The sequence below is a fragment of the Crotalus tigris genome, unplaced genomic scaffold, assembly GCF_016545835.1.
Source record: "Crotalus tigris isolate CLP2741 ecotype Arizona unplaced genomic scaffold, ASM1654583v1 scf7180000023637.1517150, whole genome shotgun sequence".
NCBI lineage: Eukaryota > Metazoa > Chordata > Lepidosauria > Squamata > Viperidae > Crotalus > Crotalus tigris.
This window is the reverse complement of record NW_024100094.1, coordinates 709,544-946,577: the sequence shown is the minus strand read 5'-3', so window position 1 is coordinate 946,577 and position 237,034 is coordinate 709,544. Positions and strand designations below refer to the sequence as shown.

At 42.0% G+C, this 237,034-nt stretch overlaps 6 protein-coding genes and 1 long non-coding RNA gene across 19 annotated transcripts; 2 read left to right on the top strand and 5 right to left on the bottom strand.

Moving 5' to 3' along the window:
• Positions 1-18,536: 18,536 nt before the first annotated feature.
• LOC120297600 (leucine-rich repeat neuronal protein 1-like) lies at positions 18,537-56,124 on the top strand. 4 transcript variants are annotated; one of them, XM_039320410.1, is made up of 4 exons: positions 18,584-18,652; positions 21,046-21,197; positions 29,819-29,932; positions 53,174-56,124. In XM_039320410.1, the coding sequence occupies exon 4, from the start codon at positions 53,295-53,297 to the stop codon at positions 55,806-55,808; it is 2,514 nt and encodes an 837-aa protein (XP_039176344.1). In that variant the 5' UTR covers positions 18,584-18,652; positions 21,046-21,197; positions 29,819-29,932; positions 53,174-53,294; the 3' UTR covers positions 55,809-56,124. The 4 variants fall into 4 exon arrangements, with proteins under 4 accessions (XP_039176343.1, XP_039176344.1, XP_039176345.1 ...); XM_039320411.1 differs by lacking the exon at positions 29,819-29,932; XM_039320413.1 differs by lacking the exons at positions 21,046-21,197; positions 29,819-29,932 and adding an exon at positions 19,874-20,052 and having other exon boundaries at positions 18,592-18,652.
• LOC120297602 lies at positions 45,188-45,689 on the bottom strand. Its single transcript, XR_005553842.1, has 2 exons — positions 45,617-45,689; positions 45,188-45,323 (listed from the first exon to the last, which is right to left on the bottom strand). It is a non-coding gene; the product is annotated as an uncharacterized LOC120297602 (long non-coding RNA).
• Positions 56,125-68,549: 12,425 nt separating the features above from the next.
• ELK1 (ETS transcription factor ELK1) lies at positions 68,550-107,476 on the bottom strand. Of its 4 annotated transcripts, none has more exons than XM_039320394.1 (7): positions 103,223-107,476; positions 100,935-102,236; positions 99,019-99,227; positions 97,229-97,657; positions 81,799-82,209; positions 76,340-76,441; positions 68,550-75,175 (listed from the first exon to the last, which is right to left on the bottom strand). In XM_039320394.1, the coding sequence occupies exons 2-7, from the start codon at positions 101,167-101,169 to the stop codon at positions 75,077-75,079; spliced, it is 1,485 nt and encodes a 494-aa protein (XP_039176328.1). In that variant the 5' UTR covers positions 101,170-102,236; positions 103,223-107,476; the 3' UTR covers positions 68,550-75,076. The 4 variants fall into 4 exon arrangements, with proteins under 4 accessions (XP_039176328.1, XP_039176329.1, XP_039176330.1 ...); XM_039320395.1 differs by having other exon boundaries at positions 103,147-103,245; XM_039320396.1 differs by lacking the exon at positions 100,935-102,236.
• Positions 107,477-107,615: 139 nt separating this feature from the next.
• Positions 107,616-116,445, bottom strand: UXT (ubiquitously expressed prefoldin like chaperone). 4 transcript variants are annotated; one of them, XM_039320401.1, is made up of 7 exons: positions 116,315-116,445; positions 115,162-115,280; positions 114,939-115,020; positions 114,739-114,806; positions 109,822-109,929; positions 108,383-108,446; positions 107,616-107,950 (listed from the first exon to the last, which is right to left on the bottom strand). In XM_039320401.1, the coding sequence occupies exons 2-7, from the start codon at positions 115,245-115,247 to the stop codon at positions 107,885-107,887; spliced, it is 474 nt and encodes a 157-aa protein (XP_039176335.1). In that variant the 5' UTR covers positions 115,248-115,280; positions 116,315-116,445; the 3' UTR covers positions 107,616-107,884. The 4 variants fall into 4 exon arrangements, with proteins under 4 accessions (XP_039176335.1, XP_039176334.1, XP_039176332.1 ...); XM_039320400.1 differs by lacking the exon at positions 116,315-116,445 and adding an exon at positions 115,835-116,074; XM_039320398.1 differs by lacking the exon at positions 116,315-116,445 and adding an exon at positions 115,866-116,072.
• LOC120297592 (ER membrane protein complex subunit 3-like) lies at positions 116,140-125,930 on the top strand. Its single transcript, XM_039320397.1, has 8 exons — positions 116,140-116,483; positions 118,368-118,425; positions 119,209-119,302; positions 122,166-122,270; positions 123,005-123,086; positions 123,221-123,300; positions 124,646-124,719; positions 125,459-125,930. The coding sequence occupies exons 1-8, from the start codon at positions 116,326-116,328 to the stop codon at positions 125,567-125,569; spliced, it is 762 nt and encodes a 253-aa protein (XP_039176331.1). The 5' UTR covers positions 116,140-116,325; the 3' UTR covers positions 125,570-125,930.
• A 350-nt stretch (positions 125,931-126,280) lies between these two features.
• Positions 126,281-156,027, bottom strand: USP11 (ubiquitin specific peptidase 11). Its single transcript, XM_039320392.1, has 21 exons — positions 155,815-156,027; positions 150,662-150,771; positions 149,764-149,894; positions 149,037-149,154; positions 148,778-148,923; positions 147,430-147,491; positions 147,115-147,214; positions 140,575-140,748; positions 139,967-140,125; positions 138,076-138,300; positions 137,505-137,588; positions 137,320-137,414; positions 136,012-136,218; positions 133,866-133,990; positions 133,436-133,774; positions 131,930-132,000; positions 131,494-131,606; positions 130,975-131,124; positions 129,870-129,985; positions 128,854-128,942; positions 126,281-127,789 (listed from the first exon to the last, which is right to left on the bottom strand). The coding sequence occupies exons 1-21, from the start codon at positions 155,919-155,921 to the stop codon at positions 127,619-127,621; spliced, it is 2,892 nt and encodes a 963-aa protein (XP_039176326.1). The 5' UTR covers positions 155,922-156,027; the 3' UTR covers positions 126,281-127,618.
• Positions 156,028-158,126: 2,099 nt separating this feature from the next.
• On the bottom strand, positions 158,127-233,271 carry CDK16 (cyclin dependent kinase 16). 4 transcript variants are annotated; one of them, XM_039320361.1, is made up of 17 exons: positions 233,106-233,271; positions 199,669-199,811; positions 196,126-196,266; positions 193,895-194,028; positions 187,731-187,856; positions 187,497-187,553; positions 185,760-185,874; positions 180,975-181,069; positions 179,624-179,686; positions 173,444-173,567; positions 173,001-173,121; positions 170,500-170,597; positions 169,972-170,077; positions 167,762-167,804; positions 166,154-166,244; positions 163,255-163,332; positions 158,127-162,127 (listed from the first exon to the last, which is right to left on the bottom strand). In XM_039320361.1, the coding sequence occupies exons 2-17, from the start codon at positions 199,784-199,786 to the stop codon at positions 162,090-162,092; spliced, it is 1,548 nt and encodes a 515-aa protein (XP_039176295.1). In that variant the 5' UTR covers positions 199,787-199,811; positions 233,106-233,271; the 3' UTR covers positions 158,127-162,089. The 4 variants fall into 4 exon arrangements, with proteins under 4 accessions (XP_039176295.1, XP_039176297.1, XP_039176296.1 ...); XM_039320363.1 differs by having other exon boundaries at positions 158,127-158,463; XM_039320362.1 differs by having other exon boundaries at positions 199,669-199,808.
• Between the last annotated feature and the right edge of the window lie 3,763 nt (positions 233,272-237,034).

Below are 237,034 nucleotides of genomic sequence, written 5' to 3'. Positions count from 1 at the left end.
TATGAGTGGGGGGGGGGGAAAGACATGCAGTCTGTATTAATAGTTTTACTAAGTGTAAGAATTCTTGGTAACATTAAGAGGAAGTTTCATGCTGACCTTATATCTTCATAATTGCAACACACTTGTTTTACTCCCATCACATTTGTATTGGCTCCGTCTTTGAGTAGAAGCTCCTCCCAGGTGAAGTTTGGTCTCAGAGCCTGCAGACTTCCCCCTCTTTGCATGCAGAAGGAAATGCCTGATTTGCCCCAGTGAATCTGGCAGCAACTTGTATGGCTTGGACTGCACAGATCAAGGGAACCATTATATGGCAGCAAACAGACAGTATTTTCTATGCCAAGTGACCCTGGTTACTACCAGCAGTTTTTCAGTTCTGAAGTAGTAGTTTATTTCTATTTTTTTCCCTACCCCAAGATAGGAACGGGATAAATCCTCCCTCCCTTCCCTCCTTTCCTTGCCCCTTGAAGTACCTTTCTCCCTAAAGAGGCAGCAAAATAACAAATTGTTGTGTTCTCCGTTCGCATGCGAATGATGAAGACACATGGTGACAACTAACAATGCTTTATTCTCCTACTCCAACTCCAAGCAAATAGCAAAAGGCACGCAGGCCTTTTATAGGGCTTGAACCCCGGACAGAGTGAACCAATAAGATTTCTTCTTTCTTCGCGCCTTGCGCATGCGCACAAGGCTCGCGCCGCTCTGTCTGGTCCTGGGCAGCTTTTAGAATGCCTGGGACCATTTGCAACAATTCTGGGCCTGCTGAGTTTCCTCATCAGGCCCAGGACACAACACAAATAGAAGGGGAACTCATCAAATCTGCAGACAACACTCAACTGGCGGGAATAGCGAATACCACAGAAGATAGGCTCAAGATCCAGATGGATCTCAACTGACTTGAACACTGGGGCCTATCCAACAAAATGAAATTCAGTGTAGACAAAAGTAAGGTCTTACACTTAGGCAAGAAAACCCAAATGTATAGGTGAAACCTTGCTCAATACCGGTAGTAGTAAATGTGAGAGGGATCTTTTCTGTCTTAGTGGACAATCGCTTAAGTATGAGCCAGCAGTGTGCAGCCGCCGCCAAAAGAGCCAATTAAGAGAGGGATGGAATCAATATCAAGTGTAGTATTATTATCACTTTGTAAAGCCTTAGTAAGACCACATTTACTAAGTGGAACCAATGGAACAGCTTGCCTCCAGAAGTTGTGGGTGCTCCATCTCTGGAGGCTTTTAAGAAGAGGCTGGACAGCCACTTGTCTGGAATGATATAGGGTCTTCTGTTTGAGCAGGGAGTTGGACTAGAAGACCCCCAAGGTCCTTTCAAATTCTGTCATTCTGTTATTCCTAGTCAATTCCTGAGTGGAGAGTTGGAAGTTATGATGGCAAGAACTGTTGTCTGATCCAAGTTGGGAAGCCCTGCTCTATACAGTTTGAAGATAATATATTTATTTGGTAAGATCTGAAAATAAGGCTGGGTTAAAGATACAACTAAAGCAGCCTTGTGAAAGAGATCTGTTGTCTGCCATAGCAAGTCTCCAGATTGCTTTTCCTACAAATCAGGGGTCTGACTACAATTTACAACCACAGCTGGGACCAAAATTTCCATTGCTAAGCATGGTGTTTTTTAAGTGAGATGTCCAATTGTACAACCTTTTTGCCAAGGTTGTTTAGGCAAATCACTCTAGTTAAGCAAATTGTGTTTGTTAAGCAAATCCGGCTTTCCCCGATGCTTGTCAGAAGCCAACTGGGACGATCACAAATGGCATACAAAGCGCCTTTCTGCAGAATTCCACTTAGCATCCATCCGAAATATTTTTGAAATATTCCAGCCACGCATGTGCACACTTGTCCACCAATCAAAATATTTTTTTTGAAAAAAAAATTCCAGTTGTGTACATGCACACTCGGTCATTATTTATGGTTTTAAACTTGGGCCCTCCCCCATTGTGTGGCACACAATTTGCATACTGGGTTGCAATGCCCCTGGGTGTGCATACGGCTTCGATGTGGGAAAAGAGCATATAGAACTGGAACAGGGATTCCAACCCTCAATATGGAAATATAATATATGGATTCCTTAAGAATCAAAATAATTAATAAGTAAATTTGCTAGGAGCAATAACATGTCCCCATTATTTCCATTTGGGCAAAGAGAGGTTAAATCTGTTGCCCTCTCAGCTTTTCGGAAAAAAAGGCTTGGCTTCCCTCTTTTATTTCCTCATGTTGCATAGTGACAAGGCAAGTGGTAAAACCAGTGCCACTCAGCTATTCCCAGAAACCACAATAGAAATTCAGCTTCTTTATCAGGAATGGGTATCCAAGATACAGAAAACTAAATAACAGAGTAAAAGAATCCTGGCTCGTAAATGAACGCAAAGAGCTATGGTCAGCTGGGAGAAAGAGTTGAGGCAAAGCTGCTCCAGAGGGAGATAAAAATGAGGAAGAAAAGGGCATCAAACAGGGCTTCCTATGTTAAAATTAAAAGCATTTCCCCAGGACTGTAATGAAATAGCCAAGTGGATCACATAGCATTGGCCTTCCAATATTTTGAGCCACAATAGCTACAATCTATGAATATTGCTGCGCTCGCTGGTGTTGATGAGAGTTGATACAAGACATTTGGAGGTGTGGGCTAGAGAAGGCTGGCCTTAATTGTTTCACCTGAAGTAGGGGATCTTTCATACACTTTCATGTATATTGCATTATACAGACTGGACTTCCTAAACATTCGGCATACAGGCTGCCTGGTGCAGAGTTTCAATACCCCTGAATAATTCACTGCCCAAATGTTGGTGGGGTAAGACCCATCACTGCCAGGGCCCAGACAAGACAAAGAACTCTCAATTCTTTTAAGAGGCTTCTCTTTGACAGCACACAACTGGATAATTCCTCCCCCCACTTATTGAATTTGCTTTTCTGCTTTACAAGATTCTGACCTGCCCTCTTGCAATGTGGCAGGGACCTCTGGCAGAAAAGGATAAACAGACACTCCTGTGTGAATGTATCGATGACCTGAGAAGGCTGGAAGGTACACCTGCATAGCCTGCAGAAGAAACCCCCCCTCCTAAGTGCTTTGCCACCCTTCAAACAAGCAACTTTGCAAGTGCCTAAATTTGCCATTCTTAGCATTTGCCTACCTTCCTCTGACCACACCTATCCACACCTCTTGTTAAGAAGAGCAGGTGATTTTTGCCACTAGCATGTGGCACCTACAGGGTGGGGAATGAAGTCTTGTCTCTAAGGACAGCTCCATTCCCCAATTTTCCTATTGGGGCAAACTGGAGGGAGCACAGTTCGTGCAGCATGCTTCTTGGGACAGCTCATGGACTGACAGAGAATATTTTAATGCAGGCATCTGGAAGATCCTTTCTCTCTTTTTGGCTAGGTGAAACCATTTGCTCTGCCTCCCCCCCCCCTCTCTTTCTTTCTCTCCCCTCCCATCCCCAAAACTAATATTTCTAAGAGGAAGCCATTAACAAACTGACAATCACAATGGGACACAAAACACAGAACACCAGCATTCAATAAAACTTCTTCAAACACAGGATGTCCCCATCACCATTCCAAAATTCAACCCAGAACAAGGATGCTCATGATGGGTTAGGCAATTTTGGGGGGCCAATGGCCACAGCTTTAATGCTGAAAACATTACATGAGCATGACACTTTCTTGCTGTCGTGAGAAGGCTATTGGCAATGGCATGTTTCTGTGAACATATGAAAGAACGTGATGCAGGTTCCTGAGAACATGTGAAAGAACATAATGCAGGTTCCTGAGAACATGGGAAAGAATCCCTAAGACTATCAGATGGCATAATCATCGTGCCAAAATATTCATTAAAAACAGCATGCTCTTTCAGTTTAGTTGAGGATTCCTGCTTTACTATTGGTGGCCTCTGTGTTCCCTGAAGCAGAAAACATCTTGAGATTAATTGTAGTCCAATCAGTTGACCAAGGAATGAATTTACAAGGGCAACATTTGAACCTCTCGCCTCTAGAGCCAATGTATTTATTTCACGAGAATGTTTTATTTCCTATTTACTGTATGGGAAATCTTTCTCTCGTGATAGTATGCTTCAGTAGCCCTTTGCTTCCAGAAACCATAGTAGCAGCATAAGCATTATGAGTGATTCTAGGGCGAGGCTAGGTACCAAACATACAAATGTAGTATGGAGAGTGCTCTGCCCAGAAGAAAGCCAAAGCTTTGCAAGTAACAGGGCTGGACCATCAGGGAATCCCAGGCTGTAATCTAACCTAGGAAGTTGAAAAACATCCAAGAAAAAAGCAGTGGAAAACCAATTCTGTATTACTGCTGTTAAGAAAACTACTATGGAAGTGTTCATGAACTTAATACTACTACTACTACTACTACTACTACTACTACTACTACTAATAATAATAATAATAATAATAATAATAATAATAATAATAATAATAATAATAAAGTTGGAAGGTACCTTGGAGGTCAACTAGTCCAACCCCCTGCTCAGGCAGGAAACCCTACACCATTTCAGACAAATGGCTGTCCAGTCTCTTCTTAAAAACTTCCAGTGTGGGAGCATTCACCGCTTCTGGAGACAGGTTGTTCCACTGGTTAAACTCATGAAGCATTCAGCTCAGTTCAAAGAAGACCTTACTTCACATTTGCCAATGGATTCAGGATGAAGTCTTGGTTTGACCATAGCATGTGATGTGAACATAGAAGCTATATTTGGTTAACTTGGGTTTAAGCTTTAATTTTGTTAACCCAGGTGTTTGCTTTTGAAAAGCCTAATGGGAAATAGAGAAGGATGAACTATTTTTTTGACAACTTTTTAAAATTGGTTGGTTGATTTATGGACTGATATCCTATGTTTCTCTTAACAAATGGTTTCCCTGGAATATTTGAAACTGAGATGCTACTGAAGGATAGGAATTCTGGACAAAAGCCTTAAATAGCTAGGGCATGGGCAGCTTTGGAGTCTCTCCTTTCCTTTAAATATCATTTTTATTTGGAATTCTGTTTAAAATAGCAAAACTGAATGCAAACTAAAAGAAAAAAATAGAAAAAAAGGAATAAAAAGTTAAGAAAAAAAGAAAAAACAGGATATAATAAAGAAAAAGAAAAAATACATCAAGGAGTGGCTTCCAACCTTCATCACAAGAACTATAAACAAACGTAGTAACTCTTTGCCCCCTATAAAGTTACACACCAATATCTCTTGATCCTTTTCCCATCCCTTATCTATCAGCCAATCCATAAATCGACAACTTTTCAATTTCTGCTGTCAACAAAAGTCCATAAAGGGTTACTAGAGCTTCGCAGGACAACATTCTTATTTTAACCTTGATCAGATAAACCAACCTTATATTCCTTCCTTTTATTTCTAACAATCTTAATATTTAATTCAATCAAATATTGTCATATGATTTGATTTCTCTTCAATTCTTCTTTATCCCATCACCTGGGATTCTTCAAGGCTTTAACAAGGCTTTTGTAAATCCAACAGGAAAGCATTTTTCAGATCATTCTCTTGGTGTATCGTTTGTATTTCCCTTGTGATTTTTAAAACTTCAGTCAGTTTATTTTGCATATCTGGTTAAAGAAATACTTATTAGAGTCTTTCTCTTGGCCTGTCATTTGTAGTTCCATTTTCAGTACTTTATCTGTCTTATTAAATAACATTTGTTCCACATCTGATATTCCTTCATTAATATCTTTTGGACATAGTTCAGTGATGGCGAACCTTTTAGAGACCCAGTGCCCCAAAACTGCCCCCCGTCCCTGCTCCGCCCTGGCCACTGGGCCATCTACCACTTCCACAGCCTGCCACAGATCACCCAGACAGCCCAGCAGCATCATGGTGGCCATGCCCTCTGCCCATGCCCCGCAATATCATCTGTGTGCAACAGGGCGCAAGGGTGGAGTCTTGTGTCTGCTGCTCAGCTACCATGTCCTTGACTGCGCTGCTTCGGATGGGCCATGCCCAGGGGCGACTCTCCTTCGGAGGGGCTGCTGGTGAGGAGGGGATTGTGGGAGGAGGCGGGGCTGGGGAGACAGTGTGTGTGCCCACAGAGAGGGCTCTAAGTGCCACCTCTGGCACCCGTGCCATAGGTTCGCCACCACTGACATAGTTTATTCACAGAAGCAGATATTAATACTGACAGTGTTGATTTTGTAGTTACTAATTTCTGGTTCCCTTCTTCAAAGATCTTCTTTAATGTTTCCTATATTATAACTTTTGTATCATTTGAATAAGTTTTCTGTATTAACTGATACTAGAAACAGACTTTTATTTTTCCCCCCTTGTGCTTAGAGCCTTTAGTGCCCTCTAGTGTTCAGTTTCTAAAATAATAAAATAACATATCTTTTTGAATAGCTAAGAATAACATACTGTAAATCTGTTTCCAACAAGTAGCTATCCTGGTTGTCTCCCAGTGTTCATTGTAATATTATTGTATCGTTTGAAATGATCTTCTCTCCCTCTTCTCCTCCCCCCTTGTAATTATGGCTAGGAATTTCAAAGGCTAGCAATGTCTCAGGATCTCTGAGAGGAGCTGGAAAGATACTGTACGTCATGACACTTTCAATCTATTTTAAAATGTTGGCCTTCTTTTTCCCTGAATCAAACACAGATTTCCTGGAAGATTTGTAAGAGCCACAATGAATTTGCATGCCAGATGGGGTTAAAGATCTCTTAAAGTGATAAACTAAAACCCTCCTATCTGGAAGATCTCTTACTTCCATGCTAGTCTTTTTTAGTGTTGAATTGTTCTATGCTCAATTATTCCCACAATCATCATGTAATCCAATTATCAATTCATTTAGGGCTTCAGATGATCACTGTATGGCATTAAAAAATAAAAAACCACTCTGTGCTGCCATCTACAGGGTGCCCAGACTTTTATAATTAAATAAATAAAATAAAAATAAATGAATACAATTTTTATGTTGCTTTCCCAAATATTTGTGTACCTGTGGAGGTCATCCTTACTTCTTTGCTTTTAAAGGATAGGTGACTCAGCATAGCAAGCAGAGCTGTACAATTTGTAGAGAATGCATATCTATTCCAGAAATGTATTCAAAATCTGTGGGAAAACATCGGCTGATTTAACCAGGATTTTTTTTCTTTCAATATTGCACAGAGTTATTAGACAAAAATGAATACAATGTCTACTGACATGAATCAGGTTTTTTATGCCATTCACTTCTGATACACTGAATGCTTCTGCACTGGAGACAAATACTTTTGTGTGTTCAATCACAGTTGGCCAAATAAAAGCTATTCTATTCTATTCTATTCTATTCTATTCTATTCTATTCTATTCTATTCTATTCAAGACCATTCATCAGAAATCATAATTACCGTGATTGAATTCCTCACCTCCACTGCAAAATGGAACAGAGAACAGAGTGTTTTTTTTCCAAGCTTGAAGACCTAAATATTTATGTCTCTTTTCAACATAAAACTCCCAGACTGGTTTTAGTATAAATAGAAGATCAGCTCTTATGGAAAATCATACTTTGTGTGGATATTTCAATCCTATCAAATGACTTTTTTTGTCTGCAGTAAGTAGTCTGAGGAGTGAAAGAATAATAATCAGCACATATCATTAAATATTTTTATACAATGCATACACAACTTGAATAATATACCGTAGTCATAATAGGGGATAAAAAGTATATATTTGAAAAGCAGAGCCAATAATTGCCATGGGTGTCCACAAGAGGGAGATGACAAACCATCAAATTCACCACATTCACTGGGAATGGCAATCTCTGTGGGTTTAAAGAGAACTCTGCGTTTTAAGCCGCTTTGTGAATCACCTAAATTTCTTATGTAATGATATTTCTAGTTAAGCTTTTACTGATTTGTTTTCTATACAGCTTGATTGCTGTTTTCTATGAAGTATTTATTGGGTTTTTCTTGTGTATTTTATTGCCATACCCATTTTTTTTTTTTTGTGGGAAAGGCAGAATATGAAATTAACAGAGGAAATGTAAAAAAAAGAAATATACACCATTTGTAGAATCTTACCTCCTCAGAGAACAAATTACAACAACAGCAAGAACCGTGTTTCTGATAGCTGCCCAAATTAGCCTGATATGGAGTTTTTGAGTCATACTGTACTTTGTATATGAGGTCATTTGATGGAGGGCAGGAAAGGATAATCATGAATATTAGCATTTGAAAGGCACATAATCACCATCTGTCCAAAGAAAAGCTAAAACCTTTTTTTTCCCTTTCTCCTGGCATAGTTGCTTAGATGGTGGGAAGTATGAGGCAGTGAAAGCTGCTAGTGCTGTCTACTGCTTTGCTAGCCAAAGAACAGTTGTGCCACCAGCCAGGATGGGGAAAATTGTTTCAGTCAGGAAGCTGGGATACTTGCTGGGTTGTATGAAGTCACTGTCCAGAGGAAAACCATTGTCAGCCCTTAGAGCAGGGCTTTTCAACCTTTTCATCCATTGTACCACTTTTAGGATATGGCAATATCCGAGTACCATCAGTCACAAACTTGATGACAAAAAAAAGGAAAAAAGTGATGAAGTACAGGTAGTCCTTGACTTACAACAGTTCGCTTAATGACTGTTCGAAGTTACAATGGCACTGAAAAAAGTGCCCCCAAGCCACAACCGAGCAAGACACTTGCCTGCCCACCCGGCGGCGCTCTTCCTCCTGTCCGAGGTTTTCATTGTTGTGAGCATTTCTGTTGAGGATTGGCAGCGGGGGTGGGGTGGGGGTGTTTGGTTTTTATTCCCCTCGTCTGCTGAGTGGTTGCAGCAGGTTTTGGTCACTTCACATGACCCTGGGACACTGTGACCGTCATAAATATGAATCAGTTGCCAAGCATTTGAATGTAAATCACAAGACCCTGGAGATGCTGCAACATTCCAGCTGATTGGTGCTTTTTCTGGGCTCAGCAGAAGCGCCAGGATGAGCGCCGAGCTCCAGCTGAAGCCTGGCGCTGACCTGATGCTTCCACTAAGCCCTGACAGCCCCAAAGAAGCGCTGATCAGCTGGAAAGCAGCACTGATCCTGGCGCTTCCGCTGAGCCCGGACAGCCCTGCAGCTCCAGCCGTCTCTCGCTCAGGCTTGTGCGGTGCTGCCACTGGTTCAGCTCATTCCCCTCCCCCGCTACTTTTCTAGGATGGTCGCGTACCATCTGCCAGGTGCCAATGTACCACAGGTGGTACCCGTTGAAAAGCCCTGGCCTAGACCAGAAATACTAACCATGAGTACTAACACTGCCTTTATTGTAAAGTTACAGTAACAAAATCTTACAAATCTGAGAGCACATCTCTTTGGCTCCTCCTCCTCCTCCTCCTGCCTCTCAGGAAAATTCTCACAGACCATTACAACCACTCCTGCAAAGACTGAAACTCTGGAACATTGTGAAGAAGCATGGAGATGGTCACGAAGAAGAAATTCATTAGGTAAACATAGAATAGAGTGAGAAAGAAACTTCAGATTGCCCTGTCTTGAATATAAGAGATTCTCTTGGATATAAGGGATTTATTTATTTATTTATTTATTTACAAATATTTATATGCCGCCCAATCCCAAAGGACTCAGGGCGGCTTACAAAGTTAAAACAGTCATAAAACAATAAAATAATACAGTCATACCGCGAGTCCAATCATATCCCAGCCCCCCGGGGACATCAGCCCCAGGCCTGCCAGAACAGGAGAGTTTTAACGGCTTTCTTAAAGGCCGGCAGGGTGGGAGTAGTTTGAACCTCGGGGGAAGTTGATTCCTCCAGGTCGGAGCCACCACAGAAAAGGCCCTTTCCTGGGGGCCCGCCAGCCGACATTGTCTGGCCGACGGGACCTGAAGGAGGCCCAATCTATGGGACCTCACCGGTCTCTGGGAACTGTGCGGCAGAATGCGGTCCTGTAAGTAACCTGGCCCTATGCCATGAAGGGCTTTAAAGGTGATAACCAACACCTTGAATTGCGTCCGGAGACCCACAGGAAGCCAGTGCAGCTCGCGGAGGATAGGTGACACATGGGCGTACCTTGGCGCGCCCACAATCGCTCTCACGGCTGCTTTCTGAACCAACTGCAGCCTCCGAACGCCCTTCAAGGGTAGCCCCATGTAGAGCGCGTTACAGTAATCCAGTCTTGAGGTGACAAGGGCATGAGTGACTGTGAGTAAAGCCTCCCGGTCCAAATAAGGCCGCAACTGGTGCACTAGGCGAACCTGTGCAAAGGTCCCCCTGGCCACAGCCGATAGATGTTGTTCCAGATTTAGCTGTGAGTCCAGGAGGACACCCAAGTTGCGTGCCTGCACTGAGGGAGGTAAATTTGCCCCCCCCCAGGACTAAAGATGGACCATCCAGTTGGCCTTTGGGAGGCAAGACCCAGAGCCACTCGGTCTTGTCAGGGTTGAGTCTAAGCCTGTTCACCCCCATCCAGACCCTCACATCTTCCAGGCACCGGCACATCACGTCGACTGCTTCACTGAAAGGACACGGGGTGGAGATATACAATTGGGTATCATCCGCGTACTGATGATACCTCACCCCGTGTCGCCGAATGATCTCACCCAGCGGTTTCATGTAGATGTTAAAAAGGAGGGGGGACAGGACCGAGCCCTGAGGCACCCCATAATCGAGGCGCCTAGGGGTCGATCTCTGTCCGCCCGCCAACACCGACTGCGACCTGTCAGAGAGGTAGGAGGAGAACCACTGCAATACGGTGCCACCCACCCCCACCTCTCTGAGACGACGCAGAAGGATACCATGGTCAATGGTATCGAAAGCCGCTGAGAGGTCAAGAAGCACCAGGATAGAGGAATAACCCCTATCCCAGGCTCGCCAGAGGTCATCGGTCAGTGCGACCAAAGCAGTCTCAGTGCTGTAGCCGGGCCTGAAATCAGATTGAAAAGGATCCAGATAATTGGTTTCATCCAAGGATTGCAAGAGTTGAGACACCACCACCTTCTCTACAACCTTCCCCACAAAGGGGAGGTTGGAGACGGGACGAAAGTTCTTCAAAACAGCTGGGTCCAGGGAAGGCTTCTTGAGGAGGGGCCTCACCACCGCTTCCTTTAAAGGTTGCGGGAAAGACCCCTCCATCAAGGAGGTGTTTATTATCGCCTGGAGCCAGCCTCGTGTCACCTCCCTACTGGCAGAAACCAATAAACAGGTGGCGGCATTCATTGCCCTCATGGCCTTGTCCACTTCATCAGGGGTCACAGGCTCAAACTCGCTCCAGATAACATGACTAAGACCAGCCCCCGGCAACTCGGCTGGCACTGCCCAGTCGGAGTCCAGGTCTCTCTGAATCTGAGCGATTTTGTCCGAAAGAAACTGAACAAACTCCTCAGCTCTCCCCTGCAAGGGTTCCTCCGCCTCCTCCACTTTAAGAAGGGAGCGGGTCACCCTAAACAAGGCGGCCGGGCGAGATTCTGCGGACGCAATAAGTGCGGAAAAGTGAACACGCTTTGCCACCCTTATCGCCACTAAATAAGTCCTAAGATAGGCTCTTAATAGTGATCGGTCAGATTCAGAGTTACTGGCCCTCCAACGTCGCTCTAGACGTCTCTTGTGGTGCTTCATCTCCCGGAGCTCCTCAGTAAACCAAGGCGCCCTCCGGGGACCACCACCACAGAGAGGTCGCAAAGGCGCAATTCGATCCAGGGCCCCGGACGCCGCCTCATTCCAGGCCGCAACCAGGGACCCGGACGAGTTGTGGACAAGGGAGTCAGGTATTTCCCCAAGCTCCTCCTGGAACCGATCTGGGTCCATTAGGCGCCTGGGGCAGAACCACCTAGTCGGCTCCCTCTCCCTGCGATGGGGGAGTGATGCTCTGAAGTCCAGCCTCAATAGGAAATGATCTGTCCATGACAAGGGTGAGATCTCTATTCCCCTTAATTCCAGATCATGTCTCCATTGCCCCGAGATAAACACAAGGTCGAGTGTGTGACCACCCCTATGAGTTGGATCCTGAATTACCTGGGTCAGGTCCATGGTTGCCATGGAAGCCATGAACTCCTGCGCCGCCTCTGAGTGATCGCCGAGTGATGGCAGGTTAAAGTCCCCCAGTACTACAAGTCTGGGGAACTCCACCGCCAACCCGGCTACTGACTCCAGCAACGCAGGCAGGGCTGTTGCAACGCAGCTGGGAGGTGGGTACGTCAGCAGCAAGCCCAACTGAACCCGTGAACCCAACTTCAATAGGAGGGACTCACACCCAACAACCTCCGGGGCAGGAATCCCACGAGAGCTCAAGGATGGGGGGGGATCACCCCATCACTCCCCATTTTATAGGCATAGAGCCATGGAAAGAGATCTGCAACAATGTAGCCACAGTGGAAGAGTTTTTAGATTATTTTATTAGCATCTGAAGGAAAAGTTCACCTTTTACTCCATGCCTTCCAATGAAACATGATGATTGTCTCCACTTTCACAGGTTAAATTCAAATTGATGTGTAATAGCTCTACCTGCCAGGTCGGATTGTGACAGATTTTTTTTTTTTTTACTTACAGCGCAACTACAAGCGTGTGTGAATGTCGCCCTCAGAGCAAAGCCTTTCTCCTCGGTATTCAGCTGCATGTTCTATTTATTAAATCCCACCCCGACCTTCCCTCATCCGGAGATCTTTAAGATCAGCTGGATTTCAATGATAACGATTCTCAGATAGCATGCTGGGACTTATTCCTCTCTAGGAATTAAAAGGATTGAGATCAAAGACATCTGGAGGGCACCAAGTGCTGATGTCATTTGCTGCCAGGAGTTAGTCATAAGGAAGAGTGCAGCTGTTATGTCATTTCTGATTTGGACCATTGGACCGTGTCCAAATCCTCCTCTGCAGTTACACTATAACTCTGAACAATAACTCTTGCATGACTTTCTATTCCCTCTCCCTTCCTCAATTTAATATTAAAGGTTCCTGGTATTTTATGTGGGCCCAGGAATCTTGAACATTAGACTAGAAGCAAAAGTGACTAGATCCCACTAGAAAATGATTTGAAATTAACAAGGAGTCTTGGGGTTGGGAATGTTTCTGTCTAGTTTTTAAGGGGGGGGGGTTTCTCCACCACTGAGCTGTCCACCAGTCCTTGGGTCAGCAGAAAACTCTACCAGCATGGAATTGCCTACCTGTTCTGAGTCATCGCAGAATGAAACCACTGCTAATTTTGCATGCTTGGCATAGGATAGGTTGAAGTCCTCCAGCTTTGTTGCCCTCTGTCTCTACAGCAGCTAGCAGGGAAAGCATTTGCTAAGCACAGCACAACAGCAGGAATGGAGCAGATCTTACTGCAAGATTCTATCCATCAGCTCTAGAGTCCTTCCTGGACTGTTTTTTCCTAAACTCCCTTCTGTTAGAACTTGAATAAAGTTGCTGATGGGACTAGAGCAGAGGTCCCCAACCTTTTGGGCATCAGGGACTGGTTACGTGGAGAGAAGTTTTTCCGCAGACCGGAGGGGGTGTGGTTTTGTGTGCTGCCTACATCCTGTGGATGAGGCTTTGCTTGTTTGTGCGGACTGGTTGCTGGCATGCCGCGGCCCGGTACCAGTCCATGGACCGGGGGTTGGGGACCCCTGGACTAGAGTCACAAAGGAGCTGAGCCCCAAGCAGCGGGTTTTTTTTTATTTAGGATATCTCCCCCAAACTCCCCTTTCTTTCTTTATGTATGCAACAGATGCAGTTTTCAAAGCCTCTCTTGTTTTCTTTGAAGGCAGTTGGAGGGAGGTCAGTGCCATCAGTTCAAAGTTGCACTGTTATTTCAGACTCTTGCACCAGTTCACTATTCCTCCAGTTCAGCAATTCAGGCTTACATTAAACCATTAAGAACCATAAGGCAGTTTGTGACATTTCTTTGATGCCATCCACTAAGGGGAGAAATTGTTCTTTACCACAAGTATAATTTAGGATGACTTAGATCTGCTTTATTCATGGGCTGGGGATCCAATGACAGGGGGGGGAAATGGCACTAATTTTATTGCATTGAGGTACAATGGGAAAGACCACAGGGGTTCCTCCACAAAATCTCTTAAGGCTCCGTAAAGCAGGAGTCCCCAATCCTTAGTACCATGACCAGTCCTCGGCGTGTTAGGAAGCAGACTGCATCGCTGGAGATGAGCGGCAGGCAAGCAAAACTGTGCACTGCAGGATTTAAGTTGCGCACTCCTCCCCCCACCCCCAGTCCGTGGAAAAATGTTCTTCCATGAAACCAGTCCCTGATGCCAAAAATGTTGGGGACCGCTACTGTAAAGCATACCCTTTTCTGGAATGAGCTACAGTGGGTGGTTGTGGATGATTGTTTGGGTGGGAGCAGTTGGGAAAAGAGAAGAGAGTAGCCTTATACAGAGCTAACTTGCACAGCACTAACTTACTCTAACTTTGTTTTGAGACCATATCCTTGCCGAGAAGGTAAATGCTGGAAGAGAACTGGCAGTGGGAGTACCAGACAGTTACCAAAAGGAAGAGGGCATGAGTAAATTTTTGAGTAAAGTCCAGACTTATGACAAAACCCAAGAGCAGATCACATGACCAGGTTGCCTGAAAAGAAACATTGATTTGCACACTCTTTTTTGTTGAGATACAGTAGGAGGACCCTCTTAGTTTACCAGGAAAAGCAATAGATAATCCCAGATATGAAGTGATGATTTAATAATTCTAGGCTGGGACCTAGATAAGGCCTGCGTTGCATGGCCAAGGGGGAGCCTCAGAGCTGCCAGAGCTGAGCAAAATACTATCAGTCTTGGTTTGTTGGATAATACTGAAAGTCTGAATTGCTGTGGTGGTCCTGAACTCTGAAATAGTCTACCTATTGACTCCTGTCCATCACCTGATCTAGTTTAGCATAAGGTATCACTTTAAGGCAGGGGTCTTCAAACTTGGCCCTTTTATGACTTGCTGACTTCCTCAGCCAGCATGAGGAATTCTGGGAGTTGAAGTCCACAAGTCATAAAAGGCCAGGTTTGAAGACCCCTACTTTAAGGCATTCAATCAGACTGACTTTCAGGAATGTTTTAATCACAGTTGGGCAGCCATCATCTCTGTTGTTTTTATCTAGATTCATAAACACATAAAATATTGGATAAAGAGCAGCAAAACATGCTTCAGAATACATATCTGAATACCTGTGGAGGACAGCTGCTGCTGCTGCTGTTCTTCCCAACTCCTCAGAAGCAGTTCTGCCCTGGGTCACATGATGGGAGGAGGAAGGAGAAGGGCTTAGAATGGAGGAGTCAGCCGCTCCCCCCTAGGGATGCTTAGTGGTCCCTCATTCTGGAATCTTTTCCTTCACAGCCTTTCTCATTCTCCCATCCTTCGTTTTACATTCTCCCTTTTTACATGTTTTGTGCCATTCATATTTACATCTATATACAGCTTTTAACATTTTATATTTCTTCCCACCTCTTCTCTTTGTGATGATCTATGACCCTAATAAAAATTGATTGGATTTTGTCTGAACCTGGCCCATTTCCAAACTTGATTTTGCCTTTCTCAGTTTCCACCCCAAAGACATGCACATGTTTCAGGGACCTGTCCTGATAACAAAGTCTTGAACCCCATCCGGTAATTTATTTCCAACACTCCTCTGAGTTGGAAAGAATAAAAGGAGATGGATGAGAGGGAGAGGAAAAAACACTAAAAAAAAAAATCACTGAAGAGAACTTAGCAATATAAAATATAGTCCTGCAGACAATGATCAGCCATAAATACAACCCCTTTTTTTCTTACAATATAAAAATATATCCTTCTATTTAAAAAAAAACTCAGCACCACCTAGTGGACTACAACTCTCATAATTCCTAGCTAGTAGTCTGGATGAGGTAACAAGGATTGTTCCTCATCCAAATCTAGATCTAGAATTTCCAGATCTAGCTGATGGATATTGTAATGTAGACCATCTGAGGATATCTGGTCATTCCAGAAACTAGAATTTAGAGCAACGGTTTTCAAAACTTTCTATCTTCAGGTGTCCTTTTCCTACCAGCATTTAAACCAGAGTTCTCCAAACTTGGCAACTTTAAGACTTCTGGACTTCAACTCTCAGAATTCTTCAGCCAGCTATACTAAGTTGAAGTCCACAAGTCTTAAAGTTGCCAAGTTTGGAGAACTCTGATCTAAACCATGCTTCCATGTTTATGCTAGAGGGATCTTACTGCTGCTATAGCACCCACACAGCACCTCCAGCTATGCAGCCCAGTATGGCACCTGAGAGAACTTTCTAAACCACCCTTCTGTACCGTTCTTCCATTTGACCTTGCAGTTTGGCATTATAGTAGATTGCTAGATTAACACTTGAGTACCTGGCTTTACATGTAAAAGGCCCCTTGCGGATTTTACCTGAAACCTTCCACAATCATTTATTACTAGTCATTATGCTAAGTTAAAAACATCAGAGCATCATCATGCATTCTTAAGCAGCAGTATATAATTTCATTTTCTAACTTCATGTAAAATAGCCTTTTAAATTCATATTTTAAAACCCCTCTTAATATATTCTGTGTCATGTCTCTGGCTCTATGGCCCATTTGATTTTTTTAACTGTTTTAATTACAATAATAATAAAAATTAAAGGGAAGCTAGCATGCTAAGAAGCAAAATGCCAACATCTGCAGAAAGATTTATGTCCAAGAATGCATCTGGGTCTCGTGTGGACACCAGAAGTATTTTTAGAAACTAAAAAGGGTAAGTGACAGCAGCCTAGCATTTTATTTGGAAATGTGCCCTTCCTGCTCAAAAGAAGAAGAAGGTAGCTGAAGGGACTTCAGAGAGCATCTAAAACAGTGGTTCCCAACCTGTGGGTCGGGACCCCATTTGGGGTCGAACAATCATTTCACGGGGGTCACCAAACAACGCAGTCCGCCATTTTTTTTTTCCCTTTTCCTTAGCTGTGCTATTCTCTTTTATTCTATTGGCTTTTGAAAGCCAATAGAATTAGACTCTCTTGAATAGAGTCTAATTCTATTGGCTTTCAAAAGCCAATAGGAATTGTTCAGGCTGTCTCTGCCCTGCTGAGCCCGCCAAAAGTCCCATTCTGCAAACGGTGCTGCACCAGTTGAGTATTCCTTGAATTACGACCGGTTGAGTAGTCCTCGACTTATGACCGGTTGGGGGTCACGGCGTTAAAAAGGTTGAGAACCACTGATCTAAGAGGACTAGAGGAGGCAGCAAGGAGTGACCTCATCAGTTTACCTGCCACTAAATGGATGCTTTGCGGCAACCATTTTGTGAGAGCATTATGACATGCTATTAAAATTTGAAATATTCCCATTGTCCCCAAATGGTTGGAGAGCCCTGTTTTGTGCCACCTGGTTTTGATCAGCTTGTGCCAAGCACTTCTTTGGCATTAGTGACTACTCATATCTCCAATTCCTGCGGGGCTATTCGCTCCTTGGATAACCCCAGGAGTTTCAGACCTTAAACCTAACCTTCTTATGAAGCCCCAATAGAAGGACAAAGAAAAGCATTTTCAAAATATGTTGATGTCATCTGTATGAAATCATCTCCAACCCCATCACTGTTGTACATTTCACAGTTGCTGAAATGGTTTCTAAAATTGAACAGTGTCCTAATCAAGGTCTTTGTTAGCATAGAGTATGCTCTCTTCCCAGATAATGTTTTGGTAGTCAAATCCCTGATCTAAATTTCTCCAAGCACTTACACAGAACTCTCATCATAAGAATATGCTAGCACTCAGATATTTCCAAGAATTCTTCATCATAAATTGCAATGCAGATGGGCTTGCTGAATGCAAAGGTGATATGGGGTGAAGTAGATCCAAGCCCCCAGTGCATGGCAGACTTCCCTGGGCAATTTTGGATCAGTTATTATCTGTTGCCTTTTTTTCAGAGAAGTTAGGATGTGAGTAAAATAATAGAAATGTGAGGAAAATCTGAAGACCCACTTCGGTGTTTTCCACCCTCTTCCCTGGCCCCAGGTTCATTCGGGATTCCTAGCTCACACTCAGGCAGATTAAGTTAGAAGCAAGTTTTACTGAGTTCAACACAGCTTATTTAATCATTTTTTATTCTTAAACAGTTTGTTCTCAAAGAAAGAGCATCTTCTGTACCCTTTAAGGCTAAGCTATCTCTAACATAGGTAACCTTTTTGTTATTCTTAGTAAGCCTCCAGCCCTTTCTGGATCACACTTTTTTTTTTCTTTTGCTGTTCCCAAACCCAACCTTTTCCCAAATTGGTGCCTTCCAATTGTCTTGGGTGAACTCCTACCCCTCTTAGACAATGAGGTTTGCAATCCAACCCATCCGGAGAGTGCCAGAGTGGAGGAAAGCTGCCAAATTCCAGCAGATCCATTTACCCAAGAGAGCAACCCGGTGCCCAAAGTCATTCAGCTCACCCCCTCCACCCCCCCACCCCCCATCCAGGAAGTAACTGCAACATCCTCTCTTTCCCGAAAAAAGGGAGGGGGGACCCAAGTCACCGCTTCCCCTCATCCCCTCCATACATCATGACATCATCCCCGTACTTTGCCCACCTCACCGAATGGTGCTCTCCATCTGGGCGGCTCTCGTCTCCCTATTGGCCATCAGGAGCTGCCTGTCATTCCCAGAAGTAGGCGGCCCCACGCCGCTCTCCCTACAACCTCCCTCCCTGGATCTGGGACTTCAGAGCGTAACAGCTGGTAGTCGGAGTTGGGCGCCAACCGCCGGCGAGAGGAAGACAGCCCGACTCAGTCACAGGCAAGCGGGTGAGTGAGCCTCTGGGTACCACATGCCGCTGCTGAAGGATGCAGTTGCTGGGGGAGACGGGATGCAGGAGGTGGGAGGGGGAAGCAGCTAGGCGGAAAGTTTCTCCGTTTCGTCTGGTCCTCTTGCTGACCTAATTTCTCAGCCCTCTAATTTGGAGCCCAGCATCTTCCTTCTAGCTCCTCTGGGCTTCCTTGATGCTTTTTGGCCAGTCCTTTGCTCTGTCTTTCATTCTCACTGGTGCATCATCCCCAACTCTATTTCCTGGTCCCAAGACAATATGCAGGGAAATTGTTTAGCTCCTAAGCTGCCTGCATGGTCCAACACCTCGCCTAAACGGGGAGGAACATAGCCCTGGAGTTGCTGCTTGTTCTTACAAACTGTTTCTCTTTGAATTAAGAATTTGAACTAGCCTGAGCCGTTCTTCCACAGGCACAGAAAGAGGAAAGGCTGTGGGAAAGATTGAGGTAATTGTTAAGCGGCTCTCTTTTTGGCATTGAAGAAAGCCCAGCTGGGATCTCTGGTAGAGAGCTCCTGAAGGAAAGTCAGAGCAGGGAGGGCAGCCGAATTAGAAGGAAGAGTGCTAGAAGAAATCCTTGCAGCAGAGAGGGACAATAATGACTGGGGGCCCCGCCTTCCATTCCCCCCACCATGCCATGATGCCTAGCCAACCTCTTCTGATTTTTAAGGGCATATAGTTGCTTCTCATCTATTTAATCATCCATGCAAAAGCCCATTTCGCCTTGCTTTAATGTCAAGGGCTTTAGAATTAATTGAACAATCCCAGGTTGCGATGAAGGGCATGCTGTATCAACAACCAGTGCATACTTAAGTAACTCCATTACTTAACTCTGCTGCAATGCATGATTTGCATCAAAGAATGACATGGCTCTGTGGTCTCTCACTTCCTGCCATCTCCCCCTCCCCAATTCAGCACCCTTTAAAAGTGGGGTTAAGAAGGAAAGCTCTTTCAGACCCTCGTTAAAAATTTTTGGGGAGACGGACCACTTGTGGCCTGGACTGGGATTCCAAAGTTGGGTAAAACTCCAAAAAGAGGACCAAGTTTTAAAAGAGGAACTGGCCAGAGGGCAAGGCTGGCTGGAAGGAATCCACGAAATTAATTTCCCAGAGTCTAGGAGGCCTTGGGCAGTTTGACCTTGCATCTGCGTTCATTTCTTCTGCTTTCTGAATTCATTCTTGTCATTCCCTTTATTGTTCACCAGCCTCTTCCTCCTCTTCCCCTGCCTGGTGCTTGCTGTATGTGGTTGATATTACAACTTACAGAATCTCCAGCCACCGCCTGAATGTAGGAGTTGTAATCCCAACACAACCAGGGAAGCGGTTGTGCTGGATGCGAAAGAGCAGATGGCTGCTGCCCTGTAGGAAAGGAAGGTCTAATTTGGTGAGGAACTGCAGCCTATTCACCGTTAATTTTGTTTCTTTTAGGAGAGCATTCTGGTTATTTATTTATCATATTGTGATGGCATTTTTATCCATACAGAGGGGAAGGGGTTTTTGAGAATAATTCTGCCCCAGTTGTTGAGAATTGATGCAGGGACAAATTCAAGTGGGGTAATTTGGGATGGGACACTTAAGGCAAGGGAACCCCTGCTTTACTTGCCATTGTCTTTTGCTCCATCCAGTTCTTCAGACTTTCACGCATCCACAGTAGCCCATGTTTACTCATTTCTATATCTCTTAATTGCTAATTGGCATCCTACCTTCCCTCCAAGAACTCAAGCCAATGGTCTCCTTCCCTCCTCTAATTCTTCCCACAACAACTCTATCAGGCAGACCAGACTAAGAGAAAGCAAATAACCCAAAGTCATGCACTGAGCCTCCATAACTGAGGGGGGACTTGAACCTGGGTCCCTGGTTCTAATCTAACACCTTTGTGGCTAGTTAAGATTTTTGGATAGGCCTGAAGAAGCAGGTGCCATTTGCTGCTCTACCTTGGGCAGCAGAATGCCTTGGCCCTTTCCTGAAGCTGTTCATATCTCTTTTGAGTACAGCAGAAAAATAATAGCAATAGCAGAATAATACCAATTAACAAAAATAGGAGGGGAAAGATAAGCTAGCAAAGCCCGTTGAATCCTCCCCCAGTAATAGGTTCCTCCAGGCATCCTTCCATTGAAGGATTAATATAATCATTCAATGATTCTCTGCTGTCCTGACTCGTCATCAAATTCCCTCCAAGCTTTGCTTCTTTCCCTGATTCTTGGAAATGCCCTCGTGGTTCAATTGTACGGCCCTGGCCTGTTGGGAAAGAAATTAAATATTCTGGGGATAAATCAGATGGGATCTAGAGAAGGCATTAGGAAATAAAAGAAGGGAGGAAGTAGAAGGAAATGTACTGTTTTCACAGCTCTGGGTAACAAGGGATCCTTGTTTGCAGGAAAGTTTAAAAACTGAAATTGGCAGGAAAAGGGGGATCTGCACTCCTGCCAGAAGAAGCAAAGGGCTTCTAGGCCAAAATACCAAAATAAAAAAATAAACAAAAAGAAGACCAATTTTCTTGCTGTGAAAAAACCCCCCAAAACAGTGGAGGTATGTTATATACATAACTGTCCAAATTAATTTCAGATGAAACTATCTTGATCTAATACAGAATGTCAAGTTTTTCAAGATGCCTTTTTGAGTTATCTTTCTGGGATTGTTGGTGACTGTTCACTGCTGAAAATAATATTCTGTAGGACTTGCTTTTATTTATTGTTTTAATTCAGCACTAAGTATGGCAGAGTACCTTGATTTGTAATCTACTCTACTTGCTTTCTGTTCTGTACAATTTCTATTTATCATAATAATTGCTTTCTAGTCCAATTGCTTAAGTTCTTTTTTAATATTGTAACAAAAGCATGAGTTCAATACTGTTTAAAAATCACAGCCCACCCAGCTGTGCCTGAAGTAATAAGAATTTTTAATAGATGGTAAAAGAAACATCCAGCAACAGCTTAGTATGCCCAGCCCATTTAATTTGATTACTGAATTAATTTATTTTCTAGTTGTGGCCAAAGCTAAATAGTAAAACAATAAATAAATGCATAATAATAATAAATAATAGAATAATATCACTAAATTGAAAAACAAACCAAAGCAGGCTGACTAAGATTAAAACTGTTGTGTGAATGCAGCTACTAAATCTTTAACTGGGCATGTTGAGCATGCTGTTGGAAGCCAGCATTACCGTAATAAGAGGTTACCAGAAACCCAGGATCCCAACTTGGCCTGCCCTTTTGGTAATTCTCTCTCCCTTTCCATTACTTTCTTATGAAGTGAGTCATAGCAAATGTTTAAAAAAAAAGCTGTTGAAAACATCGAACAAGACTTTACCATCAGTCTTCTAATCCAAGATGAAGACAAACGACACTGAAGGAACTAGGATCCTTGAACAAGTCAGTTAAACCTCACTCACCAGCTTGGCTGCAGCAGGCAAAATAAATAGTCTCATTTAGGCAGCAATTGTTGAGGTAATAGGGGAACAAGTGGGGCAGCCCAGTCTGACAGCTCATTCTGAGAGGACTGTAGTTAAGCACCCCAGTGACTTGGTGACAATGCTATCTTATACTGACTGATTCTTGGAATATGGAAATAGCCACAGTGCTGGGTGGGTTATTGCACCTGGTAGACCTCTTCCTAGTAGCCAACCTCCTGAAGCCTCCTGATATACCAAGAAGGTGCAGATGAAATAAATGTGTCTAAGCAGAGGTATGTGCCCATGTTGATATCTACACACTGGTGATAAGAATGGCAAAGTCCCTGCTTTCCTCTGGGCTTAGAGCAGTCATAATTTCCCAGCAAATGGCTCTATTAAGGATGACTTGTGGGGTACCTTACAGAGGAAGTTCCTCACTTTCATCAGATGTGGATTATAGTTGGGCGAGGCCAAGTGAGATGAAGAGGGCTATGATGATTGATGGAGAGATGGAGAGATAGAGATAGACAGACCTGGATATTGTATATAGATATACAGAAGATATAGGATAGGATACAGGGTATATGCCCCACCACATCTAAGCTAGATCTAGACCCCTCTTCACTTCTGAGTGGAAAGTTTATGATGGGATTTAGGAGTTGGTAAACTCTTCTCTGAGGGAAGGCTTGATTCCTTCTGCTTCAAAGGAAGCAGTGGTTTCTACTTGTAATGGTATGTGGGAATGATCTTGGGAGACAGGAGGAAAACCCACACACTGGACAATGGTCAGACAAGTACCAGCTGAGTCTTCAGTAAGAATGGCTAACAGAAGAGATCTCCCCTAGTTTCTTGGATTGTAAAGCAAGGAGTGAGAAACATATTTTCACACTTTCAAGATTGACATCAACCTTGTAAGACAGTTAAGACAAGAAGCACTCCCGAGAAATACAGGCTCTGATAGGATCTTGCAAAATGGAAAGAACACCTCTACTCCCTCTCTCTATTGTCTTGTCTGCAGATATGTCTTTCAAAGTCATTCTTCCATAAAATTTAATACTTAATATTTATTTGTTATGTATATGTAGGGGTGTGGATCTATACATATGTTGTATATAGTATGTTTAGGTGTGTGTCATGTATGTGTTTCACTTTGAGAGCGGGCAACTAAATTTCATTTTTGATGTGTGCCGTTGTGCCCACAGTAAAAAAAAATGACAATAAAGGTTATATCCTATCTTATCTTATCTTATCTTATCTTATCTTATCTTATCTTATCTTACATAATATTATGGTACCCTCCAGAAGAGGCCATCTCTTGATCCTATCATATTGGATGACATGGGAGGAGGGGAATGGTGGAAGAAAGAAATCATGGTTGCTCCAGTGTGAACTGCCATAGGGTTTCCTCCTGTCCTTTATATTATTTACTACTTACATGAAATCACTGGATAAGGACAACTACAGATAGTCCTTAACATATGACCATAATGAAGCCCAAAATTCCAGTTGCTAAGCAAAGCAGTTGTTAAGTGAGTTTGTCCCATTTTATGACTTTTGCCACAGTTGTTAAGCAAATCAATGCAGTTAAGTGAATCATGGGGTTAAGTGAATCCAGCTTCCCCTCTTTGACTTTGATAGTCAGAAGCCAGCTGGTAAGGTTACAGATGCTGATCACATGATCCCAGAGCAGTGCAACTGTCATCTATCTTGACAACTACTGCCAGTTGTTAAGCCTCCCAATTTTGATCAGGTGATTATGGGGATGCTGCAACAGTGATAAGTGTGAAAACTGGTCATAAGTCACTTTTTTCAGTGCCATTGTAACTTTGGGTGGTCATGAATGGCTGTAACTCAAGGGTGATTTGTATTGGTTTGGAATGAGGCATCATCAGATTACTGATGATACTCAATTATACAACGTATCCCAGAAAAGCGTGAAGTCCTGAACCAACGTTTGGAGGCTCTAAGACACCGAAGAGGCCAAAACAAACTCAGATTAAACCCAAGGAAGACAGAGGTGTTGATCATCCATAAACATCATGCCTGTCTGGAAACATCGGTCTTGCAATTGCTCTAGACAGGTCCACCTTTCCCCTTAAGGAGCAAGTCCAGGAACTGGGGGGGGGTTCTTCCTGGAGCCCAAGCTCCTTCTTAAACAACAGGTGCACCAGTTAGAACTTACTTGAGCCAAGAGGCCCTGGTGATGACATGATTGGACTACTGCAATAGTGTACCCTCTACGTGAGGCTGCCTAACCTGAAGCTGAACTAGTTCAGAATACAACAGCCAGACTTCTGGTGAAGGAAATCTGCGGCTATAGCAAACTGTCTTCCATTCTATGCATAATAACTGGTTTCATGGACGGCAGATTTCTGAGCCTGATTCAGGGTGCTGTTTATCACATATAAAGCCCTGCATGGTGCAGCACTGGATGGTGTCAATGACCACTTTACTAAATGTGATTCTGCCTCTCCTATTTTTACAGCTAGAGGGGATCTGCTCCAGATGTCCTCTCCCTGCAAAAGAGGGGCTACAGTCGAGAAGGCAATGCTGGTCTTTTCTGTAAGGGCTCCCGCATCATTGCATAACCTGACCCTGAGTTACATGTGATATTTCAAAAGGCTCTGAAAACCATCTTGCTTCAGCAGGCTGTTTTGGTCCTTGTGAGGAAATGTGGGCAGTGCGCAAGCAGACTGCTCTGTTTTTGAAGTCTGTTTAATAGTATACTATGGTTCGTCACACAGTCAGCCAGATGTTTAGACTGGATGTCGCATTTTTATCTACCTTCCAAGGGACCTGGAATAGGCAGGTGTTATTTGATGGTGATAAAGGTATTATCGCATGATGTCAGTTGTTAAAGAGGAAGGCTGCCTTTTGCAATTGACTGATGGTGATTTTGTCAACGCGGAGGTTGTTCAAATGGAGCTCTGGAGTTTTTGGGATTGCACCCAAGGCACCTATTACTATTGATACTATCTTTGCTTTATTTTGCCACAGTTGTACTACTTGTATTTGCAGGTCTTTGTATTTCGTGATCCCCCCCCCCCCAGTTCTTTCTCTTCTATTCTGCTGTCTCCAGGACAGCCAAAGACTTTATTTTTCCTATTGACAATTGTTAAGTCTGGGGCATTGTGTGGCAGAATTTTATCACAATGTAAAATTCAATGTTTGAATTTTAAAGTAGCAGAGGACTTCATCTTCTTCATTTTCTATGACTTTGTCTAATTTGTGGTTCCAGAAGTTCTTGTTTGCAGGCAAATGGTATTTCTTGCAGATATTGCAATGCACCCTTTTTGCTACTTTGTCGAGCCGTTGTCAGAATGTGTGATCTTCTTGCAGCAGCTAACTAGGCAGTCCACTGTTTCTTCCACTTCTATGCAGAGATAGCGTTTGCTGTCTGTTGCTGTTTTCTCAACTCTGGCTTTGTATGCATTTATTCTTGAGGTTTGGTCTTGTGCAGCCAAAATTAGCCCCTCTGTGTCTTTCTTCAACTTTTCTGCTCTTGGCCACTGCTCTTGTTGTTATCTGCTTTGCCTGCTAACGTAGTGGCCATGACATAGATGAGGGAATTGAAGGGGAACTCATCAAATTTGCAGATGACACCAAACTATCAGGAATAGCCAACACCCCAGAAGACAAACTCAGGACCCAAAAAGATCTTGACAAATTTGAACAATGGGCCCTATCCAACAAAATGGGTTTCAATGTGGAAAAAAGCAAAGTCTTACACTTGGGCAGGAAAAACCAAAGGCACAAATATAGATTGGGCAAGACTTGGCTTAAAAACAGTAACTGAGAGGGACCTTGGAGTCTTAGTGGATGATCACTTGACTATGAGCCAGCCTGTTATGGCAAGGAAATGAAAAGTGGCAGCTGCCAAACCTTTTCTGCAGGAATGCTTTCTGCTTAGGCATCTGCTCCCCCTGGTTATTACAGACCCCATTGTTCCTTGTAACGACAGGCAATTACAGAACAGCAAAAGGCAAGGCAGAAGGTGGCTTGGCTTAATTTCTTGCTTAGAGGTAATCTGTGTTTCCTGACCTTCTCATGCAGAGCTACAGTTTGGACTTGAGGCCACAACAGAAACCTAACAGTAAACAAGTGCTTGCTAGGGAGAAAGACTCTTTTGTTCCCATCTGCTGGTATTTGCACATTAAGCTCTTATTGTGGAACAGCTATGTGTTGTTCACTCAGCTTAGTTCCAAACCAACTGTCCTGTCATTACACAGGCTGGGGAAAATTGACCTACACCAGGAGATATGTTGGTGGTTACATTTCCACTTGGGTTGTGTTTTCTTTTAATGTAATTTCCCATAATACAGGGGTATCAAACTGCTGGCCCACGGGCTGGATGCATCTTGCCAAAACCACACTCACCCCAGCTCTGGCAATGGGGAAAAAGTCACGATATGTCACAACATGTCACATGACATTGCGAGTTTGACACCCCTGCCATATTATGTCAGAAATATACTTACATGGTGACGTGTCAGTGGAAAAGTGCTTTAGGGCAGATTTGGAATCCCATTTTTTAAAAAAGAGATTCTGTCTTTCTGTTAACATCATATGTCACTATTATTATTTTTTTAATTCTTTTTCCCCCAATTCTTAGCAATACTGAAGAAGTAGACCACAACCTACTCCTTGGTAAGGTAGAATAGGGTGGAATAGACAACATCACCACCAGATGGATCTGTAGCTGGCTGGCAATCCATACTCAGTGAGTAGTCCTCAATGGCACTACATCCACATGGAGAGAAGTAAGCAGTGGGGTACCATAAGGTTCCATCTTAGGCCCAATACTCTTCAATATCTTCATCAATGACTTAGATGAGGGAATTGAAGGGTACTCATCAAATTTGCAGATGACACCTAACTGACAGGAGAAGCCAACACCCCAGAAGACAAACTTAGGATCCAAAAAGATCTTGACAAACTTGAACAATGGGCCCTATCCAACAAAATAAATTTCAATGTGGAGAAAAGCAAAATTTTACATTTAGGCAGGAAAAATCAAAGGTACAAGTACAGATTGGGCGAGACTTGGCTCAAAAACAGTAACTGTGAGAGGGACCTTGGAGTCCTAGTGGACGATCACTTGATTATGAGCCAGCAGTGTGCAGAGGGCAACCAAAAAAGCTAATACAATCCTGGGTTGTATAAACAGAGGCATAGAATCAAGATCACGCGAAGTACTAGTACTGCTTTACAAAGCCCTAGTAAGACCACACGTGGAATACTGTAGCCAATTTTGGTCACCATATCACAAAAAAGATGTTGAGAGTTTGGAAAAAATTCAGAGAAGAGCAACTGAGATGATCAAAGGCCTGGAGGCTAAAACATACGAAGAATGGCTGTGGGACTTGGTTTGGCTAATCTAAAGAAAAGAAGAAATAGGGGAGATATGATAGCAGTGTTCCAGTATCTGAGGGGCTGCCAAAGGCAGAGGGGGTCAGGTTGTTCACCAGAGCACCAGAGGGAAAGACAAGAAACAATGGCTGGAAACTGGTTAAGGAGAGAAGCAACCTGGAATTAAGGAGAAACCTCCTGACAATGAGAACAATCAACCAGTGGAACAGCTTGCCCCCAGAAATCGTGGGCGCTCCATCACTGGAGATTTTTAAGAAGAGACGAGACAACCACCTGTCTGAGGTGGTATAGGTTCTCTTGCTTGAGCAGGGGGCTGGACTAGAAGACTTCCAAGGTCTCTTCCAGCTCTATTCTGTTCTGTTCTATTCGATTCTATTCTAATACTTTGCCTTGTCATGTCTTATTTCTATTTCTATTATTTCTATTCTTCATTAGTTTTCCTTGTAAGCCAGCTTGGTCTCGCTAGTATTCAGTAAACCTTCATGGTGTACCAGCTTCAATAGTCCTCTCCACTGTCCTTCAGATATTTTTACAATCCCTTTTTGTCTTCTTCGACTGCCTGGTGTACTCACAATGTTCCACACCCACCTATTTTCTTGGTAAGTAGAATCTGTCAGTGTCGCTTCGTGGATAAAGAGCATGATTCATTGTCGTTATTTTTCTGGTCTTCTTATCCAGGGCTTTTAGTTCTGCTTGAATCCAGTCCACTATTCCAGCTGTGTATCTAGTGACTAGAATTGCCCAGATGTTAATTGCCTTGATAGTATTTTGTCTGCTGAGTTTGGACTTTAAGAACTTCTTTGCTCTCTTGAGTATTCAGTTCTAATCTTCTTCTTGACTTCAGTATGCTTAATGCTATATTTGTAGTGATCTTCTTCACCAGGTCTCTTGATGTTATTTCCATAGGGCATCTTGATTTTTTTCAGTGTTACTAGTTTTTCTTCTGTTGACAGTAAGGGTGGTGCATTTGTCCAGTCCAGGCTCCATTGCAACATCTTGATTGTATATACAATGTTGAACAGTGATTCTATTTCAGTGTTTTTCTATACAGCTTTAGATCATCCATGTAAAGAAGGTTGGATAACTTAGATGGTTTTGATGTTTCATACCATGCCTGATTTGTTCAGTATTGTTGACAGAGGAATCAATGCAATGACAAACAGTAATGGTAATTAATTAATTAATTAACCTCTCCCAGTCTATCACCATTGACCAGCAACAGTTTCTTCCACTGTGCCATTGATCTTTGCACAAAGCTCCTGATGTTTCTACTGACTGCTGTTATTTCTAGGCATTTGATTATCCAGATATGTAACAGAGAGTTAAATGCCTTCTTGTAATCAATTCAAGTTACATTCAAGTTGGTCTTCCTTGCAGTTTTTCAAAATCATTAGGAGCTGATCTTTTGTTCCTCTGTTATTTGGATAGTTTTCTTTTTGCTCAGGTGGAAAGAGCTTGTTTTCAACTAAATGTGTTGGACTGCATCAGCTACAACACTAGTTAGCAATTTGAAAGTTGTTGTTAAGTAGGTAATTGGCTTGTAGTTGCCTGGTGCTGCCCCTTCTGTTGTATCTTTCATTATTGGGTAGGTTTTGCCAGATGTTAACCAATCTTCAGTTTCATCTCCTTACAGTATGTTTTAAACTGCCTGAACAAGTTGGTGTAGACCAGTCAGATGTTTTAACCAAATACCATGCAGTTCATCTTCACCCAGTGCTGATGGATTTGTGATTTTCCTTGCCCCTTTTCCCACCATTTCTGCTCTTGTTACAGGTTCTTTAATTTCAGCCTTTTTAAATTGTTATCCATCTCCTTTATCCAAGCTGCATTCTTGTATTTATTTGGGTTGTCTCATAGCTTATTAATATTCTGTACGCTGCCCAGAATCTCTTAGATTTCAGTGGTACATGCATGTTATAAAATAAACAAATGGACGAATAAATAAAATTACTGCTTTATTAGACTTGACATGCACCCTTATGTTACCTTTTTATCCTTCACAATGGAGAAGGCCACACTCTCTTCAGTGTTAAGGGAGATTCAGTTAGCAGTCTATCAGCTGGGGTGATAGAATGAGGAAAGGACATTTTGTCTTTTGGCCCAGAGGAAAAGAAAGTATTTAGCCAACACAGTATTTGCCCTTTTCAAAATATGGCCTTGGACATGAAAGAAGGAAGGAGTTATTGTGATGTTAATAGTTATTCTGTTGCTTTGAATGCACACAGAGAGTTTCAACACTGGAGACAAGTTCATTGTGTATCTAATAAAACTATTCTATTCTATTCTATTCTATTCTATTCTATTTTCCATTCCAATCTTAACTTCCTTAGGAAGAAGCTCCAACTATGTCATGTGCCAAAATGTTTTTCCTCCTTTTCCCCTGCAGCCTGGTGAAAGAAAAGTTGATTTTTGAACTGTCCTTCAAAGAAGAATTTTGGTGAAATTCTCAAGTATGAAATGAGACATTCTTGCACTTATCTAGTTCCAAGGTAGCCAAGAGGTATATTTAAAAATCTTGTCTTTAAATGTTCAAAATTTCCTCACTTGTCTGTTGACTTCCAAGGAAAGAAGGAAGGAAGGAAGGAAGGAAGGAAGGAAGGAAGGAAGGAAGGAAGGAAGGAAGGAAGGAAGGAAGGAAGGAATCCTTTTTTTCATACTAGGCAATCAGAATGGCTTCAGACTAATGCAAATATACAATACATAGTAAAACAATACTAACTTCACTAGTAATTTTCCATTGTAAAGCAAGCTCAAAATGATAGCCAAGAGAAATTTGAACCTCTCTGAGAATAAGAGATTTTTTTTTAAAAAAAAACCCCTCTTTTGCAGAGAAATTAAACTTTTGAGAAATCGCCAGACTGATTTCAACACCTTAGTTCCAACAGAGAAGGCAGACATCATTGCCATGATTTCTCTTTACCCTAACTAAGGATCCCCTCCCCACACTTTTATGCTGAAGAGTGTTTTGAGACTTTTGAGAGCCTATGAGGAGGTGCCCCTGTGGTATAGTGATTAAGGCATCAGGCTAGAAACTGGGAGACCATGAGTTCTAGTTTCTCTTTGTGCACAAAGCCAGCTGAGTGACCTTGGGCCAGCCACACATTCTCAGCCCGAGGAAGCAGGCAATGGCAAATCACTTTGGAAAAAGCTTGTCCAGGCTGTCAGCAGAGATCAACAATAATTCAAAGGCAAAACAATAGCAACAGATAGCCCTCACAAAATGTGTGTGTGTGTGTGTGTAAGAGAGAGATCCACTCAGAAAATACTGTATAGATTTACAAAATATTTACCACTCACGTTTGCCTGCTATTCTGGGCAGTCTGCCACATTAGTACTGCTTATTTTCAGCCTTTTCTGAAGTAGGGAAGTAATTTCAAATATACTACAATCATTCTATTACGATTACTTTCTTTTCATTTTCTAAGAAAGTATCTAGGATCTATTTGCAGTTTAGAAGGATTGCTGGAAATACAGATAATGGAGGCTGACATTTCACTTTTCAACATTCCAATTTCTTTTTTGCATTAAAATATTTTTAATGTTAAAAAAAAATCAGGAGGAATTGGAGCCTGACAGGCAGTAAGAAAAAAACTGCACGCCTGAACATTTTTGCTTACATTATATATTTCTGCAGAGGAAGATGCAGAATTCTAAGACACTTGGGAATACCTCCGAAATAAATTGGACTAAATTGTTGGTCCAATTTATTTTGGAGGGTCCAGATTTAGGAATGATACTTCTTACTTTCTCAGTTAATTGTTATTAGCCACTTTGAAGTTGCTTCAAGAAAAACAAAAATAAACTAGATGGCTCAGGAGGAAAAAAACCAGAAAATGGGGGCAACCATCTCACAGGAGAAGGGAAGTTGTGGGCCTTCCTGAGGCATGAAAACTGGATGACTGGCTTTGGGCCAGTGTCATACTCTCAGGCCAATCCTGAGAGATTCTTGTTGACGTGATGGAGAAAATAGAAGGAAGAAGGAGTATTAAGTATGTTTGCTGCCTTGAATATATATAAAAAAGGCAGGATGAAAATATAACAATAACAGCAGACATCTTCCCCCAGTTGATTGATCTTTGCTTTATAACTATTGTACCTTTTACTCTTGGCGTTTTGTAAGTTTTTGCTTGCTTCTTTGTTCGTTTAACTTTTACCTTTGGCCAAAAATGTTCCAGAGTGATTTCAGTATCTTAAGTAAATTCCTGCTTTGCAGAGTTACAGTCTTAACTCTTGGCGCACCACATTTATGTTCTAGCCTAATGCGTAAACTCAATTATTGTGGTTGGTTAACCAAAATCCATATATAACGTTTTGGATGAAGCCAGCCATTTCTGATTTATTCAGTAAAACATCACTAAAATTATGGGTGCATTATTTGAAAAAAAAAAAAAAGTATAAGGTTGAAGTAATCCGAAGGAGAAAAGAAGCAAACGCAAGTCCAATGTTTAAAGCTAAATAGAAGTTCATAGAAGGATGATTGAGAAGAACATTTTCTCGTTCTTCTCCCTGATAAATCACTGTCTCTGACATTGCCTTTTGTGGGAATGTCTTCTAAAAGTGTTCTGGTGAGGATGACAGCTGCCGTTTGTCAGGGCTTGACACACACAGACCCACACACTGGGGCTGTTGAGAGCCTTGCACAAAGCAATCATGCTTATTGTATCAGTTGCCAAAAGAGTAAACTCAATTGGGTTTTTAAATCAGTAATGGAGATGCTGCTAGTGAGTAAATGGAAATAGCATCCAGTGGGTTGTAATCATCACAATATGCAATAATCAGAGGAAGACGTAGACTCAGACATCTGTTACAAGAAGAGGACTGTCTCTATTTTCATCTGTGAACAGACAGAGAATTTGAAGCAAGCTAAGATTTCAAACCCTAATTAGGCCCAATGGTAATTAGATTGCTTTTTTAAAAAAAAATGTAGAGATCAATCAGCATCTTTTTGCCTGCAGCCCAGCATTTTAGCAGTCCAGGAGTAGTACTGAAAGAGTTGACTGCGTCCTCTCCTTTGGCTAAATGTGTTTGGAATGAAAAATAAACCAGGAGAGATCAAGACTCTTCATTTCCTGTCACTTTCAAAGTGATAAGCTGCCTTTAAATTTGACTGTAAAATTCCAGCTTCATAGATAAGCTGCTGGCTGCTTTTATTAATGGGGAAGAGTTTTTAATGGAAACTTGCAGCAGAATTGCTCCAAGCTGGAAAAGAGCTGAGAGATGTGCATGTAGAGACGGTATGCAGTTAATTAGCTGTGCCTGAAGATAGGACAGGTAGATGGAAAAAGCTGTCTTCCTCCAGCTAATGAGAAATGCACTCTGCCTCCCACCCTCTCTTTGGCTTTTGTGGATTTAATGGTGGGAGGTGTGCAATTTATCTGAAGTTGGCCTGGGAGATAGCCTTTTAATTGGGCCACTTTAGGGAACTATTTTATCTGTATAGCCGCAGAAGCCTATGGGAGACAAGAACTGTAGAAGACAAGACAAGACAAGCAGCTCTGAGGTGCTGGCTCTAGAGGTGTAGACTTCCTTAGAATGCAGAGCCAAGATAATGGATACTCAAAGATGCTGAATTGATGGAAGAGAGGCCTTTTGGTTCTCCGCAGTTTAGAGGACAGCAGACACACAGATGGCTTGCAGTCCTTTATTCTCCTATTTTCATCACTGAGTGTTCAGAACCAAGGTAAGGCAAGGAAAAATAGAAAAATCTGTCTCAATTCACATTCATTTCCTTGCTTAAATATTTTATATTTCATTCTTTGCTGCAGTGAGCCAAGGAGGGAATGCACATTTTCTTTAGACACAAGACAGGAAAACCAAACATCCTGAAATTATCTAACAACTAAATGCAAAATCAGACTGAATGCCTAAAAAGCTTTTTGAAATATGCGTAATAATAGTTATCACAGGCATCCCCCCCCAAAAAAAACATTAACATGCATGGTGCTGTGTAGCTTTGTTTTAAAATGTCTTATGTTTGTAGCATTTAGATTTAAATTAGATTTTAGATTTAGGGGTTTTTTAACCCACCATTATTCCAGGCTACTGAGTATTTCTGAGCCATTGACTTTTACTATCAAGAAATTAAATCTGTAACAACCCAAGGGATGGCTTTATAAAAACAGAAGAAAAAAGATCAGTCCATCCAAGCGAATGAACAGCACCCACTGAAGTGGGGTCTGTTTTTCTACTGCAGATCCAGAATCATTTCCAAGTAAATTCTGCAGTGGTCTTACTGCATAGCTTAGGGATATTTCTCATGGCAACTATCACCTTCTCTCTGCATTAACATCAGAGCAAGAATGTCTAAAACAACAAGACCTCTCATCTGGACGATTAATTCTCAAGACTATGCTATGTTTCAACATGAATTTATACACTACAAGCATAGTTCTTAGGACTGTGCATGCTTCAGAAATGATTAACCAAGAGCTGCATTAACCTGAACGAGTCACTGGTTTAAAACAGCACTACGCACCCTTTTTTATTTTTTTTCAGACTAACACTGAAGCCTGACAAAAGTTAGACTGCATTAGTGAACAGGTTCTCTCTTGCATGGGTTCAGAAACATTTCTTCCAATCATTTTTGAAGCACACATAGCCCTAATGGTTGCCTCTTTTCTCAAAAGGAGGCAACTCACCATGTAGTCACCTTTTTATTAATGGAAGCGATTGTCCAGGACCTCTGAAAGTTATTTGGGTGGGAAACATGAGATGAGCTCATTTAAACCAAGCTAGAATTATGTAGTCTTTAAAAAAAACCAATAATATTTCTTCTATTCTGTCTATCTGTCTATCTATCATTCTACTCTGTTCTATTTTATTTCTATGTCTATTTCTATTTCTATTCTATTGGCTTAAATGCAGACTTGCTGCCAATGACTTAAGAAAAATGACTCTCTCTCTCTAAAAAAATATATGATTATATGAATGCAAATACTTACACATTTGCAAGTTATTCACTCTCTAACCCAGTGGTTCTCAACCTTTTTAATACTGCGACCCCCAACCGGTCATAAGTCGAGGACTACTCAACCAGTCGTAAGTTGAGGACTAATCAACTACTCAAACGGTGGTGCAGCACCGTTTGCAGAATGGGACTTTTGGCAGGCTCAGAAGGGCAGAGACAGCCTGGACAATTCCTATTGGCTTTTGAAAGCCAATAGAATTAGACTCTATTCAAGAGAGTCTAGTCTATTGGCTTTCAAAAGCCAATAGAATAAAAGGGAGTAGCACAGCTAAGGAAAAGGGGGAAAAAATGGCGGACTGCGTTGTTTGGCGACCCCCGTGAAATGGTCGTTCGACCCCAAATGGGGTCCTGACTCACAGGTTGAGAACCATTGCTCTAACCAATGGGCTGCATCAAGTGTGTGTGTGTGTGTGTGTGTGTGTGTGTGTGTGTGTGAGAGAGAGAGAGAGAGAGAGAGAGAGAGAGAGAGAGAGAGAGAGAGAGAGAGAGAGTCCAAGTTTAGCATATTCTGTTTTATGACATCTGGCTGCATGGATGCACATCATGTTGAGGTTCACACACCTCTCCTCAATCTTATAATACTGTTGCTGGATGCTTATCATAAGTCCCAGTTTATCCTCCAATCCCAAACTCTCTGTTTCTCCATAAATATTGCTTTTAAGCAGTGGTCACTGTTGAACACGTAGCAACATTTTATCATGTTGTCTTGCACAGAGCGATCTGGTGATCACCGAAGAGGATCCCTAGCTTGACCTCCCTTCCATTTCTTGGGGTCTTGACATGGCTGCTGAATGTCCTATCTAGGTAAAGGGACCAAAATCCAATTTAGCTATTAGGACTGTGTAAATAGCTTGTAAGACAAGGCCTGCTTGCCACCCTATTGAACCCAGAAACCCCTTATCATTGTTTCTAGGAAGCCCCAGGCTTATTTTTTTGGCATGATGCACTGGTTACTGATTAACAAGCACACACTGACTGGCTAATAGTTTTTTGTGTTCAGCTATAGGCTGGGGAGGGAAAATTCTCACTGGCTTTCAAACATGAGTGCTCCTTGGTGTTCTAATGGCTTTCAGTTCTAGAAACAGTAAGAATCAATTACTTTTTGCTGCATTTTAGTGGAACCCAGAAGATTTCTGGCAATGGAAAGGCTGGCTATCTCAAAAAACTATCTCTTTGCTCCATTATCTCTTAAGTTAATTTTATATCTGAAATTATAAATTCATTTCATTCATTCATTCAAATCTGGGATTGAGCTTTATGAAATATGTATTGACTGATGAAAATCTTGGATAACATTATTGCAGACATTCTATAGATTTGGGAAAGGTACAACCATATGAAGATACACACTTTGCATTCTCCACTTCATATACAGTCATAGCATTTTTGTCTGTCAGGGGATTGTTATACTTTTCTTTTTTTTTTTTTTTTTTTTTTTTTAGTTTTCCGGGTGGAATAGAAGGACTTTAATCATTCTGACTTCTGAGCATAACTTGTCTAAGTAAAACAGAGGAGAGTAATTCTGTGCTATTAACCAGAGAAAAATATCACAGAGATAGCTCTTCTCACTTCTGTGGAACAAGCCTCTGTTCCTACAGAACAGCAGCCCCTTTCATCTGCTCATCTAAGGGGAGATAGGCTTCACACACAAAAGCATGTATGCAAATAAGCACAATAGACAAAATCAGAGATTCTCAACCTTTTCTTCACCACAGACCCCCTTTAAATACCTTTTGTGGCGAAGGACCATGGCCACAGACTCCAGAATCTTACTCAAGGTTTCAATCATAACATTTCTTCAAGTCTTCACGGACCCCCTGTGATGACATCGTAGCTCCCTAGTAATCTGTGGACTACTCCAGGGTAGAAATATCAGCGCATTATATTTTAAAAGAAGTATTGTTCAGTCCAGTAATAGTCAGAGAGCAAATGAATACCTACAAAGGATTGGATAGGAGGGAGAGAAATCAGTTCTTGAGGAGACCAATTCATATGCTTAAGTCTTGGGCAACAAATTGTCAAAAATTAGCGAAGAATAAGTAATACTTTGTGGAAAGGTGGGGGAGAGGGGAATATCCTGTTTCATAATCCATTTCTCTTCTTGCTGGTGCCTGGCTTCCATTAGGTGGGATTTTTCTCAGGTCGGTTGGGTGAAGTCCTGCAAGAGATCTCACTCAGATGCTAAGAATAAAACATCATCTCACACATGTGATCCTCAATTCTAACAAGTATGAGAATTGGAGGGGATTATTGACCAAGAGTCATATAAGAGCCTGAAGCAACCTCCTGTGTAGCAACTAAACCCATCCTTGAAGATGGTCCACTGCCACCTCTAGGCTCCTGGCATGCGTATCTGACTTGTATATCTGTCTCCCCAGAAGATCAACCGGTGGGGAAAAGTATCCAGCTGACTTCAGAGTCTGATACTATAATAGGTTCCTGGGTACTTTCTTGCTAGCTGAACTGCAACTGAATTTGAAATATCAGCTGTTTAGGTACCATAAGTAACAAGTCAACAAGTATTCAAAGCAACATAATACCTAGGTAAACAGAATTAAACGGCTGTCCAGGGAGAATAAAACAGCCATCATCTTGCATCCAAATGGAAACAAAGGTACCAAAGAAACATTTCCAAATGTTTTTTACAATATTTCTAAAGAGGCAGCCTGCTAGAGGAGAAGTTTTGTTTAGAGTGACCGCCTGCTTAATCTCCATTGTCAGGCGCATTCAGAACAGGGCTCTTCAAGAAAAACTGCGGAGACAAGCTTGGGATGAGCTCCTATCAAATCTAGCCAGTGCCAATTCCTGTGCAAGAGTCCCCGGAATTAATCCTAACAATTAGAGGCTGCATGTTGCCGTCAGGAACTGATTCTGCCCAAATACATCCCAATTCCTGCCACTGTCTTTTCTGTCACTTCCTTTCCCCAGTGAATGCTGCTACTGTACTTAAAGCAAGCACATAACACAGTCTGTCCTAAGACGCCTTTGCTCTTATGACCAAATATCAATCAGACAAATCATCACTTATTTATTTGGACTACAGGCTTTCTCAGGAATCACTTGCAGTCCAAATACATGGAAGGCTCCATATTGGAAAACTCAGTCAATAGTACTTTATTCAGTAAAGGTTAAGAAATCGTGGCTTAAATGGACACGTGAAGTTAAGTTTACTTAAAACTTATCAATGGGTTGGAGAAATGTTATGACTTGCCCTGGCTTTAACAAGAGTGTGATGTGCAGACCCCAACTAGCAATGACGTACACTGCATGGAGAACACCAGAGTCCCTTTTAGCAAAAGAAGCTGACCAATATTGGCCCTTGTCCTGCTCAGGCCTCAAGTTATGCCAATTCAAGCAGGCGGGCTGGCAGATACAATGGAGTTTTTTTATTTTCTGCACGATGGCAGCATGTTTTTCCACAGATCAGCAGCTCACCATTACCTCAGGCCCCACTGCCAAATCACACATGTGCGACCTGTCTCAGTGTTTTTAGCAATAACCTGGCAAATGGAAAAGCAGCCAGTGATGCTTTCTCTGGTGTGAGGAAACTGAGCAGGTGCAGTCTGTCATAGCAAGGAAATGAAAAGTGGCAGCTGCCAAACCTTTTCTGCAGGAATGCTCTCTGCTTAGGCATCTGCTCCCCCTGGTTATTGCAGATCCCATTGTTCCTTGTAACGACAGGCAATTACGGAACAGCAAAAGGCAAGGCAGAAGGTGGCTTGGCTTAATTTCTTGCTTAGAGGAAATCTGTGTTTCCTGACCTTCCCATGCAGAGCTACAATTTGGACTTGAGGCCACAACAGAAACATAACAGTAAACAAGTGCTTGCTAGGGAGAAAGACTCTTTTGTTCCGATCTGCTGGTATTTGCAAATTAAGCTCTTATTGTGGAACAGCTATGTGTTGTTCACTCAGCTTAGTTCTAAACCAACTGTCTCTGTCATTGTGCAGGTTGGAGAAAATTGACCTACACCAGGTTACATTTCCACTCGGGTTGTGTTTTCTTTTAATGTAGTATCCCATAATACAGGGGTGTTAAAGAGGGCAACCAAAAAAGCTAATACAATCCTGGGTTGTATAAACAGAGGCATAAAATCAAGATCATGCAAAGTATTAATACCACTTTATAAAACCCTAGTAAGACCACACCTGGAATACTGCAGCCAATTTTGGTCACCATATCATAAAAAAAATGTTGAGAGTTTGGAACAAATTCAGAGAAGAGCAACTAAGATGATCAAAGGCCTGGAGACTAAAACATATGAAGAACAGCTGCGGGACTTGGATTTGGCTACTCTAAAGAAAAGAATAGGAGAGACATGTGTTCCAGTATTTGAGGGGCTGCCATAAAGAAGAGGGGGTCACATTATTCACCAAAGCACCAGAGCAAAGGATGAGAAACAATGGTTGGAAACTGATCAAAGAGAGAAGCAACCTGGAATTAAGGAGAAACTTCCTGAGAGTGAAGACAATCAACCAGTGGAACAGCTTGTCTCCAGAAATCATGGGCGCGCCATCACTGGAGATTTTTAAGAAGAGATGAGACAGTCACTTGTCTGGGATGGTATAGGTTCTCCTGCTTGAGCAGGGGGCTGGACTAGAAGACCTCCAAGGTCCCTTCCAGCTCTATTCTATTCTATTCTATTCTATTCTATTCTATTCTGTGTCCTATTAGCATTTAACCTTTAGAACAAATCTGAAAGAAAAAGGGCTAAAAAGATTTTTGTTTTAAAATGTAACAGAGATTCCAGGCAAACATGTCCTATTCTGTAGTGTAGCTGGAACTTGGGAGGGAATAGAGCAAATCAAATTTTGCTCTGGCACTTTAGGTCCCCTATATTGATGGAGGAATTGATCTTAGGAGTATTGATCCGAAATTGATTCTGATATATAACACAGAGGGGAAATATGGTATGACATTGTCAATGTGGGTAGGTAGGCAAAGAAAAGAAAAAGCGAGCATCCATGTTTCGTGTCTAACATTACAGCTACTGAAAAATTATTAAAATTATAATTAATTGTAATAAATTAAAAATAAAATTAACATTATTAACTAATTTTAGCATAAATCATTAATTTATTGAAGGAAAAACTGCTGGCCCTAACACACTGCAAAATGCCCCTTCACATCCACACTGAAGATGAAAGAGGTAGCAAATCACCTTTTATATTGCAGCTGATGATTTGGAGTTTCCCACCAGGAAGGCTAACCAATACAATGATCTGTTTGGGAAAATGCCACATGAGCCACGGTTGTTACTGCCTGTGGGTGTGAAGGACCCTGTAGGCTTTCAATGTTTTACATCACAGGCTTCAAAAATGAATTCCTACAATATGATTGGTACTTTCTCATTAAGGAATTCAGAAGTTCTTCTGGCTATAGAGCACAATTTTAAGTGGAGAAAATGGGGGCATCAGCCTTAGATTCTTTCCAACTGAAAGAGAGCCCTCCAAAGTATGCTGCTGTGTCTCAGATGAGTCAGACAGAACCATGCTTATTGTTCAAGGCAATAGTAATTTCAGTAGCTTCCACCCCATTCCATTACTTAGACCAGATTTCAGTGGATTGACTGCTAGTGTGGTATGGTACCTGTAGTTAAGATCTTGGTTTATGAACTAGGATTGGAAATATTTAGGTTCTTACTTCCCCCCATCATAAAAGTTCATGAGGTGATTTTAGATCATTGCTTTCCCTTAATCCAATCTATTTCACAGAATTGTTATGGAGGAAAATTAGAGGAGGATTTTTTTTATATGTAACCTTGAGCTCCAGAAGAAAAGCGATATACAAACGTAAATCAATACATGAAAAAAATGCTTTTACTAGTTAATAAGAACAGATAATTTAAAGAAATAAATGCTTTCATACGTTGCAATGAGAAGAAAGTGGTGGGGAGAATATCAAGTGTATATTGGCCCCCAGGTAAAAAGACCCATTATGAGCATTCCATTTCCAATGTCTAGATTAGGCTTATCTCCAATCCTCTTTCCCTAAACAGATCTCCATAAAAAGCTTCCTTTGTAATTGGCTTCCCAGCAAACTGACAGGAGAAGCCCACCCAACAAGGTCCGTGAGGTCAGGATTCAGAATGTTTCAGTGATGGAAGAGAACCGCCCTTACAGTAGTTTACATCAGGAATAGGAACCAGTCATCCTGTACAAATATATTCCTCCTAGGCACCATAGCCAAACCAAGGGAAGCATCCAAGGAAGACCTCAGGCCAGGCTCAAGGTCATTCTGAATCAATGACCATTTGGGTTCCCATCCTCCCTCCCTCCCTCCCTCTCTCTCTCTCTCTCTCTCTCTCTCTCTCTCTCTCTCTCCCTCCCTCCCTCCCTCCCTCCCTCCCCTTCCCTCCCTCCCTTTCCCCATCTCTCTCTCTCTCCCCCTCCCTCTCTCCCCTTCCCTCCCTCCCTCCCTCCGTGTCTCTCTCTCTCTCTCTCTCTCTCTCTCTCTGCACATCTCTATTTTTAGCATCTCCTTCACAATGTTTGGTTGCTGTTGCTGCTCTCAGCCCTTGTGCAAATGAGCTCACGCTCTACCTCACACAGCTCAGTCACAGCACCTTCCAGGCTTGGTGCCAATTCAGCAACTCTGGGGGAAGGGGAAGGAGAGGCAAGGAGGACTCCCCATTCTTTCAGCCATTATTAAGAGGGCACAATTATTTGCACATCAGAGTAGGGCTGAGGAGACTGATTCTACTCCCTCCTCAGGTGATCTGGCTGACATATCACATTATGCCACAATTCATGCAGCCCTAGTTTTTGGAATAAACTATAAAAGACTGAAATCACCCAATATGCTATGCCAAGAATGTGCCATTTTTTTTTTTGTCAGCTTGAGGGCCACATCAGGCATCAAATGATTTGTCAGTGATCACACTTCAAAGATAACCAAGGTCAAGCTTTATGGAGGGAAAGCGTTTGAGGCTTTTAAAGCTGCAAAGCTTAGAACACCCATTTTCCCACGTATCCAATAATAGAAAAAAGGCAATATGTTTTAAGTCATACAGGAGACCCCTTTTCACATGGGCAACCCAGCAAGCCAAAGTCAAAGCGAAAGATTTGAGATATAGATTTATTCACTGAATATATTATCTAAGAGAGCTTCTTTTACAAGGCTGGCCCCAAGGGCTCCCCCCCTGGGGGGGATGAGGGGAGTATCATAATATGCTAATGAGAGGGGAATCATCCTATTGATTTCTTGCTTTCCCAGCACTGAGGCGAGCTCTGAGGAATCCCTCAAGGATTCCATACCATTTTGAAAACAGCCCCAGACCTCACTGTTTTTTAAAGCTGAGCCAAATTATTTGTAGCTCAGCTATGGTGCATCTAAAACTGCAGTGAAATGTGTTATTGTTGTTTCTACTTAAAACACCGCAGTTCTGTGAAATTTGTGGGTCATCCATTTTATTCTTTATGGGAACTCCTGTTTTGCCCCCCCCCCCTTTTTGGGTCTTTGAAGGGGAGAGGTGGCCTTGATTATTTTCTAACTCTCCCACATAGGAACTGTTCAGATTTATTTATGTTTGTAGTGCCTGTATGCACAGATAAAATCAGTAAAGGAATCTCTATAGAATAGGGTGAGGGAGAGTCTGCTATTTATGGACTGGCAACTATTCATGGAATGGGACAACTCCTATTAACGGTGTTTTGAGATAGGCAGGCTTAAAGATGATAATGGTGATGGCTCATCTTCAAACTTCCTTTGAGGAATTGGGGTATGAAAACAACCATAAGTAGGCTAAGCTCGACAACTTAACTTCATCTCCTTCGTCACCAGTATGAATTATTCAGCATCTTTAAATCTACATCTCCATTTTGGAAGGGCTATCAAATCTGGCCTACAAAAGAGTCTGGGATTCTGCAGATGAGTCTAGATATGGTAGACTAAGTTTTGAGCTTTCTCTTCTCATCATTCATCTCTGTGTGTGCTGTCCCACCCTCAGGCAGTCCACAAAATAGATTAGGCACCAGCCATTCCACACAGTGGTTTATCTAGGTCACCAATTATGCAGCAGGCACTCTTTCTACCAGCATCACTGTTAGGATTCAAAGAACTGACGCGGAGTTTACAGCCTGGACTAAGAAGCAGATTTTCTTTTTTTCCTCCTAAGTAATTTAATTAAAGATAATTGTGATAGTAAAAATTAATACATACTGAAAGAAACATAGAAAAATGTAAAGAAAGAGTACAAGGTGCAAAGAAAAAAAAGGAAAGATGTAAAGAATAGAAAGAAAAAGAAAGAAAAAGAAAGAAAAGAAAATGAAAAGAAAACGAATATATAAAGAAATGACTCCCAATCTTCATCACAAGTATAAACAATTTTAGTAACTTTTTGCCTATACTTAAATTATATTGAATGAGTTTTTTGCCCATACTGTATTATTTATAAAAAAATCCGTAACTCCATATCTCAGTTCTGGTGTCAGCAAAAATTCATTAAGGGTTATCAGAAATAACAACATACCTATTTTAAGACTTATATACCACTTCATGGTGCCTTACTGCCCTCTCTAAGTGATTTACATATTGCCCCCAACAATCTGGGTCCTCATTTTACTGACCTCAGAAGGATGGAAGGCTGAGTCAACCTTGAGCCAATGAGGTTCAAATAAACAAACTTTATATTCCTTCCTTTTATTTCTAACAACCTTTATCTTTAGTCCATTCAAATAATGCCACATAACTTGCTTTCTTTTTATTATTTCTTCTATATCCCTTCTCACAAAATTCTTCAAAGCTTTGATAAGTCTCTCTTGTAAGTCCAATATAGAAAAATTATCTTGCTTTTTTGTTTGCATGTCCCTTTTAATTATTAAAAGATCAGATAGTTTCTTGAATACCCAGTGTAAAATCTTTTTTTGATGTCATTCTTGTAGTCTGTCATTTGTAAGTCCATTTCCAGCTCAATCTCTGTTTTGTCAAATAAACGTGTTCCTGTTCCATAGCATCTTTTAGATACAATCTAGCCATAGAGACAGAGGTCACTGTTGACATTGTTAATATTGATTTCTGACTCTATTCTCCAAAGATATCCTTCAATAATTCCAGTGTTAGAATACTTTACACTATTCTGTAATTGTTAGTCATCCATGTGTTCTTCTCTTTTAATTGAAATCTTTAGTTCCCTCTGGTGTCAAATTTTTAAATTCTTATTTTATTATGTTATTTTTTTTAAAATTCAGAACAAAAGCATTTTCCCACAGGAAGGATTCTTTATAATTAATTCCAAAATCTTACTTCAAATCTATCTGTACTGTTAGTCTGTGCTTAGCCTTCTAAAAGCAAAGTCACAATCAACTTGTTGCTGCTTAAAAAAAAGTTATTAAGTTTGAAGTTAAAATTTTCTTTCATTAAGCTCTGAAGGCATTCACCTCTGATACTTTCAGACCTATCGATTCAAGAGTTTCTAATTGCTGAAAATACTTAATAATCAATTTCCAAATGGGATTAGAAAAGTATACAAACTTAGTGCCCTTTTAAAGATGCCAACTTCAGTTTGAGGAAGATGACTATTCCCTCATCTCAGTATTCAAAACCTATTCTCTCTTTGTCTTTGTCTACTCACTGACTACTCATTCATCACTGTGGTCATCAGCTCTGCTTTTCACAGGGCCATCTTCAATCCTCAATATCTCCTTTGAAAGACCACAGATTTTCAAAAGCCCATAACAGACTCATGTCACACCTCCAAAAGAAGGAGCAAAGATTGAAACCTGTGAAGCAGCTGTTTTTTTCTTGCTATTAGTTCTAAAGAAGCCTCATCAAAACTGGCTCAGTCTTCAGCCACTTGGGGTTCACTGTACCAAGCAAGGCTTATTTTATTGATATCGGTGCTTAATTAAATATTTTTTTCTTTGTACCAATAAACACCTCAGAAAATTCTGACTCATAGTTTGAAATACCAGATTAGGGAGCTTACTCTCAAACCAATGATTGGTAGGCTGTTTTACCATTTTACATGGCAAAATGGTTAACCAGATTATAAGAAAGTCTGTCCACCAGCAGAGTGATCCCCAACCTTTCTGGCTCCAAGGGCCAGCAGTAGCACCGGTGGTGCTGGGGAGGAGGGGATGGTTTTGTGTGTGTGCCTACCACTTACACAAATGGAGCTTTGTGCGCTTGCATACTTGCCCACCGCTTGCATGGCCTGGTTCCCAACAGGCCACGGACCAGGGGTTGGGGAACCCTGTACTAGCACAAATAATCTTGGAAATTTGTACTCAAAACCATGCTCTTGCCTCTGCCTTTGGGAAGATATGCTTTCCAGGTATTTCAGGATATCATTAGCAGATGAGATAAATTTCCCTGGATATGTTTGCTGCATTTATTTTTGCTTTACCTTGCTACTGCATCTTAAAATAGTTCTTAGAGCAGCCAGTAATGAAAAAAAAACCAGTTAAAACAAATGACGGGCTAAAACTATAACATACAGTATTAGGAATGATCAGCAATGTGGGTCGTTGTTATCTAGCAACTGACTCATTTAGCAACCATTTGCAGTGTTGATGAAAAAGTAATGTTGTGACCAAGGTCGGGTTTACGACCTTCACAGGTATGCAAAACGAAGGAAAGCTGAAGTATATCCATAAGTTTAGTCACAGGCTTACTTAGCAACTGCTTCACTTAACAAACAAGTTGCTGCTCCCAATTGTAGTCACAACTGAGGACTGCCTGTAATCTAGATGTTAAACCGCCACCCCCTCCTCAATTTTACTCCAGATAAAAAAGTAATTTCATTACATTTAGTCAAAGGCTGCGAGACAAAATGAAAAAGACTTCCAGTCAGGATTCCTGCTTCAAGCATAGTCCTTTATGGTCGTGTCTTATTGTTTTTCTCTTGAGAAGGAATGGGGCGCCATATGTTTCCATCCACTCTGTGGAACAGCACTTCCATGATCAGCAGGAATTATAACAGCACCTAAAGCAGACAAGACACATTGTCCTGGTCAACAGCCAGAAAATAATCAGAGACTCTCATTCTCTCTGTCTCTCATACACACATACGTACACACCACATACACCACACACACACACAATCACTTTCAACTGAACACTGAGGTGCAAGGTTTTTTGGAATACATGGAAACTCAGTGAATTTACTGATTATAATGTACAGTTGCTCTTTATCTCACACACATCCACACTTAATGTACATTTACGCTCTCTCTCTCTCTCTCATACACACACACACACACACTTAGCCACACTTACCCACGTTCTTCTCAACTAGGCTGCCAGGCACTAAGTAGTCAGAGGGATGGAAGCTGCCAAGTCTGGATCCAAAAATGACTCAAATGACTCAAGAAGTGGGCGGGTTTCAGTACCGCATTTTATTCCCTAAAGTTCTTTCTTTGTTGATTAGCTAGGATCCCCCCCCCCCCATGTGTTAAGGCCCTGCTTTTTTTGTCTGGTTCAGGTGATATTTTTCCTTTATTTCCTTAACAATTTGTTTCCTTCTTAGCTACTTCCCTGAAGGGATATTTTAGCAAGATTCTTGTTTATGTGCCAGCTTCATCTTTTCTTATGGCAGTTTCAGCCTAATCTCCTACCACCAAGAACAATGCTAGGAGGTGTAAGGAGCTGGTATATTTGGAAGATAACAAATCCCTCATTCCTGCCAAAGAAACTTGGATATACCTGTCACCCAAGGGTAGAAAAACATATTTTACTGAAATTCTGTTTTCCTCACAGTCTTTAAATATACAAGATCCTTGTTCTCTTTAAAACATACCTATTTTATGCCCAGATTAAATTCCTCTTTGGTGAAAAAAGCATCCATATATATATATATGGATGCTCACTAAGATTTATTTAAAGCAGGAGTATGATGGGCATATTGATGACAAGGTACTCCATTCATGCCTTTGGGATGTCTATATTAGTAAATCACCTCAGTTTAATCCCTGATAGATGAAAGCAGTTTTTAGCAGTAACAACCTATATATATTTTGCATGTTCTACTTTGTCATTGTCATACTTACAGCGAAAATGCATTAAAATGTCACCTTTGAAAATGAGCTGCAGTACGGAATCTCCACACTTTCAAACATTTTCTGGTTTTAAATTTTGGGGCTCACCCAATGGTCCCTTCCCCTGCAGAAGCCATTAAACTAAGGGTCAGGCAAATCCTGCAAAGAAGCAGCACATGGTAAGAATTAGGATATAGCTGCTGGAACGTAAAGCTTTCAAATTAGGATGTGAAATGAATTTTCAGAGTGCTAATCTTAGAAAGAGATGGAGAAGATTACCATCATTTGGCAGAGCTGAATCGCATCAGAAGAACAGTAGTTTATGAAAATTCACATAAAGAATTCTTCTGAATTCCCACCAAAGCATCTGCCCACTGAGTGAGGCATAGTCCATAATCCATCAGCAAAAGCAAATTTATTACTTGAAGGAGAGTAGCTTTTGCCAAAACTGTCGCTGCTCTCCAGAAGAACATAACTTTTGCCTGTCAAATATCTGGCTTTGGAGGGGGGGGGGGGAAGGAAAAAGCTCTGAATGTTTCCACCAGACACTTTAGTTGAATAGAGATGGAAGCGAGCTGAGCATGATGGGCACATTCTACTGTAGTGAATGCCTGTGATCTCACCCAATCATCTCCCTCTGCCTATTCAGTGCACCAGCTTCACAATTTCAAAAGGACAGCTGCTGTTTTGTAAGCGACAAGAAGGCAAATGAAGGGTATGTTGCCATAATTGAAAGACAGATTTGAAAGGTTGATAGTACAATCCTATCTGCTTAGGTAAAATGTGTCCAATGTACATAGTACCGTGGGATTTATTTCTTTAGGAAATTTATTGCAGCCTGAGAGCAGACCGACATTCTTGGAGAGAAAAGTAAAATTGGTTCAATATTCAATTTGCTACCATGAAAAGTAGGTTATTTCTTTGTGCTTGCACATTCTGTCATTATCCTGCTAGAAACTGAAGGAAGCATGTACAGATTTTCCAAATAGCATGTTGTCCAAGTATAAACTAGAATCTGATTTTCTGAGCTTTTAGGAAAGACTAACAGAATAACAGATTTGGAGGGAACCTTGGAGGTCTTCTAGTCCAACCCCCTGCTCAAGCAGATGATGGATTACATTAGCCACTGCTCATCCATTGTCCATCGTACATCATCCATTGTCCAACTCCCTGCTCAAGCAGATGATGGATTATGTCATCTATCATCATCTTGTTCTTATTCCAGATATATTATCTTGTAGTAGCAACTACTCCATCTTGACTGATCTCAAAAAAAAAAATGTTAGGCAGAATCAAATTTGGCTAATACTTGGGTAGGAAATCCCAGAGATGTAGTAGGCTGGATTGAGGAGTCAAAAGGATATCCTGGAAGAAGAACCAGTTTTGTACTGTTGCCAAAGAAAACTGCATAGCTGTAGCCTTATTGAGCTACAACTCACCACTTCTTTACCTTTCTGTGTCTTCATTAATTGAAATGGTTCTCCGTATCACCAGGTTTTTGGGCAAAGCAAGACAGAAGGAAAATTAAGTTTCTTTGCAAAATACATATATGTGCAGTTCCTTCTCTTGCATCAGTGATACCAGCATAATTTACAAAGATCAACTCAAAGAAGCATTCACTGCCAATTTTCACCATATAGGAAAGGTTTTGTCAGGCTGCCTAACTAGTTCATTCCAGATAACCTCAGCCATGAGGGAGGGAGGTTGAAAACAGCCACACTGGATCCCTTGTTTTAGCCCTCTGCTGTCTTGACCATCTTCCAATGCTCAGCAGGTTCTCTTCTTGTGGGCTTTCCATCCCAATGGCCACAGGAAGAGCTGCATTGGAGAGTTGCCTTTCGAATACATACGGTCACACAAAGTGACTGCACGCCAAAGAGTGCTATGGTATGCTTTAGTGTGAATTACTACTATGTTTGAGTGAACTATCATGCAGTGGTTTTTACATATTCAACCCTAAGTCATGGTTTGCTGGCTATAAGGATTGGGTCCCCACAAAATGTTAGCCATAATGTGGTTTGATTGGTTTTAACTTAGCATGGGCCAGGAACTCTGTTTTGTATTTCTTCCCTGCAGGAAGGGACAGCAGGAGGAAGTTGTCTTCATTCCCCATTCAGTCAATCTATTTCCAGTTACAGCTCTGCTTTTTAAGGGTTAATGGTGAAATGGCTTAGAGGCCAGAAAAGCCTTTCCCTTGCCCCATCGCTACTTCCATCTTACCATAGGAAGCAGACAGGGACTGTGTTTGCAAGATGTTAACCTATGTTTTTGTGTTTGCACAACCACTTGAATCGTAAGCAAACCAGATGGGCTGGGAGTGAATAACATTCTGCTTAAAACACGGTTTGTCCTAGTTTTGTGGCCTGGTTTTCCCACCCACTCAGACAACCCATGGTAAGCTGTTTCTCATCTTAATCTTCTGAACAGATGAATGTTAGAAAAAGGGAGAAATTCCCAAAATTCTACTGACTGACTGACGGTCTATGTGTCCATGATGTATCTACCATCTGTCTATCTGTATTTTTATTTCTTTATTGCTATCTTTTTCTGTCTTTATCTATCCTTATGCTATCTATCTATCTATCTATCTATCTATCTATCTATCTATCTATCTATCTATCTATCTATTTGTTTTCTGAGGTTTTCGCGGGTATTTGTATGTAGGTCTTTGGTTGTTCGGGTTTTCTCCCGCATAAAATTGGAAGTGTCTTGGCGACGTTTCGACGAAGTCCCATTTCGTCATCTTCAGGCTGGTGTTTTCAGCTTCGTGCTTCGAGCAGCAATGTGTGGTCTTAGCTGTTTCTTCCTTTTAACTGCCAGTGGGGGTATGAACTGATTGGGTGGGAGCTTGGCTGTGTTCTGATTGGGTGGAGGTGTGTTCTGAATGGTTAGGGGCTTGGCTGTGCTCTGATTGGCTGGGGGAGTGTTCTGTTTGGTTGTGCTCAGGTTAGTCTGAGTTGCAGAGGGGTTTAAGATTTTGGGCTGCCTTGCTATTTTTTGGCTTCGCGTTCGTGGTCGTGCCTCCTCTTCATGGAGGGTGTCAGTTTGCTTCATGTATGGATTGGAGGGGTTTAAAGTGGCTAATGATGCAGCTGTGGTCTGGCTTCTGGTTTGTGGTCGTGCCTCGTCATCGGTGTGGCTTTGGGTTTGCTTTTTGCGTGGATGTGTGGTGGTGACATCCTGTGTGGTTTTTGTGAGTGTGGGTCTGGTATCATTTTTTGTGTTAGGGAGTCGTTTGTCAATAAGGGCGGGTTTCCAAATGGCTGGTAGGCGGGAGGTATCATCTCGCTTGTTCATGCTGTGTGGGCGTTTTTCTATCTCGATGGCTTCTCTGATTATTCTGTTATTAAAATGTTCACTTTGGCAATGGTTCTGGTATTTTTAAAGTCAATTTCATGTCCTGTGGCTTTAAGGTGTTGGACCAGGGAAGATGTTGGTTCCTCTTTTTTGACTGAGTTCTTATGTTCTTCAATGCGTGCACTTATTCTTCTGTTGGTTTGTCCGATGTATGTGGTGGGACAAGTGGTGCATGGGATTTCGTATACTCCTTGATTTTCTAATTCAATTTTATCTTTGGGGTTTCTAAGGATGGTGGATATTTTTCTGTTTGTGCAGAATGCTGTTTTGATGTTGTGTTTATGGAGGATCTTACTGATTCTGTCTGTGGTGCCTTTTATGTATGGGAGGAGGGCTTTGCCGTTTTCTTGTTCTTTGTCTTGGATTTTAGTGGGGGTTTCTTTTTGGATTAGGTTTGTAATCTTATTTCTATGGAATCCATTGGATGTTAGTACATTGGTGAGAGTGTGTAGTTCGGGTTTTAGGTGTTGTTCGTCAGCTAAGCGTTTTGTTCTGGAGATGAGTGTCTTGGCTACAGAGTTGATCTGTGCTGGGTGGTGGTGTGAGAGAGCGTGCAGATAGCGGTTTGTGTGTGTTTTCTTCTGGTAGATGGTGTGTCCTAGGGAGCCATTGGATTTCTTGTAGACTAAGACATCCAGGAAGGGAAGTTGGTTGTTAGCTTCTGTTTCCATGGTGAACTGTATTTTGGGGTGTAGGCTGTTGAGGTGTGTGAGGAAGTTGTCCAGTTTTTCTTTCCCATGTGGCCAGATTATGAAGGTGTCGTCTACGTATCTGAGCCAGAGTTTGGGTTTGTGATCCGATTTTTCTAGAGCTTGGGTTTCAAAGTGTTCCATGTATCTATCTATCTATCTATCTATCTATCTATCTATCTATCTATCTATCTATCTATCTATCTATCTATCATCATCCATCATCTATCTATATCACTATCTTATGTATCTATTGATATTTATCAATATATATCTACAGATGTATGTATATTTTTATGTGTGTATGTGTCTAAGGGGATGCAATGGCTCAGAGCTGAGTTGTCAACTGAAAGATGACAGCCAGGGTTCAAGACTCAAGTGCTGCATGATGGGGTGAGCTCCCATTTTTGCGCCAGCTCCTGCCCACCTAGCAGCTTGAAAGCATGCAAATGTGAGTAGATAAATAGGTACCGCTTCAGTGGGAAGATGACAATATTCCATGTGCCTAGGCCAGTGATGGCGAACCTTTTAGAGACCGAGTGCCCAAAAACTGGCCCCGCCCCCCTCCACCTCCCTGCTCCACCCCACTCTGCCCCCCATCCCCCACCCCGTCTGCCCACAGGACCACTCACCACCTCTAGGGCCCGTTGCAGATTGCCCAGGCAGCCCAGCAGCGCTATGGCGGCCACACTCTCTGCCCGCATCATGCAGCATCAACTGCATGATGGGGTGTGAGGGCAGAGTCTTGTCTACGCTGCCTGGCTGCCATGTCCTTGGCTGCGCTGCTCCATGTGGGCAACGCTCGAGGGTGACTCTCCTTCAGGGGGGCTGCTGGAGAGGAGGGGGTCGCAAGGGGAGGCAAGGCTGGGGCAACGGCACGTGTGCCCACAGAGGGCTTTGAGTGCCATCTCTGGCACCCATGCCATAGGTTCACCACCACTGGCCTAGGTATTAGTTACGCTGGCCATATGACCACGGAAGCGTCTTTGGACAACGTAGGCTCTCTTGGCTAAGAAATGGAGATCAGCATTGCCCTCTAGAGTCAGACAGAGGAAACCTTTACCTTTAAGTCCAAAAAATTTGCACCAGATGTAGCTTTTTCCAGACAAGTGTAGCAAAGCAAGTTGAAGAAATTCTGCTTCTCCCGAGTATCTTAAACCATAGAAACAATCATCGAACACTGGCTGGATGACTTTTGTGGCATTAGGAAGTCAGGCAAATTCAGGCTTTCCCTTTTAATTTTTATGTATGGTAATTATATGCAAGATTACTACATGCACAATGATGCAAAAATACTAAAGCACCCACAATGGAGGAATGGATAGCAAAGATGGCAGAATTGGCAGAAATGACAAAACTGGCTTGTTTGGCCTCGGACAAAATTAAAATTACCGTAAATGCCGGCGTATAAGGTGACTTCCGCGAGTGCTGAAATCGGCGCCAAAGACGGGGGTCGTCTTATACGCCGAGTCATCTTATACGCCGGAAATACTGGTAGTTTCCGGCGTATAAGACGACGTTCTAGGAATGTGGCCCGGCTATAAAGACGGGGGTCGTCTTATACGCCGGGTCGCCTTGTATGCCGGCATTTACGGTATTGGTGGAAACCTTTTATAGGCTTTTTTTTCTGAAATAGAAAAAAGTGAAATGAGTTTGAGATTTGACAATTGAAAAAGGTTTGACTAAGGGACTGGAAGGATTTTTATAATATTAAAAGTGGGAGGACGGACAATGAGTTTGTTTATAACATTTATTTTTTTCTGGTTCTTGTGTCCTTAAGCTTCTCTTCTTTCTTTCACCGCATTGCTTTTTGCACTTTTTCTTTTTTTTTCTTTTTTATTATATATATTACATTTGTCTTTTATCTATGTTAAAAACTCTTAATAAAAAATTACATTAGACAAGTATTTTGCCCTTTTAAAAAAATCCCGTGACATTTTTAAAACTGAAAAAGCCACTCTTAGTTTATTTATGTAGTGCATATATGATTTAATAATCTGTTTTGTCATTTTATGGTAACAATAGGTGACCTAAAATGTCATCAGTCTGAATTCAAAAATGGAATCTAGACTGGGGTTGTGAATGGAGTTTTATGTGGCAAACTTAATGCAAGCTCTCTAAGGCCACAGATTTTCTATGGTTTAAATCTACCCTGAAATGTAGGAACTAAAACAAATCTGAGCTTATCAGCTCAGAGCAGAGCTGGGAAATGGATATGAACAATATGAGACAAAAACAGGGACTAGGAGAGATGTAAGGATCACAGGGACTGTAAAATACAGCTTGATTATTCAGAGTTCTTGTTTAAAATTTCTGGTTGAGGTTACCTACCTTTTGTTCTGTAAAATAACAGGGAATGGGAACCTACTCTAAAAATTAGTACCTGTAGGAGCAAGTGCACATTTTGTAATACTGGGGGCCACATTTGACCTACATCTCCAGGGCTGCACTTTAAAACATTACCAGAAAAAGGGCAAAAACTGATGTGCATCTACAATATAATTGTAAAATGAATAAATTAAATCTGGTTAATATAACATTCATTCATTTCCTCTTTTATCTGCTAATGCTGCCACCAGTCACAAGGGGTGGACAATGTTTAGAGAAACTCTTTGAACTTTTAAAGATCACGTGACTTCTAGACCCAAGCTGACTGCTGGCTAGAATCTCAACAGCTTTGATTAACTTTCAGAATTAATGTTTACCGTAAGAAGCCTAATACTTTCATATCCATCCTTTCTTTTCTCTTGCAGAGATGACAAGACTCTACTGGCCATTCTGAGCTCATCTGATGGATTAGGGTCATCCTTTGTAGCCCAAAGCTACACCACAAGCAGTCAGTGGTCAAGAAAGTTGATATCAGGGAAGAGCACCATGTCCTGTTTCCCCTTGTATGCTCTGCTGTTGCTGTGTCTACAAGGATCACCATCTGCCACTCACTCCTGCCCTCCACAGTGTGTCTGTGAGACCCGCCCATGGTTCACTCCCCAATCCATTTATCATGAGGCCAGCACAGTGGACTGCAATGATCTGCTGCTCACCTGGGTACCCGGCAATCTCTCCTCAGACACCCAGGTCCTTCTGTTACAGAGTAATAAGATCTCCAAGGTCAACAGGGAGCTCCAGCACTTGTCCAACTTGACTGAGCTGGACCTCTCCCAAAACCACTTCTCCAGAATCAGTGATGCTGGGTTGGCTAACCTTTCACATCTCATTACACTTTACTTAGAAGAGAATCAGGTGGAGGAGCTTCCAAACCACTGCTTAAGTGACCTTACTTCACTAGAGGAACTCTACATTAATCACAATTCTATCTCCTCTATTGAGCCATTAGCTTTTGCTGGCTTAGCCAGCTTGCTCCGGCTGCATCTCAATGCCAACCGTCTCCACGCCATTGACCATCGTTGGTTCCTCCCACTCCTCAACTTAGAGATCCTGATGATTGGAGAGAATCCCATCTCCCAGTTAACAGGGGGAAGTTTTCAGCCTTTGGAAAGGCTTCATAGCCTCGTCTTAGCTGGGATGCAGCTAACTGAAATCCCTCCTGATGCTTTCCAAGGCCTGGACTACCTGGAGAGCCTCTCCTTTTATGATAACCACCTTTCTTATGTTCCCACCCAGGCACTAGGAGGCCTACCCCTCTTGAAATTCCTGGATCTCAACAAAAACCCTATCACAGAAATTCAGCCAGGAGACTTCAAGAACATGCTGCATCTGGAAGAGTTGAGCCTCAATGGCATGGAGGAACTTACTGGCATCCACAAAGGGTCATTTGAGAATCTTCCAGAATTGGCCAAGCTTGAGCTGTGCAACAATCCACATCTCTCATACTTGCACCCAGTTGCCTTCCGGAGGGTGCCAGCTCTTCGCACTCTGCTAATCAGCAATACAGCCCTTGGCTTTCTTCCCTTAGGCCTGAGAGATGCCTTGCCAGCTTTGGCTGAACTCAGTCTCTATGGGAACCCATTGCGCTGCGATTGCTTAGAGAACTGGAAACCATGGACCACAGGGCACATTCGGCTGATTGAATCGCAAACTACCCTCTGTACTTCACCATCAGAAGCCATGGGTCAAGAGTTCCAAGAAGCTCTAAAAAGTGTCAGGGGGGGAGGTTGTTTGCCAGAAATCGCACCCAATCTTCCAGAACACCTGGAGGCATCATCTGGTTCTACAGTGATTCTGGACTGTCAGGCCAGCTCAGAGCCACCACCACAATTCCATTGGATCTTACCTTCTGGAAAAAAAGTGACTGCCGGAACAGGGAAGATGCATCTTAGGGCTGGGGGAACCCTTGAGATTAGCAGAGTCAACCCAGCAGATTCAGGAGTCTACACTTGTATAGCCTGGAACGAGCTGGCCTCTACTAGCCACAGTCTGTCCCTCAATGTCATTGGAGAAAGACCTGTAACTCCTGCCAGGCTAATGATCTTTGTCAAAAAGGTACAGTCACATTTTGTGGTGTTGGAGTGGACCACATCTTACATAGAGGGGCAGAAAAATGAGAGAGATGAATCAGCCACGGCCCACCCACCACCTCCTCCACCCTGGTCATCAGCTACCATGCGCATCCATAACCCCCATTTTACCTACACCGCACGGGTTCCTGTGAGCATCCGGGAATACAACCTCACGCACTTGCAACCTTCCACCCGTTATGAGATTTGCCTTACCGTCATGTCTTCGGTTCCCAAGTCCTCAGCTGCTGCCCGTTACACTGCTGTTCCCTCTGCATTAGCAGCTTCTACAAACTCTCCCTTGCCTTCTGTGAGTTCTTCAGAAATGGTCACAGCAACCATGGATGCTTCTGCGCCCTCTCTCGGCTCTTTGGCAATCCCTAGGGGTCCTTCCTGGTCTCTCGTGAGCCATTCAACTGTGGTTTCTCCGGGAACTTCCAAAGCATCCTCTGCACCCATGACAGGTCCCTTGGCAGCTTCTGCAGGTCTTCCATCTGCCTGGTTATTGCCCCACGCTCAGTATGTCTGTCTCAATGTCACCACCAAGGATGCCTCCCTCTCGGTGGAGCTGATGGGAGGCTGGGCAGGAGGGGCAGCCTTGGCTGCTATTACTGGTTCCTTATTAGCAGCTCTGAGTGCTGTGCTCCTGCTCCTTTGTGCTTCTCGCCGACTCAAGGAGAAAGGGTGTCGCCATTCACTCAAAAAATACATGCAACATGCAGCCGCCATTCCCCTCAATGAGGTCTACCCGCCCCTGATCAGCTTGTGGGATGCCGAGGGAGACCCTCCCCTCCCAATGGTTCCATTAGCACAACTGGCTCCGCCCACACCAACCTTGCCACCTCCCCCTGCCACAGGAGGGCACACTGTTTTGCTGCCACCTCCTCCTGGCCAAATTGACACTTCCAAGACTTACTTGTGGCAACAGCCATGAAGGAATTTGAGGTGTGCTGGTACCCATACCTCAACACAGACATTGGTAGGAAAGCTCTCCTCCCTGTGGCTTTTAGGATGTCAGAATTGGGTCTCCAGGCCTTCCCAGTTCAGGTTCTTGCCTCCCACGGTTATCCTTGTACTCACCTGTGCACTATATGTACCGAGGGCGCAAGAAACTTGGACATTTTTAGCCAAGGTCTCACTTCGTAGTTATAGCCAACGAGGGCGTATCAGGCAGATAACAGGGCCCCTGGGACAGTGTAGCCCCTGGGGGGCAGGTAAAAAAAATGAATAAAATTGAGTTGGACAAAGTTTAAAATGTGTGGATGTGTTTGTTGGAAACGGAGATATATTGAAAACAGCCACTGCAAGGCACTAAATCGCTTCGCGCATTCACCCGGGATCATACACCTTTTCCTTTCACCCAAGAAGATTGATATGCTGCCCTCTAGTGAACATTTGGGGGATAATAAGCCTGTTTCTCCTTTTGAGCAAGATTACAGAGTCCCCTTTCAAAAATAACAAAATAAGAGTCTGAAAAGAAACTTTCTAAATCAGTGTTTCTCAACCTTGACAATTTTAAGGCATGTGGACTTCAACTCCCAGAATTCCACAGCCAGCAGTGCTGGCTGTGGAATTCTGGAAGTTGAAGTCCACATGCCTTAAAATTGTCAAGGTTGAGAAACACAGTTCTAAATCTATCCTTCCATTGTCAGACAGGGAGGTTAGTTATTTTTACTGAGTGCTAATATAAAGGCACTATACATATGCCTAGAGCCCCCCAATTATTATACTATTACTTCACACGCCCTAGAGCAGAAGTCCCCACCTCCTGGACTGTGGCCCTCTACTTGTTTGGAACTGGGCCACAGAAGTGGCGGGCGAGCATGCCCGCACATCTCCAGTTGTGCAGGTAGTGGGCAAACGCATGTGTGTGTGCTTGTCCGCTGCTCACTCGGAACCATCCACTCTCCCCCCCTTCGCAAAACCGGAAGGAGTGGGGAACTCTGCCCTAGAGGCACAAGCAATTAGGAAAAGGTTTAGGAGCCAGGAAGAGTGACACCATTGGGCCTCAGGTAAATGCTAATTTGCAATCTTCCAAAATTGTTGTTTTGGGGGGACAGACCTGACCATATGCACTCTGTCATAGGGCTGCTAAACTACGCTGGTGCTGTGGCGCAAAGAAGAACATTATCCTATTACCATCATCAACGTGCCAGTCAATTATTAATTCATTCCACTTCTAGCCTGAAGAGAAGACACCCTATTATTATTTTAGTGCTTTGTCTTTTGCCTCGTGCAGCAGCAAATTGTCTTTAGCTGAGTCCTTCTATGCCCCAACTCAAGTCAGTCTTTGCTCCCCACCTTACAGGAAAGGGTTTAGCCTTTTGTGGTTCCCACTTTTTTCTTTTACTACTATTTTCAAGTTATTACACTATCCTAATAAGTATTGGGGAGTGAGGTTTTCAGTGATGGGAGGTATTTTTCAGGGTTTCTTTCTTTAATTTCACTTTACAGGCTTCAAATGCTCTATTTTGTTTCCATTAAAATTGGCAGGAAATCCCCATAGCAATTTCTCACTGAGAGTCCAGTTCTCAGGGTTTTAGGAAACCTCAACAGAGGCACTGAGGATGGTGTGCAAGCTGAGCTGTGAGTTTCTTCCCCCAGTTCTATGTGCTCAGGCTTGACATTTGTCAGCTTGAATGTTGTTTCTGCCAAAACTGCTAGCTCTTGTTACCAGAGGCAAGAGAGCACCAGGAACCAGGCTTCTTACAGTATCAACAGGTTTTGCTGAGATTTGCTATAAACTAACTGATACCATTGCTGTTCTTTCTCCAGGGCAAACCACTTTAAAAAAAAAACCTTACCATGAAAACTGCACAGACTAAGGTCTGATAGAGTCCAGGCAGTCACCAGGAGCTAAGACTGACTTGAAGGAGATACATATATTTTCATTCTTCGTCCACCCCCACCCGCCACCCCCAGAGCAGTATATGGTCATATCTTAAATCTAGTTTTCTTTATTTCTTTTCTTAATTAAGCCATTTACCAACCGTATTATGTCTCACAATGTTTTTGTGACTAATCATCACATTCTCTGGTCACTTGGCATCCTCAAAGGGCTGATCCCCCCCCCTTGTTTTTTTTCCTCCTAATTTATGTGTTCATGTGAGAGTATGTGAGAAAGACTAAGAGAGAGCCCACAAAAGAACAAGTGTGTGTTCTTTTGCAAACTTTTTAGTTTGCCAGGCCTGCTGATACCAAGGTGTTGCTATGCTATGCTATACACAGTAATCAGCAATTGGAGTGAGTTTGTTATTAGTATATCTCATTGTTAGATGGAACACTAGATGTAGGAAACAATCAGCAGGGCAAGTCCATCACTTTTACACTCTGCTTGTGACAATCTGGAAGAAACTGGCTGGCTGCTAATATAAAGAAAAGAACCAGTTCAGTCTTCCCCACCCAGTGAATATGAGAGATAATTACTCCCATCATCTCCCAAAGGGTACATTTTAGAAAAGCATGTACTTAGTTTCTGCAGTGAATCCAACACAGCCTGGACTTTGAATTCTGAATACTCTTTTTTTTTTTTTTGACAATCTTCTGCTTTTAGGATCCACAACCCTGAAGTCAAGCCTGGAGATGCAGAGTGCATGTTTCAAACAAACTTCTATATTGTATTATACAGATCTGCACCCGTTATTATGCTCACTGCATTGAAACCTCTGCTGATTGGCTTACTTGGCACAACAGTGCACAAGGTCAAAATCCTTCCGTATGTTTCATATGGTCAATGTTGCCAGTCTGGGTTTCTTTGAAGTAATGACAATTTGTCAGTTTGGTTGAGACGACAAACCTCACAGGGCATAGAAACCTTGGGGCAGGCTGGCAGTCAGGAAGCATAAAGAGCCTATAGGGCTTAGAATAAGAAAGGCTCCGTAATATTGCCAGAAAGGAAATCACTTCACAAGGCAAAAGTATAGAAGAAGATGCTGGTTGTCAGGGATACTACTGCTATACATGTAAGAGTTGAATATGATGAAAATTCTACCACTTTTATCATTTGATGTTGACAGATCAATGTGGTCTAGATCAGGACTTTTCAGCCAGTGGTACGGGTACCACCTGTGGTACATTGGCACCTGACAGGTGGTACGCGAGCATCCTAGAAAAGTAGCTTGGGAGGGGAATGAGCTGAACCGGTGGCAGCATCGCACAAGCCTGAGCGAGAGATGGCTGGAGCTGCAGGGCTGTCAGGGCTCAGTGGAAGCGCCAGGATCAGTACTTCTTCGGGGCTGTCAGGGCTCAGTAGAAGTGCCAGGATCAGTGCCAGGCTCCAGCTGGAGCCCGGCGCTGATCCTGGCGCTTCTGCTGAGCCTAGAAGACATGCCGATCAGCTGGAATGTTGCAGCATCTCCAGGGTCTTGTGATTTATATTCAGATGCTTGGCAACTGATTCATATTTATGATGGTCACAGTGTCCCAGGATCATGTGAAGTGACCAAAACCTGCTGCAACTACCCAGCAGACGGGGGGAATAAAAACCAAACACTCCCGCTGCCAATCCTCAACAGAAATGCTCACAACAATGGAAACGTCTGACAGGAGGAAGAGCGCCACCAGGTGGGCAGGCAGGTGTCTTGCTCAGCTGTGCCTTGGGGGGCACTTTTTTCAGTGCCATTGTAACTTTGAACAGTCACTAAGCGAACTGTTGTAAGTCGAGGACTACCTGTACTTCATCATTTTTTTCCTTTTTTTTTGGTCATCAAGTTTTTGACACCTTGCTAGGCGACTGGTGGTACTCGGATGTTGCCATATCCTAAATGGGTGAAAAGGTTGAAAAGCCCTGGCCACAGGATGATCAAGAAGATGAGTGGAAGTAATTTTACCTAATCAGCCAATTTTCTGCCCTAAGGGGAAGACAAATTTGGGTGGCTTGTAAATGGCTTTGCAGCTTTAGAACATCCACTTATGCGTATAAGATTCCTGGTGAGGTAATGACACAGTTTGTATCATCACAAACACCATTTTGTTATTACACTGTTTGTTCCAAAGCAGAGCTGGCTAGAAAAAAAAGGCTAACCCTAGCAACATTCACACACAAAAAAAATAATATTAATTGGGTGGAAGGTATAAGTGATCACCACTAGCTGCTTATGGGTTCTGGATTCAACATGATGTGCTTATGGGTTCTGGATTCAACGTGATGTGCAGTTTTGGCAATGAATAGTGAAGAGAGTACCATGATTAAATTAACCATTGTTAGACTGGGCAAACTACAAAACCAGCAACAGTAGGATTAAAAAGATCCAGAATGGTTCTGGACTAAGAAGGAAAACTACTATAACATTTATACAAGTTGGGTTTGTTCAACACGCTAGGCTAAAATTTACTATATATGCCGGCATATAAGACGACTTCCGGAAGCGCTAAACTCGGCACCAAAGACGGGGGTCGTCTTATACGCCGGAAATACTGGTAGTTTCCGGCGTATAAGATGACGTTCTAGGAATGCGGCTCGGCGATAAAGACGGGGGTCGTCTTATACGCCGGATCGCCTAATACGCCGGCATATACGGTACTTACCAGTTTTAGTTATAACCGGTCAGGATAGTTGACCCATGGTTCAGAGAGTTGTTCCAAACTGTACATTACTGAATCACTAAACCATGGCTCAGTTTAGCCATAGATTCATGTTCTGTGAATTCAGACTGCAATGTGCCAAAGGCTTAATAAAATTCTTAGCAGTTATATAACTATTTCTGGTGATTTTTGCAACACTCCCCCCACCCTGCCACAACACTATAAATTGGGTCAGAGTTTTTAATCACCCTATTATTGTATTGTGCCAATGAAGGCCTGAGGTAGAAAAGTTGCAGCTCTGCTAATGTTTCCTAACCAGTGACTAGCGGTGATGAGATTTCGGTGAAGAGCCTTCAATGGAACAGCTGTGTTTCCAACCCCCAAAGCCACATAAGCTATAAGAAACAACTCCTTCTCCTCTTTTGTTAAAAAATTTGGCTTGAAGCAAAGCACCCAGAGCCAAGGGTGGCCAGGTGGGACAGAGGAGCTGAAAGGAAGACAAAGCCCAGGAGAATAACAGCCTTGATCTCCGAAGCCAGATTTGGCATCCACCCACATTGCAACAGACTAGAAATATACTGGCATGAATTAAAGAACAAAGAGACCAGGTACAGTAGCTACATTTAAAATGAATAGCTAATAAGCGCTAGAGGGAAGGAAAAGGTGGAGCAAGTGATTCACCCACTCATTAGACTTAAAGCTGCCAACTTTTCTATTACTTCCTGGCAGGGCTCCCCATATTTTTAACAGCAGTGTGACAGGCTGAATTTCTTTTACATACTGCTGTTTCCCCAGGCAAAGTTCAACCAACTGAATGTCTGTTATTTGGAAAGCTTAAAGATACAGAAGCCATGCCAGAGAAGAGAGCTGGAGACCCAGAACTCCTTAAATCAAGGCTGCAGGAGCTGAAGAAACAAGAAGAACCTGAAACTCAGGAGAGAGAGAGAGAGAGACAGAGGAAAGGGCAGACTGTAAAACAGCCTTAGACTCTCTAGAGCAGGGGTGTCAAACTCAATTTTAATTGAGGGCCGCATCAGCATTGCGGTTGCCCTGGGGGGGGGGGCAGGTGAGTGTGGCCAGGGTGGGTGCGGCCTATTAGGTGGGTGTGGATGGAGTGGGTGTGGCCTACTGGGTGGGTGTGGCAGCTCTACATCGTTCGCGTCAAGGGTGCCTGTGGAGGCCTGGGCAGGAGTGGGACAGATCTGAGGGTCTCTGGCAGAAGGGGGTGGGACTGGGGCAAGTGCCAAGGCATGGTCCACTGGAGGAGCCTCCCTGTTCCTCTCAGGCCATGCAGGGGAGGGCTTATGGAGCTAAGACTGAATGTGTTTCAGCATAGATGGCCACCACAAAATTGTACATTGGCTCCCGGCCGGCCTGGGCCAGGGCCAAGGCAGCGGGGGCGTTCCCTCACTGTTTCCAGGATGGCTTCGCGGGCCACATGAAACCACTTCGCAGGCCACATCCGGCCCCCGGGCCTTGTGTTTGACATGTCTGCTCTAGAGGCTAAGCTTTCTAGGGCAATAAATGTGTCAGGTATTTCAGGAAATTGTGTGAAAAAAAGCATTTGAATCTGGAGTGTATATAAAGATAATACATTAAAAGAGTATTTTAGGAGTATTTATGGTGATTGCTGCTAAAGTTCAGAATGACTACCTGAACGATCTGTACAAAAATGTTCTATGCTCCCCTCCTCCACTTTTCTTAAAGGAAAAATATTGGTGCTTTGACAAACAAGTGTTGTCTTAGATAGATAGATCTTTCCACACATACTAAATAAATTGCAAAGTAATAAAAAGAATTGGCTATACAATGGTACTTGGGTACTCAACTGCTTTGAAAGTCATCTAATTTGGTACTCAAAAGCATTTTGATGTGAAAATTTTGTCCCAGTACCCATTCTTTGTTTGGTACTCAACACGCAAGCTAGAACCTGTCAGTGCCAGCTGCCTTGTGACTCACTACATTATTCCTTACGGGAAAAATTTGGTACTCAATGTTTTTGGTACTCATCATGGCTCCTGGAACCAATTAATAATGAGTACTGAGGTACTATTGTATATGCAATAGTATAATCACATGAGGCACAAAACCGAAGTAGTAATGCTCTAACAGAGTGGTGGCGAACCTATGGCATGGGTGCCAGAGGCGGCACTCAGAGCCCTGTCTGTGGGCACATGTGCTGTCGCCCCAGTCCTAGGCCTTCAGCTGGGTTTTATAAAACCTTTTCACTTTAGGCCTCCGCCGCCGTGTGCAAAAAAAAAAAAAGGTTCAATCAATCAATTTCAACTTCTCGCGGGAAAAAAAGATCTTGCAAAGTTGGAATTGATTGATTGAACTTTTTAGTCCCACCATCTGCCATTACCACCGCAGCCATGCCTACCCAATGGGCCACACCCACCCAATGGGCCACGCCCACCCGGCACTCGACGATGAATAAGTGGGTTTTGGGTTGCGGTTTGGGCACTCAGTCTCTAAAAGGTTCGCCATCACTGCTCTAACATTTCTTATCTTCTGTAAATATTAATAGCATCCTTCCTGTTCTGAGATTCAATTGGAGGGCTAGGAATGGAGGGCCATGTGGCTCAATTCCTTTATAGACCATCATATAACATCTTCCTTTACAACATCATATATGATGTTGAACTTCAACTCCCAGCAGGTTCAGGCAGGCTGGTCAGTGGTAAAGGATGCTGGGAATTGCAAGAGAGCCCCAAGTTGTCCATCTGACTCAAAGAGCTGTGGATCTAGGTCAGATATAAAAATATGGGGCTATATGAAGGGAATGTGCAGACTTGAAGCTGTGATTAACACGAAACAACTGGTAACAGTGGGAACAGGTGCGTGAATTATCTGATTATATAATAATAATCTATATCAGAATAAAACGAATTGCTTGCATTGTACAATATACAATATACTACATTGTACAACTATTCCTAGAGTGTATTTGCTGTATACACACAGAAAGCAAGTTTATACACATGCAAATTTAGTGCACATCTACTCACCTGGTCCTCTTTTGGGCATTATTCTTGGAGCTGTTTTATGGCTGTTAACACAAATTCTTGCAATTTTCAGTGGGAAGAAGAAGCAGACAGATGTATTTACAGACACCATATTTTCTTGGGGAAAAATAAAGGGAAAAACCTGAAAAGGGGGTAAATCTGAAATACATTCCTAAATTTTTTTCAAAAAAATGTATATCCTTATAACTGTGTTTTACAAAGGAAAACTAAAGAGCAAAGAAAATAAATAATTATATTAAATAATTCTAAAGGACTGCTTTCTGAAATAATTATCTTTTAAAATAAAGGATGTATGGTCATTCTAGGTCAGGGTTTTTCAATACATGCTACCGGTGGTACATTGGCATCTGATAGGTGGTACGCGGCCCTGCCCAGCCCAGACAAGTGTTAACGGGGGGGGGAGGGAACGAGCCAAAGCGGCGCAGCGCAGGACTTGCTGTGAGAGAGTCCTCAGGAGCTGCAGGGCTGCTGGGGCAAAACAAAGGCCCCAGGATAGGCACTTCCGGCACATCCGGAAGAGAAAAGAGTAGGAGAGGGGCAGAAACAGGAAGGGATATAAAAGGAGGCAGTTTTGGCGGGAGCGGGAGATTAAAAAAAGGCAGGGCTTTTCTCAGTGAAGCAGAGAGAGAGAGAGAGAGAGAGAGAAAGAGGAGGAGGGGAGGGAGGGGGGAGGGAGGGAGGGAGGGAGGGAGGAAAGGCTTTTGGAGAGGCGTGTGCATGAGAATGGAAAGGATTTTGGAGAGATGTGTGCGTGAGAAAGAGAGAAAGGCTTTTTGTGAGAGATGCCATGAGAAGAAAGGGAGAAGAGAAGGAAGGAGATGCGAATGAGAAAGAGGGAGGGAGGGAAGGAATCTAACTCTAACCCCCTCCACTGGAGACCCCCAGATCTCTCCCACAGGCGCCTGACCTGAGCGACGTACAACTGGCCACACAGCCCCACTCCCCCTCCCCAACAGTAACCACAATGCTGATGTGGCCCTCAATGAAATCAAGTTTGACACTCCTGATATAAAAGGACGAGGGGGGAGAGAGGGGAGGATGTAAAAGGAGGAGAGATGAGAAATTTATTAAATGAGATTTGTCCCATTTTACGACTTTTCTTGTCACATTTGTTAAGTGAATCACTGCAGTTGTTTAATTAGTAACACGGTTGTTAAGTGAATCTGGTTTCCCCATTGACTTTGCTTGTCAAAAGGTTGCAAAAGGGGATCAGGTGACCCCGAGACACTGTGACCATCATAAATATGAATCACTTGCCAAGCATGCAAATGTAAATCACATGACCCTGGGGATGCTGCAATGGTCATAAGTGTGAAAAATGGTCATAAGTCACTTTTTTCAGTGCTGTTGTAACTTCGAACAGTCACTAAGCGAACTGTTGTAAGTCGAGGAGTACCTATACTTTATCACTTTTTTCCTTTTTTGGGGGGGGTCATCAGGTTTTTGACACCTTGCTAGGCGGCTGGTGGTACTTGAATGTTGCCATATCCTAAAAGTGGTACAATTGGTGAAAAGGTTGAAAAGCCCTGCTCTAGGTATATTAAGCTTCCAAAAGATGCAATACACCCAAAATGAATCGCCCTTTCAGTATTATTAAACCAGATCAACACTTCTAGTCATTGAGGCCTGAGGCAGACTGAAAAGTTTTTTAAAAGGTATAGTTTCAACCATTAAACAGTTCCGACTCTTTGCATTAAGATGAACATCATTTTAAGGGGTGGGGGGGAAACAGGAGAAAGAGTGGGTGAAGCCCGCTTGTACCTTTTTTTCCTGTAATCTACCTCAGAATAAAAAATAAAAGTCATGCTGGTTTTGCAGTTTTGCTTGACCTGTGGTGTGTGTGTGTGTGTGCACGTGTGCGTGTGTGTATGTGTAACATACCATTGTGTGCAAAGATGCGTCCTTGTGCCTTGCTGTTTCTAAGATGGGCTTTTGTGGGGAAGGATGCCGGCACACAACAGCAGACCCTATGGGGGAAAAAAGACTGTTGGAAAGAGCAAGTTTTCCCTCCTTTATTATCTCCATTGTAAGGAAAAGCCATCTCAAAGTGGAGAGCACTGAAAATAATCTGGAGAACCCAGGCAATGAGCATTTCAGGCTGGTTTCTTCCTGCCAGGGCTACTGCCAGGCACAAGGGCTACTATTAAAAGATATAAATTCAATAAGTAAATATGTCCATGTGACTTTGGGTTTAACCAAAATCTGCCCCTCTGGGGCGGAGCTGAGATGCAATTTAGGAGTGGCATTTTGTGTTTAAATCCCATGTGAACAACCCTTCTTTTACTCATTCCAAGTTCCTCCTTGCTCTTACGAAAAACCTGAAGGTAAACCAAAGGAGAAAGAAAGAAGGAAAAGATCCCAATTACCACATGTGCCAGTTAGTACCTTAAGGCATGATAAAATATGGGTTAGTTGCCCTCACAAAGATTCATAAACATTCATATCGTTGATCCAAACACACAACACATTTGAGTGTGCTTCATTTTATTCTGCATATCCAGTCTGCTGGGGGGGGGGGAGATAATGCTTAGGGCTAGCCCTGAAAGGACCATTTTGCATTGCATATAACATGTATACAGTACCGAGAGGCCATACGGCGCAGGGGTGAAGTGTTAGACTAAGAGAGAGGAGGCCACGGTTTAGCCATGAAAACCCATGAGGTGACTTTGGGCCACTTATTTTCTCTCTTTCAGCCCAACAGGGCTGCTGTGTGAGGGCCGCTAAGAGGAGGGAGTGCTACACATGCTATCTTGAGCACCTTTAAAAAGGGGAAGTATCCAAAAATTAAATAATAGTGCCATTTGGGAGGATATGTCTTCTGACTGTTTGGCCACCAGGTTGGTAGGCTATAAGAGGCCAATTGGGAGACAGAGGTAGAAATTCTGCCCCCTTTAAATATGCTACTATTAAAGAAGTTTTTGCTGCTCCCAGATTCTCCATATACATCTACAAACCTATATGTTTTCTCTTAACATCAAAGCCTACCACATATGGGAAAATCCACACATCTGCTGCTTCACCCTCTCATTGCCACTGATTGCACAGTAGCCAATTACAACCCCCCCCCCAGTGATACCCAGATGTATGTGAAATATTGGCCCTAGTAGTCCCAAAAGTGCCTTTCCAAAAGACAACTGGACTTGAAAATGTTTTGCTCCTCATCCAAGAATCTTCTTCAGTTCTCTCTTTAGAAGCGAAACGTCTTCAAGGAAAAGAAACAAGTCCAGTCGCCTTTTGGAAAAGCACCTTTGAGACAACCATGACTGTCCTAGATGACTGAGACTCTCCACAGCAGCCTCAGAGAATAAAGTTTTGAATTTCCCATTGCTTCAGGTATGGCTGAAGCACCTTCTTGAATTGGCCTGCTGTGATCTGTTCTCCCAAGCTATGTATCCTGTTGCAAGGGGGAGGATACCAACCAGTTTCCCATAAAATGGAATCCTTCCTTCCCAGGAGAGGTGTAGTGGCATGGAGGCAGATCAGGGAGGATCTGCATAGAGTGCTAGTTGCACTATGGCAGAGCTCATATCACATAAGAAATGGTTGGAACGGTATTCTTGTGATCTGGTGTGTTAGCAGCTGAACTGGCTGTTTTGCACTCCAACAGCTCTTCCCCAGAATTATCTTTTTTCCTTCTTTCCTCCCCCCCCTTCTTTCTCGACTATTGACTGGAGCACCTCACCCCCCTCACTGCGAGAGACAAAATACAACACATTGTCCTTCTTGTCCTGGAAAAATGAAGCATTATATAGTCTATATCACCAATATTTGGAAGTGGAATTTGTGGTATGTAAGCAAATTTATCAGTCCAATGAAAAGATATGGCAAGATTGTGGTTCTCTGGGGGTCTGTCCTTTCTGAATTTTTCTCTTCGCAGTGGCAAAAGGAACCCGTTATGGAGTCATATTTTTTAAAGATTATGTTGGAGCATATGCACAAGGACAGTGATGGCTCAAGTGCTCAAAAACTGGCTCCCCCCCGCTCCCCCCCCAGCCCTCTGCTCCACCTGCCCGAAGGGCCACTCACCACCTCCAGGGCCCACCGCAGATCACCCAGGCAGCCCAGCAGCGCCATGGTGGCCACACCCTCTGCCTATGCCCTGCACCATCAACTGTGCGTGATGGGGCGTGAGGGCAGTCTTGTCTACGCTGCCTGGCTGCCATGTCCTTGGCTATGCTGCTCCGCGTGGGCCACACTTGGGGGCGACTCTCCTCCAGGGGGGTTGCTGGTGAGGAGGGGGTCATGGGGAGAGACGAGGCTGGGGCAATGGCATGTGTGCCCACAGAGAGGGTTCTGAATGCCGCCTCTGGCACATGTGCCATAGGTTTGCCGCCACTGCACTAGGATACCCAGGAAAAGCATTGTTTGAATTTTGATTCATCAGATAGAAGAATAGATTTGGAAGGGACCTTGGAGGTCTTCTAGTCCAGCCGTTTCTTATCCTTCCCTCTGGTGCTCTGGTGAACAGCTTGACCCTCTCTGGCTTGTGGCAGCCCCTCAGATACTGGAACCCTGCTATCAGGTCTCCCCTATTACTTCTTTTCTTTAGACTGGCCAAATCCAAGTTCCGCAGCCATTCTTCGTACGTTTTGGTCTTCAGGCTTTCGATCATCTTAATTACTCTTCTCTGAATTTTTTCCAAATTCTCAACATCTTTTCTGTGATATGGTGACCAAAATTGGCTGCAGTATTCGAGGTGTGGTCTTACTAGGGCTTTATAAAGTGGTACTCGTACTTCGCGTGATCTTGATTCTATGCCTCTGTTTATACAACCCAGGATTGTATTAGCTTTTTTGTTTGCCCTCTGCACACTGCTGGCTCATAGTCAAGTGATCGTCCACTAGGACTCCAAGGTCCCTCTCACAGTTACTGCCTCCAAGCCAGCTCTTGCCCAATCTGTAGTTGTACCTTTGCTTTTTGCTGCCTAAGTGTAAGACTTTGCTTTTCTCCATATTGAAACTCATTTTGTTGGATAGGGCCCATAGATGCTGTTCCTCCAGAAAAGTAAATATGCTACAGATTTACTTAATCACATGGACCAAGAGAGGTAAAACGTTCCAAGAGACAAATAGAACTGGAGTCTGGTAGAGGAAATAGGAAAGGAAAATAAAGAAATCAACAATGAATGAATTTTGTTGAAAAATAAATTTATTTACAGGGCAGGATCCCAGAAAGTTTCATCATAAAAATAAACAGGATCCAAACCCCAGTGCAGAGGTAACTAGAGAGGGACAGATCCCTATCACCTCTGGCTCAGGGACCAAGACCAGTTCAACAATGAAGAGAAACAGGGAAAAGAAAACATTTCCCAGACCATCTTGTAGGATTTCCTCCACGGGAACAAAATCCCAACAAAATATCTACTTCAACCAAAAATGTTAAATCCCTGGATTTTGCCCTGTTCTTTTCACATTATCTCACCAATCCCTGCTACACTCTTGACAACTCAAAAGTGTCACTGAGAAAGAAATTCTGAATATCACAGACTCAGCATGTTCAAGTGAGAAAGGCAAAAAAAGACACTCCTGGTTTTTAATATATGTTAAGATACACTCTCTTGCTATAAATTAAATCAAATATTCTTGGAATCGGTTGTGCAAAGTATCCCATTCAGAGCCTAGGAGGGAATCATTTTCCCCTGACATTCTCCCAATTAAACTTGGAGGCTACAGTCACATTTCTATGGTCAAGCATAAGCCTGAAATATGTGGATACACATTCCCATCAAAGTATTACAAAATGATACATCAGGCCTTTTTCATCAAGAATGGCCAGGCCAAATTAATGCAGGCCAAATTTATTTTATTCAAGCCCTGTGGGTGTTGGAGACCTTCCTATCTTCTTAGTCCCATCTTTTCAAGATCATCTAAAAGCAGCCTCTTGAAAATATAAGACCAAATGCAAACTGAAAGGCTTGCCGAAAGTAGACAGCACGTGAAATGGAATGAAATAAAGTCATGGTGCTTTATATAGAACTGAGAAATAATATTTTTCCTGGATTGTACTCGTGTACACAGGAATCTCCACCATGACCAGTTCTCTAACACTACCACTTTGATTCCATTAAAGAACATACAACTGATGTACCAGTTGTGCATTGCAGAAAAATACACTTTATAATGAAAGCAAAACATACTCACAGCCGCAACCCAGTGTACATTCCAGGAAAAAAATGATACCACCTGATTCTTTCATGAGGAAAAGCAAACCTTCATGGCTCTTTAAAATTAAAGATACTGTGGTATTAGCTCTTTGGGATGAAAGTTCATTGACATTAAATTTGGTGCCCCTGGTCCATAACAATAATAAAATTTTAATGTGCTTTAAGATTCCTGGTAGAGACTGGGCACTTATATTTGTCAAGTGAAATAATTTGATTTATAATTTTGTTTTTGCTTGATTGTTTTATCGTACCGGTACAGACTTGGATCTTTGCTGGAAGAGGTCAGACTTCAGTATTAAATAAGTGGATTGTTTTGAAATTCACTAGCCATACATAGGAGATTGACTCTTCGCTTATTTTCCAGATTACTTTTAGGACTGTCATTATCTTGAATGAATAGATATCCTGTTAACAATTTCAGGACAAGGAAGGCCACTCAACATCCTACTGGCAATGGCACCTGCTCATTCCTGCCTTTTGTGCACTGTCAAAGAATTCCTGCCTCCATTTATAAAAATAGTGGCAACTTTTCCTATTAAACTTACTCATTTCGAAACGTTGGCCAGCTGGCAACTAGGGCTTCTGCAGTTTTTAGCCATTATGTAGAAATAAGTATTTCTCACGGGTAACTTAGATTCTCTCTTCTACATCAAAAGCATCCTCCCTTTAAACATCATCTTACAAGAGGACAAAGTGTAATATTTCTTGGCTATAAAAAATCTTGTCAAAGAATCACACTCAAACCAATCGTTTGAGAAATGTGAGGAATGCTATGTATTGTGCATTTTAGGATTTTACTGGAATGGAGAGAAAATATACTTTCATGCTCATCTGATCTAGAAGGACAGTTCCTGATTTAAACTGGGGTAGTATTTTAAGGCTGCTGCTGCTTCTCTCTCATTCAACATTTTGCCAAGCAGATACAGTACACAGTTCATTAAAGTCCTTCATCTTTTCACCATGGTGAAAGTATAAAAGGATCCACATCTACTGCCTTCACCCAGTTCAATTAAAAATTTTGGAAGCAAACCCATGGGTTTCAGTGGATTTGAAAATCATGAAATCTTGAAAGATTCCCATTTAAGATGAACTGATCTTTGTGGTTAGGATACTATCAAATTACAATTATTTTTATTAATGTTATTTGAAAGACATCAAGCACTTCTCAGAATAAATTATCTAAATTATCTGTTTTCCCTTTTTTTTTTTAAGATAAAGGAATCCATAGCCCTATGAATCCTGAAGAGTTACTTATGGAAGGAATATAAATATATACCCATGTATCTGTATTCTGGATATATATCTTTTTATTATAGATCTCTGTAAGTGTCTATGTGCTTCTGTGTGTACAATGTTTGCAATCTTCTTTAATAGTCCTTTTGCAATTACTCCTTGAACATGCCGCCATAGCAGGGATACCTTTGTTGTATGTGTCAGCACTAATATATGGCTACAAAATATTGTCTTACTTTAGCACAAAGTTTCTGAAAGCTGCACAAGTTGAAGTGAGGAAAGAAGCCTAGGACCCTAATGCTACTGTTTGGCTCTGGGAGCCACACCCTCCTAAGCCCTATTAGGACTTTCAAGCAATTAACCCTGAAGATCAAGCGTCAGGATGGAGGGTGCCGAAGCAGCTATTTGTCCTAGACAAGATACTTGTAAAGCTACTTTGCTGGGTGCTCTCAATAAAACTGGGCAAGCCCAAGTGGCACCTGCATGAGAAAAAACAGAGGTTTAATGTGGAAAGCCAATGACTTAAGAAAGCAACCATACTCAAAGGGTTGAAACATTTGTATCGGCTTCCACATGGCTTGACCAAAGGTCAATAATGGCTTACATGACTTACTCATTGTTTGCATATGGTGTACTCAAAGTATAACCACATTTCACTTACAGTTTACAAGAAACAATGTTTGCAATTTTACTAATGGCTACTCATGGCTTGCATGTAGGAAGGCTAAAATAAAACTGAAGATTATTGTATGAAAGTACACTGCAGATCCATTACAATGCGAATACTTACTCTTGATGTACTAGTGGCATTACATAAATGTGCCACAAAATAACTCTTTGTTCATTTTTTTTACATATCAGCTTAAATGCTTTGTCCTGTCACAATATAATCTTTTCCATCTGTTTTGCTGAATAGATATATGTAAGTACAGCATGCCTGCATGTATGTGTGTATACATATATATGTATATATATGTGTGTGTGTATATACACGTACACACATACATATATGCATGCATGCTGTGCTCATAGTTTACTCTAAAGCACAGTTTACTGATACACAAATCACATATGATTTACACATGATTTGAATGGTAACACTCATGAATTGTACCTGATTGTTTTGCAGATTGCTGATTACACAACATGCCTAATTTATTAAATAAAACTGTAAACCGCCTCTTATAAAGCACTTAAGATTTCTCCCAGGAGGACACAATATGGAAGTGCAACAAAAATATAGACATCATTATTATTAATGCTACACAACAGGATGATTAAAAATAAACTGTATTTTTCTGGCTATAAACTTTTGTTTTTGAAGCCCTCCCAAATCCAGTTATCTAAAATATTGTTTAAATCTTAAACCGCCTACCCAGTTTCATTTCTTTCTTGCCAGAATAAATTCAGGCAGACTAGCTTAATTCCCTATGAAATCAGATTCTATCCCATCACTCCAAAATTACAGCAGAGCCCTATTGGGCATAAATGTAGCATATCTTTTAAACTCGTTTCTACACCAATCACACAGAAAAGTTGGAGCAGGGAGTGAGTTAAAAGCAAGTTGGCATATAGATGGTGAAATCCTGCTCCTAGCTCATCTCTCTGCAGTCAGTTTCCCAGGTAATTTAATTAAAGGTTTACATACTGAATGAGACTACTGCTAGAGCATAGAAAAATAACTTGGGAGTACAGTACAAATTGTGAGGAGGTAAGCCTGTTAGTTGCAAAAGATTATGTATTCTTCAGGCACATTCCTCTTTTCCTTTTTTTTAAATGGGTCCCTAAACCTGCTTCCCATTTTCATCGTGACTGATTCACATACAAGATCTTAACTCACAGATCTTCTGACGTTCTAAGCCCCAATAATCAGTAATTTTAGTGAAGTCATTCTTCACTGATAGATTTTCTAACATCGAAGTTCAGAGTCTAGCCTGACTTTCTCATCAAATGTTTGCTTTAATCCTTCTTATTGGTATTAATGTTTTTATTTGCTCTTACAGAGCCCTCGTTCGTTATCCATATTCTAAGGAACTGCCCAGTAGCTGTTAGTATTCCTGGAACAATAACAAGGATTCCAAGGGGCGTTGCAGAGATCACCTTCAGCACAAGATACGGAGTGACCACATAGTCATTCCAAATATACCCCCGAAAAGGCTTCAGACTGGTGTCTTTTAGATAGATTGGACTAAGACTTGAAATCTTAAACCATCTCTTATAGAGGACCTGGTCCATCATTATTCTATTATAAACTCTACCGGGAATAATTTGAAAACCACATTTCTCCACACTACGCCCTTATCTTCTTTTCACCTCAAAATCTGTACACAGGTACATACAAACAATTAGAAAGCCAAATGCTTCCCTTTCCAAATTCACTGTAAAAGAATGTTCTCTCGCTCCCATTCTGTGGTTTAAAAAATAGCTATCAAAATGGACAGACGAAAAGATAAATATAGATCTGATCCATCTACGTCTCTCTTAATACAATTTTCTTGACAATAGATAAAATTGTGATATATAGATATAGATACTCTGTGAAAAAATAGAAGGTGCCAGGAACTCTCATTAAGAATTGGCTGATACCTCTGAAATAGCATATCTTTTGTGGCATTAACAAACACTTATGGATAACCTCCCAAAAAATCACAATAAACTAGGGATGAAATTCTTGTCATCCAAATATATGAGTTCTAATAAACCCACTGACAAAGAGACACAGCCCTTTGCAGAGTCTCTATGATGCATTTGAAATAAAATGTGGAACTATAGAAATATATCATTTCCACTGTTTCCATAAAAAAAGCTTTTTTGGCTCCAGGAATTGAAGAGATTGAAAGATGGTGGATTTAATCACTGCTTTTTCCAGGATGACTCAAGAGCTGGAAGAAAACTGGAGAGGTATGTGTGATCAGGATCAATCCGTAATTAACATTTTCCACCATAATAGCTGATGCCTGACATTTCTTCAATGATGACAGAAACGAAACCATAAAAAGCAGTCAAAAATAGAGAGGGTTAAGACTTTCCCTTTGGCCTTTTTCTGTCATGACCTCTGATCGCCAGGAACTAAATTAAGGAAACCATTCTGCTACAAAAAAATTAGATTTTGAATTCAGTAAGCAGACTTCATTCGCAGGTCTCCGCGTTGACGAATCGGTGACTTTTGACCAATGGAGGAAAACGATTAAAACCTACCCAGCTATACTCTTGGTGTCAGATGGAGAAATTTTCTCCCAAAGAAATACCAGAAACATTCCTACTTCAGTGAATCAAAAAAAACCACAATCAACAGAGTTTAACTAAATGCAACTGATGCTGTTGCTTTTGCTGGTCAAACTGAAGATGGCTGACAGTTTATTCCTACTGTGTTGCCCAGCAAACACATCTCGTTATTTTTTTCCCTATGAAATCAAATCAAATACAATAATGACTTATCAGTATTCTTGGAAGAAACATGATCAACAGTGATTCCTCTTCTCTACTTTGTTCACTTGCAGTTGATGTGAGTAGCTATGACACTCCCACACCTAGCCATCCAAGATCAAAGCTGACCAAAATTCCTTATTACTGTATATCCTGCCAAAATAAAAATGGCTTGCATATCAACGTATTGTCCATACATAGACAAAACAAATAGGACTGGCACTGGTTTCTTTGTATACTCCTAAAATGAACCTGGCTGGCAGGATCTATTTCTCTAATAATAACTAAGCTAAAAGTGAGCCAGAAAAAAAAAAAGGTAGAGATGAAGTGAGATACTTGATTTATCTTGCAAAGTGGGTGAAGATTGGTAGGCAGCCTTCTTGACCTTGGACCACCAGATAAATTGTTATTAAAGGTGACTACCACCATAGGGGACAGAAAAGAAAGCCATATTGCCACAACAGTGTCAAGTAAGGGCAGCCTCTTGGAGAGGAGACCAAATAAAGCTTATATTCTCGTTGCCCTCACAGACATATTTGAGGGCTGCCTGAATTTTGCAACAAGAAGCAAGTGCAACACATCAAGTGCTTGATACTGGCAAAACACCATTTGGTTTCAAGGAAAAATTCTGGCAGATCAAAGATGAATGGATGAATCTGCTTGCTATGCCATTTTTCATTCTTCCAGCTGACGCTGCTTGAATCATCAAAGGATTCTTCCAGTTAACGAAGGGACACATAGCTGTCCAGCTGAAGTAGACCCAAGTGCTTGAAAAGAGACTCAAGCCAGTTCTTTGGCAGGAGTAGAGAATATGGTGATGCAGAGGAAAGATTATGGCTTCTGGGGACCAGGAGAAAGGACTACAGGAGTGGAGAGTCCATCAACACTGAGTGACGGGATGTGAACCTGTGAGCTAGAATTACTGGGAAACTGAAAAGAGAAAAAGGATCATTAGGATCTGCCTAATGATTGCGTAGCCTATGAAAAAAACAGTTTTGAAAGAGCATAATCTGAAGCGAGGGTGCTGAAATACTTCAGCTTCTCCCTTCCTTATTCCAAATCTCCACACATCCATACCACATACACAAACATTGGCTTTCCCACAAAAGCCATTCTTAAAAGTAAAAAAAGCAGTCACCTTGAAGACCTGGCTGTTCTCCCAGGTCTTAAGTTAGGATGACTGGAACCCCTTGTGAGTTTGGTTGTTGGCTAGATTTGACACCCTCCATTTTTCTTTTATCTACTTTCTTATCTCTTGCCAGCTGTTTTTTTAAAATAATATTTAAATTTTTGTGGTATTGCGAGCTGCCCAGAGTCATTTGTAATCGGGCAGTGCTTAAATTAAATTAAATTAAATTAATAATTAAATTAAATTAAATTAAATTAATCTTAATTCGGAAAAAAGTTAGAGCTATTGGGGGCTGAAACTAATATTTTGTAATCCCACTGTTGAACAGATTGTCAAGGTGTATTGTACATTACACCTTAAGGTCCACGCTTGAGTCAATTAAAAATAACATATAAAGAGGTCCATCGAGTTTATTTTAGGGTGCTCGAACACTCTTGAATTAAATTCCAATTGCATGGAAGCTGATATCTGGACAAAAAAAGTGGATTGCCTGTGTCTTACTTATAGCTGTAAGATTCATTAGCATTGGAAAGATAGCGCTCCAACTACTCAATTGATCAGCAAAACTGATGTCATAAGCAACTCACGAACACATCATTTCTTGGCCCAGATCAACTATGGGTGGTTATAATGAAATATGAGTATATTATACTGAATTGCTTATGTAAAATGTTTATATAGCTGTAGGTTTCTGGTAAGGTATGCCTTATACCAAAAACGTAGCCAAGCTCATTCCCAATCCAAAGTAATTCTTCATTCCATACTTGCGAACGAGGTCTGCAAACCTCCAAAACACATACAGCCTTGATGTGTCCCTTTTATGACCCAAGCTTGACTGTTCTTCCACACTCTCAGGAAATTATGATGTCAAATCCACCCACTATTAGTGATCCCAGTCTCATGTTTTACCTTCTCCTCACAGGCACCCTTTCTCTCCCACAGATGACATAGATTTCAAACCATACCTGGAAGGAAAGCTTGGCTGGGCTACGCGGTGCAATGGGGCTCAGGGTACTCCAGAAATGGATGGTGGGTGGCAAGGAACTCGGGGTGAGCAGTACTGGAGTCTGCAAAGAAGATCAGAATGAAACAACAAGAATTTTTAAAAAAAGAAAAGCAGCAACATCCCAATTCTTCAAAAGAGCCATTTATTTCATTGACCAATTTTTCCAAGTTTGGTTTTCAGGAAGAAAACAAGGAAAGAAATTGAAAGAGGAAGTTGGAACTCTTCCCTTGAGAATATTCTCATTTTTCCGCAGGTATTAAGTGACATTTTTCTTCGTTGCATACAGAGAAGCAACAGGGCTGTGGACAATCTTATAAGCTTTCTCCTTTGGTGTTTATCTGGCTATATGTATTTTTAAAATCATGGTTTATTATTGGAGAGACATACTTTTTTAATTATGCATTATTATTTGACAGACATAACCACCTGCAACACTCAGGCTTATCATTCGGCTGCAAGCTATTTTTGGAACTTGGCACACCATTTTTCCAATCGCCACCTTAGCAGATAAGGGATGCACAACAGTCAGTAGACACGAACTTTCAAAAGTCACCAATACTAAATGAAATTGGGATTTTCTAACCATAATGGCCATTTAACAAGCTTCTTCAGAAGCGTCTAGGTAAAAGTCTCAGTGAAAGGACATCCCCCATAGTTTCAGGCCATAAAACTATAAATTTTCACCTAGACTATTAGAGACTACTTTCTCATATCCAGAATTTCTCCCGATTTCTCTTGTGTCTGTTGTAGTAAGAAAAAAAAAACCAGTTGCTGGTATTCAGGGAGCAGAGCTACTGTATGGATACAGCTGTTATATATCGATGATGATGATGAAATCATCATCATCTTCTTCTTCTTCAAAGAAATTTTAAGCAATACATTCAAGTCAGGTTTGGATGCTGCAACTTGGAAAACACTCCCAAGTTCTATTCCAGCTTCAAACTTAGCGGAACCTGCTGTTAAACAAGAGAATGCCACACACATTTCATGCGTGCTGGCTTGCAAGAATGCCAAGCGTACACAGAAGAACATGAATATGTCTGGGGGTAAAAAAAAAAATGGGTTTTGGTTGCACATGTGGTACACTGGTTAAACTATTCCCAAACTTTCCTTTCAGTTAGCAGGTGGCCCGGATGAAATGCAGTAATTATCTTACTAAAATATATTGTGTGAACGCCTTGATTAGTGGCAGAGGTCAATACTTTTGTATTCATTTTATTTTCTAATTTATAAGTTCTTTAGACCAATGTAATCCTCTGAGCCTCTCAATGTAGTGTAACAGTCCACCCAGACTGGCCTGATAGGGTTTACTTGCGATACGTGGTCAATGGCACATAGAAGATTGCAACCTGGAAGGTAAGAGAAGTAAATAATAAAAAGTGTTATGAAATGAATGGGGAAAAAAAACCTGACACACTTCATGTATGAAACCAAGAGAAATGGGAAGGATGCAATAGATATGAATGAAGGTGATCTGATCTTGGGAACTGAAGTTGCTGCATACATGCAAGTATATGAAACTATAGGCTTAATTATGAACAAAATGGCTAAAGTGTAGGTCTGGAAGAATGAATGGATGCCCTTTAGACTATTTTGGGGATCTGTGAAACCACAAATTCACAGTATGAGAGAGACATTTTATCCTCCACTGATTTGGAAATCAAAAGAAAAGAATCAGGGATGAGTTTTGGGGGAATTGTGCAACATTCTGAATAGATGCAATGGGAGGGAATTATTCTGAGGGGGAAATGGATGGGTGGAGAGACAGAAATAAAACGAGGGTACAAAAATGTGATAGGGCTGTTAGAAGACCCAAGCATCTATAAGAAAGATAACTGATAAGTATCTGTTTAACAAGAAGTATGTATTATAACTATTATGGAAAAGGGATGAATCAAAAAGCCTGATGAAAGACTAAAATAGTGATCATTTTCAAGAGTAGATCTTGGGGAAAACATACACAGAAGGAAACAAAGCCAGTCAAACAACAACTGTAGGAAAAGTAAACGATATGAAAAAAAAATGCATGAAAAATATTAGCTTAGCCTCTGCACAAGGGGACATGATGAAAACTGCTTGGAAGAAAGAGGAAAAAAGTTGCATTACAAAGTGTATAGAAGGTAAAGTATGAAAAAAAAAATGCCTGGTGGAATTATGAACTGAAAGAGGCTGGGTAAGAGAAATTGCTCAGAGAATTAGTGTGACAAAAGTGGGGATGATATAAAGATATAGTATAACATGCAGAGAGAGTAAAAGACAATTGCATAAATTAAAAACTTGTTTTTTTTAAAAAAAACTGCCCAACTGACAGGCTGCACATGAGGTGGGACTGCACAGGATGGAGCCAAAGAAAACTGTCCCAACAGTTTTAGCCTCTAGAGCAGACATGTTAAACACAAGGCCCGGGGGCCGGATGTGGCCTGCGAAGTGGTTTCATGTGGCCCGCGAAGCCATCCTGGAAACAATGAGGGAACGGCCCCCACTGCCTTGGCCCTAGAGCCAATGTACAATTTTGTGGTGGCCATCTATGCTGAAACGCATTCAGTCTCCCTCTGACTTTGCCCTGGTACCCATCATGAACAACCTGGCTAAGCACAGCAAGCACAGCAGCAGCAGCCTTGAGGAGGAGGTAAGTGCAGCTGGGTGCCCCCTTGGGGAAGTGGGGCTGGGCTTGGTGCCACAGGTGCTCAAGAGCCAGGCTGGGCATTTGACTGCTGCCCAGGGCTCCAGGCAGCCTGCACCACCACCCAGCCCCCCCCCCACATGGCCTGAGAGGAACAGTGAGACTCCTCCAGTAGACCATGCCTTGGCACTTGCCCTGGTCCCACCTCCTTCTGCCAGAGACCCTCAGATCTGTCCCACTCCTGCCCAGGCCCCCACAGGCACCATTGGCATGAACAATGTAGAGCTGGCCATGCCCACCCAGTAGGCCACACCCACTCCCTTCACAACCACCCAGTAGGCCTCCCCCACCCTGGCCACACCCACCCAGCCCCCCAAGGGCAACTGCAATGCTGATGCGGCCCTCAATGAAATTGAGTTTGACATCCCTGATTTAGTGAATGTTTATCGATATGGGAAAATGGAGGGAAATTTTTTAAGATATGCCCATCCTGTTGGAAAAGTAATGGGAAAAATATGGTCAGCTGCAAGAGACAAATGTTTATGAAAAGACGTGAACATGGCTGCGTGCAAAAGCATGATCCTGCACACTCACACGGAGTGTTGGAAAATGTCAGAAGAAATACATTATTAGTATTTTGAATGCAGAGGAAATAAGATACATAAGAAGTGTGCAAGCATACAAAAAAAGGTATGGTTGGGAATGAACCAGTGATGAAAGGGCATATGAGGAATGTAAGTGTTAAAGAAGTACAATGTTAAAGAAGTACAATGAGGTGGTTCGGTCACATAGAGAGAATGAATCAGCTTTTTTTCATAGCGATGTTAATGTGCTTTCCTCCCATTCTTGAGTTGGAAGTATGTTGATATAATTCCTTCAAAGCCTACCTACAGTTTAATGTGAGGCTGCTTTAGGGCAACGACTGGTAGGTTCCCTGCTATCCTTCTCCACCCACCCAGTATTGTCTATCAATGGTAAAAACCAACCATCAATCACTTTTCTGAACATGTAGCACAGTAAGGTAGGACAGGCTATTCATTTTTATTATTTGTATTATTTCTGTATGTTGACTGAGTGCTTACCAGGGCAAGCTGAATCACCTGGGAAGTGGGCTTTTTCTCTTCTTAGGGGGGGATGGAATTCATGTGATGTTTTTTTAAAAAAGGTTTTTGCCATAGGAATAGCGCTCTCTTAATTTCTGAGAAGAGACCGATATTCTCATTGCAATTTCAACAGAAAAACACCTCTTCCTCAGATTGGCATGCCTCTCTAAGCAGTCAGGTAATTTAAACGACTAAGCCAAACTGGACATTATACGCCAAGCACTAGCCATGAAGTGGGTAGTAGACAGACAGTCATATGTATGGTGGCAATGATAGCAGAGACATCGCTCCTACTGTATTCAGCAGCCTTCCTTCTACTCCACATTCATGGAAAACATCCCATACTTGGCACTTGTTTACCTTCTCTTCCACTGTCTCTCAATAAATTTGGAATAGACTTTCTCATTTTCATACATTTATCAGTGATCTGCCCAACAGTGAAAATCTGACTCCTCATGTTTAAAGTGCATTCCTCCTAAATTAGCAAAGGGTATGTTGACAAAACTGCATTCTTGTGCCAGCGTGCTCTCAAAGCTGCATTTGGTGCTAGCAAATGGTGCTGTCCTTACAGTTTAATGTAGGACATTTTAAAGGCATCAATTGATCCATTCTCTGGTTTTGTCTTTCCTTCTATCCAGCATTACATACCTGAAGGGGGAAAAGCTACAGTTACATTTCTTAAGATGTGCATTGATTGTAACTAGAGTTCCCCAAATGGCAACTCACTGTTGCAGTGTAGATAACTTGTGAAGCTAATTCTGAACACATTTCTAGTGGTCTTCTAGAACAGGGGTCCCCAACCCTCGGTCTGTGGACCAGTACCGGGCCACAGCATGCCAGCAACTGATCCACACCAAACAAGGAAAGCCCCATCTGCAGGCTTGTGTAGCAGTCTTGTGTAGAGAAAGTTACAGTAGAGGAGGGGGGGCATTTTGAGAGGCAGGTGGGATTAAGAGAGATGTGTCCAAGGAGAGGGACCGGATCAAGAGGAAAGGGAAATCTGAGGGTGAGACGGAATTGATGAGGTTCTCCAAAAGAAAGAGATGAGAACAAAAGGCAATGTATGAATCAGGGCATGGATGTGGTGGAAGCAAAGATAGACAGTAAGGAAAGAACAGTACTAAGAGGTGCAATGAATAGATGGAGCAGTTTGGTGCAGTTGTTATTGGGGTAGAAAACAAGAGACTGTGAGTTTTAATCCTGCCTTAGACAAAAAAGCCAGTTGGGTGACCTTGGGCCACACTCAACTCTAGGAGGAAAGGCAAACCAACTCTGAAATCTTGCCAAGAAAACTGCAGGACTTGTCCAGGCAGTCACCAGGAGTCAACAATGATTCAAAGTCACCCCTGCCCCAAAAGCGAATAGTAAATTAGAATTAGTTATATGTTCTTTTCTTCTCTGTTATCTCTTGCCTTTAATCCCTTTTACTCATTACTTCATACTTGTTTTCTGTGCCTTAAATACCACTGCTAACCCCTCCCAACCCCAAGAAACATTGTGATAGGTCTGTCCGTCTTTCTGTCTAGTACTCCAAGGAAACAGTAAGCATCCCTTTCAAATTAGATACAACCGCAACAACAGCAAAAAAAAACCCCAGATCCTTTTAATTTTGAAAAGGGATCCCCAGTTGTATCCCTAGCTCATGGGAACCAATTAAAATCCAGTAAGACTTGCTGAAAAATATGGTCTCACCAGTGCGTGTGAGGAAATAACTGTGGTTGGCGTCAAGGTGCTTCCTGTCCCACCCGGCGCCAGGAGGCTGTTAACAGCTGCATTCACTTTCTCTTGAGTTGGTAATGAAGGAAGCTCCAAGACTTTAGGCTTCTTCCCTTTCTGGGGCTGTCCCTCAAGAGAAACAGACACCAGGCTGGAAGATTGTGCTTCCTTCTTCAGTAGCCTATCTCCATCTTGATGCAGCTCGGCCTCCCCGGATTCCTTCTCCAGAGAAGACTTCTCAGAAGGAGCTGTCTCTTCCTTCACTCCACCATCCATTAAAACCATCAGAGCAGCTGCTTCTTCATCAAGGTCAAGGTTCTCCTCCACTTTCACCAGCACCTTCTCATCAAGTGCAGGAGTCTCCAAAGGAATGGGCTCCACTATGACCTGGATGTGGGACAGAAAACAGAGGTGATGAAAGTGAAGCTACCAGGAGAAGATTTGGGAGATCAAAGAGAGTCTCCTAAACAAAGCAAAACCAGTTTTGATTTTGAAGTTAATTATTGTTTACAGGGGAAGTTCCAAAAATAAACTCTAGAGCCTCACTTAGCTCAAATGATTCATTTGGTACTGTAGAATATTTGTCTGGCACAGATCTACTTTTCTTCCAGAGTCCTCTGCTAATAACCAGTCCTATTGTAAAAGAATCAGTATTCACTTTTGGCCTACTGATCCGGGACTAATTTGTTTGCTGTATTTTCCTTAAAACTGAGCTTTCATCAAATGTATCTTGCAGGTGGGTCATACATTCTCTTTCCTTCAAAACACTGTCAGATTATTTCAAGATGGTCATGAAACGGAGGACCATCCTCTCCTGAGGCATTCGGAAACACATTGTCTCTACAAAACCATTTCCCCCAATCTGGTGTCCTTCATCTGTGTCAGAAATACAGTTCCTAAAATTCCAAGTCAGCAAAGTCACTGTCTATACAGGCTGGGGATTCTGAGAATTGCAGTTTCAATACATCTGGAGGGCACCGGGTTCAGAAAAAGCTTCTGTTAAAGAAAACTGGATCCCAGCAAAAAACTATTAGCAGGCTGGTTACAATTTTAATTAGAAGCTCTTTTGCTATGTCTACAAGTAACTAGGTTACCACATCAACCTAAAACACAATGTCAGTTTTACCTAAGTATGTTATATGAACCAATCGATTTCTAAAATCCTGATTTACATTACAGCATAATCTATGATGCTGTGACAGAAATGTGCTCAGTCAACAAACCAATTCTAAGCTCATAATTTAGCACAATATGAGAAGGTAGACATTGATTATATTCTAAAAGTTATTTTTTATCATCTAGCTCCTCTCTCTTCTAGGGCTTCTTCTAAACATGTTCTCCATTCCAAACCCACTTCATAGCTTTTTCTGGCTATGTATTATCCCAGCCATTACTCCACCTATGGCCATTTCTACATTGGCCAACCCTTTTCTCATAACTTTAGTTAACATGCTCCTTTTGGTGCAAAGAAACAGAAAAAGAAATAAAACAAGAGCCCCACTTTCTGACCCTTACTTGTTCATAAAGTTGTTTGAGAGTTATTGTTCATTCTGTACACGTGATACATAATTTAAACATAAAACAACTTTAGAAAAGCTCTTCTCAGTTTTTGCTCTTCATTTCCTTGTAGGTCTGTTTCCATCTCCTTTCAGCAACTGCTTTTATACTTACTTGTTTTATGTATTTATAGTTAAACTTATTTGCTTCGGTACTAATTTTATACACATACACACAAATGCGTACGTGTGAATTTTTGTAAAAATATAAATTAAAATCATATTTTGATAGTATTCTTTCTTAGGCTTGGATTTCCCATGATGGGTCCTGTTTTCCCTACATAGTATCTTCCTTTGCTTTTGATATTATAGTTTTATACTTGTATACCCTTTGTATATTGTACTGCTTTATTCTGGTCTTTTGTTTTGAACTTAAGAGAAAGCCTAGTCTAATTAAGCATTCTGCAGAGTGCTCAACGATAAATAGTAAAAAGGTTCTCAAGTAGAATACATGGACAACACTGTCAACTGGTAATTAGGACATGCAACTTTTGATTCTGGAGCTTTCTGTTTAAAAGGTATTTCCCCTTTTTAAAATATCTAGATTAAAAGGTCATGACCACAGCTGGTAGCTGCAAATTCCATATTTACCTAATGGATGGCCACAAATTTAATGACATGAAGCAGAAGAAAAACATCACATGATGTATCTAATACATTAAAACCAAGATGGAAAAATATTTTAAAATAGAGAAACTAGCTGCATTTTAAAACATTTTAACACATGATGACATTTAAAAAGTTTAACTGTCTCTTTAAAACAGCAGAAACACATTCAGAGTCCCTCTGTTTAAATGCCACTTAAGGCTCTTAAAATCCTTAAAATCTACAGAGCCTCTCTAAAATTCTCAACAAATAAAAACAATACTAATGGTAGGTGGATTAAAAAATGCCAAATCCAGTCTAAATTTATGGCTGACTGTGCAATGAACCATAGTAATTGAAAAAAACTTATATTTTTAAGAAAATAATAAGAAAATCAAAACTAATCTGTGAAGCACCACCTGGAATTGCAGAGGATATACAACAACTGAAACCACGTGTCCTGGCCATTACAGGGAAGATCAAGAACTAAGACAATTGGATATGAACATTCTAACAGATTTTTGCAGCTTAGAGCAAATCAGCATCACTTCTATAAAATCTTTGAAAACAAGAAAAGACCAACAAATAATGAAAAGCCTGACAAGAAGAGATCTTAAAATTTTAGAAAGGTTTGTGGGGAAAAAACAATACGAGTCACAGTAGGAATCCCACATAGATTAAGCAAGTTGAAATCACAGTGGAAGTACTTATATGGAAGACACTTCGATAACTGAGAAATGGTATGAAAGCCATCAGAGAAGATCAAAAACATCATCATAGATTCTGGCTAAAATCGCGGACAAATCTACCCTTGAGGTTGGGAGACCAAACGAATAAGGTTTTGGAAGCATCAGAAAACAAACAAACAAAAAATGGCCAACAACTAGAAATTTCTATTTCAGAGTGAGAAGGAAAAGGGAAATAAGCATGGAAACTATATACCCATGACCTGTTTGCCAACAACCTACAGGTTATTTAAGGGCATAAATGCAAATCAAATCTATAGTAATTTGAAAAAAAATGATTTACTTCCTGTAGAAAAAAAGGGTGCTCCAAAATTTGAGCAGAACAAAGGACCAGTTATTGATTGACATTGTTTTTAAAGAATTTGAAAAAGATCAAATATATTGGATAGACTTCAAAAGGCATTCAGTTCTCTTTCACATTAGCTGGATTGAGAGATGTCTCAAAATTTTTGGAATCAGCAGAAACATTCAGCAATTTATGAACAGATCAAAGAAGTTGAATGAAACTGATAGCTAACAGGGAAGAATTAGAAGATCAAACTTGAAATTTTCCAAGATGACTCATTATCACCTTTGCTTTTTCTACTATCAATGGTCCTACTGACAGCAATTTTAAACAAGACAGACTGTGAAAATGAATTGGCCAAAAAAGGAGGAAAAAAATCCTATTTATTTATAGATGGTTTTAAATTATTTTGAAAAACAAAGGCTAAACTTGATTCCTTATTAAAAAGCACAAAAGACTTCAGTAAAGATATTTGAATGCAATTTGGCATCCACAAGTGTGCAACCATAGTTATAAAGGCAGGAAAAACTGTTGAACGTGATGAATACAGCTTAACAATGATGCTCTGATAAAGGCAATAGCACCAGAAGGCTACAAATATTTGGGAATTTTGGAAGTGTCCAATTTATTACAGTATCAAGTCAAAGAAATGATCATGATGATATTATCCATTCTAACATCAAGTTCAAAGACTTTTGAAATCAAAACTAAATGGTGGAAATATCAAGAAAGCAATTAACACCTGTGCAGTATCTGTTGTTCACCACCTAGAAAGAATAGCTGACCGGACTCAGGTGGAACTTGATAATTTGGATTGGAAGACAAGAAAATTAATGACAAGATATCATGCTTTGTTCCCCAAAAGTGATATTTATTGACTATATTTTCCAAGAGCTAAAGGAGTAGAGAACTTCTATAGATGAAACAAACTATGGAGGACGAAAAGCACGGCCTGAATGATTAAATTAAGGAAAGCAAAGAAACTAGTTGAAGGCAGTCATTCAAGGAAAACTCTTGAAAACAACAAAAGTGAAGGCCGAACATAGATAAGTATGTAGAATTGAACAGTTTATTAATTGGAAAAACAAGTCAATGCATGGTCTATGTTTAAAGAATATAGAAGAAAAAGCTAATAAAAACCCCACATAAAGTTGGATAGGATCAGGGATGTTAAAGAAAAAAATTGAAAGCTTTATTTTAGTGGCTCTAAAACAAGTTTTGACCAGTAACTGCATGAAGGTAAAAATTCAACATGTAACAAACAGCAAATATCACCTTTGCAATAAAAAAGATGAAACAATTGACCATTTGATAAGTGGCTGCAGGAAAATTTCACAAACTAACTACAAGCACTATAACTCATGACCAAGTTGCCAGAATTATTGATTAGAAACTGTGCCAAAAGTCTGAATTTGAATGGAGTAAAAACTACAAGGACCATAGAAGTTGAGAAGGTTTTGGAAAATGAGAGGGTTAAGATGCTACAGGACTTTAAAATCCAAACAGACAGTCATCTTGTTTATTACATGCTTGTTTTAACAATTATTGAAAAAAATGAAAGTCTGATTTACTGATGTCGCTATTCTGGATGATGCTAGGATTGAGGAAAAACAATTGGGAAAAAATTATGAAATACTGCAACTTGCAATTTGAAATTGAACATCTATGGGAAAAGAAATCTGTTGTTATACCAATCATGATTGGAGCCCTTGGAGTGATACCTAAGGGACTCCCTTGATATCTGGAAACACTGAATTTATCAGACCTGAACCATTTTCCCTGGGACTGTCTATATTTTTAGATGTTATCTTAATAATTTTTAGGTTCATAATTAGGACTTGAATTATTAAGTTTCTACCAGTCTTAGCCTATGAATCTAACTGCAGATTACTCATACATAACATTTAATAATTGCATCTTGCCTAATCTTTCCAGACTCATGCAACTAATAGCAAGACACCAAAACCCAATAAATATCCATAATAAAGTAGGAAAATTAATCCATAACTGCAAATAATATCATAATAAGAGCAAAATAAAAACAATTGTAGTGTAAAGAACCTTCAGCTATACATGTCAAGCAATTACTCCCCAAAGCCACCTTGAAAAAATTTGATCTTCACTTACTTCCGAAGTACTATCACCAAGGGGGCCAGCCTAGTTTCTAGAGAGAAAGAGGGTCGTTTTAAAGCACTGGTACCATGATTGAGAAATAGCATTTTCTGGCTTCAACTCCCCTCACTTCACTACATTGGGGTTTGGAACAGGTAGCCCTGGAGATGTAAAGTCAACTTTGAATGGCACCAAGAAATCTACTAGTAACTAGCCCGCAACACACCAGTTAGATGTAATCATGGCAATTACTGTATGCCAGACAGCATATGGCTACTGCATTGTGAACCAACTGTATTTTCCAAGTGATTTTCAAAGGCAGCGCCATGTAGAACACATTGCAGAAGTTTATAACCTTGTGGTGATAAAGGAATGAATCACTGCGGTGGATCTTTCCACTTCAGAAGGGCCACAATTGGCTCACCAATCACCCTCCTAGCCACAACAGCCAACAAATTATCCAGTTGTAGTTGTGAGTTATTGAGACTGGCAGAGAACAACAATGTACAATTATGTCTTGCTGCATAACTGAACCTTCAATTTCCACCTGTTTCATTCCATCAAGATCCCAAGATCCTTAAAACTGGGAGAAATTTTTTACAGGATCTCCAATGAGGCCCAGATACCATAAACCTGAGAATCATCAGTCTATCATGCAAGTACCTCTCCCAGCAGTTTCACACACATATCAAACAACAAGAAGAGAAGATTGACTCCTCCAGCATTCCACAAGGAAGTGACTACCAGGCAGGTATCTCTTTCCCTACCACTGACTGGAACTGCCCACTGAGCTAGGAACAGAACCATTGCAAAACAACATCCTTGGTCCCCTACCTCTATAGGCAGCCCAGGAAGATTCCATAGTTAATAGCACCGGAAGCCGCTGAGTGGTATAAAAGGACCAAAAATGTCCCCATCAGTTCCCTGACAAGGATCATTCATTGGAGAAACCAATCGTATGCCCAGTGATGCGCTGGAGTCAGCCCACACTGGCTCATGAGAATCAATTATTAAATTTTTGGGAATATTGTAAGCCATTTGACAGCAGATGTGAGCCTAGCATGCCAATCAGCTGTTTCATGACTAGACCATAGCAGCAGTAATGGAGCTGGCAGAGCCAATCCTTAAATATTTAGTAGCACACCACTGCCTATGCCCCATGCCCAAGCCTGAACTCTCCCTGAAAGGGTTCCAACTAATTTACTTCCTCTGAAGTGCTGTTGAATCTCTACCAGGCATTCAATGATATTCTGTAAGAAGGTAAGAAGGCTAGATAATTATTCTCAAACACTGTAGGATACAAGGAGGGCATCTTATGGAGTGGGTTCACGCAACAGCCTCCTCCAATGTACCCACCTGAAGAAAGACACCAATCCCTCCTGGATCCAGGTCATCATGCCCATGTAGGAGACAGGCAGATCAGCACGAAGATGCAATGTTTCCTCTTTACTTCCCCCGCCCCATTTTCCCTCCATATGAAAACTGCATCTATTTTCTAGTTTAAATGAAAAACCTTTCTCTGTTCTTCCTCCCAAATTGAACTAACCTTCCTTCAGTCACTTTATTTATACATCTGTACGTACAATAAAACAAAAATAAAAACAGCCACTGCCACTTAACGACCCTACTGAAAAAAAATCTTTAGAACGTTCCCAGCCTCACTTATTCCTAATCCAAATATAAATGCAATTTAACCCATATTGGAGAATTTTCCATAATTTTGATGCTACAACCGTGAAGACTCTCTTTGCTATTCTCAAAACTCTAATCTTTCTTATTAGAGGAATATATTACAGAGCCTTAACCTTTAAGCCTGAGAAACCCACCAACTGCATGAAGTCAAACTCTCCTCAAAATTATGCCACTGACATCGACTAACAAAAATGTTAATTTTCAGTTGTGCATTTTTTTTTAATAATTTAAGCTATCAAGTAGAAATGTTAAGCTTTAGAATGGTGTTTTTCAAACTTGGCAACTTTAAGCTGTGTGGACTTCAACTCCCAGAATTCATCAGCCAGCATCTTAAAGTAGTTAAGTTTGAAAAACATTGCCTTATGTAGATTATTGACTTTCTGAAATATAAAAATTTAGGGCCTACAGTCATGGATTGTTTGTACTTTTTTAAAAATAGAATTGTAAGTCAAATACAAAAAAAAATGTATTATACTGCTTTAAACTGTGGGGTATTTTATACAAGAAAAGGTGCTTTTTTTTCTGGAAAATTTTGACAATTTTGCTCAATTTTGCTTGAAGTGTCCCTGGATGAAGTATGAAAGCTTACTTGAAGGATCATTCGCAAGAAAGATACATTTCGGTCTGGAGAAGATGGACAGATTATATTCAGAATAAATATGGGACTAAAAAGTTCCATCTAGTTTATGAGTAAATTTTAGAGTATTATTATTATTATTAATAGTTTATTATAGTAGAATTTTTATTAGTTTTATTATTATTTTTAGTATTAGTATTGTTAACAATTTGGATATTATATTGTTTAATAATATTGACTTTTTTATATTATTATTGTTGAGTCCTTGGCGAAAAGCAGACACGAGAAGCAGTTGTAGTTCTCAGGTTTTCATTTATTCTGTGTTCAGCTTACAGGTGAAGGCTTCAGCAACGCCCAAAAGCTCCCAGCCTCTTATATAGGCGATTCCCGGGTCAATGTGTTACTTTTCCCGCGCCAGCACCCGCGCATGCGCACAGGTGCTGGCGACAGCCTGTCTGGTCCCGGGCAGCTTGCACCTGCCCGGGACTGCCTTCAAACGCCCCGAGCCCGTTTGCAAGGCTCGGGACATAACACCCCTTTCCCCCGGGCTAAGACTACAACCAACATACAATTATTTTTTGATGCAATGTTCTACTCCCCAGTGCTCCTACTGTTTACTGGCTTTTGTTTGGCCAGCAATGTTATGTAACCCTCTAAGTATTTAGGAGGTTTCCTTGCTCTCTGTGACCTTCTCAGCTCTGGGTTTCTGACAGGTGTTCCCTGACTGAGGGGAGATGTGAGCCTGTTCTCCTTATCATGCCTTGGTGCCTTCCAAGGACTGTGCCCCGATGCCTGGCCTGCTTGCTCGCCCACCGGGCTCGTCAGGCCAGGGCTTCTGTCACTTTGTGACCTGGTTGACCTGCCTAGCTGTAGGCCCTCGGGCCCCTTGAAGTGATAGCCACTGCTGGGCGTCTCTGTAGAACCTCCTAGGTCTGTCCAAGACCTGTCAGGAGGCTGTCCATTCCCTAAACCCCGTTCTGTATCCGGGCTCGTGTGGGTTTCTGTACCTTCCCAAAACTCAGTTACTCCCTGATTTGGGCTAGAGGTGTTGCGGTCGGGACTTGGTTCCTCGACCACCTCCCTGTATGTTTGACCCCCTGTAGGACTTGGGGTAAGGTCAGGCCAACTCTGGGGATTATGTGCCAGCTCTCTTGCGGGGTATGATTTATTGGGATGCTCCCGGGTATCCTCCCTGACTGGAGTACTGTGCTGTGCAGGTGAATAGTGATTGTACCCCCGGGGTGACTCCCTGGCTGGAGTAGGCGTGAATGCCTGGTAGTTGGATAGGCTCTTAGAATTCCTGTTTGGGGCACTCGCGGAATCTTGGAATGGGCCGTTTGTGGCTCCATCATTGGAGGTGGGCAGCAGCTCGTGCCCCTCCCTTTGCTCTAAAGGGTCCCCCTCCCCCCAGAAAAGACCCAGGAGTCTCATCTGAAAGATCCCGCCTAGAGCGGAGTTGGTCGATGTGCCGACGCAGGACACGACCGTTGTCCAGGGCTACCTCGTAGGATAGAGGACCTGTGACCCTGGAAATAGAAGCGGGGACCCATGTATGACCAGGCCCGTAATTGCGAGTCCAAACCGGGGCACCCACAAGTAGTTGTCTAGGTGCCCTAGGATGTGAGGTAGGTGAAGGCAGTCTGTCCGGATGCAACCGGTCAAGCTTCGTAGTAAGTTTGCGCCCCCAGCGAAGTTCAGCTGGGCTTCTCCCTGTAGAAGTGGACAGTGTGGTGCGGTAAGAAAGGAGAAAGTCAGCCAACCTGTGATGCCAGTCCCCATAGGTGAGTCTTTTCAAGGCGTCCTTTGTGATGCGGACCATGCGTTCAGCCATACCGTTGGTGGACGGGTGGAAGGGTGCAGACGTGGCATGACGAATCATGTTAGCCTGTAAGAAAGCTTGGAATTCGGAGGAAGTAAATTGAGGGCCGTTGTCAGACACGATGACATCTGGGAGCCCGTGTGCAGCAAAAATCCCCCTCAGTACCTGAATAGTCTTTGCAGTGGTGGTGGATGAGACAGGTACAACCTCAAGCCATTTTGAATGACTGTCAACGAGGACCAAGAAGAACTGGCCCTGAAAGGGCCCAGCGTAGTCAATGTGCACCCTAGACCATGGGGACTGTGTATCCTCCCATCTATGCACAGGAGCTTGGGGCATCTCTGGGCGAGAGCGCTGGCACAGGTGGCATGCATGCACCTTAGCCTCAATGTCCTTATCTAAACCAGGCCACCACAAGTGGCTGCGCGCAAGGGCCTTCATGCGAACAATGCCAGGATGACCCTCGTGGAGAGACTCTAAGATTCTAGTCCTCATTGAGGTGGGAATGACAACTCTGTTTCCCCAAAGCAGACAACCCTGAGAAGTGGACAACTCGTTCCTTTTGGACGAGAAACTCTGAAACTCAGGATTAGGGCAGTGCTCAGGCCATCCAGACAAAACCCAAGAAAGGACACGTGAAAGTGTGTGATCTGTGCCTGTTTCAGCGGCGACATCCCTGGCATTCAGAGGGGACTCGGGCAAGGCTTGGATGGATAGAATGTTGACAGCTGGCGCAGGGTCAGCTTCTACTACTGGCAGGGGCAATCTACTGAGGCCATCAGCATGGCCCATTTCTTTCCCAGGCTTGTGGAGTAAGGAAAAATCATATGCAGACAGAAAAATAGACCACCTAAGCATTCTAGGGGAAATGATTTGGGGAGTTTGTTTACATGTGGTAAACAGTCCCAGCAGAGGCTTATGGTCAGTGAAGACCGTGAAATGCCTGCCATACAAGAAATCATGGAATTTTTTAATTCCAGCAACGACAGCCAGAGCCTCCCTGTCTATCTGAGCGTAGTTGCGCTCAGCAGAAGACAGTGTTCTGGAGTAATATGCAACAGGAACCTGAGTTCCATCAGACCTGAGGTGGCTCAGGACGGCTCCTACCCCGTAAGGGGAAGCATCACAAGCGATGCACACAGGAAGGGACTCATTGAAGTGTGCAAGTACACTGTTAGAAGTGAGTAAGGCCTTGACCTCATTGAAACTAGCCTCATGTGTTTGTGACCACTGCCACACTGCTTGTTTGTCTAATAGCCTGTGAAGAGGCTCAGCTACACTAGCTTTATGTGGAAGAAAGGAATTGTAGAAATTCAGGAGGCCCAGAAAGGCCTGAAGTTCGGCCTTAGACTTTGGCCTAGGTGCTTCTAAAATGGCAGTTAGTTTGGATTCAGCAGGGTGAATCCCAGCAGCATCAATTTTGAACCCCAGAAATTCAGTAGAAGGCACCCCAATTTTGCATTTGTCTTTTTTGAGCTTGAGGCCTGTTTTCCTGAACCTTAACAGAACAGCCCTTAGCCTTTCAGCTAGAATGTGTGTGGAGTCTCCTGCAATTAAGACATCATCAAAGTAGGGGCAAACCCCCGGTATGCCCCATAGTGTGTTTTCCATTACGCTTTGGAAAATCCCAGGAGCGACATTCACTCCAAACTGTAGCCTTTTTACCTTAAAGGCTCCCCTGTGGGTCACAATAGTCTGAGCTATAGCATCATCATCATCAACAGGCAGCTGTTGATACGCTTGAGCTAGGTCAAGCTTTGCAAAAACATGCCCCCCCTTGAGGGAGGCCAGAATATGACTGACCACAGGAACAGGATAGGCATGTTGCTGCAATGCCTTATTGAGAGTGCATTTGTAGTCAGCACAAATGCGAATGTCCCCATTTGCCTTTAGAGGCGTGACAATGGGGGTCTCCCAAGGGCTGGAATCAACAGGTTCTAGGATTCCCTGTTGGATCAGTTTGTCTAACTCAGTGTCAATTTTACTCTTTAAAGCAAAAGGGACCCTTCTTGCTTTAATTCTAATGGGAGTGACAGTGGGGTCTAGTTTTAAGGACACAGGGGGTCCCTTGAATGTGCCCAGCTGGGGGCTGAAGACATCTGCAAATTCTTTGCAGACTTCCTGTAGGTCGAGTGTTTGTAAGCTGTTGAGCCCCGTGACGTGTATCCCCAAGGCTTCAAACCAATCGAGTCCTATGAGACTCATTCGTTCACCCCCTACTACTAATAGGTCTAGTGGACCTTCAAAATTCTTATACTGTACGTTAAGGGTGGCCTCCCCCTTAACACACACTCTCGAATTTTGAAAGTCTGTTAACACAATGTCAGAAGGCCTTAATTTAGCCTGAGTTCCACTGCCGGAACAAATCTTCCTAAATGTATGTAAGGATATGATTGAAAGGGCAGACCCCGTGTCTAGTTCCATAGTTAATGGAACCCCTTGTAGCTTCACCTTGAGTGACAGCTTTTTCTTGATGGGCTTGTGTGTGCCTGTCCTGAAGATGCTTCTTCGCGAAGCGCAAAAACCTACCCTATTCTGGCTGGGAACCCTGGTACCTTTCAGGCGCAGTTCTTCCTGAGGTTGTACCTTTCGTCGGCCCAGACACACAGCTGCAATATGTCCTTGTTTCCCGCACGCCCGGCAGATAGCGGAGCGGAACTTGCAGTCGGTTCTCCTGTGGCGACCTCCACAGCCGATGCACTTGAGGGGAGCTGCAGAGCTTCCTTTCTGATTCCCTTCCTTCGTGGGGTGGAGACGGTCGACTTCCTCGTCCGGATCCTCCTCGGAGTTCCCTTGGACGTCCTCTTGGTGCACGGATGCAGCATCTGGACTGTTCCTGATCGGCCGCATGTTTTTGACGGCGCCGCCTGCTGCTTCTTCTGCGGTGACCTCTCTTAAGGCATCTTGGAAGGACAAGTCTTCTTTGACGAAAAGCCTCTGTTGTAGATCTCGATGCCTTAAGCCGCACACGAATCGGTCCCTCAGTCGTTCTTCGAGGTCCTTGAACTCGCAGTGCTTGGCGGCCTTCCTCAATGTGGCGATGTATTCTTTGGCCGACTCTCTGGATCGTTGATCCCTCTGCTCGAAGGTGTGGCGCCATGCGATGACGGACATCTTGGGCTGGAAGTGCTCCTTCAATAGCTTCTTTAGATCTGCGTAGCTGACAGACTCTAATGGGACAGGTGCTGCAAGATTCTCTGCGATTTCGAAGGCGTCTTGACCGCAGACACAAAGCAGGGTGGCAGCCTTCAACCTATCTTCCCTCATTTGGTTCGCCTTGAGGTAATTTTCCACCCTGGCTACATAGGACTCCCACCGCTCTGGATGTGAGACGTCGAATTCCGAAAGCCTTCCAACTTTTGCCATTTTCAGGAGACGGGTCTATCAGACAGCCTACCCCCGAATGCGCACTGGATTGGCGGGTAGCTGCCGAGTCAACGCCGTTCCGCCGCTCAGGACTCACTTGGGTAAGCTTACACCTCTTCCTTTCCAGGCGATGTAAGGCATCCCACCCTCGTCGCCAGTGTTGAGTCCTTGGCGAAAAGCAGACACGAGAAGCAGTTGTAGTTCTCAGGTTTTCTTTTATTCTGTGTTCAGCTTACAGGTGAAGGCTTCAGCAACGCCCAAAAGCTCCCAGCCTCTTATATAGGCAATTCCCGGGTCAATGTGTTACTTTTCCCGCGCCAGCACCCGCGCATGCGCACAGGCGCTGGCGACAGCCTGTCTGGTCCCGGGCAGCTTGCACCTGCCCGGGACTGCCTGCAAATGCCCCGAGCCCGTTTGCAAGGCTCGGGACATAACAATTATGTTTATTTTTAATTTGTTTATACCTATGTTAAAGGGGAGTTAAAGCGCATTATGGGCTTGGTTATTTATACAGTTGGTTAATGTTAGTTAGAGTTTGATTATTATAACCCTGTACTCAGCTCTGGGAAGTGGGGGAGGGAGAGGGGGGGCTTAGGGGGGGTGGGTTTTGGGGTGTATACTGTAATTTTTATAAAACTTTTCAATAAAAAAAAAAGAAAGCCAAAAGAACTGGCATAGGAAATATATAATGTGGTCAATAAAAAGTCATTTTCTGCTAAGCATGTCAAAATATTTCAAAAGACAGGATTAAAGCAGATTTCTAAAAGGAGGACAGCCTTCTCTTGGAAAGGGGAGCAACTGCCGTACAAGCTGAAGCAAAGATGTTAAGGATGGAATTTGGGAACATTTGAATTTTTTAAAGGTAAAACTTGTAGAAAAAAGTTGAAAAAGGGGGATAAAGTGTTTATTCTGTAAAGAGCAGCCAGAGAATCAAATATATACCTTTTTTTTTTATTTCCTGACAGGGAGTTATAGTGAAGCTAAAGAGATGCACTTTCTATATGATATAACACTGTTTATCATCCAGCATTCACAAAAATAAAAAGTGCTTCTTGGGACAGGGAATACCCGTGTCTCTGTCTCGAGCAGGATTTTCCTGAGGAGAGATGTTTTAGCATGTAACAAAAGAAACTATTCCCCAAACCACTCCCTCTCCAGGTGGAACAACTTTCATTCCTCTAAAAACTACACAAAGTTCTCCAAGAGAAGTGAAAAACAAGAAGTTCAGTACAGAGCCTTCCTGAACCTCTGAAAAAAAGATTATAATCTACAAGAAGCTGGGAAAAGGCCCAAAGCAAGAAAGGGACTCATTAGATTATTGTAGGAAACAAAAGGCAAGTTGAGCTAGAAATACTGCCTTACAATTACCTCAGTTTGTGCCTTTTTAGTGTAATTTATTACTTCTGATATGTATTGTCTAATGCAAACTCAGTGTCTTTTGTCTTCTGACAGACTGGAACTTCTTTACAATAGAATTGGTTCTAAATAGGAGCAGACCAGCATTATCTCTACTTAGCCAAACTATTTCTATTTTCTTGTGGGAGATCCTTTCAAAATGCTATCTGAGATTCAGCAACTGTTTTTTTTTTTAATTTGCTTTACCTTTGACTATTTTGCTTCGGACTATTTAAATAATTTTAATAGAATTTGTACAGTCTCCTTTTTGTTTTTAAACAAGGTTTTATTTTGTTTGCCTCTTGTGAGGTTAATCTAGCTCCCAAAAAGGGGAGAGGGAAGAATGAGCTGTTTTCCATTATCACAGACCATGATACTACATGGCCAGAAGATAGTGCTATAGAATTTATCTCGTTTATTTATCTCTGTGTTTGCTTCATTTTAAATTACCAGAAAGTGACATAAGGTGTGAAAAGCCTATCCTACCTGTATGCCAGAATTAGTGGAGAAGATGCTAGGGAAGACATTCCCTGCAAGAATTACCAAACTGCACACCAAAGCAGGAGCTGGAGCTAAGGCGTGTAGACCCAGAAGGGGAAAAGAGCTGAGACTGCCAACCTTTCATCTTGCAGGCTTAGACCTGCTGTCACAAACATATAATAATTAAAAGCACAGAGATAATGCCAGAAACAAACAAACAAACAAACAAACCCCAACAACATATGCACAAGGTTCCCATAACTGCCAAATGTGTGCATTATATAGCTCAGTCAGCATTACTAGCCCTGTTCACTTTTCTGCCCTGCCTAAAGTATCAGAAAAAAACAAGGGTGAAGAGCAATAGCACTTAGACTTATATACCCGCTTCACTGGGCTTTAAAGCCCTCTCTAAGTGGTTTCCAGAGTCAGCCTATTGCCCTCAACAATCTGGGTCCTCATTTTAGCGACCTTGGAGGATGGAAGGCTGAGTCAACCTTGGTCAGGCTCAAACTCCTAACAGTGGGCAGAATGCCTGCAATACTACATTCTAACCACCATGCTATCATAGAAGAAGAAAAAAGAAGCAGCCTCTACTTGCTTTGCTATTTTCTTGGGTGTTTTAATCCAATATAGAAAGAGCAAAGAAACAAATAGCAACAACAGTGCAAAAGATGAAGCAAATCCATCCAGGGAGTGATCTGTTGAGGAGATCCTACTCAAAGTCCCCTTAAAATCTGGAGCTAGCTCTAGTCTTCCCCTTCCAGCAAGCTAGAAGCTCTTTTCGTGACTCACCTGCAGGGACTCTTGGGATTCCTCTGGTTCTTCAATGCTTATATGCAGTTGTGGGAGGTCCTCCACTGGGGCCATGGAAAAGGAGGCCATTGGCTCAGGAGCAGCAGCAAGGGGAGGCAACACAGGCAAAACCTCTGTCTCCTGGCGTGAGGCCCGTCCAACAGGTGAAGGGTTCTGTAGTGACTGAATGGTGAAAGTGGAGTACAGTCCGGAACGCATGTATTCATTTCGACTGCTACGTGGGGCACCCCCACCTCCTCGTGGAGCTTTGGAGGTACCAAAGGCACCTTCATTCCCTTTGGCCTCACCTGGGACCTGCTCAGGTTTTTTGGTACCTGCCTCATCCTTCATGCCTTCCATACTCGAAAGTTCCGGGTAAGAGACAAACTTGTAGACAAACTTCTGACCACTGACTTTACGGATGATATTCTGGAATGCACAGAAAGGATGGTTGAATTAGAGCAGCAGAGACAAAGTAATTAAGCTACGTTTTTCATGAGACAACAAGGTTCTATTGACAACATTTTGTGGAAAGATATTTGAATTTAAAAATCCAATGTATTCTGAAATGAGCTAGACTGTAGTTGATACTTTCTGACAGTTATTTGCATAACGGCGTGTTTTATTCAGCTTTTGGGAGAGTTCCAGATATAGTGCACGTGTGTGTATATCTGTTAAAAGGAGAGTAGCTTTGAAACCTTCACACAATAATAATGTGTAGATGGATTATTATGTTGTAACAATGAGATTATCTTGTTCAATGAGTCTTACTTTAAACTATGTAAGCACAGATTTACAGAAGCAGAGAATGAAAATACATGGGATACCAATTTCTCTTTTTTTTAAATTTGATATCAGGTAGTTAAGGAATAAGGAACCTGTAGCTCATATTAGCTGTTACTGAATTTCCAGCATTTGATAATGATTGACAATATCAATTGGAGCTACCGGTAGATTAGCAAAAACTGAGGGCCACCAGATGTTTATGTTGTTTGCTTCCATTTATCCTGTTATTTATTCCACAAAGTTGGAAGGAGCTGTTGAAGCCATCAGGATCTGCTTGTTTGATGCAGGAATCCTAATTTAGCACACCAAGTTAAAGCCTAGCATCCATTTGAACAAATACAAGAACGCACCATCCTTCTGTGCTAATATAGTTCCATAGTCAAGCTGCTCTTACTATTCAGAAGCATTACCTAATATTCAGTTGAAAAAGGTCTTCTACTGTATTTTATTTCCTGCATTCAGAATGACCAAGAATGAGTTTTGGCCTTATATATATATATATATACACTTCAATGGGCTTTCTTCCAAGGGAGAAAAAAAAAATCAGGTCACTCTGCCTTGGAAAGTGGGGTTCATATAACAAAACAGGTATGTGTCAGTTGGTAGATGTTTCTCAATCTATTTTGTTTTCCTACAAATAGTTACTCTTCTGTTACAGAGCCACCAAACAATTTTCAGAGATTCCATATGATTTCAAGCTTATCTTTGCAGGCATAAAAATCCCCCCCCAAAAAAAGAGGTGGGGGGAGAAACTTGGGAGTGTCAGAAGGCAAATATTAACATTTACCATTTAATTCTTGCACAGATTGTCAAAACACAGCCTATGCTCCATCATTTATTCATTCCCTATTGATCTGAAATAAAATTTCATCACCCCCACAAACCCACCCACCCAAATATTCTTTTAGGTTCCCAGTACGCTCTCCTTAATTAAGGCTGGGCTGAAGTAGAAAGCAAAGCAGGGATTGGCAGATTCCTCCTGAATTTTAAAAATGGTCTCTCACTTTGTCATAGTAGTAACGCAGGGCCCGGCTCAGCTTGTCATAATTCATGTTGGTCTTGTTCTTCCGCAGACCCCAGAGTCGGGCAACCTCTTCTGCATCCACCAACTTGAACTCCCCATCATTGGATGTCCATGAGATCAGATGCCCATTGCTCTGCTGTTCCAACAACTGCAGAAGAAACTGCCACAGAGTGACTGAAGGATCCATGACTAAAGGAAAAAAGGAAGAGCAAAAGGACAGCTGATTCAGTGATACTGATTATTGCAGGGCACAATCCTAGGTAGGTAACAAGGAATGTTTGCAAATCAGAAGGATCAAGTAATCAGTGTGATGGTTGAGGTTGACTAGAAAGTGTGGGTGATGGAGAACTTCACTCACCAGAGGAAAAAAAATAGCATCAAGGAAAAGATTGGGTCAAATCATTCCAACATAGTTGCTTTCTACATGCAAGGTGGAGGTGAGGACAGAGTTCAGTGCAAAGCATCCAGTTATTCTAGCCTCCCCAATCACTCACACATGTACTCTCGCACACACATGCTGAAGAGATAAAGTTCAGAAAAAGTGTAACCACTTGATTTAGCTAAAACCAGTTTTGTGAATACTTCCAGATGTGTTTTGTAAAGTTGCCTCCAGTCTATTGAACTTGGAAGCGAAGAGTAGTCTAGGATGGAAAAAACACTCCACTAATACCCTGAACATCAACTCTCTTGGCTGCTTGAGAGTCCTGATACACAATGTTTAAACAAGCTGTTGCTTCATGGCTTTCCTGAAAAAGATTTGATTTTGTTGGGAAACTCTGAAGATAACAGTAATCTTTTGTCCAGGATCCACAGACTTAAAAGAATTGCAGTCCTCAGCCTTCCTGGAGGGTGTTTCATCGGTTTTCAAACAACAGACTGGCTTCTTTCTTTGGGCTACACTGGTCTTTTGAGTGCTGGGTGAGAAATGTACTCCAGATAGGGTGTATGGGCCCACGTTAAAGACATGGAACCAGAGCCAAAAAGATCTTTTCATATAACAAAATTTTAAATGCCTGGAATTTACCCAGTTACTCCCTGTGCTTTTATTAATTTCCTTTTATGTCACCTCAAGCCTACAGTTCAGCAGCAGTTTTTGAATGAGTTTTTGGGATAATGTGTAACACTGGGAGCACTGATTGAACTTTATTGATATAATAGTACACTTAGTACTCAAATACCCAGAAGTGAGACCAAAGAGCACTGGCTTTGGCTATGAAGTCACTTCCTTGCAGGCTTTAAATATAACCTCTATAGCTATAAATGATTATTTGTGTGATGCTGTTCTTTGTCACTGGAAAGTATACAAGTATCTCATGCAAGACTTTGATATATATATATATATATATACACATACACACACATACATACAAGTATCTCATGCAAGACTTTGATATATATATATATATATATATATATATTGCCAGATATATCATTATGCATACAGTATCATTTTGTCAGTTTAGAAACACCCTATTACTACACTACAAAGATAATTCTTGATTATTTCAATCTTTGAAAATAATGCTACAACTTGTGTTGGGACAAAACTATTACAACAGAACAGACACCATTCCACCCCTCAAATGAGCTATTATAATTATGTTGCAATACTACCCTTAGCCATATGCACACAACTGGGCTAAAAGCACAATTTCACCTCACAAAATGTCTGGAACCTGAGTAATACTCAAACAAGGCTCCCTCCCAAAATAAGCCATGGGAATTGTTCCAAATGCCCTGAAGCACAATTAATTCATGGAGAGCTAGCAGTCCTCGTCAACACCGCGCACACACACAGTCATCCTTTACTCTAGATCCAGATCATTCCTGAAGAGCATTTGGCATTTTTCCCTTTTGGGGGGGGGAGGGGAAAGGTTTAAAATATCATGTGGTCACCTGAACAAGGCCTCATACATCCAAGCAGAAAAAGAATGTGACAGCAAGGTCCACCATCTTTTACAGCGGGGTTGTTGCAGTGCAGAACAGGCAAAGCCCATACGGAGCCTTTGAGAGGCATGTCAGGGGCCACGCTCCATACAGTGGGTGAGAACAGATGAAAGTTGGTGTAAACAAGGACAAAAGCAACATTTGATTTGCATTTTATATAAATGCAAACTGAATTAAAATGCATTTAAATAAGGAAAATTGACCTCTGTAATGAAATTTCCCCTTTCTCACACATTAATTATTCTAATAGCAAGTTTTGGAAAGTCCTTGGGACATCCAAGGACATCCAAAACTATTAAGGGCCTAAACAACCCATGAGCTGCTGGTTATATACTTTTGTTTTATAATGCAACAGGATTTTTTTAAAAAAATAGAGGAAAAGAAGAACTAAGGATTCATGCTGTTAAAGGCATGACTTAGTGTCAGTTTATGCAATGAGGGGTTAAGCCAAAGCTTCACAGAAAGAGTAAGTTTCAAGAAGGAATTTGAAGGAAGTGATGATCCTCCATATAGATGTCTAGAAGGAATAAAGGAAATAAGCAAGGAAAGGGCAAATGTCCAAATCCTGTAGTTTTTGGTTCTGTAATCACTTTTATTCTATCAGTTATTTATTTTGATATTTAAAAAACACATGCTAATAACTATCCATTTCAGCCATCAGGTACAGTGAAGGATGAGTTGATCCTACAGTATATCTGAATGCTCCTGTCTTACACTGGAAGGACTGTGTCTCATTCACACATAATCAAGGGAAATGTGTTGCAGAATGGAATTTATATGTATCAACTAGATTTTAAACCACCGCAGGCTATCATGCCTTAATGCCTCAAGCAGCAATCACTAATTTCTACAATGGTATCACAGAGGTCAAAACTGCAGCTTCTGGTTTGACAAGGCATTCTTCAGCCCAAATGTGCACTAAAGAGTTGGAGATATTCAGGGGGGACAAAATGCACACTACATATGAAGAGGTTTCAGGAGGTTGAATCTATCTGAGTGCTTCCCAAACCTAAATCCTGAAGCACAACAGAGACAAACACCATTCCTTTCTGAGCTACTGTATTCTATTTCCTCTGTCATATGTATGCATGATTTCTATGCACTGTCATAATAATGAGAGACCTCCTTCTAGCCATCCATATTTTTTTTAAAAAAAGAATTAACTTGAGTTCACCTCTTACATTTTCCCAAGCAGCACACAAAATACCCAGTTTGTTGTTTCTGATTTTGGAGGAAAGGTATACACCAGGTCTGAAAGAAGAGTCACACAGAGTAAAGGCTTTTTCACCCACTCATTCCTCTCCTCCTGCTTCCTCTGCCCCACTTGTAAATGCCTATCTGGATTTGATCTAAAGAAAGGATTTTAGGGCTCGATTTCATAAAAACCTCATCTAATGCTATAATCCAGCATTAATGTAGTGAAGGTTGTAGGGTGACCATGGCCTTATCAGAAGAGATGGAGGAACAAGTAAATACTTAGAAGAGAATTATTTTTGACATCTCAGAATTATTTTTGACATCTAACTAACATGCATTTGATAGTAAAAGTATTTTTGTAATCTACGCTTCATGGGATTTTATTGTATTTTATGTCTGATGTCTTGGTCCAAACATACATATATACATTCATATGTTTGTGTATACACACACAGAAACAAACATATAACAGGTAGCACTTGAACAGGAGATCCTAATAAAAATAGCCAGTGGGAAGACTCAAGATGTTTTTGTAAGAAATCAATGGGATGAAAGTCCCATGAACAGGAGAGCTATCCTATCTCTCCTTTCCAAGTGAAAACAAAATTATTTTAAGGTAATGAAGCATATGTGACAGAAATCTCCTCTTTGGCTGCTAGGAGTCCCCAACACAAATGCCCAGCAAAGGGAACCCACAAATAAATACATAAAGTTCCACCCTATACCAATCCTGCCTTTCTCTCTCTCTTCCAAGATTTTAGCAAGGATGCATTCACAATAATCTGAAAACGACTTCAGACTCAGATTGGTAGAGGGACAGGTAATGGGGTGGGCCTTCTGTCACTTGCCAGTCATGGGAGTGGGAGGTGATATCACTTGCCCAAAATGCTGTGTCTATCTTTTCCCGGGTTGTCTAACCCCAAACCAGCTGCCATCTGAGGAGGGGGGGGGGTTGTATTGTTACCTTCTGGATCTCCAAGGTCTTAGAGAGGAGGCATGAACGGAGGTCTCTCCTTCTCCCTCCATCGTCTACTACTCACCAGTGAGCATGGCGGCGCCCCCCAAGCCAGATCCCGGCGGCTCCATGGGCTGGGTAGGGGGGCCCAGCTCTGCCGCCGGGGGGTGGGTGCCTTGCCAGTCCGCTTGCCGTTTCCCAGGCGAGAACGACTCGTCTTCGTCCCTTACTTCCCACTTTTCTTCCCAGTTCGTCCGCTGGCCCTGTTGCTCTTTCCCACCACCTCTGCTGGTCCCAGTTGAGGTTCCCGACTGGTCAAGTTGAGGCTCTCTCAGCTGGGATGGATCGCCGTCGGGAGGGCTGGCGAGGCGGTCTGTCTCGCGTGGGGAGGCGGCGAGTGTCCCCCGCAAGACCTTGACGTCGCCGGACCACCTTGCCACTCGGCGTGGGTGCTTTGGAATGTGCTGGGGAGGAGGGTGAATGGGGGAGAAAGTGCGGGGAGGGGGAGAGGGGGCGGATCCGCTCTTCTTCCTGTCTCTGACGAGCCGTGCAGGCCGCTGGTTGCAGCGCTGGGGATGCAGCGGTGACGGTGCCTATCACATGGAGAGGAGGAGGAGCCGGCAGCGGCCCGGACACCTCGGCCCGCCTTCCTTCTTTGACCCGGGGCTGGACGGCGTCTGCAGGTGGAGTCCCCGGTCCGAACTCCGCGGAAGACGAGCACGAGCCCGATCCCTGCTGGAACGAGGCGGGAGAAATTGAAGCGAGGATCCCTGGGTCCTGCTGTCTGCTCAGGCCGAGGCGGGAGAGCTACTGAGACCAGGACGCCTGGGCTACAGAGAGCCGAGAATCCCAGGCTGGCCTGACGGCTCTCGACCGGCGGGGTGGAGGCGGCGCGCCAGAACTCCTGGACGCTTCTCTTCAAGGGAGGAAGGATGGAGTAAGAGGATCCTGGTGCTCCCCGGCTTCTCGAGCTGTGGGATGCCAACTGCGGGAGGAGATTCCAGGACATCTAGACTTTACCTTTGCACGAGGAAGTCCGCCGGACTCTTGGCAAATGAGGAGAGGGACTGAACGCCTTCACCTGTGTTTGGACTAACATTTCCACCATTCCCAGACGCCATGAGGACACCTGTGTGGAAAAAGCTGGCCTGGAAAAAGTTAGGGCTGAGATAGGCGGGGGGGGGGGAAGAGAGATGTCCACTCCTCCGCTTTTCCAGCTAAACACCGCCCCCTCCCATCCGCCCCCTTTGCGAGAGGGGTAAATCTTCCCTTGGTGGCAGCCAGCCCACGACCTCCTCGCCCCCTTCGCCTGATCCTTACTTGCCCCGCGGTTGCTACGGCAACGGAAAGCCACCATGACAGCGGAGGCGAGGGGAAAAAAGGGGAGGTAGGTGGGAGAGAAATAATATGCTTCCATAGTAACCTCTGGCCCCAGAAGAGTAGGATCATTCAAAAAGCTCCATGCCTTTTCTAAAGGAAGGTTTCCCAGGCCTAGATTGGCTCTTGAAAGGGACTGAAGGAGGGATGAGGACCTCTGGCCTGTTAGGAAGCATCATTTTGTAAGATGGGGAAAACACGTTTGCTCTTCCTAAATGCCATCAGAATCGGGAGGAACAGCAAGGTCATAGTTCATTTTTTGCAATTAGTCATAGGAACGCTACTTATCACAGGAGCAGCTCATCAATACAACACAGTGATTCTAAACAAATTTAAGGTGCTTGTCAGGATTATTAAGATAAAATATTTGAATTGTTTTAACCAGAGTTCAGTGAGCTATAAACTCATACTGATCTAACAGAAAATCCTACTTTTCAATAGATATTAAAGGAAGCTGTTGTCTTTGCTATGCCACTGAATTCAGTATACATCCTAAATCTTAGTGATCTGGGCATGCTTTCACTTTGGCATTAGTTTAATGTTATTGGTTTTATTTATATGTACAGCATTTATTAGATATTCTTCAATAGAATTTCCAGAGGGGTCAAAATTAAAAACAAAAAAAATAAAATGTTGATATAAATTTGAGTGCAAACACAAACTGGCAAACATGACACATTAATTGGTTTTTATATCCTGTTTCAATAAAAGTCATGGTTTAAAAAGGTGATCCAGCCAAGGATGTTATAAACTCTTCTAAACTGATCAGAATAGTGTTTTGCATTCAAAATATGTAGGTTGCATTGAAAAGGCATTTTGCATGCAAAATGGTTGAAACTCAGACATTTTGCAGAACCTAAAACAAAATTATCACAAATTTTAGCACTCTTGACTCTAGACTGCCATTTAAAAAAATCATCTAGTAACTATCTTGAGAATTATCATTTGGTGTATTTGCAAAATTGTTCATTTAACTAATCAACTTTTACAAACTTGAGACTCTATTCTGATTTCTCAACCATTAGCATTATTGCCCTCTACCCAGGATTCCTAAGCATGGTAACTTCCTTATGTCAGTGATGCTCCTGAATCTTTTTTATCTTTTCCTCCTCCTCTGCATTTTTCTCACTTCTGCAAGATACTTCTACATTAGTAATCAAAAGAATTTCACCATATATGTATATGTATTAATATATACACGTATACGCACACACACCACCAGAAAATAGTTGCCCAACAACTTAGTTGAAGCAGGGAAGTCTTTCAGGTTTTCTGGTATTCTTACATACATTTTGTCAGCCTCTCATTTCTCCTTCTCCCAGTCTCAACATTGCAAAGTGTTGGCCTTGTTTGTCCTCTGGGCCTAGTACATATCTCTTATGCTTGATTTGCTCAGAGAAGGATCATCATACTTGGCAATAGGTTTAAAGGAAATCCATGCTTTCCATTAAGTGGAAAACAGAACAGTCAACAATAGAAATGAATACAAAACTGTAATTATTGCTCTATGTAAGATACCAAAATCAAGATCAGTTTGTTCCAGATTTTGGCCAAGAAAAAATCCAGGAGTCTTAGGAGGCAAGTAGAACTAGGCTAGTATCCTCATTTATTTCTTCCACTGTAATGGGATATGAGAATTACCTTAGGAGACAGGAGGAAGAGCTGCAGACTAGGCAACCATCATGTAAAATATATCTTAGTTCACACAAGCAGAGAGGTGTAGGAAGTGTTTCAGAAGAGACCCTAGTTTTCTGGAGAGTAAAAACAAAAAGGGGAGAAATATTTTCAGACTTGCAAGAGTCTGTTAACCTTAAATATAGAGCTAGTATTTATTGCTGTGCTTCATGGCTGAACTACTTTAAAGGGCTAACATCTAGCATGTTCAGTAGCCCACAAGCAAATGTCAGTGTCTTCCCACTGCCTCTTGAATTTAAGTAATATATACCTCCCAGCCCCCTCCATCTTACTTACCTTTAGCTGCCAGTAAGAACCATGTAAGCTCCAGGTCTAAGCATGGTTCAGTCCAAAATTGCAATACTTTGCATATCCCACAGCAGCAGAATTGGATCATTCTATTGGGTCTATTCAGAGACTACATTTAAGCAGGTCAGCTAAATATTGAACAGGTGCATTTGCACATGCTAAGCTTGATAATAATTTTTACTATATTCTATTTTTTTAGTGTTGCTTAACATGGGTAAATCCAGCCTATTTGAACAGCGTATGGTTTAATGTTGGTCAGACTGAGCTATGAAAATTGTGATAAAAAGAGGAAAGTTTACCTAGAAAATGGGATATCTCATGAATCAGGTGGAAAGCGTTATGTGAAACGATACGGAGTCACTAGAGTAAAAAGCAGGTAAATCAGCTGTTCCTCTAGACAGCCCCAGCTCATCACTTTCAATTACCTTTGTTTTTCATTTATACATGGGAGTAAGTATTTTATAATCAGGACAGGAAAAATAAGATAAGAATAGCTCTGCTGGATATGGTCAAAGGCAATTTTGTCAGCTCTTTTGTTTCTCTCTGTGGCCAGTCATATACCTCTGGAATGTTTGCAAGAAGAAAATGGAGACATACCCTTCATTCAACATTCCACCCTGTTCTTCTGCAAGAGGTATTTGGAGGCAATGTCCTTCCAGCATGGGAATATCCTTTATCACATGCGGTAGCCCGAAGTATTCACAATATTCCAGATGCAGTGGTATCACTGATTTGTATACGGGCATTGCACTGCACTTTTTTCCCCCCCAATAACTTTTTTCCAGGATGTTAACTTGAAAAAATACAACCGAGGAGTGTGATTGATGGCAGTTACGTTTTGAAAGAGAGGTCCTCTCTTCTATGCTAAAATATCGCAATACCAAGATCGTTCACCTCTATCAAATGTCAAAAAACATTCATGAAATCTTCCTATAAATATATCTTATTTTTATTTTTAATATTTTATTTATTTTGATAGAAAAAATAAGCATATCATAAAACAAACAAGGGGGAAAATTAACTAGTAAGGATGTCAACTTTGCACAAATAAAACAGAAGTTATTCTTATTAAGCACAACTGAATGGAACCAATAGTGAAAATGGAAGGAAGACAAGAGTCCAGCACAAATACAGAATCTTTATTATTAATACAATTGTTTTCAAAAAGAAATCCTAAAATTGGAACCAGACACTGGAGGAAGTTCAAAGAGCCTAACACCCTCACTAAAAGTGGAGCTGCCCTTCCCCATCACTACCTTATGTCGCTGTCTCTCATTCACCAGGGTTTCTCATCATGTGTGCAGCCCCGGCTGCAGCAAGAAATCCATAATCAAATTTTCTTCTAGAAAACCAAAATTATTCCCTGTAGATCATAGAAGGTGGATACCTAGAGGAAAACATCCCTTCTGTTCTCCTCAGCCAGATCTCTGAAACCTTGCAGTTCACGTAATCCCTTTAGAAAGAAAAGGAAGATGAGACTCAGGTTTCTCTATTGATTCCTTTTATTTCTTTTTACAGTATAATAATGATCCCAAACTATATTAGAAAAAATATCCTCCTTGTCCCATAAAGGAGCTTTCTTGATCTGGTATTGGACCAAAGCACCTAATCTCTTCAGTCTCCATGGTACATGATGACACTAGTTATGGATAATGGAAAAAGCCCTCCAATATATTTGCCAACATTGCAGTTTGGGGAAGTCAGTCATAGAACAGTGCCCTAGGAAAGAGCAGCTTTTGCTCATTCTGTGCAACACTCTTCAAGTGTAGTTAGTTTCAACCCACCATCATTTCTTGCTCTGCCTGCCAAAAGAATGAATGCCATCTACCACATCCCCCCCATTTCTCCCCCAACAGTAAAAACTTTGTTGACCACATCCCATTACCTCTAAAACCATCCGGATATTGGCTTTTATTCTGGCAGAATCTTTAGTAAGAGTTTCACTGAGCCTGTTAAAAAACAGAAAAAATCCACAGGAGGTAATGGAGAAGGATTGTCCTAATAAATTATAACAGCTCTTGACCATCTATTGATGAAGACCTTATGGCATACAAGGAGAAACTATTTTTATAGTGCGTGCTGGAAAATATATCTGAATATGAATAAGAATGCAATCCTATATGAACCCACAAAAGTTCAAATCCATTGAATACAAGCATGGATTAAGCAGCACAAAAGAAAGGGAAGATATGTTTGTTTTTGCACAAGAGAATTCATCTATGCTTGCTCGGCTCCATATTTTATAGTTTGCTGGAGCCTATCTAAGTAAAGAGGACATGTCCAGCTATGATGCAGAGCATGGCTGCCCACAATTCAGGCTCATCCTTCACAGAATTGTCTCTCCCAGCCTCCTCTGCCATTTGCAGAGAGAAGACAGAGACAGTCTCTGTCTCTCTGTCTCTCTCTCTCTCTGTAAAAAAGAGAGTGGCTTCACCCTATTCTCTAGGGAGCTGACAAGCTTATTAGGCGGGGCTCCTCCCTTTGCTGCATCTCTGCAGGAAGGGCATGAGAGAGCCAGGTCAATAAGAATTCCTGTCAGCTTGTTGGAGAACAGCTTGAAGCCAGCTTGTCAGGTGAGCAGAAGATCAGGGAGAGGGAGAGGGGAGAGAAAGAGAGAGAAAAGAGGGGGGGGAGAGAGAAAGAGAGAAAAAGAGACAAAGAGAAAGAGGGAGAGAGGAAGAGAGAAAAAGAGGGGGAGAGAGGGAGAGGGAGAAGAGAGAGGGAGAGAGAAACAAAGAAGGGGAAAGAGGAGAGGGAGAAAGAGAAAGAAAAAGGGGGAGAGGAAAGGGAGAGGGAGAGAAAGAGGGAGAGAAGAGAGAAAATGAGAGAGGGAGAAAGAGAAGGGGAGAGGAAAGAGAGAAAGAGGAAAGAGAGAGGGAGAGAAAGGAAAGAGAAAGAAAGAGAGGGAAAGAAAGAGAGGGAGAAGAGAGAGAGAGAACTCGTGCACAGCAGCCTCTATTTCTTTTTAATTAAACTCTTTAATCAAGCTCCTTTCCCTTGCGGCTCCCAGTGTTTTCTTTTCTCTGGGAAACGGGTCCAAGTGGCTCCTTGAGTGTTTAAGGTTGCAGACCCCTGCCCTAGAAGAATAGATCTAATGAATCAAATATTTATCAAAAAAGACTAGTTATACTATAATCTAGTTTCATCTTCTTCCTACATTCAAGCATCTTGTTCTGCTTACAGCAGTCAGAAAACATGCTACTGAAGAACAGCTAGAGAAGGATACCATTCCCAAGTTTTATCAAATAGACACAACAGAGCAAAGCATCTCTTTCAGTAATGTGGTGAGAATAGAAAATATAAAGACTCAATTCTTCTACTCACTCAGTAAGCAACTTGGTCTTCTTCTCAATAAAGGTTAGCGCCTCTGGTAGAGTCAGTTCCACAAAGAACCCATAACCCAAAGCTACAAATATGGTGGATGTATCAGGCCTGCAGGCAGGAAAAGGAAACTGAGTACAATTGGCATTAATGTGGCCACAGAGATAACAGAAACAGCAACTGGGATTCTGTCTGCTGAGGACACTATAGCAGTTCAGGTTACATGTTTTACTAAATTACATGAGTTAGTTTCATTTTGAATTGTACAGACCTAGCCATTTGTGATTTCTTTAATAGAGGCTAAGGAAACTATGGTTGCATATCATATAAATCCAATCATAATTTATATTATGAAGAAAAATTGCGAGTATGTCTCAGAGAAAATGAGCTCTCTCTCCCTTATTTTCTTCATTAAGGGATAAACTGACAAACACCAGGAAGATTTGAGATGTAAAATATACCACACTAAGGTAGAATATACTGAAATTAGTTAGATAATAAACCAAGACAAAAATGGAATAAAGTAAACAAAGCATACAATGTAGTATAATAAAGATTTCCTTCAGTTGAGATCAACCTCTCGGTAACTATATGAATATTAGCTGTTGGATGCAAAATGGAAATGATTTACCACTGCCTTTATTTGGAACTTTTTTTCAAGCTTCCCTATCTAGTGTCCAGATCCAGGATTTCCTGGTTGTCTCCTATCCAAATACTATCTAGATCTGTTTCTATTTAGCATTTTTTGGATTAGTCAAGGCCAGTTAGATACTGCCATCTGCTGTGCATCTGGTGTTTCTTTTTCCAGTTTTGAAATATTTAGGTGAAAGCAGTATAACCGAAAGTAACAAGATGAGTTAATTTTTTTCCTATAAAAGGAAAAAAGATCTAAGAGCAGGAAAACAAAGTGAAAAAAGAGTTGACTTTGTACATTGTTTTTCTATAAATTGTTGTACTTTCCTGCTCCCATACACATATACATGTATTTTTCCAATATATTACACATTTGTACTAAAAAAAACATTGCAGGATGACACAGAAAGAGAGCGCCATACTGTCCGTTAAGCCACCAATACTTTTTAAGGGTGGCTCAACATTCATGGATGATAAAAGAAGAACTTGTTGAAAAGAAAAGGCAAGAATTACAATAGAATACAATAACAATTTTCTAGCAAATTTAGCCCTTTGCTTATGTTTATTAATGTTTTTTTTTCTGTTCTTCCCAGCTACTTCTTCCCCTTGTCTTATCTCTATCCAGTTCATCTTCTTTCCTCTCCCCTTCCCAGGGCAGCTCCATATTGATATTGTGTGGAAGGAGAGAAACATGCTCATGTGTATGGGTTATATATGAAGATAGCAGTTACAGGAAGTCTTTGACTTACGATCAGTTAATGATGGTTCAAAGTTAGGATGGCCTTGGAAAAAGTGATTTACAATTTATCTTCACACTTGCAACTGTCACAGCCTCCTCCCAGTCACATGATCATAATTTAACAAAAACGTAAAATAGGGAAGCTGGATTTGCTTAACAAATGTAGTGAACTGCTTATCTAAAATGGTAGGGGTTTTTTTTACCTAAAATAGGTAAAAATAAATGTAAACACGGTTCTGGTGATATGATGAATCACTTTAACATTCGCTCTGATAGAAATTCCTGCCCCAATTGTTGTAAGTCAAAGACTATTTGTAAGTAATTTTGGAAATAAAGTAACTTATTTTAAAGACAATTTATTTTAATCAATCAAGATCTGAGAGATTATCTTATTCATCAACAATTATCTTTGTTAAATATTTTTCATTCTTGTACAGAAACCTGTAAAGTTGTATTTAAACATTTCTGGAGCCAGCTTTTCATCACTGATATTTTTGTTTGGCAAACACAATCTCTTTCTGCTTACAGCTAATGTGTGTTCACACTATCCTTGGTCCTCTGCTATTATGAAGGGGAAAGAAAGAAGCGTTATTTCACACTCAGCCACCTGGTCTTTATACTGGGCAACGCTAGCGGGAAAGCAGCCTAAATTTGGCTCTCATTCTGCACATTATCTTTCAACGCACAACCTTTTGTTCTTAACCAAGCACGAGCTCATCTGGGGATAAAATATCCACAAATCTTCAGCATCCATTTATAATGAATTTGTAAATTTCAGGGCACTAAAATTTAGGGAAAAGTTGAGAACATTTTTATATCATATTTTCCCAGGCTGAAAAAGGAAATTTTAATATTTTTTCCACACAGGGAAATTTGGCTAAAAGAGTTAATTCTCTTCAGACGCATATTCTGACAGGGGGTGGGGGGAGTGAGGAGAAAAGACAAGACTGCTCATCTCTCTTCTGACTTTGCCTTTTTTCAGTGTTCCATCTTCTTTTAATTTTTATTATCATTTGTTAAAAACAATGTTTCCTAAACTGGCAGGGTCATTTCAGATCACAAGATGGACAACATATAAATATATGTAATGTATTGTATGTATTTAAAAAAAACACCTGAATCTAAAACATTTTATTGTGCAACCCAAAGAGTTTTCTCCAGAATATTTTACCACCAAGAATAACCTGAGTGCATGACTCATCATTCTGAGCATGTTTCCTGATTGAGAGGGTGGAAGATCAAAAGTCCAAATCATACAGATAAATTGCAGGCAATCTCCTCATCAGATTTACCCATTAGTCCAACAAGAATCTTTGATTAAATCATTTTTCACACTTCATGTAGAGCTTTCTCTTGCAACACAACACGAAAATTATGGCTTTAGCAAAGAGCTGGATGTTTTATTTTGGGATTAGCTGGCAAATTACAGCATGCAGTATATAAATGATGCTCTGTAAATAAAGATCAGTCTTTACAGCTGTCCTATGACAACCTAACAAAAAAGGAAATCGTTTATAAGAACTCAGCAGAGATTCCTTTCAAAATTTTAACTTGAGAACCCTATTAAAAGAAGAATTTTAATTTTCTTTTCTTTTCTAATGAAAGATATCTCAACCTTTTAAGAAGTGCTTAGGGTTAAGAAAAACAAGGTTAGGCCATGAGGAGATGTATAGACTCCTTCTGTTATAATACTATAAATCAGTATTGTAAATACTACAATAGAGGCATCCAATGGTGGGAGAATCAAGATAGAAAAATAGTTTTCAGTAGGAAAGAGATAAATCTGGGAAAATTAGAACTATCCGTGATTATTAATTATGACAATTATAAAAATCTGGTAATTGCATTCTACTATGAATGTTTTTAAGAATCTCTGGCAGGAAGTTATTTGGCCTATTTTAAAATCCAAACCAGGATGAGATATTTCTGAGTACAGGTAGTCATCAACTTATGACTACATCTGAGCCCAAAATTTCTGTTGTTAAGGGAGACATTTGTTAAGTGAATTTTGCCACATTTTATGACCTTCTGCCACCATTGTTAAATGAATCACTGCAGTTGATAAGTTAGTAATATAGGTGTTAAGTGAACGGGATTCCCACATTGATTTTACTTCTCAGAAGCCTGCAGTAGGTGATCATATGACCTTGGGCACAGCAATGGTCATAAGTATGAACCAGTTACAAATCATCTGAATTTTGATCGCATGATCCTGGGGAATACTATAAAGATTGTAAGTGTGAAAAATGCTCATAAGTCACTTTTTTTAGTGCCGTTATAACTGAACGGTCACTAAATGAACTGTTGTAAGTCAAGGACTACCTGTATATAAACATTTTACTTGCAGATGAAAATTCCATGTTTACAGTGACAATAGTCAGATTTTTAACAGCTACAAAAGGTTTTTAGTAACAAATCAATGAGTTAGGGTGTTAAGTGCATTATGTTATAGTTATTAAATATTTTATTTATTAAATTGTTTTATTTAATTCCAAATTAGATTATATTTGTAACTTGCTTTTGGGCCTTTGGAGCATAAATAAAATCACATCAGCTGCCAAGGAAGAATAATACAAGAAGCTATAGTGTTTATGTTCTTTTCATTGAGTTCATAGTTAATCTCTGTGAAAAACAGGATGCCAGTCCAGATAAATATTAATTTAGCATTCAATTTGTTTATCCTCTTCCAGATACTCTTTATTATCTGAAACTCTTCAAACCTATCGCTCACACAAAGATAGATCAAATTAGTTTTATGAAGAATGATCATCACCAATAATAATCACTTATATTTATAATCACTTATAAATTTCAAAGTGCGCACAAAATATTTCTATTTCACTTCATTAAATCCTTTAGACTTTAACATCTGTATGACTGGCAGTCATTGAAGGAGTGCAGCCTTCTCAATCATGAAAATTAAATAATCAGTAAATAAACTGTCACAGTGAATAAAATGATTTGACCTCCACTGCAAAAAAATTAACTGCTAGTAGATACATGAAGAACACTTCTCTTGCAAGAGAGAATTGGACTAAATCAGTGGTTCTCAATCTTTTTATACCGGCGACCCCGGTCATAAGGAGGCGGTGCGCATGCGCGGTGGCGCCCCCTGCACGGCACGCATGCGCGGCGACGCCCCATGCACGGCCCCATGCGCGGCGGCGGCCCTTGCGCGGCACGCATGTGCAGCGCCATGCGCTGCCGCCTGCATGGGCCCATGCACGACGCACCCCGTGCGGCGCACATGCGCGGCGGCGGCCCCTGCGCCAGCTGAGGGGAAAAAATGGCAGATCGCGTTGTTTGGCGACCCCTGTGAAATGGTCGTTCGACCCCAAATGGGGTCGCGACCCACAGGTTGAGAACCACTGGATTAAATAGTCCTCTGACTCATTTCAACTTCTACAATTTTACCAGTTGGTGTCTAGAGTAAGTCATAATAATAGTGCTTTTAATTGAATTTCTCAAAAGTTGCAGAACATATAAAAACGTAAAAGACTAGAAAGCTGTATGGCATTGGATACATAGAAGATCGATGAGCTACTCACACTTCTGCATTGACGTAAAAATTGCAGCCCAGATCCACTTGAGTTTTCAGCTCTTGGCTTCCTGTTTCCTAAAAGAAAATAACAAATTTACTTGGGGTACAGCAGCTCTTAATTATTATCTCCCAGTGTCTACTACAACAGAGCACTACATCACATGATTGCAAAGTAGTATAAACTGGTTAGAAAGATTTTTGAATTACCTGTAAACGTTCAATAATGTTCTTGAGTTGCAAATACTGAGCAATTTTTTCATAAATCTCATCTCGCTGCTCCAACACTTTCCTGTGTAGGGAAATATCAATGTCTGAAATGTCAATATCAATGACTAAGAGAGACTTAGAAAGCATGACATATAAGAGGTTAACAGAAGTGAGATAGTTAAAAGGTGGACTTGGAAAGGGATTATTTTTAAAAATCACTCACTTAAGGTCTCTCTGCAAAACATCACTGATAAATGCTTCATATTGAAGCACTTTCTCTTGTAGTTGCTGTTCACCAAGCATCACCATGAGACTTCCACAGAAAATATTAGTAAACAAGTCCTGGATGGAAAAAAATATAAGGTTAATTGGAAAAAAAATCTATAAGTGGGGAAAAAAACAGATTTTGAAACGATAGTCCACCTGACATGCTTTTTCAAATGATATTTTGTATTGCCTACAAAAAAACCCTCTGTGCACCCCATGTTATTCCCCATCGTTCTCCCTCTTCCGGCAGTTTTCATAGCTATCTAATTTGAATATTTATCCCACGTAAACCAGGTCAGCCCATGAAAACCATAAATACACATTCAGGTATAATAAGGAAAAGGCAGAATTCCTAGCCCTTTCTCGAAAACTCAAGAGGCCAAGTATGCGATTTACAAAGCTAGGAAAGCCGCTCCGACGGGTCGCTCTACGAGAAGCAGCACCAGGGAGCCTGTCCCTTCTCCACTTTCGGGCTCGTACGCCTTAAAAGCGATGTTAGGCTCTCCTCAGACTCAGGCTCGCTTCCGAGCACGTCAGAAAGGAAGGGAGCTAGAAGAAGGGAGCCACTTTCGCCCACTCCGCTCCTGCGTCCGACGAAGCCAAGTAGTTTTACTTTCCCACTGCTTAACTGCGCGACATCATGGGACGGACTCGCCCGACCTGGTGAACTTCCAGATATTACGGCGCTTGCTTTCCAATAGAGGCTGGGAATAGGGAGAGGGGCACCAATGAAGGGCAACCAGTCTGCTGCGATGAATTTCAGAGAAAAATCAGTATCTCTTTTTATAGCAACGGGAGGGCGCCATTCCTCCTTTATCCCGAGTCTCCCTTCAGTTTTCATTCGGGCTCTCGAGACATAAAGGACATAAGCATGCCATCGGAAGTGAACGGGGGTACTTCCGGTTCCTCGGAGCTCCCGCCCCTTTCGGCTTAGAATAATTACTACTAGTAGGGGGGGTCAAACTGGCGGCCCCGGGGCCGGATGCGTCACGCGCAGGCCACGCCCAGCCCGGCTCCACAAAGGCAAAAAACTCCGTCGCGGTACGTCATGTGATGCGATCGACTTTGACCCCCCTCCGTGAATTACAGGAGTGGTCCCTTGGTCTCACCGTCTCCCGCGATGATGGTGCCGGACCTGCGGCTGGACCCTTCGATTCGCTTCTGGATTTTGCTGCCCGTGGCCTGGATCGCGCTGGCTGTGGGGATTCTGCGGCTGCGCGTGTCTAAATTGCTGCGCGGCAAGCGCGAGCCGGCCTGGCCTGAGCAACGGCAAGACACGTGAGTAGCGGAGAAGGGCTGCGAAGGACGCGCCGACACGTTCCAAAGGGTTTAAAAGCAGGGGTCTCCAACCTTGGCAACTTTAAGACTTGTGGACTTCAACTCCCAGAATTCCCCAGCCAGCACAGCTGGGAGTTGAAGTCCACAAGTCTTAAAGTTGCCAAGGTTGGAGACCTCCGGTTTAAAGGACGGGGAAAGAGGCGTGAGCCCGATAGAATAGTCAGGTGCGAGAATTCTATCGCACTTGGCAAGATAAATTCTTGGGTGGGGGTTGCTACTTATTTCTTGGCCGGTTTTTTTTTTCCTCTCAAACTTGGCAATTTTCAAATGTGTGGACTTCAAATCCCAGAATTCCCAAGCCAGTATGCCAAAAGTAGGAACACAGACTGGTTAAAAACAGGTAGTCTGCAACTTACATCAGTTCATTTAGTGACCGTTCAAAGTTACAAGGCACTGAAAAAAAGGGACTTATGACCATTTTTCCACCTTTCTAGCATCCCCATGATCATGTGATCAAATTCAGATGGTTGGATTTAATATAAATCCAGTAATGTAAAATCAAAATCCCACCAGCAGCAATATATACCACAATAGTAGAGCAGGCTTACAATCTGCACACACACCCCCCTTTTAATCTCATTCTGAAGCAAAGGTATATGTCATCTTTCCTGAAAAAGAGGGTGAGGGTTGAAAAGAGACCTTAGACAAAAAAAGTTCCATAATTAGGGAGCAACCAGCTTTTTCTCTTTGGTGGTTCTCAGCTAAGAGTGAGCAAATAGTAAACTTCAAGATAACAATATAAACCTGTATTTCTTAAACTGTCTTCCACAAATTTCCTCAAGAGCATACTCCCTTTTTCTTCATGGTGTCTTTGTGAAAACTGGATTTTCAGCAAGCTACAATCAAGATCAAACATCAAGAACATTATGCTCATTCTTTTTTAAAAACCAGCTCTTGTTCCAGATAGAGAAAAAAATACAAGCTTGCACAGCCTATTAATGATTTATAATTGGTGCATTAAATAGAAAATAAAGATTATGAACATATTTCAATATTCCTTGCATTTCCCTTCCCCCCTTTTAAGGAGTACACAAGTATTGTACTACTTATAAAAATATTTGGGGATATTTCTTTTGAAACATTTTGAAAAGCTTCAGAAACATTCATGGAAGCCTGTAAATATTTTCAGCTATACAATATACTAGGTATTGTGAAGATACAAGGCAAGCCCAATGATTTTTAATCACTTACAATACCATGTCTCCATAATGCAACTCTATGGTTTCCCAAGTGGCTTCCAATAATATCCCATGTAAAGGCATAGGATGCTGACTTCATAATGGCTAGTATATGAAGTTGTTGTAAAATATACAGTGCTTCTTGAATAGAGTTATTTTGCTGATCATGAGGAATTCTGGAGGCAAAGAAGACTTGCATACCAACCCTGTTTTTTAATTGCCTATTTCCAGTGTCCTGTTAAAGACATTTGAACCATATCAACTAACAGCTGCAAAAATATACTGGGGGAAGTCACAGTAGGAATCATGCAATGTTTCCAATAATACTGCAAAAATCAAGGAGTCTGGTTAACACCTTTAAAACATTTTATTAAAAGGACTTCTCATTTTTGATACCAGCAAAGCTTTTCTCTTACAATATCTATAATAATGCATGGGATTCTAAGGGACCCAGTTATGACTAAATTTCATACACTACTTCATCCGTGCCTTTAAAATGCCATCTTAAACAACTGTGTGCAGATGGTGGATTGTGTTTGGGAACAGTGTGTTTTTTGATGATATATCTGGATTTACAGATCAGATAATCTCTTGGGCTAGCCAATTCTGTTATTATTACAACTGAACTGAGTGCTCTATCTGTCAGGCAAATTCTGACTCGTAGCCGCCTCTTGAGAGAAAATGGACGGTTCCTAACTCATCAGGTGAGAGAATGAAGTCAGCCTCTTCTTGAACACCACTATTCCTTAGACAGATTTTGGCAGATACCCATCAGAAGCTTCTTGGCATTTCAAGCTGCATGTGCTTGTTCCTGTCAAAACCAGAACTTGGCTAAGAATGCAGAATGAACTAACAAACATAATCGAAGTGGATTTTGCTGCTGCTGCTGCTGTTTTGTGATACTTACCTCAGATTCTCTCGGATAACAACTGTTCCTGGACCAAGACTGTTTTGGGATACTGTTTGAATGAACCTTATTTTAACTTTAATAACCTTATTTTAACTTTAATAACCTTATTATTACTGTCTTCCATTATTCCAGAATTGTTGGACTTATTGATGGTTTTATTTAAGGTTGTTCTTGTTTTGTAAATTGCTCTGGTAATACTATTATTTGAATGTGCCTACCTATATTAGTGTTTGACCTTTGCCTGTGCATCTCCCCAGCCACCTGCCCCAAATCAAAATGATATCCATCATAATGGATGGCACTATAGACTATATGAACTTATGAGCTTATCTGGAATTAGAGCTGGCTGATCAATGTACTTACTTTCTAAATCTAGATGGATAGGATTGAAGTTTAAGAGACTAGCTGAAGGCAAACCTACAATAAGTAAGGTATGCTAAAGATTTCAAATAGAATGCTAGAGAGGTACTGTAAGCACCCAAAAAGGAGATTATCAACATGAACTATGTGTATTTTTCTTTTCTCAATAGCCCAAATTTAATCTCAATTTTTGTGGCCTCTTTTTATTTTTTTCCAGGGTTTTCTTATGCGCAAGCATTACTTCAATAATTCTGAGAGTGGCTTCTTTCGCACAACTAAACGCAAACTGCAATCCCGAAACCCACTGACAGGTAACAAGGATGACTGGTTGGTACTCAGAGCAGGTAGCAGTGGCAGCTAAGTGGACTCAAGCCAGTTTTTGCCACTTTCTGCCCTAGTTGAAAAGATTGTTATGCTGTAGAAAGGGTGCCAGTTTAGGGCATCAATGTTGACTATAAAGATTTTGATGTATATCAGTGTTTTTCAAACTTGGCAACTTTGAGATATGTGGATTTCAACTCCCATAATTCCCCAGCCAGCTGATATATATATGACTGTTATTGAAGCTTTCTCAAAATAGAGCTGTCAGTTTACATAACAAGCTCAATTACCGCCCTCCTCACTTTTGTCACTGTAACATAAACCAGCCAAGGCTCTCCCGTTAAGAGGGGAGGCATTAAACAATGTTGTCTTAAGGATCTCTTGTAGATTCTGTTATGGAAAATAATTTTATGTGGCTTCTGTGTGTGGCAGAAGGTTGTTAAGAAAGCTCACAAGTACTACACTCCATGATTTGTAGGGACATCCATTGAGGGTGTATTTTCTATTAACTTTCCATCCTTCCAACACAAATTTTGCCATGACTTCGAGCAGAGGTCCCCAACCTATGGGCTGCAGCCCACTACTGGGCCATGACCCCTTGGCCACTGTCGCCATGAGTGTTGTACGGGAGGTGGCAACGCGGTATCGTGCGGGTGGTGGCGTTGCCACGAACCTTGTGCGGGGGGCCATGACGCAAGCCTTGTTCCAGGATGGCATCGCTGCAGGCCGCGGCATGAGCCTCATGCTGGGGCGGCGGCACAAACCTCACACCGGGATGGCATCGCTGCAGGCCGCAATGCAATCCTTGTGTGGGGGCGGCAGCGCAAGCCTCACACTGGGGCCAGCATCGCCAGGATCCTGGTGACAGCGCCACAAGCCTCACACAGGTGCCATCACTGAGAGCCTTGCGCACATTCTCACAGCCCCATTTGCGTGGTACGCATGTTCGCAGCCTGTTTGTATGCACATGTGGCTACATTCACGTTTGCGCATGCACGCGTAAGGCACCTGGCCCTCCCTCTCCAACCAGGCCACCAATCCAAAAAGGTTGGGGACCCCTGACTTAGAGAATGAGAAATCTAGTGAATGGTTGGTTTCAGTTTTCCCTTTGCTTTTATTTAATTCAGTAGGTAAATAGGAAAATTGCTTTGCTTCTGGTTTGCTCCCTACACCCATTCCCAATACAGAAATTATACTGCAATACTTATAATGAGGTCCTATTGGATAAACACACCCATCACCTTTTCCCTTTTGAGGTAAGCACAGTAATAAACGCAGAAAAAGTGTACAAAATAGTAAGCTTAAAGGACTAGGACATATGATAAATCTAGTTGAATGGTTTAATTCAATATCCTTGCCTCCACCATAACCTCACTGTTTTGTACATTGCCTTTTTAAAAAATTCACTCTTTCCATCCAATGGAGGATCCTCCAACCATAGTTCTAACATGGTCTTCCTCTTCTCAAGCCACTTGCTCTTATGCACGTTCAAGTCATACACATTCTTTGGAATATAAACATTAAATTATATAATACTAAATTAGGCTAAGGTACATGATTATCCCTGCAAAAAGAAATGAAGTTTTGATAAAAGACAAGATTCAGAGCAGGGAGCAATTCTGCTCCCCCTTTGACTTTGTCTTGTCATCTTGACTGAGAGTAGCTTTCAAGGGCAGCTCTAGCAGATGGTTTCCTTGGCCTTATTGGGATGCAGAGTCTCAAACCTGCCTTCTCCTATACCAGGGGTAGGCAACCTTGGCTCTTTTATGACTCGTGGACTTCAACTCCCAGAATTCCTGAGCCAGCATGGCTCAGCTTGGAAACCTCTCCCTTTCCCCTCAGCGTGGCTGGCTCAGGAATTCTGGGAGTTGAAGTCCACGAGTCATAAAAGAGCCAAGGCTGCCTACTCCTGCCCTATACAGTACATACAAAAAACATGACCACTTTCTACTATATGCTGCCCCCTGCGCGTTTCCTCCATTGCTCTGCCATTGAGCCTGGTTTCCTTATCCTTCACCTAAGTTTTGTCTTTCCTCGGTCATCTTCTCAATCTTATGGGAGTGGAACAGTCTGAAATGCCTGGGAATGTGAGCAGATTGCTCCTGCTTTTGATCGTTTTTGTCAGACTGTCTTCTTGCATTAGCTCCAACTGGTAAAGGGAGGAGGGGCATTGCCAAGCTGGTAGCCACTTCATAATAGTCTGGAGGCTCCAGGCTCCTAAGGCAGAGACACATGGCCTTTAGAAATCTTTGGTGGGCCCAATCACCTCTCCAAATCTTCTATCGTAGGTTGTCCAGTACGTGACAGCAATCATATTGACTACAGTATTCAATTTTAAGTACACAACTAACTTTAATTTTTGCCATTGCTCCAGCCATTAAATGTCAACCTCAGAAGTTTCATACCTGTACCCTGAATAATTTCTAATCTGCCAATTTAGATAAGTGTTTTAATGTAGGACCCAGGCTAAACAGTTTGCCAACATAGCCCATACTCTGTAACTAGTGGGCTTTGGTGGTCTGTATTATGCTGATGAAATAACATTTGTGTTTGATCAGATTCTTCCAATCACGGAAAGCAGAAGAGAGCCCTGTGGGGCACCAAAACATTTTCCTTGGTTACCATGGTTCAAAATTGCCATCCCCATCCCTGTATTGTAATATTTAAATACAGTAGGGATTACCTAAACACAACCGCTGCAGATCAAAACTTTTAAAAATAGGCCTGAGTGAAAGTTGACTTGGAGGGTAACTTTAATATGCCTTAAAATATTCTGCAGTTTTTCTATACGGATAAACACATTACGCTGCATAGTTAGGGCTCTAATTAACACTTCCTTTCCCTTTCCTTTAGATCCCACAGTGGTTACAGAGATGATGAAGGGCAACCTTATCGATGTTCTGCCCATGATTCTCATTGGAGGCTGGATCAACTGGGCCTTCTCTGGCTTTGTGGCTAGTGAGTGGAGGGGAACCGTTGAGGGGAAGTGACAAAGCATTTTGTCTTTAGTTTCCTATTTACTTGATATTTTCTATAGTTCAAGGTCTCCTTCAGGCTTGTGAAGATTGAGTTAAAATGATTACAACCTACAATATTTGAAGAATGACTAATTAAAATAGTGAAACTGATGAGGGGAGCAATAACTCTGCTAATGTACAATGTGGTTTACAGTTCTTAGTTTAGCTGGTCTGTGAGGTACATCCTGTTTTATATTGTTACAAATGTAGAAGTGCAGGCGATTGGTTGCTTGCTGCCCTCCAGATATGCTGACACCCCAATTGCCAGGACTATTCAGCCAGCATGCTAGCTCAGCACATCTCCAAGGCACAGCCTGGGGATTGCTACTATAGCATCTGAACCATGAACCAGAAGTGTTTCACTTTGTTTGCTTCTACCTTGAATCTTAGGTTAGCCATACATCTCCCCAGATTAATTTGTAATACAGGAAGGAAAATGCAGCATTTCCACTGTAAGAACATAATGCTCAGGTTTGGAATGCCTTGGGAAAAAGCAGCAAGAAGTACATGGTCCAGCAGTTTCAGTTGAGATTTTCATCTGATCTGTAGATGGGTGTCATATCTAAAGCAATAAGGAACAGCAATTTGGAAAGGTTGGGAAGCTGGGGATTGAGTGGTGAGGGTAGAATTTGGAGGGAGAGGCAACTCTAATCCCTCTCCCTCCCAACCTTCTAGCTAAGGTTCCCTTCCCCTTGACCCTGCGATTCAAGCCCATGTTGCAGCGTGGAATTAACCTGCCTTCCATGGATCCCTCGTGGTAAGCCGCCATCTACCCCAGGTCTAGCCAGTCCTTTGGGTGGCAAGATGGGAGAAGGACATTGGTTGTGGGGTAGAGGACTGGTGAGCAAGAAGCCTGTTCAGGATAGTTACTGAAAACTGTTCTTTTCCCAGGGTGAGTTCGGCCTCCTGGTACTTCCTCAATGTCTTTGGTCTGCGGAAAATATACCAACACGTTCTGAGAGAGGACTCTGGTGAGAAATTGTTCAAAGGAATGGACCACGTGTGGGCCTAGTAGTCTTTCAAGGGAGCAAGCTAACCCTAGAGACCAGGATACAATGCTCGCAATTCCAACTGCAGTCTGAAAACAGGAAGAAAACATTCCGTAAACAATAGAGTTGAGCAGTGAGAGTGCTAGAGGGGACAGCATAGCCCTAAATTGTGTTTGAATTGTTCCTTTCAGATGGCTTTCAGATCTAGCTTTGTAAATGATTACAGAAATAAGATGCTGCGCCTCCTACAAGTCCTATTTGCAGAACAGCATCTGCCACCTTCGTTTGTGGTATAATAAAAGCTCACTTGATACATTGATACATTGAATCACAAAGTAGCCAACCACATTTTAGCTTAACATGTGGTATAAATGTAGTTTGCCTGATTACTTTATGGTTCAGTGCAGTGGTTCTCAACCTGTGGGTCGGGACCCCATTTGGGGTCGAACGACCATTTCACAGGGGTCGCCAAACAACGCAGTCCGCCATTTTTTCCCCCCTTTTCCCCCCTTTTCCTGTGCTACTTCCTTTTATTTTATTGGCTTTTGAAAGCCAATAGAATAGACTCTCTTGAATAGAGTCTAATTCTATTGGTTTTCAAAAGCCAATAGGAATTGTCCAGGCTGTCTCTGCCCTGCTGAGCCCCCCAAAAGTCCCATTCTGCAAATGGTGCTGCACCAGTTGAGTAGTCCTCAACTTACGACCAGTTGGGGGTCGCGGCATTAAAAAGGTTGAGAACCACTGGTTCAGTGTGTTATGTGAATCTAGCAATTGGGTTAAGTTAAACCATCTTATGAGTGCAGCATGCAAACTAAGTTTTATTTCAACTTTCAGTCTAGTCTATATTACCTTTTCAAGCAGGATTCAATATTTCAAGATTGTTTTGACTGATTCTTTTCCCAAAAGAAAATCTCCTTTCTCTCGACATGCATTCAGTAATATCTTCATTCTAATTTTCTTAGAGTACATCTTATCTAGTTATGAATGTGCACTTTATAATTGTTTTGTCCTTAGAATTACAGGGAAATGATTTCAGGGATAGCTATATCATTCTGCTATAGTAATGGAAACCTTTTCAGTATTCTACAATCTCAGATTTATTGTACACACATCTTCGTAGAGTAAATCTCACTAGGCTATTATGCTCTCATAATATACTTATTAATTCTTCTATAATGTAGAAACCTTACACTTAACAAAATGTGGTCTGCTGAGTGACTTGACATTAGTTTCCATTCTGCCTTTGGCAGAATATTTTCTTGGCAATTAGCCTAAATAGGTTTTCATTCTCACAAATTTGTACTTACCTTTCTTTCCTTAACCGCAGAGCCAAGTCAACTCGAAGTACAGTTCATGGGCCCAGACATTCCTGCTCCACCAGATCCCAACAAGGCCTTCAAAGTAAGGTTCTTTATTCCACTGAATAATTCTACTGAAAGCGTAAGTCAGGTACAGGGAACCAGGGGGCCTTCAGCTATTACCAAACTGCAATTCCCAAGATCCCTCACCATTATCCATATTGACCGGGCTTCTATAAGAGTTGTAGAGGATCATAGGTTTTCAGCTCACTATGTGAACTTCAATTTAATTACGATTGTTAAAATTTCCTTTGGATCGGAATAACCTCTGTCAGGAAATAGATGGGAAAACAAACTTATTTCATATAAACCAAAACTATAGTTAAAAAAATAAATTATGTTGGATTAATATATAACAGGAACAGGTAATCTTTTTCAGGAAGTGGGCAGACAGGGAATTTTGACAGCATGAGCAAGTATCTTCATAAAATGCCTTCCAAGGCAGGCATGGCCTATCACAAAACACCCTTTCAGTAGGTGGCAAATGGATGGTGTTACTCCCACTATAGAAACAGAGGCTTCCAAATACTGCAACTTAAAACTTTGCTCCTTTTTTTCTGCATAACTGGGCACTCTTCCCACTCACCATTTTTTTTTAAAAAAAATACTCCTAAGATGTGCATTTTTTTCTTAATGTGAAAACTAAGTCTAGTGAAAGTCATTTAATCTGAAGCCTGGGCTTTGATTCTGCCACTCTTGTAAGTTGGTAGGGCATTGGTGGATGCAATAGTGCTTGAGAGCTGGATCCCCAAATTACCAACAAACCCTTTCTTTTCTTTCAGGCTGAGTGGGAAGCCTTGGAATTGGTATCTCACCACTGGGCTCTTCAGGATGTTGAGGAACAGCTGATATCACAGGACCTCAAGTTGACCGGGATGTCCAGGCCAGATTGAGCTCTACCAGTCTGCTCTGGAGTATAGTCCTACAGGACAGCAGTGCCCAGAAACACTCTGTTCATTATTAGGAATTGGTGGCCAAGGACCACCTGTTGTGCATGGTGTGCTAAAGTTGTGAAGCTGTGCTTGATTTAAATGGCAAAAGGTACTGATGGAGCACTGAAAATCAATGATCAGCAGTCTGATCAGGAAGCAGTTTCAGAAAGCTTGTGAAGAGCTGAAGCATGTGTTAGCATCTACTATCATTTCCTGGTGTGCAGCAACAGAAAAATGTGATAAGAGTGTCTGGAGGCTTCAGGTAGAAATTTAATGTATATGCTATAGCAGAATATTGGGTAATAAACCAAGGTAGCTGCAACTCTTCCTGCTCGACTGTTGTTTGTTCAGAGACAGATTCTAAGAGGTACTAAATAGACCCCGAGTTTACATATTTTAACGTAGCAATGAAAGAACTCTAGGCCACTAGAGTATCTAGCAAAAGGGAAACCTAGATTGCAATTGTTAGGAGCTGCAATTGCCTGGGTTGAATGCCAGCTGAGAAGCTATCAGATGTGGATGTTCTTGGTTTGTACTGATCGAAGCAAAATAGGAAGAAGACAAAATCTTGGTTCAAAGCCCCCTAAAGGGGAATAAAGCAAGGCAAAAAATGTACTGACTGTGCATCCTGTGTAAGGGATAATACCAAGGGGGAAAAAAAGAGTCCATATGCCTTTTAAAAGAAGTTACTTTATGTACACATGCCAAAAAATATTTTCTTCTGCAAGATAACTTCAAGAGAAATAAAAGCTCAAAGAGTTAAATGAAGAAATAATCTTCCAAACTCTTTAAGTAATTAAATGCACTATGTGCTCCTGCCAACAGTGAGTGTCCTGTGCTTGATCAACACTGCTTCCTGCTATATTCCATCCACTGCATTGCACACACAAACCTATTTACAAACTAGTGCAATCCCTGAGCCTAGAAGTAGCAACAGCAGTGGCAGCAGAGACTCAGTAAAGGGAAGAATTCCAAAGTTTTGCTTGAATGGGGATACACCTGGTAGGTATTAGGCCAACTGAGAAGAAACTTCAAGAGCTGGTAGTTAGGTTTCTCCTAAAGTCCTTAGCTTAAGGGAACTGTAACCCAGTACAGACTGACAATGGCTCTGTCTTCCCAAGAGTAAAAAGTAGGATTTTAGGGCTCAGCGGTTCACAGTCACCTTAATAACTGGAGAGAAGCTTCAGAAAGGAGGAATAATACAAGGAAATTCAAAAACATGCATGTAAGTTGCAGATTTCTACCAGATGCTGGAAGATAGGCAGGACAATATTGGAATTATTGCTTAATTGGGGAGCTAAAAGGAGGCACTTGGAAGATAAATGTCAGGAAAGAATATGAGGGGCCATTTATCCAGACCTTTCCAATGTCAGAGGTAAGGCAATAGTGGGGGGGGGGAAAGTGTCCTAATTAGCCACAGACTACACAGGAGTTATTATCTCCACAAACTCTTTCCAGAGCATAGGAACCAGCAATGGTGAAGTGGAGGTGAAGACGTGAAGTCGTGAGCAGCAAAACAAGGGCAAATACCCTGAATCAGAGTGGCTTAATACTGTGGGAGATGGAGGGCAGGGGAGTGCACAGCCAGCATAAAAATGATGCATTTAAGTTTCCTTCCACGTAGGAAACCTTGCATTAATAAAAGCATCTCCATTTTGAGATGTAAAAAAAAGGGAATGGAGGAGACAATCCAGGAGGCCTATATTCCCCCAGCCATCTTAAGTTGATGTAAGGCACAAGCCTTTTAAAGAGTAGTCAATCTTCCCCTCCACAGTGGGGAACTATGTGCTAAGCAAAGAGCCTTGCACTTTCGGACACAGGAAGATAGCAGGTCTGTTTGTACTGGTAAGGGGCTCTTATCTCAGTCTCCTCCATCCCTGCCCTGCCCTTATTCCAAGGCCTGAGGACCTGTTGCCCTTGGAGAGAATCCAGCTGCTCCCTTCAGTTCAAGGAAGGGAACGTATATGGCTGTCCACCTGTTGCAAATGGAGAAGGAAAGCAAGGAGAAGGTCAGTCCACATCCATGAAGTCCCGATTTGCTAGCTCTTTAGAGTGAGAATCACAGCAGGCAGCATAATCCTCCTCGTTCCCGTAAGCAGACATACTCGTGGATGCAGCGAGGGGAGTTGGGTGGCAGATTTTGTCCTGGCGTTGATAGAAGAGGACATAGGCAGCTTTGGACTGGCAAGAAGACAGGGAAAAGTTAATAAATGGCAACTAACAACACAGCCCGGAAGATACTCTCGGTCAACTTCCAAGTCAAAGAAAAGGGAAACACTGAATTGAAATGGTTTCACATGTGTGTAAATCTCCCAAACTTAATAGACTATCCAACTGGCAGTGGAAAGACTGTATGGGTCCAAAAAACTGGACGTGTTTAAAAAATGTTGCACTGCTTTCATATAAGAGCCATCATAGGAGATAAAGCTTTGCATTCCAGCCTGGCCACCATGGAAAAAAAATGAAGATTCTGAAGCATGTCTTTAAAGCAGGCTCCTTCAGTCTTAAAATTTAATCCAAGGCTCTTTTACTTAATAACTAGAATCTGCAGCCCATAAAAGAACCACCATGCTAGCTGGAAAATATGGGGATAATAGTATCTTAAAGCATTCCGAAGCAAGAAAAGTTGGGCTAGTTAACTTTTTAAAAAGACTTTCTCACAAAGCTATAGTCACATTCTGCATTTTTACTCCCAGTGCAGGTGCAAGACACACCTTGTATAGCTGTCCTCCATCTTGCAATGTCCTAAATCAGGGGTAGGCAACCTTGGCTCTTTTATGACTTGTGGACTTCAACTCCCAGAATTCCTGAGCCAGGAATTCTGGGAGTTGAAGTCCACGAGTCATAAAAAAGCCAAGGTTACCTACCCCTGCCCTAAATCAATGGCAAAACTAAGGGAAACCATCCAAAGCAAATAAGCCCACTTTCTCCCCTACAGTTGTTTGAAATGACTCCTTAGAGACACTGGAATGTGTCCCATTTCTTAACAATTAAGAATATCTAGATAATTTATTTCAATTTGCTTCCACTAAAAAGTCCGGTCTGCTTGGAAACATGCGGTTTCCAAGATTCCATTCAAATTTACCCATAAAACAGGTGCCTGTCAAAGAATCTATTATGTTACAAGATCTGACAATCCTACTAGCAAAAAAATGTATGAAGGAGAAAAGCACCCAGATTATGCAGCGAGGCGTTTGCCAGCAAGTACTGAAACAATGAGCCCATCCGAATATGTCGTGCCTTACCTCAATCTGGTTCTCTGAAACTGCAGACACGCTACTGTCATCAAAGTAAAACCACATCCCTGTGTCCTTGTTCCGGGCAAAAGTGGTGTCTAGAGAGTACAAGAGATGAGTCGGGTCATTCCGTATCCTTTTGTTGTCCACCAAGAAAATAAATGCTGCCTAACCACACAGGAATTCCACACAGTTCTGTTTTGTGTCTGTCTCTTTACAATTTCAGTTAATATATCCCAGGAACTACGTTCTTTTCTTTTTTTTTTCTGATTGTTTTTGCCTTCTGGTCATATTGGGCTAAGAGAGAATGACAGCCAATTTGGTGTAGGGGTTGAGGCACCTGACTAGAAACAGTGTCTAGTCCTGCTTCAGGCACAAAGCCAGCTGGGTGACCTTGGGCCAGTCACTCTCTCTGAGTCCTAGGAAGCAGGCAATGGCACACCACTTCTGAAAATCTTGCCGCCAAAACCTGCAGGGGCTAGCCCAGTCAGTCATCTGGAATCAAGACTGGTTCAAAGGAACTAAAAAAAAGTGGTCTTATTCTCCTTCCTAAAAGAGGAAAACAAGAAGATTCTTTCCTTAAAAGTTATTGCTACTGTTGCCAACAAAAATCGGAGCAAGTTTTCAGCTATTACTTTGCAACTATTGTAAGGACAAACAGTCCTCATCCATCAGATGAGTGGCAGGCAGCTTGTGACCTCCAGAGGGAGAGATGGAGGAGTGCAACAAAATAAAAACAAAAAAAGCCTGGCAGATGAATTCATGGACCTGAAAGCTGTAACCAAGAGCAAGGTTTGGTAGGTTCTGAAACAGAGAGGCTGGGGAAATCTTGCTTGCTTGTTTATTAAATTTACATCCTGCCCGTCTCACCGATAAAGCAACTCCGGGTGGCTTACACTCTTATATGTAACTATCTTCCAAGTATTTGCACATACCCCTTACTAAGAGCAGTATGTTTTTATTGGATGATGCTTCAAGTTTATCCCCACCTCCGAAAAAAAAATCTATTTCTTCAGTATACATACAGTGCCCATCCCGGAGGCCACCATAATGGTTGGACACAGCAATGAGGTCGTATTTGTACAGGGAGGTGTCAGTGTCTTTCTGGGGTTTGATGATGAAATCAGAAAAGTCCAGGTCCCTGTTAAGAGAGAAATTAAAAAGCCACTGTTTTTTAAATGATTGAGGAAGGATACCCCAATAGCAACCCTTTTGGAGAAAAGCCATATATGTGCCCCAGGAATTACCACTGTCTCAATGTGTGCTCCCAGCTACCACAATAACTTTACACTAATGCAGCCTTCCATGACTTGAGCTCGGGATGTGTCTGACAACAATTTTTGCATGCCTCACAGGCTTCATCAAATGTGTTGTAACCCAAGAGAGCTGAACACCTCAGCAGGAGGAAAGCAGTGCCGCACTTTCCCCTGATCTTCCAATTAACTGGAAGCACAAAGCAAGTATTTCCTGCAGAGAGACTTAAAACAGGGACAGAGAACCTCCCCACATTTGGGGAAGGCCAGCATGCCCCATTTCTAAACCCTCAATAGCGCTGGAGCTACCTTTGAAAATCCTTTAGCAACACAGCCAACAATGACAGGGTGTCACTGTGATGAAGCTTGCATGATTGCTGAGTCTTTTTTATTGATGTAATATACATACAGTACATACCCATCATGCTATTCCCTTTACGGTGTAGCAGTGTTATAGAGTGCAGAAAAAGAGTAAGAAGTAGTAAGCGAAGGGAGAAAAAAGGAACAAGATAATAAAAAAGATAATATAGGTAAATCTCGTTTCACCAACACCCATCCACACAAAGTCGATTCAGGCTGAGTTTTTGATGACCTCCAAAGTAGAAGATGAAGGCTTTCAATCATATTTCACCATTTCAGAGGCCATAAATTATCACTCAGATCTGTTTCCTCAGATGAAAGGATGAGTGTTCCCCAGTTGCATTTTCCATGATCTATGCCAGGGGTAGGCTGGCTCAGGAATTCTGGGAGTTGAAGTCCACAAGTCATAAAAGAGCCAAGGTTGCCTACCCCTGGTCTATGCTATCCAAAAGGCAGCCACATACAGCATCCACCCATTTCACTCCTGGTAACAAAATGACTAGGCCCACTGGCTTACTGGATAGGGAACTCCACAAGGGTGTCAAGTTTCTCCCGGGAGAATTTGGTATAAGAGAAACGCTTGAGGTGAATAATCAGAATCTCTGGCAGTGACCATAAATCCAACTTCTTGGTGGCCAGTTGGTGTTTTTTGCAAGTGGGACAATACCTGTAACAGAGAAACCATAAGCTTGACCCTTTTTCTTTCAAGGGAACTAGTATCCCACAGATTGCTTCCTTTCCCTCTCCCCTGCCCCCCCCCAAATCTTAAGAGGTTTTAGCATGGAAATGATCCGATAAGCTGAGAGTTTATTATATATCCCCAAATCTGGGGTTTTTTTTCTGTTTATTTAATTTGGATTATTATGAAATAAGACCCACGTGGATTTATTTGGCTCATGCAGCATTCTTGTTTTGTTGCGTTTATCTACTGAATGTTGAACTATTGACCAGCACTGAATCAACATCCAGTCACCTCACCCTTCCCTGCTGTCTCAACGGAAGAGACTCTGTCATAGATATGTTTTTCAATTCTCACCAGGGATTTTCCTCCTCCAGGGTTTCCATGGTGGTGAACAACTCAATGCACTCCTGCAGCTTAACGGGGTTCTTCTTCAGCATATAGCCCATACAGTCATGTTTGACGTAGCCCTAAAGGGAAGAACATCCATGCATAATGGATAAAGTGATCAGGGGCCACCTTCTCACTCAAGGCAAGATGGTTTTCACATTTATATCTGAGAAAAAGTTTTGACAGTTTGAGATATCGTATATTAGATGTTCATTTTATTATCCCCACAACTCTGTAAGACTGATAAAGGGTGACTAGCCTAAAGACTCCCAATGAGATCTGTAGCTGAGTCTACACTTGAAGCTAGTTTTCATTACAGTAGTCCAGGTTGAAGAACTTGAGCACAATATCACAGGGAAAACAGAAAAGAGAGGGTTGCCTACTTAGAAAGTTGCACACTCACTTCAGCCTCAGTCTCATTGTAGTAGCGCTTCTTCATTTCAGAATCCCAGTCCAGAGCAACATATGGTTGGGCTGAAGCAAAGGATGAGAAATAGAGTCAGAAATCCAGGAATGCTGCATGTCAACTACATAAATTCAGCAGACTGGGCCAAGACATGAGTGCTCTATTGCCTTGACTTTCTTCCTAGCACATACTGCAAAGCAGCCAAGACAGCATTCACCTTTCCGGTCCTTAACTACGCAGTAGCTGTTTTTGTGGACATCTGGGCTCACCTATCAAAGACTAGAGATAGATGATGTTGTATCCCTCCCCCTCTGTGGAGAGAGGGTTTTTCAATTTTGACATAGATGGCCTCAACAGAGGGGGAGGAATAAGATATCATCTATCTCCAGTCTACAACACAGTCCTTTCAACAGTTCCAAGAAGGCTCCACACCCATTTGCACTACTCAGGTGACCCTGATGACACAGATAAACCTCCAGGTGGCCTCTGTAAAAGAATCCAAATGACCAGCTGTCTGCAAGGAGTATAAATCCTTCCATTCCCCACCATCCAGTCAGAGCTGAAAAAAGCTTCTTGGATGAGAAATGAAAACATCTTCAAAGAAAAACAAGGAAGTCCAGTTGCCTCGTGAAAAAAAGCATCTTTGGGACCCAGGGCCAAAGGACTAAGAGACATTAGCTCATCTCACTAAGACGGCACTGAGATTTAACTGAGGGATTCGGATCATCTGATGCAGTGGGAACAAAGGGCAAGATCTAAAGCAGTGGTTCTCAACCTGTGGGTCGGGACCCCATTTGGGGTCGAACGACCATTTCACGGGGGTCGCCAAACAACGCAGTCCGCCATTTTTCCCCCCTTTTCCTTAGCTGTGATACTCCCTTTTATTCTATTGGCTTTTGAAAGCCAATAGAATAGACTCTCTTGAATAGAGTCTAATTCTATTGGCTTTCAAAAGTCAATAGGAATTGTCCAGGCTGTCTCTGCCCTGCTGAGCCCGCCAAAAGTCCCATTCTGCAAATGGTGCTGCACCAGTTGAGTAGTCCTCGACTTACAACCAGTTGAGTAGTCCTCGACTTACGACCAGTTGGGGGTCGCGGCATTAAAAAGGTTGAGAACCACTGATCTAAAGGGACATAAGGAAGAATCATGATGTGACCTAGGAAGGGAAGCTAGCAGAGATAGGGAGAGCTGAGTGTGGAGAGAAACTCTCATACTTCAATAAGAGAAAAGAGTCTGCAAAGCCCACAGATGCAAAGGAGTCGGTATTTGGGGTTTCTGTCCTGACTTTTATCGCGGATCGAGGCTGACAAGACTGTTTTAGCCTTTCCATCACAGCCACCACCACAGGATTCCCTTGGCAACCCTTTTATGACAATGCCAATGATATTTTCTCAACATTCCAAATTTGGCCACCAATTCTCAGACATACACACACCCCCGCCAAACATTTTCTTGGTTTTTTTTTTTTTTTAACCACAAACCTATTTTACCGAACGGACTTACAGTTGAAGGAGACAGGATTGCCCTCATCTTGACCAGCCATCCAGTCGCTGGTACCGTTAGAATTGACGGGTCGGAGTGTAAAAAGCAATTTTGGCTGCTTCTGGGGCAGACAGCATTTCCGCTTTGCCTGGTTGGCTGTAGGAGGGCTGGGACTGGAAGACGGCACCCGGGGAGACTGGGGAGGCTGCAGGGGGGATGTGTTGGGGCTCCGCCTCTCCTCCACACTAGCCCCTTCCTCCCCCACGGATGTGTCCGAAGGGGTTTCCTCTGTCCCTGAGCTAGGGTCCTGATTGGCAAAGCCTTCCGCTGTTGTCTCCTCGTCTTCCTCCTCATCCTCCCCTGCAAATTATAGGTAAAGAGAGCAGGTATGAAGTAGAATGAAAGTCTTAATTTTTCCCTCCCTTCCTATTATTTCAGCAGTCTTTCTCACCTTCACTCAGCCCATTGGACCTCTTGTTGTAGAGATCCTCTTCCTCCTCCTCCTCCTCTTCCTCCTCCTCCTCCTCTTCCTCCTCACTTTGTTCTTCCTCGGAGTCTGGCCATGTCACATAGCGGCTGTCAAAGAGAGAAGCGGATCACGGCCTTTGCCTGGCACAGGGAGAAAGCACCTGCCCTGTGACTGCAATACAATGAAAGGAACAATCGTAGAATCAGGGATGGACAGGTTCCGGGAGATAGGGGGAGATATTATGTGGTCAGATGTCTGTCGACTCCCCCATTCATTAAAAAAAACCCTTACAATTTAATCAGACTTCTGATATAGGATCAGCTTGCTCTTTTTAAGGATTGTGGAGTTGGTTTTCAGCCATCTCCAGAATCTCAGGCTAAGTGATTCCTATTATTTTATGAAAATCTGTATATTGCCTGACTTCCAACAGCCCTGAGTGATTCACAAGTGAATGACATTAAAAGGAATACATCAATATACTAGATAAGGACAAGGAATAAAAGACAGCAATAAGATAAGCAGAAGAAACCCACATCGCTTAAAGGAGTTTCAATCACCCTCATCCAAGAACTGGGTTCTGAAGGCCTGCCAAAACACCAAAAGGGAGGGGGGCCATCCAAATGTCAGGAGAACCTCAAATCAGAGGGCAGGCACTGTGACAGAGAAGGCAGACTTACAGGGTCCTGACAGGTGGCATCGTTTAATTAAACCCACCGCGTACCACCTTGCTGGATTGAATCAGCCAGGCAGATATTATGGGAAACAAGAAACTAGGCCCTGTGGGGCTTTATAGGTAACGCCAGCACTTTGAATTACACCCAGAAGCAAACTGGCAACCAATGCAATTCACAAAGCAGAAGTATGGGCATACCAAGGCATGCCCCCTCATTGTCTACACTGCTGCATTCTGGACCAGTTGAAGTTTCTGGGTGGTCTTCAACCCATGAAGTGTGTTGGCAGTAGTGAAGCCATGAGGTACCAGGGTGCAAGTGTCTGTCTGAAGGGCCTCCCAATCTAGGAAGGGGCACAACTGGTGCATGAGGTGAAGTTATGCAAGGTCCTTCCTGGCCGCAGCTGCCACCTGATCAAGAAGCAGCTCTGAGTCCAAAAAAAAACCAACCCCTCCCAGATTGCATACCCTTCTTGAATCAGGAAATGTTACCCCCACCTAAATACAGTATATCAGAATCACAATCCCTGGGAAGCAAAACGCTCCTCTCTCTGCATAATTGGCTTGAGTACAATTCTGCTATCCTGAATTTTGCATTTCACCAGAAGGAAAACGGCTGAGATTAAGTGGCAGACCATCATTTGGTTATGCAAAGGCAGCTCCAGGACTGAACTATGCAAAAAGACCATACAACACACCCATGTGGGCAAACTCCCCAGCCAGTTCTGTAGCGGTTCTTGCACTTGTCATAGCTACAAAGTCCAGTTCTCATCTCGGGGCTGCTTTTTCCCAATAGCTAGCTAAGAAAATCTATCATCCTGGCCAGGTTGCCAGCCAGCCTGCTTCAGCTCCCTGTTTTTGCCATGACTAAAATCAGGAACTCAAATCCAAACCAGGGACACAAAAATAATTTTTGGCCAAAAACAAACCAAACCAATACACCTGTTGTAGTATAAAATAAAAGTTGATACAACTTGAATTACTGGAATAGTTCCGAGTACAGAGCTCCATTAGGCATCATTTTCCCCACTCTAACCATCCCGCTAGGTCAGTGGTTCTCAACCTGTGGGTCGGGACCCCATTTGGGGTCGAACGACCATTTCACGGGGGTCGCCAAACAAGGCTGTCCACCATTTTTTCCCCTTTTCTTTGGCCACGCCCCTGATACCCGGTGATGTATAAGTGGTTGGGGGTCATCACAACATGGGGAACTGTATTATGGGGTCGCGGCATTAGAAAGGTTGAGAACCACTGCGCTAGGTATATAGACTTCAATTCCCAGAATGCTCAGCAAGGGCCCTATTGGTTGGGGAACCCTGAGAGTTCAAGACTTTTAGTTTGTGGGGGCAACCAAACTGGAGAGAGCTGTTTCAGGGAAGTATTCTCATACATCTGTCTGTTCGTATAGAAGATGTGAAGGAGTGGAGCTAAGCTATCCCAGATATTGAAATAACTCACGAGAGCCGATGCAGCAGGAGCTGGTACAAGGCATCTGAGGAGAGCTGGTCGCGGGGCACAGATACCAGAAGGGGGTGACCAAAGAGCACAACCCCGTAGTAGCTGTTGCTGTAATCCCGGCCCTGGGTACGCTCCCGAAGGTAGATTGGCAGGACCACTGCATCTGCTGAGGCCGGGTCTTCCAGGCAGGACACAGACACCTCATATCTGGAAGAAGGAGAAGGAGAGACATGCTATGAGGACCAGGAGAAGCAGAGAGGAGACTGCTTGGTTTTTTTATACATATAATGTTTCATTTCTCAACCCAGCCTCCATTTGAGTGCCATTCCAGGATAACATGCAGAATCAGAATTGCATAATACATATAAAAGTCTATGAGCCCAGTAAAAATAAAGACTTTATACACCACAAACTGAGGGGCAATGAGTCACAAAAAGTACAGAGGAAACAGCGTCAATTACAATTACAAAAATACAAAGGCCTAAACTTGATGGCAATAAGACTTTCCTTAAGGAAAGGAAGATGTTCAGAAAAGAAGCACCGGGGGCAAGAAGCAGATCTAACTCTATGCAGGCAGCTTAAATTCTCCAAGTTTACTGACATTCCCCAACTTGCTTCCGACACTGAAAAAAATGTCCCCTAAAGCAGGGGTCCATGGTCCAGCACCGGTACACAGCACGCCAGCAACTGGTAGACACAAACAAATGAAGCCCCATCCACCGGATGCAGGAAGCACACGAAACCACACTTCCTCCAGTTCGTGGAAAAAACTTTTCTCCAAGGAACCAGTCCCTGGTGCCCAAAAGGTTGGGGGCCGCTGCCCTAAACTCTTAACAGTGTCCACCTTGAGCTACCATTCCAAGACCGTCCTTCTCTGCCTACTGCTGGGATAAAGTAACAGGACTTGATGCATGTCAGAACAAGCCAACCCATTTACCTCTTCTACTCATTGCTACTTCTGCTATCACAATTTACCTAGCTCTGCTTGCTGTGAACCTGGCTACTCACTATAATAAAATGCTAGTCTGAATTGCAGGTCCATTTTTTTCAGACTCACTATAGTGGAAAACGCTCCATTGCATCCTGTAGTGAGGAGGGGATTGGCTACTTGACCCCAAGATCCCTTCCAATTCTGTGATTTACTAGCTCTCACTCCTTTACCTTATTTTATTTGGCTTTTCCAATCTGGGCTTTTTAGATATGTCAACTGGGCCAACTAGAGTAATGAAAGTTACAGTCTATCACAGTGAAAGGGCAGCAGGGCAATGGCGGCTCTGTCTTATATTATTAACCCCTTCCCAAACCCACATGAAGATGTCATCCCGGTCCAGGATACAGCTGAGAGATTCTTCCCTCTGATAGATCTTGTAGAAGCGGTGACTGAACACATCGGCCACCATCATCTGGAGGGAAGGCAAAGAAACAGTTGTAAGAAAGGGAAGACCCAGAACAGGCTTCTACAATCAATGAGGCACCTCTCCCAGCAAACTTACCTGCTCAGTCGGCACACCTGTGTGCTCTGATAAAGCATGACAGAGGTCTAGCACTTTCCCAGCTTTCGGGACAATCAGCCTATGCTGTAAGAACAACAACAACAACAACAACAAAAGAGGCCAAGTTCAAACTAGTAAGAAAGTCAACTGAGAATCAAATCCCAAACCCAAGTCAAATCCCCATTAGACTGAATCCACCTCCAAGACAGAAACTGATCTGAGGACAGACCTGTAGGTCTCAATTAAGTGGAAAGTCCATAGTCAGACCTAAACTATTTAATTATTTATCTATCATACATACTTGCATTCTTTGCCCTTCGGCATAAATTATAAAAAATAACTTGAAGCTATATAAACTCAGGTCAAATTTTGGTTCCCTTTGGTCACTCTTGCCTAAATAGCTGGAAACCTCTTTCCTGGGTTTCAGATGGGAACACCCCAACTATCAAGCTTGAAAATGTCTACATCTGTGACGTGGACTCCAGGGCCACTCCCCCACATTCTCAAGTCTCACTCAAATAAATAACTTTCTTGCCACAGTAAAGTGCCTTCTAGACAGCTTGCTGGTTACCTGTTCAGGTTTCTTACAGGGATCCATGGATACAAAGAAAACCTCCATCACTCGGTCTTTGCTAATTGGCAGAGGGGCACTGAGGTAGCAGAAGGGATCAAAGGTCACCGAAATTTTGTTACATTCAGGGCAAACTAACGTTGATTTGAAGAGCCCATGGAAGATATCAACAATGATGGAATTGTTCCGACGTTTGTGGTTGCGCCATGCTTCTTCTGCTACTTCCTGAACAGGAAAAGGTAGAATGAATAGTCTGAAAAACCATTGTCTCTCTCTTGCCATGCTCACCCGTTTTTGCTGAATTACAATTCTCAGCATTTCACTTTACTAAATACATCAGCTGAAACTGCAGTAAACTATAATTTACTGAGGTGAAAAGGGAAGTTTCCTATCTTCTCCTAGATGCTTAAAAGCAGGGAAGTTTGCCTTAGAATTTTACCATGCAGTTTGGCAACAAAACCTCAGAATTAACCGTCAAAACTATCAACCCTCTCCAAAGGACTATTTAATTTTCCCCTGCTACCTTTACCTTTAAAGTGAAACCAATTATTCATGCTAATCTTCATTTGCTGCTGAGGAAAAACTGCAAGGGGGTAGGGGGAGAGAAAAGGAGGTCTATTATATCACCACCAATTAATGCACAGCATTTGTGATGGAAAACCTCAGAGAATTTATCAGCATTATAAACTGAACACAGGAGTCTGAAGCAAGGATCCCATAGAAGGAAATAGCTGATGCATCAACACCATACTTTTTCAAAATGCCCCAGCCCTGTCAACCTTGATATAGGCTATTCTGAGTTTTCCTGAAGTTGTACTACTTCCAAGGCTGTTGCAAACAAGCAGACAGAGCATGTTCTAAAGTCAGGACTGAATATTCTGCAACTCCCACAGCACTCAACCCCTAATGCAATGTTTCTCAACCTTGACAATTTTAAGGCAATGCTGGCTGTGGAATTCTGGGAGTTGAAGTCCACATGCCTTAAAATTGTCAACGTTGAGAAACACTGCAAATGAAAGGACATCCCCACTTCACTGCACTAATGGTTCTTACGTCCATTCTTTATGCCTCATTTCAGCAGACTCCAAGCTTCACAAATTACATCCAGCTTCCCATCCTTTTTTACCTCCAAATCTCAGTGGTTTCAAGAAAAACCTCCCACTCATGAAATTTAGATATTACAGCTTAGACAAAATCCATAACATTTAGAGTTCACTGAACTTTGGAGCTGAGGAACTAATATGAATTCCTCATGGGACTGGACTGGGAGTAAAGGATTGGTTGACTAAATTGGCATAGTCACTTGCATCTCATTTCTGTGACTCCGGACAGCTTATGAAGTTAACCACCCCATACAAAAAATAACCCCCAACTGTAATAGTAATGAGAAACAGTAAAAACAATGAAAAAAAACCAATCTGTCGGAGAACCACCGTTTGTTTTTCTAGCACTACTACCAGATCCCCAGGCCAGATGACAAAGCCCTGTCTTTCGGCCCTTCCAGAAGGCCAATACAAGGTCAGGGCCAGTCTGATGATATTCCAAAGAGCATGTACCATGGAGGGAGAGGCTTTCCTCTTGGGTCCCCATCGGATGATATTCCTTTATGGAGGTGACCCACAACACACCTACCAGCTAGACCTGACAAGTGGGTGTGACTGGGGACAGGTCTTCCCTCAAATACCCTTTTTCCATACCATGATATAAAAATTGAAATGGACCAGAAGAACACATGTAAAGATCACAATGGAAATTCAACAGATAGGAACTCCAGTCAGAAGCTTCCAAGTTTGTTGATACATTATTCCTGCCGCAAACATACATGTATTATCACCACTGACCAGAATCCAATTTGGACTCTCTGATAATGTCCCTTACAGTTCACGCTCACCTCATCGGGTCTCCCTGCTGCATCCTTTAACTCAATGTACTCTTTCTTCTTGACACGGTTGAGATCCTCATGCAAACCATCAAGCAGGAAGGAGAGAAGCTCCTGGGAATCGTGCTGCTGATAGCCAAGGAACTGAGAGGCAAAATGCCCCACTTTGGTCTGAATGGGATGCAAAAACACAGGGCCTCTAAGACAGTGGTGGCAAACCTATGGCACGGGTGCCAGAGGCGGCACTCAGAGCCCTCTTTGTGGGCACGCACGCCGTCGCCCCAGTCCTAGGCCTTCAGCTGGGTTTTATAAAACCTTTTCACTTTAGGCCTCCGCCGCCATGTGCAAAAAAAAAAAAAAAAAGTTCAATCAGTCAATTTCAACTTCTCAAGGGAAAAAAAAGATCTTGCAAAGTTGGAATTGATTGATTGAACTTTTTAGTCCCACCCACTTTGCCGTTACCACCGCAGCCACGCCCACCCGGCACTCGATGATGCATAAGTGGGTTTTGGGTTGCAGTTTGGGCACTCGGTCTCTAAAAGGTTCGCCATTACTGTTCTAAGATCAGCATAGAGCTAGATACAGATTTTAAAAAGCAGTAAGACAAGAATGCAACTAACCTTGAACATTCGGGGCACGATGGAGCGGTGGTGGCCAGACCACTTCTGTTTAATGAGATCCGCATAAGCTTCAGCAATTTCACCTTTCATGCCAAGAGGATTGCTGAAGTTTAGTTCATCCAGATAACGATTATTGAGGAAGTATTCCGTCAGAGGGGGTACATTGCTGAGACACTGGAAGAAAGAACAAAAGAATGCTCAGTGTAGTGTTAGGTGGTAGTTCATCTTTCAGAATGAAGCTCTGGGAAAAAAGCATCTTTGACGCAGAGAGAATCTTTTCTTTGTGAAACAAATGAAATTAAAAGTAAAGTTAAGCAAACTGATATTGACCCAGAAGTGAAGAACTTCGCAAGTAGCCATTTTTTTCCCACATCGTGGACACAAAAGACATAAGGTAGCTGTGGCATTTATACAGACATTATTTTTATAATGGGAACACAAATGTTCATTATTTAAGGAATAGGTAGGTGCAATTTAGCTTTTTCGGTTTCAAATAGCCAAATGTCAGAAGGGTCCCTTCTATTCCTCTTGAAAGAAATGTTTAACTGTATTATTATAATCTATGTCAGACATGTCAAACACAAGGCCCGGGGGCCGGATGCGGCCCGCGAAGTGGTTTCATGTGGCCTACGAAACCATCCTGGAAACAGTGAGGGAACAGCCCCCGCTGCCTTGGCCCTGGCCCAGGTCGGCCAGGAGCCAATGTACAATTTTTGGGTGGCCCTCTATGCTGAAAGGCATTCAGTCTTAGCTCCATAAGCCCCCCCCCCACATGGCCTGAGAGGAACAGTGAGGCTCCTCCAGTGGACCATGCCTTGGCACTTGCCCTGGTCCCACCCCCTTCTGCCAGAGACCCTCAGATTTGTCCCACTCCTGCCCAGGCCCCCACAGGCACCCTTGACGCGAAGGATGTAGAGCTGGCCACACCCACCCAGTAGGCCACACCCACTCCATCCACACCCACCCAGGCCACACCCACCCGGCCCCCTGAGGGCAACCGCAATGCTGAGGCGGTCCTCAATGAAATTGAGTTTGACACCCCTGATCTACATGGAGGGAAGTGTGTAGTGGGGTGCCCCAAGGCTCTGTTCTGGGCCCAGTGCTCTTCAACATCTTCATCAATGATTTGGATAAGGGGATAGATGGGGAACTCATCAAATTCGCAGACAATACCAAGCTGGCAGGAATAGCCAACACTCCAGAAGATAGGCTTAAGATACAGAAGGATCTTGACAGACTTGAACACTGGGCACTATCTAACAAAATGAAATTCAGTGGTGAAAAAAAGTAAGTTCTACATTTAGGTAAGAAAAAACAAATGTACAGGTATAATATAGGTGGTACCTTGCTCAATACTATCAACTGTGAGAGGGATCTTGGAGTTCTAGTGGACAATCCCTTAAATATGAGCCAGCAGTGTGCTGCAGCAGCCAAAAAAGCCAACACAGTGCTAGGCTGCATTAACAGAGGAATAGAATCAAGATCACGTGAAGTGTTAATACCACTTTACAATGCCTTGGTAAGGCCACACTTGGAATATTGCATCCAGTTTTGGTCACCATGATGTAAAAAAGATGTTGAGACTCTAGAAATTCTAGAGTACAGAGAAGAGCAACAAAGATGATTAGGGGACTGGAGGCTAAAACATATAAGGAACGGTTGCTGGAATTGGGTATGTCTAGTTTAACGAAGAGAAGGACGAGGAGGGACATGATAGCAGTGTTCCAATATCTCAGGGGCTGTCACAAGGAAGAGGGAATCAAGCTATTCTCCAAAGCAAGAGCAAGAAGCAATAGATGGTGGCTGGGTTGAAAATAAATAGGGAAAAGACTAAAGTAGTTACAAGAAATTTAAAGAAAAACAGAAAGCTCAATTTGTGGAAAAAACAAATCTCCAGATAGTTAAGAAAAGTTAAATACCTAGGTATTTATTTAACATCAAAATGTATAACAATAAAAGAAGATAACTATGGAAGATTATTGAATCAAATAAAAATGGATTTGGAGAAGTGGAAAAACTTTCAGTTATCACTACTAGGAAGAATAGCAACTATTAAGATGAATATCCTACCTAAACTGTTATTTTTATTTCAGACGGTTCCTGTTAAACTAAACCAGAAATTTTTTGATGACTTAAATGCAACAATAATGAGATTTATATGGCAAGGGAAAAAAGCAAGAATCACAATTAAACTGCTACAAGAATCAAAAGACAGAGGGGGCTTTGGGTTCCCAGACTGGAGACTTTATTACCAAGCCACTATTTTGTTGTGGCTTAAAGAATGGATCACACTGAGAAATAAACGACTTCTTTACTTAGAGGGACATGATTTGCAACTGGGTAGGCATGCTTTCCTTTGGTATGAGAAAAACAAAGTACATAAATACTTCCAAACCCATGCCATAGGGAAGAGTGGGAGATAGTTAAAAAAAAATTATATGAAAATACCTGAGTGGCTTTCCACAATGGAAGCATTTGCGTATCCGAACTTAATTAACTATGATAAACTTGTGGCCTATAAAGACATTTTAGATAAAGAAGGAAAACTTAAAGATAGGCAAGAACTTCAACAAACTGGCATTGATTTAACATGGTGGTCATACTTGCAAATTCAAACAAGATATGAAAAAGATGTAAAAGTAATGGGATTCTACAAAGAACAGACACCACTAGATAAAATACTTTTGAAAACAGATGAAAATCTGATTAAGAAACTTTATAAATTCCTGCTAAATTGGAAGATGGAAGAAGAACAAGTGAAAGAAACAATGATAGTGTGGGCAAAAAATTTTGGTTATTCTATAGATTTAGAAGATTGGCAAAAACTATGGGACCGAAATATTAAATTTACTAAAGCAGCTGCATATAAGGAAAACTTATATAAAATGTTTTATAGATAGCACATGACACCACTTAGAGAAAATGTTTAAAAATGTATCACATATGTGTTGGAAATGTAAACAACAACCAGACACTTATTACCATCTCTGGTGGATATGTCCTAATGCTAAAAAGTTTTGGTTTAAGATCCACATGTGGCTAGAAAAGATGATTAAAATACAGATAGAATTTAAACCAGAACTCTGTTTGTTAGGAATATTAGATCTGACTTATGGAAAAGAGAATGAGTATTTAATATTGCATGTGTTGACAGCCGCAAGTATTTGCCCAATTTTGGAAAAATGAAAATTTACCATCTGACCAGACTATAATAACAAAAATATTCAAATGTGCAGAAATGGATAGATTGACTTTAGAAATGAAAGAGAAAGAAGACACAATTTATTTTAAAACATGGGGAAATTTTTATTATTGGTTAGAAACACACTAGAATGAGAAAAGGTTATGAAATTTAAAGAGATAATTGATAATTTGTATTTATTCCATGATTATTTTTATAAACTTGTTCTTATTTCTTGGACTAGATGACCACCAAGATCCCTTCCAACTGTATTATTATTATTATTATTATTATTATTATTATTATTATTATTATTATTATGGATCATCGCACAGTCAGCCACATGTTCAGACTGGATTTGGCATTTTGTCTACCTATCGAGTCCTTACCCAGGACCTGGGATAGGCAGATGTGGATGTTGATGATATTACAGGTATCGTCGCAGGATGGAAGCAGTTCCTAGTAAGGCCGCCTTTTGCAACTGACTAATAGCGAATTTGTCAATGCCAATGGTGTTCAAGTGGTGCTCCAGTTGTTTTGGGATTGCACCCAAGGAGCCTATTACTATTGGTACCACCCTTGCTTGCTTTTGCCACAGTCTTTCTATTTCTATTTGTAGGTCTTTGTATTTTGTTATCTTCTCCAGTTCTTTTTCATCTATTCTGCTGTCTCCAGGCACTGCCACGTCCACTATCCAGACTTTTTTGTCTTTCTTATCGACAATTGTTAAGTCTGGGGTGTTATGTTGCAGGTGCTTGTCTGTTTGAATTCTGAAGTCCCAGAGCAGTTTAATTTTATCATTTTCTATGACTTTCTCTATTTTATGATCCCACCAGTTTTTGCTTACAGGCAAATGATATTTTTTGCAGATCTTCCAATGCACCATTGTTGCTACTTTGTCATGCCGCTGCTTGTAGTCAGTCTGTGCAATCTTCTTGCAACAGCTTACCAAGTGGTCCACTGTTTCTTCAGCTTCTTTGCATAGGCGGCACTTACTGTCTGTTGCTGTCTTCTCAATTTTGACTTTGTATGCATTTGTCCTTAAGGCTTGGTCTTGTGCAGCCAGAATTAGTCCCTCGGTCTCTTTCTTCAATTTTCCTGCTCTTAGCCATTGCCAGGTCTTGTTATTATCTACTTTCCCAGCTATTTTTTTTAATGTATTGGCCATGTAGTGCCTTGTCTTCCCATGCCTCTATTCTGTTCTTCATTTGGTCTTTCTTGTAGGCCAGTTTGTCTCTCCAGTAGTCAGTAAGCCTTCCTGATATACTAATTTCAGTGCATCTTCATCATTGTTCTTCAGATATTCTTCCAAAGCCATTTTTTCTTCTTCAGCCATCTGATGTACTTGTAGCATTCCACGCCCACCTATTTGCCTTGGTAGATAAAGTCTGTCAATGTCACTGCGTGGATGAAGGGCATGATTCATTGTCATTATTTTTCTGGTCTTCCTATCCATTGCTTTTAGTTCTGCTTGAGTCCAGTCCACTATTCCAGCTGTGTACCTAATGACTGGAATTGCCCAGGTGTTGATTGCCTTTATGGTATTTCCTCCATTGAGTTTGGACTTTAAGATCTTCTTCACTCTCTTGATGTATTCACCTCTAATCTTTTTCTTGACTTCAGTGTGCTTGATGTTGTCAGCTTGAAGGATACCCAAGTATTTGTAGTACTCTTCCTCATCCAGACTCTTAATGTTATTTTCGTGGGGCATCTTGATTCCTTCAGTTTTCACTATTTTTCCTTGTTTGATAGTAAGTGTGGCACATTTGTCCAAGCCAAATTCCATTACAATATCTTGGCTATATATACGGACAGTGTTGAGCAGCGATTCTATTTCAGATGATGTTTTTCCATACAGCTTCAGATCATCCATGTAAAGGAGATGGGATAGTCTGGTAGATGTTTTTGATGTTTGATAACCATGTCCTGAGTTATTCAGTATTGTTGACAAAGGAAACAGTGCAATAACAAATAGTAATTGTAATTATTATTATTATTATTATTATTATTGATCATCGCACAGTCAGCCACATGTTCAGACTGGATTTGGCATTTTGTCTACCTATCGAGTCCTTACCCAGGACCTGGGATAGGCAGATGTGGATGTTTGATGGTATTACAGGTATCGTCGCAGGATGGAAGCAGTTCCTAGTAAGGCCACCTTTTGCAATTGACTATTATTATTATTATTATTATTATTATTATTATTATTATTATTATTAATGCTGCAGCTTCCTTGCTGTAAAGGGTGGGAAAGACATCGTTCCTCACTGGTATGTATGGGACAGAAATGAAAATTGGTTACAGGGTGGTACTTCGGAGTGGAAAGTAAATATAAACAAAGATGTGTTATTAGGGTTGATATTAGGCAAAGACTGTACAGAGACTAATACAAGCAGACTTTATTGAATTATGTCACCGTACTGTAGGAGAGATCTGTTTTCTTTTGACTGATATGCTGGGCAACCCAATGCCACTAGAGGCTTATCACTAAGAAGTGGCTGGTAATATCATCATAGTTTTCCAGACAACTGAATTCTCAATGTTATGGTTTGCAGTTCAAGCAAAAGCTATTGTCAACAATACTGTACTTTTTACAAATTTGAGATTTATCGTAATAGATACCACACATAAATATATAAGTGCTCTTCTCAGAAAAGAGTGGCCTTTTTCTCTTTTAGAAGCATCCAGGGATTGGTGAGTTAAGAAACAGCCAGCCAAGATGGGTTAATTCCCCTATCACATAAACAGCTACTCTAAATAGGCATTCCAGCAGGCACTGCCAAAATGCATAACCCATTAGTACGAAGGCAATTTGAAAATAAGCCTCCGTTTGAGCATGTGCAAGAAATAGGGATAGCGACGCCTGTCCTATGGCACCCTGCGCAGTAGTTCAGTAGGCAGTGAGAAGTGGAAGTAGGTTGTGGTGCAGTTGACTCATTTCCAACTGAAAATGAACCAGTTTTTTAAATGGAACAGTGGCTTGCGTTGCACCGCTTCAATGACTATGTGCTTCACGATGCCGTTACAGGTTGGCTTCATTCCCAGAAGGGTGGTTTTTGTGCAGAAGGAATTTCAAACCTTCTAAGACGTTATGACAAGTGCCTCAATTTGAATGGCGATTATGTTAAAAAGTAATGTAATCTTGTAGTTTTCTAATGTGTATAATACAAGTTCTGTATCTACAAGTGTCTGTCATTGATAACGGAGGTTTATTTCCGAATTGCCCTCGTATATGCAGGTAGACATATAACACTGGCAACACATCTAATATACCAACACAGAATGTGTGGGCAAAGTTTTCATTCTGCTTGGTGGCAAGTCATCACAGTACTTCTGTGATCGCTCATATTTCTTACTTGCAAAGCAGAGTTCATGAAGCATGTGTTCCCCAGGTTGGTAAGGCCACAAATCCCTGGCTGGCCCCGGTACCGCTCTTCCTCATCAATGGAATTCTTCCTGAAAAATGCAGGTAAAGTGAGACTATGAAAAAGAGGAGATGAAACCCACAGAGCAGAACAAAAATCATAAGACAGCCATACCTCCCAAAACTCAGGCAAGCTAGGAACTGGAATGCTACCTAATTTTGAAAGTAAATCCACTCTAGACAAGGGAATGCAGGTACACTTCAGACTTGTGGAAATGCTAATATACAGCAAATGTTAGATACTCACATGATATGCGGTCTGGAACTGGGCCAAGTACCATCTTTACTCCTGATCTCCATTATCACCATCTGAAGGGAACAGGTGCAAGCAGGAAAAGGTCAAGAGAGGCACAATAAAAGTAAAAAAGCCTGGGCTACATTAACTAGTGTATGGTTGGGCAACTGTCCATGAACCTGTGCATCCTTTTAATTTTGTGTTGCTGTTTTTGTTTGGTATATTGTGGGAACCCAACCTACTTACAGTCATTCATTTATTGTTTAATATGTTATGTGAAAAAAATGACTATTCAGCAACTAGGGAAAAGCCTATGTGAACCTACATACACACACACACACACACACACACACACACACACACACACAATCCATTCCATCTATTTTTCCATCTTATTTTTTTTTCTATTTTGACTTGATGACTTCCATGGAAATTGAATTTTTGAAGCAATAGGTGAATAGTCTCCTTGCAGAAATTGCAACAGGGGACATAGCCGTTTCCAACAAAAACAGTATTTTATCATAGCCTCTAAAAGAACACACACTCTTATGTTCCTAGAGCATTCATTTGTGGCCAAAGAGGTACCTCCCCAATTTCCAAATATGATTGCAATCATGCATTTTTCTTCAGTGTTAAAAGTAAGCAAGGATCTGAGCTAGAAAAGGTTTTGGAGCACATCTCAAATATGTGATGTCAAGAAATACAGAAGGCTTAAAATTATACTAGCTGCCCAGTTCTTTCCCTTATTAAGATGGATGTCTGAAAAGCTTCAAGGTTCCCTAAAAGGGAAAAACATTCTGCATGTCTTCCAATATCCTCCCTCAGCACATATGTTTTGAGATCTTCCAAAAAAGATTCAAGGAAGAGTCCTAATCACATAACTAATAGCTCTCCTTATTAAAATTTACCTAGTATTCAAGGTTATGTTGGCTCTTTTTTTTTTCCAAAAAGTAATTATTGGATCTGGACCCAAGTATGCCAGTTGTGTAGGAAATACAAAGAATGGCTTCTATCTAATAAAAACTCCTGTTCCCTTAAATCAGCTTTGTTATTTAGTTAAGTGTACTCCACTGTAGACTAAACTTGCAGTCCCTCTCCAGGGACTCTGTCTGATTATCTCAAATCCAGTTTTTGGAACTGATAATCTCAAATCTAGTTTGAACTGCTATCTTCCAGATGGCTCCACCTTCAGCCAGCCTGCTCAGTGTTGACTGTAACAATCAAACACATTTGAGGAGCAACAGGCTGGGGAAAACCAATTTATATAAATATGCCAGAAACAAATCTTGGCACAAAACCAATTCTGCCTCTCTTTTTTTAAAAATATAGGCCAGCCTCAACCTGGTGACAGCAGCGTTACCTGCCCTGAACTTAGGCAGGCATCCAGCACAGTCATCTGCAAGTTTCGTAACCTCTCATAGGAGCCATCAGCATTTTTCACCCAGAGTCTTGATTCATCTTCTCCTGGAACTGAAAACTGATGCCGGGCCTCTTTTAGCACTGTATCTAAGGGGCAGGAGACAAGAGGACAAAGAGAAAATGACTCCTTGGGGCGAATACCCACTGTTTTCCCCTCCATTTTCCCCTCCCAGCTGAATTCAGAGTTCCTGAAATCTTACCAATGATATCCATCCGGCTAAATTGAGCTGCCACAGGGCTGTCTACATCATTGTGCTGACAGAGGTATAGCTCCACTAAGTAAACCTCCACCTTCTGCATGCTAGGAAAGTCTACCACCTGGGAAGTAAGAATCAAAATAAAGAATCAAATAAGGGACAAAATAGCATTAACAGAAATGGGGGATATCAGTGTTGGTAGAAACTTATTGCTCAATTCTCTCTGGCTAGAGACTCAGAAGGGAAAAGCTAAACCCATCCATAAAGCTGAATGGCCCTTATTTATCAGTAAAACACACAGTTCTTCAGGGGAAATGTGTAAAAAAAAAGAAAAGAAAAAACTGTAACACTAGCAAGAACCTAGCAGGATGGCCATCAGTATATGGACTTTACAAGGAGCATTCAATGGCAAGAATAGCACCCGTGAACTAATAACCCCCCATAAATGTTCTTTTCATTACAAATTATAAGCCATTCCCCATTCTCTCAACCCCTCCAATTTACCATTAGCAAGAGGTAGGTAATGCTGGGGAAAAGATTACTAAAAAAAAAAAGTAGCATATAAATTAAGTATTATTAAATTCTACTTCTAGAAAAAGTCTTCCACTCACACAAGGAGTTGGAAGAGTCTTGGTTCTCTGGCCACCTTTTCTATTAACTGCAATGGAAAATGCTGCAGGGCAGCCAAATTCCAAAGCAAAACTGTGCTTCCCAATTCCAAATTGCTCACCTTTCGTTCAATGGCTGGCTGGCCATGTTCAATGCCATACCAGCTCACCAACTTGTCCCACACTTCCTCTGGCACCAGAATATACTCTTCATGTTCTACCAGCCTATCCTTCAACCGGTAAGACTCCAAATCTGAAGGGAGAAAGAAGGAAGACAGGTTGAAATCATGGAGGACTCACCCTCTTTAAAGAAGCCCATAGCTTATGACAGTGTTTCTCAGCCTTGACAATTTTAAGGCATGTGGACTTCAGCTCCCAGAATTCCACAGCCAGCATTGCTAGCTGTGGAATTCTGGGAGTTGAAGTCCACATGCCTTAAAATTGTCAAGGTTGAGAAACACTGGCTTATGAGCAACTAGGGCCTCAGCAATTTTGGCATTCATGGAAAGGAGCCAAGCTTCTTAGTAACTGCAAGTGCTTAACATGGAAATATTTTTCAGCTTCTCTAGAAGGCCCCTTCTCATAAAGCCAGTATTGCCCAGCAATTAGTGTTGAAATACTGCAGAAAGCCAGATTCAAATTCTACGTTATCTGGGAAATATACTATGTGAAGTTGGGCCTATAATTTTTGAAATTCACACATTGTACTAATTACATTATCTGCCTTATGTTGGTTTTAGCATGCCATATGAACCCACTCATTTGTGTCTTATTCAGCAAACCATATTAGGTAATCTCTGCTGAAGTGCGGTGAGCAAACCCAATGTCACTTTTTATTAACCCAACATTTTATTGGTTTATTGCAATGATCAAATGTATGCAATCTGGAGCATTCCAGAGGAAGGAAGAGAGAAAAATTAAATGAATAGTTCATATTCTCCAAATTAAGTGATGTGGGAATTTATCTGAAAGGCAGAGAAGCAGCCTCAAATAAAAGAAATAAGGCAGAGGAAACCATACCTTCGAAGAGTTCAGCATTGTTGATCCGACCAGGGAAAGCATTTGAATTCTGATCTCCAGATTCCACATAAACTTTCCACTGCTTGTACCAATGATTTTCCAGCAAATACCTGAGCAAGGAAGCAGACAGCTCAAATGTAATTGAAGACCACGCTCTAACATGCAATCAGGAGCAGCCAGCAATTGTTCTCCCTTCATTCCCAATCACAAAGAGGATTATAAGAAGTCCAGGCCTCAGACTGAGACACTGGCTGGCTGTATGCATCCAATTAGGTCAAAGAATGGTAAAATTCTGTTTGCAGTCCTTATAAGCAAATTCCCAAGATTCCTAAATATTCTCTAAAGTTTCAGGTCATTAAGATAACTGAAATAAACTTACAAATATCAAGAATCTTCTCAAGGGCTTCCTAGTACGACAATATGATAATTTGTTCTATCCCCTGTGATATCTTACATGACAAAGATAGTTCCAGCTGGTGTCTCTCTTTTTTTTAAAGAAAATTTTATTGATTTTCTAGTTTTACATTTAAATATTTAAAAAGCAACATGGCGGTTAGCTAGTGTCTCTCATTCCCTTCCATGGTATTCAATTAGGATGGCTCAGGTGAACAGGGAATAACATAGTACCATGTTGTTTGTTAATAATCCCATTATTTTCCAAACTGGAATTTATGCTGCCAATTATTTCTAATTCAAATCTCTACTATTAGCTGAGAACTTGCCAAACCAGTCACTGTCCTTCTGCCATAGTTTACTAACCCTTCAGTTGGCCATAACAGATAAAAGTACAGACAAATGTGTATGAAACACCTAGGAATCCTTGGAGAAGCTTCCATTTATAAGTAGCTAAAATCTTGGCCCTCTTAGTTATCTGCTTATTTTCCACTTCCCAATGTCAATTGTTTAGACAAGTCAGTTTGAATTTTCTGCTCAGCAGCAAACCATAATCCTCATTCTTCCTAGCTGTTGACTACTGCACTGAAAGGGAAAAGCATTCCATTCTCAACACAATATTATAGTGTGCCATTGTGCCGCAACATGATCGGATCAAGCCAGCAGGCTGTAACAAAACTTTCCCTTGGTTTGACTTGGGAAAGTAGAGTAACAGCCGCCAAAGTCTGTAAAAAAGAATACGCAATCTCAGAGTAGGCCACTACCGTTAGCTACAATGAAAGGCAAAGAGAAATCTACCAGATCTACCTGCCTCTTTTCCAGTAGCCTAACAAGCTCCTATTGGCATACTAAGTAATGTAGAGATTTAAAAAAAAAAAAAAAAAAAAGCATGGTGTAAAACTGACTGGTAAATAGCTTTTTGTAGCAAATCTATTTATCTGCAGCTAATACAACGTTTGTTGTATAGTTGTAGATCAAGGTCTACCTGTAGCTTGATTGATGGACAGGCATTGTAATAAAAAAATGACCATTTATAGATGCACTTCTCCCAGCACCTGCAGCTAATACTGTCACTAAGGAATACTGGGAGCACCTGGAGGGCCACAGGGTTTTAAGGCATGCCAGTGAGTGTTAGTGGCTAAGATCTAGAAGTTTGTGACAGTGAATTCTAGTCCTGCCATGGATATGAAAGCCAGCTGGGTGACTTTGGGACAGAGTGAATATTCTGGGGAAATAAGAATATTAAGTATGTTTGCTCCCTTGAGTTATACAAACAAAAGGTGGGATAACTAACAATAATAATGTATATATGACCACAAAGTTTTAAAAACTAAAAAGCTTAAAGATGAAGCTGATATTGAAAGTGCCGTGTGTGTGTGTGCGCATGCGCATGCATGCACTTTCAATTCAGTAATGACTCCTGGAAACTGCCTGGACAACTCCTGCAGTTCTTTGGAAGTTTTCAGAAGTGGCTTACTATTGCCTGTTTCTCAGGGCTATGAGAGAATGACTGGCCCAAAGTCACCCAGCTGGCTTTGTGCATAAAGTTTCTAGCCTGGTGCCTTACAGTAGCTTTCTTGAAAGTGCATTTGTTACTTATTACCTGTCCCTTGTTTTTCTTCGTGCATTATTTTTTTCAGCAGGCTACAATCTAGACCAGTGGTTCTCAACCTTTTTAATGCCGCGACCCCCAACTGGTCGTAAGTCAAGGACTACTCAGCTGGTGCAGCACCGTTTGCAGAATGGGACTTTTGGCGGGCTCAGCAGGGCAGAGACGGCCTGGACAATTCCTATTGGCTTTGGAAAGCCAATAGAATTAGACTCTATTCAAGAGAGTCTGTTCTATTGGCTTTCAAAAGCCAATAGAATAAAAGGGGGTAGCACAGCTAAGGAAAAGGGGAAAAAAATGGGGGACTGCGTTGTTTGGCGACCCCCGTGAAAGGGTCGTTCGACCCCAAATGGGGTCCCGACCCACAGGTTGAGAACCACTGATCTAGACGCATTTATTTAGAAGCAAGATCCATAGAATTTAGAAGGAGTACTTTCTAAGTACAATAAACATACATAGGCTGAGCCTGCAAACTCATTATAAGAGTGTAAGATATAAATGTGTATGTTTCTTCTATAATAACACAATAGAGGAGGTTCCTATTCTATTACTGGGTTGCTGCTTCCTGTTTGTCTCTCTCCAGACATAGCAAGCATGCCAGTCAGCATGTAAGAGAAGATTCAAACAACTTCACTCTAAAGCCCATCCATCAGGATACAAGAACAATTGAAATAATTCCTATTGTGAGCCCAACTTGCTTCACAAAATAGGAAGTCTTGCTAGCTGAGGAAGAGTGAAACCAAAGTTACTTTCTTAGACAAGCACTACTTAAGGATAATCACAAGAAGATCAATAAGGGAGAAAGAAAGCAGAACTGGCATGCAGTTTTGCCTCCAAAGTCAGATATATCCCCAGTGAAACAAACTTCATTTAGAAGCATAGGACTTCACCTTGTATTAGTAGTATATCAACTATAACGGTGATGGCGAACCTTTTAGAGACCGAGTGCCCAAACTGCAACCCAAAACCCACTTATTTATTGTTGGGTGCCAGGTGGGCGTGGCCCACTGGATGGGCGTGGCTGTGGTGGTCATGGCAGATTGGGTGGGTGTGGCCAAGGTGGGCGTGATCACCTCAATGTTGCTCGTGGGGAGGGATGCCTGTGGGGGCTGGGCAGGGTTGGGGGAGATCCAGGTGGTCTCCGGAAGGTGGGGCGGTAGGCAGGAGGCTCGTCCTGTGGGGTGAGGCAAGGCAAGGCAGGATGGGGGTGCCATTGTCACAGGGCAAGGTGAGGCAGGGGCCAGGACGGCTGCTGCTTGACACCATCGGCCCCTGAACACAGAGGCCAGCGAGCGCATGGGTGCTGGGATACATGCAGCCATGTGGGACCTCAGCGAGTTAGCAGGCAGCTGGTTGAAGAGGGACAGTTGCCATCTCCAGGGCATGGTGCGCATGCCCACAGAGAGGGCTCTGAGTGCCGCCTATGGCACGCGTGCCATAGGTTCGCCACCACTGAACTATAACATCTACCTCAGCATGCAAAGCAAGGGTTATTCCATTAAGCTGCAATATTCTCAAAAAGGCACATAAGCAAATAATTTAACATAGGAGCCACAGAGCATGCCAGAATGACAATTCATTCTTCTCTGAAACAGGCTGGTATTGTGCTGGATTTCAGTAGACCTCTACACCCAATTCAAAGTGCTATTAGTTATCTACAACGCTCTATATGGTGTAGCTATGGTGTACCATAGCCTTGCCAAAAATGAATCTACCCATTTCACGAAAGGATATCAGGAAGATCTGTTAAGAGTCCCAATCTTTATTTGAAGTCGGAGGGATATGTTCTGTAGCAGTGACCATGCTTTGGAATCTCTAACCTACAGAGGTTCATAAAGCCCCATCCATATCAAAAGAGCACTGAAGATAATTCTATTTCACCAAGACTTCAACCCTAGTTAAATGTTGCTGATCTCTATGTTAGGAGAAGGTTGATTTATAGTTGTTGGTTTTTTAAATTAACATATTGTAACCAGCCCTGTCTTTTAATTTGGGCAGAATCTAAAAACTATAAAATAAATTAACAAAAAAAAATTTTAAAGAAAAAAATAATAATCAGATCGGCCATGCACTAGTCCATGTCACTCAAAGCTACCCATTAGCTTGAAATTCTGCTAGCTTCAATGGTAAAAAGATTTCTAGGAGAAGAAAGAGGAAGTGACCAAAACAGTGAAGTCCTCCTGTATGGAGGAAACTAGCCTCCTTTATAGGAATGACAAGTTGATTTTTAATCCTGTTTCAGTTTCCTTTCTTGACGGATAAAATAAGAGACAAACATTTTATTATGGAGAAGAAATCTATTTTCAAAGTACTCGAACTATAAAGTATCCATTCATCATGATATACCACGAAAGGGAAAAGGAGACAAATAACCAAACTCTGCTAATTCAGAAAGACATGCCTTCAGAAAGTTATCCAGCTTACAAGAGTTAAGGTTGCTTACAGCCACTGCTCTACACCTACCCTGAGAATACATAAAATACCAAGCAGCCCTTCCTTAACCATCCCAACAAGGGATAATTAGGAAAAGTATTAGAAATATAAGAAAAGGGAACAGATCTAAATAATGTGATTTTTTTGAGAAGGTGCTTCAGCCAGAAATGCATTTAAAAAAAAAAGCACCAAAGGCCAAGGAAAAATGGTACATAATTCACCCTACTCTAAAGTAAACCTCATTCAAGTTTGTCTCAGCGCAGTAATTGAAAGCGCATTAATTAGCCCAACCCTATACTTAACACGAGGAGTCAATCCCCATGCATTCAGCAAAGGGAACTTTTTCACAAACTAACGATGATAAACTCGTGGTTAAAGCAAAAGGCACTTTTATACAGTACTACCGTACTTCCTCAACCTGGGCGTGAAGGCGCATCTCGAAGACCACCTGGAAAAGCAACCTGCAGCAGCCGGGAGGTGCGGCGCCTGTCTCGTGAGGGGGGGGGGAATAAAAGGAGGCATAAAAATGCCAGCGCTCGCATCGTGGAGGGGAACGGCCCCCCTGAATCAAGGAGAGTTTCAGCGTGGCTCGGAGCGGGTGAGCCCGCTGGAAACGAAGCGGGAACGCTCGAGGTTCAACCCCCGGGACCCAAAGCCCGAGCAACCTCTTCACCCGGTCATACCTCCCCGGACACCCACCCACCCCTTTTGCACTTACCACTTCTCACCCGTTCCCAGCGGTCGTTTCCTCCCGGGCTGGCCCGGCCCCTCTCCCTCTACCTGCTGCCTCTGGGCCTCCAGCCCGGGCAGCCCCCGCTCCGCCATCGCCACCCACACCTCCGCCGCTTCTCCGCCAGCCCGGAAACGAGAAAGGGAGACACCTTATTTCCCTCTCCCGGCTCCTTCATGGCTCCACCCACCCGCTTCCGACCGGCCAGATAGGTGTGGCAAACGTGACGGAAGATAGCGGACCGAGCACCATGTTGAATGTGGCCTACGGTGACGGCGTCGTGACGCATCGACCCCCTATTGGTTAGCTGATGGCGCAGGAAATTGAACGAACGACGGGATATCGTTCTGTGATTGGATGAATGCATTTACACGAATCCTTGCCTTGTACGCGCCGGGCAGAAACAAGAGGCGAGTGTTATTTTTCTCTTACGGCATATTAAAAAAAAAAAACATCGTGAAAAACGTGGACGCCTGTTCATTTATTGATCTGCTTCGTACCGCTTCCTGCAGTACTGACAAGGCGATTGGACCAATCTCGGAATTCTCGAGATTGAAGTAACCAATACTAGGAAGATACTGTGCGCGATACTTGTAGTTGCCATTTTTACTAAGGGCAATTTTAAAATGCTTACTTGGCTAACGCAGCCCTCAGCGTTGCCGGTCGAAATTAATTTTGGTGCTGTCATTTGAAGAACCGTGGAGAAGGCAGAGTCAAGAGCAAGCTGCCAATTATCTTTAAATTACTTTTTGAGAGATACTAAAACACTCTCCAGCAGTTTTTAGTTATTTACGAATTTACCCACACTAATCACAGGATCTCACAATTACTTACGTTCCAATCAGAATTGCATAACGTGAATTCCATCGTAGTATTTTGTGTTAAGCCAGCTATTTTGACTTGTAATAAAAACATAATTTATAGAATAGCACCAGTTATTGAGGAACCAGACTTAATATATTATTTTGGGAAGCCAATACTATAGAATGGGCAGAACTAGACATTGCTGAAATGCAGCCAAGCATCCAATTTTATTCAAACAATTGTGGGCAAGCAACCCATGGCTTGATACAATGCATGAAATTAAGTCCATGCAGTTCTTTCTTTCAGTGACTTTTCTTGCACCAACCTTCTACACCTTATCTTTATCTTTTGTCAGTTAGAGCTGAGGCTAGAACAGTTGGCTATTTTTGATTCTTTCAAACTACCCTTCCCATGCAACAGACAGCACTGCACAACAGCCTAAATATACACATCACTTATGTCCCAAGTTTAGAACAACTATGGATGAAACTTCAAAGCATTTACTTTCACTTTGTGTAGATTTACTGTCATTGCAATGATGGAGCAAATTCTGTTGTGAAGAAAGCAGGTTTACTACAGTTTGCCAATTCCAACATCATTGCAAATTGTAAGTGCAAATCCTAAATTGTTATTTCTACTTCAATGGGCCAAACATGGCAGTCATTTCGTAAGCTATTAGGAAATGAGGCCAGGACAAAGCAGTTACAGCTTAGCAGCAATCCTCAAAAATGTTTCCCACAGCACCAGCATGCCTACTCATACCCTCCTTGGCACCCACTAGCCTCACTTTTTAGAAAATAAAAGTGCCTGCACAGACACAAGGCAAGATAAACACGGATTATAGGAATCACTGAAGTTGTAGGTTGTTTTAAATCCATCTTACTTTTTAAGAGATTGATAAATTTGTGGCAGTCCTTTTTGTAAAGTAACAATTTTTTTCCAGCAGAGCAGCCTTATTTTCTCAAAATTCCAAATACCAATCCCAAAATGGTGGGTAACTGGACCTTAGCATGTTGCATGACTGTCTGCCATTAAGCCACGTTGGTCATAGAAAACTATATTCATTCAAAATGACTTATTTCCCCATGTCCCATGACATGTATGAACAGAAATTATGTTTTCCAGCAGGACAGGCTCTTTTCCAGTGGCTCTATTGAGGTACACTGATTATATGGTATTCTTTATGGAAGGCTGTTATCTAATCTGGCAACAGCCTTTCCCCATCAACTGCCTAGCACTTCATGAAGGCAAAAACCTGACCTCTGAGGGTTCCCCAGAGCCCACCAATGGATAAACTTGGGAGCCAGCATGTCATTTCCATGGTTTGCTCCTGAGAAATCTGAGGGTGCTTTGCAGTGCCTACTGATATGAACTGAACATCTGGGAATATCAGTAGCAGCAGAAAATATTTAAAAGACAGTCAAAGGTTTTCTTCTACTGAAGAAAAATATCCATAATCCTAACGCAGGATTAAATACAACACAGCATACACCAAAGATTGTTGGAGACTTTTAATCAGTTCCATACATTTGGATATGGTGCATTAATTAACCCCAAAGAAGGTGGACAGAGCATGAGGGGAGAGAGAAAAGATAGTTCATCTTGTTCCTTAGGGACTTTTCTTCTATAATGGTAAACTTTGCTCTTTGAAACAGAAGGTTCTCCCCCAATTCAAGTTATGTACAACAACAGAGTTTCTTCTTCCATACTAGGAGAACAAACTCCGTATCTACTCCACTGAGATGTGGAGGGAAGCAGGACTGAGGTGGGGGAGGCCCGTGGAGCTAGTCCATTCCATATGCTAATGATTATCCATTCCTGGGTTTCTGTTTCCTGCAAGAAGAGGTTGATTGCTTGTCTCCAGTCCAGAAACAAATTATGAGGCTTTGCCCTTCCCCACCCTCCTCAAAAGCAACATCCAAATCCTCTGTACATTCATTTCCCAACAGGCCATCTTCAGTTTTCTTCTCGCATAAAAGCTCTCATAATAGGTTGGATTAAGAATACATCCATACTATAAGCAAACTGGTTTAGCCATCATGGCATTTGTTCCTGCTGTCTCTTCTGAGAATCCTGAATCCAGTTTAGGTCCTCCCAAATTGTCAGTATTATTCTGAACTCACACTTCCCCAAATTCCTGAAAATTCAATAAAGCCTATTTGTGTTTGCAGAATACCTCATGTATCACATCTCGGCTACAAGAACTTCACTTCTTCTCTTTCAACGAAGACAGAGAATGGGAATTCCATAAACTAAACCAGATCAGATTCTGGACCCCTCTCACAAAGGTAGCCCTGTATATCTTGGCCATATTTCTCCATTAATCTACTCAACCACAGCATAATATGAATTCCTACCAGTCCCATATAGACTCAATATTTAATCAGCTATGGTTTGTGGTCTTTCACTAGGGTTGAGGTCTATTTGGATTAACAATGGGTAAAGAATGCCGCAAATCAGCCCTTAAAACCATGGTCTCAAGTGGGGTCTTGAATCCACAGTTTGTATTACCTATGATTCAACACTGCATTCAGTAAACCTTAGTTAAACTGTCTTCTGATCTCCCCAGTTTTTCACGATTTTAAACTGAGCAACCTCAGCTATAGACTCACTGTACATTTACAATCAAGATTCTGGCAGCAAACCAAGTCTAGTGCTGTATTATATTGACAGATCATGTCTGCAAGAATGGAAGTAACAAAACATACATATTATGGCTGGTGAGTTCCTGCCGGAAGTGTGATCTCATTTCAGACCTACTAAGAACAGGTCAGTTTTGAGGCAGAGAAACATTTTGAACCACTAGGTCCAGGGCGCTTCAGAGACATGTTCTAGGGAAGAAGCTGAAAACTCTGATTAGAGGGACGAGAAAATTATCCCTCAACTAGAGAGGTTTCTGATTCTAAGGTGCAGTTGAAAGAGGAGACAAAAGGAAGGACCTGGAAGGCCATAGTCAAAAACCCAGTAGGCAATAACTGAGGGAAGGATCATGCAAGGTTAGTAGGCTAAAAAAGACCTGTAGATATTCACTAAGCTGAAGGACAGAGGCTGGTCCTTCCTGCTTATTAGGATGCCTGTGTAAACACAACCTTCTTATCCCCTGAGCCGAGCACTGGTTACTTTCAGCCTATGCACAGAGGTGAATGCTGGGCAAAGTATTGTAGGCTAGATTTTTCTCCAAATGTTCCCACTGCATGGGCAGCAGCATCTGAATGTCAAGGCAAGAGGTCACCAACAGCGCAAACTCCTGGCATCCCAATTCACAAGGTCGGCTACATCTCTGCATGTTCTCTGTAGGCATTTTCAGAAATCCTTTTTAAGTTGCCTGAGCGTTGTAACAGTAACTAGAACAGTTCCTCTTATGGCTCTCATCAAGGGAAGATCTTGGAACCTTATAAGCTACCTTGTCTAATATCCCTGGGAGCACAAACTCTAGGAGATGGATCTCCGCCTTTCAGTTCTGTGCACTGAAGTTTCTGTGCCCTGAGCATAAAGGAACAGTCCTGGCCTGGGGAGCTGTGATACTGTTGGGCATTTCCCCTTTCCTGTAAATCAGCTCCCCTAGTTGTAGGAGAAGTGGAAGCAGAGAGAGTCCAAACACAGGCCGGTCCCATGGAGACTTTTTTCTCTAAATATTGAAGGCTCCGGCATACAGGGATGAATCTCTAAAAAGCCCAAGACTGCAATACACAGAGCAGAAGGAAAGGGCATCAGAGTCTTCTGAGTAAAAAGTCGATCCCAAAAGCAGCTAGCTTTGGAGGGATGTTGGTTAAAGCAAAGGGGGCCAGTTCCTCCAGAAGAAGCACAGACAGGAATTGAACAATCTTTGAAACCAGTGAAAACATAGCTGGGGAAAGGGCCCATTGCCTCTTAAGTGTGTCTGATTCTCAATGGTAGAAGAGATAATTGGTGTGTGGCTGACTGCAGAACAGATGTTCTTTCTTCTTTACTTTGGATTCAAAACAGTATGGGAATTAATGGGAATTATGTAATCTACATAACTAAGTACTGAGAACCTGCTACTGTAAATTGTTACAATGATAATCATGGGACTGAAAATTATAGGAACTGATATGAAAATCTAAACAGCACTGAGACAAGGCAAATGATTTGCATGAAGAAGACCAAATAAAGGCTGGCATTTTATAGTTCTAGTTTTGGATGATTACGCCCATATTCCTCAACTGCTGGTCCTGCTTACTGAGGTTGAGGGGTGGTGGTGTCCAAAACTTTTGTGAAAGTGCCAAGATTTTCATACCAAAATAAGCATCACAGCATCAGAGAAAGATGTTGATGGGCCCATTCTAACATAGTCATTTGGATATAAGAAATGTAAGACAAGCTACAGGTCATGATCACCTAGGGACTGTAGTATACATAGAAAACAAAGATCAGTGGTGAGAGAACAAGGCACAATCCACTGGGAATTTCCTGCACAGGGCCTACTCGAATAGCTGATGCCTGTGTCTGGACTAGAAGTCAGTGGACTGCGTCTGGAAAGGCAAAGGAAGAAATGGAAACCCTGAGTACCAAGCAAGTAATATAAGAGCCGTAACAGATGAACAGGAGTTAAGTCAGGATTGAGAGCACTAACCAAGCACAAGCCCAGGCGAGGCACCAGTCAAGACTCAAGGGATCAAAAAGGAGACTCCCCTTTGGTGTGAGAAGGAGGTGGAAGTAGCTCCGAAGCTGAGCAAAAAGAGTTTAGAAAGAGAGCACCCTTGCAGCCAGAAAGTCCCAATAAGAAAGAAGACAGGAAAAGAAGGACCATCTTTCCAAAGATTTGCGAATTCTCAGAGGACATCTGGTTGCCTGGTCCACCCCTGGACTTCAAAATACACGGTTAGGCCAGGAAAACAGAGCACCCACCACGTCCAAAGAAAGTGATTCTAGCTAGGAAGGAGGAGTCCACTCATCATCCGAAATACTAACAACCTCCCCAATCCCATCGATTCCTAGATTATGGAGTGCAAAGGATGGAACTACTCTGGCCCTAGTGCTTCTCCTCCCTCCACCTGGCCCACTACAGGGATGAGACAGGGAGGGGATTGGCTCCCTCATAGTTAATACTGTACACCCCCCCCCATTAATGGAGAGGCTAGGGTGCGGGGGTGTCTCTCTCTCTCTGTCTGTATAGATATTTGTAAATATAATATTTATAATATTGCATTGAAAAAATAAAACTTAAAAAATAAAATGAAACACCGTGTGTGTGAGAGGGAGGGAGGGAGAGTCCGTCCCAGCGGCACAGAGAATCGGTGGCTGGCTTGTTGGTGCCAGGAGCAGTCACGTTTCTGCTTAGTTCCAGGGCCCCCCACCTTTGCCCCAACAAATTCCCAGCACAAGGTCCTCATGCCACAGTTCAATACCAAGAAGCCACCAGTGGAGATAGTCCGTGGGGTGGGGTGGGGGGGAAAACCTGGCTTCTTTCTACCCTTGCCAACCCAGAACTGTAGGCTTCAAAGCAGCAGGCTTGGTCGTCCATTCTGACCATTCACTGTAGGGAAACAGCAAAAGTGTTATAGATAGAATGCATTTTGCGCCTTTCCCCAACTTCTAGATCAGTTGTTTTTTTTCTCAAACTTGAAAATTTTAAGATGGATGGACTTCAACTCCCAGAATTCTCGGGAGTTGAAGTCCACACATCTTAAAGTTGCCAAGTTTGAAAAGCGCCGATTTAGAGGATGAGGCCATTAACATTCCCCCAGATTCCTGCTAACGTTTCCTCCCCAACCAGGTAGTGTCTCCCTGTCTCGTAGTAATACTGAGCCTTGTCATAATGCTTTGGGCAATCTGGAATTACAGTTTTTGTGTAATATGGATGTAAATTTCATATTCTCTCAGCAACCCGATGAAGCAGCCACGTTGGGTAGGTCCAATATTTTTAGCCCCATTTTATGGATGGAAGAATTGTGAGCTAGAAAGTGCACCTGGCCTAACGCCACCGGATGAGAGCAACTCCAAGTTGGGTTTTGAACAAGGGCATTTCAATTCACCGGCAATTCAGTCTCAAGATCATAAGGTTCCGATGCCTCATGCTTTTTGCATTCTGGTTCCTTCCTCACCCTCCTCCATCGTTTTGTTCCACTTTCCCTTCTTCTGATCCCAAATTTCATTAGCTTTAAAGTAATGTGGTAAACTTTGAATTGGGGATGCACTGGGCTAAAAAGACACAGTCAGATTTGAAACAGAGGTGCCAGGAAGACTCTAGTCAGGGTGATTGAGAGAGAGGGGAGGGTGCTAACTCATGATGCTGAGAACAGGAAGAAGTGCGAATGGAAGTGGGTGGGGCACAGATACCTGGCCTGGTGGCTACAATTCAGTGTCCCCTAACTGGAACATGGTTGCTGCTTGTGGGAGAGGTGAGAGTGGTAACTGCATAACCACACACACAGAGGTGTAGTGTTAAGCAGGGGGATGGGAAAAGACTGCTTCTCCAAGAGAGCAAGTTTCTGGAGACAGGAAGAGGCAACAGATAGGAAGGGGCTATCAAAGTGCTCTTTCAGTACCAAGAAATGTGGGCCACCAATTCAGGGGGAGGAAGAGAATTTTATTCAAACCTGGGGGCTAATGAGAAAGTGGAGGGGCTCCTGTTGACAGAATTACTCGACAACCACTTCTCACCTGATTCAGGCAGGGAAGCAGATCTCAGCCCAGTCTCTTTCTGTAACTGAATCTCCTTTAGTGCAAATATTGATGTTGCTACAGTGGAAGAAAAAAAAAGACACAAAGCCAGTGAGATAACCCCAATTACTAGGCCTGCTATTCTATCATGCTAGCATGTGAACTGATAAAAAGGATAAAATAATTTGAGTACAAGGGTGTGCGTGTGTGTGTGTGTGTGTGTGTGTGTGTGTGTGTGTGTGTGAGAGAGAGAGAGAGAGAGAGAGAGAGAGAGAGAGAGAGAAATAGAGACAGACAGAGACAGTGTATGTGTGTTGGCAAATTTTTGAATCCATTTTTATGGATTTTATCCCATTAAGGGAGGTGGCAGACATTTGTTTCCTTCTCATCAATCATGTTGCTTCTCAAAGACTGTCTAGACCAGGGGTAGGCAACCTTGGCTCTTTCATGACTCGTGGACTTCAACTCCCAGAATTCCTGAGCCTGCCATGCTGAGGGCAAAGGGAGAGGTTTCCAAGCTGAGTCATGGCTGGCTCAGGAATTCTGGGAGTTGAAGTCCATGAGTCATAAAAGAGCCAAGGTTGCCTACCCCTGGTCTAGACGAGTGCCTGCAGTTTTCGTGGCAGGTTTTTAGAATGGTTTGCCGTTGCCTTCTAAAGTGACTGACCTAAGTCCCCTCACTGGTTTTGTGCCTAAAGCAGGAAGAGAATTTAATAGCCTTCCAGTTTCTAGCCTGATGCCTTAACGGCCATACCAACCTGTTTAAATTCAAAACATGCATTCTTCACTGAGCTTTGAGGTATGGAAAAATGAAAAGTTATCAATCAGTTGACAAATGTTAGTGCTTCCACTATGGCAGTGGTTCTCAACCTGTGGGTCGGGACCCCATTTGGGGTCGAACGATCATTTCACGGGGGCCGCCAAACAAGGCTGTCCGCCATTTTTTCCCCCTTTTCTTTGGCCACGCCCCTGGCACCCGGTGATGTATAAGTGGTTGGGGGTCACCACAACATGGGGAACTGTATTATGGGGTCACGGCATTAGAAAGGTTGAGAACCACTGCACTATGGCATGTGATGAAATATATGTTGCATACTACCCAGTTCTCAGTTATTGGCCCATTTAAAACCCTTAGAGCAGTGGTACATAAAGTAACACATTAAAGGAAAGTATAACAACAAAAAATGTCATCACAATAGATTGTGTAAAACATGCGAAGGTGAAGTTTCACTGAATGTGACGCTATGAATTCTCAATAAGTATCTATAAATCTTAGAGAATTCATCAACAATAAATATCGGCATTTATGTTATGGGAACGATAACCTCAGATAAGTCCTACATGGAAAGACTTAAGGGCTCTTCCCCACAACCTGCTAATCACAGACAGAAATCTATTTTTAAATGATTACAGAAGGCTTGTCCAGATAATGTTGGGCTGCCCTCAGCAGACGTACCAAGAAGGCAGCCTGAACCCATCTTCCTGATCCAGTTTTAAAGTGATATTTGCCAGTTTCTTCCGACATAAACCGGAATGGAAGGGGTTTGTATCAAGATAAAGTTAGGGGCAGGACGCCTGTGCGACCCTAGCCATTAGTCACCGACTTTTCTGTGGGAGGGATTTGTGGATGGGAAAACATGGGCTCTCTTGCCGTGCCAAAAAGCCACCTTTCCCACCTCTTTTGCCAAACCACAGATGATGGGAAAAGCAAGAAAACGAAGGAAAGTAGCTTTTTTGTGCCAAAAGAGACTCTATCCCTGTTTTCCTTCCCCAAGGGGAAGACACTGGAGTAGAAGCAACTCTGCAGTTAGCTCCCTGCTACTTACAAGCTTAGGAAGGAAGGAAAAGTGGCGGGGACGAGGGAAGAGAGAGTGGAAATAAAACTGCTTCCTTTCCTTCTCTCCCATTGCTTCTTCTCACACCCATGAGAAGGATGATACTTTCGCTGCCAGATTTCCAATCTCACAGATTTGTTACTTCTGGACTCATCTACTCCTCTCCTTTGCTTTTCATGTCATGGAGGACAGGAGGAGGAGGAGGGGGGAGGAGGAGGGGGGGAGGAGGAGGATGATCTCTACTTCCATGGAGAGCTCACTCTATGAGATCACCAAGCTGACAGTCCTGGAGTCTTCTGCTGCCAGCAGCTGACACTGAAGAAGGTATTCCCCATTCAGTCTCCTCCCTGTCTTTCTTCTGCCTTGTTGCTAAGGCAGAGAAGGAGGTGGAACTGAGGTCAGCCCTTCTTTAGGCCAGCATATATTTCTGACAGTCCTGTTTTGGATGGCAGCACTTCGTTGCCGCCATGAGGAAGAGCCCCCAGATAAGAAAATGATATCATCTCAGCAGATAGGAAAACTAAAGTGCGGGGTAATTAAAGCCAGGCTGAATAACAAGGACAGAAGAAGCAGGAAGCAGGTCAGTGAGGTGCAAGTCTAAGGAAGAGACTCTTCATACAACGTGCCAGAGAGTCAAATGGTAAACATTTTTACCAGATCTAGATCGTATGTCTTCTGTGATTATAAATTGACAGACATTATGAAGATAGCTCTCATATGCTGAAGTAACTGATCAGATTTTCTCCCCGGCCTTTAACAATGCACTACACTAATCCACTGGATTAGCTGAGTAACAAAATAACTGCAAAAAAAGAGCATGGGTGCCCTTAAATTCTTAGCCCATCAATGAAAACATCCTTGTCAGTTAACCACTACATCGTAACAGATAGGAAGTTGACAGGACCAGATGGAGACATTATTCATAGCATTCAAATGAATTCATGGTCCTTTTACCATCCACTTCATGCTTCCATCCCACACCCTTCTCTTAACCTTGTTGTCATTCGCTCAACCACTACTCGACATCTCTGGCCACCCTCCCTCCCTCTTCAGCCTGGACCTACTGTCTGGAAGTTTGAGGACCCGCTCTCCCAGACTGTGGAAGAACAGGTGACGCATGGCCTCATCTGCAGAGATCCGCTTCCTGCCCTCAAACTGCATTTGGGGAAGAGAAAATAGAAAATAGTGATTAGATGAAGGCTGCTAATGGCGTCTAGCTTTTTGCTCCTAATACAAAAGCATTTTTTCCCAAAAGGGAGCCTAACCATTTAGTTATCACATTGTTGGTGTCATAGGTTAAACTGTGTCCCCCAATCTCCAAAAAGGAAATAGTGTTAAAAATTCCCTCACAACATCAAAACACAACTACTCAGATATCTGTATCTCCTCCTCCCAATGTTTATGACAAGAGAAATCTCAGAACAAAACTGAGATGCTGACCCAAGATGCAGGCAATGTGCAAAATGTTTTATTTTTATTTATATCCCACCTTTATTATTTTTACAATAACTCAAGATGGTGAACATAATTCAATACACCTTCCTCCTCCTATTTCCCCCACAATAACCTTGTGAGGTGAATTGAGCTGATAGAGTAGACCAAGGTCACCCAGCTGGCTATCATGGCTAAGGAGGCACTTGAAATCAGTCTCCTACTTTCTAGCTTGGTGCCTTAACAAGTAGACCAAACTGGGTGGAAAAGCCCAAGGATTTTAATTATCTTCAGTTACCAGAATACTGTAAATTATAAAAATATTTCTAATCAAATATCGATCACATATCGCGCAATGTTTTTTAAATACACAGATTTTACACTTCCAGGCTGGTGGCAAACAACCCACAGGAGCTGCCTATGGCAGGCTGTCATCCATGCCTAATGCAGAATATTTGAATTAGTGGAGCAAACGTTTCACCTATTTTGACCAACAGACAAATGAATAAAACCCTGCCAGCAATGACCTGCAGAGCAAGCAGAGGGGCTGAAACACATGGCGTTCAAAAGCTCTTCTACTTCTCAAACTACAGTCACATACCATATTAGCAGGTTCTACACCAGGCATGTCAAACTCGCAATGTCACGTGACGTCGCACAACATATTGCGACTTTTTCCCCATTGCCGGCAATGGGGTGGGCACGGTTTCGTTGTGATGCATCCAGCCCGCGGGCTGGCAGTTTGACATGCCTGTTCTACACTGAGGAATTAAAGCAAACAAAGCAAAATTATTTCTGCAGGAGTACCTGTTCTATGATAGATCCACTCAATGGATGGATCCTTTTTCATGTATTCCACTTTGAAGTTTGTTTTTGTTTGTGCATACGCACATACATGCACACATTCCCCCCCTAAATAACTCTGCAATAGTCCCTGAAGATAAGCACCTTTACTTGAGGTCATCTGAGGTCCGAATTAGTAGCCCATTTTGTCCAGCACATTTATTCTTTGGGGACAACAAGACAATGCTTTCTTTATATGATCTCTATTTGTTAATGAAATTGATTGTTGCCTGCTTGCCGTAGCAGAGAAGATTTTTCCTCTGCTTGAGGATGGGAAAGGAATGTGAGGAGTTTAGGATTCCTAGAAGAGAGGGTCAGAGACCTCTAAACCCTAATTCTCCAACCAGACCAAAATAATAATAATAATAATAATAGCAACAACAACAACAACAGCTCACCTGCAGCAGCTTTCCTAAAAGGTCAACCCCATCATTGTCCAGCCTGCACAATTAGGAGAGAAAAGAAAGGTCAAATTCATAATTTCGCAAGGAGAACTGAGGCTTTACTTCCTGGGATTGTTACTCTCTGACACTGATGCTGCTATCCAATGTCTTTCCAACAACTGAAGATGTAAAATACTTCATGTCCCTAAGTCAAATATTAATTTGGAACTGCACCAAAGAGTCATCGATGTTTCTTCCACCTTTGGGAGCCAAGGCCCAAGCAAAGGTCTTGTTAATACCTCTTTCTTCCCAATAAAGCACAAAGATTTTGGCCAAATGCTCATTCATGCATCCTGAAAAAAATCACACCCCATGTATTTGTGTCTTGCCTGGAATTCAGCAAAGAAAGTACCCCAGGCAAAACTCTTCGCCTGCCTCTCTGGTGAAAAAAAGACCAACTGAACTGGAAATACCTTCAGTACAAGATCAAAGGAGGATCTTGTACTTTACTCTTTGAACAATCTGAGAGGGAGAAAGCAAGAAAAGCTACCTATGGCTGCACAGTGAGTCCATGTGTCTCTTTTCTTCTTAAAAAAGTCTCTATTCTTTTTTTCCCCCCAAAAAAATAAGGATGCGGATAAAATAGGATCGGGACAGGAATTAAGGTTTAGGGTGGGGTTAGGATCAGGATTGGGATTGGGACAGGGTTGGGGTCAACATTGGGGTTATCCCCCAATAACATTTTCAATCTTTAGCAAACAGACTATTGTCCGGGTACATATGTTCAGTTAACAATAGTTGATATAGTGATAAATAACTGATAATCATAAACAGTATCAGTTAGTCAATGCATATCATTCTTCTTACTAATATATATTCAAAATAACATATCACTTTCATTTCTCACTAGTTCATTTTCCTAACCATTGATAAAAATTATCCCATGTTCTAAAGAAAACTGAATCTTCTTTCTCTTTAATCTCTAAAGTCAATCTATCCATTTCTGCACATTCTAAGATTTTCTTAATTAGAGCCTCTTCATTTGGTAGGTTTTCATTTTTCCAGTATTGGGCGAATACTATTCTCACTGCTGTCAGTACATGCAGTATTAAGTATTCATTCTCCTTCTCATAATTAGATCCTAATATTCCTAACAAAAACAGTTCTGGTTTAAATTCTATCTGTCTTTTAATCATCTTTTCCAACCACGTATGTATCTTAACCCAAAACTTTTTTGCTTTAAGACATGTCTACCAGATATGATAATAAGTACCTGGCCTTTGTTTACATTTCCAGCAATTATTCGAAGTATTTTTAAACATTTTCGCTAATCTTACTGGTGTCAAATGCCATCTATAAAACATTTTATACAAATTTTCTTTATATGAGACTGCTTAGTCAATTTAATATTTCTATCCCAAGAAGTCTCTATTCTTTTTTTTTTAATATTTTATTAAGTTTATATAAATAAAAAAAAATAGGAACAATACAGGTATGGGAGGGGAAAGGGGTGGGGGATTTAGGATGGAATGGAGATAGGTACAATATATCACGTACTTTAACAAACAAGCTACCGTCCAGATCATAATAATGAATAAGTATCATACTCAGCCATTTTAGAATAAGGTTGACTATAACCATAATGCTAACAATTAATAAACAGATAAATTCATCTATGTAAATAAACATGAGTAATAAAATCTCAACTAGTCATAATTATCAACGTTAACGGTTAAAAACCACTAAATTATTAAGAATAAAGATGTTATCAACCTATAAACTATAACTCAATTAAAAATCCATCATCTATTCTGAAATATTAAATTCTTTTCAGATTCTAATACGTCTCTAACCATTGATAAAAATTTTCCCAAGTTTTAAAATAAACTGAATCATCTTTCTCTTTCATCTCCAATGTTAATGTATCCATTTCTGCACAATCTAAAATTTTAGTAATTATAACCTGGTCAGATGGTAGATTTTCATTTTTCCAAAGTTGGGCAAATACTATCCTTGCCGCTGTTAAAACATGTAATATCAAATAGTCGTTCTCTTTACCATAATTAGGTCTTAATATTCTTAGCAAAAACAATTCTCGTTTAAATTCTATCTGTATTTTCATCATCTTTTCCAACCATCTATAAATCTTAAGCCTATACTTCTTAGCATTAGGACATACCCACCCATCAAAAGCTACCACATCTGAACTACAGGCTGACACTCACCTAGGGGCATGGTTGATCAGGGCCTCCGAACGGTATTTGGGGTAATTATACGCTCGGAATTCTTCATTGGACAGGATTCCAGGCCATGTCTCTTCATTGGGTGTCCCTGGCAACAGAGAGAAGAAGCAGAATTCTGAAAAGGAGTAAAAAAAGTGACTTCCAATGTCCATGTCACATGACAGCAGCAAACAAGATGAGAAACAAGATCATTTCAGCAGCATGGCCAAGACCCAAGACTCTCCTTCTCCTGGATAGCTTTTGACCTAGCTGATAGGAATGGGTTTTCCCCCCATCTTTGTTCCAGTTCCCTTCCTTCTTCTGTATTGTGTCTTTTAAATTCCAAGTGAGACCAGAGACACATTTTTTAAGCGACAGATAGGCTGATCTGGGAGTGTTTTTAAAAATGTGCTTTGTCTTTGATCAACTTATGGCATGAAATTATAGATCAACCTGTCTGATGGTCTACATTTCCTCTGCCTCCCATTTCTCCATTGATTTCTCAGCAATGCAACTCTGGCAGATATTTACCCAATATCCGAAAAATGAAATGCAGCTGCTCCTCAACTGTGGAGCCTGGGAAGAGCGGCCGCCCTGTGGACATCTCATAGAAAATGCAGCCCACACCCCTGTGGAGAAAAGAGGCAGATGTCATTATCAGCCCAAGAAAATAGGAAGGACTGTAACTTTGTGCTATCAGTTAAAGTTCCTAATTCTTATATCTTATCTCTGTAGTGACAATTCAAAAAAATCTCTTGTAGACCAACAAAACATTTCTATTACCAGATTTTGCTAATCAGCCAATGATTCTGATATTGGAAACTATCTTTTTAAAAATCAAAAATTTGCCTTACAATATATAATAGTCTGTATCAAAAAGGGGGGATGGGGTAAATCTATTTGTACATTCTGCTAAAAGAGAGTTAAGGCAATTAAGGTGTCTAATGACCAATATGTGGTGGCTCACAAGTTTAGAACCCTGGGCTGATGATCGGCAGCCTTGCGTTCAAAACCCGTTGCTGCCGTTGGGAGTGGGGGGGGGGGGTTGAGCTCCCGTCACATGCCCCAGGACCTGCCAGCCCAGCAGTTCGAAAGCAGGCAACTGCAAGTAGTTTAATGGGTACCACTTCAATGGACAACTTCATGGGGGTACAAAAGGAGCCCCCAACTGGGTGTCCCCCCAGGCAAGTGATGTCTCCAGCAAATCCTTTAGCCACAGGAGCACTTAAGTGCTTCCAACACTGAAAAATAACCCCAATTATGTGGAATTTTGAAAACATCCAAAAATATACTTAGGATTTTAAATAGATCATTGAATTCATCTCTACAAAGTCAATCCCTGCTCCTTGAGGAATGCAGTAGAGGCGTTCTAGAGAATGTATGCACTGCTCACCAGCAAAGACCATGCTGACAGAACCAGTGAGCCTCAAATTATCGTCCTCAGAACATTAAATATTATCATCTATATCAGTGGTTGTCAACCTTTTTAAGGCCGCGACCCCCAACCGGTCGTAAGTCGAGGACTAAACCGGTCGTAAGTCAAGGACTACCCAAGCGGTCGTAAGTCGAGGACTTTCCCTGCCCGGGAGCGCCGCGCATGCATGGTGCCGCCCCGTGCTGGCCGAGGCGTAGCTGGCAAGTGGCAGAGACGGAGCAGGCCGACCACTGGCTGGGCCACCAGCTGGCCCAGCCCAAGGGAAGTAAGGCACCCGCCGGAAAAGGGGAAAAAAAATGGCAGACAGCCTTGCTTGGCGACCCCCATGAAATGGTCGATCGACCCCAAATGGGGTCACGACCCATAGGTTGAGAACCGCTGATCTATATATTACGGAAAATATCAGTACAGGTGGATAAGTTGATTTGTCTGCCGGGAAGAGCCTCTGCTTTATAGAACTGATACTATGCTCCCTGAGAGTCCCACAATACAGTTTAAAAACCACTAGAGGTAGCCCTCTAGTAATGGGGATTTCAGCCCCCCTGAGATGGGGATTTCTGTCAGTAAGCAGTGTGATCCCAAAGAGCGTCATCATGTGAATGTACTGCTTAGTGACAGAAATTCTGGCATTTCTGCTTGCCATCATTAAGCAAATCACTGAGCGTTGTTAGGTGAGGATAACACACGGTTTCCCCCTTGACTTTACTTGGAAGAAGTTGGTGGAAAGGGTCACAAATGGTGATCAGGTGACCGTGGGACACTGCAATGTCATAACTGTGAGCCGAGCAACCATGGACTCAGATCGCAAAGACACTGTGAACAACATAAGTACAAAGACCGGTCATTAAGTACCACTTGTTCAATGTCATCATAATTTGGCACGGTCACTGAATGAATGGTTGTTAAGCAAGGACCACTTGTACTGTATTGCAGGAGGAGTTGATTGGAATTGGGGAGACCCAAATTGAAGATAGTTACTTTAGGGGACCAGCATCTGTGCATTTAGCACCTCCCTCTAGCTTCAGTCCTCTTTTTCTGTTCTATAGCAATTTCCTTCCTGAGCTTTAAGTGGCCTAGAGCAGAGGTCCCCAACCTTTTGGACACCAGGGACCAGTTCCATGGAGAGAGGTTTTTCCACGGACCAGAGAGTGTGTGGTTTTGTGTGCTGCCTGCATCCTGCAGACGGGGCCTTCCTTGTTTGTGTGGACCGGTTGCTGGCATGCCACAGCCCGGTACTGGTCCACAGACCGGGGGTTGGGGACCCCTGGCCTAAAGTGTATGTTTATTAATGGACAAGGCACAGAGCCTCAGTTCTGCATACAAACCAGGAAGAACAAAGACTGGACCTTTTCAAAGATGATGGGAAAAAACGCAAGACATATTTTCCGAAAACGTCTAATTAACTAAATTAATTATTTCATGGTATTTTTTTTTAAAAAAAAAAATTAGGAATACTTTTTGAACTGGGTATCAAAAAAGTGGGATTCAGTGGGTATCACTGAATTGAGTGTCCTATAGTGTCCAAATGAAACCGTTACACTAGGGAATTTTTTTTTTTTTAAAGAACTTTCAGGGAGTCAGATAGAAGAATCTGTACCACATATCAATCTGGGTGGAATATTCTGTCGAGCCCAGCAGAATATCAGGCGGTCGGTACCAAAGTGTTACCACCTCGTTGGAATAGGTCTTGGTGGGGATAGATTTTGCCCGGGCTAGTCCTGTAAAACATAGAAGTGTATTTGCAAAACCTTCCACAGAGCAGAAAATAAGATTTGAGCGGTCCCAGCCTCCTCCTCCTCCTCCTCCTCCTCTTCCCCCTCCCCGTCCTTCTTTTTAAAAACAATGTTACAGCTGATAGAATTGTACCAGGGAAATTTGGCAATGTATTGCCAAACATTGGAAGTGTGATGGGAATGAAAATATCTGGTTCAATCCTCATATCGCTCCTACCCTTGAGGCCATCAGTTACCAAGAATAGGAGCATGTCAGCCCATAGATTGCTGGGATATAGATCAAAAAAGGGGATTTGATAATAGTCACCAAAATCTGCTAGTTTGAGCTCCCCTCTCTCATTAATAAGCAAATTCTGGGGCTTCAAGTCTCGATGCAGCACCTTCTGACGGTGACAGTAGGCTAGGCCACGTAGCAGCTGGAACAGGAACAACTAGAAGAGGGAACAAAGCCATCTAAGTGAATTCTTCTAGGCAAACACAACTTCCTGCCATTCACAGTATAGTTCATACTGCGTATCTTTTAATGTTCTTACAAACAGACACTTATATACAATAATCGATCTGTACAAGTTGCTTTCTTTTCCTAATATACTTCCAAATCACACAGCGGTGTCACATCCATAACCAAGACAGCATGAAGGGTAAAATACAGGTAATCAGTCCCCAGTTTAAGAACAAGTTCTGTTCCCAAGATCTGACCTTGAGTTGAATTTGCATGTAAACCAGAACCAGTTATTATTGTATAATGCCGTAATAATGTGTATTGAGCTTGAAACATTGTGTACAGATAGTCCTCAACTTACAACAGTTTGTTTAGTGACCATTCCAAGTTACAACGGCATTGAAAAATGTGACTTGTGACCGTTTTTCATAGTTACGGCTTTTGCAGCATCCTCATGATCACGTGATCAAAATTCAGATGCTTGGCCATTGGTTCATACTGATGACCTTTGCTGTGTCCTGGGGGTCATTCTGACAAGCAAAGTCAATGGGGAAGCCAGAGTCCCTTCACAACTGGGTTACTAACTTATCAACTGCAGTGATTCATTTAACAACGTTGGCAAGGAAAGTCGTAAACTGGGGCAAAACTTACTTAACAAATGTCTCACTTAACCACAGAAATTTTGGTCTCAATTGCGGTCGTAAGTCGAGGACTACCTGTATTGAACTTGAATTTTGCTACAATACGCTCTGTACTTAACAAAGGGTCATCCTTAAACTGAGGCATTCTTAACTTGGAGATTGGCTGTATATAGCTAAAGAATGGCGGGGGAGGGGAATCTCTTTACTGGGCATCACGGCTTGTGATCATTTAGGGAATGTGAAACTCCAAAAGCACATTTCGTACATTTAATATAGGAAATGTCCAATAGCAGATACATTTGAGTCCAGAATTTGCACCATGATACATTCAATTCTTCTCACATCTGACAGGGGATCCATAACATATCGGTTTGGATTGCAGTCACTTGGACATACATTTACAGATGATATTTTAGGCCCTGAATACATGGGACTGGGACACTCTATTCCTTTAATACCATTAAATGGAGATAGAAAAAAAATGTCAAGATGGGATTATGGGAGTAGCTTGGGAAATCCTGATACAGTACATCTTTTACTTTTCAGTAAAGCATTAACAATATTATCTGGAACATTTGACTTAATGTGATGGTCTTTTTTTCTACAATGGAGGGAGGTTATTCATAATTGCTTCTCCCATTCACTTCAGCAGACAGGAACAAATATTCTTTGATGCCCCTATATATGGAGAGAGCAATCTCCAAGCCTGATATAATTACTGAACATGAGAATTCCAAGATTAGTAAGAAGGCAAAATAAAAAAACCTGCTGTTTACAAGGAACTGGACATGGAAGAGTTGAATACTCTTTATCAACTGTAGGGAAAAAAAGTTTGACAGCCCAATGTTGCTTTTTCCAGAGGGGAGAAGGATATCCACAGCTGGAATCTACCAAAACATTTCCAAAAATGGCAGGAGAAATCTCTTCTGTCTGTCTGACTATCATATATGTATCCAAATTGTAATGTTGCACAATGGAAGAGATGAATGACCATGCAGCTGCCTTAGTAATGTCTAACAAGACAACATTAGGGACAAGGGCTACAGTATAGAAATGGCTGCAATCTTAGTAGAACAGACTGTGGCCCTGACCAACACAGTAGCAGAGCAGCACTTAAAGAACTATGCACACCAAGATTCACCTGCAGAGAATTGCAAACAATTACTCTGTGCCACAGCAATGGCTGTTGAAATAAAACAATATGAAACCCAAAAGATAAATCTTGACAGTTTGCCACCTCTAGCTTATGCTAGTTAACCTAGCCCAAATAAAAGTTGGCACAACTCCTATGTGTGCTGAAAACATGTATTTATGTATAAATGAAGATCTTGGGCATACCTAAGGTCCATTAGGCATAAAGGATAACCTTAAGTAGGTATAGATCAGTGGTTCTTAACCTGGGCAATATCGCCCCCCAGGGGTGATTTCATTTTTCAGGGGGGCGATGGAATGAAAAGGGGCGACGCGGGGGCGAAAGAACGAAAAGGGGGCGATATGGGGGCGATGGAGTGAGAAGTTTTGGGACACTTTTGAGACTTTTTCGTACAGTGAATTGCTGTATATCTGTCGTACAAAAACATCAGATCGCTCGCTATTAGTGGATTGAATTGTGTTTTCAAATGTTCCTCCAGCTAGCTTCAGTACAGAACGCCGTACATATGTGAAGACGCATCGCTTATCTTCATGCGCGTTGTGCAGCAGCCTCTACAGTGGCGCACCATTGGCCAGAATATGGGAGATATGGGAAAAAGACTGGAAATAAATTATTTGCATTGATATGTCCTGATGACAATTTTAAAGAAAACAAAAAAAGTGTTTGCATAAATTGAAGAATTATTTCCTATGTTGTGATTGAGAGGCTATGTTGGGGGAGGGGGGCGATGACAACTTCCTCATTGGCTCAAGGCGGCGATTCATTCAAAAAGATTAAGAACACTGGTATAGATGATGAAATGGTTCAGGGCACAGACAAAATGATATGTGGCACTGCAATACAACAGGTTGAAATAATGGCAGTTAATTATTCTGAACAGTGATAGAAAAAATGGGAAGCATAAAACAGGCCTGCAGGCCACCCAAAACTTAACATGCCTTCCAAGGCTGCTGCCCGTGTGGAGAATCAAAAGAAATAATTCAGTTTTCTGCTGGCGACATGAAGAGAGGTTTTCCCAAACTTCATAGTGATTCTTACCTAAGATCAATTGGACAATCAAACCAATCAGCCATCAGTGGAAAAGACTTTGTATGTGTGCCACCAAAATGGAAATCAGATGCCACCACTGACATCATAATTTGGAGATCTAATTGCTTCATTCAGGTCAGATATGCACACAGACTGTGGTGTCTTCTGCCAGGAGCATGTGATAATGGTATAGACGATGAGTGAAGCTAAGCAGAGCCAGATGAAGGGCCTCAAACTCCAGAAAGTTGATAAGGAAGAAGCAATAACCCCTCAGCTGATCTAGCTGGTTACTACTGTTAGAGGAGAGCATAAGCAGAAAGTTTTTTCCTGTTGAAATCTTGGAGATATTCACTTAGGAAAATGCGGTCAGGCAGTGATTTTCATTACCTCACAACTATTTCCCTCAGAAATGGCAAAAGTTCCAAGAAGGATACACAAGAGTGATCCTTCATCTATGCCTACAACAATGATTTCCTAGAGATGAGCTAGAATTAGCACGTTAACAGCATCTGACAAGGCTCTACAATTTATCTCCCCTGTTCTTTGAAATACAGGCTGTAGTTAAATTTTTAATACTGTACCAAAGTGCAAAATGAGCAGGAAAAAGCTGTGTCTTTCTAGGTTGCCTCATAGCTCCAGACTGATCAGACACAAAGTCATTGTCTCAGCAGATGCTAAAACAGACCTCATGAAAAAATCATCTAGGTAAAAGATAAACACGGATTCCCCAATCCCACAGAAACATCCCCAATGTAAACAGTGAATGTTTTAGGAACTAACATCAAGCTGAAGGAGAAAAATATCTTGAAAGCAGCTCTCCAAACATTTTAACCAGAGGAACTGGTGGTGAGAGGGGTGGATCAAAATATGCAGACAGGCCTCCTGAAGGTCCAGGGAAATCAGAATGTTTCAGCCTATGAGACATTCCATGATTCACTCACTTCTAGTATTATTCTCCTCCCCATCTCTTCTTCCTGGGAATCACAACTTATATATAGTAGCACTTGAGGCTCTTTCAGCAGGTGGGAACGATTCAGTGGCCTTGATGGCCAGAAAAAGATCTATCACCCTTAGTATTTGACAATCCCTCTGATTTCAAACCTGAGGAAAGACTTGAACAAATCACACAGTATAATTTGGAAGAGAATGAAATAATTCTGCTGCCTGTGCAAAGCACTCAAGAGTCTGATGCTGTGGACCAACAGAGCCCATCTTTTACAAGTATTACTATAAAATCACTGTTGCTATCATTGCTATTTGTGAGTCCCTTTGCAAAAATGTGTACAATAGATCCTTCTAAAACGAAAATGGGAAGGTTATCGTTTCAACTGCATGAGAGTCTAGATTCCAAATTGAACAGGGAAGGGCCCAAAAATGTATCCCTGGGGTTTTCACTAACTTTTCACCTAGATGAGCCTAGGGAGTCTTCATTTCTTCCTTAGTTTCTATCAGAACTTTAAGAAATCCTCCAATGACTTACAACGTTTAAAGCTGCTAGGGATAAGAACAAACTTGGATTTAGTACCTACATTCCAAAATGTTAACTTGCAAATGTCCACACCTTGTGGCATGGCCTTAGTTGAGAATTATAGTATGTCAAGGCTGAAATCTGCCATGAAAGTAGCTCTACTGCCCAGATAATCAACCTCCTGCATATTGCAACTAATTCCAAATAAGGTAAAAGAAGTTGCTTAGGCTACAAGATAGAGGCCATAGCAATTGAGGCATTGGCTTCTTTTATGTCAAGACATTTGATCACATTTAAGAAAAAACACTGTTGCATATCCTATTGGGATGAAGGAGGTTTTCTCCAGCCTGAAACCAATGGATTATTGGAGCATCCATTGAAAGAATCTTTAAGGGTTTCATGAGATAGTGATGTCTTGTCACTGTTGGTAATTTTTTTCTGAGTGAAACTTATTTGGTTTTCATGACCAGCTTGATCAATTACTGAGAAGCCCTTAAAAATTAGCCTCTTATTGACATCCTTGGTCAAAAGTGAAAACTCCGTGCAAGAAAAAAAAGGCTCTGAATAAGCTGTTATTTTGTTGTCTTCTTCAGCTAAAGGTTCTCCAGCTTCCCTATTAGAGAAAAAGGATGGAACTGATTCGCATGAAGCAGCAAGACATTCTACTACCTGTCAAACACCAGAGAAATCAGGACATTCAGGCAGTTCAGATGAGTTATAAAGATGTATTGCAAGCTTAAGCTCTCTACCAACAATCTGAACTACTAAAGGTCAAGGGGATTTAGCAGGAGTTAAGAAAGGAATTCAAGGTGGACTAGATTTAGATCTTTGGTGGGTGTGCAGGGACTCATAGCTGATGGCACGTTTGATCCCTCCCTCGTCATCTCCTACCCTCTCAGTCTTTCAGGTGAGGCCGTTTGCAGTTTTGCCCAGATGCCTCGGATTAAGCAAAGAGGGAGAAGACCCCTTTAGAAAGACCGGGGTCACTAATGAAACAACTGTTTAAGACAACAGCTCCTGCACACCGTGTTACCCATAAAAAGTGGAGGCAGCTGAGCAAGAGGAAGTTTCCTGATTTCTCTTCCAACCATCTGTGATGTGACTATGAGGTGAACTTTGAGGGGATCAGGACTTGCATTTCAGAACCCAGAGAGGATGAGAGGAGCAAAGCATTATAGGATGACATGCCTAATCCAACTTCATATTCCAGGTGGAGGGAGCACTCCCCCAAGCATTAATAGTGGAGAATCAGTGGTCATCCACTACTGTCCTTAGGAGGTGTGAACGTGTATTTCATGCCCTGAAAAACGCTAGGCACCAATATCTGTTGACAGTGGCACTCCAGTGAATGTTGGTTGCAACCAGAGTGAATAGTCATTCCTCCTGCAAAAGTAGCAAGGCAGAGCCCTGAGATAAATGATCTTTAACTCCAGAGTAGCATACGTGAATAATCCAGCAAGAGCTCCCTGAGAAATGGAGCAAGAAGGACCAGAAAACCAGCCTGGAGGTTGCTCTCTCTCCCCCCCCCCATAGGGAAAGCAAGGAATTTGCAGCCCTGCCTGTTGAAAGGAGTGGAAGGCAGGAAGCCAACTAAGGATATTCTCCTCCATCACAAGAAAACACATCGGATCTCCCACTGGAATCTGGAACTAATCTCAGACTTTGCTGGCACTGTAGGCAATTCTTCTATCACTGAAGAAGCTGAAGCAATCGCTGAAAGGAAAGGGTCAGCCACGTTAAAAATTAACTCTTACCTTCACATTGTGCATATTTATTACGTTCCCGCAATCATCTAGATACTGTTTGAGGTCTTTATCCTGTGAAAGAGAAGGACAGGATCTTATCCCTGAGACAGTTAATGTTTCAACAAGATAATATTTAACTTAATGTTTCAACAAGATAATATCTCAAAGATGGCCACAAAGAAGAGGGAGTCAAGCTATTTTCCAAAGCGCCTGAAGGCAGGACAAGAAGCAACGGATGGAAATTAATCCAGGAGAGAAGCAACCTAGAACTAAGGAGAAACCTCCTGACAGTTAGAACAATTAACCAGTGGAACAACCTGCCTCCAGAAGCGGTGAATGGTCCAACACTGGAAGTTTTTAAGAAGAGACTGGACAGCCATTTGTCCGAAATGGTATAGGGTTTCCTGCCTGAGCAGGGGGTTGGACTAGATGACCTTCCAGCTTTATTACTATTACTATATTGTTCAACAATTAAATCAGAGGGTCTGAATGCTGGCTAAGCAAACACAGACTGATAGACCCAGCTTTATAGCTGGAAGATGCCTTGCATATTGTTCCCGCTCCTCTCAAGACATAATGGACCAATACACCAATCTGAGAACCCCAAGCATTCACCTCCGCCTCAACAATATTCCAGCCTGAGAAGCTTGAATTGGAGCGAGATGGAGGCTGAATCAGATACTCCATGCCAGCTGGTTCCCAGGCTGACTCACCTTAATGAGGGCATGTGCAAGGAGTGGAATGAGCTTGGTTGGGCACTATGGTGATTCCCCCTATACAGGCAATTGGATTAGAAAAAAATGAAGCATGGGATTTGATGGAAGCTGGTCCCTGATTCAATTCTTTCGTCACAGCTCCACCAAGAAGCATTGACCAGCAAGCATTACAAGCCACTTATCCTTCCGCCCGGAAATTTCCCACGTGAAGCAGGGAAGCAACCACAGAGATCTACAATATACACTTGTTTTATTTAGAGATCAAATATATGAAACACTTCTTAGGAGGAGGAGTTATCGTGACATTTATTAAGCTTTTGAAAATTAACCTTTGAGAACCACTATAGGTTCCACCCAAGCTACATTTCCTGCTAATTGGCTGTTCCAAAAACATGCAGAGAATTCCCTCGAGAGTACTTGAACTCTCCCAGAAAACTACGATTCCCAGAAGTCTTCAGAAGGATGTCTCTACTGCCCGAAGTTTAAAAATCATCATTTTTTCTCAAACCAAAGTGGCAGCTTGCTAATAAGGAAAGAAGACGGCGACTCTTAATTTTCTGAATCTTACTGAGAACCGGATTTTCACACAGAAAGAAAGTTGTGTTCCTGTTTATTGCATTCCCTCCCCTCCTCCACATACTCACTAAATACTCGAAGACAAGAGTCAGGGATTTCTCTGTATGGATGATATCATGCAGGGTCACTATATTGGCATGTTTCAAATCTTTTAGAAGTGAAACTGTAAGAGAGAGAGAGATGGGAGACATGAGATCTACATCGCAAACACTTCTAATGCAATCAGTACCAAATATGAGGCTTTGAGAGAGTTATTTGAACATAACATAAAAGAATTCCTGTGAGCCCAAAACATACTTAAGGAGCTATCTGTTGCAATGCTCTAAAGCAGGGGTGTCAAACTGCCGGATGCATCATAGCAAAACCGTGCCCACCCCATTGCCGGCAATGGCAAAAAAAAGTCGCAATACTTTGCGACATGTCATGTGATTTGACACCCCTGCTCTAAAGTAGATATAACTGCAGGTGTGCTTAGCTATATAAATTGACCCTTTTGCCTTCCTGCTATCATAATCTTCTTTCTTTCCTCCTGATGCAGATAAAAAGGGAGGGAGATCTGTCTTCATAAATTGTTTTATAGGGCCACTGAGACTGGAGGGGTTTAGGGAAGAATGGTCAGGATGAAAGGGTTGCATCCATCTGCTGAGAGCCTGCTGAAGCTCAACAGAGAATTTGCTAAGCAGTGTACCCGTTGGCTTGCTTCTTTGCTCTTTCATTTCTTCACGTGACTGTATGCCTAAGCACTTTTACTTTTTAACAGTTTGAGAATCAGTTGCCCTGGGTGTCAACATCTGCCTTAGTTGCATTAGAAAATGTAGGGTCCTGCTGACAGCCTAGCAATACATCTCTTGCGTGTTGGCAGAAAGACTGCAGCCAATTCTGAATACAGGTAGTCCTCAACTTATGACCACAATTGAGCCCAAAATTTCTGTTGCTAAGCGAGACATCTGTGAAGTAAGCTTTGCCCCCATTTTGCGACTTTTCTTGCCACAGTTGTTAAGTGAAACACTGATTTAGAAAGAGTCATACTTCACTCAGTATCAAGGATGCAGCTGTGGAGGTGGTCAACAGTATTAAGTATCTGGGGGTGCAGATAACTAACAATCTGAATTGGTCTCTCCACCCGTCATCCTTAGTGAAGCATGCAAACCACCGCCTGCATTTCCTGCGTCGGACGGGGAGAACGCATCTCTCTCCTTCTGTCCTGGCCACTTTTTACAGAGGCACGATTGAAAGCACTTTTAACAAACTGCATCACTGTCTGGTTTGGTGGCAGCAGTGCCTCAGATAGAAGGTCCATACAGAGAGTGGTAAGGACAGCTGGGAAAATCATAGGAAGCTCGCTCCCTGGTATTCAGGATGCTGCTTATAAGCGCTATGTGCTTAGAGCTCAGAGCATTGTTAGAGACCCCCACAGACCTACTTTACAGTCTGTTTCTGTTGCTCCCCTCTGGGAGGAGGTTTCGGAGTATTTCTAGCAGGACTACCCGATTCTGTACTAGCTTTCTCCCCTATGCCATCCGTCCGGTAAACTTGCAAGATTCGTTTTTCTCGCCATGCACATGTATACATAATCCGAACTAGACTGTGTAGTCTCTCTGTGTCACATATGTGGGTATATGCATAATTCTGTATTTATTTATTTATTTCTGTCATATTTATGTAGTGTATATCGGAGGTGGTGATCCTTTGAGAGCTGTATGCAACGAAATTTTATTTTAATGTATGCCGACTAGTGTACATTCAAAGTGACAATAAAGTTATTCTATTCTATTCTATTCTATTCTATTCTATTCTATTCTATTCTATTCTATTCTATTCTATTCTATTCTATTCTGTTGTTAAGTTAATAACATGGTTGTTAAGTAAATCTGGCTTCCTATTGACTTTGCTTGTCAAAAGGTCACAAAAGGTAATCACATGACTCTGGGGACACTGCAACTGTCATAAATATGAGTCAGTTGCCAAGCATCTGAATTTTGATCACATGACCCTGGGGATGCTGCAACAGTGAAAAAACGGTCACAGGTCACTTTTTTCAGTGCCGTTGTAACTTTGAATGGTCACTAAACGAACTATTTGAGGACTACATGTATATGAGTATTACATGAAAAGTAATGTTCTGCTTCTATGAATAAAGCAGGAAAATGATCCCTGAAATAAATTCTTTTGTTACTTGAGTTTACAGAACCATTTGCTACCCACCTCTGCCAATGATGGACAAGCTTCTTAAAACTGTCACAAAGGAACGCCACACTTTGTCCTGACAATCCTTTCTACTTGTTGAGTCAAGATGCCCATGAAGGTAGTCCTTTAATTTAATATGGGGAAAGGTGGAAGTTTTATGATACCAACTCTTACTGTATGGTGGATGGGGATAAAACGTGACAGCAACTGACTCTTGAGTGGCTCTTGAGGTATAAGGTCTAGCGCTGTCACGTGGCTGCAAAATTTCCTTCTTCTACTTTTGAACTCTCCTGAGCTGTTGTTCCAAAGTTTTGAGTGCTACAATGTAGCACTCTGAATAAATAATACTACCCGATTCGAGAAAATGCACGAAAATACCACCATCCCCATTTCCCAAAAACTGGAACTATGAGTTTTCCTGCCAAACCCGGGTTGAATTTCTCCCCCCCCCCCAAAGATGAAATTATGTGATGATCTTCCATGGCTTCATTTCTGGGTCATAATTGTGAGCCCATGTTTCTTCAGCTATTGTGATGCTGTGACGAAATTCCCCACCTTCATTCTCATTGTGTGGCAATGTTATAGAATGTGCACCTGGAGAAAAAGAGGTGTGTGTGTGTGTGTGTGTGTGTGTCTGTGTCTGTGTCTGTGTGTGTGTGTGTGTGTGTCAGCGTGTGTCAGCAGCACCACAGTTTCCCAGGGAGGAGGCAGTACATTCCAGAAGAAGCTCAAATTAAGAGACTGCACAATGCCAAGCTGGATGAGGGCGGGAGGAAGAAGTTTGGGGTAAGGTTAGGTTAGAACAGTGATTCTCAACCTTTTTAATGCCGCGACCCCCAACGGGTCGTAAGTCGAGGACTACTCAACTGGTCGTTACGTCGAGGACTACTCAACTGGTGCAGCACCGTTCGCAGAATGGGACTTTTGGTGGGCTCAGCAGGGCAGAGACAGCCTGGACAATTCCTATTGGCTTTTGAAGCCAATAGAATTAGACTCTATTCAAGAGAGTCTATTCTATTGGCTTTCAAAAGCCAATAGAATAAAAGGGAGTAGCACAGCTAAGGAAAAGGGGGGAAAAATGGTGGACTGCATTGTTTGGCGACCCCCCGTGAAATGGTCGTTCGACCCCAAATGGGGTCCCGACCCACAGGTTGAGAACCGCTGGGTTAGAAGGTTATAGATTTAGTCTGGCAAGATTCTGTCCATTAAGTGTAAGCAAGATTTTGCTGTGTTGTCTTTGGGCTTGGGCCTGATAGTCAATTGCTAGCAAATTTCAACTCTTAAAATTTTCATCTCTGCCATCATCATGCAAACAATCCATAATGCACAAATCTTCTGATACGGGTAGGTTCTCGACTTGCAACCATTAGTTTAGTAACTGTTCAAAGTTACGACACTGAAAAAAGTGACATGACTGATTTTCACACTTACGACTGTTTCAACGCCCCCCCCCACGGTCACATGATCAATATTCAGGCACTTGGCAACTGGCATGTATTTATGACAAATGCACTACCCCAGGTTACCATTTGTAACCTTCCCAGCCAGCTTCCAACAAGTAAAGTCAATGAGGGAAGCCAAATTTGCTTAACTGCATGATTCACTTAACAACTGTGGCAAAAAAAGTTGTAAAATGAGGTGCAACTCACTTAAGAACTATTTTGCCTAGCAGCAGAAATTTTAGCCTCAATTATGGTCATAAGTCAAAGACTACCTGTATTGAAGAACATCAATAAGGGGAACCACATGAAACGCCAAGCTTGATTGAAATTTCCCCTTTGATTAATCTGCCAATTGTCCTTAATCAGTTCATCAACTTTTTTGATGTGAAACCTGGCTGTTGTCATAGGTCTGCTTTGTTTTTGATCATACAAATCAGCATTTCTCAATTCACTATCTTTACATTTTCTGGCCCAGCAGCACACAATATTCATGTCAACGCATTCATCACCTACACTCAGCAATGGCAGTCAAAAGTACAGTTCAGCAGGTTGTTTAAAGCCAATACTGACTGTAGGCTTCTATTTCACAAACAGCAACCCAACTTTTCTTCACAGCAACTTCCCGCCAATGAAATGAAAGAAGAGATGCATCAGAGTTTCTAACACATCCGTATTGCCATTGCTGGCAAATGACAATAATTATTATTTTTCATTCAACCCTTGTGGTTGAATGAGATGGAAAGATGAAAATGTCACTTTTAGATCTGTCTCTCTACACATCTAACTCATCCAGACCTTCACCAAATTCCACTGCATTTCTTACTATGAATTTTCTATTGTAAGCTCAATGCCCATCTACAGTAGCCTTCCCTGCTTTGACACACTCTAATGCTCAGGATTCCATGCCAGCAGGACCGTATCTGAAGAATATGGGATTAGAAAAGACTGAAATAAACATTTGGTAAATGACTCCTCTATGTACAGTTATGGCTGTTTGGCTCGTATAAATGCTATACTTTCTTCGCTTTTAAGGTCTACAGATTCTTGTAACCTGCCATTACTTTATAGCTACACCGAGTTCTCAAGGCAGCTTACAAGCAGTGCAATTCTATTATCAAGCCAACCAATTTTCAGGATTCTTTTCTTTCAAATGATACCTTCCCACAGTTTCTGTTAAAAGACAAGATAATACAAGCCCTGAAAGAAGTGGCTATAGGTTTATACCTTCCCGAATGGCTGTGCAAGGGGCGCCCTCTTCATGCTCAAGACGGATCTCCTTCAAGGCCACCAAGTTGTCAGTGAGTTTACTCTTTCCCTTGTAGACAGTGGCATAGGTTCCCTGATGTAGAAGAGGCAGAATTTAGCCCAACATGGTACTTGTAAACCGGCTAAAGTCTCTTAGACAGTGAGATGGGTGGTGTCCAAATTTGATTAAATACTTTTTGATAAATAATTATTCTTTCATTTTCTGTAAGCATCAACCCATCCCTCAGTTCTTGCATTTCACCCCAAGTTTAAGATACAAAACTGCAGCTTCAAAGTGAGAATTATTTCAATGTGTGTCTTCTTTCATTGTCTCTCATTCTCTTTTCTCATCCTCATCCCACCCTGGTGCTCCTTCTAATAATTTCTATCTTCCCAGGCCTAAACTTCCCTAAAACAGGAAAACTATGTCTGAGGTTGTACCGATCAGATAAACTTATCATTTCAATGAAGTTGTTCACCCAACTTCTTTACTACCATTTCACTAGTGGCCATGACATTTATACTCAGAAGAAAATATACGTAACTCAGGGTTGAACTGTGGAGTCCATTTCTCTGAGCTTAGTTGTTTCATTACCCGACTAAGCAACATCATCAGTGAGAGTGTGGGGTTTCCTCTTTCCTTGGTGAGAAAACCGCATGCCCGTCGACACTGGCAGAGCAAATATAAGCTACATATAAACAGAGGGCAAACCCCACACTCACTAACACTGATGATGTTACCTAGTCAGGTAATGAAATTTCTGCAAGCAAACAGCCAAGCTCAGAGAGTACCAAGGACTTCACATTCGTATTCTCGAAAGCCATAGTGATAACTAAGTCCAATTTGCAGCAAATACGTGAATATTGTTTTCCAAACAAGCCCCTCCCAGGCTTGTTTGGAAAACAATAAATCAGACGTAGCACTAAGTGCACTAAGTAGAAAGATACCTGTAACCAGTCCAGTTTTATCAGGGCAGGAGTGTCCCTGACCAGGAATACATGGGAAATATTCTGTTCCTGACTTTATAACTTCAAAACAGTTAATGCTTTTCTTATTTATCCTTCAAAACCCTGAAGTAGGTCATTAATAAGCCACTCGACAAACACTCAAAGACGAAATGGGGTCAAATTAGAGCTCTGGATAGTAACTGAAAAATATAATAATCCCAAGTGCATGTGCTTGGGGGAAGGGAAAGGAAGAGAAGCTGGCTCTCTGTTCAAGGACTTCCAAATACAGGGTTCTGACTCCATCGACTCTCCCGGGCAAATCAAGTCCTAAAGGTGGCTACCAAGATGGTAGGAATTAGAAAAAAATATTAGAATAAAAGATCCAATAGAATATATAGGCCAAACAATTTGCTCATGTACTATACAAGCCTGGTGAAATTGTAGTGCAGTTGGAAGCCATGTGCAAAATCAGAACATGGAAGAAGATTGAAGCCTGGGAGGTCGGCTTTCTCCCCACAATGAACTACTAGAGATGTTAAGAAAACAACTCACTGTAGGATTCTGTTCTCCACCATTAAAAGACTGGCAAGATCCAAGACCAAACGTGAGGATAAAAAGATGGGAGCTGAAACCACCCTGAGCCCCGATATAGCAAAACCCAATGCATGTTAAAACAAAAAAACAACCATTTTTTCAAGCAAACTAAAATCCAGCCCCGAGTTCTTACCTTTGACCTGTCTGAAAAAAAGGCCAATTCACAACACTCACCTCTCCCAATTTGTCCAACTTCACGTATGTCTCCAGCTTCCCAAAGCCAATCTCCGACTAAATGAAAAAGGACCAAGGAACAAAGTGTAATGGATCTGCCCTTTTCGGCCCGGGGTGCTTAGGGAGTTCAGCAACAGCAGCAGTTGCTGGCCTGTAGTACTTAGTACTGGTCCCACACCAGTGAATGGGAGAACAATGAGAAGTGGAAAGGAGAGACAGACAATTCCTATTTACCAAAGAGACTCTGCGTAACCGCCTGCTCAAGGGCTTGTCAAAGAGAGGACTGTTGAGGGTCAGTTTCTCCAGGTAGCCTTCGGGCAGACGGATGTCAGCTGGGAGTGACAGGCGCTTGTTAATATCCTGAGAAGCAAGGAAAAATTAGTCAGCTTTTTTATTAAATTCTCCCAAAATTAGAAGCCTGGATATATGGATGGATGGATGGATGGATGGATGGATGGATGGATGGATGGATGGACGGACAGACGGACAGACGGACGGACTGACTGGCAGACTGACAAAGAGTAAAATGCACAGGATAGAAGTACAGAAGACAGGCGACGGCGATGGCGGCTAATCCTTAGCCGTCCAGCTGGGAAGGTGTCAGAATCGCGGAGCCCAGCGCGTATCAGCTGGCCCGCGGTTCGCAATTCCCTTCCCGGGCAAAGGGAAGGGATAGAGAACGCAGGAGTAGAGGTAGAACCCCTGAACCCCCTCTGGATTTATTCCTAGAGGGGGTGAAAGGAGTGTTCCCTCGGAGCTCCTGCTGATCTCCGCCTCCCAGCTGTTTTTGCTTCCTTTGAAGCAAAAGAAACCGCCGCCTCTATCTCCGTGAATATAGCGTCCTGGTGAGTAATTTTTAAAACGGACAGAGCGGATTAAAGGATTTTCTTTTTACAGTTTAGGGCTTTATTTCTTTTTTTTTTAGTTAGGTTTTGGTTATTTCTCCTTTGTTCTTTTTTTTTTGGTACGGAGAGAGGAATTAAGATGGCGTTTTGAAAGTGTCGGAGTTTTTTTTTCCCCTCTTTAGTTTTTCTTTATTTTTAAAGGACTGGATTTTAATGATTTTGCTTTTGATATTTTTGCTCTTGGTACTGGATTTTTCCTTTGGCTTTTTTCTCTTTCTCTTTTTTGGATTTTTCAAAGACTATGTTGGTGCTGTTTTTTTGGAAAAAAAAATCTTTTCCTCCTCCCCTCTCCTTGGGGAGAAGGGAAGTGAGAACGGTGTCATATAAAATGGCTTCAAAGAGACAGCTGCCTTCGACAACACCTAAGGTGGTTTCTTCTCCTACAACTCTTACTGCACAACCACAATAACTTAAACATGTACCACCGGCTCAGCCACCACCCTCTCCTCCTCTGCCAGGCCTGTCAGCACAAGAGGTTAAAGGTATAATGGGGGATGCTATATCTCAAATGAGAGATGAAATGAAGCAATTTGTTATACAGATTAAATCTGATATTAAATCTGACATTAAAGAAGAGATAAGTCGGATAAAGGGTTTACTAGAAGCTAATAATACCATCTTGCGACAAGATATAGTTGCAGCAGTATCAGGCTTGGCTACGGTGGTGGTGAAGCTGGATGCAAGACTGGAGGAAGTGGAAGATAAAGTTGACTCTTTTGATGATAAACTTCAAGATGTGGAAAGGAAGGTGGAGACTTCACAAGAAGATATTCTTATGTTTCAGTACAGACAGATGGAGTATGCCTTGAGGATTAGAGGCCTTAAGGAAGATATGAATCAAGATCTGATGGAGATGGTGCTTACTGATTTAGCTGTTGCTCTGAATATGGATAAAGGAGAATTACGCAGAGAAGTGGAAAAAATTTACAGAGTCAATTCTTGGATTGCGAAGCAGAAGAATTTACCCAGAGATGTGGTGATTTATTTTACAAAGAAGTCTCTGCGTAATGAAATTGTACAAATCTTCTATAATAAGAGATTCCAGATTGCTTCTCAAGATATTATTATTTTAAAGGAAATCCCATCAAAGTTTTTAAGAAACAGGAAAGATTTTTCTTTTCTAGCCAATAAGCTTAAAGCTAGATTGATGCCATTCAGATGGGAAATCCCGATGGGTATTGTTCTGAGCCATGCGGGGACGCGTTACAGATTGAATACGGTTGACAAAGCCAGAGAGTTTTACAACACGGTCCTGGGTGCAGGCTCAGCTCCACCTGTTCAGAAATCCTTGAGTGGCAAAGAGTCGGAGCAGCAATCTGAGGCATTAGGTTTGGTCTCCGCTGGGATGCTGCAAGCTGAATTGCAACGTCAAACGGAGGTTAAAGAGCAGAGAATGACCCGTGCAGCTTACAGACGTAAAGAGAAGGAGCAACGCAAGAAAGAGGCTAAAGATGCTTCTTCTGAAAGTGCATCATTGCCGGTGGGAGGAGCAAGACCCAAGAGTTATATTTTACAGGGTCTAGAGATTCCTCCTTCATGGCGTAGTGCTTTTATATCATTGATTCCAAAGGAGGATCAAGATCTTACTTTACCAAAGAATTATAGGCCTATATCTCTTTTAAATGTGGATTATAAGATATTTGTAAAAATTTTAGTAAATAGGCTTATGAGGGGTGTGCATCATCTTGTGCATAAAGATCAATCTGGGTTTATAACTGGAAGGTATATGAAAAATAATGTTAGACAAATTATCAATTTATTAGAATATTTAGATAAGAATAACCAAGTTCCTGCAGGGCTGATATTTTTAGATGCTGAAAAAGCTTTTGATCAACTGAATTGGCATTTTATGCTAAGAGTAATGGAAGAGATGAATTTTGGTGAAAAGATAGTACAAGCTCTTACGGTAATATATCAAAAACAAACGGCACAACTTATTGTTAATGGAGGTTTGTCAGAGGTTTTTACAATAGAGAAAGGTACTAGGCAGGGATGTCCATTATCACCGTTGTTGTTTGTTTTAACATTGGAAATATTGTTGATCAAAATCCGAGATTCGCAGGAAATTAAAGGAATAGAAGTTAATAAAAAAGAATACAAATTAAGAGCTTTTGCGGATGACTTGGTGGTTACTTTGTCGCAACCTACTCACTCTGCAGAAAAGTTATTACAACTGATTCATTATTATGGTGTGGTTTCGGGTTTTAAGATTAATGTTAATAAGACTAAAATTTTACCTAAAAATATGACTAGTCAGGAGAAGCAGACTTTGGTTAATTTGACGGGTTTTGAAATTGTTAATAAGGTAAAATATTTGGGGGTGATGTTATCTGTCTCTAATGCAAAATTATTTAAAAATAATTATGAAAGGTTGTGGGTTAGGGTACAGAAAGATTTGAAGAATTGGGAGAAGTTGCAATTATCCCTCATGGGAAGAATTGCAGTGATAAAAATGAATATTCTACCCAAGTTTCTCTTTTTGTTTCAAATGTTACCGATTTTGAAGAATGAGATTAATCTAAGTGAATGGCAGAAAGGCCTTAATAAATTCATTTGGGCAGGGAAAAAGCCAAGGGTTAAGTTTAAAATTATGCAAGACTTCCGTGAGAGGGGTGGACTCAAGGTACCGAATTTGAAATTATACTATGATGCGGTGGTTCTAACACTAATTAGTGATTGGGTAAATTTGACAAACTCTGAGATATTACATTTAGAGGGATGGGATTTACTTTTTGGGTGGCATGCCTATTTAATATTTAATAAAAAAATGGATTGGGTCTTTAAAGCTCATATTTTAAGAACTTCTTTACTTAGGACTTGGAGAAAATATTATAAAAGTGATTTTAAAGTACCATTATGGGCTATACCTTGGCATGCGATAGAAGGAATAAAAAGAGGTGCTAAAATGGATATGGTATCTTATAGACAGTTACTTAGATGGGATGGACAAAACTGGCAGTTAAAATCACGGGAAGAGTTAGCACAAGAAAACATTATTTATTCTTGGTTCCAATATAGGCAACTAGTAGATAGATGAAAGGTGGATTGTAAGGTGGGTCTTCTTAGAGAAGATGAAAATCTTATTAAGCAAGTGAAGGATCAAAGACAAACCCACATTAAGAGGATTTATGGGGTTTTAGTTGAATTGGATTCAGAAACGGAACTAATTAAAGATTGCATGATCAGATGGGCGCAGAATTTTGGTGAGCCAGTTCCATTGGACATTTGGGAAATCATTTGGGTGAGAAATGTCAAATTTACACAAGCACAGAACTTAAGGGAGAATTTTTATAAAATGTTTTATAGATGGCACCTTGATCCACAAAAAAATGTCTCTTATGTACCCTGACTTACAACCTAAATGTTGGAGATGTGGTTGTACGGATGCTACCTATTATCATATTTGGTGGTCATGTAGAGAGATAAAAGCATTTTGGATTAAGATATGGTGGAATATCCAGAGAATTTTTAGAAGGAGGGTAAAATTTACTCCGCAATTATTTTTGTTGGGTATAGTTACTGATTGTGATACAAAGGAGGTTATATTGATGTTAAATTTGATTACAGCCGCGAGGCTGTTGGTAGGACAATATTGGAAGAAGGAATCTTTGCCTACATGGCAGGAATGGTTTCTTAAAGTGTCTTATTTGGCGGAAATGGCAAAGATTTCGGCTTTTTTAAAGGAACAAACGCAAGAGAAATTTCTTGCTGTTTGGGATAAATGGATAAAATTTATACAATTTAAATTGGATATAAAAAAATATCATATAGCTTTTTCATAATTTTTATATATATATATATATATATATATATATATATATATATATATATATATATATATATGTATGTTAATGCTATATTTCTTTTTTCTTTTTCTTTCTTTTTTTCTATAAATATAATTTCTTAACTGTTTTTTTAATTAAGCCTATATCCTGCTTTGGGAAGCTCGGGGGGGGAAGGGGGGTGTTTGGGTGGGGGTGGGGGGAGGGGGGTTTTGTTGTGTAATGTTTAGTTTTTTTTTCTTTTTGTATATGTGGTTTTTTGTTATTGTATTGTTATGTTTTTTTTTCTAAAATTTATAAAACTTTTTAATAAAAAAAAAAAGAAGTACAGAAGACAGTCTCCAGTTTCTCCTACACTAGTCTGATACGAAAAAATCACAACCTCTCCTTTAACCAGTATAGAATCTAAGCAAAGAAAAGTCTAGGTCAGTGGTGGCGAACCTATGGCATGCGTGCCAGAGGGGACACTCAGAGCCCTCTCTGCGGGCACATGTGCTGTCGCCACAGCCCCCCTCCCCTCATGGTCCCCTCCTCACCAGCAGCCCCCCCCCAGAGGTGTCGCCCGCAGGCATGGCCCGCGCAGAGCAGCGCAGCCAAGGACATGGCAGCCGGGCAGCGAGGACAACTCCGCCCTTGCACCCGTCACGTGCAGATGATGCTGCAAGGCAAAGGTGGAGGGCGTGGCCACCATGGTGCTGCTGGGCCACCTGGGCAATCTGTGGTGGGCCGTGGAGGCAGTAGGTGGCCCTGCAGGTGGGTGGGGTGGGGGCGGGTTTTGGGCACTCGGTCTCTAAAAGGTTCTCCATCATTGGTCTAGGTAAGTCCTGAGAAGAGCATTAATAATCTTTGGATTCTTCAGGACATTTGGGGGCGACTGAGAGATCTTGGTAGGAGTTTTCTATGCTATCTCACAAACCCATATATGGGAATACAAAGAAGTCACAGGGAACGATCAAGTTTTACAATGGTTAGACTCACAATATGTTAAAACTCCGTTATCTGGGTTAACAAATAGTAGACACAAATAAACCACTAACAAATCGACCCCAGTTTAATTTAGCCTAGCACAGTGGTTCTCAACCTTTTTAATGCCGCGACCCCCAACCGGTCGTAAGTTGAGGACTAGTCAACCAGTCTTAAGTCGAGGACTACTCAACTGGTGCAGCACCGTTTGCAGAATGGGACTTTTGGCGGGCTCAGTAGGGTAGAGACAGTCTGGACAATTCCTATTGGCTTTTGAAAGCCAATAGAATTAGACTCTATTCAAGAGAGTCTATTCTATTGGCTTTCAAAAGCCAATAGAATAAAAGGGAGTAGCACAGCCAAGGAAAAGGGGGAAAAATGGTGGACTGTGTTGTTTGGCGACCCCCGTGAAATGGTCATTCGACCCCAAATGGGGTCCCGACCCACAGGTTGAGAACCACCAGCCTAGCATGTAACGCAAACCCGGCGAGAAATTCTGTACAAAATCCACGCATTTATCAAATGTTTGTCTTACTTTATTTGAGGTTACTTGGGGTAGACTTTGCATTCCCTAACCACTGAAGTTAACTTTGGGGAGTAAAAGCAGCGACTGTAACTTGAGAAGCAAGACATCTTTATTCCTTTCACATCTCTCCATACAAAAACAGCCCATTATAATGGGAGACAGAGAACTCTTTGTTCCCACCTTAAGCTGTCCCTCCATCCTCACCAGCCAGCACCCACATACCTCAGTGGAAATCTTGCGCGCTGGGTTGTTCCGCATGCGCACTCGGACTGGAGACTGCACCTCATCTGATGATGTTCCTGATGCCTGATCACTCTCACCATCCGAACCCATTTTGAGGTCCTCATGAACAATCTCTGCACCAAGGAGAAATGTAGATGAAGACAATGTGGGCAGAGAGGGCTCAACCCAATCCCTCTAATGTTTGTAAAGCTGAACTGCAGAAGGAAGAACGGGTCAGCCCAATGCGTTGGAACTAGAAGTCCCATCATTCCCAGGCCACAGACTATGCTTACTGAAAACTTCTGAGAACTGCAATCCCATTACAATTGGTGGGCATTAGTTGGAAAGTGGCTGCTGTCAATCCCTAAGCATAATGTTTTATGTAAAGTCATAAATGTTTTAGATAAATAAATACCCTTCTTTCAATTTGAAGCCAATTGTTGAGTGTTCCACATACAGCAACTCAACCATGAATTTCCCTTTTGGCAATCTCAATTCCACCTCTCCAGAAGGTTTAGACATGCGGCCACCAAGAGTACCTCCTCAAAGAAAACGAAGACTACCTGGCTATAGATGGTATTCACTACTTCACTACTTTAGACTGATGACAATTTTAAGAGGTTCCTTGCATATAAAAAGCTACCGCAACATGTAAGAGCCTTCGTTAGACTTTCCCTATTCCATATAATTGTCCTTTATTAGCAGGATCATAAGTTCTACAACCTACTCAGTCGTTTACTCAGCTACAGGGGTATAGGTAAGATCAGAAAATGGGATAACATATACTGATCTCCCTTGGTCCACTTCGTTTGTTTGTTTAATTTATTTGCCACCCATCTTGTTTCAGAGCGACTCTGGGTGGCCTTCAGCATAAAAATCACATTTAAATCATCAAATATAAATATACACCCAATTATCCCCTAATTTATTAACCACTTCTACCAACATATTTTGACTAGTTGCATTACTTATAATTATGTTGGTTCCACAATCTCATGTCAAAAGTCCTCTAAATGTTCAGCAGAATATTTAAGTACGTGACAATCAAAGTATGTACCATTTTGGGCCCACTTTCCTCAACATGATGCCCTCAAGAAATTATAGCATCACCCATCTTCTCCAGACAGCATTAGGCATTGGAAAGTGTAGTCCAGTACATCTAAAGAGCATCAGATTTAGGAAAGTTGCTCTGGGGACAGGATTACACTGGCTCTGATTCTGTGCATTTTTTTAAAGACAACCTGAACCTTGAGATCTGCTTCAGTATTTTTTAAAATAGCTGTATGTTGAATTCATGCCTGTAATACTCTCAAGAACCCAAAACAATATTTTCCGACCTAATGCTTTTAACTCCCCAAATTCCTAGCCTCCATAGCCATTGTTACATGTCATAAGCCAAAAGAGTCTCTTTTATTTTAATCTAGTTTCAAATCCCAATAAATTAAACTGAATTAAATTACAGCCCAAATACTTCTGAAAGCTACCTGGTTGGGAAAGTCTGACTTAAAATCACTTGATATTGAGTAAGGCCATTGGTCCACATTCTCTAGAGAGCACCGTAGGGGTAGTCTTATGAAATGATCCCCACTTTATTGCTAAAGCACCTCAATCTTTCATCTTTCACAGAAGATTGTGCTAATCAATTGCTGCTCAAAACCATCTTATATAGAGGATGTGCCTGGCATAAACTAGACATGTAGATGGCACTTAGAATTGCCCAGGAAAAAAATAATTAATAAAAAGTATAAATGTAACATCATGGTCGGGTTCACACATTATGCTAAGCCAGGATTTTGAACTATAATTACTGAAAAAAAGCCACATTTAGCTTTACAGACAACACCTGCTGTAATGCAAGTGTCACGTATTGGGCTAACAGAGCATACTAGGCATTAGCATAGTGAATGAGACCAGCCAGAATAAAGTGTATAGATTCAGAATGATGCACTGGATAAGACCAAGGCTCATTTCTCTTCAAGCGATACCCAGCAATCGGAGACTCCAGCCTCCTTACCAACCTCATCCTGGAGCAGAAATGCAAGACTCTGGGTTCTCCAGACTCCGTACTCGAGGAACTGATGTACCCCACCTCGACACAAAAGGCTCAGGTGCATAAATAAGTTAACTGGGACTCCTAAAAGCCACGCTTGAAGCCAGACTGGCTTGACTTGTGGCCTCAACCCACAATGGGGAGCCCTTACTGGCAGCACAGTGGGAGGTGCGATAGTCACCTAATCTGGTGGTGCGGCCGAGGTGAGAGCTCAGGCTGCGGCTGACGGCCAGACGGGGCCTGTGGAAGGAGCCTGCGTAGTGGTGCAGGAAGGCGTGAACGCTGCGGGAGGTGCTGGGATGCACACTCTTCACTGTGGGGCCTGGGGGGCAGGAGAGGGAGGGGAGGAGGAAAGCCCACAGACAGACAGATGGGAGGGAGGGATATGGGAGACGCAGGAAAAGTGGAGGGGGACACAGGTGGCCGGGGAATGTGGGACAGTGAAGAACAGAACATCAGCAAAAGGAGAGAAGGGGAGTGGTAGGAGGGGAAACACCAGTGAGAAGCAGAAGTAGGAGCAACAGAAGGAGAAGGAAGGTGGGATCCCAGAAAATGGAACAGCAGAGGAAGAATATCCATCTCCACCCACCACAAAAAAAATATGGAAGCATAAACAGGGAGAGGGAGGGTAAAATGGAGACAAGGAGGAACCCCAAGCAACATCCCAAAGGGAGTGATATGGAAAAGACAGATGCATGAAAGAGAAGAAAGGAAAAGAAGAGGTCGAGCAAACAGCCCACAGTGAAGAACCAAAGCACGGGTGGGGGGACAACACAAAGACAGTGGCCACCACATAAACAAAGGGATTGATGCCGCCACAGAAGAAGGGAGGCCAATATAAACAGAAAGATGGAAAAAAGGGGAAAAAAAGAGAAATATGAAGGAAGGAAAAACAAAACACAAATCAAAGTAGAATGGAAATCAAACTCAAAAGACAGCCCTCAGCTGAGGGGCAGGATTGGGGATATAATGGAGAGACAGGACTTACCTGAATGAGACAGCCTTCCCCCTACCATCCTAATAACCAGAGACCCCATCCCACCCCTCAAATATATTTGAGATTGGAATATTTATAGCAGTGATGGCGAACCTTTTAGAGACCGAGTGCCCAAACTGCAACCCAAAACCCACTTATGCATCGTCGGGTGCCGGGTGGGTGTGGCCCATTGGGTGGACGTGGCTGCGGTAGTAACGGCAGACTGGGTGGGACTAAAAAGTTCAATCAATCAATTCCAACTTTGCAAAATCTTTTTTTTCCTGCCAGAAGTTGAAATTGACTGATTGAACCTTTTTTTTTTTTTGCACACGGCGACGGAGGCCTAAAGCAAAAAGATTTTTAAAAAACCCAGCTGAAGGCCTAGGATTTGGGCGACGGCGCACGTGCCCACAGAGAGGGCTCTGAGTGCCACTTCTGGCACCCGTGCCATAGGTTCGCCATCATGATTTATAGTATAACCATGAGTAATGTTGGTTTGCTGCATTGTTTCAAATCACAAAATATATCTTCTGATGTAGCTTTTCATGAGTTTAGCAATTTCTTCAGAATCTCAGCTGCATTCTTAGAAGTGAAGGGTCAATATTCCAGTCCTCACTATTCCACAGGCAGCCTTGACCCAGCAAAGACAAGATGGGTTGTGTGAATTTCTTGGATTATGCCTATGGCTATTTTTTTTTTTTAGTGTAACAGAAACATCTTAATTATACTCACTGCTTTCACCTGCACTAATGCTCAGGATTAGACTCAGAACTGCTTTCTGTGCTATTCTGTATCCATTCCAACATGTCCTTTATTTTCTGCTATTTATGAGGTTAGGGTGGTGAAAATAGGCACTAGTGCTGGCATACAGAGAGAGAGAAACAGGAAGCATCCTTTTCCTCCTTCACCGTCATTATCATCATTTTTCACCTCTAAAGCTGTCCATTACTGTAGCCTGAATAGCTCAGTTCTGTAGATAAACTAGTTTCACAGCTGGTTAAAAGAGCCTCCAGGTTGCAAGGAATTATCTGACCATTTGCAAAGGAAGTTGCTAAAACTCTTTTGAAAAGCGTTCTACAGAATGGGGGCACACTTTATGTCTTTTTAACAAAAAACAGCCCCACTTAAGCCAAGGTTTGGCAACGTTCAAGAAGTCAGGAGCCACAATTCTGCCTCCTTATCTTCCAGAGGGCTTCAGGAAATTGTCCCTTTTTTTAGAATTGGGGGGAGGGAGATGGGGAATGTTCAGTGGTAGAAATGGAAGGCCTCTGAGAAGCAAGCCAATCACCCCTCCTTAAATTTCCAAATGCTAGTTTGAAAGCAGCTCCCAAATTGCCACTGAGTTTGTTTTTCAGGTAAGGAAGTTAAACATGAATAGTTTGCTTCCAGATGTCTCCTGTTTCAGTTTCCATCCTTCAAATGGAAAATCTGTTCCCCCACCCAAAAAAAAAAAAAGTTAAAATCAGCCTAACAAATGTACTAGATATTTTTTGGGCTTTCTAAAAAAGCAACTTGTACCCTGTGGGATGCTACTCAGGCTTGCAACTCATTTGTCTTAATAAACTGCCATCACACTCCCATGTGAGTGTTGTGAGTCTGTGTGTGTGAGAGAGGAGGGGGAGAAATGTGCATGCAAGCTGTATAAACTTTAGCATTAGAAATGGGCTTTTTCAAAGGGCAACCATCACATTCTGGCCTGGATGCCCCATCCCAAAATGCATTCTTGGCTATTTGCACACCGTTACCCAGACTGCTGCGGGACCTGTGATGGGGGCCTATCTCCAAAGACAGTCCAGAAGCTTGCGTGTGCACAAGGAGCCCCTTGCCCAGAGTTTGAACAAAACCAGGTCGGAAAACATTCCTTCAATTTTGTGCCATTTTCTGGCTACCAAGAAGCTTTCATTCCTAATCCCAAATGCCAATCTTAATTTCTGAATACCTGGAGACCTGACTATCTAAAAGACTAGCCCCGTCCCTATAAATCATCTCCATCTGGCTATTTAGAAATCTACAAATCTGAACACTTAGTAAGATTTACATTAGAGAATCTTCTTGGTCCATTTGCCAGTGCATAAAAATTAGCCCTTTCACAGCAGAAGTTTAGACAGGCAGCGAACCTATGGCATGGGTGCCAGAGGCGGCACTCGGAGCCCTCTCTGTCGGCACACTTGCCGTTGCCCCTGGCTTGCCTCCCCCTGCGACCCCCTCCTCTCCAGCAGCCCCCCTGAAGGACAGTCGCCTCGGAGCATGGCCCACGTGGAGCAGCGCAGCCAAGGACATGGCAGCATAGACAAGACTCTGCCCTTACACCCCATCGTGCACAATTGATGCTGCAGGGCGCGGGCAGAGAGCGTGACCACCATAGCGCTGCTGGGCTGCCTGGGCGATCTGCCACGGGCCCTGGATGCAGTGAGTGGCCCTGCGGGCAGGTGGGGCAGGGGATGGGGGTGGAGTGAGGGCGAGGCAGGGGGTAGAGCGGGGGTGGGACCAGTTTTGGGGCACTCGGTCTCTAAAAGGTTCGCCATCACTGGTCTAGTACCTTCAACTGCATTAATAAAAGGTGCTTGCACTTAAAGAAACTTTACTGAGCACCCCCTGATCTTACTGCCATAGCCACTATCCTTGTAGGCTTTTTAGTATATTGTTCTGTAAAGGTCCAGCTAAGAAAATCGATTGTAAGTAAATCAGAAAAAAAATCTGCTATCAATTCTCTCTCCAAGGAGGCTGAGGATCAATGAGGGAACTCACCATTATCGCTGCTATTGTTTTCCTCTATATTGATGGGTTCGTTGAGGTTTTTCTCTACAGTTCGGCTCCCCCGCAGCGTCATGGACAGCTGCCTCTTGATCTTCTTCATCCGATCCATGATGGGGAAGGGGCTGGAGTCACTGCTGAAGGAAGGGGATGAAGGAACCTTATCCAGTATGTTACATAAGCAACTTTATTTGGTAGGCAACATGTCAGATGTAGCAAAACTAATGCGGCATTAGACTACAGCTCAGATTCTAACATCGTCTAACATCCAGATGGTTACAGCCAAAGATTTGACTCGTGATCTCGAACCAACGTGAAATCTCTTGCTTTACTTGATCCCCAGGTTGAATAGTTCAAGATAAAGCAACGGAGGGTTCCAACAGCTCCATCCAACTTGACCAAAGGTGCCAAAACTGCTCTGTATCTTTTCATGTTTCAGATTCATCTTCCATGTTTTTTGTCCTTTCTATTCACTCCTCTGGAGAACTTCCCTTTTCAAAGCTCAAGCACCATTTCCTAGTCCACAACCTGTATTCCTTGGCTTTCCTGGTTTCACCTCAGTTGGGTTCCTCCTTTTTCCATCGTTCCATCCCTAGGTCTACCCGCTCATTTCCCTTCTAGGCGCTGACCAGATCTTCCGGTCATTTGTTCTTCTGTGAAGATAAAGCATGCCAGCCAAATCACTGCTAGAAACTACCGAAGCACCAACAGTACAGCCGCCACAATTCCCAGCGCCATTACCATGTAGTAATACAAATAAACATATGGCTTTCATTTTTAAGGAGATGGAAGAATGAAATAAATTCTGTTTCTGTATTTTGAAGGTCAGGGCAGGGGGAAATCGCTGACAGAACCAAGAGCATGCTGTTTATCAAATTAAACTGGGGCAGAGCACAGCAAACATCCTACACAATGAGACTATGAAATTCACCATTGTACAGCGATCTACACTGGGGATTAGATAGCTTCATAAAGAATATGACCAATAGTAGCTATTACCTCAGTACAGAAGCCTGTATCTCAATAACTGTTGTTTGAGGGAACCCTATTAAACTTGTATGATACTTAAGGGGTTTCTGAAAGCATCTGGTTACCTCCCATCTGTGGGAATAGAGCACAGTGGCCTTTGGTATGAGCTAACAGATATTTTGTAGCATCTTCCAAAAGAAAAAGAACATCTGAGAATCCAGGCACACAACCAGCCTTTTTTTATTTTTCATCTTATTACAGTGACCCTCTTGCTTGAACAAACCAGGTGGATGGCAGAAGCAGCAGAGCGTATACCAGAGGTCCCCAACTTTTTGGGCACCAGGGACCGGTTCCATGGAGAAAGGTTTTTCCACAGACTGGAGAGTGAGTGTGTTATGGTTCCGGCTAATGAAACACTTCAAAGAACTTCCAGGCATTGATTTTCCTAAAAGTCATTTATTGTTACAAAATGTCGGCACAGGCATAACCGAGGCTTTATGCTAAGATCTAAGTTCTCTTCCTCTGAGCAGTTAAATTATCAGCATGTTCCCTCCCTAAATTAGCTGTCATATATCACATTATCCAATTAGTGTGAAGGTCAAAGGTTTCCTTCCTCTTTCTCTCCCAGGCTTTACCCCCACCCCCCTTCTGCTCTGTATTAACCCCAAAAATACCAGACAGTTCTGCATATTGTCAAAGCAAGAATATACAATATTTGCAGCGTTGACAGCGTGGTTTTGTATGCTGCCTGCATCCCATAGATGGGGCTTTCCTTGTTTGTGCGGACCGGTTGTTGGCATGCCGCGGCCCGGTACCAGTCCACAGACCAGGGGTTGGGGACCCCGGCTTATACTCTTCATGGTCAGAGAGAGCCTACTTAGCTGTTCACACTTTTGTCTACAAGTAGTCCTCGGTTTACGATCACCATTAAGCCCCAAATGTACGTTGCTAAGTGAGAAATCTGAAGTGAGTTTTGTCCCATTTTACGGCCTTTCTTGCCACAGTTGTTAAAGCAATCATTGCAGCTACTAAGTTAATAACCTGGTTAAGCAAATCTGGCTTCCCCATTGACTTTGCTTGTCAGAAAGTCTCAAAAGGCAATCCCAGGACCTCGAGACGCTACAACCGTCATAAATATGAACCAGTTGCCAAGCATCCAATTTTTGATCACATGACCCTGGGGATGCAGCAACGGTCGTTAAGTGTGAAAAATGGTCCTAAGTCACTTTTTTCTGTGCTGTTGTAACTCTGAACAGTCACTAAATGAATTCTAGTAAGTGTTTTCTCTGGTCGACAAAGTTCCTCGGACTTATACTGGCTTCCACAAAAGTGAGACAATTTCCTCTGCCAGGTTAAAAAAAAAAAAGCTAATACTGGAGGTTAACACCTAATATTCTCTCCTTCACTATCTCAAGAAAGTCATTCAAAACCCAATGAAATTGAGAAATTCCCCACTGTGCTGCCCATTAAGCACCCCACCCTTTTCATCTGAATCCAGTGAAGAAGGACCTAGAAAAGAGCAGAAGGCAGAGGCAACCAACTTTTGTATTCTTAAGAGCCACTCTGACCTCCAACAGGAAACAACTGAGGAAGCCAAAACGAGCCTAGCTGGAGTGGCTTTACAGCGAAGATTCAACAGGCAATCTCTTTTTATAGGATGAAATCATTAAATGGCAGAACGTAGAATGGACTGAAGGACAAACATACTTCCCGAAAGTTAAATTTAAGGAAAACTTGCCAGGAGGCAAATCTCACGACAACTCTCCTTCAAAAAAAATAATAATTATAAGCAATACTGTTTATCTTTCAATTTAAATGTGATAAACCCGTTGGCTATCAGGATACAATGTCAAAGGCAGCTTATACAAACCATCATCTGGACACCATAGAAAACTCAACAACCTAACAATAAAACAGTCAATGGCCTGAGGATAGAACTAGTTCCTGGGATACCTGCCAGAGACTGGAAAACATCAATAGATTGGCCATCCACCCTTCCCCAAGCTTCTGTTTACAGAGCTAATTATTTAGTGATGAAGGAAAAAATAATGTGTGCCTCAAAGGCATAGTCTCAGTTCACATGGAATGACACACAGGGCTGTCTCTACAGAAAAGGGAAAGGCCACTTCCTCAGAAGGCAGAGCTAGGTGGAGACCTGGAATGGTAGTGAAGCATGGAAGAAAACAGCCCTTATGTCCTTTGTCACCAGCCCTGTAACCCAATTAGCCAGTTGCCCTCAGGCACAAAGAAGAATGTTGTAGAGCCAGCTTCTGTATGTGGAATTGGGCCTAGACCAGGGGTAGGCAACCTTGGCTCTTTTATGACTCGTGCACTTCAATTCCCAGAATTCCTGAGCCAGCATGGCTCAGCTTGGAAACCTCTGCCTTTCCCCTCAGTATGGTTGGCTCAGGAATTCTGGGAGTTGAAGTCCACAAGGTTACCTACCCCTGGCCTAAACAAATGAGACACACACACACACACCCCAAGAGGTACTGCAAATCTGCAGCTTCCAGAAACTCAGGCACAGAGTTTACAAAGCAAACGGTAGGACTACTAACAACTCAGATAAGAAGGGTTTTTCAACAGCAGCAGGTTTAAGACTCCACCATTCTGAGCCATCAAAGAGGAACACATTTGGTGAACTTTCTGCACATGTCAGGGAGATGGGGGGGGGGGAGTGTCTCTCTCTCTTTTTTTTTTTAAGAATAGATTTCTGTGTCATACTTATCACCACATTGGGATCTGGGAAAATGTTCTGCCCTGGGTCATTGTGGCTGACAATACAATTAGCATAATTGGTGCTAAAGACATAATTTGAAGGGTGTAAGTCCCTGCAGAAAACCCCCCTCCTTCCCCATCTTGCGCATCCCTGAGGAAAAGGATGACTTCATCTGAGGCCTGAACAAACTATGTTTGCTTACAAACCAAATTTTGGAGGCTTTCTTGCTGTCATCTACTTCTCGAGCGTTTATGAAATGTAACCACAAAGAATGGTAGTGAATAAGGAATCTGCCCGGTCAAGATCCCTTCCAACTTTTATTATTATTATTATTATTATTATTATTATTATTATTCACAGATGAGATCCAAATTCAGCTAGGGAGCATAGGAACTGGATCTGCTGAAGGCCATAATTTATCAAAAATGGAATAAGCTTTCCCTCTTCGCAATGGGGCCTGCATACAACTTGGACAAGCCTAATGTGAAAAAGTCTTCAATTCTCACTGCCATATTTTGCTGCAAGGTGGCTGTGACATTCCTGGTATTAGCCATTTATTGCATATTCGAAGTGCTACATCTGCTTGTAAACGGATCAAACGACTCCCCCCCCCCCATTTAATACTCTTGTGCATTTATACTCTTTCCTACATGCAGAATTTGCAAAATGCTTCAAGCAACCAAGACAGGCACAGCCCATCAGCCACATACAGTGGCTAATGATTTATTCAAATGCCTCCCCGTGTTTCATTACCGCAGGCAGAAAACAGCAAAAAAAAAAAAAAACACCTCCCACCAGATTTATTTATATACTCCACTGCAGCCTAGTTAAGCATCAGACTAGCCTGGTCCAAACTTGTACCTTGATTGAGTAGCTATCAGCAGGGGAAATTTCTCACGGCAAGGAAATGAACGTGATCACATATTTATGCCTGTTGTTAAAACTGTAGCTGCAAGGGGCATGCAAAATATTTCAAATTCAAAATGGCTCAAAGCTCACAATCCTCTGATTCGAGTTCAGAACACACATTGCAGGAATGAAAAAAGGGAATTCAAACATTTTGCACATTTTTACTTTTTTAAAAAAAAAATCCTTTATCTGGGATTATCAGCACAGTCCCTTTGTATGTTGGTATAGAACACTGTCATTTGTAAACATTCCATAAAGCAAGCTTTTCAGTTGTATACACTGAATGATAAAAAGAAGCTATCGAAACCAAAATCTCCAGTCACTCTGTTCAGCGGACGCCTAAGATCACTATACACAAAGTTTGGCTTCCACAACCTGGTCCCCTATATATTTGTAATATTCCAACTCCAACTCTGGACCTGCATGGTCATTAGAAAACCAATAAAGCATATTTTAAATTTTAAGTATGCATGTTTGGCATAAACAATACTCAGCACAATCCCAAAAAATGTGTATAAATAGCAGTCCTATTTTGAGCGGAATTTGAACAGACAGCTTGAATATTAAGGATGCAAGTTGCAATATTGAGTGGCTTAAGCATTAGATACATTATAGGTTTGTACCTTCTAACCTTGAGCTCCTGAAAGAAAGGCAGGGCATCAATCTGATAAATCCATACCTTTAAGGATAATGCTCAGGATCAGAGGGAGACAATTTGATTTTGCTGACTACTAACGATGCTAGGAAGGGAAAATAATGATCACTTCTGATTATAAAGGACTATTTCATAAGTTTGTGCTTCCCATTTCCACAATGCATCTTCTCCAGTCAGCTCCGGGTGGGAAAACTTGGGGACTTTTACCCAAGTTTTTCCAATTACCTACCTCAGCTATGCTCCTGCCAGGCCCAACATCCTTGAGTCAAAAAAAATGTGACAATCTGGGAGCCCAGGGTTAAGAGATAGGCAGTGTGCAGTAGACAGGCTATATGAGTGAAGATGACATCCTTCACCTCAGTTTGTCACTTCATGTTAAGGAAGAGCAGGAGAAACCCTCATTAGCCTGGGATAATTTTAGGATGTAGAGCTATTGCCAACAGCACACCAACCAGAAAATATATACAGGAAATACAGCAGTGATGTTATCCAATGAGGTGTGTCCAAAATTTCCAGACTTCCTTTGGAAGCATTGGAGTTTGAAGGAATATGTAAAGTAGGTGCATTTTACTTCCTACTTCTTCAGAAAAAAAGAGAAAAATATACATCATCCAGTTTTGATAGTTTGATTGGGGGGGGGCTTGCCTAGAGACCATATGTGGCTTTTGGGTTGTCCACCATTAGCCTACAGCAGCGGTCCCAAATCTTTTTGAGTCTGCGGGCCGGCAGCAGCAGTGATGGTAGCAGCAGCAGGGAGAGAGGGGATGGTTGCGCGTGCACAACCTAATCCTGCACATTCACAAATGAAGCTTTGCATGCTCGCCTGTGGCTTGTGTGGCCCTGGTTCCCAATGGTTTCAGTGCATTGCCCAGGGATTGGGGACCCCTGGCCTACAGAACAAAACAGCAGCTCTCTGAAATTTCAGAGAGGGGTTTTTGCCAGCACCATATGGTTTTGGCAAGGCTTCATAACTGTTTTATATCCATTGCCTATAAAATGATGAAGCCAGCTCATAGCAACAAGTCATGTTAAGCTGCAGTCCTTTGTGTTCTAACAATCACTTACCAACAAGGATTCTTATCTATAGTATAGTCTACCCTTCACCATTTCTGGCCCATAGATGTTATAACTGATATATTTGTCTGGGTCACAATTACATTAATAATCCGTGGTTTGTTTAGACATGTTTAGCAAAGAATTCCTATTAAACAAGAGTAAACAGGCAATCCTCCCCCAAACAAATTGCAGAGTGAAGCCACTAGATGTTCCAGAGGTCTCTGTCTCTGGTGAGACCAGCATTCTTTCCCTCTTTTATCAGAAGAAGTAATCTGGTCAGTCTAGGGCTCTGATAAGCAGATCCAGTCCTTGACCCTTGGTTTTAGAGGGATCAAGAAAGAAGAATAAACATAAGAATTGCTACTTTTGATATTTGTCAAGCAAAAGATCAAGAGGGACTCATATCCAACAGGGATCTTCATAGAGGGCATTCACACCACCTGTTTCTGGAATGACCACAGCAGGTATCAGCCTCAATCATTTCAATTAAATATAATTTTATTAATTTAGCACCCATCTATAATATCTCATAAAGTCAAGCCATGGTGTCCACCACTTGAAAAAAAAAAACTGGCAACACAACAATCTTTAACATATGTACAAGGGAAGCACAGGAACACATCTCCAAAGCGCTAAATGGATAGGGTGTGAAAAGTAGAAAGAGGCTGGATTTACACATTATGCTGAAACCACATGTATTTTTCTTTGCCTAAAACTGTTTGCCTGATTCAGGAGACCATGGCTGATCAAATCACGATTTATCCCAGTAACCAGGGGATTACAGGTGCAAGTATCTTGATATCTGTCTTCCACAATTCTTGGGCTTTGTTTTTAGCCTTGGCACTGAAGTCTAATCTAATGTGTAACTCTAGTTCTCATGGGTATATCATAAACACAAGGCCCAGATAATGGAAGAACAAAAAGTGGGGAAGAATTCAAACCACTTTTAAAAACATAGCAATACAGCATTTATCTTGCTGGTTCCATCCATGTCTGAGTAGTTCAGCATACTATCTCTGACAATGATAAGGCCCAGTGATACTCACCACTTCTTCTTGTGTATCTCAAATCTGTTCCTCGGCCACAAACACATACATACATACAGGACATATGCGAGCGAAAGAGAGGGAATATACTTTCTATAAAGAAAGTACTCAACTTGCAACTGTTCGTTCAGGGATGGTTCAACATTACAACAGCCTTGGAAAAAATGTCTTTCTGACCGGTACTCAAAGTTATGATCATCGTATCATCCCCACGGTTACCTGATCGCAATTCCAGCCCTTGGCAACCAGTTCATGTTTACAACAATTGCGGCATCTTGCAGTCCTATGATTACAATTTGCAACCTTCCTATCCGCAAAGTAACTTAGGGAAGTCAGGTTTGCTTAATGGCCACATAATTCACCGAACAACCTCAGTGATTTTTCTCAGTGACCATGGTAAAAATGGTTGTAACATTCAGTCTGTCACATGCTGGCTCATTTTACGATCACACTGATTTATGACAGAAATTCTGGTCATAAGTTGAGGACTCCCTGTCCAATGCAGACGCTATTTCACTCGTGCTGCAGCATCCTCTCTATCAACAAGCTACAAATATGTCTATTTTTAAAACTCTATGTAGATGCATTTACATATGCAGCAGAATGTGGTCACATAACTCTGCCAATGTACCGCCACAGTATTATTAATGCTCATCATGCAGAAAAAAAATCTTTGCCAGTTTAAAAAAAAAAACTAGGACAGTAGAATGGTATGACTTGTAAAGGTTTACAGTAACAATGATCAGTGGAATATGATGTAGTATTGTACCTCTTACTGTGATATCACAATTGCTTACTTCTAGATATATTTTAAAGATTTTGTATGCCTATATTACAAATCCACAACTGGTTTATCTCCGCTTTAAAAAAAAAAAAAAAAGCAAATATGCCCTTAAGTCAAACTTGACTCTTGGGAGATTACATCTACTCAGTGTTCTGGGCTCTCAACAGTGATATTATTCTCTTATTTCCACTTGGGGGGGGGTTACCTTCTTGGCCTCAAATTTCTGGGTGGTTCTTCATCAGAGCACTAATGAGAGCTAACCCTGCTTAGATTCTGAAATCAGCCAAACATTAGATGTCTCCAGCTGAAGTATCTTGTTCAAATCCTCCCCAAACAAATCCGGGGTTGATATTTTAGTGAGAATGATGTCATAATTCTGTATGGAGACCACTATGCATTCTACTTCATCAAAATGTAACTCTCAAAATTAGCTGGGGGGAGAGTGAATGGCTATTAAACTGTGGCATGAATGAGTCCTAAGGTCAAGATTGGGACACACTCAGCCTTTCAATGTTGCTGACTAACAAGTCCCATCAACCGTCTGATCAACAGGGAGGACTGTGGGGAAACAGCTCAGTAACATTTGGGAGACTGTAGATTCCCCACCAATGCCTTACACAACTGAGCATTCAATATGGCATCTCCCACACCCAAGTTTACGTGGTACTACGCAGTCACTGTCTTTGGGATTAAAAATTCAGCCAAAACTAAAGGCTGTTCCAACATACGGTAGTCAACTTGTTTTTCAAAAATATTATCATTCTGTGTCTTGAACTTCATCTGGCCATTTACACAGCAGATATTATTCACATTAATCTCCATGGAATTCAGACTCATTAGACAAAGGTTTACTGTCAAACTTTTCCCAGCTACAAAAACTAATTAGGCTGCAGGAAGTGCTAATTTAACACACACACACACACACACACACACACACACACACACATTCACTACATACGGGTATACAACTGAATTCTGATCTCAGTTCCAGCAGCATTCCCGAAGCTGCAACTTGCAGCAGCCGCATGCAAGAAAACGGTATTTTCAGAATCATATTTCTGATTGTGAGAGAAGCTTGGAAAATGTATTTGTCTCACTTTTTATGAAAGGCCCTTCAACGTTCACCGCTACCTCTCATGATCGGCTGCAAACCATTTTCTGCCTGCCAACTTGCAGAAGGTGCCACCTGGTCACAGATAACAAACCCCATCCTTTTCCGTTGTGTTTTAAATCAGAAACAAGAAGACCAAAGCAAATGTGGCAGCTCGGATTTGGGGGAATAGTGAAAGAGGCTTTGATTGGCCAGCACTGCGGGCCAGGGAAAAGCTTGAGGAAAGGACTGAACTGTGCAGTTCTTCTTTCAGTTTAAAGCAGTGTTTCCCAAACTTGACAATTTTAAGGCATGTGGACTTCAACTCCCAGAATTCCACAGCCAGTGTTGCTGGCTGTGGAATTCTGGGAGTTGAAGTCCTCATGCCTTAAAATTGTCAAGTTTGGGAAACACTGGTTTAAAGCATGATTGTCCAACTTTTGGCTTCCCTGGGCTGCACATAAATAAATTAATATAGTTGATGTATATAAATAACAAATGTCCTTTATTTATTTTTACATTTTTTATTATCTTGCGGGGCCTCATTAATAATTGTTCAGGGCCAGACATGCCTGGCTTAAAGACAACCATTCTCAGTCATCGCCACAAAGGGGATTTTAGCAGGTTTCCTGGTTCAATATTTGACATGCAGGCAGCTCTTGACTAGAAGTGCTGATTAGATAAAAAAAAAAGTCTTGAGAGTTTTATTTCTTTGCAAATACAGATTTCCTTCAAAAATTTGATTGCCACTTTGTTTTCTGCTACAAAAGTGAAATACGTTAAGGAAATGTATGTATGGGCGGAAAACCTGGATAAACTGGGAGAGTATTCAGGTCTCTCCTGTTTCCAGTTCCCAAAAAAATCAGCTCTACTTCAGCAGCCTAATTTTATGATTACAACCTATGGCATTCTACAAGTCAGTATACAAAACTGTTTGAAAAAGGTTAAATCAAGTGGCAGGAATTTTAGCCCTTGAGTTTTTATTGCTCTTCTGCAATTAGCAGAGGCAAAGTTCTTTGCAAGTACTTTGCTACTCTTCTGCAAGTAGTGCTGGTCTTTGAATATATGGGATAGAATTAAGGATGCTGTATGTGACTGGAGGGAGAGGCCTGATAGTCACTTGGAAATAATGCCACACATTTAGGAATTGCCCAGTCTCCTTTCTTAAAAGCACACTCACCCTCAAAATCTAGTCCTGGAACGTAAACCAATGGTAATCAGCTTCTATAACCACTTGCCCTAATCTGGTGTATTTTGCAAGAGGGCATTCTGAACATTTGTCACACATACAGATATATCCTTATTATGGAAACTGATCAGAATATACCATTGATTACAGCAGCTAGGAATTCAAAGAACTGTAATCCCCAAACATTTGGAGGTCACTAGTACTTTGTAAAGGATCAATACAAAACATCATCAAATATGAATTCCTCTTTTACAAAAAAAAAACAAAAAAAAACAACCTAGCTTTCATTTTGTTTTGTTATGTCTTAGGAAATCGGACACAGCAATGATGGATGGGCTAATTAAATTTCTAATGGTGAAGATTCAAAACTCTACACACCAGGCTTAATGATAATAATATAAACAGTTAGAAAATACATGACCCCTTGGGCCATCTTTTTTTCACCAGATTCCTCCGTGCCTTCAACAATGAGAGAGCTTCTGAAAACCCTGATGGCACAGTGGTTAGACTGCAGTATTGCAGACTAATTCTGCTGACTATCAGCAGTTTGATTCTCACCAGCTGAAGGTTGACTCAGCCTTCCATTCTTCCGAGGTTGGTAAAATGAGGACCCAAATTGTTGGGGGCAATACGCAGATTCTGTAAACTGCTTAGAGAGGGCTGTAAAGAACTGTGAAGTGGTATATAAGTCTAAGTGCTAATGTACTTCCTTCACTGGAAAAGTTGGGATATGTTCAGAACCTTGAAAATAGACCATGTGGAGCTGTACAGCACAGTCAAACATCAACGCAGGACATGTTTTATGACATTTGGTATTGTGTCACAAATTGTTTATAGTAATGTTTATGTCATAAAACATTTTACAAAATTTGCCAAGCTTCTATTCCACATGGATCCCAGATTTTGGACACATTTAGTAAGTTAACTTATTTGACATACCTTGGCTCAAAAATGGCTGCCCTACGATGTACCAGTTCACCCAAAAGTTACAAGAATAATTGTTTTAGAAGTATATAAATAAATAACACACAATATCTACTAGACATGTGATATTTTTAGATCATCTGTGGAATTTAAAAGTGAACATTGAGTAGTTTGTCTCTTACAAGCTTCCCAATCTCACACACAATTTTATGATAACTACCAACAAAAATATTTTGCCCATGTTTGGTGATACGGTCCAGGAAGGGGGGGGTCACTTATGCCCTGTGGTTGTCTCTATCTGCTCTGAGCAATTACTGTATACTGGAAACACCAGTGTGATGCTGGTGATGAAAACAGACCAAGACCAAGAAAACAGTGCTTCCATAATCCGGAATAGGGCATTTTTATTAGCTGGATTTAGAAAAGGCCTTATTAGAAAGATTCAGATCAAAGAACATCAAATTCAGAAATAAATACCAAGCTCAGAAAGACTTTAAAGTATTTACAAAAAGGCAAAATTTCACTAAACTGAAAGAACTACTATAATTCAAAACAACATGGTGGTGAAGTGTATTGGTATTTTTTTTATCCCACCTTTATTATTTTTAAATAACTCATGGCAACAAAGATAACTAATACTATTTCCTCCTATTTTTCCCCACAACCACCAGTCTATCTGAAGAACACATTTGTGTTCCTTTTTTATGCTATACAACTGGCTAAAACAGGTACCTTTTGTGAACGGAATGAGCATCTGCATATACAATACATGCATTCCCACCCATTCCTTTGTGAAGAATAGCTCTCCCTAACTATGTGCCCTTCAAATATATTGGAACTTAGAATTCCAATCATCAATTTTGAAGGTTACATCCCCAACAGGTCTGTGTGATGCTTGCAACAAATGGCAGCCCCAAAGAATTACCATTTGCGTATGGACTGTATATGTGGTTTTCATTACAGGTAAGGCTCACTCAATGACCCCAACTGGGATTGGAATTTGGCATGTGTGAATCTAACCAATATTTAGGACTAGCAAATGCACAGTTACAAGGGCTCCTGAAAAATCATCATACCCAAGATAAGAAATATTAAGTGGTTAGCCCTCTGTAGTTCTGCTCTAAATAATGCCAGGGGAAGAAAACACCAATAACAATTGAGAAAGTCCTTTAACAATCTTCACAAAATGTCCAGGTTGCACCTCTCGCCTTAACCTTAACCTTTAAAAAGAGCTCTTTTTCACTGAAGTCCTAACTCACTACCAAGGAAGATTCTAGAATTATCTGTTTGGGGAACATTTCAGAGAAGTTTTCCTCAGAAATCTGGCAAGCAAAGAGCAATCTGATTTTAAAGGAAACTTCTTGAAAAATATTTCCACTTTTGCAAACTTTTATTTCTCTGTCGGGAATCTGAAATAAGGCCAAACCCCTCTAGAGCTACAGCTGATCAGGACGGCCATCCTGGAGAAAACTGGCAGCTTTATGATTCATTTTGAAAGAGGTGACATTCAAGCTTGCATCTCTTGCCTTAAATTAGATGTGGTGAGATATCCTCAGCCTTTCCCTAACATGAAGGAAAAATAATCGCAGATTGGATTAAATTCGACTCCCCATTACAGAATACTCAGCGCTTGGGGTAACAGGTCAGTAATATATTTTATAATGTTGTCTATGCTAAATTTCTGGAATTCCTTCACAGAATTCAAGGACCAAGGGTGCATTTGTTTCAGAAAGATCCCTTTGAAATGGAAGAGACACTTTTTTTTTCAGTATGTGCATATTAAACAGTACAAAGCAGGGTGCCATGCCATGCCTCCCTGCTGACCCATTCTAGTTCCCATCTGCCTTCTTTTATATTTCATATGCAGCAAAATATACCTCAAGGAATCTTTTCATACCCGGCAGGAAGCAAAAACCACATGGAAATTCTTTGAACAAGTACTGGCTTTAAAAAAAAATATTGACTTCTCCTGCAATGAGCGAAGCAGAATATATGCATCAGGAAGCGAAGGGAATAAAAGTCAATTCCTTCTTTTAATATCTATACAAATGTATTTATCTGTCTGTTCATTTGTTTGTTTATGAAACCTTATAAGACCACAATTGGGATGGAACAATTTATCATTAAGTGGTATGATTGTTAAACGAGTCGTCACATGACTGTGAACTTCCCAACTGACTTTGCTTGTTAGATGCTGGCTGGAAAGGTTACAAAATGTGAGGACTAGCTATAAGTCACTATTTTCAAGTATTTTTGAATAGTTATTAAACAAATGGTCATAAATCAAGGACTACCTATATAATGGCAAGCAGTTTTCTGGCCAAGATTATGTCAGTGGGGACAGGCAGAAATGATAGATTTATAAAAGAGAATTATTTGTAGCTTGGGATTGAATTCTGGGGTCCTTGATGGTGAGCTTTTCTTATAGATGTTTCATTACCCAAATAGGAAAGTGCTAAAAGAGAGTGGGGAATGATAGATATGGTGGTAGATGGCTTAAGTAATTCAATTTTATTATGGTCTTAAATCAGCAATACTGCACATAGTTTAGTTCCACATGAGATGAACTTTTATAAACTCAAGCATAACTATGGATTTACAGGGGCTCCCTAACCTAAAGGGCTCCATAATAAATCATTATGATAACACTTAACCAGGATTCAGTATTCCTTTCCACATATCATTAAATATGAGGTAAAACTTACCATCTGAAACAAACTTTTGCCTTATAATAAACAAACCAACTTTAGACAACTTTAGACAATGGCTTCTTTTACAAACCAGACTGTGGCATAAACTTCAGTTCCCAGGTGTAATACAGAAAAAAATAAAAAATGTAAATGCTAAAAGTAAATCACAGGTAATTTCTTCTCTCAGCTGCTTGACCAAGAAATAGGAATGTAGAAACCTGCAGCTCAGCCACATAATGCTAAATTTTTACTCATGTGTGAAGCAGAACTCAGTATCATCACGAGGCTGAACAAAGGCATATAGGGAGGAGTATGTATATTTCAATCTCAATGGAAAGCAAAAAATTTGAGAATTATACTTTTTTGCCAAGAAATTACCTGGATATACCTATGAAGTCAATGGAAGCCAAGGTTGGCTTGAAAAAGATTCTTCTTCCCTTATAGGAAACTCTGAATTCTTGTAGGCGTGCTTACTCAAGACCAGGTGCTATTTTGTTCTATGGAAGATATGTCACATCACTTGAATCACTTGTATGACTTGTATCATTTGTATCTAAGCAAATATAATTTTGTACGACTTTGGACACAAAGCTAAAGCTGCTGTGTTATGCAAGCGAGGTCTACCAAGAAGCCAAACTGTAGCTCTGTCAACCAGTTACTGTACATGCTTAAATTAAATTAAAACACACATACGTACTTCAACCGAACAAGTTCTAAAGAGATGCCCACGTTAATCTACTCCTGCAAACACAAAGCAGCACCTTAGGCGCATTTATTAGACCATACACATTTTTGTGAACGTCTTCAGATAAATGAAGCATATCCTCAATTGACCTTTGGATTTGTGTGAGAGAAACAGAGAGCGCACATAAACATGTACATTTCTAAGCCTTTGGAACTCTGTCGGAGGATGATTGAATAAAAGATCAAGATAACTGCACATTTATCCGAATGTAATAAGATTAAAATAATCATTCACCAAGCAGTATTCTAAACAACCTGGCACTGGTAAGCTATTTAACACATGTCCTGGAAAACTTTATTTAGACCAATTCAGCATGGAAGTAAAGTTTCTGTCCATAAGAAAAGCTAAGGAAAATAGTTAGCTGGAGGTTTTATCCTTCCAAAAGTAGTTAACATATGATGTGGAATTTTATGGCCTCTGGCACCAACTGGCTAATTGTCCTAACTTCACAGGCAAATAGGATGCTAGAAGATCAGAAAAAAGCTGACCTTATTTCACATAGTAATCAATCAGATGCCTCCCCCCACCCAACTACCAAGCATGTCGTGAAGTCAACGTGTCTCCCCTTTTACTGTTCCCCAGCAAACACTAGTCAAATCCATTCTCTCCTCAACTCAAGCTCAATGCAGTTATCCTAATCAGCTATTACCAATAGCCTCATCCTCCACTATCTGGCCTAAACCCTTTCTGAAAGTATCAGAACTCTATTCTATAAATTCTATAAATTTGATATATACCAAATATTGAATTTATTAGATGAGCTTGAATGGGAACATTATAAAGAAGGTGGATCATGCCTTATATTAACAATAACAAGCTCCATATACAGGTAGTCCTCGACTTACAAGCACAACTGGGCCCAAAATTTACATTGTTAAGTGAGACATTTGCTAAGTGAGTTTTGCCCCATTTACTGCAGGTAATCAGTTAGTAACCCAGTTGTTAAGTGAATCCAGCTTCCCCATTGACTGGTCACAAAAGGTGATCACATGATCTTGGGACACAGCAACAGTCATAAATATAAACCAGTTGCCAAGCATCTGGGATTTTGATCATATGATCCTGGGAGGCTGCAAAGGTCATTAACTGTGAAAAACAGTCATCATATTTTTCAGTGCCTTTGTAACTTTGAACAGTCACCAAACAAACTGTTGTAAGTTGAGGACTACCTGTAGTTTGACCTTTCCTCTTTCATCTATTCCCCCCAACCCTATTACTGTGTTTACTTTTCTTCCAGTTTGTTAACATACATTTAAAATGCAGCCACTAATTTTCGTACCATATTCCAAGTAGGGTTGTAAAGAGATTTTTCCCCCCCTAAGGGCATTATGGCAACAGTTTTTATTTTCTATCCCTTGGTTAATCATTCCAGGAACAGAGTTTGTCTTCCCACCCTCCACCCCCACCCCCACATTTGCTACCCATCAAGGTTTACATTTTCAAGTTTCTCTGTCTGCCAGCTACTGAGTTGCTCACATCCTTGAGCTGAAGAGGGGAAGCTGAAGGGGATAGATAGCAAAGCAGGAAATAAGGGGCCAATGGAAGCTAGGAAAAAAGGTTTGGTAACATTTTAGCTTGTTATGGCACCTAATTTTTAATCCTGCAATCCTCTAGCTTATATGGATATGCCTCATTGATCTTGGAGGGGGGGGGGCTTCAGCTGATTAAACAAGTGCAGGGCCCAAGCCATTCCAACGATGCTAATAAAGAAAAATGGGGATAGAAAGTAAATTTGAAACAAAAAAAATCCTGTTTGCAGATCACAATAAACACTTATTTTTAAAAAAATCCTTCCAAATGGAATATTTTTAAAAAGCAATGTACAATTAGCAGACAATGGTTTTTAGAACTGGCATCCATCCATCTGTTAATAACTTGGAAAAAAAAATCCCAGACAGGAAAAAGAAGTTTCTGTTCCTGTTATAACATGCATTGCATCTTGGGGTGCAGCCACTGCAGCTTTCTTCCAGATCAAGCTGCGACAATAGCTTTCAAAGCCAGCAGCACAGCTACAAAGGTACAAGAGATTCAGAGATTAACTCCTGGGGGGAGGGGAAGGTGAACGCTCAAGAAAAACACATGATTTCAAACTGTACCCAAGGAATGGACTGCAGCTCTGAGGACAGATCTGATACCCTCTGAGCTTCGTATTTCACGCAAGCGTTAGGAACACCAGGTATCTTCCCACCAATCCCTCCGACACAAGGCAAGAAAATCAAACCCTTCCCAGAAAACAAATGAAAGAAGAGATCTGTTTGAACAGGAATTTTCTCTGAATGCTTTTGCTGGAGTCATAAATGCTTTAGCTCAGCTTTTTTTTCAAACAATAGATGAAGTCATCCAAGTTGGAAGACAATCTAAGGAACCAGCCTTCCCATTAGTGAATTATAATCATTGTAATTCAGATCTAGGTGGATCTGATCATACTGTCTCCTCCACCGTGGCACTGCGGTCATTCCTCAAATGTTGGCAAGTATAAGCAAAACAGGAAAGGCATAGCTCTCTGAGCAGGAAAGCCACAATATCCAAAGTTAGCTCTCTAAATAAAAGCTGGGAAAAGACATGCTGACAGGCATTTGACAGCAGGGCTGGCCAGGCAAGGCAACTTGAAAGCCTTCCTAATTCAGCATAGCTCTCCAGCAGCCAATAAACCACCCAGCACCCTCCCTATGTCTTAAAGGGACAGGTTCAAGGCAGAAATGGGTTCCTACCTCACCAAGAGGTTCAGAGCCAGAAGGCACCAACTCCATTGAGTATGCAAGGGACTACGCTCATCAGTCTATTAATACTCCTGGGGATATCTTGGCCAATGGAGTGGCAGGGAATAAAAGCCTGCTGAGTCCAGGGCAAACAGCCAAAGATTGTCTGAACGCAGGGAAGGCTGTAGGGGCAGAGCGGGAGTGATTATTTTCAATATGTCTCCTTGCAATCCAATCAACTAAATGGCACTTGGCTTTGGCCCAACAGAGGACTCCACAAACATGAATCCCAGGGTACAGGGCAAGGCCAGATTCTGACCTGGTTTAAAATAATGGGCACACTTGGGCGGATCGCTAGAAATGTCTTTTTTTCAGACAACGCTGCTGTATAACTCACAAACGTGGTGATTATAGTCTTATCCCACTTCTCGGTCAAGAGGAATAACTTACAAATAAAACTCCAAAGAAAGGAACAAATTCATAAGGTATAGAATAGATGGTATGTGCTGAATAGTCTATTCCAGTGATGGCGAACCTTTTAAAAACCGAGTGCCCAAACCGCAACCCACAACCCACTTATTTATCGCAAAGTGCCAGGGCCGCATCAGCATTGTGGTGCCCTCGGGGGGGGGGCAGGGAGGTGCCTCTGAGTGCCGCCTCTGACCTGCAAAAACCGGGGGCACTTATGCTGCATGGCACAAAAACGGCCGTTGCCGAACAACAGGGTGCAAATACAAGGTGCTGCACCACCAAGAACAGGGCAGGGCTAGTGAGTAGGCACTATCCCCACCCCATTTGCAGTGCATGTGTGCTCGTGGCCCCATGTGCGCATGCATGCATGTAAAATGCTTCCCCCTCCTTTTTCTTCCAGTTCACCAATCGACAATGGTTAGTGACCTCTGTTCTACCACCTCTACTAGAGCTTGCCAGTCGACCGCTTCGCCTCCTTTGTGCTGGATGAGGTTCCTGCTCTGGGCGGCGGTGGCGGCCTGATGGACCTGCTGGTGGTGATGGTGGTGGCACACGTGCCAACAGAAAGAGCTCTGAGTGCCGCCTCTGGCACACGTGGCATAGGTTCACCACCACTGGTCTATTCTGACTCCTGGCAGGTTGATGAAAACAATTTTTCTTTTTTCTTTTTCCTAGAAGACAAGATTAGAAAGACTGGGAGTGCTGAAAAATAATCAGAGATGCCAGCCCATGAAGAAAATGCTCCATTTCTTCTTAGTTGAGCCCCAAAGACCCAATATTCTAGATCTAGAACAGTGTTTCTCAACCTTGACAATTTTAAGGCATGTGGACTTCAACTCCCAGAATTCCACAGCCAGCATTGCTGGCTGTGGAATTCTGGGAGTTGAAGTCTACATGCCTTAAAATTGTCAAGGTTGAGAAACACTGATCTAGAAGCACTCAAAAGGAAATCCTGAGCACTTAATTACCCTGGATAATTTCAGAAACCAATTTAGAGACCACTACCAAAGACTCTTTCAGATGATTTCTAAGATACGTTAGCCCAGAGACTGTTATTTAGAAACTAGCATGTCTAAAAATCGAAGCCTAAGGCAGAGCAGTATGAACTGGCTCAGTTCTCAATAGTTTCCACTGAGGTTCGGTTCACAAATCTGGCGGAGCCACAGTTAAGTCATAAGTCATTGCTAATAAAACACTGCAAATCATACCAACTAATCTGAAAACTAACAGTCATATTAAGATCTACTGGAAAGTGTGGATCAGGTTCTCATCTCAGTCACATAATTTTTTTTTTCCATTACAGACAATTGAGGTTGAGTTAAGCTCCCACCTCACTGCTCCCTTGAACGGTCTGAATTATATAAATGCAAATGCAAAGTTTCACAAAGGGAAAAAAAAATAAAAGAAATCAGGCAACATTTTTGTTGGTCCCTCATGCATAACTCACCGGCTCTATAGTGGAAGCAAGTAGAAAATAAACACAGAGCCATTAAATTGGGTTGCTGGGGGGGAAAAAAACCTGGGGGAAGGCCAGGTGATTTGTAAAATATGTCCTAGTATTTCCATCATTTTCTGGGATGAGCTTGTGCTCCAAACATCTTTACCATATTCAGAGGTGTTTTTTTTGTACAGAACTTTAACGGGTGAAGTTCAGCAGAGAAAATCTTACAAGCCTGAATTCCATTTGCCTTACTCTTTTGCAAGGCAGCCCTAAGAATTCAAGCTTCAAAGTGATTGCTGATACTGGGTCAGCATGATCAAATCTGAAGAGGATGCATGTGAACAGGTACACAAACACACTTACAAACATATTAAAGCTGACTTCAAACAGTACCTCAAACCGAAGCCTATGATAGCACATGTGAGATTTGTAAAACATGATTTATGATTTGGTGTGTACTGCGAATCAGCCAATTATAGTTTATTTAATAAATTGTGGTTAAACATACTGAGGCTTACACCCATTCTCTCACAGATACACAAAAATGATTCCAACGCAATATCAGAAGCAAATCATGTCCCTTAATGTCAGCAACGCCCCTTAAGGGGAAAGGAGAGGAGGGCTCTTGAATCCCTGCAATTTCACCAACTTTTGTCACTGAAAAAAGTGACTTATGACAGTTTCTCACACCTACACCTCTTGAAACATCTCCATGGTCACGCAATCAAAATTCAGATGCTTGGTAACTGACTCACATTTATGATGGTTACAGTGTCCCAGGCTCACAGGATCGCTGTCAAGGTTCCAACTAATGAACGAGAAACATGGTGTCAGCTAAGTTTGTTGCAGAAGTTGACAATCACCTTTTGCAACCTTCTGACAAGCAAAGTCAATGGGGAAGCCAGATTCACTTAACAACGGGGTTACTAACTTAACAAGTGCAGGGATTCACTTAACAACTATGGCAAGAACGTTCGTAAAATGGGGGCAAATTCACCTAACAACTATCTCACTTAGCAACAAAAATTTTGAGCTCAATTACGGTCGTAAATCAAGGACTACCTGTACTAACCTATGTAGGGTACATCTTTCAAACTTGACTTCCATCATCGGTGGCCTCAGGGCTGCATGCTATTCACCACCACCTCCATGTCCTTGCAGAATGAAACATCTCCCAGACTCTTTGCAGGGCAGGACAAAAAGTTAAAGAGATTCTTAATCCCTCCCCAATACATTTCCATCAACAAGGCTCTTCTCCAGCTTGTCTACACAGGAATGGGCTTGGTTTACTAAAACCTAAGAGATGAATCAGATTATCAACGTAAGTAACCCTTCATTCAACTCCCTGAACGTCATTCTGAATTAAGAGATTGTATAAACAATAGCTACATCCTCTTTGGAGGGTGGGGTTCACTATTTCATACCAAGAACTAGTTTTACTGGAGGGTCACTTCTGAAGCCGGCCAGAGAAAGTCTAATGCTGGTGAAAGGGACCATCCTTAACATCAGTAGTTCTCAACCTTTTTAATGCCGCGACCCCCAACCGGTCGTAAGTCGAGGACTACTCAACCGGTCGTAAGTCGAGGACTACTCAACTGGTGCAGCACCGTTTGCAGAATGGGACTTTTGGTGGGCTCAGCAGGGCAGAGACAGCCTGGACAATTCCTATTGGCTTTTGAAAGCCAATAGAATTAGACTCTATTCAAGAGAGTCTATTCTATTGGCTTTCAAAAGCCAATAGAATAAAAGGGAGTAGCACAGCTAAGGAAAAGGGGGAAAAAAATGGTGGACTGCCTTGTTTGGCGACCCCCGTGAAATGGTTGTTCGACCCCAAATGGGGTCCCGACCCACAGGTTGAGAACCACTGCTTAACATGGATGGGAGTAGGCAATGAGGACCACCAAGAGCAGGCAGATGATACAAAGTGGTTTTAAGCTGCACCATGCCTTTGGATGGGGACTGAAATTTCCCCATTTTTTTTTTTTTTCTGGAGGGCTGTTAATTATGTAAAGCCTGTTTTAGAGTTTATACTGCAATATGTGTGCGTGTTTTCTTATCTCCCCTTCCCCTTAACTTAGAGAAAATCACACAATGATCTTTGGCCACAAAAGAATCCGGGGGCTTCAAATAAGGGAGCCTGATGGTTGCTCTGATGCCGCAAACAGCCCATCTCTGGCCTAGGCGGTCGTGATTTCTATTTCTACTAAATAGGTTCTCAGTAAATCCGCTTCTCACTACTTCCAGTACAGACACACTTATGTCAGAACTGACAATTGAGGGAATTGTTGGCATTCCCCTCACATGACATGCATCTGGTCCCAGGACCTCAAACTGCTAATTGCTACTGAGAGGGAACAAACATTGTGAATGATTCAATTCGAGGGATGGATTTCTTCTTTTTTTTTTTTTTTACTCCAGGCCCAAATAAAGATAGGCCATAAAAAAAATGAGCAAATCCCTTATTAAGCTTTCACCTTATCCAAATAGAGATTTGGGAGTCCCGCTACAGAACTTGAGACTGATGTTATGCTTGGGGAAAAAGCAACATCCAGGCATCTAATACAGGGGTTCTCAACCTTGGCAACTTTAAGACTTGTGGACTTCAACTCCCAGAATTCCTCAGCCAGCAAAGCTGGCTGAGGAATTCTGGGAGTTGAAGTCCACAAATCTTAAAGTTGCCCAGGTTGAGAACCCCTGATCTAATACATCCTGGAATATTTGGTTCTTGCAGGCAACAGCTGCTATCTCAGCCAGAGATAAGCCCCTTTGCAGTATTGATCATTTGCTTGGGCTTTGAGCTTTTCTCAAATTGGGGTCCACCTCTCCCCTCCAGACCACAGATAATTAAAAGAGGAAACATTTAAAAACCTCAGAGAGGAGCTGTTTTTCAACTCAATTTCAGGCTGTCTGGTAAACAGAGGAGCAGCTTGCCCATTAGGCAATGCAGATCTTTCAGAAAGAGCACCATTCTCTCCCTGGTTCACATCTAGATACATTCTAAGGCAGGTACAGAGGGAAAACTCCACAGCTCACTTCAGAGGCCTGTTATTGCCAGCCCAAAGTTTGCTTCTAAAAGGGAGTTATTGTGGTGACACGACACTGTGATTATCCTGAATGCACAGCATCCTAAGCTGCAAATGGGGATGGACGTCTGTGGTGTCCTAACATGTTTCTGTCTCGATTTGTGCCCAGTTACGTGGAGATCCAAAGCGAAAGCATTCACAAAGGGAAGCAAAGGAGGACTTGGCCAAACAAGCCATAGTTGCTTTGTTCGAGACTTAGTGACTTCGACTTGTTTAGCAAACAGTAGCTAATGTGAACGTAAAAATTAATGCAGGGGCTGGCAATCTCTCAGCAGCTAAAGAGCTCACTTTTTGTTTTAACTTGGAGGAGGTACCTGAAGGCAACGGTGGATGAGTCAGTAACATTTTGACAACAATAAAGTAGGCAGAACACAGACTTCCAATTGAGAACATGATTTCGCTGCTGCAGTATTAAGAAAATTCCACTGGCTATCTCGTACGCCCTTTTATTGAGCATGAAGGAGCACACAAGACATACTAGCCAACCTTTCTCCTACTTAGAAAGAACAAAAAATGGTCTCCACCTGGAGAAAAAGGCCAGAATCCACTGCTGGAAGTTCAAACAACTAATATCAACAGCAATAAATGTATTGTTCACCCAATTAAAGTGAACAACAGCATTTCTGGACTATAGACCAAGCCTGTGCTTTAGGCTCATTTATAAAAGTAGAGGCAGTCTACAATACCCAGATGAATGGTGGTTCCCATCAATCTTCCAAGCATGAGATAGGCTTGCAAAGTAATATTCAATGAGTAAATTCCATATTTTCATTACGCTATACCTTGATAAACCACTGTTTGTTGAATAAACTGGCTGCATTCACACAGCACACTAAATCACAATGAAATTAACTGTGTCATACACTAAATAATAAATTAACTGTGTTATGGCTTATCAAGACACAGGAATTCCAGCAGAGACATTCAGCAGGGCAAATACATACCCTTGCCTGTGCCTAGTGGTAGATCCAAAGCTATTCGCTCATGTAAATGCAGCCAAAGCATTACTCCGAAGAGCCAAGGCTGCATTATCTGAAGGACCCCTGGCTGGATCCTAAAACAATTTGCTGATAAAGTTAATCTCATCAAAGACAGCACTGGAACATATCGCGGGATTACATGTCCCTAGAGAGAAATACAGTGACAGAAACCACAAGGTCACATCTACCCGACCCACAGTGGGGAAGCAATGAATGTTGCGGATCCCGTCCTCTAAGGAGATGCATCTGGCAGGACCCAGAAGCCTTCTCCTTAGTGGCTCCCTCTCATTGGAACATCATTCCCTCAGAGATTAGACTGGCCCCCACTTTAGCTCTCTTCGAGAAGGCGCTGAAAACCTGGTTCTGCCAGCAGGCCTTGGGGACCCAGAGTGGGAGACAGCCCAGCAAATGGCTAGTTTAATGTGTGCTATCGCTGGGGTGAGGTGGGGAGTTATTATATTATTTTATTTTTCCTCTTGTTATTTTATTTTTTATTGGGTGCTTTTTACTGATGTAAGCCGCCTTGAGTCGCCATTTGCGAGTAGGCAGAGATACAAATTATCTAAATAAAATAAAAAATTAACCCTGAACTAAACAAGGATGGGCTTAATGAAGGTAAACCAGCAAAAAGCTACCCATCCCGGCACGAAAATTCCTCCACCAACCCTTCTCAACCCAGACCAAAAGAACCAGCAGAAGTTGGGAATTATTTTTAGTTTGTTTTCCTGTACATTTTATTGCTTTTTTTTTCCCAACCAAGGCCAGTCTATTGAGCTGAAGAGGTCAGCAAGATTCAGTACATTGTTACTTAAAACAGATAATGCAAAGAAGGATTTAAATTATGATGATCCGCCTCCAAAAATCATGGGCGCTCCATCCCTGGAGATTTTTAAGAAGAGGCTAGACAGTCACTTGTCTGAGATGGTATAGGTTCTCCTGCTTGAGCAGGGGGCTGGACTAGAAGACCTCCAAGGTCCCTTCCTCTCTATTCTATTCTTCCTTTTAAAGATGCAGATTTCTAGCTCTTCCATAGACAACAGGAAAAACAATTACCGAAGACTCAAAAACGCAAATTCAGATCAATGTTTGCAAGATTTGGGGGGGGGAAGGGTTATCCCAAGGCTGCCAAAGCATTTGTTTGGATCTACAGTAGCAACTACTATCATTATCTACTCCCCTCACGACTTTGAAGTTTCATCCAAATTGCTGTTTTCCCTTCATCACATCTGTGCTCAACAATCACTAAAGTGGACTTGGGAAGGGAGGACCTGCTCTCTGTACCGGCTCCAAAAGAATGAAAATGCCAAGGCAGCTGAACCAGGACATTTGGGATGGAAGCATGACATAGCATAGCAGGCAGTAATAATTCTGGGACTAAGCTTATTTACGGCTAAGTTCACACCCAGCATTAAGCCAAGCCTGGGAAAGAGATTTGGTTTCCTTCCCTTGAACCTTATGATTTCTAAACTATGGTTTATGGTTCAGCATGGGGTATGAGCTCAGCCAACTGCACTTTATTCAAGAAACCCCAATTCAGCAACATATCTTGGGTCTCTGAATGCTACCCAGAAATCAAAAGGGAATTAAAGCAAAAATGTCAGGGTGCAGACATGACTAGTAACCTTCTGTCAAAGCAATTCCCCTAAGCAAGGCATGGTTTAAAACAGACTTATAAAATCCATAAAAATCACCAGTGTGGAACCAAAGGAAGCTGTGTCTATGGACATTCTCAGTCATCCGGGTCACATTATCCCAAAAATGCTTTTTCACGAGGCAACTGGACTTTCTTGTTTTTCTTTGAAGATGTTTCGCTTCCCATCCAACAAGCTTCTTCAGCTCTGAAATTGTCTTTTCTCTAAACCAGTGGTGGCAAACCTATGGCACATGTGCCAGCGGCAGCCCTTGGAGCTCTCTCTGTGGGCACACACCGTCGCCCCAGCCCTGCCTCCTCCCACGGCCCCCTCCTCACCAGCAGCCCCCCTGGAAGAGAATCGCCCCCGGGCACAGCCCACGCAAAGCAGCGCAGCCAAGAACATGGTCACCGGGCAGCGGGAACAAGACTCCGCCCTTGTGCCCCATCGCACGCAGATGATGCTGCGGGGTACGGGCGGAGGGCGTGTCCACCATGGCGCTGCTGGGCTGCCTGGGTGATCTGTGGCAGGCCGTGGAGGTGGTGCATGGCCCAGCGGGCAGAGCAGAGCGGAGACAGGGGTGGGGGGGCAGTTTTGGGGCACTCTAAAAGGTTCACCACCACTGCTCTAAACCAATTATCACTGTTTTTAAGCCCCAAAAAGATAAACATGAAGAATGCCACATATGTTCCTGTGAGCATCTCAGAAAAGACAGGATGTAATATCAACATATATTAGCAAATTATTGATAAATAGAGGACTGGTTATCCACCCTCTTTTGCAATCCATTTTCTTACTGGGGAGTGACAGAAAGAGCTATTGAGAAGTAAAGGTTAGCAGAGAAGGGAAAGAGTGAGGTATTCCTTCTTTTGTCAGTCTCCTCACTTACCTGGAGAAAAGTAATGGTTGCCTGTGACTATCAGACAAACTTAGCTGGCAATTTTTGTTTTGTTCAAACTGGCAGGATTTGGAAGGATGGGGAGGGGAACCCTTTCAGAGATATGTCCACTTGCGTTTGGAATCTAGCATCAGCCAAAACCCTTCAGCAAGAGTGGAGGTGTGGTGATCGCCATCTGGGAATCTCATGGCTTTCATGGTCCCTGTACCACAGGTCACCAGATGCAAGACCCTGTTCATTAAGTTGGGTTCAAGGGATCAGTTGGGATTGTTACTGTTGAACTAAGCTCACTGCTGTACAGCAACCTCCCTGCCTGAGCTCGACTCCATTTCTAGGTTGACTATAGAGTTCCCCAGACTTATGGTCTTGGGGGATTTCAATCTGCCTTCTATAAGAGTGGGGTGTGAGGTGTCTCAGGGGTTCATGACCACCGTAACAGCTATGGGCCTGATCTACATCATTCAGAGCCCGACATAAAAGATTGGTCATATACTAGATCTGGTATACCTGTTGGAACAGTGGCTATATGATCTTAAATTGGAGGAGCTCTTGGTGTTTCCCTTGTCATGATCAGATCACACCCTGATTCCCCTGAGGCTTTCTAATGCCACTATCCACTGCCAGGAAGCTGGACCCATTAGACTGGTCTATTCCCAAAAAACAATGGGTTTCAGAGGAAGCAAGGGCTGTTCTTGCTGGTCTTCTGCACAGTACATCCAAATCTTGGTTGCTGTTTAGAATAAGGGGCTGGCTGAGCCTTTGAATCAGACTATGCCTCTGCAACCTCTCTCCCCTCAGGAATCCCCTTACTCCCCATGGTTTACAGAGGAGTTGAGGGAGATGAAACAAAAGATGTCTAGAGTGTCACTGATGTCAACAAGAGCTGAACACAACTAAACATAGATTAGAGCAGGGGTCCCCAACCTCCAGTCTGTGGACCAGTACTGGGCTGCAGCATGCCAGCAACCGATCTGCACAAACAAGGAAAGCCCCATCTGCGAGTTGCAGGCAGCACATAAAACCACGCACCCTCCGATCCATGGAAAAACCTCTTTCCATGGAACTGGTCCCTGGTGCCCAAAAGGTTGGGGACCTCTGGGTTAGAGTACCATATGGCAGTAAGGATGACAGAGCATCAGTATTTCTCCACCCTTATTGCACCCAGTTTTATATGACATGAGCCTTTTTGGGCGGAGGGCTCGGAGAACTTCTTACAAGGGCATGCTCTGATTCACTTGGATTCTGGTCTTGTAGCAAGTCCAGAGGAGATGCCTTAGAACAGGGGTCCTCAACCTTGGCAACTTTAAGATTTGTGGACTTCAACTCCCAGAACTCCTCAGCCAGCTGGCTGAGGAATTCTGGGAGTTGAAGTCCACAAGTCTTAAAGTTGCCAAGGTTGAGGACCTCTGCCTTAGAAGTCTTGCCTGGTTTTCTGGGAATGGTTTGAGTCTGAGGTGGACAGGTCACTAGGACTATGAGTTCAGCCACCTGCTTTTTAGATCCATGCACCTCCTGGCTTGTTGAAGTAGCCCTGGGAGTGTCACTTGAATGAGTTGTAGCAGAAGCTAATTCTTTGAATGAGGGAATTGTTCCATTATCCCTTAAGGAGATTTTAGTTTGCCTCCTCCTCAAGAAGCCATCACTGGGCTCCATATTCTGGACTACTTTTATCCAGCATTTAACCTCTCCTTCTGGGGGAAAATGGTTGAGATTGTGGTTGTGCAACAGCTTCAGAAGACTTTGGAAGAAGTGAATTATTTGAATTTCTTGTAATATAGCTGGGATTCTGATCTAGGTATGGTATGGAACAAGTATTGGTCACACTATTGGATGACTTCTAGTGAGGGTGGGATGGGAGTTGTGTATTCATTCTTGCCCTACTTGACCTGTTTGTACTGTCAGCCCTTCTAATGTAAATCAAACAGGAAACATCTCCCTCATTTCAGCGATATTTCCTTACTAGATTCTCAGCGTCTTCAACAATAGCAGACCTTCTAATATACTGGAAAAGTTCTTAAAAATTCAGGGAGATATTGTATTCAAAGATGTATCTGCCTTGAAAATAGCCCATGTGTATAATAGCACAGTCAAACAGCAGGAACTGACCACAGGAAATTGCTTTATGGTATAATACAAAATCATAAAATGCTTTGGGATAACTTTTATGTCACAACACTTTTTATAAAATTTGCTAAATTTCAATTCCATGGGATTCATGACTTCTGGATTTTGGATGCATTCTATAAGTTAGCCCATTTGAGGTAATTTGGCTAAAAATGTTTTGCCTTGTGATGCATCTTCTATATAACCGAACAACATATACCACTCCCACCCTTTATGTAAGACAACTGTAACTCGATCTTTTCTGCGTCTTCGGTAACCAGCTATTAGCCACATCCTATAAGCAGTTTGGGCTTCAACTATTTCTACTTGACTGTAGCTTTCATAATGTTATAATATGGTTACTTAAGGCAGGCCAAACATCAGTCTTCATGGTGTGCCTCCACCAAAGAACTATTTCCTTACAGGTCAGTTACATTTCAAGAATGTATAGTTTGGGGAGAACCGGCAAAGCCACCTTCTTTGAGTCAATATTTAATAACAGTAAATATAATGGGGCATTGTTTTCATTTTGCCCGCACAGCCTGAGCAAGAAAGGCACAAAAGCAAGCTGCAATAAATGCCTAGCCAAGTCCTTTTCTTCCACCTGTGTTCTGGCCATCTGACAGACCCAAGATAGCCAAGTAATAATCACAGGCTTTTGGAGGTTCTACCAAGTTTCCAAATTGTGTCCAGGTTTTTTGGGTGGCACTAACAAAAAACATACTTCTATTTTATTCTACTATGTATAGCAGGGGTCCCCAATCCCCGGGCTGCGACCCGTTGGGAACTGGGCCACTGAAGCAGCGGGTGAACACACAAAGCTTCATTTGCGCATGCACGGGATTTAGGGATTTAAGTTGCTTACAGATGCACTACTGCATTACTGCCTTATGCCCACTCCCAAAGGTAAGTGGATAGCAGCCAAAATGCCTCTTCAGAAAATCTTGAGTGAGATGATGCAGTGTTTCTAACACAGTACAAAGGCAAAAACCATTCTTTGGAGGATGTAGGGCATGGATCTACAGTTGTTTGAAACTCATGTTCTTCCAGGATCCTGAAATATCTCCAGAAGGCGTTTGTGCAAAACCCAAGGACAGTTGCAGCTGCTTTAAGGAGCTGTAAACAGGTGCCATGTTCGTGTCAATGTGCACCTCACAACACCTTGTGTGTTTAAATCAAAAATGCAGCACTGCATTCTTAACTAGGAAATCCAGAGTGCCTGGAGGGTGTAATGCTGGCCCTGCTTGACGTATAAGGAAGATTTATTTTATTTTGTTATTTAAATGACTTATAGAACCACCCATCTCATAGCACAAGGCTCTGGGTGGCCTACAAAGGTTAAAATCACTACAACGTATAATCTATGATGACGAAAGATGGCTACCCCTGTAATGATCATTATATTTTACAAAGCTGTAGCTATTTTGTGCTTGTACAGTGCTAAATTCTTTGCTTTGATAGGATTAAAAAAAAATCTAACAACAGAGCTGTCATTTGGGGCCCAAGCAGTCAAGATCTGCACAAAAAGACAAGCAATCAGCATTCATAGCAAAGTTCTTATCATCAGAGGAAAAGCCTGGACTGTTTTTTTAAAGGGTCATAACTCTGACCTTTGGCAGAATTTTATGCCAGGCAAATGCCTGAGCCCTACATATATTATCAAAATTGGGAAAAGATGGAAAAAGTTGCTTATTTAGCATAATTTTTCTAGTCAAGATGAAGGCCAACAAAGTACAAAAGGGAATGAAAGTACCTGTAGAGGCCCATCTTTCTCTTCCAGGTTTTTGCAGTGTTACTCAAGCATTGTCGAAGTCTATCTTCACAAGGCAAGAGGAGGAAGAGCCAAATCATCTTTTATATTCAAGGGGGAGACATGGAGGATGGGGATGAATAAAAGCTGAAAGGGCAGGAATCCTAAATGTGATACTTCTGAAACGGTAACTGAATCCACAAAAAGAAAAACAAGATAAATGAATCTGGGTGTACCCCAAAGGGAAAAAAAGGTATGCTTCAATACTTAAATACCATTACATAGATCAAAGGGAACTTCTAAACATGTTTAACCTTAAGTAAATCTTAATAATTCAAAGACAACTTATTCCCAATACAGATGTATAAAAACTGCCTTCTGTCATATTTGCAGGGCAATTAAAGAACAGTGATAGACTCTTTTAAGATTTTGTTCAGCAGTTAAGAATATGGAGTGTTAGGCCATTAGGGAAGAAAAAAATGTCTTTGGTTTTATTAGCATGGAGGATGACATGTAGATAGAACACAGGCTTAAACCAAGTTTAAAATCCACCCATTAGGCAGTTGTGGGAAAATGGCAGTATCCCATCAACTGTTCCTCATCTGCATACAGGAGAAGTTGTCCCACAGATACTGGAAGGATGAAAAATAAGTGCCATCACAGCCAATGAAAAATGATAGAAAGAGAGCAACTACAAGCAATGGATTAAACAATGGAGATGGTCATGAGAGTCCAGAATCAAGGTCCCACTCAGAGATGGTCCATCAATATGGTCTATGCCAGTGGTTCTCAACCTTTCTAATGCCGCGACCCCATAATACAGTTCCCCATGTTGTGGTGACCCCCAACCACTTATACATCACTGGGTGCCAGGGGCGTGGCCAAAGAAAAGGGGGAAAAAATGGCGGACAGCCTTGTTTGGCGACCCCCGTGAAATGGTCGTTCGACCCCAAATGGGGTCCCGACCCACAGGTTGAGAACCACTGGTCTATGCAGATTTAAACAGAAATAAGGTCTACTGGACTCAATAAGACTCACTACCCAAACAGTTTATTCTGTGAATGAATAACAAGGGAATCAAAAGTCTGGATGCAAAAGTATAAGGTTTTCCATTGTCTTCTGTTTTTTTATTTCATGCATTCAAAACATTGAAAGTTGGCTAATTTACCTGCATCAAGTACAGTGTGAACATCCTTTCTGCAGGCGCTTTTGTCATAGTGTGCTAGGATCTGTCTTGCATGGGTAACTGAAGTAGTTAAACGGTGGCAATCTGGTACCATTTTGAATTACAGCTCTCCCAATTTCTAAGCATGAGCTGTATTGGTTAGGACATACTACTGAACATCTCTGAAGAGCTGTATTGCAACCCCAAGAAATAACTGTTTGGTTCCATTCTGATACTGTTTACAGTTCATTCAACAAGCCACATTCAAAGGTAACTAAAACCCATTGATCAATAAAAGCCATTAAACAAAAAGAAAGTTATTCACTTAAGAGTCTAAGAAGAAGTCCTAAAATATTAAAAAGAGGGAAAGAAGAGTTCCATTGCAGCCAAACCTTCCCAAGTCTCTTGTCTTCTGAAAACTAACTGAGCAGCTAAGATGTCAATGCAGTTCTCTCTGCAGATCCCTGAGACCTGGCCCAAATGCCAACTTCCACTGAGTGCCAAAAAACAATCATCCATGCTTCAGTTGGCAGGGAAAGAAATAAGTTGGAAGGGGAAAGCCATATCAACACAGAACTAAGTACTCACAAATTCTGTAGCACCCTAATGAGCATGCCAGATAGACAAAAACATTTTCCTCAAAGGTTCAGAAACCAAATGAGGACAAGCTAATTAGAAAGACATGGCAGCAGCTAAGTTGTCGGCTCCAACAAGATAAACAGTAAAACAGGTTGATAAGGAGGAAATCTGGCCTTCTAATAAATTTTAGGTTACCTATAGGGGACAAACCCAGAAAGATCCAGCTAGGCCCACTCCCTTTTCTCAGGCTTCTGCACCAAATGTCTCCAGGGGTAATCTGGCCAGCAGCTGCCCCAAAGCAATTCCTCTCAGGACAACTCTGATCCATGCCAACCTTCCAGCATCAGCATAAGAACCATTTACTTACCCACACATTATTAGTTGCAGACGCAGCGCTGCGTGAAGAGAGGAGATGGAAACCCCCCCTCCCCATTACATCATCAGACTTGTGAGGCAGCAGGTGATAGCATCAGGTCTGGAGGTTCGAAGTGAGAAAATGAACTCCCTTCCACTCTGACCAAAAACAGCTGGAATTCCAGAACAGAGATCGTTCACAGCAGTTTGTCCTCCTTTGGAATTCAATTTCTTCTCTCTTTTTCCTAGCCAGAAAGCATGCTGATCCCTATTACATTCTCTCCACACACATTTCTGCACATGGTTTCCAGGGGAGAAGAAAAGGAAGAGGACACCAATCTTTTTCCATGCATATAAAGTGTAAAAAGGAAAGAAAAAAAAAGATTCCATGATTCTCTAGGGAAAACATACATCCAGTTCTAATCACCTCTCCAATATTGTGACAAGAATGCTACAAGCTGTATGATTCGGCTGATGAAATGCCACTTAACCATTTAGAAAGAATTACTATACTTTTAAGATCAGAAGAGCAAAGATTTCTCACCTCCAAGAGAGAGCACTTATATGTATCCATGATCATGATTAGAGTGAAAAGTCAATCTGAGCATAAAGCAAAGTACAAGAGGATCTCCCTAAAAAGAGGAGTGAAGGATTCACCCAGCAAGTTCAAACAGAAATGCACCTCTTAGAGAAGGACATCTAACCCTGAATCATCAGCCACGGGATGAATATTAAATACCTGGACTGAATCTCAAAAGGCCAAAGACAATGAAAAGCTTGAACAAAAAGGAAGACTTGAGAGGGCCTGGCAGTTAATTGGGAAAAGTAGATCACTATGTAGAAAAAGGGAGGGGGGGAGTCAATAATACAGATGGGACATAAAGTGGTGAAGAGATCCATGTAAGTCCAACCCTACTTTTCTTAATTTCAGCACTAAGGTATGTATGTAGGATACACCAGGTTTCAATCCCTAACTGAAGGGGTGGATCCCAGGGACTTTGTAGAAAGAACATGAAACTAGGGAAGGAAGATTAAGAAGAAAGTCTGGACTTCTAATCCCCTGAACTAAAACAGCTTGCCTTTGGGCCAAAGGAGCAGGATCTGATTCATGCAGCTCCATTGAGGAAGAGTTTAGAAATAGACTGGGGATAAATATGGAATAGAAACAGAGAGCTGAAAAACAGATTAAGGTGGACTCTACTTTTTCCTAATGAAAGAAAAAGACACCAATATTTTTAACGAGAATTCAGTAATTAATGAAGCACAGTATTAGGAGAGGGGGTGTTTAGGCCAGTAAAGAATTAAAGAAAGGTCAACAAGGACCGCTTGCACGATCAGATCTATCGTATGAAAACGGGCGATCCAACCTAAACGCAGGGAGAATGATCCCTCGGAGAAGGAGGGGAAGATTGGGAACAAGAGATCAAAGGTCCTGCTGGATTCCACGACCCCCTCCCCTCCCCCCGCACAAATCTCTCCTCAGTAAAGAATTGTCTCTTACCTTGGCGGCGGTTACTGCTATTGCGAGTCCCAGTAATCCTCGGCCATGGCCGCCGGCATGGGCCGCCTCTGAACTCGGCACCCCTCAACCATCCATGGTCACCCCCAAGCCCGGGTCTGTTCGACTCCTCCCTCCCAGCTCCGAAGAACCACCCCCAGCTCAGCCGCCTCCCACCCTACGACTGACCAACGCCAACCCCCTGGCTGGGCTTAACTTTCCCCTCCCCTTTAGAGCGTACCATTATTACCTCTAACATGATTAAAACACCAGAAAACCTGGAGGCCTTGCCCAATTAATGTTACCCCACACTTAAAGAAGGGAAGGGAAGAAACGGAACCAACTCCTCAGTCATTTCCAGAAACGCAGAGTTTTACGAATCTGTGCGAGAACAACAAAGTATCCCCCCTCTTTCATTTCATGTGGTAGAATCCCAGCCTTATTACTTTTTCCGCGATGCGAAGGGGGGGGAATCTCCTCATAAAAACGTCGATTTTTTTTCTGCATTTTGATGACATTGTTTGACTTTGGGCAATCCATTTGCAATAAATCTCAGTCACTGTATTTGACAACTTTCAGGTGTCCGGTAGACATTAAAGGACTGGCCTGTCCTCCATGTGCATCACTATGGTACATTCCACACCATCTTTTTTTTTTTTTGCCCCCTCAAGTAACCGTTCTTAATCGCTAGCAGACGTTGCTCCACCGTTGTTCGCTGGATAGAGTGGGGGGGGGGGTTGCATTTAGTTTCGAAAAACAGATAGTGGCAACTCATATTCATTTTCAAGGGGCTTAAGTAGAACCACAAATCTCTTTATATTTAAATCATCCTCTTAAGTTGGGACCCTGCAAATTGGTCGAGACGCAGTTGGGTTACCAGTATCTAAACCCAAACTACTGTTACAGGCTTAAGCGAAACTACTTTATTAGCTGCAGAAGGATGGGTTGAACGACAACCAATTGACATCATATTAATTAGTTACATATAATACTGTACCGTAATAATGAGTTAAACTCATTTTATCCTAGATTTTTTTTTAACTATTATCATCTGGCAGTATAGGATAATAAAAACAAAGACAAGTAGGCTGAAAAGTAGTTTTTCATCCCAAAGTTGTAAACATATTAAATATCACAGTATAGTGCAATATTGAAATGCAATATTAAGGGCAGCATAACGGTGAGTAGAATGTGAAGGATGTGTGTATATAACGTATGTTCTTATTTGTGGTTTTTACTTGTGTGTAGTATGCGCTGTGGACAAAACTTAATTTTGTTGTGAGTTAATGACAATAAAGATTCTATTCTAATCTATTCTAATCTATTCTATTCTATTCTATATGAAGCAAATTTGACTCAGGCTAGTCCAAAAGTATTTATTGGGGGTTTTGGTTCTCTACTTAAGCCAGGGGTGTAAAACTGCCAGCCCGCAGGCCGAACGCATCATCTGGAAGCCACGCCCACCCCATTGGCGGCAATGGTAAAACTGTCCCGATACGTTGCGCGATGTCATGTGATGTCATGAGTTAGACATGTCTAACCTAAGCAATTAAACTTATTTAAGAGCCGAGGTGGCGCATCAGTTAGAGTGCAGTACTGCAGGCCACTTTAGCTGACTGTGTTCAGCAGGTCAGCGGTTCAAATCTCACCGGCTCAAGGTTGACTCAGCCTTCCATCCTTCCGGGGTAGGTAAAATGAGGACCCAGATTGTTGGGGGAAATGTAAATATATATATACATTGCTTACTGGTGTACAACGCTTAGAGAGTGCTTGCACTTAAAGCGGTATATAAGTTTCATAAATAAATAAATAAATAAACTGAGCAGAGGTTACTGCCATCATTAAAGCATAGTGTGCAGCAATTGGGGCGACAGAATTTGGAACATCCGTCTAAAATTTCAGTGCATTGTTTTAACATTCCAAACTCTTCCTGAAATCTGAGAACAATGAAGGAAAGACAAGCATAAAGCTGTGGCTTAGCTTGCTTGAGATCCACAGCAGTTTCGCCCACGGAATATGCAAACTGGATGGTTCCTTCCTACTATCATCCTAACATGGAAAGCAATAGACTTAGTTACGTCTCTTTCCCTCCCTTCCATGCCTCCACAAATCAGTGGTTTTGTTCGTGGCTGATTTTATACAAATTGATGTCATCAAATGTTTTTTTTTCCTTTTTCTGTTGCGAGCTGTCTGAATATTAAGCAAACAGTGGTTTTAAAGTTACCATTTCGCATTGCTTGCTTTCTAATGGTTTGCCGTAATTAATCCCCACTTTTTTTTTTAATTATTGGGGTTAGGGCAGGATCTAAGAAGGGAGAGAGCAAACGTATTTTCTTCTCTTGCTACCTCAGGTAAATAGCTAAATGTGCTGTACTTATGTGGCAGTAAGCCTTGCTTCTGGGCCTTGTGCTGGCTAGTTAAGTTTGAGCCAGGAAGAATTACAGATGAACCATATTCCCCTTGGTCTGCCACGCCACCCATAACCTTTAATGTGTGAAGAAGGGACCTTAATGAGAGCCAAGATGTTGCTCTGTTGAGCTTTTCAGATGTTTATTAGCCCTAAAAAGGCTGCTGTCATTGTAACAAGACTAAAGACAAAGTAACCAGTTAGGTCATAGTCGCCATTCTAAAGACTGTTATTTCTCACAACAACTTGCCTTCCAGCCAAGGGTCCCAGAATGAAAAAGCTTGGATTAAAAAGAGCAACCTGGAATCCACATAGATAATTGAAGGATTTATTTGTTTGTCTAATCTCTTACAATGCTTAATGCAGAAATCCAATTAAAATAATTTACAAATAGTTACCTTTTTACTCAGCCAAAGGGAGCCAACCTACCCGTAGCATTGTCAAAATGCTTTAATAAGCTTATATTTAACAGAAATCTGCCTTTTTGTGACTTTATTCTATGTCCTGAACCCTCTGTTAGAGAACAGGCAGACTCATTTTCCAAGTACAGGTAGTCCTTGATGTAATGACCACAACTGAGCCCAAAATGTCTGTTAAGTGAGACTTTGTTAAATGAGTTTTGCCCCTATGTCACAACCTTTCTTGCTACAGTTGTTAAGTGAGTCACTGAAGTTGATAATTTAGTAACCTGTTTGTTAAGTGAATCTGGCTTCCCCATTGACTTTGCCAGAAAATCGCAAAAAGTGATCACATGACCCCGAGACACTGCAACGGTCATAAGTATTAACCATTTGCCAAGTGTCTGAATTTTGATCACATGATCATAGGGATGCCGCAAAAGTCATAACTGAAAAACTGTCATAAGTCACTTTTTTCAGTACCATTGTTACTTTGAACGGTCACTAAATGAACTGTTGTAAGTCGAGGACTACCTGTACTACCTTCAAATAACTTGCAGAATGCTATCCCCCTCTGCCATCTTTTCTAAACTAGTGGGGTTTTTTAAAATTCAGGACATCTTCCCAATTTTAAAAATTATGCTTGTATGGTTTTTATTTATCAATATTCATTATATTAAAATTAACACATTTGCTATTGCTTCTCACAGTTGTTTGATTTCAATATTGTATTTCTCAACACAAGCTGGCAAACAATTTTGATTTCATGGACCTCTGAGAGGGCTTTGAGGAACCCCAGAGGTCTTAGGGCCACACTTGATTGAAACACTGCTCTAAAGTTACTAGTTCCTTTAGTCTGCCCATAGGAGAATTAGTTTATAATCTCCTGATCTATCCCCATTTCCTTTGTTTGCATCTAACTTTTTTCTTTCCTGAAATATGATACTCTGAGTTGGACACAGTATTAGAAAGGGTGTGAGCAGTGCAAAATGGGATAAAATTATTCCTTCTCACTGGGGAAAACATATATTTCCTTTGATTTAGCATTTGCCCTTTTGGCAGTCATATCACACTGCTGACTCTCCTTCAGCTTGTGATCAGTTCAGGTGGAAGATCAGCCTAGTGAG

Bases quoted from the DNA above. Each gene is read 5' to 3' on its own strand.
- LOC120297600 (XM_039320409.1), top strand. From the start codon at position 53,295: ATGTCCTGTTTCCCCTTGTATGCTCTGCTGTTGCTGTGTCTACAAGGA.
- ELK1 (XM_039320394.1), bottom strand. From the start codon at position 101,169: ATGCATTTTAATTCAGTTTGCATTTATATAAAATGCAAATCAAATGTT. The intron at 99,228-100,934 runs GTGACCACATGA...TTTTTCCTTTAG, and splicing joins ATGTATGAGGCCTTGTTCAG to TCATGGATCCTTCAGTCACT. The intron at 76,442-81,798 runs GTGAGACCATAT...TCTTCTTTGCAG, and splicing joins TTATTTCCTCACACGCACTG to ACTCCAGTACTGCTCACCCC.
- UXT (XM_039320401.1), bottom strand. From the start codon at position 115,247: ATGGTGATGCTTGGTGAACAGCAACTACAAGAGAAAGTGCTTCAATAT. The intron at 114,807-114,938 runs GTAATTCAAAAA...ATTTTCTTTTAG, and splicing joins ACATTATTGAACGTTTACAG to GAAACAGGAAGCCAAGAGCT. The intron at 108,447-109,821 runs GTGAGTAGAAGA...GTTTTTTAACAG, and splicing joins AAGACCAAGTTGCTTACTGA to GCTCAGTGAAACTCTTACTA.
- LOC120297592 (XM_039320397.1), top strand. From the start codon at position 116,326: ATGATGGTGCCGGACCTGCGGCTGGACCCTTCGATTCGCTTCTGGATT. The intron at 123,301-124,645 runs GTGAGAAATTGT...CCTTAACCGCAG, and splicing joins CGTTCTGAGAGAGGACTCTG to AGCCAAGTCAACTCGAAGTA. The intron at 124,720-125,458 runs GTAAGGTTCTTT...CTTTTCTTTCAG, and splicing joins ATCCCAACAAGGCCTTCAAA to GCTGAGTGGGAAGCCTTGGA.
- USP11 (XM_039320392.1), bottom strand. From the start codon at position 155,921: ATGGCGGAGCGGGGGCTGCCCGGGCTGGAGGCCCAGAGGCAGCAGGTA. The intron at 140,126-140,574 runs GTTAGTTGCATT...CATCCCATTCAG, and splicing joins TCGTGCCCCGAATGTTCAAG to ACCAAAGTGGGGCATTTTGC. The intron at 131,607-131,929 runs GTGAGTGTGCAA...TCTTCCCTTTAG, and splicing joins ACAATGAGACTGAGGCTGAA to GGCTACGTCAAACATGACTG.
- CDK16 (XM_039320361.1), bottom strand. From the start codon at position 199,786: ATGGATCGGATGAAGAAGATCAAGAGGCAGCTGTCCATGACGCTGCGG. The intron at 196,267-199,668 runs GTGAGTTCCCTC...CCTGCCCCCCAG, and splicing joins AAACAATAGCAGCGATAATG to GCCCCACAGTGAAGAGTGTG. The intron at 162,128-163,254 runs GTGAGAAGTGGT...GTTTCCCTACAG, and splicing joins TGCTTCCCTGCCTGAATCAG to TGAATGGTCAGAATGGACGA.